The following is a 232,799-nucleotide window of genomic DNA, read 5'->3' on the forward strand; positions in this document are numbered from 1 at the left end:
TATGAGAAAAACTAGCCAATTACTGATACTTAAAGGTGAAGGTGCCCTTCCTACCACTCAGCGGTCCCTGTGCACCTCTGTGGGGCTTGCCCGATGGCATCCCTTGCAAACAATAGCTGACTGCACATGGCAGGCAAGGCTCTGTGCTCCCCAGGACACCAGTGTTGCAGGACAGCAAGCATGGGCCCCTCACTTGGAAGCAGGGGGATTTTCCCAGAGCTCCTTGGTCCCCAAGTGCACCCTCTTATCACTGACCCAAAGAGAAAAGTTCACAAGCTTTTATATGTGATCACATTCCTAATATTCTCTACTCCCACCCCAGCCTTCCTGAACGTATCAATTGTAGTTAAGAGAGCCTACACAGCCCTGAAGGAAGGATGAGTATTTAAACCAATATTGTGTACTCTCAACTTAGGTCTAAGAAGTTTACAACCAAATTTTTAGAGATGAAGTAGTGCAAATGTAGAAGGAAGTCTACATTCCATGAGAGCAGTAAGGTACAGCAAAATAGCATGTTAAATTGGAAAGATTCAAACAAACTTCTAACCATAAAAAAAAGTTGGGTTTCTAGGTCTGTCACTTAAGAATGGCCCAGCAGCAACAGAAGTATTTGTAGTTTTGCCAGTCAGTAATTTTCATGTGCCCTCTTGCAGCCAAGATATTGGTCTTTTGACTGCTCTCCATCAAAAAGAATCAGGACTTACTGGGATTATAATTGTGGTAGTTTGAAGCTGTTATGTACCCCAGAAAAGGCCATGTTCTTTTAATCTATTCCTGTGGGTGCAGGCCTATTAAAGGTGGGATTTTTTGATAGGTTATTTCAATTAAAATGTGACCTGCCTCACCCAGGGTGGGTTGATCACCTTGCTGGAGTCCTTTATAAGAGGGTAGAACATATACAGAAGCTAAGAGATGAAATTAAGAAAAGCTCACAGAGAAAAGCCAAAGAGACGCTAAGAGAGGACTCACAGAAAACAGAGGAGGCCACTGAAGCTAGAAGCTGAAAGCAAATAAACCCAGGAGAGAAGGACCAGCAGATGCAGGCCATGTGCCTTCCCAAGTGACAGAGGTGTCCTGGATGCTGACAGCCTGTCTTCAGAGTCCATCAACCTGTTGATGCTTTGAGTTGGACATTTTCATGGCCTAAGTTCTGTAAATTGTAAATTAATAAATCCCCTTTGTAAAAGTCAACCCATTTCTGGTTTATTGCATTCTGGCAATTTTAGCAAACCAAAACAGTAAATGGTAGGTGATTCCATGACATGGGTCAGAAAAATAATGTCAATAGGTCTATAACATTCTGCTATTACCAGAAAACAAAGATGCTTCTAAAAATTTCAGGTTTAGTGTTGAAAGAATGAAGATACCACCTTAAAGGATTAGTTGTAACAATTTTGGAATTGATAAAAATGATCATTTCAATAGTGAGTATAATAATTATTGTTAACTGGAACCTCTAGTATTAAGTCTGTGAATAGGCTGTGGGCTCACAGTGATATTCAAAAGCAAGAGTTCACACAAAGTAGGGACTTCTGCTTCCAGCAATATGATAGACGTGATTATTAAAAACAAAACAAAACAAGAAAACCCACAGAACTTCCTGCTACAGAACGCAAAAACATAACAAAACAAAACAAAACAAAAAAACATGTTGGCTAATACACAAAATCCTTACAGTTAAATTCACAAGAAAGTAAGGAAAATCTTCATTTTGCTGCCAGAATGAAGAGGAAATAGGAATTCAAAATGGTAAGTGATTCACTGAAGCCCCAGCATCCTAGAGGGAATTTGATGCTGCAAGCTGGAGATCTTAACTGCTGATCTGGAGAACAGGAGACAAGGTCTTGAGCACACATAAGTTCAGGAAGTTGCCTGCATAAATCCAGTTACCCCAAAGGTTTTCACCCTTAGTTGAAAGCAATATATATATATATATTTTATATCCACCTTCAGAAGAAGACAAATAATTTGCCAGTCTTAGCTTTGGTTCTGCCTGAAAAACAAAGGTCTTCCCTAAGGATGTGTAATAACAACCATCTCTTTAAATATGTCTGGGGTTTGACTTTATATTTCCTCGATGGAACAGGGACTCCCAAACCAGGAATGTAACTTAGCATGGTCTTGGGCAAGTAGGAGAATGGGGTACCTGTGGTAGGTAGAATAATGGTACCCTAAAGATGCCCATGTCCTTATCCTTGGGACCTGTGAATATGTTATGTTGTATGGCAAGGGGGGATTAAGGCTGTGGATGGAATTAAGTTTGCAAATCAGCTGACTTTAAAATAGGGAAATTATCCCAGATTATCCAGTTGGGTCCAATGTAATCACAAGGGTCCCTGAATGTGGAAGACAGAGGCAGGAGAGTCAGTGTCAGAGTGATGCAGTGTTAGAGAAAGACTCGATTGATCATTACTGACTTTGAATATAGCAGGAGCATGAGCCAAGGAATTTGGGGAGCCTCTAGAAGCTGGAAAATGCAAGAAAATGAATTGTCTCCAGAGGCTTCAGAAAGGAATGCAGCACTGCTGACATCTTGATTTTAGCCCAGTGAGACCCATTTCAGATTTCTGGCATCCAGAACTATAAGAGAATAAATTTGTATTGTTTTAAGCCACTAAATTTACGGCAATTTGACGTAGCAGTAATAGGAAGCTAGTACAGTACCTGAGAGAACAGAAAGTAAATCCCTTCTGAGGGAGCATATTCCCAATCCATAACCTGTGACCTTCAGGGCTCGCAGACTTAGGTCAGCCAAAGTGAATTCACAGTCCAAAATTACTAAACAAATGAAGACTAAAGCATCAAGAGAAAAAGCTGGCAAAGCAACAACAGGAGAATTTGAACCACAAAGATTTCAGCTATCATAATTATCAATTTCAGAATATAAAATAACTTATTTATAATCAATGAGTTTTTTTTTTTTTTTTTTATCAATGAGTTTTTAAAAATAAAGAGATTGAAACCTACTGAGTCAGGAAAAAGAGACCATCTAAAACAGTTCTATTTGAAAAAGATTACAAAATAAATGAAAAAATATGATTATATATTGAATAAAAACTCGGTGGATATGTGAATATGCTAAACAACAGATTAGACACAGATTAGGAGAAAATTAGTGAACTAGAAGATAGATTTGGAGGTATTAGATAGAAATAGCACACATAGACAAGAATATGGAAAATATGAAAGGGAAATTAAAAGACAAGAGGAAGATTGAGAAGGTCTAACAGACGTTCCCTCAGATTTCCAGAAAGAGATAATAGAGAGAATGGGGGGTTGGGGAGGGAGTTAAATGGGATTATTCAAAGAGATAATGGCTAAGAATTATCCAGAATTGATGAAAGACACAAACCCTCAGATTAAGGAAGCGTAATAATCTCAAGAAAAATAAATAAGAAATTCATACCTGGATGCATCATAGGGAAACTGCAGATCACTAAAGATGAAAATAATATCTTAAAAGCAGCCAGAGTACAGAGACAAATTACTTAAGAAAGAATAACAATTAGACTGACAGTAGACCTCTCAAGATGAAGCCAGCGGACAGTAAATAATATACTCAAAGAACTGAGAGAACATAACTCTCAGCCTAGAATTATATACCCGACTATCCCCCGTTCAAGAATGAGAGTGTACCATATGACCCAGCAATCCCACTTCTAGGTATAGATTGCCTAAAAACTGACAGCAGGATTTCAAACAGATATTTGCACACCATTGTTCATATCATCATTATTCACAAAAACCAAAAGGCAGAAGCAACCCAAATGTCAACCCACAGATGAATGGATAAAGAAAATGTAGTATATACCTATGATGGAATATTATTCAGCCACAAAAAGGAATGAAGTTCTGATACATGCTACAACATGATTGAACCTTGAAGACATCATGTTGCATGAAATAAGTCAGACTCAAAAGGACAGATATTGTTTGATTCCACTTATATGAAATAACTAGAGTATACAAACTTAAAGTTGAGTACTTTCTCGAGGGAACGGTGAGTTAATGCACAATGGCTGCAGGGTTTCTGTTTGGGGTGAAGGAAAATTTTGGTAATTAATAGTGGTGAGGGGAGCACAACACTGTAAATATGATTAATCCTACTGAATTGTATGCTTGGGAGTGGTTGAGACAGGAAATTTTATGTTGTATATATGTTTCCACAATTGAAAAAGAAAGAGCAACACCGAAGAGACAATGACAATTAAATGTAATGCATGTTCCTGGTCTCACACGCTTTGGAGTCATGCAGACTTCGATTGGAATCGCAGCTCCACCACTTACTAGCTAGCTGACCTGAAGCAAGCCCTCAAGTCCTGGCCTTGGTTTTCCCATCTGTAAAATGGAAATGATAAAACCTATTTCACAGAATCGTCATGAGCATTGTGTTACAAACTTCATTGTTTCCCAAAGGTTATTTGTGTCACTGGTGTTTATCAAATAACATGGTATAGACCACAAACATTTTTTTTTATTTTGAATAAATACTTATTTTCATGTGTATTTGAAAATGCTGGTTTTCCTTTTTATAGCAAAGATAAAGCGTCCTTTTAGCACAAAGGTATTTAAGTAGAAAAAAATGTGATTTGATTTAAAGGAAAGTAATAGTTCGGGTGTCAGGAAGAAGGGCGGAAATTGTCAAGGTGGTGCACAAGTGACTGAAATTTGGGAACCAGTGGTGCAGGGTGTGTCACATGCCCCTTAGACTGTAAGCTCCATGAGGGCAGGGTCTCCGTCTGTCCTGTTACCATTCTAGGTCGGCATCACAGCTTAGCACAGGCCTGAGATGGGACAGGAGCCAAACACAATCTTGCAATTTAATTGATTGCCAGGAATTGATGTGTAGCAGGCAGTGCAGCAAAGGTGAGGTCTCATTCTTGACTCTTTGCCAGTCAGATCCCCTGGGAAATATCCAGGTTTTTTCTAGTTTATCCTGGAACCAGATGTTAAAGCTGCATTTGCCTTCCAGAGTCTGGTTTCCCCATTGGTCAAGAGCAGCTTGCACATTTAGCCCCATTTCTGGCCTTCTCCTGGGCACAAGACTTTGGGAAAAATTTTTTAAATAATAATAGTAAAATTTGAAGGCTGCTTTTCTAGCAGGATCAGTGAAGTTAAAGGTAGTTTAGCATGGTCATGTAGCTTTTAGTAGCCTAGTAACAAAAATGGTTAATGATTACACAGCAACCTGCGAAAGGCACCCTCTGTATCATGTATTCTACCTTCCGATAGTCCCAATTCGCGAGGATCCAGTCATCACCCCTGTTTTGCAGAAGAGAAAAAAATAGCCTCGGAAAGATGAAGCTACCTGCCCAGAGTCACTACATTACTCTGCCCCACTCCCCTTCATAAAGGAATAAATGAGATGTGGAATTGTATGAGCGCTTGGTAAACTCTGGCGTGTCAGGAATTGTAAGAAAGGAATAAGTTTCGTTTTCACATAGAGACAGCATGGAATAAGGGAAATGGAGGCAAAACCAGTTTAAACAAGCCCCAGACAAAGAGAAGAGAGAATCTGCCTGATGTAAAGAGACATGAGGTAGTATCAGAGGCGGGAACTCACAGCAAAAAAATAAAAATTTGGGGGGGGGCATTGGCTAATCAGTTCAAAATCTCAATAATGAGCTAGTTGGCTCTCTGGGATTGGCTGTACAAATTAAAATCTCAAAAGATGAATTAGTTAGTGTTCTCGGATAGGCTGTAACCTCTGTAGTACCCAGTCAATGGGGAAACAGGGGAGGGACTTGCGAATTAGGAGTAGGAGATTTAAACATCGCCATTCTCTTCCTCTGGCGCGCCAGCCTTCCGCGTGTTTGGCTGGACGCCCCATCTTGCAAGATCGTAAATAAATTCTTTTCTCCTCCAGAACCGAGAGAGCGTTTATTCCCTTACAGGTACCACTTTATTTCCGACAGGAATGTAAAGCTTTATTATGCTGTGAGGACTGGTATAACTTCTGTAGCTGATACGTCTCCTCACCAGCTAAGGCATAAGATAAGGTCAGATTTCTTTTAACAGTCACACCGCAACTACCCCGAGGCCCGGCTTTCCCAGGGGTCCCTCTCGCCAAGTAATTTGTGGCTTCCCTATGGAAAGCACGTCTGTAGGTCCCACAAACCTGCACCAGGGTTGTGTTTTCCTCTCTTCCACCCTACCCCCACCCCCCACCCCCACCCCCCAGCTGCTTCCAGGCTCTCCATGTGACCCAGTGTGACCTCAGAGCATAATTCTTCAGGTTCCCTGTTATATCTGTCTGCTCCGAGCTTGGACGTGTTCTCTCTTCTTACTCCCCCAAAACAGAGCCTAGGCCAGGCTGACTGATGCACAGAACTGAGAATAACTCCCCTGCCCCTGGCAGTGTTGGTTCTTGGGCTCACAGGCCATGAGTGTTACCTGCTGGATGGAGCCCACCTTCCAGGCAGGGCCAGCTAACTGCTCCCTCCTTCCTCCTGGCTTGGCTCCCTCGGATTCCAGAAGTCCCCAGTCGCTCACACCACAGTGTGTCCCGCCCTCCAGGCCCCTGCCTGTTTGTTCTCTCCCCCACATGATTGAGAAGAGGGACAGCTGTTTCCTTTAAGGGAAACCCCAGCCCCACCAGCAGGGTGAAGCCAGAGGCAGAATCCCAAGAGTCAGCAATATATTTCCCAAAGTGGTGCGTGTGTGTGTGTGCACGCGTGCACTGACAGTCTCATAAAATGCACTTTTAGGAAAAACATTTGCTAAGTCTTCAAGGGCATGTGCTGGTTAAAGAGACACCCAATTCACCCTCCTAAACAGATCACATCTGCTTACTGCAACTGCATTTTAACCCATGGTGACCTGCGTTTCCACACAAAGCAGCAGATTGGTCATCTCTAACCCCCCCTCCACTTTTTCTTGGAATCCAAACAATCCATTTTAGTGATTCTCCCCAAACAAAATGAGTCTGTTGCAAAAGTAATCAGTGTCTTGATCCAAAATCTCATCACTGCCAGCAATCCCCAGATAACAGACTCTCCAGGGTTAAAAAACGTGCACCCAGGTGTCACTCCAGCCCTGCTCTTTTCCCTGCGGAGCTGCCTTCTCAGCAGCTGGACTCGGTGGGTCACCAGGGCTGGCACAGACGCGGCAGGAAATGCCAACTCCCGTGGCTCGCTGGTCACTACAGAGGGTGCTTGTGCTAACACAAAGTGCAAACAGGCGTTACCCGAAGCCAAAAAGAGCGGCCGGGAAGCCCCACAGTTGCAGCAAAGCGGGAATCCGGCCCCAGCCTCCCCGGCGGGTTGCATTTCACCACCAGAGGGCGGCGGACTCGCGCCTCGGGCGGCCTGGGACCTGCCGGGGACCCCGGGCTCGGGCCCGAAAGCGCCCGCCCCGCCTGACGCGTTTACACGCAGCGCCTCCCCGCTGCCCCCCAAGGCTGGCAGGCCCCCAAGTAGGGACACAAGTCTCGACTAAAACGCGATCTTTTCATGTGTGACCGCTTGGGCTTGTGTGCGTGGCCCCCTGGGTGAGGCAGGCAGGGCTCTCGTCCTGCTGAGGGAAAATGGCCTTAGGGGCAGGGCAGGCCTCAGGAAATGGCACTGACATGTGAATCTGCCGTCATTCAGCAGGACAGGCCGCTTCCTTCTCAGAGCTTCTCCACGCTTGACTCCCCTCCTCATCCCTTTTGCCCCTTACCACTTCACACTTAAGACGACTGTAAGTACCTTAATTCTTGGGGCCATTTCTCACTTAGACAATAATAAACGTTAGACCTCTGCTCTCCTTCAGCAGCGCCCAACTGCACATCATTTGCCCATGTTGATGTGGTTTACTGTTTGCAGCCTTCTGGTTCTCCACAGCCTGTTGATCAGACACCAGCTTCTGATACTGGTCTTTCAAGACCCTGTCCCTTTTGTCTGTCCAGCTGGACTCACACCTGGTCCTGTCTGCCCTCTGTCGTGTTCTGCACCCTGGAACTTTCCCCTGAGATGTCCTTTTGTGTGTTGCCGGTAGCAGATGGTCAACAAATACTGGTTTGGAACATCTTGACTCTTCTGCCCGCTGGACTGAACCCCTCCTCTTATCTAACCACATCTCAAGGCCCACCCTCAAAAAATTTACCCAACCTCAGTTTCCACATCTGTAAAATGGGGATTACACCTAATAGGGGTGCTCTGTGAGTCAAGGGAGAGCACATCTGCCAAGTATTTAGCACAGGGTTGATATATAATAAATTTTAGCTGTAACTCATGAACTTCAGCTGCTAGCACAACTCCTGAGCACCTCTCTCCCCACCCCCTCCATCTATCTCACTCCTTTCTATGACCTTTTTTTTTATTTTATTTTTTATTTTTATTTTTTTAATATTCATTTTGAGATATATTCACATTCCATGCAGTCATACAAAACAAATCGTACATTCGATTGTTCACAGTACTATTACATAGTTGTGCATTCACCACCAAAATCAATCCCTGACACCTTCATTAGCACACACACAAAAATAACAAGAATAATAATTAGAGTGAAAAAGAGCAATTGAAGTAAAAAAGAACACTGGGTGCCTTTCTTTGTTTGTTTTTTTCCTTCCCCCATTTTTCTACTCATCCATCCATAAACTAGACAAAGGGGAGTGTGGTCCTTATGGCTTTCCCAATCCCATTGTCACCCCTTACAAGCTACATTTTTTTTTTTAAACTTCATTTTATTGAGATATATTCACATACCACACAGTCATACAAAACAAATCGTACTTTCGATTGTTTACAGTACCATTACATAGTTGTACATTCATCACCTAAATCAATCCCTGACACCTTCATTAGCACACACACAAAAATAACAAGAATAATAATTAGAGTGAAAAAGAGCAATTGAAGTAAAAAAGAACACTGGGTACCTTTGTCTGTTTGTTTCCTTCCCCTATTTTTCTGCTCATCCATCCATAAACTAGACAAAGTGGAGTGTGGTCCTTATGGCTTTCCCAATCCCATTGTCACCCCTCATAAGCTACATTTTTATACAACTGTCTTCAAGATTCATGGGTTCTGGGTTGTAGTTTGATAGTTTCAGGTATCCACCACCAGCTACCCCAATTCTTTAGAACCTAAAAAGGGTTGTCTAAAGTGTGCGTAACAGTGCCCACCAGAGTGACCTCTCGGCTCGTTTTGGAATCTCTCTGCCACTGAAGCTTATTTCATTTCCTTTCACATCCCCCTTTTGGTCAAGAAGATGTTCTCCGTCCCATGATGCCAGGTCTACATTCCTCCCCGGGAGTCATATTCCACGTTGCCAGGGAGATTCACTCCCCTGGGTGTCTGATCCCACGTAGGGGGGAGGGCAGTGATTTCACCATTCAAGTTGGCTTAGCCAGAGAGAGAGGGCCACATCTGAGCAACAAAGAGGCATTCAGGAGGAGGCTCTTAGGCACAACCATAGGGAGGCCTAGCCTCTCCTTTGCACCAACCGTCTTCCCAAGGGTAAAACCTATGGTAGAGGGCTCAACCCACCAAACCACCAGTCCCCTATGTCTGTGGTCATGTTAGCAAACATGGAGGTGGGGTAGGCCAATACCCCTGCATTCTCCACAGGCTCCTCAAGGGGGCACTACATCTTTTTTTTTTTCCCTTGTTTTTCTTTCTTTTTTTTTTTTTTTTAACTTTCCCTTTTTTAAATCAACTGTATGAAAAAAAGTTAAAAAGAAAACAAACATACAATAAAAGAACATTTCAAAGAGACCATAACAAGGGAGTAAGAAAAAGACAACTAACCTAAGATAACTGCTTAACTTCCAACATGTTCCTACTTTACCCCAAGAAAGTTACATAATATAGCAACATTTCTGTGAACTTGTTCCTACTATATCCATCAGAAATTAACAGACCATAGTCATTCCTGGGCATCCCCAGAACGTTAAATAGCTTATCTGTTCTTCTTGGAATATTGTTCCCCCTTCCTTAATTGCTCTCTACTGCTAGTTCCCCTACATTCTACATTATAAACCATTTGTTTTACATTTTTCAAAGTTCACATTAGTGGTAGCATATAATATTTCTCTTTTTGTGCCTGGCTTATTTCGCTCAGCATTATGTCTTCAAGGTTCATCCATGTTGTCATATGTTTCACGAGATCGTTCCTTCTTACTGCCGCGTAGTATTCCATCGTGTGTATATACCACATTTTATTTATCCACTCATCTGTTGAAGGACATTTGGGTTGTTTCCAACTCTTGGCAATTGTGAATAATGCTGCTATGAACATTGGCGTGCAGATATCCGTTCGTGTCACTGCTTTCCGATCTTCCGGGTATATACCGAGAAGTGCAATCGCTGGATCGAATGGTAACTCTATATCTAGTTTTCTAAGGAACTGCCAGACTGACTTCCAGAGTGGCTGAACCATTATACAGTCCCACCAACAATGAATAAGAGTTCCAATTTCTCCACATCCCCTCCAGCATTTGTAGTTTCCTGTTTGTTTAATGGCAGCCATTCTAACCGGTGTTAGATGGTATCTCATTGTGGTCTTAATTTGCATCTCTCTAATAGCTAGTGAAGCTGAACATTTTTTCATGTGTTTCTTGGCCATTTGTATTTGCTCTTCAGAGAACTGTCTTTTCATATCTTTTGCCCATTTTATAATTGGTCTGTCTGTACTATTGTCATTGAGTTGTAGGATTTCTTTATATATGCAAGATATCAGTCTTTTGTCAGATACATGGTTTCCAAAAATTTTTTCCCATTGAGTTGGCTGCCTCTTTACCTTTTTGAGAAATTCCTTTGAGGTGCAGAAACTTCTAAGCTTGAGGAGTTCCCATTTATCTATTTTCTCTTTTGTTGCTTGTGCTTTGGGTGTAAAGTCTAGGAAGTGGCCGCCTAATACAAGGTCTTGAAGATGTTTTCCTACATTATCTTCTAGGAGTTTTATGGTACTTTCTTTTATATTGAGATCTTTGGTCCATTTTGAGTTAATTTTTGTGTAGGGGGTGAGGTAGGGGTCCTCTTTCATTCTTTTAGATATGGATATCCAACTCTCCCAGCCCCATTTGTTGAAAACACCATTATGACTCAGTTCAGTGACTTTGGGGGCCTTATCAAAGATCAGTCGGCCATAGATCTGAGGGTCTATCTCTGAATTCTCAATTCGATTCCATTGATCTGTATGTCTATCTTTGTGCCAGTACCATGCTCTTTTGGCAACTGTGGCTTTATAATAAGCTTCAAAGTCAGGGAGTGTAAGTCCTCCCACTTCGTTTTTCTTTTTTAGAGTGTCTTTAGCAATTCGAGGCATCTTCCCTTTCCAAATAAATTTGATAACTAGCTTTTCCAAGTCTGCAAAGTAGGTTGTTGGAATTTTGATTGGGATTGCATTGAATCTGTAGATGAGTTTGGGTAGAATTGACATCTTAATGACATTTAGTCTTCCTATCCATGAACATGGAATATTTTTCCATCTTTTAAGGTCCCCTTCTATTTCTTTTAGTAGAGTTATGTAGTTTTCTTTGTATAGGTCTTTTACATCTTTGGTTAAGTTTATTCCTAGGTACTTGATTTTTTTAGTTGCTATTGAAAATGGTATCTTTTTCTTGAGTGTCTCTTCAGTTTGTTCATTTCTAGCATATAGAAACATTACTGACTTATGTGCATTAATCTTGTATCCCGCTACTTTGCTAAATTTGTTTATTAGCTCTAGTAGCTGTATTGTCGATTTCTCAGGGTTTTCTAGATATAAGATCATATCATCTGCAAACAATGACAGTTTTACTTCTTCTTTTCCAATTTGGATGCCTTTTATTTCTTTGTCTTGCCGGATTGCCCTGGCTAGCACTTCCAGCACAATGTTGAATAACAGTGGTGACAGCGGGCATCCTTGTCTTGTTCCTGATCTTAGAGGGAAGGCTTTCAGTCTCTCACCGTTCAGTACTATGCTGGCTGTGGGTTTTTCATATATGCTCTTTATCATGTTGAGGAAGTTTCCTTCAATTCCTGCCTTTTGAAGTGTTTTTATCAAAAAGGGATGTTGGATTTTGTCAAATGCTTTTTCAGCATCTATTGAGATGATCAATTGATTTTTCCCTTTTGACTTGTTAATGTGTTGTAATACATTGATTGATTTTCTTATGTTGAACCATCCTTGCATGCCTGGAATGAACCCCACTTGGTCATGGTGTATGATTTTTTTAACGTGTCTTTGGATTCGATTTGCAAGTATTTTTTTGAGGATTTTTGCATCTATATTCATTAGGGAGATTGGCCGGTAGTTTTCCTTTTTTGTAGCATCTTTGCCTGGTTTTGGTATTAGATTGATGTTAGCTTCATAAAATGAGTTAGGTAGTGTTCCATTTTCTTCAATGTTTTGAAAGAGTTTGAGTAAGATTGGTGTCAGTTCTTTCTGGAAAGTTTGGTAGAATTCCCCTGTGAAGCCATCTGGCCCTGGGCGTTTATTTCTGGGAAGATTTTTGATGACTGATTGGATCTCTTTGCTTGTGATGGGTTGATTGAGGTCTTCTATTTCTTCTCTGGTCAGTCTAGGTTGTTCATATGTTTCCAGGAAATTGTCCATTTCTTCTACATTATCCAGTTTGTTGCCATACAGTTGTTCATAATATCCTCTTATAATTTTTTTAATTTCTTCAGGATCCGCAGTTATGTCACCTTTTTCATTCATTATTTTGTTTATATGGGTCTTCCCTCTTTCTGATTTTGTCAGTGTAGCTAGGGGCTTGTCAATCTTATTGATATTCTCAAAGAACCAACTTTTGGTAATATTTATCCTCTCTATTGTTTTTTTGTTCTCTATGTCATTTATTTCTGCTTTAATCCTTGTTATTTCTTTTCTTCTACTTGGTTTAGGATTGGTTTGCTGTTCATTTTCTAGCTTTTTCAGTTGATCCATTAGTTCTTTGATTTTGGCTCTTTCTTCCTTTTTAATATATGTGTTTAGTGCTATAAATTTCCCCCTTAGCACTGCTTTTGCTGCATCCCATAGATGTTGGTATGTTGTGTTCTCATTTTCATTCATCTCTATATATTTAGCAATTTCTCTTGCTATTTCTTCTTTAACCCACTGATTGTTTAGGAGTGTGTTGTTTAAACTCCAGGTATTTGTGAATTTTCTAAGTCTCTGATGGTTATTGACTTCTAATTGTATTCCATTGTAGTCAGAGAATGTGCTTTGAATAATTTCAATCTTTTTAAATTTATTGAGCCTTGTTTTATGTCCCAGCATATGATCTATTCTGGAGAATGTTCCGTGAGCACTAGAAAAGTATGTGTATCCTGGTGATTTGGGATGTAATGTCCTGTATATGTCTGTTAAATCTAATTCATTTATCAGAGTGTTTAGGTTTTCAATTTCCTTATTGGTCTTCTGTCTGGTTGATCTATCTATAGGAGAGAGTGATGTGTTGAAGTCTCCCACAATTATTGTGGAAACATCAATTGCTTCCTTTAGTTTTGCCAGTGTTTCTCTCATGTATTTTGTGGCACCTTGATTGGGTGCATAGACATTTACGATTGTTATTTCTTCTTGTTGAATTGCCCCTTTTATTACTATGTAGTGGCCTTCTTTGTCTCTCAAAACATCCCTGCATTTAAAGTCTATTTTATCTGAGATTAATATTGCTACATCTGCTTTCTTTTGGCTGTAGCTTGCATGAAATATTTTTTTCCATCCTTTCACTTTCAGTTTCTTTGTGTCCCTGTGTCTAAGATGAGTCTCTTGTATGCAACATATTGATGGTTCATTTTTTTTGATCCATTCTGCGAATCTATATCTTTTAATTGGGGAGTTTAATCCATTTACATTCAACGTTATAACCGTGAAGGCATTTCTTGAATCAGCCATCTTATCCTTTGGTTTATGTTTGTCATATTTTTCCCCTCTGTCTATTAATATCCTTTATTGTACCCATACCGAATCTCTTTAGTACTGAACCTTTCTCCAAGTCTCTCTGTCCTTTCTTTGTTTCTCTGTCTGTAGGGCTCCCTTTAGTATCTCCAATAGGGCAGGACTCTTGTTAGCAAATTCTCTCAGCATTGGTTTGTCTGTGAAAAATTGAAGCTCTCCCTCAAATTTGAAGGAGAGCTTTGCCGGATAAAGTATTCTTGGCTGGAAATTTTTCTCACTCAGAATTTTAAATATATCGTGCCACTGCCTTCTCGCCTCCATGGTGGCTGCTGAGTAGTCACTACTTAGTCTTATGCTGTTTCCTTTGTATGTGGTGAATTGCTTTTCTCTTGCTGCTTTCAGAACTTGCTCCTTCTCTTCTGTGTTTGACAGTGTGATCAGTATATGTCTCGGAGTGGGTTGATTTGGATTTATTCTATTTGGAGTTCGCTGAGCATTTATGATTTGTGTATTTATGTTGTTTAGAAGATTTGGGAAGTTTTCCCCAGTAATTTCTTTGAATACTCTTCCTAGACCTTTACCCTTTTCTTCCCCTTCTGGGACACCAATGAGTCTTATATTCGGATGTTTCATATTATCTATCATATCCCTGAGGTCCATTTCGATTTTTTCAATTTTTTTCCCCATTCTTTCTTTTATGCTTTCATTTTCCATTCTGTCATCTTCCAGGTCACTGATTCGTTGTTCAACTTCCTCTAGTCTTGTACTATGAGTGTCCAGAATCTTTTTAATTTGGTCAACAGTTTCTTTAATTTCCATAAGATCATCCATTTTTTTATTTAGTCTTGCAATGTCTTCTTTATGCTCTTCTAGGGTCTTCTTGATTTCCTTTGTATCCCGTACTATGGTCTCATTGTTCATCTTTAGTTCTTTGAGTAGCTGCTCTAGGTGCTGTGTCTCTTCTGGTATTTTGATTTGGGTGCTTGGGCTTGGGTTATCCATATCGTCTGGTTTTTTCATATGCTTTATAATTTTCTGTTGTTTTTGGCCTCGTGGCATTTGCTGAACTTGATAGGGTTCTTTTAGGATTTGTAGACCAATTGAAGTCCTTATCTCTAATTTATCAGATCTACAGCTTCGTGGAGTACACTTTCTCTAACCAGCAGGTGGTGTCCACGAGCCACCTGTTCTCCACAAGCCAGTTCTCCCCTGCTTTGCCTTTGTGGTGAGTGGGGGAGTGAGTCTTGTGGGGTCCAATTGGTGTACCAAGCTTGCGTGTGTAGTTGGTGTTGGCTGCCCTGTATATGGGGCGTGTTTCTGGGCAGTCAGGGAGGGGGGGTGGCCCTAACAATCAAATCTCCCTGGTGATCCTAGAGTTTTAAAGCTGCTGCAATAGTCTAATCCTTCAGTTCAGTCCTGCCACAGTTTGTCTCTGCCACTGACCCACAAGTCCTTGGTATTGGCGTATGGCTCCTGAGACTTGCAAGTGGGCCCCTCTTCCAGGCTGTGCACCCCGGGTCCTCTGTTGAGGGATGACTGTGCAATGTCACAGGTGAGTGCTGTCCCCCCAGGGCAGTTCTGGGCTGCTGGGCTGTGTAGGGAGGCTCCCAGTCTGCTGAAATGATGGCTGAATGGGGCTTTGTTAATTCACACTGCTCCACCTTCCCAACTCTGGGACAATCAGCTGAGGTTGCAGGGAAGGCTAATGTCCACGCCCAGTTTTGTGGTGTGTGCCTGTTATTTGAAGCACTTCCGTCACACTGGGTTGTCTGGGGCAGCTCTGGGCTATGGGGCTGGCGATGGGCAGGAGTGTTTCCTGTCCACCAGGATGATGGCTGTGAGCAGACACCCCCCTTTTCTTGGGAAGTTGTGTTTAGTGAATTTTCTCAGCCACTGGATTATTGTGTTTTGGCTCAGAGCTCTCTTAGTTCTGCTCTTGACTTGACCTGCCCAAATTGCAAGTCTTTGAAGCTTTCTGTATTGGGCTTCTTAGAGTAATTGTTTTAGAAAAAGAAAGAAGGATTAAAAAAAAAAAAAGGGCCCTCCTCAGAGATCTAATGGGTTATTGAAATGCTAAGAGACAAAGCAACCAGGGCCATTAAGGAAAGGTCCACAGGGCAGAGAGATCAGCTTTTCTTTGGGATTTGCATATGCACCTCAGGGCCTGAGCTCTGCCCTTCCCCTTTCTATGTTCACCAGAACTCCAAAAATCCTCCGCTTTTATTTTGGAGTTTTTCGTGTTGTTTTTTTTCTATGCCTGTCTCCTCTCTGCTGGGCTGGCTGCTCTCAGATTCTCTGGTGTCTGGTCTCAGTCTATCTATGGTTGGAGTTTGGATCAGTAGAATGAGTTTCCGATAAGGGCTGCCACTGCAGTTCTCCCTTCTCCTTCCCGGAGCTGACAGCCCCTCCTCCCATGGGACTGAGCCTGGCAGGGAGGGGCGCGGGTCCCCTGGCTGCAAAAACTTACAGATTTCGCTGATCTCAGCAGTTCCACGTTTTCATGAGTGTTGTATGAAGTATGCCCAAAGTCAGATTGCTCTGTGGTGTCCAGTCCACGCAGTTCCTGGCTTTCTACCTACTTTCCTGGAGGAGTAACTAAAACATACAGCTCACCAGTCTGCCATCTTGCCCCGCCTCCCTCTATGACCTTTTATATTTACTATACTTAAATGTGATGTATACATTTAGAGGGGCTCCTTGGTCATATCTTTGTTAGTGATGTGTAAGTTCATTCATCCACTCATTTATTAGCCTAATACATTTCTGGGGCCGGGGGTTACAGCTCCACATGGTCCCAGATTCTCTTTCAAGCAGCTGACTGTTGGGAAGGCCCCATTCTCGGCTCCATGGGGGCCCCAAGCACAGAGACAGGTCAGTCTCCCCTAGGACAGAGGAGTCAGAAAAACCTTCTTAGAGAATATAAATGCTTGAGCTGAATCTTGCAGGGTCTTTGTTTGGGTCTTTATCTGGCACATACAGGAGAGAAAACAATAAGTGCTTGGACTTTTCCTCCAAAAGATCAAGAGAGAAAGAAATGCTTTCAGTCCCAAGGCATTTCCTAGAAAGGAGTTTTGATTAGAAATCTACCTTCATTCCTTATGTGGAATCCACCTTAATGGAATTGCCATTTCGTTGTACTTCTGGGAGCTTGTGGATGGAATGCCCACTATTGAACCAGACCCTCTGCATATCTCATCTCTTTTAATCCTCTCATCAACCCTGTGGTATTCTCATTTAATAGATGTAGAAACTAAGACTCAAGATAATTCATACATGATCACCAGATAGTTGGGCAGAGCACTATAGATCCCACCAAAGTTGGTAGAACCCAGCACGTGGCTCCTGGGGGGAGGGCTTGGCTGTTTCATAATGTGTGTCTCAAGCATGCGTTCAACACTCCATATGCAACCCTCAGGCAATGCCTAATTTCTCCTCCTTAATTCAACCCAGTACAATAAAATAAAGTTAAAAATGGGTGGAGGAGAAACACTGGAGCAAGAAATGAATGAAAAGAGAAAAGATGAGCCAGGAGCGGTTCACAAAATGCCTGCTGGGTGTTCTGTGCATTTGCTGGAGGCCATAGATTTGGCGGTGAGCTTTCCAGCAGCTGACTTAAAAGATGACTTCGGTTTTGTGACTCGCCTGAGCTCATAATATAAACCCAAAGCAGTGCTCAGAAGAAGTGCTGTTCCTGGCCCTGAGAATGGTCACATTTCTCCTTAGAGTCCTCGGGAAGAGGAATGACATAATGAGGTGGTTAAGGTCCCTAATTCTGTCACAGCTTCAGGAAATGCCAGCCCACAGGGAGAGTGGAAGGCGCAATGCCCAAGTGCGGTTTCGGTTAAGTAGTTCTCAAGGGTGGGCAGGGTGACCAGGCCTGAGTTATATGCGAGGACAGTGGGTTTCTCCCCGGGTGAGGCCCTGCCAAGGCCAGGGGCTGGCACTTTGTCTTCCATCTCACCACTTTCTGGGCATGGAGACCCTCACCCAATGCTTGAAATAATGGGGTGGAGGTGTCCTGGCTGGTGAGCAGAGCATGCACGTGGGGGCCGGGCACGCCCTCTGGAGTCAGGTGAGAGGAGCCCCTCCTGCTGGATGAGGAGCAGGAGCCCTTCCGTGGAAGAGCCTCAGCTGAGGGAGGGGGTGGGAAACAGCTCAATTGTGCCTGTGCTTCTCATCAGCCTTCTAGAATACAAGCCCCATGAGAGCAGGTACTTTAGGCTGTTTTGTTCACCACCGAATCCCCAGTGCCTAGAAGAGGGCTTGGCATGCCGAAGTCACTCCGGAAGTGCTTACTGAGACAGTGAGTGGTCTCCGGGACTGCTTGGCTCCGCAGAGCTGGCCACCAAGGTGTTCCCAGCCTCTTCCTGCCCTTTTCCTCCATCCCACTTGGCTTGCATCACCCCTCACCTCCTCCAAGCTCACACTTAATGCTCTTTCTTCTCACTCCAGTCCATGGAACCGTTTTGGGGTAGGGTCCCCAGAGACACCTGCCTCTGTCACAACAAAACTCCATGCCCTGCTTTCTTTTGGGATCTTGAAAGTAAAAATACAAGTCACTTTTCCATGTGTTTATCATCCTGCTGTGGTAACCCTGATTCTCTTGGAAACAAGCTGACTATTATGAGGTTTTAGGAGAAGAATTGAGTGCTGGGGAGGAAAACAGGAAATTAGTGTTTCAAGATCTTAGCTTGCTACAAGTGCTCTGCTGGCTCAGTCCAGGGCCCAGTTGTAGATCAGTGATGGGGGGTGAGGGGGGCAGGACACACCCTGGGTATATGGCTTTTAAAAACCACCCAGCCTGCCCCAGGTTCCAACAGTGTCCTGGGCGGGGGGTGCTCCCTGCTCCTCTCCAGTCCTCCCCTGTCTCGAAACACGCTGCGAATTAGTGCATCTAATAAATAAGAAAAGAACCGAGGGGAAAGTGCGACACGTAGGAGCAGCAAGGAGAGGGTAGAGATTTTCCGACAGCTGGAGGATGGATGGAGCATCTGCCCTTGAGGCCATGAGGTCCCATCCCTGGCCACCTCTGGCCTCTGGCCAGCCCACCTTGGACAAGACTAAGGCCTCTTCTGAAAGACGAGTCTTCCAGCAAGCAGGATCCAGGTGCTCTTCAAAAAGCACTTTGGCCGGAGCTCCAGGGTCCAGAGGGATGAGCCCCCAGGGCCCCCAGATTCTGTTCCTTAGAGCGAGGCTGCTACCTTCTCAGTTCACACAATTTGAAAATCAGTTGTAACCAAACGGCTTCTTCTCTATCCCACTTCACCGAAAACAAATAAGCAAGAAACCTACATGAAAGCAGCCAAGGACTATTTCAACTACAGCAATTCCTTCCTTGCTCTAAAGTAAATTTGCAGCAAATATAAGCCTATATCACTCAGTGAGATAACTGGCCATACCAGATGCTTGAGACTGAGTTGGTTATGTGGGGGGAAGATGGAGCCCCCAAGAGAAGAGCTTAGCCTGGGAGGTGCCGGGAACTGGGTGGGGCAGAGCAGTTTGCTTGTTAGGGTGACTCAGTTATTAACAGTAAAGTCATGTCTTCTGAATACAAGAGACTGATTATGTTCCCTATGATGTGGGGATGCCAATGGGCATTCATATTCTTGAGTGGAATATTTTTTATATATAAAATAAAATACATAGAGAAAAAATTGAAAGAAAAAAAGAGGTAAATTGATTTTGGGTAGAAAACATCAGATAGGAAGACCAAAAAACAACTACCACAACAGCCTCCTAATATTTACATCCTGGTCCTACCTCTAGCTGTGTGGCCTTGACGATCCTGTTTTTGTTTTTTGTTTTTCTTTTTAACCTCTGGGCCTTACACGGTCTAGAGAATGGTGCCCTCTGAGCAAATTCCAGCACTATCATTGTTTGATTCTATCTTTGCTCTAACACCTCTTTGCTGAGGCTGTCCTAATCTGATTATTTATTACAAACACCCAGCATGTTTCAGCACAATCTTTTGCTTTTATGAATCTGCTGCTTTGGTAACAAATCACACGTTTCATATTCCATAAGCCCTGCCTGTGTGGTATTTCTGGTGTGACAGCTTTTAGCTGCTGAGCAAACATGTTCAACTTTGCCTCTTTTATGGGGGCATCAAAGTCAAAGAAAGCTGGCAGGAAAAAAACAGAACAAAACAAAACTCAACTTCCCACAACAGGGTTTGAATACTCTTTTTAATAATATCTAGTGTCAACTCAAAATATTCATGAAGATGCTTCTAGAAAAGAAATCATTAACATTTCAGGCTTCTATTCAAGCATTTCAATCACCTTCATTTTGTTTGGGGACAGCTGAAATGCTGGTCAACGGTGGCAAATTTTGTGCAATCTCAGCACAGCTGCATCAGCCCTCGTGGGCTGGTATCTGTAACCTGACAGGTATTTACCAATTGTGAACAGGTCTCAGGGTGAGTTGAGAGGAGATCTAGCTGGACTGGTAGCCACATTCCCAAACCATTCTGGAATGGGCTCTGGGCAGAAGCACAGATCCCTCCTTCAGGTTATCCAGTCCAGGCAAACTCCCAAATCTACTGAGGACAAAGGCAAAACCGGGTAGCTTTGGGCAAGAGCCTCACATCTTTGGGGTCATTTACACATCTGAAACTAAGGAGACTGGATTCCATGATGGATTAGGAACTGTAAATAATGGTAGCATCATTTGGCACCTGGATCTCTAGCTTGAGAATTTGCATTTGGGATGCCAAATTCGAACAGACCTTTAGTCTAGGGGGAAACTGTATTATCTCATGGCCTGATTACCGTGATTCTCAACCCTCACAGTGGGCAAGTATCACCTGTGGAGCTTTAAAAACATACAGATTCCCAAGTCTTAGGCCCCAACGAGATTTGATTTCAGTTTGCCTAGGGTGGGACCCAGGCATTGCTCCCTTTAAAAAGCTTCTAAGTTGTAGTCAGGGTTGAGAACCACAGCAGGTGTCATGTGCCAAGATTGCAATGGTCATAGTGAAGGCAACCTGAGTTGATGACTCACGGCTGGAGGGATATATCAGAAATAAAGATCAGAATTTCAAGCTCGAAAGGGAGTGGAGAGGATGTTCAGAATTTTATACTGGTCCCCTCCTCATAGCTTGTTCTAATTCCAAAATGTTCTGAAGTCAGTAAAAACATCAAATGAAATTTATGTCACCTACAAATAGCTGCTGATGAGGACAAAGCTGGCTGGTGAGTGAGTGCAGCGATGCACCAAAACGCAGCCCGGAATAACGAAACTTTAGTCCCCAGGCAGAAGAGCTGCTTCTAGCCACTCATTTCCCCCTGTCATTTTTTTTTTTTCCAAAGACCTGCCTGGTTGCTGCTTTGCAAGAAAGATTGTAAGAGGAAGAGTAGAAACAGGAAGACTGGTTAGAAAGCATCTCTAGGGGAGGGAGGGTAGTTGTTCAGACTGGGTTATAACCCTGGAATTAGAGAAACATGGTCAGATTTGAGGTCCAGTTTGGAGGTCATGGCGACAGGATTTCCTGGGTGTGAGGGAAAGAGGACTTGAGGATGACAGATGAGTTTTGCCCTGAGTTACTGAGTGTATCGATAGTGCTACCAAAGACATAGCTGAGGGGGAGACAAAGGGGGAGCCATCAAAATTCTCATTTGGCCACGTCAAGTTTGAGTTCCCTTTTAGACATCCCTGTGGAGATATCAGGTATCCAGGGAAAAGTATGCATCTAGAACTCAGAGGAACAATATAAATTTTAGAGCCATCAGCCAACATGGCATTTGGAGCCCTGGGACTGGATGAGGCTACCCAGAGAGAAAGGGTACGTGTCGAAGAGATCCTGGCGAGAACTGCAGGCATCTCAACTTTAGATGCACCTTAAGCAGAGAACTTACTTCCCATCAATTGGGCTGTCTTGCTATCTTAGCATACTGAATCCTCTTCTAATTATGAAAACATCTTGGTATCTCAGTGAGAATCAAATCCCTCACTTTTCATGCTAAGGCTGTTACAGCTGGAATCTCTGGGGAATTCTGCCCATCTTTCTCCAGAGCTCCTCTCACCCCTGCCTCACTCCCTCTTCTTCCCGATCCATCCTGATGGATGCTTCCTGCTGATGGTGGTTGATGAGTTTGGGATTCATCAGAATCACCTGAGAGGCTCACCAAACCCACGCCCACCTGGGTACCAGTGGGTGGGGTCTTGACAGCTTGTGTGTCTAACCTGCCCCCGGGTGATTCTGACGTACGTCAAAGCTTGAGAGCCTCAGGTGTAGGCTGTGGAAGAGCTTGCTGTGTTCTTCTTACCTTTAAAAGGGGCGCAGAAGCCTTGTTCCGGGGGAGAGGAGTCCCTCTTCACTTGCCTTCTGCAGCCTCCAGACTCAACCCAGGTATCCTTTTGAGCTTCTCCAACTTTTGTGTTAAGTGACTGTTTCACACAAATTCATTTTAGAGCTGGACAATGGGAGCCCCAATCTACCTATAATTGATGGACAGAGCAAATCATTCTTAAAAGTATGTTATTTCACCAATCGGACTTCTGCTTGTTATAAAACTGTTTGTTTTCAGTTTGATCAAAGCCCTTCACTTCTGTCCATAAATGGTAATGTGTTAACATTTAGCTGACAACTTTTATTGAGCACTTCATATGCACCAGGCTCACAGATCTTGTTGAACCTCTACACCAACCCAATGGGTAGACAGTATTATGATTTCTACTTTAAAGATAAGGAATCTGAAGCTCAAGAAGGTTAAGTAACTTGTCTGAGATGACAGAGTGAACAAGTGGAGAGGCAGGATTATAAAGCCCAGGTTCCTATTCACATTCTGACTTCAGATTCTTTGCATTTCACAGTAGACAGCAACATTCCAGCAATTTCATTGCTTTCCAGAGCAGCCATCAAGGCCGAAAGGTTTATTTAAACAAATACTTAGTAGCTTTGCAGTTGTGCAATTTAACGTATAATTCATGTTCTGTTTTTAACCTGGAAACATTAGCTAACAATTAGCCTTTCCCCTTCAAAATCAAAACTTAAAAAAAAAAAAACTGAAAAATTAGAATTCTATAATTACTGACCAAAATTAAAAATTAAAATTCCTCATATGTAAAATCATATCTTGGGTCTATTAAGTTCTGGTATCTTAAACCTACTCAATTCTTCTTTTTTTAAATTACTTAAATCTAGGGATTTTTTTAAAAAGTTTGTCTTATTTAGTTTTTAATGATTGTTTTATTCTGTTTTTAAGGTTGGCTTTTAAGAAGTTTTAAGTCATTACCTTGGGTGAGAAGGAAATCTTTAAGAGTGTGTGTGTGTATATATATATATACACATACATAAACACACATATACATACAAAAATTACCTAGAAAATCTTTTTATTTACAAACACTTACATATGAAATCTTGATTGGAGTACAAATATTGGACTTTTCTTTGTGTACTGTGATGTAAAATTGAGACAGAAGCGCTGCTCTGTCAAATCAACCTGTTTTATATGTGTTGTGGCACTTCTCAGTGTGGGCCTGTCAGCTTTCCCCACGGCCCCAGGATGCCAGCAGCTTCACAGGAACATTGGTACCCGATATCCCCGAGCAGGACAGTGCCTGGCCCCGAGAAGTATTGGTGGAATGAGTGCTTCGTCCTCCCTCCTTTCCAAAGAGTACAAAAGCTTTTATAAACATGACTTTGCCATGACTTTGCCTATGAGAAATATTAATATGGAATATATCGGTCCCACCGCCCCCTCCTCCCGGATTCTCTCTTGTCCTGAGTGGAGGACGAGGATGCACAGGGAGTGGGAAGAAAAGTGGACGGCACCCGTGGAGCTAGACCAGTTCAGGTCCGAAAGCACAGGAAGCTGCTTACAGGAGGAAACAGATTCTGAAAGTGGCAGAGGGCTCCAGAAAGAGGGAAGAAATGGGAACCCCAGCCCAAAGGAGGTTGGGGGAGAGTTCAGGGGGAAGGTCAGGCAGCAGTCATGCTCTGTGAGATGTGGGGAGAGAAATGAGCGAAGAAGTTTCGGGGAACACGTTCCTGTGTGTCATGCAATGTGAAGGAACCATCATAAATGCGGACAAAGATTTATGTAAAGTTGTTCATACAGGATTATTTATTAGAGTGGAAACCAACTAAATCAGGAAATCATTAGGTAAATTATTTAAATTATAATATAGTCACAGGGTAGAATATTAGGCAGCTGACACAGTCATGTCCTGTGATGGTGTGTGATGAGTGGACAGTCACGTTTGTCCCCCCACAGTTATTCCAGATTATTTACTAGTTGTTCCTAATTGTTTATTAGTTGTTCCAGGGGGACTAACTAGCTTCCACTCCTCTCTGTGCTGCCATCTTAGATCCCTCCTCTCTACCATCTTTTGCAGTGAGGAACAAGTGGGGTAACCATAAAATTTTCATCTTAACTGGGATACTTGTGAGGACAGAAGGTGTAAAGCAAGAGTGCCTCAGGTTAACAGGAAGCCTACTCACTCAGGGAATGAGATGTTGAGGTCTTGCCTTGGAGACACAGAGGAAGGGTTTCTCAGAATTGATTCTAAATAGATATGTCAAAGGCTAGACCAACATTCGCTTAGCACAAGACTGTTCATTGGTGGGGTGCCTGGGTCCCTGAAGCCCATGCCACATGCTCTGTCACCCCCCATAGCCAGTTTCTACAGGGGTGAACAAGCAATAGAGCCAAGGAGCATGTGCCTTGTCAGAGAACTCAAACCAAGAAGTTTTTAATTGCTTTGTTCTCATCTGAACATTTATTCATTCACCACTTTAAAGCAGTGTGGTTGATGGAGAAGAGTCTGAGACTGCAGAGCTTTGAATTTTAGGAGAAAGTGGTATTCTAATAGGCGGGGGGGGGGGGGGGCTATTCAAAATATTTAACAATGAGCACAGCATGGGCACTGACTAACCAGAATGGATACTGGCCCTAAGGCCGAGGCAGTCTTCTAGAATCTTCTGTAGAGTCTTCTAGAGTCTGCCTGCTGGGCCGGACATTTCCTCTTTAGTGAGAGGGTCATGGGCAGATGGAGAAGGGGCACTCCAGATGAGGGGCTGGGGGGCACCTGGAGGACTTACCAACCAGCACAGAATTGTTTCAGTTCTTAGAGCAAAAGCCCTAAGGTAAGACAACCTACTGGCTCGTGGTACATTTGAGATAGATTATCACCCAACAGGTACATCATCTTAACACTGCTTCCCCTTAGGTTTGTTCATGAAGTAGGGGGAAGATTTAGATGCCAAATCTAAGTGGAAAGAGACACAAGTCATGGAGGATAGAGAGGCAAGAAAAGAACCAGTTTGGGGTTCCTTTTGCAGAAATTGTGGTACAACTTCTAAGGGGCTTTAACTATGAATTCAGCTTCAAGAAAGACCTCCAAAACATTGGTTAGAAAATGGGTGTGAGGGGTTACTAAGCTATAGACCTAAAGTTAAAAACGTGTTTATATGAATACAGTTGTGGCTTATACAAGCACACACATAGAGGAGAACCCGAGGAGAGAGGCATAGGCACAAAAGACGAGGGCCACTGCCCTTCTTCGCCTAGTCGGCACTGGAGTTGAGTGAAGGACACGGAGCCACCCTCTGCACCCAGGTCATTCACCAGCCATATCTAATCTGGGGACACCTAAATCTGTCTTGAAGTCCATTCTTCAGTTACTCAACCCAGGACCTCCTGCAGGAGGCCTTCCCTGAACACCTTTCTACTCCACGTGGGTGAGGGGACCCCACTCTGTGCTCATCCCGGGGTCCTCTCAGCCACAGAACTTACTACACTGAATTGAATACAATTGTTTACATACAGGTCCCCCACCCCCTACCCCAGGCTGCAGGCTCCTAGTGCCAGGGTCCTGACGAAGTGTGGGGTGTAGGGTGTGGGGTGGGGGAGAGGCAGGGGAGGGCTGGTGCAACAAAAGTAGAAGGGACCTGACTTGAACGAAAGCCAAGTCCCAAAGCTGGCCAGGGAAGCAAGTGACCACTCTGGGGAAGACAGACTGGAAAAATGGGGTTGAGGAACCAGCAGTAAGCTAGACTCTGAAGAAATACAAGAAATGAGAAGGTAAAGAGCTGAGGGTGGGGAAACCAGCTTAGAGAAAATGATCTGAAACAAAGCTTAGACAAGTCATGGCCTGGCTGAGAGCAATTAGTGGGCAGGCCAGTTTGGCTGGAACACAGGAGGGTCCTGAAGCCAGCTGGGTGGGGGAAGTGGGAGCCAGGCTCCCATTTGGTCACGTGGGATGTGTCTGAGGGATCCTCAAAACTTCACTTTGTCCTCATCTTTCACCCACATCCATCTTCTCTCTCTCTGTACTCTCCCTTCTGCACCCCTGTTCTCACTAGCTCCTGCCCTGCTCGTGTCATTCTCTTCCATTGCTAAGAGAAGCCATCTCAGCCCATGGTTCTGGAGCACCACCTTCCCACCCCACCCTTCTACCCCTGCCCCACATCCAGCACTGTCTGCCTCACACCTTGGCCCACAGAGCTGACTCACCTGGCACAAACCTCTCCCCCTCCCAGAGCTGTTTCAGAAGCTTCCTGTGGAGATGGATTATTCCATTAGCAAGCAACAAAATGAGTCCAGAGGCCCATCCCATCATAGCAGGACCTCTTCCTTAAAGATTCATTTCCCAACAGATTACCCTTTTAAGTCACCTAAAATGTGTCTCTATCTCAGAAGGGATTGTTGGATTTTAATAACAAAAACCTGTTCGTCACAGACATCTTTTGGGTTTTCATTTTTGTTCTTTGTTTTTTGTTTTTTTTGTTTTTTTGTTTTTTTTTTGCCTTCTTAGATTCTGAATCCCTCCCCCATTTTTTGTTTGGTGAAACCCCCACTAAATGAGCTTGCCTTCCACTATGGGAGCTGAAAAAAAATCAGATACTCACTTTCCCAGCTTCCCTTGCAGCTAAGGGTTGGGAAGCTAAGCCAGACCAATAAGACCCAACCACCCTAGATTTTCAATCTAGCAGCAGGGATGCTAAGAAGCAAGGATGGAGAATCCTTTTGTGCGGATGGTGACAGCAGCAGCACCCAGGGTCGAAGAGTGGTAACGTCAGCCAGAAGCAGCACCCCCAACCCATGCTAGGAGTTGGGGGGCTGCACAGCAGTTCTGAGGCACAGGCTGTGCTGGTTTCTGTTTGTTCCTACTCTTTTTTCCAAGCCTGAATCTGAGAATGACTTTATGATAAATTCCTTTTCTGCCTAAATCAGCCAGAGTCAATGTCTATTGCTTCCATCAAAGAATGTTCTCTGGAGCATTTCATTGAACTTGGGCAGGAAATGCATCCTGACCTCAGGAGGGCCTGGAACCAGGGACTGGGGTCTGCTGGGGACACAGCAGATATCCTCAGACTCCTCCTCTCCCTGAGTCCTCAGGGCCTCTCACTCTGCTTCTTTCCACACGTCAACTTTAATCTCTAAAAAACAAAAAGTTATTTAATTATAAAAGTCATACTTGTTAAACGTAAAAAATTCCAACAATTCAGAACTATATAGAATTAAAAGGAAAAGCGCACTCTATCCTTCCAGCACACTCTCTCCCCAGAAGTTGTTATCTTTCTCGATTTTATTCATTGCATTTGAAAGCTTTACAGCCCTGGATATGTGCATGCCTAATATGGCAGAGATTAAACCAGGTAGCCTTTGGGGGAGTTCTAGAATGCAGCATCCGAGTCTCCTTCCTTGAAAGCCTCCTTGGAACAGAGTGACTTTGTTCTGTGAAGAACCCCTTGGGTGGTCCCTCTTTGTTATTCACAGCAAAGGCAACTTGATACCCATTTGCCAGAGAGGGAAGACGTAACACATCAGTTTTGATCAGACCTGCCATTCATTCATTCACTCACTCAAAAAATATTTTTTGAGTGCCTGCTCTGTGCCAGCACTGTACCAAGCACTTAGGATCCCCCAATGGACAAAACAGAAAAAGATTGAGGAGCAAGGAGGGGGTCGACAGACAATACACATAATAAATAACAGAATTATAGATAATACTAGAAGGTAATAAATGCTGTGGGGCAAAAAGCAGAGCAGGGAAAGGGGGGATTAGAGGTGTTGGGGTGGGTGGGCGGTCCAGGCAGACCTCCGTGGGAAGAGGAGACTTGAGCCAAGTCTTAAAGGAGCGCAGGGCAGACAAGGCAGGGGGAACAGCCAATGCAAATGGACTAAAGCAAGGCATGCACCTGACGCATCCCAGGACCTGGAATGGAAGGGAGGTCAGACAGGTTAATGGGCAGCCAAGTCACGCGGGGCCTTGCTTTCTAGGCTATGACTTTGACTTTTACTGTGAGCAAAATGGGGTGCTGATGAGGGAGTGGGGTGAGCAGAGGAGTGGTATGATGTAATTAATGTCATGGAAGCTCTTTATTTGCTGCACGAACAGACGCCAGGCGGCAGGGGCAGAAAGAGCCATCAGGAAGCCACTGCATAACCAGGTGAGAGATGGCAGTGGCCCTCCCCGGGGTGTGAGCTATGAAAAATAATCGGACCTTTGATACATTTTGAAGAATTTCCTAATAGACTGGGTATGAGTTTGAGAAAGAGGAATCCAGGGTGATCTAAGGGTTTTTGTTGTGTGTGTGTGTTTGCATGAGCAACTGGAATTGTGCTTACCTGAGATGTGGCAGGTGCAGGTGAAGCAGGGTTATTTTTTGGCAGGGGCTGACATTAGGAATTCCATTTTGGAACGTTGAATTTGAGGTCTATTTGACAACAATTCCCTAAAACTCTGGAAGGCAGAGCTACGGGACTGAAACCTTACCTCCTGCTTCCCAATTCAAATTTAGGAGAGCCCGCAGGGCTGGACCACAGAGGCCCTGTCTGAAGCCCATGGGAGGACAAGGCACAGAAATGGCTGAACACATGCTCAGTGGGTCTTCACGGGCAACCCGGCTCTGGCCCGGCTTGAGGCTGAGGCCCAGGACCCAGCCCCCCTGATCCAGGGCTGTGCTTTGGAGAGCACTGGCTGAGCAGGCCTGTGACCCATGGGAGCTGTAGTTTGTAGAGTCTGAGCCTGGCACGGCTCGGGAATCACTCCCTAGTGGACAAGTACACCAGGAGCAGGCTGTTGCAGCAGCCCCATGTGGCAATACAAAAGCTACCCAGCAGTGGGCTGACCAGACTGCTGTGCTCGCTGCCATCACTCTGTCAAACCACTTATCTTCCTACCTATCCAACCATCCTTACTGCGTATATGCAAATTTGTTTTAATTTGCCAATCTGATTTAAAGAAACAAAACATTTCTCATTGTTTCATTGTTCATTTCTACAATTGCTAGAGGAGTTTGAACATCTCATATGAATACTGACTTATACTGAATTGTTACTTCTTTTAGTGATTTTTTTGATGCTTGTCTTGTCTATCTGCTTTATTCTTTTCTTTGTGGAGCACAGTTCTCTCGGCTGCAAAAGCATGCAGAACAAACATGACTGCCTAGCAACTCAGTTCAAGGCTCACCATGGGCTAACTAGGTCTCTTGAGTCCCACTTCCAAACATTTGGAAGAGATCATCTAATTAACTTGACAGATCAGGGTCTACCCCTGAGCCAATAAGCTCTGGTGAGAGGGGTCAACTTCTTTGGCCCACCGTCCTCCGCCTGGAGAGATTTTCTCACAAGGGGCTATGGAAGCAGTGTGGAAATGATGGGTGGAAGAAATGATGGGTGGAAGAAATGATCAGCAACTCTAGGACATGTCATAGCCAGGAGATATCATTCAGGTATTGCCTGTGCTGGAAGTCTGTCACGCTATTCACTGTGGTCACCAGTGCTGGTCCAAAAGGGCCCAGTTACATGGTTTGGACCTTAACCAGTTGGTTATTAGAAACTTTCACATGTTTTTGAGCAGAGGGAGGATATTTGCAAAGTGGCATTTTAGGACTATTATTCCGACAATGTGTTAGTTGAAAGGACAAAGGAAAGGAATAGAGGAAGACTCAGTGGGAAAAACACTTGAATAACCAGCTTCAAGGTGAAAAACAATTAAAATGTAGAAAATAAAAACAAATCACCAGCATATAATACTGATTTGGTGTCTGAGCAAATGTGAACATATTATGTTAGGTAACGAAGACAACTCAAAAAGCACAGTATTATTTTATTAGAGTTTATACACTACTACAGTGCAGCAGCATGCTACAACATAAAGCTGCAAAAATCCTAAACCTCAGCAATTATCAAGTTTTGTTGGCTAATCTCAGTTGTTGGTAGATGTCCAGGAATTTAGCAGCTTTATGTCTGGAACTATCATAAACATTTGGTCTTGATTATTGCTAACATTATTTGATTACTATGTAGCAATTTTCTATCATTTTTGCTTTCAAGTGGTTATTTTTGTTAATCTTCACAATAATCACCTACAACTCCCCAAAAGTCCTCCAATCAGACAAAAATTTTGTACATTTCCATCCTAGCCAAATCCCAAATCCAATCAACATTGTTTGCTATTTTAATGATATGATTATTCTGCTATTCTGTCTGAGGTTAGGGGTGTGGGTGAGAATGTGGTGAGACATCTTCATAGAGCAGCAAAGGCATCTTGAGAAACAGGACTTTAGAAGGCTTGGAGGGAGTGAAGGAGGAGGTTTCTAGAGCTCAGGGTCATCCTCTGACTAGCCACACCTTTGTTGTCACACCACATAACACAGGGAAAAGAAAACACTGACACCTATGACCTAGCCATAATAAAAGAATGACTGATTCAGAACACAAAGAATGTGGTTGAGAGAAGGAAAGATCTAGAGAAATGAACTGGCCGTGCATCTCAGCCTAGAACTTGATGAAATCATCAAGCAGTATAAATCCTCTGATTTATTCCTGATAGGGACTCTTACAAGATCACTTGGAATTAAATTATCAAGGGAAGTTAAGGTCAGAACAAGAAGGAAGGCAGGCTCTGACATGAATTCTTTCTTGGCATAAGTTAAGGGCTCATGTTAATGTGTGTTTGGTGGTTTGTTATCTTTTTGTGGGATGTGGGAAAGAGGGAGGGTTTCGAAGAGGCATCCGAGTTGCACCCAGATAATGTCTGTACAGTCAGGTGACCTAGGACACTCTCTGGCTTCTTACAGGTGACGACAGGGAGGACCCTCGGGCTGGGATGCCAGGCTATCACTGGGAGGTCAGGCCCTCTTGGAGTGAAGATCAGTGAGTACAAACTGATGATTAAGAATGAGACCATTTAAACCAGGGTTTAACTCCACCCTAACTTATGGGTGGTATTTGTTTTGCTGTCTCTTCACCTCCTCTTTTTTGATCTCCTGTTTCATACCCTCTAATCCCAAGTTTTCTAACCTGCCAAGCTTGCCCTCTGTAGAGAATTTTTCACACTCCAAGCTGTACTGCTTTCTTTACCCCCTACCCAACTGGTATTTTCTCTGTGGCCTGGTCTCAGTCATTTGTCAGGAGGAAAGGGAACTAATACACTGTATCACACTGAAGTGCGCCTGCTAGGCAGCCAGTTGTGGTATGTTTTCTTGGAGGCACTTACGTGGCGGGACTTCAGGCATTGCTGCAGACACATGGAAGTGGTATCCCTCTATCCGAACCATTTAGGCGACTGTTCACTCTCCAGAGAAGATGACTCAAAAGTATATTGTGAATAGCACTCAATTAATGACAAACTGATAGTCAAACTACTAACTACTACTGAAATATAAGAATCAGAGAGATGCTCAGGGATTGACTGGCATTTATGATTTCCTGAAAGGAAAAAAAGCTACACATTTTTGGTCAAACTGAAGTAGAGGTTCAGATTTAAAATATTGTTTTGAAAACCAAAGGTGCAGTTCCCATGAGAGAAAATAATTTTTCTCCCTGGCCTTGTATAAAGAAACTACTCCCAGCCGCATCTGGAGAGTGCCATGGGATGTGGCCTTGTTTTCTTGTATTCTGACTCTGCAGAAGGTGACTGGTCTTGGCAATGCTGAGCCCAGACCCCCGGTCTCCTGAGAACTTGTCTCCTGCACTTTGTGTTCCAACCCAATCAGAAGATCCTACCCACAATAAGTCTGCCCCCACCAGAGTGGATGAAAAGAACAGTCTTTTCTGGGGTATACAACAGTCTCAAACCAACACAGGCAATAACAATTTAAAAAGAAGGAAAGGTTAAGTGTCCTAAGGAAGTAAGGTTTCTACATTTCACTTGAAGTGGTAAAGCATTAAAACCAGTAGATTTTGATGTCACATATGTACATTGTATACCTAGAACAAGCACTAAGAAAACTATCCAAAGTGATACGCTAAAAAACACCATTAACAAAACAAGATAGATTCTTAAAAATTGTTCAAGTAGCCCACAGGATGGTAAGAAGAGAGAAAAATGAAAAACAGAGTAAACAAACAGAAAACAAATAATAAAATGAAAGACTTAAACCCTAACATATCAGTATTATCTTAATATAAATGGTATAGATACACCAATTTAAAAAAACAGAGATTGGCAGGGGATATTAAAAAAATCCAACTATATGCTGTCTACAAGAAATTAAATAAAATACAACATAGGTAGATAGAAAGTAAAAGTATGGAAAAGGATATACCATGCAGACATTAACTTTTAAAAACCAAGAAAGGGGTATATTAATATTAGATAAAGTAGACCTCAGAGCAAAGAAAATTAGCAGAGAAAAAGAGGGATATTACATAATAATGAAAGTATCAATATGCCAGAAAACATATGATCCTAAATGTGTATGCACCAAACAACATACACTAAGTACATTAAATAAATATGATAGAACTGAAGGAGAAATAGTCAAATCCATAATTATAGTTTGAGACTTCAACATCCCACTCTGAGCAATTGATAAACTACTAGACAGAAAATCAGCAAAAATACAGAAGAACTGAACAACACAAACAACCAGTAGGCTCTAATTGACATATATAGAACATTCCATCCAACAACAGTAGAATATATGTATTTCTTAAAGCACCCAACAGAACATTCACCAAAATAGAGCAGATCTTTAGCCATAAAAAGTCTTAACAAATTTATTAGAAATTAAATCATACAGAGCATGTTCTCTAACCACAATGGAATCAAACTAGAAATCAGTAACAGAAAGACAACAGGAAAATCTCCAAATACTTTTAAGTTAAACAACAGACTTCTAAATTATCCATGGATCAAAGAAGATACCTGAATGTAAAATTTTAAAAAATACATAGAACAGAATGAAAATGAAAAGACAACATATCAAAATATGTGGAATGCAGCTAAAGCTGTGCTGAGACGAAAATTTATAGCATTAAATGCTTATGCTAGAAAAGAAAGGTCAAATCAATAGTGCCTAAGTTCCTACTTCAAGAAACTAGAAAAAAAAAAAAAAAAAAGAGCAAAATAAACCCAAAGCAAGCAGAAGGAAGGAAATGAAAAATAAGAGCAGAGATCAATAAAATTGAAAACAGGAAAGCTACAAACAAAATCAATGAAATGAAAAGCTGGTTCTTTGAAAAGAATCAATAAAATTAATAGCCCTTTGGCAAGACTGAAAAGGAACAAAGAGAGAAGATACAAATTTACAGTATGGCATGAAACAGAGGCTAACACTGAAGATACTGCAGGCATCAAAAGAATAATAAAGGGCCACTATATTTTTATGCTCATAAATTCAACAACTTAGAAGATATGGACCAAGCCCCTGAAAACCACAAACTACCAAAACCCAACCAAGATAAAATACAACTTCAATAGTCTTGTAACCATGAAAGAAATTGTATTCGTAATTAAAAAGCTGAAAAAGAAATCTCCAGGCCCAGATAATATCGCTGGTGAATTCTACTACACATTTAAAGATGAATCAGCATCAATTTTTCACAATTTCTAAATTTATTTTAAATTTTTTCCTGGATATTTATTCTTTTAGTTGCTATTATAAATGGATTTCTCCCCCTTGATTTCCTCTTCAGATTGTTCATACCAGGGTATAGAAACACCACTGATTTCTTTGTGTCAATCTCGAACCCCACCACTTTGCTGATTTTGTTTATTAGCCCTAGGAGCTTTGCTGTGGAGTTTTCAGAATTCTCTATTTATAGGATCAGTCACCTGCAAACAGCTCGAGTTCTACTTCTTCCTCTCTTGTTTGTCCAAGGATCTCAAAGCCCTTCTCTGCCATGATAAACAGATTGTCACCTTGTGCCTTCAGAGGGAAGGAGTGGGAAATGCTGTCATTATTTGGGGGATCCCCAGCCTGAGGAAGGATCACCAGGTCTGGTTGGTGAGTCTATTGGCCTGTCCCTATCTTGGCCACTGATGCAACCAGGGTCCATGGGCAAGATGCCTGAGCTTGGATTTCAAATCTTCATTCACAAAATAATGGTAATAACCCGTCCCATTCCTTTCCTTGTAAAGACGTTGAAGGAATCTTAACAACTTGAATAAAGGTGTTGTTTCAATGGATTCAGCACAATGCTTTGTCCTTAGAAGTACATTAACTTTACTATTGGCACTTAGCTCTGACTGTAACTGTTCACTCATGAAAAGAATGGCTTTTCCCCCTCAACCTACAATTGTCATTCAGCACTTGTGACCCTGAATCTAATCATCACTCCTTACTTGAAACCTAGGTACTGTGTGAAGCACTTTTCAGAGAATACAGTTGACAATTAGAATCTTTGCATTCCTTTCTTCTTCCTGGAGACAGACCTGGTAATTACTCGATTTCTGCCTGAGATGTTGAAAGGTGTAAGCCGGAAAAACTCTTTGAGCTTCTTGAAGGAAAATAACAATTTTCTGTTTTGTATTATGATCAGAAAACCCATTGAGAAAATGCACATTTCTTGGCTGGGAGCACACTGAAGTGTAGTTTGAGAAGGAGAGGGGAAGACACAGTGAGGGATAGGGGGCAAAGAGGGAAGGAGGAGAAGTAGGAAGATGAGGGGGGAGGCAAAGAAAAGAACAGAGACAGAAGTTAGAGAAAGGAGGGCTGTTTCTCAAAACTGAGTTGGGTTCCTTTAAGCAAAAGCATCTAACACTGTATTTCTTTTCTGCATCCTGGGTCCTCCCTGTACTCTGTATAGTGTTTTTGTAACTTTTGCCTCTTGTGTCTAAAGAAAAATTTAAAATAATATGTTTAAAGAGTGGGTCCACTATATTTGCTGAAGGAAAATAGGGGAATCACTCTATAATTGGTCTGGGGGCTCATTCTCTCCCTCCTTCCCTGGGCTTCACCACTCAAATGCAGTGTCCGCTGATCCCAAGGACACGGGCTGCCCTGACATCCTCTGGAGTCTTTTTGTGCCTCAAGTCAACAATCTGCTTCTGTGTTCTGAGATCTTGGTGTCATGCTCCCCTTGGGACTTGCTGAGTGTAACTAATTAGCCCATTTCCTAAACAGAACAATCACAGGTCAGGGAGGAATTTCCTACATGGAACACTGTCAGAAAGTTCGCTCTCTTGCCTTGGTCCATTACTTCTCTACCCCATAAAATCCCACCCATTTTCCTCTGGAAAAAGTAAGTATCAAAGGCAGAACAATGCCTTTGCCTGTTCTGAGAGCCAGTGGACTTCTGGCTGGAGAGACAGCCCGCATCAGCAGCCTCAGCACTGGGAGGCAAACAATGTGTTTTTCTGGCTGGTAAGACCTGAGCAGGGCAAGATACTGATTTCCAGTATCCCGGACAACCTCTTGCCAATGGCTTGTCTAACCTTTGCCGTATTTGCACAGGGAAAGCTCCTCTCCCAACCCTAATCCCAGCTTCAGTTACTAGCAGAAAGGACCCCAGTGCTTTAGAAGAAACAGATGGATCTTGTCCCACATCTACCCCCTAGCCACCCTCTCTCTCCAGGGTCTTTCCTGATGTGAGATGGATAGGAGTAGGACAGGATGTGCTTGAACAGGCAAAAATTCCAAATTCTCCAAAGACAAACATTGCTGAGTGCTAACTACCATAATGAAGCTTAATGGGTAGACCCATGTGGACCCGGACGAGTGGCAACTTCTCCAGACTGGGGGTGGCTTGAGGGAAGTCATGGAAAGCTTCCTGGAGGAAGTGATACCTGAGCTGAGTCCTGAGGATGGGAAGGAGCAGGGTGAATGGGGTGGGGGTGGGGGAGAGAGCTTTACAGATAGATGCAGGGAGCTAAGAAAGTGTGGGTGCATGTAGAGAGAATGGTAAATAATTCAGGTTAGTTGAAGAAGAGGAAAGACTTTATATATCATGTTAGAGACTCAGACTGTTAACAATGGTGGGGGGCATCAAATGTTTTTTAAGAAAGGGAGGATCTGGTTGTTCCCTTTCAAGTTTCTTGTACACTGATTATTGACAGATTTTATTTATATATATGGGATTAGAGGCCCATTTTCTGTCAACAGCCATGGATCCACAGAAGCAAAAACAAAAAACAATAAAAGTGCCTCAATATGTATGACTCTATTTAAAAAACTACTAAATATTTTACTTTAAAATTAACATTTCTATTGCAAATTAGAGCAAATAATAGATTTTAATATCCACCTCAAATTTCCTTTCCTCCATTCAATTTTCATATCCATACTGACTATTATTTTCCAGGGCCTGCCAAAATTAGGAATGCCTCCTTTGCTAGACTAGACGACTTTGAATGCAGTCAGACCAAAACTTCAGGACACCTAGAGCCAGGTGGTTTACTATACTTTATTCCCCATCAACCCTCCACCTGCAGGTAGAATTTAAATCACCTCAATGATTCTGATCCCCATGGCTGGGAGGCAGATGATAGAGGAGATTTGCCTGAAGTCTACAACCAAACTGTGGGGGTGGGGGTAAGGTGGGTGTTTTGACTCTTCTAATATCTAACTCAAGACACCAGTCATCCAATTACAACTTCCTTTTGCCTTATTTGGTTTTCTGTAAGCATAGAGATTGTATACCACAAAGAACAAGCAAGCTGCATTTCTTAAAAATGGGGCTAGCAGATTTTACTCATTCCCCCTCCATGTCCATGGGCAGCCAATCCTTCTGGAAAGGGTGCGCCAGCTTTAGCACACCTTCTCTAGCACTAGGATGTTCCCAGATGCAAGTCATGAAAAGCTGGGCTCACACTGGCTTTAACAATAGGAAAGTGTCTTCACTCACATATCAGAAGTCCCAACATAGGGCAGCTCCAAGCATGGCAGGATCAGGTGTTCCTCTCTATAATATGCCACCTTGGGAGAGAGCCTCTCCTCCAACTGTGGGATAACAGTCCTACCCTTCTCCTTAGTGAGCCAACTTCCCCAGCGTTAGACTGATAATAGCTGTCAGAACAATGCCATACCCTGATTGGCTCAAACCTGGATCCTTGAACCAATCACTAGCAAGGGGAGTTGCGACTAGCACGATCGGTTTATTTAGACCAATCCGGACCCAGCTAGCTTAGGTTAGCTTCTCTTGAGTCAGATCTTTAGAACCTGAGTTCTAATACAAAGGAGGAAAAACAGGATACGTTGCAGACAATTAAGAGCCTCCACAACTCCTTAAGAACAAAAATTATCTATTAATCCCCTTAATTTCCAGTTTCTGCTCGTCCCCTCAGGCTCCATTTGGAGAGTTTCCTGAGCGTTTCCTAAGCCCTTCGTTGATGCCCCTCCCTCTGTACTGCGGAAGAGCCCCTAGTCTGAACTGAGTCTTGTCTCATCCGCTGTTATTTCATGCCTTCTAGTCTTGTCTCTTACCTAAAATATAAGCTATCTGAAAACAGAGTTTGTAACATAAAAATAACCTGGTAAAGAGGATGCTTTCCAAAGACGGTATATAATAACTTCTAAGTCAGACACTTCATAAGATAGAAACAATATGAGGCATAAGGATGCTTCTAAAACAAAAATCTCATCCTTAAAATAACCTTAGGAATCAGGAGTTGCAATTACCTAGCTACATTTATGCCAAAATAATCATCTTAGCCCAGCTCTGAGCATGGCTTCCTCTTGTTCAAAATCCTTCCATTGCTTGGGCACTCCTGAATCTGGCCCTAAAGCTCTTTCCAATATGGTCCTCTGTTATTCCTCCAGCCACTTCCCTTTTAGATCCTACACAGGCCCTGCTTCTGGGCCTCTCCCCCATATAATTCCCAGTTCAAAATGCTTTTCTATCACTGCTTCTTAAAATTTTCACATACGAGGTCTTCCTTGCAGAACTGGACTGGAGCATGAAGGCATGCTGAACTCCCTGAACAATGTAAAATCAGTGTCTTATAATGTAGACTATAGGGGACCTAGAGATAGACAGAAGCTAGTGAAGGGGGAATTATAACCTAACATGTTCAGCTACGTTAATGACGGTGAATTTAAAGGTATGGGAATGGATAGTAGTGATGATTGTTCATCAGTGGGATTGTAAGTATCAGAGCTGCATTGAAGGTGAACATGATTCAAAGGGATTGTTTAAAGGCATGTATCCCACAGATTAGCACTACAGATATAAATAAGTGCTTGCATGATATACTTCCAAAGTGTGACACTGGTACAGAGAGTTAACAACAGAGTGATATTTGGGGAAAACTACCTATTGCATACCAGAGACTATAATTAAAAGGAATACCTTACCAGTACCACACAAATACTAGGGATAAATAATTAAGGGCTGATAAGAGCTTTGGGATGTTTTGGGTCATGAGAATTGTTTAAAATGGAGAGTGATGATGATTGACAACTAAGTGAAGATAATGTGAGACATTGATTGTTTATCTTGGACAGAACATATGTGAAATTAGGAATCCCCTACTTAATAAGTCAAGTCCTCGATCTTGAGGTTTGCTCTTGTGAAATGTATGGCTGTAAAGGGGAGGCTAAACCCACCTGTAATTATGCCTAGAAGTCACCTCCGGAGCACCTCTTTCATTGCTCAGATGTGGCCCTTCTCTCTCTAAGCTGAACTCTGCAGATAAATTCATTACCCTCCCCCGATGTGAGACATGTCTCCCTAGCGATGTGGGACATGGATCCCAGGAATGAGCCTGACCCTGGCATCGAGGGATTGAGGATGCCTTTTTTATCAAAAGGGGGAAAAGAAAGGCAACAAAATAAGGTTTCAGTGGCTATGAGATTTCAAATAGAATCAAGAGGCTGTCCTGGAGGTTACTCCTAAGTAAGCTTCAGCTGGATATGCCAAATGGTCACAATATAACAAGCCCAAATCAACAGTAGTCCTGAAGATACCCTAGTTCCTATCTGAGACCCTATAAAAGTTTCACGCACTAAGTTTATTTTTCAGAAACTTAAATCCTCCAGAGTGTCCCTATGCCAGATAAGTCCCAAAACCTAGAAGCAACAGTGGCCTCTTCAAGAACAACAACCAGATGCGTCCCCCTTCCCCATAATGTCGACACCCCTTTTCAACATGAACAGGTTAGGGTGGTCACTGCCTAGATACCCCTGAAGATCAGGAAAATGATTGAACTAGAGGAAGGGGTAGCAACAGACAAGAAAGAATTTAGCAAAGGATTACGAATACTGAATCTTTATATAATTTTTTTTCTTTGTTGCTAGGGTATTAGAATAGCTAGAAGGAAAGAACTGAAATGGTAGAACTGCAACCCATAGCATTCTTTGAAATTTCCTCTATAGCTACTTGTGAAATTGTACTTTGAAAGTTATCACCTTTCAATATATATGTGATATTTTTCACAATAAGGAAATATCTGAAACTGTAGAACTATAACCCATAACATTCTTTGAAAGTTGCTTTCTAACTACTTGTGAAATTGCACTTTGAAAGTTATCACTTTTATGTATATACGTTATATTCCACAATAAAAAAAAAAAGAAAAAAAAAGTACAAGGGAAAAAAATCATGTTCTGAAAATATTTATCCTGAATTAGTTTGTGGAGACAGGGAGAAAATGATTTTATGTAAATAAAAAATGAAAATATGCCTTTTATATTTAATATAATAGATTTATCACATACATTGAATATAAAATAATAGTATAACTTATTCAGAATGGTTTACATTTTATAGCTCTCTCTTTTCTCATAACTGGATAGCATTAGTGGGATAATTCAGACATGTATTTGACATGGATAATCACAAATACTTTTTAATGAGTTTATGTCTTTTGACACCACAAACCAAGTTTGTTAATAGAATTTCTCATGAACCATTTTTTTATAACTTATTGAAGCAGAGAAACAGCTGCTACTGAAATCTCAGTGAGAAGCATTTTCAATGTTTTATTGTTCATTTACCTTGTGTTACATTCTGATCACAATTCATCAAATTAAATGCAATAGGCTACCCAGTCATTTCATTGAAATTAATTTCTACAACATTAATCCAACATTATTTAGCCATATGCAGGAATTTCAGTTTTTCATGAATATAAAAGTAGATCCATTCTAAATTGGCTTTTAGTAAATGAATCTTGAAAGTAAGTTTTCAACATGGCAGAAGTAAAAACATCATCCTATTTTATATTCTTTTACAAACTCAGATCATTACTCAGTGTCTACACACACACATCCTTCAAACACAGATAAACTTAATTCAACTCTGCTGGCTAAAGGAAAGTCAACATTATGGGGGGAAACAAACAGCAAAAGAATTCCCATGCCCCTATAATGCTTCTGTCTTTAGTTGTCTTTTCCTAACTAGACATATTAAAGAGATTTTCATTTAAAAGAGTAAATCACTCATTTCTAGTAAGGAGCCATACCCTCATGCATTATTTGGACTTAGACCCTCAGCTGGCTGAGCTGCCAACTTCAGGTAAGTAGCAGCACTTGGTGTGAGGGTCTGTAGTTACATAATCAAACCCAATGTTCGTCATGCAAAAAATGCTCAACCCCAAACCATTGGTAAGATCAAGAAATCTTATTGCAACTTTGGGTGCTTTCTATTTTGACTAGAGTAGGACTGATATATTTTTACAGTTATGAAAGGAGTTACATGAGAAAACCCAGGTTACCCTGCATTACATTTCCTATTTATTCCAGAGTTACTTTAGTGCCTCAGATAGACAGGCACCAGGTCTCCCCCTGGCAGCTGCACCTTAACAAATCTCTGTCTCCCTGAAAGCTGGGGGCCCCTCTGAACTGCAAGTGAACCTCTCCTTCTTCTGTGCTCTCATAGCACTTGTACCTGTCCTATCCAATGGTTTCCTGCTGTGGACCTATTGTGTGTCCCTTACATTACTGTATAGTCCTTAAAATCAGGATCCTTGCACTAACCTTAATATGAAGACTCAACCTTCCTCCATTTTTCTCACTCAGTTGCTCAAACCAAAACCCAGGAGCAGTCACTGGGTTTCTCTCATTTCCTTACCCAACCCACCCAATCTGCCTGCAAATCCTGTCCACCAAGCCTCCAAAATTACACCCAAATTTTCCCTTCCCTCCATCTCTATCACTCAATCCAGGCCACCATCAATTCATCCTGGGTTCCCACAGAAACCTACTGATGATCTCCCCATTTCCGCTCTTGCTGCACTCCATTCACGTGCCAGAATTTTTCTTTTAATGTGAAAAAAATCAACTTTATTGAGGTACAGTTCATACAATGAAATGTATGCATTTTAAATAGATGTGATTTTGCCCATGAGTCTCCCCTATGGCAGCCAAACTGACCTTCTTTCTACCCCTGGAATACACCAAACTCGTCTCTTCTTAGGGGCTTTGCGATGACTGTTCCCTGTGCCTGGAATGCTCTTCCTGGCTCCTTCCTGTCATTTGGGTCTCAGCTTAAAAGTCCTCTTCTCCAAGAGGCCACCCCGTCCACCCATCTAAAGTAGTCGCCCAGTGGCTCTCACCTCATCACTCTTTTATTCTTATCATTGCATTGCTCATTCATTCGTCTGTTTGTTTGGGTTTCCCCTACCCCACCAGGGGAGAGGGCGTTTATCTGTATAGCTTCCCTTCTGTGCGTCCCACACCTGGAAACCTGTCACTGGGCCCTCTGGAATTCCCAGTCTAATGCCAGCAGGAGCCCCCAGATGCCCTCGCTCCACAGAAGACACTGCTCCCCAGCAGCCTCAGCAAGTAGCGGCTGGTTTTTTCTCCCTCTTACCACTGTGACCTGGAAGTGGGGTAAGTGTCCTCGTGCCTCATTGCCACTCTCAGACCATTCTCCCACTTCTTCCTAAACACCCCAGCTTTGACCCCCTGCTCTCAGATTTTATCAGCCCCTACTTCTCCTTTCGGCTGACATCAACCAACTCCACAGTGAGTGATTCGCCCTCAGTTTCTCTCTCCAGTGCTCTGCCTGCCTCAGATATTTCAGTGCACATGAGGGTGATTCTTTCCATACCTGGTCCTCTTTTTCCCTTAAATTCTTCTCCTTTAGTGATCTTGCCAAGACAGGAGCTTTGTTGAGGTCACCACCGACCTGCATGTTGCCAAATCTCATTATCAGTTCTCAATTCTCACCTCCTTGACCTCTCAGCAGCATGTGGCCTGGTGACCGTACCTCTCCCCCATCTCCTTCTTCTCTTGGCTTCCAGAACAACGCACCCTCCTGGATTCCTCCTCACAGGACTTCTCAGTCTCCTGTGCTGGCTGCATCTTCTCTCTGATTTCCCAAAGTGGGAATGCCCAGGGCTTTGTCCTGGGTCCTCTTCTCTTTTTCCCTGGATGATCTCGTCTGATCTCATGGCATTAAACACCATTCATCTGCTGGCCACTGCCAAATTCTCTCCAGCCCACTTCTCTCTCCAGACTCTGAACCCGTATGTCCATCCCCACTTGGAGAGTTAACAGACATCTCCAAGTCTACACATCCAAAGCTAAATTCCTAGTCAGGCCCTGCTGCAGCCACAGCCTCCTCCATCCCAGCTACTGCCCATGCCTTTCTTTCTTTGCTCAGGGCAACGCTTGGGGTCACGTCGGACTACTCCTTCTCTTTGACTCCTCACATCCCATCAGTCAGGCTCTGCATTCATAATATATCTAGAATATTTTTCTCTCTCTCCGCCTCCAGCACTGCTCTCCTGGTCCCATCCACCACTGACATTTTTTTTTTAAACACCATTGACTCTTACAGGGTGACTGCAGTAGCCCCCTAGCTGTCTCCCCGATTCCGTCTTTACCCCTGGTCTATTCGCAATGCAGCTACCAGAGTGGTCCTTTAAAAACAACTCAGATAATGGCCCTCCTCTGCTCAAAACTGTCCTCTCCTGCAGAGTAGAAGCCAAAGACTTAGTTAGGGATGCCTCACCGCCTCTTCTGCCCCTCCCCTTTACCTTTCCTGCATCCTAATCTGTTATTCCCTCACTGGCTACTCCTGCCACGCTGGCTGCTCCTGGATATCCAGGAGATAACTGCAGGGCTTGCTCCGGCACCTCTTTCAAGACTTTCCAATGATTCCTTCTCAATGAGGTCTCCTCTGACCACTCTACTTTAAACTTGCCATCTGTCCTGCCTCCCACACTGCACTCCTGAACCTGCTGTACTGTTTCTTTTTTCCTTAACACTTAATACCTTCTAACACACATTATCATTTACTTATTATGTTTGCTGTCTTTCTCTCTTTTTTTGCTAAAATGTAAGCTCCACAAGTGCGGTGATCTGATGTATCCCAACTGCCTAGAACAGCATAGGCATGTAGCTGGCACTCAATAAGTACGTATTGAATGAATGACTAGTTAAAGGGCATTGAATGAGGCATAGGTGCAGTCACTGCTCCACAATTCTGGAGGTGAATTATTTCAAGCAGCCATTCAGCTGCTTTCTACGGCCCAAAATTCTGACTTAGGGAGAGAAGAAAGGCAAAGGGCCAGTGTAGGAGTTTTGAGTTTTTCTCTTATATGGCCTGTAGCTGAACTAAGAAAACAAAACAAAACAAAACAAACAAACAGAAACAAGACAGGAATTTTCCTAACAAGAAGAGAGGCATGAGGCCTCTTAGTTTCGATTTTGTTTCTCTCAGTTCTGCTCTCACATTATTTATTTATTGAGATTTAATTTACATATCATAAAATTCTCCTGTTAAAGTGTACAATTCAGTGGTTTGAATACATTCACAAAGTGTGCAACCATCACCACTATCTAGTTCCAGAACATTTGCACCCCCAAAATAAATCTCATACCCATTAGCATTGACTCCCCATTCCCCATTCTCCCCTCCCCCCCAGCCCCAGGCAATCACGCATCTACCTTCTGTGCCCATGGATTTTCCTGTTAGAGACCTTTCATGTAAATGGAATTGTACAATATGTGGCCTTTTATGGCTGGCTACCATCTGCTGTCACATTGATTAGCACCTGATCCAGAACATGAACTCCAGTTTGTCCAGGCAATGAGCAAGAAGCAGGGTTTGAGTTCGATCGGCAGAACTTGGAAACTGATCGCAAATTTTCCAGGATGCTTAAAGTTGGAAGTGGAAATTGGGCTGTGTATTTCTAGAGCCCCCAAGGTTTCAGTTTTACTTCTGTAGATTTTCATTCTGCCTGCTTGTCCCTTCCGTCTCCAACCTTAACCCTTTACTGAGGGGCAGGGGAGTGAGAAGGAGCCAGAGCCTGGCACCCAAGAGTTAACCTGGAAAGTCCAGTTTTGGGAGAGCTGGGAGAACTTGCAAAGTACTCTTTGAAATCTCTTCCAGGCCTAGATTGGCCTTTAAGGCCAGTGCCAGGCCATTCTGGGAGTTCCTGCTTTGATCCAGTTCAGAGCTGGAAACAGGCCTGCCCCCCACCCCCAGCCCCAACCCCACCCCCACCCCCACCCGCAGCCCAGGCCCCAGGTTCCTCAGGAAAACAGCTTAGCAGCACTTTATGCTTGGGGGATAGTGACTGATCACTGGATTGTGACTTTGGATGCCTTTCAACCAAGTCACCATGTTTAGGCTGAAATCACCATTGCTATGTTGTATCTTCATAACACCAACCTGTTATTTAAGAGACATTTCTCACCTGATAATCAACAGCTGATTGTGGCTGGTTCTGCTACTTGAATGTCACTGCATTTTTCTTTAAACACATTTGCTGAACTTTTGGCGAGGCTTTCATAAACACTTCCCATCATTCCTAAGTATTTTTAGTTTCGTTTTGCAGAGCCAGGGAGAGACCCAAGATCTTTACTCTTTCATTCCTAAAGAAAACCACCTGCCCTGCAGCAGGACACAGCTGATTACTTTGGTGTTTATGGGTGAACACAGTGAAACCTGCAGAACTGGATGTAGCCTGACCTGCCAGGTGCCCTGAGGTTGGTATGAGAAGCAGAGAACAAAGCAGTGACCGGGCTGGGAAGGGATAATCAGAAGGACAATTTCAGATTGCTCTGGTCACTGAGTTTGCAAGAAGGAAGAAGGTGGGTCAAAGGGAAAAAACAAGGTCAGGGAGGGATGGGCTTGGACAAGTTCTTCCCCCATTCCCCAAAGCAGCTCTCACACACACCACATTGAGTTACTGATGGTAAGCAGCAGGCTGAGTTGAAGGCAGACCTGGCTTCGAATTATGGCTCAGCCACTCTGACCCCTTGAGCAAGTCATTCAGTCTCAAGTGACTCTCAAGTTCCTCTGTGCCTCGACGGCCTCCTTTTTCCCAGTGTGCCTAGAATGTGCTAAGAGCTCGATTAATAAGTGGTATCATCATTTCATTTCTGTTTCCCTTATTAGGCTAATAACTACAGGAGAACAGGAACCAAATACCTTCGTCTTTGTACCCCTCCTGCTTATTAGGAAACTTCATAAACGTTTGTTGAGTTGCATGAGATTTTAGGTAAGGGAGAGAGAGAAAACAGATATTACTTTTTTGGAGTTAGCTATCACTTTTTCTTGGAAAAACATTTTATTGTTCAGAGACACTTGGCAATGGAATAACTCTTACAAAATAGCAGTTTTTATGAGTTAAGTGTAAATGATCCAAACCATATGGATCAAATTTCCCTCTAAGTGTCTGACTATGTTTGTAGAACTGGAAGGAGGGATGGACGCAAGGTGGGAGGGATTGGGGAGGAAGAGAATGCTTAGCAGAGGAATTTTAAGAGTTTACTGAACCAGAATGTAGGAAGGGGGGGAAAAGTGATTTTGCTGAGTCCAAGGCATGGCTGGATTCTGTCATTCCTAATGAGAAGCAGGTATTGAAAATATGCTCTAGTTAAAGATCTCTCCACAAATTGTTTCCTGCTGACCTTTCTCTACTCCTGTGCCTGCTGAGCCCAAATGCGGGCACTGCAGGATGAAGATGTGTGTTTTAAATTTACCTTCTACCCTGTTGTTTTATACTAAATAGATCTGAAAAAGAGGCGTGAGAGCCACTTAACCCGAAGAGGTTCATCTCACAGATTGAGGCCTACGAAATGTATAATGTTTCCCAACCTGTCTGCCACCTACTTTGCAAGCTTGCTCTCCTTCTGCTTCCAAAGCATTATGTTCTGGACTTTTCTAGAAGCCTGTGCCTAGCTCAGAAGTCTGCTCCACACTGTAGCTAGCAGATTTTAGAGAGGAAGATGACAATTTCCTACAAAATGTCAGCCAGGGAAGGAACATTTGGACAAAAAGGGGGAAACAATGCAGATCCAACTAGATCTGTTTTCCACTAAAAGGAGGCTGACCCAGCCAGGGGACAGCAAAAGTCACATGCCGGGTCACATGCCTGAAAGAAATGCAGTCGGGGAGCCAGGAGCCTGCTGGAGCCTGCGAGAACTAGTGTTAATTCAAAAGCGTCTGCACAGAACGCGTTGGTGATCAAAGGCGGACAGCCCTTCCCAGCCTTGGGCCCTCTGTGGGGAACAGGCCCGCGGTCTAAACAGCAGCTCGTCCCAGGAACTAGGTCACCAAGAGAATAAGGGCTGCTGCTTGTGGAATGTCTGACCTGTGGGGCAGCAGGCCCTTCAGGAAAAGTTTTCTCTTTGTGTCGTGACAATAAAAACCCGCGCTGAAAGCCGAACACAAAACTACCTACAGGGCCGACATGATGGTGTGAGAGCTACAAATTGGGAACAGTTTCCCAGCGTGATGTTTGCCATCAGAAAAGCACCGTGGTTTTATTTCTCTTTTGCGTACCACCACTCATCCACCCAGGCCTCTCTTTTCCCAGCACATTTTTCCTGTTCCTGGTTCATTTGTACTCCCCCGATGTAAGTAACTTTGGAAAGCGATGTTGTCGCTGGGTGCTGGAAGACTGAAGGCAAAAAGAACTGCATGCAGACACGGTACTGTCACTGGGAAATTCGTTTCTCACAGGGTATGGGTCAGCAATTCAGAAGCTATTTTATATGTATACTAGGGTTGAACAAATAAGTGTATATATATTGTGAATAATAAGAGCCAGGATTCACTGTAGGAGAAAGAAGTTACATATGAGGCTAGAATGAACCCCGGGGTGCTAGACTGGTACAGAGATATCAATGTGAACTCATGGTTAGTTACAGGTGTTTTAAAAATATATAGAAATAGATAGTTACAGAAATAAATAGAATGTGTGAGTGTGTGGTGTGTGTGCATGGTTTAACAGACATACATATATTTCCTAGATTTGTCCACTGACGAGGCCTAGAAGTAGTGACACCCCAGAAGCAAAGAGCCTACCTAGTGCCCCGATCTTGGTTTCCAGATATCATTGTCCAATAAAAGGAACTGGGTTTCCATGGAGAAGCGCTGGCTCCCAGGCATGGGGAAAGGAAAACACAAGATGCCAGAAAGGAAGGAAATGCTCAAAAAACCAAAATGGGTCATGTCAAAAGGACACAGGAGCCACTGTGAAAGAGCTCCCAATGGCCAAAGCCGGGACAATTTGATCCAAAAAATAAATAATTATAGTATTGGATTATAACCCAAAAGTAAAATATATTTTTGAGTCCATATTGATATGTATAGATAATGGAATAGCTAACTAACTAAATAAATGCACTGAGCCTGATAAGTTCTTGGCCAGGCACTTGGTGTACACATGCAAATCAGTTCAATGTTTCCTCCCTACAGGAGGCTGCATATAAAGGACAAACATCCTTTATAAAATATTAATGGGAATATGAGCAATATTTTATTTACATGGGCATATTTAAGATATAAACTCTTTCCTAGTCAAACCAGCAAGTTCCTAAACAACCTTGTACACATTTTATCCATCTATAGTGAGTCTAAGTGTAAGACTGAAACCACTTTGCTTGTAAGAGTTGAGCTCTTCAAGGTAATTAGATGGCTGAAAGGCAGAAGACAGACAGAAACTTAATTTTCTCTTTTGTACCTTTAGAATGTGTTCATGTATATAGTTATCTAGTCTAAAAATAGAATACTGAAAAATATAAAATATATGTATGTTTTTTATGTGTAATAATGGTTGAGGGAACTAAGGGTGTCTAAGAATTTTAACCCACTAGCAGCCTAGCACTATGCCTGTCTCCTTGAGAGATACAAAAGAACATGAAGTGGTCTCTACTCAGAGGGAAAATGAACAATAACTTGGTAAACAATACAAGGAAGGATATAGTGAAATGGCAAAATGCGCTCTCCAAGCGGCTGTACCATGAGGAATCTGGGAAGGTTTCAAGGAAGAACAGAGCCTATAGAATGTGCCAATCCAGAGAGCAGGAGGCTCCCGGAAGTGCTTTGGACAAGTGTCAGGGGAATGCCAGCCAAAGCAAACAGTGACTCCTGCCCCCGGGGAAACCACGCACTTACGGCTCTGTGGGCCAGCATTTTTGTGAAAATGGTCATTGACTGAAGGAGTCAATGCCAATTGCCTGACAGGAACACACCAAGTGACTTGATCTGTGTTCTGGAAGGAATATTTATTCTGTGTCAAGTCATATTGCACCAGCTGTTAGCTCATGACACAGTTGCCGTCCTTGGGTGGAGGGAGGGAGCTGCTGACCCATTATAAATTATGTAGCCCTGCCCATGTGACTCAGGACGCATGAGTCAGTTTTTGAACGTATCTGTTTCTCCCTGATTTTCTGGACTTTCGAGGTCTCCGTGTCTTGGCCATTCCCTACCCCCACCCCCCACCCCAGCCAACCCTCGCTCCCACTGTGGCCCTCAAGCTGCCTCCACTCCGTGCTCCCCACACCAGGCTCAGTCCTCCCTGTCAACCTGCTCCTCTGGCTCCTCCTCCCATGCACGGCCCCCTCCCACCTGGCCAAATCCTGCCCACCTGTCAGTTGCCAGCACCAGTCTTACCGTCTCCACAAAGCCTTCTCCTCTCCTCCCACTCAGTGGTGTTTATTATTAATGTTGTTATTTAACCTTTCATTATTTCCTAATCTCATTATGTACTTTGTTTTCTTTCCCTCTGAGTTTAAGTTCTCTGAGAGCTAGGGCTAAGTACTCTTCTACTTTGGTGTCTTCAACACCTATTAGATTCTTGCTAAATCTTTTTTGAATAAATTCACAAATAACTGATGAGTGGTTTCTTTCCCTTTTCCTGATCATCACTATCCAGAACATAGGGTCAGCTGTTCTCAACTGAGGCTACTTGGATTTTTAGGTATGTGAGTTCTGGGTAATCTTTAGAGGGAAATTTAAAGACAATTAGGAGGAGGGGTGGTTTGTCCTTCGTCTCAATCTCTGTGGGCTAGTATGCTGAGGAAAACAAGTTGGCTCGGGGTCTCCGGGGAGGAGTGGCACTCGGACATCACAGTGTAGGTCCACAGGTTGACGTCACTGCCACCGTCAGTGATAACTGTTGTCTTGACTGTTGGGGACAGTTCTACTGGGACCATGCGGGGAGCAGGGTCCCCCTTCCCACAAATGCTGTGCTTCTGTGCCCTTGGCTTTTGCCTGTCCCTCTGTGATCCCTCGTTGTGTCCCACTCCTTCCTCTGCTCCTGTAGTTCAATGCACGCACATCACACAATCTTTTAGAGTCTAAAATTTAGGGAGCAAAGTCCATTTCCCTATCATGTACACAAGCCACACACACACACACACACACACACACAGTCACGAGTGCAGTCTCCCTAAGGAATCAGGTAGGCGTGGGACATGTTCACACAGCCACTGGGCTTCAGCCACCTCTGATTCTTCTTCCTGGCAGCCTATGCTTCCACCCAAGTCCAAAACAAAGTGCAGACGATTCCATCTCCCACCTTCCTCCACACACACACACACCACCAGGTCTTCTGATTGATGAGGCAGTGAGATCACTTTGCATAAGGAAATCCTTTTTATCTGGATCCCAGGTTCAACTCTGGCCCTAGGTAGAAACTGAGCCCCTAACAGCTCTGGCAGCTTCCGGTAAACCACCCACAACATTTGCATGAACTGGTCTTGTCCTGCCCTGACAGATGGCCCAGGACAAGAGGCACTTGTCTGCCTTCTGTTCTATACAACCCTTACTCAGCTTTTGGGTTGAAGGAGCTCGGATGCAGCTTTTGTCTTGCCTCTCATATTAATCTCCTAATGTAAGAGCAGTGTCCCTGGCTGCAAATTAGAATCATCGCAGGAACTTGAAAGATTCCCAGTGCCTTGCCTTCACTCTAGATCAATTAAATCAAGATCTCTGGATGTGAGACCCAGAAATCAGAGTTGTTTTTAAAGCTTCCCCTGGTGGGTCCAAATTGTAGCCAAGGCTGAGAACCACCGTCTTGGAGTGACTACCTGTGTCCCCTTTAGGATGCATTTGTCTGCAAGGAACAGAAAGCCCTTGTTCAACAGTTTAAACAAGAAGGAATCTATTATATCATATAACAAAAAGTCCAAAGATAGAGCAGTTCCAGGGGATGGCTAGTGCCCTGATGCGATGACATCATCAGCGACCCAGGTTCTCTTCATCTCATTATGGGGATGACCTCAACTCGTTAGCTGCCTTCCAGGGTTGGAAGGCTTGTTCCCCACTGCTCCTGGCATCACTTCCTTACAAAGTGGCATCCCCTGGTGACAAAGCAGGGCCCTGGCAGTACAAGAAAGTGGGGAATACCAGTGTGGGGTGCAGCCAGCAGGCAGTCATCCCCGACTGCCCTCCCTCCCCTCTGGGCATTTTCTTTCCCTGCTAGTCACCTTGTCCAGTTGCTTCTCAGTGATGGCATTAGCTTATCTGAAACACTTTTATACTTTGATCACTCTGGACTTGGGGAATTTAAAAGGTCATTATTGGGACATCGATAGCCAACTCGATTTCAACAATCCTATTAAAATAGCAACATCCAGGCACCGACTGTACACACACATGCAGTTCATGAAGCATGACAGCCTGTCCATTTCATCTGAGTCCCTCTCCAACTTCCTGGTTACCCTTTCAACCAACCTTTTCTCAGCCTTGGCTGCACATCAGAATCATCTGGAACACTTAAATTTTTTTTTTTCCCCCAGGCCCCACCTCCAGAGACTCTGCTTTAATTGGTCTGAGATAGAGCTTGGTGGGTTGAGAATCGCTGCTCTAGACACTTGAGAGTCAGGCTTTGAAAAATATTGATGCCTGGGCACTTGATAATTCTGATTTATTTTGATCTGGTGTGGCACTAGGTCATCAACATTTTTGAAGCACTTCAGATAATCCATATGTTCAGCCAGGGTTGAGAACAATCAATCTAGACTTTGTTCCGCTTCCAGGCACAGGCAGGGATACCAAGAAGGGGGAAAGACGGCCTCACATTCCTGAGATTCCTCACTGCTCTTCGTTGTCCAGCCCCAAATCCATCAGGCTCAGGTCATCTGGGTTAAGATAAAAGCTGTTGTAAAATGCCAACCCCCAGGGACAGGGAGTGGGGTGGGGTGGGGCATTGGTAATTTACAACTCAGTTTGTATTCCCTGGATTCCTTTAATTAGAACTGCCATACTTATTTGAGATCAATTACCCTGAAAACTAGGAATTTTGGTTGAGAGAGGAAGAAGAGAGCTGTAAAAAAGTATAAAATAAAAAGTAAACCATGCCTCTTTCCTACTGCACTACTTCTTCCCAAAGGGTAACTACCGTAACTACTATTAATAATTTCTTGTGTGTCCTTCCAGAAAAAAGCTTCATGTGTATATCAATATATGGAGAGTATTTAAATTTTCCACAAATGAGATTATACTATGTAGATGTTTCTGGAGTTACTTTTTTTTTTTTTAACAACACATTCCAATTGAATTCTTCCTATAGGTTTTACAAATTCAAGTCTCTCCCTTAAAAAAAAAGACTCACTCTACACTTCATCCAATTCCAGCTACCACCTATTTCTCTCCTCACTTTCATAGACACATTTTTCAAGAGGTATTTATCTTCACGGTCCCTATTTTCTCATCTCTCACTTGTTTCTCAGCCCTCTAATCTGGCATCTGTTCCCACTGGCACAGTCATTACTAAAGTCACCAGCCATTGTTAAAGCACTAAATCCCAAGGGCAGTTTTCAGTCCTCATCTAATGTGTCCCCAGCATCATTTGGCCCTGCTGCCCTCTCCCGGCTTCCCCACCTGTCCTACCAGTTCTCTATCTCCCTCAGACCATCACCATCATTTGCATTTGAGGTTCCTCAGGCTCTGATTTAGGCCCTCTTTTTTTCCCTCCTGCTATTTAGAATGATGGCATAGTAATTAAAATAACTGTTTACTGAATGAATTATTCAACCATATATAAATAAATGAAGAAATGTATTTCAGAGAGCTTTCCATCTTAGTATACACAGATCTAGCTCATTCTTTGTATTGTTACATAGTATTAGATTTTACAACGAAACCACAATTGCTTTAACCATTCCCCTATTGATGGACAGTTAGGTTTACTGTTCCCAGCTTTTTTATACACTGTCACACCCAGTGCTGTAGGAAATATCCTTCTCCAAATATCCTGGGTGATACCCCATGATCATTTCTGACAGTGGAATTGCTGAGAAAAGGTTGTATGTATTTTTTATTTTTTTAGATATTACCAAGTTGGTCTCCAAAAGTTTTGCTTCAATTTATTTTCTCAAAAGTGTATGAGAATGCCTGTCTTCCCACACATCCACCAACACTGCAGGTTATCACCCTTAAAAATGTTTGTCAATCTGATGCACAAAAAATGATCTTACAGTTTTGATTTGAATTTCCTTAATTATGAATCTGGTAATGGTAATTTTTAAGCATCATGCTAAAAACTTAAATTGCTTAAAATTGCTTTAAATTGCTGCCTTGGGTGGAAGCTGATGAAGAATGAAATGTTTTCTGCCCAGCTCTATGAAAGCAGGGAGGGGCCTAGCAGGCTGCCTACTTGTGACCTTCCATAAACTTCTCCCGCATCCCCCTTCAGTGGAACTGTGAGAGGAAGACCTGGTTTAGGCTGGAACGTACTTCTCAGGTTACCCGAGCAGGTGGGAGAGCCAGCCAGGAAAGGGCCTACTCCCCCGGCGTGGGAGACAACCACGTTCTCCCAGACGTTCCACATCTCGCTTTCTGCTTCTGATCTGGACTGATGCCTTCTTTGAGGTGGTAGGCAGATGCCATCTGAATGACCGGGCCAGACTTCTGCTCTGACAACTCTGCCCAGCGGCTGAGCCGCTGCCTCTTGCTTCATGGGACAAAGTGCTGTTTTGAGTCCACAGTTCAGTGACAAGGAACAGCGTCATGACACTACAACGTAAGCCACGTGAGAAGCGGGAGGAACATGGAAAGCAGCCACTGCTTGAGAAAGATCCTGCAGGAGAAAAGAACCAAAAGATCTTTATCTTGTATTGGGGACTGGGGAGAGGGAGATTAAAGGCATATTTGAGTCTCCTGTGGAAGCTCACGAGCTCCTCTACTAGACTCTGTGCTCTAAAAAGCAGGGACCGTGTCTATTTTATTCACCATCATAGCCCACAAGTCCTGGACCTGGCCCAGGCACGTAATGGTCACACAGTAAATGTCTGTCAGATATGCTCACAAATAGGGGAGAGGTTCTGATGCCCATCCACAGACCCACCATCCACGGTGGGCCCCAGGATAGGAACCCCTGAATTAGAGAAACATTTCCCTCTTTTTCCTCTTGATGGAGGCCCAATTTGGGGGCTCACAGAAAGTCAGAGGATCAGACTGCCAGGAAGGAATCCATTTCCTCGCTGCACACCTTGGGTAAGTCGCTGTATCACCACCTGTCTCCATTTCCAAATTTGTAGAAGGAGGATAATGATACTATCTACCTTATAGGTTATTGTAAGGGGTAAATGGGTTAATTTGTGTGAAGTGCTTAGAATAGAGCTAGAGTCCTAGCAAACAGTTAATAAACGTTCCTATTATCACCTGGGCCTGCAGACTGTCCACTTCTGATCCCACCAAAGCTGCTCATTCCCATTTACCTCCTCAACCCTCTCCTGGATAGTGATGCCAGATGTCACAAATAAAATTACAGGATACACTGTTATATTTGGATTTCAGATAAACAACAACAAAAATGTTTAGTTTGTAAGAATGTCTTGTGCAATATTTGGGACATACATATACAAATATATTACTCATTGCTTATCTGAAATCCATCCTGTAATTTATCTAGCAAGTTTACTGCTAGACTTATAGTCAGGAACCCCCTTTTCTCTTTTCCTAGCAAGAAATAATATCATTTTTACAGTATTTTGGATTGTTTTTCAAAACATTATTTCACTATTTACAATAATGTATATTCTTTCCAAAAGAATATTCTCATTCAGTAGAGCACTGTTTCCTAAACTTATCTGATTGGAAGAAGAGCCTGGGTCCCTGGAGTCCACCCAAGACCAACCAAATCAGAAAGTCCAGGGTACAGGTTTGGGAACTGTCTTTCTGACAAATGCCTTAGGTGAGTCTCATGAACAGGCAAGTCAGAAAAATACTAGTTACCTCTCTGCCAGAGAAGAGAGCAGAGCATTCCCACCTGGGGACATTTAGTCTCCACAGGGCTTAAGACACATGGAGAAAAGTACAGATAGAGTCGGTTTTGCACAATGAAAATGCTTGACAAATATCTGCTGACTAAATGAATGATGCAACCTTGGGACAAGACATTATCTGGACTACGAAAGATACTGCAGCTGTACCAGGGGCACACCTACAGGCTTGGTAACGTTTTAACATCACGGAACGGCAGCCACCCTCTGGAGAGCACTTCCAGGATGACTGGGCAGGGGAGCTGGAAGATCTCACCTCTGTCTCCCGGGAGGCCATCCAGAGTCCCCAAGCCGGTTCTGATTCTCCAGCCTCAGTGTTCCTCAAATTGCTGCTACTTTTCTTTGAATTCTCAGGCTTCTGAGCCTTAGGCTTTCAAAATCTCTACAGCTAAAATTTTTAAGTCCCTCTTATATTTTCTGCCACTGTTTTTTTTTTTTAATGCTACTCACTTATTCCTCTTCTTTGATGTTATTCTCTGCCCTCCCCAGCCAAAGACTTCTTAATAATCCAGTCTTTCTCTTTAAATGTAAATTTTTACTAAAATAAAATATAAATTTAGTAAAGTGTGTAAGTGATAAATTTAAGACTATAAAAATCTTACAATGTATATATACCTGTACAAGCATCCAAGAACCAAACCAACCTAGAAGGCCCTTTAGGCTGTCCCTCCAATCACTTGTGCCCCCTCCAAGGCAGCCCCCACCTGACCAACCTCCTGGCTGCCTGTTAGTTTTGCCTGTTTCTGAATTTTATATAAATGGAATCATCCCATATGCATTCTTCAGTGTCTGCTGCTTTCACCTAACATGTTTGTGAGATTTATCCACAGTGAGTGTGCTTACTGTATGGTAACCCATTGTTTGAATATTCCAGTTTATCCATTCTACTATTGATGGACATTTGGGTTGTTTCTAGTTTTTGATTATTACACATAATCTGAACATTCTTTCACATGTCTTTTGGTGAACACCTCAGGAGTGGAATTGCTGGGTCACAATGTGTGCATATGTTCAATCTTAACAGAGAATGCCAAGCAGTTTCTCAAAGTGCTTGTACCAATTTACACAAATTCCCACTTGCTCTACTCCTTGACAGCACTTGTTATTGTCTGTCTTTTTCACTGTAGCCATTCAGGTGGATATGTAGTCCTGCTTTTCTTTTAAATACAATTTTTTGAAAAGTAACCATTTAAGACAGAAACATTTAGACTCAAATTTCAAGGAAGTTCTGAAAAAGAGGAGAGATTCAGGTGGCTGAGAAATGAGTTTGGGGAAAAGGGGAAGTGCTCGGATGTATGGATCTGGCTGCAGTTCAGGCAACAACAGTTGTTGTTAATAAGAATAATAGTAAGTTTGTTGACTGTTTCCACATGCCAAACACTTTTCAAAGTACTCTGTGTGTATTCATACATTTAATCCTTAAGACAACATTAAGAAGTAACTACTATTAATATCACCAATTTATGGATAAGGCACAGAGAAGCTGAGTAACTTTCCATAGGTCACCCAGCTTTAAATGCAACTGCCCCCCCCCCCAGGTCTTCCACCAGTGTTACAATATTTTTTTCTTTCCGTCAAGGCTGACTTTGAGGTCCAATTTAGTCTGATTTATTCACAACTGGGGGAAATGTTTCCCCTGAAGATTTGCCTCTTGCCCTAGGGTGAACCAAAAAGTTTCAGGGGGCTGCATCCTCTAACTGGTGGGAGCCTCTCCATAATCCCTTACTTAGGACAGTGATTCTCAAACCTGAGTTGCAAGCTCTGTAAAACGTGTGAAAATTCGCTCTCCTGTTCCTGGGCTCCAGCCCTCCCTTACCCATAGGTTCCATTTCTGTAAGTCAGGGGTAGCACAAGGCACACAGATGCGCATTTTTAACAAGGTCCCAGGAGTTTTCATGCAAGCAAGGTTCTTCTGCATGAGCTGATGCGGAGTTGTTAGATCTGGAAAACTGTACTCTAGAGGGGTTATGAAAACCACTAAGCAGGAGATTGCTCCTGTCAGCCAAAGGAGGGACAGTGACAAGGGATGTCTTTAGGATCAGGTGTTCTCACTGTGGAGTGCGTGGCTATGAACGCTTTTAAGGTTTGCTTTGTAATCACTTAACTATTTCAGTATTACTTATTGAGTGATTTACTTTACTTATTGCGCAGGCATTTTCTCCAAATAGTGATCAGCTCCAGCCTTAAGTCCTTTGGTGGAAGCTTCCAGTGGCTCTAGCTGGAAAAGACCCTGGAGACGCCCAGGTTCACAGTTCTCAGCCCTCTCTGCGCCCAGCACGCCGGTGCCAACCAGCAGGCTGCGCGGGACCGGGCCTCTCGCAAAGCCGGTTTGGGGGCGGGGAGGGCGCAAAGAAATCCCGGGACCGCGCTGGCGGGGAAAAGCCCTCGAGGGTGCGGCAGGGAGCGGTGCCCGTTCTGAACTCCGCGCCTTCCCCGCCCAAGGGATTCCGGCTGCCTGGGGAATGGGGTGGCCTGTGCGCGCCAGCACCGCGCCCTGGGGTTGCCCCCATCCCTCCCCACCCACCTCGGGCTGCAGGGCCGGGGGTGCCAGGCGAGACCGGGAAGCGCTGCCAGCGGGAGGCGTGGGCCGGAGGACGTGTCCCGCGTCACGCACTCCCAGGCTGCCAAGCCCGGGCCCTGCCGGCGCCCTTGCAGAAGGCCTGGGAGAGCCGCACGGGCGGGGCGCGGCGCGCTCTCTAGCGCTGCAGCTCCTGTGGCTTTTTCCGCGGCCCACCCCGCCCGGCGCCCCCGCCCTCCACCCCAGAACTCGGGGGTCCACTTCAGCGGTGTCTCATCATAATAGGAGATGGTAGTGTTGGGGATTACTTCCCATTATCCGGTGCTCATTATGGCCTTTTTCTTTTTTTCCTCTAATCCCACCAGCCTTGCAAGGAATATTTTTTGAGCGTCTGTGCTTCCCTAATCAAGAAATCACCCAATTGTGTTAAGTTATGTAAAGAAAAATTACAGGGCGAGCTAAGAGTGTCTAAGAAGGACCTAATCTAATGGGGAGGAGGAGTGGCCACCAAGAAAGGCTCCCCTGAAGGAACTAATATTTGAACAGTTTAAGGGTAAGTAGGCGTTAACCAGGAGAAGGGAACGCACAGCCCGGGGAAGGGCTGCGTTGAGGCTGGCGGGACTCAGACACCTGTGAGGGGCATTGGAGGCAGCCAGAGCGTGAGAGTGTGGGGACACCTCTGCTCGGCCTTTGCTGCTCCAGTACCTAAAGAGTGTTTGTCGAATACCAAGTGAATGTTCTAGGGTCTCCAGATTTATTCATTGATTGTGCCCCCACTATGTGCTGAGCGATTACTGCCCTTGGAGAACTCCCATTTTAGCGAGTTCCATCAATCCAGGGCAGGGGCCCTTGGCTGCACCCACAGACATGCAAGGAGGAGCCCTCCTGCTGCTGCCCCAGAATCCAGGATCTGAGTTGCTGGATCCCACCAGCGTGTCCTCTCCTTGGTCAGGCTGGTGGGAAAAGGAGGAGGGAAAGAAAAACAGTCATGGTATGATGTGTATCCTCTGGCACAAATAGAGAGATTTATGGTCATTCGATTCATTTGACTCATTGACGATTGGACCCATTATTTATGATTATTTGACTCTTGTGGGGCATTTTCAATGCAAATATTTCTAGGAACCTAAGTTAATGGACAAAAAATCCAAATATTCTTCTGGGCTGAGCTGGTTAGGGAAATGCCAACCACAGCCAGAAGACATTTCTGTCCTTGGTGACCAGGCATACTTTGCAATCTCTGGCTGTGCCAAATAAGTGAATTCTCTCTCTAAGCCTGTAGGGAAGACACAGCATGCACCCCAAAAACAGCAGCACCAGCATCCAACATGTCCCTCCAGGGAGGAGAAGGCAGGCTGAGGTCTCTTGGAAATCTTTCCAGTGCCCCCCCAATTCACGGTTCCAACAAAATAGATTTTGAGTTGTGAACATTTGGCATATGTCAACGCTTTTCTCTCCTGTGGTCCTTTAAAGAAGTATGTATTCTGAGCTGAAACAAAAAGGAAGATTCCACCTCTTTTTAGGTGAGAGAAATCAAAGACCCAGTCTTACTGTAAGAATTGTTTGGTCCTGTCCATTCTGAGTGACAGGGCAGAAAGGAAGTGTTGCTAAGCAACACTCTGCATCTCTCCTGAAACCCCAGCAAGTGCACTATCTCCTAGCAACACCACTGCCTGGTCCTGACTCTCACACTGAGGGTAGAACCGAGGCAGGGAGCACTGCCTGGTAGGCCTGTTTCACTTTCTCCTCACTTCACCGTCGTTCATCCTTGCAACATCTGGGTTTATTGAATTCCTACTAGATCCTTTGTCGGGTATGGGGGCTACATAGATAAAAAGATGAGAGGCTTCTGCCTCCAGTGTGAGTACAGCCTAGTTTTAGAGAGAAATACAGTAATAAATGATTCTACTACAGTGCGGTAATTGCTATTATAAGGAAATGAAACAATGTGCTATCTGAACTGTTGGCACCAGAGTCCCTTGTAGGGAGGGAACTGTCTTTATTTGGGAAAATAACTTGATAAGCTACTGGGACAGGTTGTGGCACCTGAAAGTGTAGCTGGGAGAAACCCTAGACGGAGGAATGGTTTAAAGAGCAATGTCAGTTTTAAGTGCTTTGCTTTATTGACCCATTTCCCATGGCCCATAAACCTTCAGTAAACATCCTGCTGCTCCCAGTAGCTTTCTGTTCACTGTTACTGTGAAGGAAGTAGCAAAGAGGAGGGGCTCCGGACTCTTGTTTGGGGTTGATGCCAGGGCACAGATAAAGGAATAGCTGCACAGAGGAAAGAACAAACCACTTGGCCAAGGCTAGAAGATGGGGCAAAAGTGACCATGAGAGCACCAGTGCCCTTCCCTGAAAATTCAGAGAACGCTTGGGAAGGTCCCTGGACTTCCGCAATCCGAGAAACTGTGTAAAGGGGGTTGGAATCAATTCTGTCCCACATCTTAGCAGCTGGTGAGACTTCAGCCAACACTTGCCCTGCCCTGCTGTGGTGTGATGGCTAGAGCTTCTAAATCTGCATGGGGAGTAGAGAAAGGTGCTCAGAGGAGGTGACCCCCAAGCTGACTCCCAAGGGGATAGAGCTTGAGGAAGTGCTGATGAGAAGGGAGCAAGGGAACATGACCATCTGCAAATGGGGGTATCAAACCTTGGAAGACGCAGAAATGATTATAGAGCACTGTGGCCCCATTTAGTTGGCAAAGGGGGAAAATCTCAGAGATGACATCCTATCTTCTGAAAAGACAACTATAAATTTCTCCTCAATTCAAATATTATAATGAGTTTGGCTCTGTCTACTGTCAACGGGAAAGTAACAAACTAAGCTGCAAGGCAACAAAGGCATTTATTTGGGGTCTTAGAATTGCAATTCGGGGAGCACAGATTTAAGTTGCAACCCAAATCCTGTCCCGTCTTGGCACCTCCACACAAAGGTTTTTAAAGGGAAAGATTAGACACGTTGTTTGTGGTTGGTGGATATTTGAGGTGCTCCAGTTGTCCTTCAGGTTAGTAGTTAACTGAGTTCTTTATTTTATAGTTTGTTTATGGTGTCCAGATGTCCTTGGAGTTTTGAGGAACGTTGTTGCTTGAGGCTTTGTATACTTTGGCAGTTTGTAATATCTGGCTGAGCACTGTGTAAAAGTAACCTCCAGAGTGACCCCCGACTCCATTTTAAATCTTTTAGCCTTAGTAACTCTGTTTTGTTTTATTTCTTTTAACACTACCTTCAAGATCCTCACTGTGTCCAGAGATAGACAGATAGATAGATAGATTAGACAGATAAGTAGGTGGATAGGTAGATAAAGAAAAACCCATAAGGTCCCTTAAGACGACAGCCCCTGTATATCCCCAGGTCATGAGAGCTCTGATTCTATGTATCCAGGGCTTCCAGCAAGACTAAACTATGCAAAGTGAACATACGTTATATCTCTCCTTCCCAGGTCAGAGTTTGGAAGGTATTTGTGTTGTTAATATTTTGCTTGCCTCCTTATTTTGTGGGGTGAAAAAAATCCATTCTTTACATAGAAAGGATAACGATCCACCTTTCGCTGGAATTTCCTGAGCTTGTGGTAACATGTCACTTTTATTGCTTCTGCTTCTGACTCCAGTAATCTCAGAGCTCAAGGCAAAATTGACGCTTCTTACCTGACAGGGCAGAACAGGTAGGAAATTTGCTTGATGACACTGAACAGCTCAGACCCTGGGCAATGGGTGTGCGAAAGGTGTCTGTGCATGCCTGACTGTGGGCTGCTTCTGTTTTAAATTGCACTTCTCCAAGTGACTTATTTAGCCGAACACTTCAAGAGGGGGTGAGGAAGAGTTTCTAAGGGCCGAGAGAGCCTCCAGTGGTGTGAGTGAGGGGGCTGGCAAAGGCTGTCCTTTAAATGGCTGTGAAGACAAGAGTGGGAAAGCTGACCCCCACTTTCCCCTCATGACTTCCGGTGACCCGTAAGTGGCCGTGGGAAGGCAGAAAGTGAAAGGCTCTCTTTCGACATCCAAGGAGGAGGGAGGAGACCATGGGAGGAGCAGGCAGGAATGGGGGGTGGTGTTCTTTAGCTCTGGTCTTTTCAGGTAGCTGGAAAGGACTTTTCTTGAGCATTTCACCCACAAAGCAAAACTCCGATGAACATTAAACCTGAGGAACTGTGTTGTATGTAAACGTTTGTTGAAGGAAGAGATGCATGAATGAGTTGGGTACATAAATGCAATCTTCCTCATTGACCATCGCAATTTCGCTCACCCACATGCACCCCATTTGTTCCTGGAGGAACCAAAGAGTTCATTTTGCAGTGAAACATGAACGATAGCGGTCCTGAGTCCCCAGGGAGGCAGGTTGGGGAATGGGAGTGTGCTGGACGGCCAGCACCCAACTCCACTACGTTCAAACAAATCTCCACCCTCTCAAAGACAAGCAGGTGCGATAGGGTCGGTGGCCCCGGGCTCACAACCAAGTCATTCCACAATATGCCAAGCCCTAACCAGCAGAAGTCCCCAAATACTTAGGTTCCTATCTGAGACTCTATAAAAGTTTCACACACTAAGTTTATCTCTCAGAAATTTTAATCCACCAGAGTGTCCCTAAGCCAGACAAGTCCTAAAACCCAGAGGCAGCAGTTGCTTCTTCAAGAACAACAATCAGATGCAGCCCCTCTCCCCATAATGTCAACACCCCTTTTCAATATGAACAAGTTAGGGTGGTCACTGCCTAGACACCCCTGAAGATCAAGAAAGTGATTAAACAAGAGGAAGGGGCAGCAACAGACAAGATAAGATTTAACAAAGGATTACAAATACTGAAACTGTATATAAATATACATATTTTCAGATGCTATGGTATTAGGATAGCTAGAAGGAAATAACTGAAACAGTGGAACTGTAACCTGTAACATTCTTTGAAATTTGCTCCATAGCTACTTGTTAAATTGTACTTTGAAAGTTATCACCTTTCTGTATATATATGTCACAATAAGGAAATAACTGAAACTATGGAACTGTAACCCATAACATTCTTTGAGATTACCTATATAACTACTGTTAAGTTGTACTTTGAAAGTTATCACTTTTCTGTGTGTATATATTTCACAATAAGGAAATAACTGAAGTTGTGGAACTGTGACCCATAACATTCTTTGAAATTTGCTAACTACTTGTTAAATCGTACTTTGAAAGTTATCACTGTTATGTATTTATGTTAAATTTCACAATAAAAAATGTATTTTAAAAAAAACAAGCCATCCCATACGCGGGACCCAACTCCCAGGGGTGTAAATCTCCCTGGCAACGCAGAGTATGACTCCCGGGGATGAATGTGGACCCGGCATCGTGGGACTGAGAGTATCTTCTTGACCAAAAGGGGGATGCAAAATGAGATGAAATAGTTTCAGTGGCTGAGAGATTCCAAATGGAGTCGAGAGGTCACTCTGGTGGACATTCTTATGTACTATATAGATAACACCTCTTAGGCTTTAATGTATTGGAATAGCTAGAAGTAAATACCTGAAACTACCAAACTCCAACCCAGCAGTCTGGACTCCTAAAGACAATTATATAATAATGTAGATTACAAGGAGTGACAGTGTGATTGTGAAGACCTTGTGGATCACACCCCCTTTATCTAGTGTATGGATGAGTGGAGGAATGGGGATAAAAACTAAAGGACAAATGGGGTGGGATGGGGGGATGATTTGGGTGTTCTTTTTTCACTTTTATTTTTTATTCTTGTTCTGGTTCTTTCTGAAGTAAGGAAAATGTTCAGAGATAGATTGTGGTGATGAACACATAACTATGTTATCATACTGTGGACAGTGGATTGTATATCATGGATGATTGTATGGTGTGTGAATGTATTTCAATAAAACTGAATTTAATTAAAACAAACAAACAAACAAACAAAAAAAACAGGCCATTAGGTGGCTACATTTCTATTTTATCAGTGCACCAAGGAGGGGGGTGTCAATGAGAAATTAACACTCACTGAACTTGGAAACCAGAATGCTGACTTACTCATTAGAGTCGGAGATAGATCTGTTATCCGGGGACCCTGCGCAAGCATTGTACACCTTGTCAAGTTGTCCTTCAGGTATGGAGCTAACAGACATTCTCCAGTATCAGAGGAAAACTGCGCCCATGGGCCCTTAGAAAATATACTTGCAGATGAAGTTCAGCCAACCAAGAGATGGATCCAAATTAAAAATGAAGGAAGGAAGAAGCCATAGTAAAAAGACTGGTAAAGAGGAGTGACTCCATTTAAACAAAGAGTTAAGATGTAGAAATTATGGCTTCAGAATAAAATGTAAATAATAAATCTTGATAGTATAAAATTAGCAGACTCAGGAGGTTTGGAGAGAGGAGCGAGGAGGAAATATAAGAAATATATTTATAAAATATCCTTATAAAAATATAATAAATGAATTCCTTCATTGCAAGAGGTTAGTAAATACTGTCTAGAGCTAATGTGTTTAAAAATAGCTTCTACTTATTAATGCTTTCCATAAACCCTTAATTTTAGTGTATTTTAGAAACTCATATTTTTATGAAAAAACATTTATTTAAAATTCAACAGTCCTTTCAGTTTTACTGCAGTTTCCTTTTCTTCTGTTAAATTCAGGTAAAACTACACTCAATATTTATTATGTAAAATAGGATATATGGGATGTATGCACTAAGCATAAAGATTGATAAAAGAAAAAACTGTTTATAAAAAGACATCAACAAGAAAGTGAAAGGGCAAGCCTCGGACTATGAGAAGGTATTTGCAGCACATATAATTAACAGAAGGCTTATATCCAGCATATGTAAATAACCCAAACAAATCAATAAGAAAAGTCAGATAATCCAGTAGAAAAACTGGGCAAAAGACTTTAATGGGAATTTCACAAAAAAGATATCCCAAATGGTCAATAAATAAAGGGGAAGATACTCAACCTCATTAGTATTCAGAAAAATACAAATTAAAACCACAATGAGCTACTGCTTCAGACCCAGAATAGCTAAAATGAAAACAAACAAACTGACAGTATCAAGTCCAGTCAAGGGTGGGATCCCTAGAGCTCTCACACACTTTTTGTAACAGGGTAAATGATGCAATTTCCTTGTCAAATTCTTTGGACTTCTCTGTTAAAGTTGGACATATGCGTGTTTTATGAACCAATGGTTCTACCCCTGTGTAATACCTAATAGAAATGTTTACGTATGTGCGCCAAAACATGTACAGGAATGTTCACAGAAACATTACTTATAATAGCCCCAAATGTCTAATGACAGTTGAAAGCATAGATAAACTGTGGAGTGCAATGGAGCACTATGCAGCAATGAAAAGGAACTACAGGTGTGTGCAGCAGTGTCGGTGGAGCTCACAAACAGAATTTTGGGCCAAAGAAGCCAGAAAGAAAATAATACATAATACATGATTCCTTTTTATGGAAAGTTAAGAAGAAAAGCAAGACTAAGCTATGGTGTTAGAAGTCAGGATAGTGGTATCTTTGAGGAAGAGGGAGAGAATGGCGATCGGGAGGACTCCTGGGGGTGAGTGGGGGGCAGCTTTGGGGATGCTGGCTGTACTCTCTTTCTTGACCTGAGTGGAGGTAACACAAATGTGTTCATTTTGTGATAGTTTGTTGAGTTTACAATTTTGATTTGTTCCCTTTTCTGTATGTAGGCTATGCTTTAAAAGTTTTTAAAATTAAAATAAAAAATATAAAAGGAGGATATATGACATCTCACTTTGGTATAATTATTTTTTTATCCATCTCTATGTTTATGTATGTCTGCATAGAGATATTTCTGTGAGGAAGATCCCTAAATATTCATGAAGGTTATTTCTGGGTGGTGGGATTTGGGGATATTTTAAAGTTTCCATGTACTTTTCTATGTTGTTTGAATTTCTATAAAGCACCCTTCTTTTCTACAGAAATGCAATGAAGGCATTTTGCAACAAAGCAAAAAGATCCTTGCTTAATGGGAAAGATGGGGGAAAACCAAGATGCATTTGAAGAGGAGTAAATGTAGCTAGGAGTGCTGCGGGACAGCACAGACGCATCTGCTTTACAAAACAGTAACCTCCTTGCTTTGGAAGTGTCCAAGGAAAAAGAGGATGAAGCGCTTCCTTGGGGATTTCTTCACTGCTGAGCAAACTTCCAGCTTTCAGAGTCGATGAGCCTGGGATTCCATGACCCCGCTTTAGGTTGGCTGCTGCCCAGCGTTTGGGAGGCACTTCAGTCTCCTCAAAGCGTTCTCCCCACAGCCAAATGGAGGAGGGGTTATTTCTGGAAATGAGTCTTAGACATGTCTGGTCTCTTTGCTGGCATGTGGGTTCTTGTTAGCTCCAAACACAGAAGCACCTCCCTTTCATTTGGGTGTTCCAGCAACTTTCCTGCATTTTGCCTCAAGTGTTTGTGGCCTAAATTTGGGGTTCCTTTCACTTTGGTTTGTGTAGGTCTTTTCTGATTTCTGTGGACTTTCCAAGCTGTAATTCCATTCGCTGCCTCCTAATATAGTTGTGGATTTCAGAATCACCATGTCTATTAGCTGTGTATTTATTTGGTCAGTAGAAGATTGAAAATGATAAGGCCTCCTTTTCAGCTACTTAACAAACCTTGAGACATTGCTACATGCAGGAGCACACTCAACACTGGGTGTAGACTAGAATCAAGCTCTATGGACATAGGGATTCTTATCTGTTTTCTTCAATGACGACTCCCCAGCACCAGAACAGGAACTGGCACATAGTAGGGGCTCAATAATGATTTTATGAATGAATGAATGAAGCACCACCTGTAAGGATATCTGGCTAGTGGAGGACACAGACATGCAATTAAATAAAGATATGTAAGGTAGAGCTGTGAGAGGCCAGAAGAGAGAAGAATTGGTCTTTGAGGATCAGGGAAGATTTTGAGCTGGACTTTAATCACTAAGTAGGATTTTGATAGAATGAGAAATACATGGAAGCCATTTCCGGTAGAGGGAAGAACCCAGACAAAGAGGGGACACTCTACATTCAGGGAAAGGCAAGCCGTCTGGGTGTGGCAGAGGGAGGATGGCGGCAGGAGGTGTGGCCGAGGAGAGATTGTGAATGTTTTTGAATGACATTCTAAGTAATTTCCGTAGGTTACATAGATGGCAGGTGGGGTCTGTTGAAAGGTTCGGTCAAGGGAATGATGTGGTCATCTCTGTATTTTAGAAAAGTTACTCTGGTGGCAGTTTAGTGCCATGTTTGAAAATAACTTGATTGGAGGCAGAGATCATTAGGAAACTATTGTACAACTATAGGGAAGAAGTATAATAAGCCTAAACTAGGGCAGTGGCAGTGCAAGTAGAAAACAGAGGACAAATTTGGAAGTCATTTGATGAAAACTGTTTTAGTTCAGGCCCTCTGAAAAGAAGATGCCAGCATGGTGTTAGATGTGCAAGAGATATTGGGAGACACACCTGTGAGCAATAAAGAGAAGAAACCAGAGAAGATGGAAGAGCCTTTAGACCACAAAGCCTGTCTAATACCAATAAAGGAGAGAGAAGGAGGCAGGACTGGGGAGGAGAGGCTCAGCTTAAGAAAATTTCCACCAGGCCGATTGGGAGTCCTCGAGCCAAGGACTTCAGAGGAGTCCCATATCTTGCAGGAATGGGCCTGCATACGTACCTGTTTTGGGCTCCATCCTTGGATGGGAGCAGTCCCTAGGAAGTGTGATCACATGGCAAACAGAGAAGGATCCAGAAGGGCGGCTGCTGGGGATTTCAGTCAATTTTGCTTCCCACAGCAGGAGATATGAGCTTAGAGAAACTTAGAGAAAATTGGAGGCAGGGAAGAGGGAGAAGTCAAGTTTACTCAAGTTTGTAGCTGGACATTGCAGTGGATGCTAATTTCATTGAGAGGAAGAGAATATAGCAGAAGGAATGAGTTTTATGGGGGACATCAATGAGTTTGACTTCTAACATGTTTCACTGGAGGTTCCAGTGGGGCATCCAAGGGACCTACCCTGAAGATGGTTGGAAATCCAGGCATGTGCATGGCAGAGACCACCAGCTGCTCACCAAACCCTGTTTCTTCCACTCTGTGAGCTCACAACTTGTCTAAATTTCCCAGCCTTCCTTGCATTTAGGTCTTACCATGTGACTGAGTTCTAGCCAGTGGAATATGAGAAGTGGGTGTTACTTCCTGACTTGACTTTTTTTTTTTTTAAATCTTCGTTTTATTGAGATATATTCACATACCACGCAGTCATACAAAACAAATCGTACATTCGACTGTTCACAGTACCATTACATAGTTGTACATTCATCACCTAAACCAATTCCTGACACCTTCATTAGTACACGCACAAAAATAACAAGAATAATAATTAAAGTGAAAAAGAGCAATTAAAGTAAAAAAGAACCCTGGGTGCCTTTGTCTGTTTGTTTGTTTGTTTCCTTCCCCTATTTTTCTACTCATCCACCCATAAACTAGACAAAGGGAAGTGTGGTCCTTAAGGCTTTCCCAATCCCTTTGTCACTCCTCATAAGCTACATTTTTATACAATTCCGACCTGACTTTTAAAACCTCCAATGCTCCCTCATGCCCCTTCTCTTTCCACCAGCTGGCATTGACCGGCCACCATGGAGCAACCTGCTGAAGGTGGCAGAGCGTCCATCAACCTGAGTCCCTGAATGACTGCATGGGATGGAGTCCCTTTGCCCACCTAGCATGGCCTTGGGGCTGTTTACTATAGAAAAAATAGGTTTCTATTGTGTTTAGGCCATTATCTATTTTGGGGTCTATTTATTACAGTAGATAGCCAGCCCTACCTAACCTAACTAACTCTGACTAGTACACTGAGATTCTAGAAAGAGGCCCAGGCTAGAGATGTAGCTGTGGGAGTGAACAAGGGAATCCTGTGAGAGCAGAGAGTGAGAGAAGAAAGCTGAAGACAGACAGAAGGCCAACACCAGCTCTACTTCCAAGGCCAGGTACGTGCTGAGGAGCCAGGGAAGGCAGCCGAGTCCTTAACCCAGACTGTCAGGAGGGACTGGTGTTATTGCAGCTCTTTTTCAAAAGAGGAGAATGAGGTTGGGAGAGGTTTGTCTAAAGTCATTTGGTGGCAGAACCAGAACCAGAACTCTGGGCTCAGGTTCCCAGGAGCCTCCCTCAATCCGCGTTGGGCATTTATCCTTCCACAGCACCCAGCAACCCAGCCAGCTCATCCTTTAATTGTCCCTCCTCCTGGTCATGGGTCTACTTCATCCCGACTTGTAGGCTCAGCCCTTCCTCCATGCAAGACCAATGTTGACCTGCGAAAAGGGATAAGTCCTTGGGGCTCATTCCTGACTCAGCCTCAGGTGTCCATGGCCACTTCTGGGCACCCCCCACCCCTTGAGCCCCAGTTTAGCCAGCTGGGCATCTGCCTTGTTCCTGAGATGCAGCCTCCAGCTTGTGCCACGTTCTTATAACTGGGCTGTGGTCTGGTTCCTGGTCCCAAGTGCCCTGTTCAGTTAATCTGCCTAGAATATTGATCATGTCTTCTTACTGGCACTTTGCTTTGTTGTCGTTTTTCTCCTCCTAGGTCCAGAACCCCACCCTGAGCCCTTACCCCAGGACTGGGGTCCTGCCTTCAGACTCCTTGTCAGGTTTACTGGCTCCTTTGCTCCCCCTCAGGTCAGCACCCTGCCACCTCATCTGGGGCCCCCCAGCTGATCCTTTTTCTAACCTGGGATCTGTTTTTTACTCTGGCCCTGGGCTTTCAAGTTTTATCTGCTAGACAGAACCTTCTTTCTGCTCAGTATGAGCTGCAGGGGCTGTGTCCCGCCTCCCACCCATCCACCCAGCCTTGCTGCCTGTCCCTTTTCATGGCCCCTTGCACTCTGCCCACCCAGCTGCAAGCCACCGACCACACATAGAGTTCCCGGGCACTTCGCAACACAGCCCCCATCAGAAGACAGGCTCTGATTGAGATTTGCCAACATCTACTTTTGAAACGGAGCCAAGACTTTGTTATTTGAGCCTTGTTTGATTTTGTTATCTAATTTCCTTCTTGGGATATCACTGATGTCATTTGTCAGTCTTCAAATGGCTTTAATAAGGTCCTTTCGACATGACTCAACCTTGTTCTAAAAAGATCTCATCACTTGAAGGATCTTATCACATGGTGGTCTATTTAAAAGAGGAGAGAAGGTTGATTCTGATTTATATTTGTTAAGAATGAAATCATTTTATTCAGGGAAAATTGTGAGAACCAGTTTATGTACCATGCATTCTGGTTTGGGCTCATTTCAAAGTTACAAACTTGGAGTGAGACCTCCCTGTCAGGTAACTAATGACAAATTCAACATCTTATGCCTTTGGAGCTTTCAGTCAACTCAGATTCCCTTCTGAGTTCCCTTAATAAAGATAACCCCCTTGGTTATTAATAGTTAAATGCAAGTTCCAGTTGGACTTCTCTTAGAACACTTTAAGATGTTCTTTTCTATGGGAATCTAGAGAACATGGGTGGGAGTGTCCTGATTCCACTGAGCAAGCCCTTTGGTGTGTGGAAATGCAGGGATGGTGGGGGCCCCCTGCACCCCCAGTGAGCATGATCATTAACCCTTTAGTAGGTAAATAACATCTGGGTTTGGGCCATTCATAAAAGAAGGGAATGCAGAGGTTGTTGCTAATATACTTGAAATGACTTCATCTTTCAAATCACGCCATGGATTTTCTTGGTCCCTTTTGTTGAAATAATAAGTCAAAGTATCATCCCCACCCTCTAGTTAATTTTTGCTATCTGCATTTTTTTCATATCTGTTGGGGGACTGGATTTATCTTATGAAACTTCCTAATTTTTCTAAATTTTTTGTTGTCCTACATAATTAACCATCCTTGATCTCATTCCGTATCTTTGAGGCCTTATTTTGCGTTCACTAAACTTTTATCTAAAGAAAACGTAGAATACTCCCATCACATTAATTAATGGCAAGAAAGCAAATTAATTGTTTAATTGCTAACTAATTATTATATGGGAGGTATTTAAGAAATGATTGTATGTTATAAGCACCTGAAAAAATGAAGCTGGATTTCCTTTGGAATTTTATTTTTAAGAAGAGAAGTTGAAAATTAAAAGAAAGAAAGAATGGGGTTCCAATGGACAGTGCATTCTTCATTCATTCGAGAAACATTTATTCAGCAGCTCCTCTTTGAGGAGCTCTCTGCGTGCCTTGTTGGGGATACAGGGTGATTGGACATGGCCCCTGCCTGCAGGATGCTTCTGGGCTGGCAGCAGAAATGAGGCAGTTATGTAAATGAGTATTTTACAGGGCAAAAGAGGATCAGTCTGCTGAGGCAGAGAAGAGAGGCGAATTCCTTTAGGGACTTGCAGAAAGATTTGTGGAGCTGTCCTTCTGAGCTAGGCTTTGACGCATGGGTAGGAGTTCCACAGACGGAAACAGCAGGTTGGAAAGGGCATTCCAAATGAAACTCGTACTTCATTTCACATCTGAAGAGACTGAGGTGCAGGGAGGTTAAGTCACTCATGGCCTCAGCTAATAATAAGTGTTAGATCCAGAATTTGAACCCTGAGCTATCTGACTCCAAAAGCGAGTCTTTTTTCAGTCCATGCAAACCTCATTTAATGCTCATGACAACTCATGAGGTAGCCATTCTTCTGTTCCCATGTCAGGATGGTTTCACTTCAAGGAAGAGAGACCACACAAATGTTCAAGGGAAAGCCCTCTTTTTGTTTTGTTTGGGTTTTAATATAAAGATACATGAGCAACTCAGGGCACCCAAGTGAGGAAATAAAGCGGAGCCCAAAGCACACCGAGTTCACGTGCTGACCAGTGATACAGGCCCAAATTCTCTCTTCCCAGTCTCTAACCTCTGCCTCTCTCTCCAGGTTTGCTCCTTCTTTCCTCCATTCTTCTCTTGCTGTGAATGAGTCACCTCTGCTTCTTCATCAGCTTGTGGCATCCGTGGCCCTCACACTTTCCCAAGCCCCAGGAGTGTCAGGGCCTTAGCCATTTTAATTCCAAATGAGACTTGATTGCACCAGTTCTATTTGGGCAGAGCCCTTCACTGCCAGAGTCGTTTATGTCCTCCCCAGTTCCAAAAAGGTAGCTGGGGGCAGTGGGAGCAGGGAGATGTGGTTCAGGCCACTCAGGAGAACATGGGAGTACAGACAAATATCGATCACCTCCATTTGACAAACGAGAAACCTCCCCGAAAGGCCAGGTTACATTCCAAAGATCATAGAGCCAGTAAATAGTCAAGAACAAACTCTGTACCCTCTTACTGTGCCAGAAATTCATCTGTTTGGTCTCAAATGAATTCCCTACCCTGATTGATTCCTGGCACATATAACTCGATACCCAAAGTGGCCCCAGGAATTCTGGGGTTCTGGGTTTGCATTGCTTACTTATTTAGAGGGAACTTGGAATAGGCAATGGAAAAAAGGTGATACATATCAACCTCAAGACAGAGGAATGAAACTATAGTAGTTTTAAATAGTTTTAAACATTATACGTATTTCTGTTATATATATATATACATACATACACACACACATATGTTTTCACTTTACCCTTTGCTTATTATTTCACATGAAGAGAATTGGTGGTAGTTAACTTTACAGTTCAGCTCATAAAAAAAGGAGGGGACAGAGAATTATCTGTCAGACACACTGCCTGCGCTTCCCCTGCTCTGCTCTGTAAGGTGGGGACTCGCCCTTGTGGACTACCTTTCCCAGGATTCCTTGCCAGCTGACTTCCCGCTAGCTCTGGCCAATAGAAGACCCTTGCAGAGATTGGCAGGAAGGACAAGGAGAGAAGCCAGGGTATCCCCCCTCCTCTATCCTCTCAGCATCTCCAGCTGGGTCTTTGTGTCTTCTGCAGTGGCTGAGCAGTAAGTCCCCTTGTAGTCCCAGCTCTCACTGGCAACCTTTATGGTTCCAGCAGGTGGCCCTGGCTTTTGGACCTGGCATTGGCACCTCTCTTGTCCCTTCTGCCCTGGAGATGAAGGGGGTAGTGACTTCCTGCAGTTACTAATCAATTGCATGCCTCTCCTTCCCCTTGGTGCATTTAGCTTTTCTAATGCTATTCCTAATTCCCCAGATTGATTTCCCACCATTGATCTATGTAGTGTAGTTTCTGTTTTCTGAGCCTAGCACTATGTCTCTATGCTGTTGCATTGCTAGAATACATTGTTATAAACCTGATGACTCGTGGTGACTTTTGCTTCCCACAAAAATCTGAAGTAGCTCAAGTATATGTGAATCAGTTGAAAGACTGAAATCACACACATCCATGCCCCCCCAGGAACATCGAGAACTGAGAAAGTTCCAGGAATTTTTAGGATCATTGCAGCCTTGCCCTAAAATAAGGTCACAACTCTTTTGCAACACGTGGTTGCATCCTAGAATTACCATTCCATTATGCCAGTATGACCTGCTGATGAGGGAGGGTCATGGCCGCCAAAGGGCTAACGTATCATTTTGATGGCTATCTCACATTCATCCTTGCACAAGAAACCACTCTTTTAACCTCAAACACATAAGGGGAAAAACTTTCTCAAAGCAAAGTTTAGTTCTGGAAATGAGGTCTTAAAAACATGGAATATAAAATCTTGGAACTTTCAAAATAGATAAATAAGGACGTATTTGGATGCTTTACAAAAAAATATTCTTCACTTTAGGCAAGGCTCTAATTTGTAATACCTCTAAATACTAAATCTTCATAATACATTCAAAGCCCCATTTTCAAGATCACCTATCTCACCTTAGAGAGCGCCAACTTAAGCTTCATTCATTTGGAATGCAGGATTTCAGGACACGAAGCTACTTAAATTACTCTTGCTTTCTAACCAATCTCTAAATTTTGCTGTTACCAGCTTATATTAAGCTTGCCTTTTCATTTTCTTCTCTCTCTCTCTCTCTTTAACAATAACCTAATTGGATGTTTATTTCCTAGATCTCAACAAAAACTGTAAAATTTTAATTTTTAGTAAGCACTTTTCTTACCTTCTTGTTTTTAGGGGATAAAAGTAACAGTAGTTAACTACTGCTATGTTTAGGTGAAGGAGCAAAGGTTAATCAGCTCTGAAGAGGGTAAAGATGGGTCACAGGCCAAAGTTAGAAAGACCTTGCTACTCAGCTTGTGGTTTGTGGATCAGCATCACTTGGGAGCAAGTTAGAAACACTCTCTAGCCCTGTCCCCAATCTACTGAATCAGAATCTGCATTTCAACCAAGTGCTCAGGTGAGCCACACTCCCATGGAATTTCATCCATGGCATACAGGGGTTTTTACAAAAGCAACAGAAAAGTCAAAATAGCTGTGGCTAAGAGCAAAAGCTGTTTAGTCTTGAATCGCAGCTCCAGAACAAATCGTTCTTCTCTGAAAGAAGAGCAGAGGCGGCTGCGGTCGCGGAGGGCGGTCCCCGGAGGTGGTGACTGGGAGAAGAGAGGGGACTTGGCTGCATAGAGACAGGGGTATGTTCTCTGCTTCCCCAACCCTGCAGGCACAAGAAATCTACGGGTGGCTCTTCTGAAACCAGATGTGCTGTGTCTTCAGCAGACTTCATTGGTCTCTTCTTGACCCCCATTTCCTGCTTCTTGCTTCTTAATAAGGCATCTTCCTCATCCCTGCTCTAGGACAATACCCATCAGCCTAAGGCTTGTGTGTGTACTTATTTAAGAGTGAGGACCGCTTGCCCAGAAGCCCCCGACAGAATCTCCCTCAGGCCTCATTAGCCAGGGTACGGTTGCTTGCCCTCACCTAACCCAGACCCTGGGGAGGCAGTGAGACCCCTGTGAGGAGCTAGAGCAGATCAGGATTAATCTCTACACCAGGGAAAGGGCCACCTTCCTAAAGGGCATATACCTGAGCAAAACTAGATTTTGCTAACAGGGAAGAGGAAGGATCTGTGTGTCATTCAGAAGGCAGCCAATAATATCTGCTGCAGAGACAGAAGGACCTCAGATGACAGCTGGGGGGGGGGCATGGAGGGGAAGCAGAGGGGTGTTGGGGGAGGATGTGACCCCACCTTCCCTGAGATATGCACCCATTAGGGCCCACTGCCTCACTTATTTGCTGTTTTTCTGGGGGGAAGTGTGGGAGCCAGCACTTTGGAAAGCTGCCATCTCAGAGGCTGAACATTTCCTGCTGCACCTGAGCCCCAGGAAGCAGTTTTCATCATTCTGATTGAGGCAATGGTATTTCCCAAATCCACGAGACCAGAAACCAGCTATTTATCCCCCTGGGACACTGCAGCGGGGCAGGGTGAGGTGGGGTGGGAGCATTAGAAATGTTTCTATCTTCTCTTCTGTTCCCCCAACCCTGCATCCCACCCCCACTCCCCAGTGGCTTTGGGCCAGTCGCTTGCAGAGGCGATGCTCGTGACAGGTGCAGGAAGGCCTGGCCATGGAATCCTATCTGTTTGCGTCCTCAGCACACTGGCTAAGCACCTTCACCTTTGGATGATTGTCTCCCAGGCAACTGGCCCTAGTAGGAAAAACAATGGGCAGCAAACAGACCCAGCTTGAAGCAGCTTCCTGTGATGGCTGAACAGCAGGCCCTCCAAATTAAGCAGCCAGCCTGGCTGGGCCGGGAAGAGAAAAGGGCTGATGAACCAACAGACCAACACCCAGTCCCTGATTTATCTGGAAGTTGGGCTCATAAAGCTGTCCTCTCTGCTCTGCACAACAGTGAGCAATTGCACACACGTGCCTCAGCCCCCCGGATGGATGCATTCCCTCGTCAGGGCCGATGACCCAATCCTGGCTAATGAGACAAGCAGGGAAGCCTGGGGTGGGGTCTTTGAGGAAGGTTCTCTCATTCCTAAAAGGAAGCCCCAGGGAGAAACTGGCCCTTCTTCTGCAGGATGTTCCTGTGACTCGACAGGGGGCCTAGAACTGTGGGCAGCCCCTGCAGCCCCGAGGGCCGCTAGTCTGACCACAGCAGCTTGAGGATGGCAGAGCTTAGAGATGGGTGAGGGCATCCTCGAGTGGCCAGCCTGACCCGGAGCCCTCTTACCTCTGACTGTCCTGTCCTAAGAGATCATCCATATCCTTTCTAAGACAACTTCGTTGGGATCTTCAGGAACTGGAAGCTGAAGGCTTCCTGACTGACAGAGTCTCCATGCTACTGAGATGTGAAAAACAAAACAAAACACAGTATTACCTTGTATTTGTATACTCCTTTACTGCTTACCCTCATCACAGACCTGTGGGTTGTGTTTGGAGCTAGAGGGAGGGGTGGACTCGCTGCCTCCTCTCTTCTGACTGGGGCTCAGAGGAGGTGCGGGACTTGCTAGGTCAGGCCCTCCAGCCACCGCAGGACTGCAGTCACATCCACCCCCGAGTTCTCAAAAGGCCTATTTTCACACCACTGCCATCTGGACCCCAGGAAACGGCAGCTGGCAAAAGCCCAGCCCATGCACGCATTTGCGCAGTGACGGGTAATTATTGCCAGCAACCGCTCATGTTAGGGCTCCGTAGGACAGAGGACATGCTCTCCTGGTTACCTCCTTTCTTCTCGGTCTCTCTACCAGCTCCCCAGGCTCTGGACGACTGTTGAATGTCGGAGTTCTCAGGGCCGCTCCTGGGCCCTGTTCCTCTCGGCACTCCAGCCCCAGGTGAGCCCCCATTGCCCAGCGACCTCCAGACTTTTGCACATGCCGTTCTCTTGGGAATGCTTTTCTCCCAGACTTCCCATGGCTGCCCCCCTCTCATCTTCGTGGGGCTCCCCCTGGCTACTCTGTTATTGTTTCCTTTCTGTGTCCTTTCTGCGCCTCTTCCTAGTGTGTGATTAGTACTAATTTGCCCATTTACTTGTTTATTGTTTGTCTCCTTCAAAACATTGTAAGCAACTCAAGGACAAGGCTGGGTGTGATTCGTTCATTGCCGAAGCCCTGGTGCCTTGCACAGGGCTTGCTCCTCAGTGAGTGTTTGTTGAATGAATGCATGAGGCTTGTTCTCAAAGCCTCCGTCAGACCTGACAGATACAGGAAGGGGATAAAAACAAAGCCAGTTTTTGCTTTTAGGCTCTAACTTTGCAAATCTGGTGCGTTGTGTCTTCATTTCCTTTTTCTTTGTGCAAATAACTCCTCGATCTCTATACCTTTTTACTCCAGGGACCAGGGCCTGCAAAACCTCTCCTTGTCTCAACTACATTTTCTCAGATGCTTCATTCGCAATAAGGCTTGAATGCTTAATGCTTAATAATTTGTTTTTCAGCATTCATTCATTCAATTCATTCATACAGTTAGAGAGGTGCTATAGTCCCTGATACTGGAAGGTTGAATTCAAATATCAGCCCCGCTTACTTACTGGAGGATCTTGGTTTGTTACTTTTATCTGTAAAGTGGAATTAACAGTAGCACTTGCCACATAAAGTTATTGAAGAACTAAAATGGGTAACTGGCATAAGTGCTTACAGTAGCACTGGTACATTTAAGAACTACTCAAGCATTAGTTATTATTCAATCTAACAACAAATGTTTATTTGTGAAGAATGGGACGCTCTTGTAACCATGTATTTATAACTTACATGATTGTTTTGGAGTCAGGATATTAGTAAGATAGAGTAAGATACTGTTTCACATAAAGTTTTTATTTATTTTAGTAAACTAAGAGGTATGGAGTACTTGGCATTGTCAGCACTGGGGACAGAGTGGTGAACAAACTGCCCCAGTCTCCTGCCCTCACAGAGCTTACATTCTACCAGAGAAGAGAGAGATTAAAATTTCTTACAAATGCTTGATCAAGTAATTTTTGGAACTTACCTTCATCCGGCAGTCAGAGAAGGATTCCCTAAAGAAGTGGTGTTTAAACTGAGAGTTGAAGGTTAGCAGGTGTCAGTTCAGCCTTTCTAAACTAGGCATTGCGGTTGCTTGAAATAGCAACTCCCTGGGGCTGCCCTGTATTACTTTATACCTGCTAATTGTTAATTATTAGCCATATATGTTGTTGATAATATATATTATAAGACATTAATATTATCTTCAATTACTGACCTTGCTTGTGGTTTCAGTGTTTCTAACTAGATTTATGGTCATTGCCAAGGGCAGCCTTGCAACTTGCAGCCAAGCTAGTAGGCCTCCCCAAATCCTATTTGACCAACCAAATTTGCCTCAAGGATTTTTTTTTTTTTTTTTTTTCAAGTAATTTTAAGCTCAGGGAACAACAACAAAAAAGACTTTACTACAAGGATGTGAGTGCAGGTCCTGGAACCCGAGGCAGCAGGGCAGACTTCTCATGAGGAAGTAGCCAAGACCAGGGCAGCTTTTTCCATGCTCTGCTCTCTGGGCCATGGGGACTCTTGTCTCCATTTCCAACTGCACATCTGCCAGTTTTTCTCTGTCTGGCAGACCAGCTGTTCTGGTTTGCTAATGCTGCCATTTTGCAAAACACCAGAAATGGATTGGCTTTTATAAAGGGGATTTATGTGGTTACACAGTTACAGTCTTAAGGCCATATGGTGTCCGAGGTAAGACATCAACAATCAGGTACCTTCACTGGAGAAAGGCCATTGGCAGCTGGAAAACCTCTGTTAGCTCGGGAGTCACATGGCTGGCATCCACTTGCTCCCAGGCTGCGTTTCAGAATGGTGCTGTACAAAATGTCAGTGTCAGCTTCCAAAGGCGGTCTTCAAAATGTGTCCCTCAGTTACAGCTAGCAGTGAGCTCCTTCTGTCTGAGCTTTTATAGGGCTCCAGTGAACTAATCAAGGCCCATACTGAAGGGGCGGGGCCACACCTCCATGGAAATTATCCAATCAGAGTTGTCACCTATAGCTGGGTGGGTCACATCTCCATGGAAACAATCTAATCCAAAAGTTCCAATTTAATCAACACTAATAAGTCTGCCCCAAGACTGCATTAAAGAATATGGCTTTTTCTGGCGGACATAATATATACAAACCGGAACACCAGCTTTCTCTACTTGTTGACACAACCAGCTACAGCCATCCCCTCACTTCCAGGTTAACACATCTGGCACCTCTACTTCCCAATTCCCAATTGTCAAGTGAGATATACTTTGGCCCAGCTTGGATCCAGTGTCTGCCAGATGTGCACAGGAGGATCACTTATACAAATAGGACCTGCGGGAACACCACCACTAAAGGTGGAGGAACAGTTTTAAATAAGGAGTGTCATTGGCTGGGTTGACAGCCAGAAGGCTCTGCACACATATGCGTGTCCAATGGGGCCTGGAATGTAAACCCAGGGCTTCAGAGTCAGATAGGAACCAGGGGCGAAAGAAAAGTCTGCATCCCATCTACACATTTATATGTATTTTTTGGCAGTTAATTATTTTCCAGAATGCTAAAGTAGTAAAAGGACATTGAAAAATTGAAAAGTAGACTTATTAAAACTCACAGCATTATTTTAGGTGTCAATTTATCACTTATACCAAAATAGAATTTATTATTATTTTACTTTTTTTTTTTGCTTTAATGAAAACCAACCCTTCAGTAATATTTTTATTAAAATCATTAGCCATTTAAAAATACATATAAACACATTATTTTTTCCCTTTGCCTCAGGCTCTTCTATGGTTCGGTGTGGGGTATCGGTGAATCCCATCTTCATTTAAAATTTTAATATTTATTCATCACGGGTTTGTTTAAATTCATTTGATTTTTTAAAAATATTGCCCAAAATATTATTTATCTTGATTACTGAGTTTTTGGGCAGCTCCTTAATTTTTGCTCTACTCCCTGCCCATAGTCACACTCCGGGGTGAAGCTGGTCAGGGCTGGCTTCAGGAGTGAGGGTCAATCACCTGAGAAGAGACCAGAAATAAACCTAACAGACCATAACCTGGGGAGAGGGCAGAGGGGGCTCTTCATCAGGAGGCTCCAGGTGCCCTAAGGGGAAGGTCAGAAGTCAAGAGGCAGCCCAGGTGCCTGGGACCATGGGCCAGTCCTCTGGGGGGAGGGGGGAGGGGTGGAGAACATGCCAGGTGCTATAAGCTACACTAGCTCCATGCTTTCGATTTCCTCCAAGTTTATAACCCTTTGGTTCTCTCTTGCGTCTTAGTGAAATGCTTGTGAGTGTTTCCACTCTGTCCTGAGAGGAAACAAGATTTGGTCCACCCTTGGAGCAGACAGTTTAAAATGGGGACAGTGTACCCCATTGGAGCCAGCATGAGGGTGAGAGTCATCTGCAAATAATCATAACTAACACCTAGGTGTGCTTACTATGTGTAGACAGTTCTAAGAGTTTTACCTGTGTTAGCAAATATTAACCTCAAAACAATTCCACAAGGTAGACACTATTATTAGGTCTCCTTTATTGATGAGGAAACTGAAGCAGAGAGAGGCTAAGTGATTTGTTCAGTATTAATCCGCACAGTTAAGTGATGGTGGATCTGGGATGCAAATCCAGTAGTCTGACCCGAATCCAGGAATATTGCTTCCATGCTATTCACACGCCTCAGCGAGTCATCTTCTAAGACAAGGAAAAAGCAGAAGCTAGAAGGCAGAGCCAGGCTGCAAGCTTAGCTCACCATTCTCCACCAGGAAATTCTCCCTTCAGATATGAACTCTGGAGGATCAGGATTTATTTTAATTAGACATGGTTTCACTTATTAATGGCAGCAGCAAACGGCTTTAAGCAGACAGCAACATCTCAAGGCGAAAGGGTGAATTTCAGGCGTCACCCATCAAGGATTTGGCCGGGAGGGACTGGGTATATACTCGGTGCCAGTTCACAAAGATTCAACTTGCTTCCTCTATAATTAGGTAGCTTGCTTTGCTTACCAAATCGATGACAATTTGCAATGAACCTCCCCACCCCCACCTTCTTCTCCCAATCTCTCCTTATGCTCTTTTACGTTATAAAATTAAACCTCCACTCTATTGGCAATCAAGGCCCAAAGAAAGCAGTCAAGGAATTAAATTACCGGGGCACATAAAGGCATGCATTAGAATAAATGTCATCTGCTGGTGGAAGAATTTTGCCAACATACTGAAGAGTAAGTTTGCTTCTGGCTTTAGTGCTGACATTCAGGATCCCGCTGGCTTGTGAATTGTCACATTGTAGTTTGAGGCCACACAATCAGGGAGCCAAACAAAAGCTGCTCAGAGTTAGCATTGCATTGCCCTTTCTGGGGGTGGGGACCAGCAGGGAAAACCAACCAGGGAAATGTTCCTAAGAGTAGACAGTTTTACAAGAGCAGCTTTCGGTTTGCTTTACATGATGGGCCTTGGGGCTTGGCAACGATGGGTTCCTGCGACCTGCAAATCAAATATTGACAAACAGCCTCTGGGGAAGAAGGGCAGAAAACAGGGACCAGGTTCAAAAGACAACCTCGCTTCCTTGGAAAACCGAGTGCAGGCTGCAGGCTTAAATTCCAATCCAAGGCTGCATCTAGGCAGCTGTGATTTCCTTTGTGAAAAACCGAGCAACAGTTTTGCAAATGCCCTTGGGTGTAAAAAGACCACAGGAGCCAAGTCACAGCTTTTGTGGTTTGAATGTGCTCACCACCAAGCCTGATTTCTGTTTTTCCTTAGAGAAATTTTTTCAGGTCATTTCTTAACATGGGTCTTAGATTCTGGAAAAGTCTAATTTAAACTACTTTTCTTTAACTAGTCTCTCCCTAAGTGATTTTATACAATCCCATGGGTTTAAATACCACCTATTGCCTGATGACCCTGAAATGTATATATCCCCAGCCTTGACAGCTCCCCTGCGCCCCAGAGCTGAATGTTCAACTGTGGACTTGACATTTCCACTTGGCCAAAACTGATCTTCTGAGTTCTGCCTACTTCTCCCAAGTTTATATTCTTCTGGTTTTCTTCTCGACAAGTTGTTGGCCATCCTCCCAGATGCTCAAAGTAAAAAATCTAGGAATCACAGTTGGTCCTTTTCCTAATTTTACTAAAAATCTGTTCTGTGCTCCCCAAATATATTTTTAATTCATTCAATTCTCACCATCTTGCTGATAGAACTGGAGTATAGGGCAACTACATCTCTCACCTGAATTACTATAAAATCTCCCCTTCCCTCCCTCCTGCCACTCTCATTTATTTATTTTTACATTTTTATGTTTTAAAAACTTTTTATTATGGAATATTTCAAATATATAAAAAAGTAGATAAAATAATATAATAAACCTCCATGTACCCTTCACCCAGCTTCCAAAAATATCAGATTTTACCCATATTATTTGATCTATTCTCCCCCCCTCCACTGGAATTTTGCTTTTTCTTGGAGTATTTTAAAGCAAATCCCAGATATCATGTGATTTTTACCTGTAAATACTGCAGTATGCATCTATACCTGATGAGAAACTTTGAAGAAACATAACCACTAGACTGCTATATTTAACAAAATTAAGAATACCTTGATATTGTACATATTGTCTTAAAAACATATTTTTACAATTGCTTTGTTGTTGCATGTGGTTAATATATTTAACAAAATTAAGAATACCTTGATATTGTACATATTGTCTTAAAAACATATTTTTACAATTGCTTTGTTGTTGCATGTGGTTAATATCATCTCTTTTATTCCATACAATGCTCCTCTCCACTCCTTTTTTTATACCATTGATTGTTGGAGACCTGGTCACTTGTCCTGTAGAGATTTCCATAGCTGGATTTGGTTGATGACATCCTCATAGTGTCATTTAAATTGTTTCATTTTCCTCTGATATTTTCTATAAGCTGATAGCTGTTTTCACAGACTTGATTATATTTGGTTTCCATTGTTTTTTTTACATCAAGAATACTGCATAGATGGTGCTGGAAATTTCCTATTGCATCACACCAGGAGGCACATAATGTCTGTATTCATTGATCTGTGTGTTCAAATGTCTTACTTATTTTTTTTCTTTTTAAATTTATTTAATCTTTTCCTATTTCTTTTTTTATTAGAACAGTTGTAGGTTTACAGAAAAATCATGCAGAAAGTACAGAGTTCCCATATAACCTCCTTATACTTTCCTAATTGTTTTTTTAAAATTCATTTTTATTGAGATATATTCACATACCGTGCAGTCATAAAAAGCATACATTCAATTGTTCACAGTACCATTATGTAATTGTGCGTTCATCACCAAAATTAATTTTTGAACATTTTAATTTCCACACACACAAAAATAATAAGAATAAAATTTAAAGTGAAAAAGAACAATTAAAGTAAAAAAGAACACTGGGTGGCTTTTTTTATTTTATTTTGTTTTTTGCCCCATTTTTCTACTCAACCATCCATACACTGGAAAAAGGGGAGTGTGGTCCTTACAGCTTTCCCAATCCCATTGTCACCCCTCATAAGCTACATTGTTATACAATCGTCTACAAAATTCATGGGTTCTGGGTTGTAGTTTGATAGTTTCAGGTATTTACTGCCAGCTATTCCAATTCATTAGAACCTAAAAAGGGTTGTCTATATTGTGCATAAGAGTGCCCACCAGAGTGACCTCTCGGCTCCTTCTGGAAACTCTCTGCCACTGATTACTTATTTTTAAACAGTCTACAATTCAGAATCCCTTCAAGTTAAAATTAATGAAATGGTGTTGTCGTTTTAAAAACTCTGTGGAAATACTATTTGGTAATTGAAACCTGGAGTCTACATGGTAAGTGGGAGAATTGGTGCAAATTGGTTATGCTGGGATCTGAAGACAAGGACGGAGACCTGGAGATGAGGCAGCCAGAGCACAAGGCCAGCCTGGCTCATGACTGCCTCATGTATCACAGGGATGCTTCCCAGATGGGTCCTTGACCTTGACTTGCACCTCTTTCTCCCTTCCGCGCACCACCCTCACCTCCGCCCTACCAGCCCTTGGTCCTGTGCTGGGCTCCTGTGCCACACAGTATGTTGACTTCTACTTTTCCTTCTTTAAAGAAAAGGTGCCAGCCACTTCACAGCATAGAGTGGGCTAGTCACTGCTAGGATGTTTTGAGAGAATGGTGAAACAAGAACTTTTGTGTTCTGAAGTTTAAGAAAAAGCTGTCAAGAGAAGGTTGGTCAGCAGGATGGAGAGGGGATGGGATGGGGGGGATCTGGTGGTTTTAGGTTTAGGAGGTGGCAGGTGCTGGAATAGGTCTTTCCAGCTTCTGTGAGTTAGTCACATTTCACTAAGATCAGTGTCTTCTCTATCAGCAAGGTGCATCCACTGCAGCTCGTATCCCAAGATGAAATGGATCAATGAGACTCCCCTCAAGGCCCCATTATTGCCAGGGATCCCCTGGGATACACCCCAAGGAAGGGGTAGTGCTTTGGAAGGGAAAAGACTGGACTTGCGACTTCCTGCTCTCAACAGCATATGGGGCTCAAGTGTGTTTGCTCTAAGGTCAAACCAGGGTCTAGGAATTGCATTCCTAACTGTGTAGAGGAGCACCTGGATTACACTTAGTGTATGCCATCTTGTTACATCCCCTTAAAAAGCCTGGGTCATCCATTTTTATTTTGCTCATGAGAAAACTGAGTCTCAGAGAAGTTAATCAAATTGTTCTAAGTTCCACAGCTAGTAATTTATTTTAAAAATGTGGATTTTGTAGCTCTATCCTCCTAAAAGACCTAGAAACAATGATAAGCCCAATAGCAGTGAGCACCCTAAATGTCCCTAGGGCACTTCTCACTAAAATAAACCAGACTTCCTTAGAAAAAATCTGATTTCAGGTCTGGGGAATGAAATGTACAAAATGAACTTTTTGTCATACCAGAAAGCTAGGAAATAAACAGGCTACTAGAATTGTGTTATTAGACAACTGGAAGAGGGTTTTCTGACCAAAAATGAGAAAATCAGAGTATCAAAATATAATTTCAGTGGATTGAAACATTGTTAAAGCTCATGAGTTTATAATGATACTTTAAAAATCCAATTCATTAGTCACCTTTGGAAGATGCTAGGGGACCATTTTGCTAAATACTGGCAAATAAAGGGGAGAAAATCCATATGTTTATCCTTCCTTTCCCATATGACCTGTACCTCAGGATGACCAAATAGTTGACGAGAAGAATGTTCTCTTTAAAGAAGTAGTCTGGCTAATAACTGAAAAAGGAATGGTAGAATATCGCTGTCTTAGTTTGCCAGGCTGCTATGACAAATACCACACAACGAGATAGCTTAAACAACACGAATTTATTGGTTCATGGTTTTGAGGCTAGAAGTCCAAAATCAAGATATTGGCAAGGCTTGCTTTCTCCCTGAGAACTTTAGCATCCTGGTGCTGGCTCCCAACAATGTTTGGGGTTCCTTGGCTTGTACTTCTGTCTCCCATCATATGGGGGTATCCTCTCTTTTCTGGCTTCTGTAACTTCCTGGTTCTCTTTTTAAGGTCTCCAGTAATCCAGATTAAGGTACACATTTTTCAGTGGTCATATCTGAACCTGAAATAACCTCTTTGAAAGGTTCTATTCACAATGGTTTCATACACTTGGAGATACAGATTATGATTAATAACATGTGTTGTTGGGGTAGGTACATAATTCAACCAACAATCACCATTTTGCAACCCCAAATGAAATAATGGATCTGAGCAATAGTCTTCAGTACTTGCTAACATCACACACACAAATTATAGCAGATATGATGTGTCTTCTGATGAAAGTACACCACACTATTGATGACATATTCTTTCCCAAAATAGAACCTGAATACTATTTAACCTCTAGAAATAATACTGATTAATACGAAATACAGGAGACAGAAGAATCTGTTAAAGGACACCATGAGGATGCAACCAGCAAAATATAGACTGTGAGAAACTACAGGAAAAATAACCAATTTCTTCGACAAATAAATGCAAGGTCAAAAAAAAAATAAAAAAGACAATGTTTCAGTGAGGGTAGGAACCTATTAATTAAAAGAGACTTAAGAAACCTATCAACAAATTGCAATGTATGAACCTAATTTGGATTTGAATTTGAAGAAACAGTATTTAAAAATATATTTTATGATAATTGGGAATCCTGTGTTTTATGCATGATTGTTCTGTAAACCCACAACTTCTGTAATAAGCAAATAAATACATATATATTTAAATAAATATATTTAAATATGTATGTTTAAGGTGGAAGGGAAAGGCTGAAGAGGAGGTCAGAGAGATGGTAGCAGGTAACAGAGTCTCCCTTAGGGCCTCCAGAAAGGAACACATTTTGGTCAACTCCTTGATTTTAGCCCAGACTTCTGAACTATGGAAATGTAAAAGAGTAAATTTATTTTACAAATTATTTAAAAAGAAGAGAAAGAGAGAAAATTGGGAAAATTTGAACAATGAATATTTGTCGATATTAAGAATTATTGTCAATTTTTTAGGTGTGATAATGATATTGTGATTCTGTGTGTGTTTTTTAGAGTGCTTATCATTTAGCATCACAAACAAATATTTACATATAAAATTATTTAATGTCTGGTACTTGCTTCATCATGGGATGGGGGAAAGTTAGTCAGAGAATAGATGAAAGAAGATTTGACCAAAATATTGATAATCGTGGAAGCTGATTTGTGGATTCATTAAGGTTCATATGCTGTTTTATACACTTTTCCATACTTCCAAAAATTTCTATAATAAAGTTAACATCAACAAAATAATCACTAAGAATAATTTCCTGCAAGATGTGGTCTTTAGTTTTCAAGCCACAATCCTTTGACCACAATTCACATTTCCAACCTTATCTTCAACTTCTCCTCACTACCAATTTTTGTTTTAGCCAGCCTATTTTTTGTTTCCTAATATAAGGTACGTATTTCAGACTTTGAGTACATGCATTATACTGTCTTGTTGCCAAAACCAATCCTTCCATCAGACCTCCAGGTATATATGATTTCTACATATCACACATGATTTAGCACATCTCATCTCCTTATAATGTTTCCCAACTTAAAATAATCTCTCCCTTTTTTGGATATCAATAATGTATTACTATATTTGTCTCACCTTCAGCAACTTATATTGTCAGGGACTTTTGTGTGCATGTAACTTTCCTTCCTACCAGTTTATAAAATCCTGAGGACAAGAAACTTGTCTTATAGTTTTTGGTATATGCAGAGGACATAGTGCCATGGTCCAGAGTAAGTTCTCAATAAATATGGTTTAATTAAATAGCAATAATTACTCAGTTAAATTTTGATGGTAGAGTTTTTTTAATCCAATTTTATTGAGATACATTCACATACCCTAGAATCATCCAAAGTATACAATCAATTGCTCACAGTTCCATAATATAGTTGTGCATTCATCGCCCCAATCTACTTTTTGAACATTTTCCTTGTGATGGTAGAGTTTTGAAAGCTTGGGAGGAAAAAGCTGATATACTTGAACCTAAATTTAGGACAAAGAGAAGTTGGAAGTGAGCAATCTGCCCAGAAGAGAGAAAAATGACCTGTTGACAACCTTCTCAATACTTTGGGCTTCGTATGGGAAGATTCTGCTCTTACAACTTTAGCAGATAATATTAGCAGATTTCCCCCTGGACTCTAAGTAAAGTGTCATTTTATACACATTCAAGGGGCTTTTATTTCCTCACAGCACAACACTTCTGCCTCCTCCAAATGTTCAGCTGCCAGGAACACACACCATCTGGCTGAAATACTCTGAACCACTCCTTAAGTGGCCATTACTCAGTTCTCTTTATTAATCCTAATTCCCTTTTCATGCATTTCACAGGGTCAAAGGAATAAAAGGAAAGATTATTAGAGAAACAGAAAGCCTATCTGCCACTTAATGCCTGGCTAGGATATGGTCCCTTTGTTCCCCAACTGTATGCTTGGAAGCCATTGTTGGCACTTACAGTTCTTAGGCATATGTACCTTCTTTCCCCACCTTTTTTTTTTTTTAATGATTCTAGATGATGTGCCTTCAATCTCTAGCTTTGATAAGCGGGACCATCAAAGCCGCAGTCTCTAAGTGGCCGGAGAACATCAGAGTAGATTGGGAAGGCGGGGCCAGGTGGGTGTGAACGAGCCCTCAGTCATCTGATTCAGTCCTTCCTGCTACACCTGGGCCTGGTAAGAACAGCGGCTGCTTCAGTCTGCAGGCTGGAGGATTTGGAATGACTGTGCAGTAAACAACATCAGACAGGATAAAAGCAGATCCAAGAATCTGAGCCTCCTGTTTAGAAAGGGCTGAGTGTAACAGTGATTCACAGGACCCATTGAGAGCCAGGCAATGCTGAGTTGGGACTGCAGTGATGTCCTGCAGAGATGCAGTATTGCAGTGGCCCGTGGTTAATAATTTACTCCGCTTGAATTGACTTGTTTTTGGAAAAGGGATCTTGTAATACATGCTTACTGTTCAGAGCTAGCGTGAGGTCAGATTAAATATTAAAGGGGCTTTGAAAACAAAAGATTCATGCACGCATTCGAGTGAATCCTCCATTCTGCTTCCTGTACTTTCAGAAAACAATAGAAGGCAGAAGAAGGAAAGAGAAATTCTCAGCCCCTTCTGAGAAGGCAGTTCCTTGGATTCTTTTACTCTTAATCTAGGACTGTTAGAAAACAGGAACGACTCTGGTAATAATCTTTTGTAAACGGCATGTTAAAGCCTCAAGGTTATAACTAATATCCTTACCTTGACTTCCACAACCAAAACTTAACACCTGCTAAAGATTTTGGAAGAATTCTATCACAATGTTCAGCGTGACTTAGAGGAACATTTGCTTTTTTTTAGCATAGTTTGGCCTGATGCTTGAATCCATAACGGACTATAATTAATTTCTCAATTCAGAAGGTAGACGAGAATAAAAGCACTTGAAAAAATCTGAAGTAATGCCTGTAAATGAGCAGGTACTGCAGATAAAATACCTTGACATGTGAGACTTCTATAAAACAAAAAGAATTCTAAGCATTAGGCAACTAGCCCCTTCTTTCAAAGGATACTGAATGGAAAATTCAGGCAACTCCTCTGTTACATTGCCCTCAACCCACCATAATGGAATTTGGCCAGTGGTAAAATCCCCTGGGTCCAGGCTTTATTTTGGAGCAGGACCAGACCCCTGCTGGAGGTAGAAAAAAGGCTCCAACCTTTTATTCCAAGAAACTTCGTCTCAGTGGGTTCACAGAAGAGCCAGGGAACGTTACAAGACAGACATACCACTAGTGCAATTTCCTAGGTCTTTAAAATTGGTAGTAGCCAAGATCAAGTCCTTAAGAGAATCAAGGCATTAAAAGAACCAGAAAGAGAGCAATATAACAGGAGCCCAAATACGGAGGCTCCATTAAAACAAACAAACAAACAAAAAACTTTTGCGTTAATCTGCAAACTTACTCTTTGGAAAAATATTAATGGGGAATCAGGAGTTAATTTTATTGACAAATGTTTGAACACTGAATCTAACTGGATTGATTTTTGAACTAGTCCATTGAAAGAGGTCACCCAGATGGCTGACAGTTAGATCATGGTTATCCTTTACTGATGGAAGGATAACCAGCCTCGCTCTGGAAGTCTCCTTCAAAACCAGGTTCAGAAAAAAAAAACAACAACCCACCAGTCCAAACATAAGCACATGGACACCTTGTGGGAAATTTAGAACCTGACCTTGCTTTTATGGAGTATAAAAATGAAAGTTTTAGGGGAAAGTTAAACCACATTTGGAAACTATTTTCCGAAAGCATACCTAGTGTTTACCCCTTTTTAAAATGAACTTAATTTGCTTTTAGTGTGTGCTAGGAGTACTTGAAAAGTCTGTATCTTAACCATTGCATAATCAATTTGCTCTTTTATTTTTTTATTTTCATGTAAATTGCAATAATAGTACAGAGTAATTCCATATGTCTTTCCTCTAGATTCTCCAAATGTTAACGTTTTACCAGATTTGCTTCAGTCTTCTCTAGTTCTTGTTTGTTTTTTTTTTTCTAAATTGTTTGTAAGTTGCAGTCACGATGCCCCTTAGCCCAAATAGTTCAATGTGTTTTTCCTAAAAGTAGGGGCAGTCTCTTACGTAACCACAGGACAATAAGGATCAAAATCAGAAAATTAGCATTGAGGCAATACTACTCTAATCTACAGATCTCATTCAGATTTTGTTAATTGTCTCAGTAATGTCTTTATAGCAAAAGAAAGTCTGGATCATATGTTGCATTCAGTTGTCAAGTTTCTCAAGTCTCCCTTAATCTGGAATAGTTTCTCTGTCTTTCTGTCTTTTATAATAGTGACTTTTTTTTTTTTTTAAGATTATATTTCAGTATATTGTAAAATATCCCTCAACTTGGATTTGTCAAATTTTTCCTCATCATTACATTCTAGTTATGCACTTCCGGCACAGATTTCATAGAAGTAATGTGTTCTTTTCAGGGCATGATATTAGAAGGCACACCTTTTGCATGAGGCAATTATAACTAAGCAAATATTTTAAAATATTATAATCGGTACTGAGTGGGTGTCAGGTCAACATAAATTGGTGAAAAAAATCTGACTTCTAGGGTATAATATGTACAGTTCATTTTTATTAGGTAAACAAATTAGGCTAACAAATCTTTGCTTCAACATAAATCCCACCAGTAATGAATGCTGAGTGATCTGCAGTGAGGTTCCTGGGATATGAGAATAAGATTATATATCACAGAATTTTCTAGTTAAAATGACCTTAAAGGTTATCCTGTCCAACTTCCCACTCAATTCAGGAATTTTGTCTCCAATACTCTACATTAATGGTAGTCTTAGCCTCAGCTTACATTTCAATGAAAGGCATATGGTTGAGGTTTAAATTTCTCAAAAATCATTTATTTGCCTTATTTCCCTTAAATACTCTTTATTCTACTCATTTGCTTATCAAAATCTCTATTTACGATGAGTTAAGAGCTTAGCTGCAATTTAGCCCAAATCTGAATTAATAGGCTCTCTGAGACAATAAGCAGTGAGGAAAAGGACACAGGGAAAGAGAATCTGCAGCAATCAGTAGAGGAGTCAGAGATGTCTAGACCCTAAAATCTCCCCATGAGGGAAGAGGAACAGACCTCAAGTAAAGTTTCCCAGACAATTTACAGAAGGCTCCAAAGTGCAAACTTGAAGAAACAGTCTAAGAGAGTGAAACACTGTTTGTGAAATGGCACAAGATGTGTTGAAAACACATGAATATCATGAATCACATTAAAAGTGATTTATTCTGCCAGGTTAATTTCCTCATAATATAATGTGCATCATTTCACCTTCCTCCTCGAAAAGCACAGAGTTTCTTTATGAACAGACTCCTCAGCCTCCTGTGAACCCTCCCTGGAGCGTCCCAGACTAGAGGCGATCTCAAAATAATTGCGGGTGACGGGGTGGCCAGTGGCTTTCATTCGTGTCTTAGCTTCAGGTCACCGTCCCCTGTACATTCTGGGAACACATATTTACTAAGCAGCTATTGTGAGCAAAGCACTAGGTATAAAGCAGTAAACCAGACGGCTGCAGCCTGCGGACTAACAGTGAACGACTAACAGTGTGATACACAGAAGAGCAATCGTCACATTTTTGGGGAATTAAATTGGCAGTGAGAGGAATCCTGTGACGACCATTGTCTAGCTCGTCCCTTTGCAGTTCCACCAGGGATCTGCCTGAGGTTTGCTTTGCTGTCCATCTCTCCTCAGGCTCTCTCTCCTGGGAAGGATTTTCCTACAGCATCCCTATAGGAGAATACCTTAATCTATGAATGTATTGGTGTGCTGGTTTGGTTGTATTATGTCCCCCAAAATGCCATTATCTTTGATACAGTCTTGTGTGGGCAGGAAACGTATTGGTGTTGATTGGGTTGCAGACTTGTGATTGAATGTTTCTGTGGAGATGTGATCACTCTACTGTGGGTGAGATCTTTCATTGGATAATTTCCATGGAGTTGTGGCCCCACCCATTCAGCATGGGCCTTGATTAGATTACTGGAGCACTATGTAGTCTCAGACAGAAGGAGCGGGCTTGTTACAGCCAAGAGGGACACTTTGAAGAACGCACAGGAGCTGGGAAGAGAGGAGCTGCAGATGAGAGACAGTTTGAAGACAGCCATTGAAAGCAGACTTTTGCTCCAGAGAAGCTAAGAGAGGAAAAACGCTCCAAGAGCAACTGAGTGACATTTTTGAGGAACTGTAGCCTAGAGAGGAACGTCCTGGGAGAAACCCATTTTGAAACCAGAACACTAGAGCAGATGCCAGCCACGTGCCTTCCCAGTAACAGAGGTTTTCCGGACACCATTGGCCATTCTCCAGTGAAGGTACGTGATTGTTGATGACTTACCTTGGACCCTTTAAGGCCTTAAGACTATAACTTTGTAACCAAGTAAACTCCCTTTATAAAAGCTGATCCATTTCTGGTAAATGCAGCATTAGCAAACGAGAACAATTGGCTTTAGCATAAGACATTGGGAAAGCAATCCGGGTGGGATAGCTTTTAACTGAATAACGTGATGCCACACAGACACCTACCCATGAGGCTTACCTGGCTGGCAGACTCATCTGCAGAAATCCATCCACTAGGGCTACACTAGGTTTTGGTAAAAAGGAGCTCCAGATACATCCTCCTCTTAGGGATCCAAGAGTTGCAGGGTAAGTTATAGACTGTGGGAGGACAGTTGGCAAGAAGATTTGTTCATTCCTTTAGTTTGTGAGTGCAAGCATGTGTCAGGAAGGGCTGGGTACTGGGTACAGGGATGATTAAGACATGGCATCTGTTCTTGAGGACAGTTTAAAAATGGGCAAGAAAACTAGTGGTCTATGAAGGCAGGATGAGCAGGGCGTGACGGGAGCTTGCTGTCAGTGTCAGGATCAGAGGGGCAGAGAGGAGGTGGCCGGGAGAGAGAGAGAGAGAGAGAGAGAGAGAGAGAGAGAGAGAGAGAGAGAGAGAGAGGGAGAAAGAGAGAGAGAGAGAGAGAGAGAGTTCTCACCATCAGAAGAGTTTGAAAATGGCAGAGAGACTTCAAATGGACACATGGAAATGAAATGAGGATCTGTATGAAGCCTCCCAGGGAACCCAACCTGTAACAAATGGTACTCCTATCTTTGAATTTTTATATTTAAATGTTCTTTTGATGAGAATCTAAATACTGGCCTTTTTTTCCTTCACTTTTTTTTCAATATCTACATTAAGTTTAAACCAAATAAATTAGTAAAGCTCAAGGAGAGGCCAGCCTGAAGTAGACAAGTCTAACACCAAAAAATATAGAAGAAGCTGTTAGCTGCAATTTATGCTGGGGAATGGAAATAGGGGAAGAAATAAGTAATTTTTACTTATCTATGTGTTGCAAATACTTCCTCCCAGTCTCTGTCTGGTAGCCAGCCTCCAAGGCAGCCGGTGATGCACCTCGCTGGCTGGTCCTTTTGCTCTATGTAGTCCTCTCCCTCGCTGAGGCGGGGCTGATGTGGGGACACAATGCTGTGGGGGTGACGTCTGAGGCTAGGTCACTGGACTCTGAGATGGTCTGCTCAAGCAGAAGAGGGCCACGTCGAGAGGAACCAACTCGCCAGCCTTGTGAGTCACCTTGAAACGCATCCTCCCACCTGTCAAGCTTTCATGTGGCCACAGTCCTGGGCAACAACTGACTGCAACCTCGGGAAGGGCCTTGAGCTAGAACAGCCCATCTGAGCCGCTCCCAAATTCCTGATCCACAGAAGCCATGAGATATAATAAATGATTATTGCATTTTTAAACCACTACATTTTATGTTGATTTTTGAAATTATTACTTTATGGCTTGCCCACTTATTTCCTTGATGATATATTTTGATCACCAGAAGTTTAAAAATTTTTATAATGCAATTTTATTGAGATATAGTCACACAAAATACAAAAGCCTTACTCTTTTTAAAGTACTTATGACCTTGCCTGGCACACACGGTAAGCTTCCTGTAAGTATGAGCAATTTTCATAACTGCCAAAGAAAATCCTCAGCCAGGTTTAGAATCTCCTTGGTGCAGACTTGGTACACAGCCATGACATTGAACTGCTGACTAGAACAGAACTAATTTCCTCTTAAATGCAAACTTGAGGATTGTGTTTATCACATTAGAAACTTCTGGATAAATCTCAAAGATGTTCCATTATATTTCTAGACTATTAAATTAAAAGTTTCTTAGAGACCCCGAAGAATATTCTAACAGGGACTTCCAGGTTCTTTGATTAGGACAGCATACAGTTGGGTTTTAAACAACCCAACCATATCTTACTTCACCCAACTGATGAAGGGTTGGTTAACTTGCTTCATTTTAAGTCAGGTCAGTTTTGGTTAAACCTTTTGGCTAAATCAGATAGATATGGCCCAGAGCAGTGGTTCTCAAGACAGAATCCTTCACAAGGGTGCTTTAAAATGATCTATTTTAACCTCTTGGTTGCTCATCTAACCTCTGACATGTTATTTCCAAAGGCTGAGTGTTCTATCTCATGAGCAATCCATGTCATATATATAATAAAGAACTTGCCTGGTCTTTGATCCCAATTCCTGGAAGATATCCTCTAGTTATTTGAAATTTTCCTTGATGAGTGTCTTTTTGTTATTCATGGTGGGCTCCTAGAACACACCTGGCCAGCCACAGGTAGTTGTAGAGTGTGGGGCTGAGCACTCCAGAAACACCAACCCTGTACGTGATTAAAGGTTTGGGGCTTTGAATCACATCTTATCAGCCCAACCTCTCCCAGCTCTGGGAGGGAATGGGGACTGGAGATTGAGTTCAGCCAATAGGACTTGATTCCACCAAGCATGCTTATGTAGTGAAACCCTATATAATCTCTGGACACTTGAGGCTTGGGTGAACTTCCCTGATTGAGAAGATACATTGCTGTGCCTGGAGGGTGTCCCGCCGTGTGACCCCCACATGGAGGACACCAAAGTTTGAGCATGAGACCCTTCCAGACCTTGCCCTATATGTCTTTTCTTTTGGTTTCTTATTTGTAATCTTTTACTATAATTAAATTATAATCCTAAGCATAGTGCTTTCAGTGAGTTCTGCCAGTCATTCCAATGGATTATGCAACCTGAGGTGGTGTTGGGAACCCCGGAATTTGTGGCCAGTTGATAAGAAGTGCAGGTGGTTTGGGCCCCGAACTTGTGGCTGGTGCCTATAGGGCAATCTTTGTAGAGGACTGCCCTTAGCCTGTGGACTCTGGTCTAACTCTGGGTGGTTAGTCAAAACTGAAGTGTAGTCACTGTCAAAGGTTTTTTTCAGACTTTTCACCACATTTAATATGATTATTAGAAAGTTCTCTACACTAAACTTCATCTCCCTACTTTTTTCTCTTTGGGGTTTCATAGAATAAGTAGTCATTTGCATCTGTGGCAGTATTTAGAATATTTAAAGCCAGTTAGATTCTCCTAGGGGTTATGTGTTTGAGACAGCTTGTAAGGTAAAACTTTCTTATTATCAAATACTTGAAAATCCCTTAAATCATTCACAAGATAAAATCCTAATAAAGCCAATTAGGCTTTATTGAAGTAGACTGCTGTTCTTTTGGCTGAGCTGCAAAGGGGTTGGCTGGCATTTAGGAGCCATGTTGTATGAAAAATACTTATCTTTATCCACTTGGCATGAATGTGCTGTTGAATTTATCCGTTCTAAGTATATGATACAAAGTTATGAAATTTTTCGTTAGTGTTTTCTATTAAAAAAAACCGAAACACTTTTTCATTACCTTCAATTTATCAGGTGACACGCAAGAGTGGAGAAGCACTTGTCATACATTTTTCAGCATTACATCAATGTGGAAAGATAGGTAATTTATTAAAGGAATGGAGAAGCCACTTCCTAAGTTGAAACTGACATTTAAAGAGAGGACAAAGGAGAATATGGTAACATAAAAGGGATGTTCTTCAGGAGAAAAAGGCAGATGGCAATGTAAATAACTCAAGAGTTCTCATAGATATAAGTAACTCAAATAACTCTATGTGGAGAATACTGTATATCTACAGAAACAAGTTCGCACATACCATCAACTTCCAGCCCTCTAATATTAAGCGGTTGTGAAAATTGATCATTGATCACTGCAGGAACACTGATTTGGAGCAAATTCCCACGGTATTTACTTTTCTGGGATTAACTTTACTGCCATCGACCCACTTCATTTCCTCATGTGTAAATTAGGGATATATGGCCAGTCACTTTAAGAGTGAGTGAAATAATCAAATAAAGCAAAACTTCAAAAAGCTCTGTGTGAACTGTAACTATAAATCACAACATAAGTGAATAGTACAAAGGACTATAGAGACTCAGACAATTCAGAGAAAAATTCTAGTGGGCACTTTTTATTTTGACAAAACTAACTTTACAAATTTTATATTCTCAAACTCCTAAAGTTTCACTTATTTAAAAAACAAGAGACAAGACATTCTGGACTCCCAAGTTTTCAAGTGTGACAATAAAATAGTATCAAATTTTCAAGTTATGTAAGCTAACTGCATTTTCTATGCCATAAGAATTATGCCAAACATTCAATAATTTCAAGTGTGCCTATAATAAACACATGGACATACTTGAGGTTTTTTAACCAGTTTTATATCAACAAACATTTAAGTATCTGATCTGTATTTCCATTAATGGTAGGCACAACTTTATGAATATTCAAATTACACAAATCATTTGCTTTTTATAATCTCTTGATTTGGAAATTGAAAAATAAGGGGAATATAGAGTTTGGTAGCTGCAAATGCTACAGTTACTGCATACAAGCACAGGATGACAAGGAATGTTGAAGTACTTCCCCTCAGGAATTACTTTTTAAAACTTAAATATAAATTTTAATGGAAAAGTTAAAGCCTTTAGTGTAAAAGGCAAGTTTCTAAAGATCTAGCAGATCACAGATTTTGTGCAATTAGTTGCTAACATACACATTTAAGACATTAATACTGACTCTTCAATAGAACATTTAGATGGTTCTGAAGTGTCTATTCTTTACAGTTCACCTTAGCTTTACACGTCAATGCAATTTTTAAATTTCCTCACTCGGAAGTTATAGCTTACTCTGCACTAGATAAATGTAACATGTATATGACTGATTCAGAATAAATGACTACTTTTCACCTTTAAGTAACCCATTTTAATTTAGACAAAGTTAGATTGGTTTTTCACCCACATGTGTGGATAAAAGCACTTCTCAAATGTATACATTCTATTTTCATGATCTTAAAAGTAAAGGCACACAAATGTATACTAGATACATTTTCTGTGATTTTAAACAAATTCAATTGTCACCTAGAGAAAGATGCAACAAGCTTGTCACAAATTTCAACAACTTGGGAAATTAAAAATCTAAGAATTCAAAATAGTGTAGCACTATGCAGTTCATACAGTGGTTCATTCAATCTGCAGGCTGTCCCTCCAGGCTGCAGGTACCTATGTTTCAGCAATAATGAGACCAAAATGGCTAATGGAGGACTTGCTCAAATTAGTCTCCCCCAAAAGTTGTTTCTAACCTTGTTACAAACAGATTTAATATGTTTGTGACTTAAAGTAATTATAAAGCCATTTATACTAACACATTTAAATGAAACGTAATTAAGAACCACTTCAACAAGTCTTTAATTTTAAGGGGCAATTATTTTTCATTTATATACAAAGGGAGTCAATAACCAGCAGCATTTAAATACAGTCCCATCTCTTTCCTTTTATAAAGTGCTGTAGGTTTAATAAACTGGGTAGGTTTATCACCCAGCTTTTCAATAACTTTACCATAGGTCTCTAATAGATTCAAGGAAATGTTGGAAATTAAAAGGATTTAGCATTTTAAACATTTGCAAAACATTGCTACAAAGAGACCATGAATGTATTTTACTAGTAAAATAAAAGGGTACCGTGAGAATCATTAATTTGATTTAATAACTACTTCACAGAAGCAGAGGCTCACTAACATTTATGCCAATTTTTGCTAATCATCTAAACCAGAAATAGTTTCTATGGCAATTCAACTCTAAGCACCAAGGATCATACTGAATACAATGGTATATGACCCCAGAATAAACCTCCTGGCAAATTTAGACTTTTAGTACAGCAAAATAAGTTAATGAGAATCAGAATGAGAGGACACATTTTACTTAAAAGTACTGAAGGATGTGAACAGTGCTCTTTTCTTTTAATAAAAAATTGTGTAATTAATAATGTACCTTAATACTGAGGGCAGTGTTGTTAAAGTAGAAATCACACTACAGTTTAACTCAAAAGTGATGTTGCCCATTTTTCAGTTCAGCAATAAAAACTGAAATTGCTTAAAAAAATAGTTGAACAGTTACTTATGATACAAATCGGATGCAAACAGGATACCCATTATTCTCTAATCATATTTTTGCATTTCAACTCTGACCTGACCTTTGGTGGTACTTTACAAAGCAAATGCAATTAGTAAAAACACAGGGAAGCCTGTAGTTTTGTACACACATACAAATACTACCAGTTTATTATAATCTGCATTTCTTGTTTCTTTTGGAAGGGTAAATGTTTTTAAAAAGATACATAAAAATGCAATATTCCTTACATTGCATGGCATTCAGTAATGGTTAAAGAAAGAACACTCAATCATCAATTCTGTCCCCCCAACTGAAGATACACTTGTAGATCTCAGAAACAGGGACTTCAGGGCTGAGGGAAGGAGCAGGGAAAAGAGGCACAGTCCAAGGTTTGATCAATCAATTAAAAAGAAATCCACTTCCGCCAGAATGCTAGCCTGCAGGGAATCTGCACTGCTACAGAAAGCCCTTTGGCTTTCTGAGTACCTGTTACTCCTGTTACTCTTTCCGAGTACCTGTTACTTCTGTTACTCTTTCCGAGTACCTGTTTCTCCTTCCTCCCCAGCCACTCCAACTCAAGTACAGAAAAGGGAATCTAGCCTTAGTCTTTCCTGGTTTCGCTTCCTTGCCCACGCCTAGTGTTCTATTCCTGAAGACAAACCAACGTAGGGACTTTGGAAAGAGACTGTTTTTACCCAAATACGTTAGACTTCGGTCTCAACTTGAATGAGGAGGATGAGTGGCTTTTAAGAGAGCGCCCCTCCTCCGCCTCCTCGTCTAGTGGTGGCTCCGGGTCTTTGAAAGAGGGTGTGGTGTGGATGATCTGAGTTCGGAAACGGATTTTGTTGAGTCTGGGTTTCATCCGCCCGCTGGAGCTGCCTGAGGCTTTGCGCCCTGGATCCTTGGCTTTGCCTCCAGCCCAGCCTTCGGCCAAGTGGTGATGGTGATGATGGTGGTGGTGATGATCCGCGCAGTCCTCCAGGACGTGCGAGAGTTTGTGGGTGATGAGATGCGAGGGGAGCACCCTTGAAAGCCTCCAGCGACCACCCCCACTGCCCGCAGCGGCCTCTCCATCGTCCTCATCCAAGGCCCCCACCAGGTTCTTGATCTCCTCGGCGATGCTCTGACTCAGGTACTGAGAGGCCTTTTTCCCACTGTAGTCCCTAATGTCCACATCTGCGTCGTAGGCCCCCACCAGCAACTTCACCACCTCCACGTGCCCGTGCATAGCCGCCAAATGCAGGGCGGTGTAACCCCCGCTCGTCCTGGCGTTGATGTTCACAGGCAGCTGGTGCTTATTGGCGAAGTTGACCAGCATGGCCAGGAGCTCCTGCCTGCCGTGCTTGGCGGCCCAGTGCAGGCAAGTGAAGCCGGTGATGAAGTCCCGTTTGGCCAGCAGGCCGGGCTCGCAGGAGAGCAACCCTTCCAGGCTGTCCCACTTGCCGTCCGAGGCCAAGAGCATCCAGGCGTGCTCCAGGGGGTCCAGCGTCACCGAGCCCCCGCCGCTGCCCTCCTCCTCTGCCGACGACGAGGCCAGGGAAGCGCTGTCCGAGTCCCCTCCGCCTCTGCCGCGCCCTCCCCCGGAGGAACTCCCGGGACTCCCGCCCCCAGGAAAGAAGCTCCGCTTAAGTTGCGGGGAGCTGCCCATCACAAGATCCCGGAAGTTCTTGCGGGTAGATCTCGGGGTGGTGGCTGCCCCGGGGGAGCTGCCGCCATCCGCCTCCTCCCCGCCGAGGGGCGCGGGCTCCAGCAGCTCCTCGCTGGGTCCCGGGGGCGGTCCCCGGGGCAGGGGCTGCACATTGCGGCGCGAGTTCTTCCTCCGGGCCCCGACGCTCAAGGGAGGCACCTGCCCGGGTCTGGGCGGAACACGCCGGTTGTCCCCGGCTGAGCCCGGAGGCCCTGGCGAAGCGGCCGGAGGTTCCCCGTCGCCGGACTCCCGGCCCTCCGCCGCGTCGCTCTCCCCAGGCCGGGCACGGTCCTCGGGGGTTCCCGGGTCGCCGTCGCAGGGCTCCGGCTCCGCGGTCACTGTGATGCGGGGCAGGTCCCTAGGGGGCGCGGGAAGGACTGCGACGCCGTCGACGGGGGGCGGCGGCGGGGGCTGCCGGGCACAGCCGGCTGCGTCGTGGGTGGGAGGCCCCTCCGGGCCGGCGGCGGGGGCAGGGGCCGCCTCGGACGGCGGGAGTCCCGCGCTGAACTTCTTCTTGAGGTGCACGTACTTGGCGCCGTCCGCGGGGTCGGTGCGGACCGTGGCCACGGCGTTGACCAGCTGCTTGAAGCGCTCGCGGGCGCGGGCCCGCTGCTCGGGCTCGCCGCCCAGGGCGCCTCTGAAGTGCTCCACCAGCTCGGCGTTGCGGACTCGGCCGCCGTGCTCGGCGAGGAAGCGCAGCACCGCCTCCTGGCTGAGCTCCGCCATCCGCTCCATCCTGGGTCCTCTTTCTCAGGCGGGCGCGCGGCTCATCCCGGCTCCATCGCGGGCGCTGGGCACCTCGCGACCCCGGTGCGGGCAGGGGGGCGGCGGCCCCGCTCGGAGATGCTCAGCTCCTGAGGGCTGTGGAAGCCGGCGGCGGCTCTCCTGAGGCTCGCCCTTTCGCGGGCCTCACCGCGGTCCTCGCCTCGGCGCCTGCGACGGGAGGACGCGGCCACCACCTCGCTGGGGCAGCCGCCCAGGACGGCCGAGGCGGACACGCCCCCGGCCCCGCCGCCCCACAGCCCGCGCTGCGCAGGCCCCGCCCCCGGCCCCGCCCCACTTCCGGTCCCCGCCGCGGGCCTGCAATCTCTGCGCTCCCCAGAGCCGCGCGGGAGGCGGGAGGTCCGGGCTCTCTTTGCTCGTGTCACCTTCCCGTTGTATTTACTTTTATTATCTAAAACGTGGAGGGGTCGCCCTTGTGTCCCTCAGCCTGCGCACGAAATGACTTAGCGCGGTTAAGGGCTTGCGACCCCGCCCCGCGGGGCCTTCTCTCCTGACTTCGCCCATCTTTGCCACCAAAAGCCTCTAGGCTTGACCCCGCCCTTTTCCCGCACCCTGAGTGAGAGGGGCCGGACCAGTCGGTCCCAACCATCTCTTGCGGAGGATTCGAATCCAGGCCCGGCGCCCCCTCCCGGCCGCGCCCCGCGGGCGCCGCCGGTTACATCCCCGCCCTCCCGGCCCCGCCCCTTCCCTTCCCCTCCCTCCCTCCAGGCCCCTCCTCTGCGGCTGCGGCCGCGCCTGTCGGGGGGCGCGGGGGCTGAGACCGCGGCTTGGGCTGGTCCCTCGTGCCGCCCTTCGCGCTGCTCCCGCTCGGGACCATGGCCTCCTCCGAGGTGTCGCGGCACCTGGTGAGTCCCGGCCGAGCTCTCGCACCCACTCCCCTTCCCAAACCCCCACCCTCACGACCCCGCGGATGCCGGCGCCCAGCACTGTCCCCGCCCCCAAGAACCCCAACTCCGCGGACCCCCTTTCCTGCTCCGTGCTTCCCGGGGATCCGAGTGGAACTTCCTTAGCCCGGGAGGGAAACCGCTGCTCGCTGCCCGCTCCGGCCGCCCTCCTCTTGGACCCTTCCTTCCCCGACTTCCCTCCGTTCAGGGCCGTGATTGTGATCAGCGCCCCCCCACCCCCCAGTCCTCGCTCCGCCTCGGTCGGGTCCGCCCCGGGGCTTCCGCGGCGGGACTGGGGAGCCGAGACGCCGAGCCGGGAAGAGGAATCGTTTTTCTCCTGCTCCAGTGGGAAAGGAGGCGTGTGCCAGTCACTTTCCCGCGCGACGAACGCGCGGCTCCCCCCACGGCGGTTCCCTGTTCCTCGCCCCTCGCCCCCAATAAGGGGCGCTAGGGCGGGCCCCTCCCAGCTTGGGGAGCGCGCAGCGGCGGAGGAGACTGGGAGACTGGAAGTTTTGGGGAAGTTTTTTTCTTTTGCATGGTTTTCTCATCTTTGCAAAAATTTGAATTTAAAGCAGTGATTTTGTGTCCATCGCTTTTATAACGGTTTTGAACACTCACTGCAGGTTTAATACAATCGTAGTCGTCTTTTACAGTTGTATGCACTTCCGTGACTCTTCACTCTCTGGAAGTTCAGCTTCCTTGGCCATTCAAAAGCTCCCCCCTCTTACCTAACTGTGTAGTTGTCCAAGTTGACCTTCGTCAGACTTTGAGCCTTATTTTATTTTAGTTTTGCCTTGGCAACCTTGTACTTTCAAAAAATACATAACGATTCATTTGTCCAGTGTTTTACCTTTCAAATCACTTTTGTATACATTTATCTCATTTGATAGTAAACTAGTGGTTCTCAAAGTGTGCTTACAGCTATTTTCATAATAATACCAAGAAGTTATTTGCCTTTTTCACTCTCATTCTCATAGGAGTATACACTGGGGTTTTCCAAAGTCTGCATGCTGTGTAACGATGTCACCATGCTAGGGGTTAATTGAATGTGCCCTTGCGTGTTCTTGTGTTTAAAATTTTTTCTCAGTTTTAATTTCTAATACTATAAACAAAAGCTCTTTGGGGGCCTGAGACCAAAAAGTTTGAGAACTGCTGGTCTAAGCGATCTCTTAAATAAATTCAGGTTGTAGGAACAGACTGGGAGGCAAGGTGATCTGTACAAAGTCATATGGCTTCTTTGTTTTGTGGGGCATAGACAAAGGATTTTTCCTCCGCTGATTCAGGTACTTAGGTGATTTAGAGGTACAGATCAGGCATTTAGAGAAGTCTCGATTTTTCTGTCTGGCCTCCCTTGTTACAGTTACTGCGTTTGTGTGCATGTGAGGGTGAGGGCGAGTACCGAGGTATTGAGGGGTCCTGATGAGGAAGGTGTGTTTTACAAACTCTTTGATTCATGGAGTAATCTTCAGTCTGAAAAGATTCGACAGAAGAGGGCAGTTCATTTATCCACTGTTGGATTTCTTGTCAGTTGCTTGTGCTTCATTCCTTTTGAGGCTACTTGTATTTATTTTTTAAACAGTTTTGTTTTGAAGTAATTGTAGATTTACATGAAGTTGTAAGAAATAGTACAAAGAGATCTCTGTACCCTTTATCCACTTTCTCTCTATGGTAACATCTTGCATAGTACAGAAATAATACCAGGATGTTGACATTGATACAGTGAAGAGAGAGAAGTTTCCATCACCAGGAGGATCCCTCAGGTTGCCCTTTTATAGCCATACTCACTTCCCTCCTGCCCCCACCTCCTCCTTAACCCCTGACAACCACGAATCTGTTCTCCATTTCTATAATTTTCTTGATTTCAAGAATGTTATATGATGGAATCATAAAGTACATAGCTTTTTGGGATTGGTTTTTCTCACTCAGCATAATTCTCTGGAGATTTATCCAGGTTGTTTTGTATATCAGTAGTTTGTTGCTTTTAATTGCTAATTAGTACTCCATGATGTGGGTGTACCACAGTTGGTTTGAAGGACATCTGGGTTATTTGCAGTTTTTGCATATTATACGTAATGCTGGTATAAGCATTCATGTACTGGTTTTTGGGTGAACAAAAATCATCATTTCTCCATAATAAATGCCCAGGAGTATAATCGTTGGGTTATATGGTAGTTGCATATTTAGTTTTATAAGAAACTGCTTAAGTTTTTCAGAGTGGCTGGCCCATTTTGCATTCCTACCAGTGATGTTTGAATGCTCCAGTTTCTTGGCATCTCTGCTGGCTTTGGTGGTGTTGCTATTTTTTATTTTAGTCCTTCGGGTAGGTAGGTAGGGATATAAGGTGTGAGATTTGAGCTGACATTTGTTTTTTTTGTGCCGCCAGATGTCCAAAGGCTCCAGCCCCGTTTGTTGAAAAGGTCATCTTTCCTCCATTGAATTGCTTTTGCATTTTCATCAAAAATCAGTTGGTCATATTTGTGGAGGTCTAGTTCTGGTTTCTCTTGTTCTGTTCCATCGTTCTATGTGTGTGTCTTTCTGTCAGTAACACCATCTTGGTTACCATAGTCGTATAGTAAGTCTTGTAGGAAAGATTAATTCCTCTCACTTTATTCTTTTTCATAGCTCTTTCATAGCCTAGCTATGTTAGTTCCTTTGCCTTTTCTTATAAATTTTAGAATAAGCTTGTATGAATACAAAAAATTCTTGTTAGGATTTTGATAGGAATTATGTTAAACCTTCAATTTTGGGAGAATTGGCATCTTTACTATGTTGAGCCTTCTGCACAATATGTCTCCCCATTTCCTTAGGTTCTCTTGGATTGCTTTCATCAGCATTTTGTAATTTTCAGGATACAGATCATGTATATTGTTTGTTAGAGTTATACCTGAATATTTCATTTTCATTGGAGAAATTCTTAATGGTATGGTGTTTTTAGTTTCAATTTTCACGTGTTCGTTGTTAGTATACACCTGTATTGGTTTTATTTATTTATTTATTTATTTATTTATCTTATGGTTTTATTTTATTTTTTTAAATTTATTTTTTTGATAATTCAATTTTACTGAGATGTGTTCACATACCATGCAGTCATACAAAGCGTACAATCAGTTGTTCACAGTACTACCATGTAGTTGTGCGTCCGTCACCAAAATTAAGTTTTGAACATTTTCATTACCACACACATGAAAGTAGTAAGAATAAAATTAAAGTGAAAAAGAATAATTAAAGTAAAAAAGAACACTGGGTTCTTCCTCCCCGCCCCCCCCCCCCCCCGTTTTTCTACTCATCCATCCGTACACTGGACAAAGGGGAGTACGATCCACATGGCTTTCCCAATCACATTGTCACCCCTCATAAGCTACATTGTTACACAACTGTCTTCAAGATTCAAGGGTTCTGGGTTGTAATTTGATAGTTTCAGGTATTTACTGCTAGCTGTTCTAAGTCATAGAACATAAAAAGGGTTATCTCTATTGTGTGTAAGAGTGCCCACCAGAGTGACCTTTCGGCTCCTTTTGTAATCTCTCAGCCACTGAAACTTATTTCATTTCACATCCCCCTTTTGGTCAAGAAGATGTTCTCCATCCCACAATGCTGGGTCCAGATTCCTCCCCGGGAGTCATATTCCACGTTGCTAGGGGTATATACACCCCTGGGTGTCAGATCCCACGTAGGGGGAGGGCAGTGATTTCACCTGCCAAGTTGGCTTAGCTAGAGAGAGAGGGCCACATCTGAGCAACAAAGAGGCATTCAGGAGGAGACTCTTAGGCAAAATTATGCGCAGGCCTAGCCTCTCCTTTGCAGTAACAGTCTTCCCAAGGGCAAGTCCCCTGACTGAGGGCTCAGCCCATCAAACCACCAGTCACCTCTATTGATTTTTGTGTGCTGATGTTGTATTGTATAACTTTGATGAGCTCACTTAGTTTTAGAAGTTTTTTGCTCAGTTTCTTGGGATTTTCCTTGTAGACAGTCATGCCATTTGCAAGTAGGGACAGTTTTATTCGTTCGTTTTTAATCTGTATACACTTTCTTTCCTTATTGCACTGTTAAGAACGACCAGCCCTATATAGAGTAAGAGTGGTGAGAGGAGACCTCACTGGCTTATTTCTAATCATAAGGGGAAAGCTTTCAGCCTTTCCCCATTAAGGATGACGTTAGCTGTAAATTTTTTGTAAGTGTTTTTTATCAAATTGAGGAGGTTCCAATTTTTTTTCTGAGAGGTTTGGGCATAAATGGGTATTGAATTTAGCCAAATGCTTTTTTTTTTTTTTTTTTTGAATATGGAACCAGCCTTTCATCCCCAGAATAAATCCCACTTGGTTGTGGTGTATAATTCTTTTTATATATTGCTGAGTTCTATCTGCTAATATTTGTTAAGAATTTTGTGTCTGTATTCATGAGAGGTATTGGTCTATAGTTTTTTTGTACCATCTTTGATTTTGGTATTAGGGTAATACTGGCTTCATAAAATGAATTGTGAAGTGTTCTGTCACTTTCTGTTTCCTGGTAGAGATTGAAAAGAATTCATGGTGATTCTTCTTTAAATGTTTGGTGGAATTTTACAGTGAAACTTTCTGGGCCTGGATTTTTTGGGGGGTAGTTTTAAAAATACAAATTCAATTTCCTATATAGGAAATTGGGCTATTCATATTATTTCACACTGGGTGAGTTGTAGTAGTTTGTGCTTTTGAGGAACTGATGCATCACATTTATAGGTTAGAGTTGTTCACAGTATTCCTTTATCCTTTGATGTCTTCAGAGTCTGTAATTCTATCCCCTATTTTTGTTCCTGATAGTGGTAATTTGTGTCTTTTTTTGTTTGTTTGTTTGTCAGTCTTGCCAGAGGTTTGTCCATTTTATTGATCTTTTCAAAGAACGGGCTTTTGGTTTAATTGATTTTTCTTTATTGTTGTTTCAGTTTGCTAAAGCTGCCGGAATGCAGTATACCAGAAATGGGTTGGCTTTTAACAATGGGATTTATTACATTACAAGTTTACAGTTCTAAGGCCATGAAAAGGTCTAAATTAAGCGATGAAGATGAAGACACCCTTTTTAAAGAAAGGCTTCTGGCATCTGGGGTTCCTCTGTCACATGGGAAGGCACATGGTGATGTCTGCTGGTCCTCCTCTCCTGGTTCTGGTTTCAGTGACTATCTCCAGATGTCTCTGGGTGTTTCTATCTCTGAGCTCTGTGGGCTTTTACTGTCTTTATTTTCTCACAAAGGACTCCAGTCAAGGATTAAGACCCACCTTGAATTGGGTGGGTCACAGCTCCATGGAAACAACCTAAGCAAAAGGTCCCTCCCACAATAGGTATGCACCCACAGGGTTGGATTAAAAAAACAGGCTTTTTGGGGGTACATAACAGATTCAAACCAGTTCACTCCATCCAAAAACACATGTTCTTTCCATATGCTAATATACATTCATTCCATCACAATATCACAAAAGCCTTAAATCATTTAAGTAACAATAAAGAAGTACAAAGTTCCCTCAAAATCAGTTACAGGGGTGGTCTATCCTCCAGCTGTCAAACTATGAAACTTAGAACAAGTTATCTGCTTCCCGTATACAGAGGAGGGACAGTCATAGGATAAATGTTCCCATTGCCATAGGGAGAAATTGGAAGGAAAACAGGAGTCAAAGGTCCCAAACAGTTCCAAAAACCTGCAGGGCAAACTCCATTAGATCTCAAAGTTTGAGAGTCATCTACAGAAGGATGTTTTATTCTTGGGACTTGAGAGAGTCGGAGTCCCACCCTCTTCAAGGGCTTATGCAGTGGCCCTTTTCTCTGCAAACACTGGGGTGAGCATTCCAACATCTCCAAGCATTGGGGAGACTACCTTGTTCTTGGCTCCACCCTTTTCAAGCACCTGGGTGGTAGCTGGACTCTGTCATCTCCTGGGCACAGGCTCACCCCTCTCCAAACAGTGGAGTTGTGTCCAGACTCTTCCTAATTCGTGGGGAATGTGCTCCATCCTCTCTCAGGCCTGGGGCAGCAGCATTCTTCCTGAACAACAGGGCAGCCAAGCTCCCCTCAATTCACCAGGCATCTGAGAGCATGGGGGTGGTAACATTCTTCCTGTACAATGGGGAGGAAGGCCTGCCCTCTGCAAGCTCCAGGGCAAGCTCACCTTCTCTACAGGCATGGATGGGTCTGCTCTTCTGGCCTGGGGTTTTTTGTCTCCAGACATCAGCTTCCATGGTTCTGCCTTTGAAGTCATTTTTCCTTCAGTCTGTCCCTTTTCTGAGCCTTTTAGTGCAGGCTGACATGGTTCTGTTCATACAGATCTCACAAAAAACTTGTCAATTTAGCATGTAGCACATGGGGTCTCAACCGTCAGACAATAGGACTTTCCACAAATCCTTCCTGGATAACTCCATCTTCAAGCTTGATTTGCACGGAGATGACTGACTGGTTAAATCCTCACATGGGGCTTTATTCTCTGGGGAGTTGCTTTCTGGAAACTCAGAATTTTCCAAACCATCAGTTTCTGGTTTCTTTGTACCCGAGAATTCAGTTCTCAGCTTATCTCATTCCTCTTGCGTTTTACTATAAATTGCAAGGAGAAGCCAGGCTGCATTTTCTACATTTTGTTTGGAAATTTCCTCAGCTGGATATCCAAGCTCGTTGCTCAAATTCTACCTTCCGTCCAACACCGGGATTCAATTTTGCCAATTTCTCTGCCACTTTAAAACACGGATTGCCTTTCTTCCAGTTGGCAATGACACGTTCATCATTTCTGTGTAAGGCCTCATTGGAAGGACCTTTAGTGTCCGTATTTCTACCAACAGTCTCTTCAAAGCAGTATAGGCCTTTCCTGTCAAGCTTCTCACAGTTCTTCCAGAATCTTCCCCGTATCCATTTATAAAGCTGTTCCAGCATTTTTGGTATTTGCAAATTGCAGCACCCCACTCTTCTTGTACCAAGATCTGTTTTGGTTTGCTAAAGCTGCCAGAATACAATATACCAGAAATGGGTTAGCTTTTAACAAGGGGGGATATATTAAGTTATAAGCTTACAGTTCTAAGGCCATGAAAATGTCCAAATTAAGCCATCAAGAGAAAGATACCTTCTTTGAAGAAAGTGCTGGCCTCGGGGATCCTGTGTCATATGGAAGGCTCATGGCAATGTCTGCTCGTCCTTCACTCCTTGTTCTGGTTTCAGTGACTCTCTCCAAATGTCTCTGGGTGTTTCTCTCTCTAAGCTCTCTGGGCTTTTACTGTCTTTATCCTCTCACAAAGGACTCTAGTCGAGGATTAAGACCCACCTTGAATTGGGTGGGTCACAGCTCCATGGAAACAACCTAAGCAAAAGATCCCTCCCACAATAGGTGTGCACCCACAGGGATGGATTTCTGGGGTACATAACAGATTAAAACCAGCACAGTTGTTTTTCTGTTTTCAATTAATTTGATATCTTTACAATTTTCCTCCTTTTGCCCTTCTTTTACTTCATTCTTGAGGTGAGAGCTTAAATTATTGATTTGAAACTCTTCCTCCATTCTGATATATACATTTAGTACTATGAATTTCCCTCTCAGCACTGCTTTAGCTGTGTCCCACAAATTTTGATATATTCTTCATTTTCATTGTCCCTTTATTTTAAAAAATCTCTTGTGGCAAATCTCACTTGATACTCAGCAGATATTCAGATTTTTTTTTTGATATAAGAGGAAATTTTGAGACAGCAAGGTTTGATGTCTTGCTCAAGGGTTCACGGCTAGTAATGGTGAGACCTGCTATACAATTTGTTTCCTCCATTGTCTTCAATATGTTGTTTATTAGTAATTACATTAAGTTTATGATTCAGGAGGTATTGAACATATATTTATTGCTGAGTGCAATAGTAGATGTTGAAATAATGCTAAGTACAATCCACTGACTACTTTATCTTGTCCCCTGAGAAACACACCCGTACTTTTCCACTTCTTCACATTATCCTTACCAAAATGCGTTTTACGTGGTGTCTAAATCTTTTCAGTTCTTACCCACATTTGTCTTTTCCTGTTTCAACTGTGATGCTTCTGAACTTTTTCTTTTTCCTTTTTGGTTATCCTTTAGTGAGGATAATTTTTGTGTCTTAGAGGTCTCTCTCATTTGTTTTACTTTCTTTCCTTAAGGTGTGATTCTGAATTCTTTCCTTTCACATTTTGGAGGTAATTGCCACCTCGGTGTCTTTGTGTATTCCCATCTCTCCATTAGGAGAGACATCCTTCTTGCCCACTGCTGGTTTGAATGTATTATGGCCCCCAAAACAACATTATCTTTGATGTAATCTTGTCTGGGCAGACATATTAGTGTTGATTAGGTTGTAATTCTTTGAGGGTTTCCATGGAGATGTGACCCACCCAACTGTGGGTGATGACTCTGATTGGATGGTTTCCATGGAGGTGTGGCCCCACCCATTCGGCATGGGCCTTGATTAGTTTACTAGAGCACTATATAAGCTCACACAGAAGGAGTGAGCTTGCTACAGCCAAGAGGGACTCTCTGAAGAATGCGCAGAAGCTGAGAGAGTAGCGGCAGATGAGAGGCAGTTTGAAGATGGCTGTTGGAAGCAGACTCTTGCTCCAGAGAAGCTAAGAGAGGACAAACCCCCAAGAGCAGCTAAGAGTGACATTTTTGAGGAACTGCAGCCTAGAGAGGAACATCCTGGGAGAAAACTATTTTTAAACCAGAACTTTGGAGCAGATGCCAGCCATGTGCCTTCCCAGCTAACAGAGGTTTTCTGGACACCGTTGGCCATCCTCCAGTGAAGGTACCTGATTGCTGATATGTTACCTTGGATACTTTATGGCCTTAAGACTGTAACTGTGTAACCAAATAAACCCCCTTTTATAAAAGCCAATCCATGTCTGGTATTTTGCATTTTGGCAGCATTAGCAAACTAGAACACCCATTGATCCACATGCCATAATCATTGCGGTATAATAAAACACTCAACTCCTGTTCTGTGTCTGAGCTTTCTCATAGAATCACAATGCTCAGCAGTCTGTTATGCTGTTTGTTTGATACTTAGACATATCCTACCTTGCAGTACTTCCTAATTTATTTTTTGCATTGTTACATAACATTTGGCATCAATTAAATTCCAATGAAGCTTGCCCTTTTTTCCTCTCTGAATTAAATGATCTTCCTTCAGGAAGAGCAACCTATATTAATTCTTTGTATCCCTCATAGCTGATCCATGTATATTTGAGGACAGGTGTTGATTTTTTTTTTAATATGGAAAATATGTTCTCCTTGAATGGTTTTATTCTTGTTGAATATTAAATGGATAGACCATAAACTCTCATAGGTAGCCAGGAGCTATTTGTTAGTGTATGTTTATGTTCTAATGAAACTCCACCTTCCCTCCATGGTCTACATTTATAGTGGCCTACCTTTCCAACATTCCCAGGCTAATTTTCATCCTAACATAGTTCAAGACTGTAACTAATTATATCTATTTTATATATGTGTGTGTTTGTGTTGATATATTTTGTTGTGTGTGGGAGGAAAAGAGAAGGATCTTCTTATATTTTTATATTCTACTTCACAGGATAGATTTCTTCTCTTCAAGAGTATGCATTGGCCCTTCATTTTCAACCCTATTAAACCTGATTTTCTCTTTTATGATTTTGTGTATTCCTAATACAAAAGACATGGTTTTCAAAGTTTTTCACTGTGAAATTTAATTTTTACACTTTCTTCTGATTATATCTTGAAGTTTCATTTAGATGAGGCTTTATTTTTAAAATTTATTTAATACGTTGTAGGGTTTGTATTGACTACTCATTTGAAGATCATGAAAGTAGGAATCATATCTCATGGTCATAACAACTAAAAGATTAAAAACTTATTTTAAATATCTTTAGAACAAATAAGATTTCGTAAATTATGATGTAGCACTTATACTTTTTAGCATTTTTACTAAATATGCATATTTTCTTCTAAGTAATCTTCCTGTCTTTGAAATTTTGTACTTTGTTGTTACATGTATTTAAAATTAGCTATTTTGTTTCTTCTCAAAAAGTCCACAGACTTTTTTTTGAGGCTTTAACGAAAACATTTTAGATATAATTAAACTTAAAGTTTATTTTCATCATATGATTAATTCTCGAACATGTGAATTTTTAGTTTGCTAATCTTAAAGTTGTTCAGAATTATATTGTGGCAGCCTGCTTTTGCTTGCTTGTTTGTCTTGGTTCATTTAAATGAAGCCATATCAGATATACGGTTTTACCTTTGGCTACCTACAACCTTATCATCATAGACAAATTAAGGTGCATGATTAGATTTTTACATTGTTAGAGCTGTCTGTAATCCTGAATTTTCTGGAACAGTGCCATTTGTCTTTCTTAAGTACCATGATAATTTTAGATCAGGTGTCTAGAGCTTCTATTCTCCCAGTCACCTTGCATTGACTGTACTGGGAATTCAAGAATTTGCAGATTTCCTTCAGTCTACTTTTTCAGATGCCAAAAGATTTTAAGTTATGGAATATAGTAGTAATTTGTTGGAGAAAATTTTATAGTGAACCGGATATTAAGACTAGAAAAGGAAGGTAAAGTCAAACAGGGCGGGGGAGAAATGAAGCTTGGGGAAATGAACCCAGGCTTTAGAACTTCACTTCTGTTGTAAGGGAAGATGTTTAGAGACCCAATTAAGAGGACCTAATAGCTTCTCCTTTGTCTAATATGAACATAAGAGAACTAAGGCCATCGAACTCTGTTAGGGAAGGTGTGCCAGTTTAAATGTATTATGTCCCCCGAAACGCCATTATCTTTGATGTAATCTTGTGTGGGCAGACATACCAGTGTTGATTAGATTGTAATTCTTTGAGTGTTTCCATGGAGATGTGCCCCACCCAACTGTGGGTGATGACTGATTGGAGAATTTCTATGGAGATGTTACCCCACCCATTCAGGGTGGGTCTAAATTAAATCACTGGAGCCATATAAATGAGTTGACAAACAGAAGGAACTCAGTGCAGCTGAGAGTGACATTTTGAAGAGGAGCTACAGCCAAAAGGGACACTTTGAAGAATGCACAGGAACTGAGAGAGGTGCTTCAGCTTACAGAGACATTTTGGAGACGGCCTTTGAAAGCAGGCTTTTGCTCCGGAGGAGCTGAGAGAGGACAAATGCCTCAAAAGCAACCAAGAGTGACATTTTTGAGGAGTTGAAGCCTAGAGAGGAACATCCTGGGGGAAAACCATTTTGAAACCAGAACTTTGGAGCAGACACCAGCCATGTGCCTTCCCAGCTAACAGAGGTTTTCCGGACGCCATTGGCCATTCTCCAGTGAAGTTACCCAATTGTTGATGACTTACTTTGGACACTTTATGGCCTTAAGACTGTGACTTTGTAGCCAAATAAACCCCCTTTGTAAAAGCCGATCCATTTTTGATTTTTTGCATTCCAGCAGCATTAGCAAACTAGAACAGAAGGGGACAGAGAAACATCTTCTTAGCCATATTCTGTTTAAGGTTACCTAAATCTTTTTTTTTTTTTTTTTTTTTTAACCATTGATTTATCCTTTTATTTTATGCCTTTTAGATCCTGTAGGAAGTAAAAAGTGGAGTTACAAATAAAAAATACAATAGTACTGGTACTTATATTTACCTATGTTTTCATCTTTCCCAGAGATCTTTATTTCTTCATGTGGCTTCAGTCAGTTGCCCAGTGTCCTTTTCAAGCTGCAGAACTTCTTTTAGCATTTCTTGTAGGGTTGGTCTAGTGGTAATGAAATCTCTTAGCTTTTGTTTATCTGGGAATATCTTTCTTTCTCCTTCATTTTTTTTTTTTTTTTTTTATCATCATTTTATTGAGATACATTCACATACCACGCAGTCATACAAAACAAATTGTACTTTCGATTGTTTACAGTACCATTACATAGTTGTACATTCATCACCTAAATCAATCCCTGACACCTTCATTAGCACACACACAAAAATAACAAGAATAATAATTAGAGTGAAAAAGAGCAATTGAAGTAAAAAAGAACACTAGGTACCTTTGTCTGTTTGTTTGCTTCCCCTACTTTTCTACACATCGATCCATAAACTAGACAAAGTGGAGTTTGGTCCTTATGGCATTCCCAATCCCACTGTCACCCCTCATAAGCTACATTTTTATACAACTGTCTTCGAGATTCATGGGTTCTGGGTTGTAGTTTAATAGTTTCAGGTATCCACCACCAGCTACCCCAATTCTTTAGAACCTAAAAAAGGTTGTCTAAAGTGTGCGTAAGAGTGCCCACCAGAGTGATCTCTCGGCTCGTTTTGGAATCTCTCTGCCACTGAAGCTTATTTCATTTCCTTTCACATCCCCCTTTTGGTCAAGAAGATGTTCTCCATCCCACGATGCCGGGTCTACATTCCTCCCCGGGAGTCATATTCCACGTTGCCAGGGAGATTCACTTCCCTGGGTGTCTGATCCCACGTAGGGGGGAGGGCAGTGATTTCACCTTTCAAGTTGGCTTAGCCAGAGAGAGAGGGCCACATCTGAGCAACAAAGAGGCATTCAGGAGGAGACTCTTAGGCACAAATACAGGGAGGCCTAGCCTCTCCTTTGCAGCAACCGTCTTCCCAAGGGTAAAACTTATGGTAGAGGGCTCAACCCATCAAACCACCAGTCCCCTATGTCTGTGGTCATGTTAGCAACCATGGAGGTGGGGTAGGCGAATACCCCTGCATTCTCCACAGGCTCCTCAAGGGGGCACTACATCGTTTTTTTTTTTTTTGTTTTTTTTTTTTTTCCTTGTTTGTCTTTCTTCTTTTTTTTTTTTTTTTTTTTAACTTTCCCTTCTTTTTTCAAATCAACTGTATGAAAAAAAAAGTTAAAAAGAAAACAAACATACAATAAAAGAACATTTCAAAGAGACCATAGCAAGGGAGTAAGAAAAAGACAACTAACCTAAGATAACTGCTTAACTTCCAACATGTTCCTACTTTACCCCAAGAAAGTTACATACTATAGCAACATTTCAGTGAACTTGTTCCTACTACATCCATCAGAAATTAACAGACCATAGTCATTTCTGGGCATCCCCAGAACGTTAAATAGCTTATCTGTTCTTCTTGGATTATTGTTCCCCCTTCCTTAATTGCTCTCTACTGCTAGTTCCCCTACATTCTACATTATAAACCATTTGTTTTACATTTTTCAAAGTTCACATTAGTGGTAGCATATAATATTTCTCTTTTTGTGCCTGGCTTATTTCGCTCAGCATTATGTCTTCAAGGTTCATCCATGTTGTCATATGTTTCACGAGATCGTTCCTTCTTACTGCCGCGTAGTATTCCATCGTGTGTATATACCACATTTTATTTATCCACTCATCTGTTGAAGGACATTTGGGTTGTTTCCATCTCTTGGCAATTGTGAATAATGCTGCTATGAACATTGGCGTGCAGATATCTGTTCGTGTCACTGCTTTCCGATCTTCCGGGTATATCCCGAGAAGTGCAATCGCTGGATCGAATGGTAGCTCTATCTCTAGTTTTCTAAGGAACTGCCAGACTGACTTCCAGAGTGGCTGAACCATTATACAGTCCCACCAACAATGAATAAGAGTTCCAATTTCTCCACATCCCCTCCAGCATTTGTAGTTTCCTGTTTGTTTAATGGCAGCCATTCTAACCGGTGTTAGATGGTATCTCATTGTGGTCTTAATTTGCATCTCTCTAATAGCTAGTGAAGCTGAACATTTTTTCATGTGTTTCTTGGCCATTTGTATTTCCTCTTCAGAGAACTGTCTTTTCATATCTTTTGCCCATTTTATAATTGGGCTGTCTGTACTATTGTCATTGAGTTGTAGGATTTCTTTGTATATGCAAGATATCAGTCTTTTGTCAGATACATGGTTTCCAAAAATTTTTTCCCATTGAGTTGGCTGCCTCTTTACCTTTTTGAGAAATTCCTTTGAGGTGCAGAAACTTCTAAGCTTGAGGAGTTCCCATTTATCTATTTTCTCTTTTGTTGCTTGTGCTTTGGGTGTAAAGTCTAGGAAGTGGCCTCCTAATACAAGGTCTTGAAGATGTTTTCCTACATTATCTTCTAGGAGTTTAATGGTACTTTCTTTTATATTGAGATCTTTGGTCCATTTTGAGTTAATTTTTGTGTAGGGGGTGAGGTAGGGGTCCTCTTTCATTCATTTGGATATGGATATCCAACTCTCCCAGCCCCATTTGTTGAAAAGACCATTATGGCTCAGTTCGGTGACTTTGGGGGCCTTATCAAAGATCAGTCGGCCATAGATCTGAGGGTCTATCTCTGAATTCTCAATTCGATTCCATTGATCTATATGTCTATCTTTGTGCCAGTATCATGCTGTTTTGGCAACTGTGGCTTTATAATAAGCTTCAAAGTCAGGGAGTGTAAGTCCTCCCACTTCGTTTTTCTTTTTTAAAGTGTCTTTAGCAATTCGAGGCATCTTCCCTTTCCAAATAAATTTGATAACTAGCTTTTCCAAGTCTGCAAAGTAGGTTGTTGGAATTTTGATTGGGATTGCATTGAATCTGTAGATGAGTTTGGGTAGAATTGACATCTTAATGACATTTAGCCTTCCTATCCATGAACATGGAATATTTTTCCATCTTTTAAGGTCCCCTTCTATTTCTTTTAGTAGAGTTATGTAGTTTTCTTTGTATAGGTCTTTTACATCTTTGGTTAAGTTGATTCCTAGGTACTTGATTTTTTTAGTTGCTATTGAAAATGGTATCTTTTTCTTGAGTGTCTCTTCAGTTTGTTCATTTCTAGCATATAGAAACATGACTGACTTATGTGCATTAATCTTGTATCCCGCTACTTTGCTAAATTTGTTTATTAGCTCTAGTAGGTGTATCGTTGATTTCTCAGGGTTTTCTAGATATAAGATCATATCATCTGCAAACAATGACAGTTTTACTTCTTCTTTTCCAATTTGGATGCCTTTTATTTCTTTGTCTTGCCGGATTGCCCTGGCTAGCACTTCCAGCACAATGTTGAATAACAGTGGTGACAGCGGGCATCCTTGTCTTGTTCCTGATCTTAGAGGGAAGGCTTTCAGTCTCTCACCATTGAGTACTATGCTGGCTGTGGGTTTTTCATATATGCTCTTTATCATGTTGAGGAAGTTTCCTTCAATTCCTACCTTTTGAAGTGTTTTTATCAAAAACGGATGTTGGATTTTGTCAAATGCTTTTTCAGCATCTATTGAGATGATCAATTGATTTTTCCCTTTCGAGTTTTTAATGTGTTGTAATACATTGATTGTTTTTCTTATGTTGAACCATCCTTGCATGCCTGGAATGAACCCCACTTGGTCATGGTGTATGATTTTTTTAATGTGTCTTTGGATTCGATTTGCAAGTATTTTGTTGAGGATTTTTGCATCTATATTCATTAGGGAGATTGGCCGGTAGTTTTCCTTTTTTGTAGCATCTTTGCCTGGTTTTGGTATTAGATTGATGTTAGCTTCATAAAATGAATTAGGTAGTGTTCCATTTTTTTCAATGTTTTGAAAGAGTTTGAGTAAGATTGGTGTCAGTTCTTTCTGGAAAGTTTGGTAGAATTCCCCTGTGAAGCCATCTGGCCCTGGGCATTTATTTGTGGGAAGATTTTTGATGACTGATTGGATCTCTTTGCTTGTGATGGGTTGGTTGAGGTCTTCTATTTCTTCTCTGGTCAGTCTAGGTTGTTCATATGTTTCCAGGAAATTGTCCATTTCTTCTACATTATCCAGTTTGTTGCCATACAGTTGTTCATAATATCCTCTTATAATTTTTTTAATTTCTTCAGGATCTGCAGTTATGTCACCTTTTTCATTCATTATTTTGTTTATATGGGTCTTCTCTCTTTTTGATTTTGTCAGTCTAGCTAGGGGCTTGTCAATCTTGTTGATCTTCTCAAAGAACCAACTTTTGGTGATATTTATCCTTTCTATTGTTTTTTTGTTCTCTATGTCATTTATTTCTGCTTTAATCCTTGTTATTTCTTTTCTTGTACTTGGTTTAGGATTGGTTTGCTGTTCATTTTCTAGCTTCTTCAGTTGATCCATTAGTTCTTTGATTTTGGCTCTTTCTTCCTTTTTAATATATGCGTTTAGTGCTATAAATTTCCCCCTTAGCACTGCTTTTGCTGCATCCCATAGGTTTTGGTATGTTGTGTTCTCATTTTCATTCGTCTCTATATATTTAGCAATTTCTCTTGCTATTTCTTCTTTAACCCACTGATTGTTTAGGAGTGTGTTGTTTAACCTCCAGGTATTTGTGAATTTTCTAAGTCTCTGATGGTTATTGACTTCTAATTGTATTCCATTGTGGTCAGAGAATGTGCTTTGAATAATTTCAATCTTTTTAAATTTATTGAGGCTTGTTTTATGTCCCAGCATATGATCTATTCTGGAGAAAGTTCCGTGAGCACTAGAAAAGTATGTGTATCCTGTTGATTTGGGATGTAATGTCCTGTAGATGTCTGTTAAATCTAATTCATTTATCAGATTGTTTAGGTTTTCAGTTTCCTTATTGGTCTTCTGTCTGGTTGATCTATCTATAGGAGAGAGTGATGTGTTGAAGTCTCCCACAATTATTGTGGAAACATCAATTGCTTCCTTTAGTTTTGCCAATGTTTCTCTCATGTATTTTGTGGCACCTTGATTGGGTGCATAGACATTTACGATTGTTATTTCTTCTTGCTGAATTGCCCCTTTTATTAGTATGTAGTGGCCTTCTTTGTCTCTCAAAACATCCCTGCATTTGAAGTCTATTTTATCTGAGATTAATATTGCTACACCTGCTTTCTTTTGGCTGTAGCTTGCATGAAATATTTTTTTCCATCCTTTCACTTTCAGTTTCTTTGTGTCCCTGTGTCTAAGATGAGTCTCTTGTATGCAACATATTGATGGTTCATTTTTTTTGATCCATTCTGCGAATCTATATCTTTTAATTGGGGAGTTTAATCCATTTACATTCAACGTTAAAACCGTGAAGGCATTTCTTGAATCGGCCATCTTATCCTTTGGATTATGTTTGCCATATTTTTCCCTCTCTCTATTAATATCCTTTATTGTACCCATACCGAATCTCTTTAGTACTGAACCTTTCTCCAAGTCTCTCTGTCCTGTCTTTGTTTCTCTGTCTGTAGGGCTCCCTTTAGTATCTCCAGTAGGGCAGGTCTCTTGTTAGCAAATTCTCTCAGCATTTCTTTGTCTGTGAAAAATTTAAGCTCTCCCTCAAATTTGAAGGAGAGCTTTGCTGGATAAAGTATTCTTGGCTGGAAATTCCTCTCACTCAGAATTTTAAATATATCGTGCCACTGCCTTCTTGCCTCCATGGTGGCTGCTGAGTAGTCACTACTTAGTCTTATGCTGTTTCCTTTGTATGTGGTGAATTGCTTTTCTCTTGCTGCTTTCAGAACTTGCTCCTTCTCTTCTATGTTTGACAGTGTGATCAGTATATGTCTCGGAGTGGGTTTTTTTGGATTTATTCTATTTGGAGTTCGCTGAGCATTTATGATTTGTGTATTTATGTTGTTTAGAAGATTTGGGAAGTTTTCCCCAACAATTTCTTTGAATACTCTTCCTAGACCTTTACCCTTTTCTTCCCCTTCTGGGACACCAATGAGTCTTATATTCAGACGTTTCATATTATCTATCATATCCCTGAGGTCCATTTCGAGTTTTTCAATTTTTTTCCCCATTCTTTCTTTTATGCTTTCATTTTCCATTCTGTCATCTTCCAGGTCACTGATTCGTTGTTCAACTTCCTCTAGTCTTGTACTATGAGTGTCCAGAATCTTTTTAATTTGGTCAACAGTTTCTTTAATTTCCATAAGATCATCCATTTTTTTATTTAGTCTTGCAATGTCTTCTTTATGCTCTTCTAGGGTCTTCTTGATTTCCTTCATATCCCGTACTAGGGTCTCATTGTTCATCTTTAGTTCTTTGAGTAGCTGCTCTAGGTGTGTCTCTTCTGGTCTTTTGATTTGGGTGCTTGGGCTTGGGTTATCCATATCGTCTGGTTTTTTCATATGCTTTATAATTTTCTGTTGTTTTTGGCCTCGTGGCATTTGCTGACCTTGATAGGGTTCTTTTAGGGTTTGTAGACCAGTTGAAGTCCTTATCTCTAATTTATCAGATCTACAGCTTCGTGGAGTACACTTTCTCTAACTAACCAGCAGGTGGCGTCCACGAGACACCTGTTCTCCACAAGCCAGATCTCCCCTGCTTAGCCTTTTTGGTGAGTGGGGGAGTGAGTCTTGTGGGGCCCAATTGGTGTCCCAAGCTTGCGTGTGTAGTTGGTGTTGCCTGCCCTGTATGTGGGGCGTGTTTCTGGGCAGTCGGGGAGGGGGGGTGGCCCTAACAATCAAATCTCCCTGATGATCCTAGAGTTTTAAAGCTACTGCAATAGTCTAATCCTTCAGTTCAGTCCTGCCACAGTTTGTCTCTGCCACTGACCCACAAGTCTTTGGTATTGGCGTATGGCTCCTGAGACTTGCAAGTGGGCCCCTCTTCCAGGCTGTGCACCCCGGGTCCTCTGTTGAGGGATGACTGTGCTATGTCGCAGGTGAGTGCCGTCCCCCCAGGGCAGTTCTGGGCTGCTGGGCTGTGTTGGGAGGCTCCCAGTCTGCTCAAATGATGGCTGAATGGGGCTCTGTTAATTCACACTGCTCCCCCTTCCCAGCTCTGGGACATTCAGCTGAGGTTGCAGGGAAGGCTAATGTCCACGCCCAGTTTTGTGGTGTGTGCCTGTTATTTGAAGCATTTCCGTCACACTGGGTTGTCTGGGGCAGCTCTGGGCTATGGGGCTGGCGATGGGCAGGAGTGTTTCCTGTCCACCAGGATGGTGGCTGTGAGCGGACACCCCCCTTTTCTTGGGAAGTTGTGTTGTTTAGTGAATTTTCTCAGCCACTGGATTATTGCCTTTTGTCTCAGAGCTCTCTTAGTTCTGCTCTTGACTTGACGTGCCCAAATTTCAATTCTTTGAAGCTTTCTGTATTGAGCTTCTTAGAGTAATTGTTTTAGAAAAAGCAAAAAGGATTTAAAAAAAAAAAAAAAAAAAAAAAAAAAAAACGGCCCTCCTCAGAGATCTAATGGGTTATTGAAATGCTAATAGACAAAGCAACCAGGGCCATTAAGGAAAGGTACACAGGGCAGAGAGATCAGCCTTGCTTCGGGATTTGCATATGCGCCTCAAGGCCTGATCTCCGCCCTTCCCCTTTCTGTGTTCACCAGAACTCCAAAAATCCTCTGCTTTTATTTTGGAGTTTTTCGTGTTGTTTTTTTTCTATGCCTGTCTCCTCTCTGCTGGGCTGGCTGCTCTCAGAGTCTCTGGTGTCTGGCCTCAGTCTATCTATGGTTGGAGTTTGAATCAGTAGAATGAGTTTCCGGTAAGAGCAGCCACTGCAATTCTCCCTTCTCCTTCCTGGAGCTGACAGCCCCTCCTCCCCCGGGACTGAGCCTGGCAGGGAGGGGCGCGGGTCCCCTGGCCGCAAAAACTTACAGATTTCGCTGATCTCAGCAGTTCCACGTTTTCATGAGTGTTGTATGAAGTATGCCCAAAGACAGATTGCTCTGTGGTGTCCAGTCCACGCAGTTCCTGGCTTTTTACCTACTTTCCTGGAGGAGTAACTAAAACATACAGCTCACCAGTCTGCCATCTTGCCCCGCCTCTCTCACCTAAATCTTTTTACATTTAAAGAATCCTCATCACTCTGATATGTATGTCTGAGACAACTGACAGATTTAAGAGTCAGTATATGACAGGTCAGTAAAGATTTTATAGTAATTTAGTTAGCAAAAGATGTGTTCTATAAATGTTTATTTATCAGGAACTCAAATGATGTCAGAAGGCATAGGGTTATTTTCTGGGACTTCATGTCTGAGTAACATAATTGAAATAGGAATTAAAATAATGGCGTATTAAAAATATAAAATACACACCTTGAGGAATAAGAAGGGATACAAATCAGGGGCACGAGAGCAGAGACCTACCTTCTGTTTGATGCATGGATGTGGGGAGAGACTTGGAGGACAGGTAAACTGGCCGGCTCTGCAGCTCTGTGCCAAATAAGATGGTTTCCCCATCACCTCCAGGCTAGTTTTGGGCAGTCTCCCTTCAGGTGACCAATGGGATTTCCAAAGATGAGGTATGAGAGCTGTGGGACAACTTTTCTTACCTCTTTTTTCTTCACCTCTTAAAAACCAGATAAGTTTATTCTACTCTCTCTGGGCCACATTTATGGGGACTGAGGGAAGAAGTCCTGTTGTTCTAACTAGAGAACGTGATGTGTGTAGAAGGAGGTCGTATATAGTTGAAATACTAGATAGATAGTATATTGATGGGTACCTTAAATTTTTTTGTGTGATCTCCAGTTTCTTCATGGACAAAGTTTTGTGCAGTGATATTTTTGCTTAGCTGTATGTATACCATTTAGCAGGAACATTACTTTGAGCTATGAATTAGGCTGGAATGATTTTAGAATAAAAGGAAAAAGCTATCTTTGTTACAAAGATATAACAATTCATAATAGGAATTGTTAACTAAGGTAGTCGTATGTCTGTAGATGAGAAGTTATCTCCAGTTTGGTAGCGAAGACCTCTTAATCTGCAGGAAAGTGATTTAGGATTTCGGAAACAGACCTTGAATTATTTCTCACCTCTGGTATAATTTTCAGCATTTTCCCACTTCCTCTGCATAAAATCCACTTATCAGAAGGTCTCTTCTCTTGTAAAAGGATGGATACTCCAGGGAAGGTTAGTCAGTATTTCTGTTACCTCACACCTAGTGAGAACTTGTGAAGATTTTGAGATACTCCTGTACTTTGGAAGGGAAATAGGAATTTTGTTAGGGGTGAACACAAGTTGGTAGATTTGATTTAGGGTGGTAATTAGTACAGCATGGGAAAGGGCTTCCAAAAGGGAGGTGGGAAAATATGAAATGCAAATATTGCCTGTTTTAAGGTTTATTGAAGTAGGCTTTCTCAATCTGTTTTTCATTGTTGTCCCCCATTCTCCTCCCCCGGAGAAAAAATGAACTCACTTAGTTGATTTAAGTTAACTTTAAATTCTCCTGAGTGAAAGAAATTCAGTACTAGTGAATAAGATTTTGTCAGGTTGGGTTGAGCTTTGGAGGGCCACAAACCATTGTAATACGAAGATTTCTTTCATCCCCCAAGAACCAATTTCTGCCCCCTTAGTGGGTAACAACGCTCCCATCATTAAGAATACATGGTTTAGAGTTTGCCTTTCTACGGATAGGGCAACAGGTGTGCTTTGCTCTTATTGGATTTGGAAACTTAGTCTAAAACTGTAAAAACTCTTACGTTAATGGGTTAAATAAGGCATTTCTGACCCTACTCAGACCTTGGCTCTATCAATAATATTTCCATGGAGAATGCATTGTGAGCCAAGCAGCCTATTAAAATGAATTTTTGGAATGCAACCAATTTGGGAGATTATGATCAGTACTACCCTTAAATATGTAAAGGTAAAAAGTAAAGAGAAAGGCTCTTTGCAAAAGCTTGACAATGAGCTAAGTATTAAAGGAAGAGAAGGACATGGATTAGTAGAGAAGAGTTAGCTGAATATTTCAGGTAGGAGCAGGGTTTATCATCTCAGGCTGTGTCTATACACTCAACCTGAAACTAGTATCAGAAGTCTTTTAATTGTACCCTATTTACCAATCATGGAAAAATAGCTTTAAATTTTTCTTTAGTGTGAATTTTAAGGAATTAAAGGGAACTTTAGCCATTATTTTAAATTTATTTGGACTTATTTTTACTTTTTTAATGGTATAGTAATTTCCAAAGATCTTCACAAATGTTAAAGTGTTCAAGATATAGTTTATATAGATTTGTCCTTTGCTGTAATGGAGTGCTCTTAGATGCTTAAGTGCATACACTATGGCAAGTGCTTTACTTGTTTTATCACATTTACATGCCCAACCTGATGAGCTTGTGGGTCCTGTTATCTTCATTTTTGGGGATGAGGGTCAACTTTCTCAAATTTTCTTGAACAAAATGGCCCTTGTTTTGTTCTTGTTGTCTTTGTATCTGCTTGCCCCAAGCCCTCACACATGGCTTTGACAGTTATTTAGTGCTTCAGAAGTTTGCATCTGTTGCTACCATAAGCAGTCAATTCTAATAGCCTTCTTAAGCCATACATTTATACTGATGTCATGTTAACTCTTCTCCATTGTGACATGGGTTATTGAGATAATTTCTAGGGGCTCTCTGTTTGGGGAGAAGATAGGCTGCTTGTCCTATAGTAACAGAGATTCTGTTGTATAGAAAAGAATTATAGTTTACAGTTTTCACGTAACTCTGAGGGCCCAAAGAAGTTAATACTGCATTATAATTTGAAAACTGTGGAAAGTATTTAAATCTTGTTTTGCATTTGCATATTATACGGTATGTTTTTTTTTTTTGTTACTTATAAACAGTTACACATATATTGTCTTAATCATTCAGTTAATCTTCACATGTTCTAATAAGTTTTTGTTAGTTACTGCTTTCATATGTAATGATTACTTACCTTTTATTCAGAAAATCTTATAAATGTTATGTCTTTATGGCTTAACTTTGTTAATGAAGTAAAATTTGTGCTTAGTATATTATCCTTTTTAGTATAAAGTTCCTTGAGTTTTGATGAATGTTTATGGTTGTGTACCCACAACCACAGTCAAGATATGTAACAGTTTCATCACCTGCCCCAAACTCCCAAATTCCCTTGTGCTTCTTTCTATCAACCCTGCCTTCTACTCCCAGTCTCTGACAACTACCTGGTCTGTTTTCTGCCTCTATTTTTTGCCTTTTCCAGAATGTCATATAAATGGAATTATACATATCCTTTGAGTTGGCTTCTTTCACTAAGCATATTGCTTTTGAGATTTATTCATGTTGTTGCATGTTCCTTTTTATTGCTGAATAGTATTTGTTTTAGTTTGCTAATGCTGCTGGAATGCAAAACACCAGAGACTGATTGGCTTTTATAAAAGGGGGTTTATTTGGTTACACAGTTACAGTCTTAAGGCCATAAAGTGTCCAAGGGTACCTTCACTGGAGTATGGCCAATGGCGTCCGGAAACCTCTGTTATCTGGGAAGGCACATGGCTGGCGTCTGCTCCAAGTTCTGGTTTCAAAATGGCTTTCTCCCAGGATGTTCCTCTCTAGGCTTCAACTTCTCTCCAAAATGTCACTCTTAGTTGTTCTTGGGGCATTTGTCCTCTCTTAGCTTCTCCGGAGCAAAAAGTCTGCTTTCAACGGCTGTCTCCAAAATGTCTCTGTAAGCTGCAGCTCCTCTCTCAGCTCGATGCATTCTTTAAAGTGTCCGTCTTGGCTGTAGCAAGCTGGCTTCTTCTGTCTGAGCTTATATACTGCTCCAGTAATCAAGACCCACCCTGAATGGGCGGGGCCACAACTCCATGGAAATTATCTCATCAGAGTTATAGCTGGGTGGGGTACATCTCCACAGAAACACTCAAAAGAATTACAATCTAATCAACACTGATAACATCTGCCCACACAAGATTACATCAAAGACAATGGCATTTGGGGGACACAATATATTCAAACTGGCACAGTATTCCATTAGGCATGTACCAGTTTCTGTAGTTGATGAACATTTAAGTTTGCAATTTTTAGCAATTATTAATTAAGCTACTATACACATTCACATACAGGTTTTTGTATGAATATAAGTTTTCATTTCAGTTGGGTAGGTGTGCTGATTTGGATATATTATGTTCCCCAGAAAAAGCCATGTTCTTTGATGCAGACTTGTGGGGGCAGACGTATTAGTTTTGGTTAGGCTGGAACCTATTGATACAGTGTTTCCATGGAGATATGACTCAGTCAACTGTGGGCGAGACCTTTCATTGGATAATTTCCATGGAGGTATTGCCCCACCCATCCAGGGTGGGTCTTAATTGGATCACTGGAGTACTTAAAAAAAAAGAGCCACACAGCCCAGATGCTGGAGCAGCTAAGAGTGACATTTTGGAGAGAAGCTGCAGCTGAGAGACGTTTTGAAGATGGCGTTGAAAGCTGACATTTTGGAGGATGCCGTTTTTAAATGCAACCTGGGAGCAAGCAGATGCCAGCCATGTGCCTTCCCAGCTAACAGAGGTTTACCAGATGCCCATGACCTTTCTCCAGTGAAGGTGCCCTATTATTGATGCCTTACCTTGGACACTTTATGGCCTTAAGACTGTAACTTTGTAACCAAATAAACCCCCTTTATAAAAGTCAATCCATTTCTGGTATTTTGTGTAACAGCAGCATTAGCAAACCGGACCAGTAGGTATCTAGGTGTGGGATTGCTCTTGTTTGTAAGAAACTGTCAAACTGTTTTCCAAAATATTTTTTGTATACCATTCCCAACAGCAATGGATGAAGGTTCCTGTTACCCTGCATCCTTGCTAGTACTTGATATTGTCAGCTTTTTTGATCTTTTTCATTTCAATAGTGTGTAGTATCAAAAGAAACAAAGTCACCAGTATATTCAAAGCTGCAGGTTTATTGAAAGAGAAAGTGCTCAAGCAGGGAAGACCTCAAACTGTAGGAGTTGGTATGAGAGTCTCAAGATGGTGAGCATGTTATAAAGATTTATAAAGGCAAGAAAGGAGATTTCCAAGTGGGAAGTTACAATGTTTGGTTGACATTCAAAGTTTTTAATTACACGGAAGGGTCTTAAAAAGCGGAGAACAGACATGAACTGGTTAATATAGTATACTTGCATTTTTAATAGGCTGACCCTACTGGACTGAGACCACTTTAACACTTAATTTTTATCAAATTGCAATTTTGTAAGAAGTGTTCGCTTTCTCAGAAAGTCCCATCCTTGGTCAGGTTTTATCTTTTCCATGTCTTGGAAAGGGGTTGTTGCTACTGGCAACTCCCAAAGCAGGTGGCTCTAGCATTTTATGTAGCAGTAGCAATATCTCATTGTGGTTTTAATTTGCAGTTCTTTAATATCTAATAATGTTGATAATCTTGTCATGTGCTTATTTGCCATCTGTGTATCTTCTTTGTTGAAGTGTCTGTTCAAAGGTTTTCCCATTTAAAAAAATTGGGTGGTTTTTGAGTTATACAAGTTTTTAGAAATATATTTATTATACAGGTCTTTTATGAGATATGTGATTTGCATATATTTTATCCCAGTTTATGTCTTGTTTTTTCATTTTCTTGACAGTGACTTTTGGAGAGCAGAACTTTCTAAGTTTAAAACCGATTTATCATTGTTTTCTTTTATGGATTGTGCTTTTGGTTTGTAGTTAAGAAATCTTTGTCTAAATTAAGGGTCACAAAGATTTTCTCATAGTTTCTATTCTATAAGTTTTTAGGTTTATAATCCATTTAAAGTTAATTGTATACAGTGCAAATTATGAAATTGAAGTTCATTTTTTTTTGCATGTGGATGTCTGTTCCAGCACCATTTGTTAAAAAGACTATCCTTTCTCCATTGAATTGCCTTTTTACCTTTTTTGAAAATCTACCTTACTACCTCACTTTATCACATCGCCTTGTTTAACATCATCTTGTTCAACTGTCTTTCTTTAGTATAATATAAATTCTGAGAGGAGGATCCTTTTTTGGGGAATAAGATGGACAGGGCACCCAGGCAGAGGGAGTGGTGGTTGCAGGGTCCTATGGTGGTGTGGAGCTTGACATGTGTGAAACAGAGGGAGTCAAGAACAACCTGAAGCTGGAGATGTAGGTGGGGGCCAAATCCTGTGGCCTTATCAGGCCATGGTAAGCAGATGAGAGTCTGGCCAGGAACAACAGGATTGTATCTTGAGAGGGGGCAGGGCAGCATCATAAATATGGTATTCACTGTTCACTAATATGGATGAAAGACTGATAATCATGACAGTTTTCAATTTTTTTATTACACATGTCTTGTTCCAAAGCTCCCTGGAAAGTTTTGCCTACTACCTTTTTTGGGTTAAGATGCATCAGGCTTTCCTTATGTATTTGTATTTTTAATCAGAATACAGAAATGTTTGACTGATTTTACTTTTGTCTAAACTTTTCTCAAAGGGGATGTTTGGGAGCTATGTTTCAAAGTATATTGTCATCAGTGGACACCTTGTAGCAGGAGCCTGGAGGTGGGGTAGTTGACCATCTTGTTCCTCAGTGCCTCTTCTAGATCATTCTTCTTTCTTCCCTAAATATTCCTGTGTTTTGATTCTTGCTCAGCTGTTGTACTGTTCCAGTCACCACCTCTCTTTCTTGAAGTCAGACTTTGAAATCCCACCTCCTCCTCTGTTTGATGGTTAGTTACTGGCTCCTGGTAATTCTCTAACATTCATTCTCTTGAAATTCTGGCTGATTTCAATATCTATATTGTTTATCCCTTCAGTACCCTGCCTTCTCAGTTCTTGACCCTATGTCCTTTAATTTTTGTGTTCTCTACCCGACTTCAGCCTCTTCTTTTTGTAGCTAAACTTTGATCTTGTCATTGATAACTGCAAGCCTATATAATCTCTGTTCAGGTATTCCATTCTAACCAGAGCCCCCTGCTCTGTCTTTTCCTTGATTGGCTTTTCTACCACCTCGTCTGCATGGAACAAGCTCCTTCTCCCATGAGTTCATGGTTTGGGATTTCAAATCCATGAAGTCTTTTCATATAAAATTGATGCAATTTGTTGTGTCTTTCCTTAATCCACCCTGTCTGTACGTGCAATTTCCATTACTCATTCTTCGTTCTCCACCACATCACATACTTTTCCTTATTACTTGCTCAAAGGTATAGCTATAAAATCTGAGTTGAAAGGAACCTTAGAAGATAATTATTCTACCTTCCCACTCGGTGCAGGAGTTGGCTCTATAGCATGCCCAGTTGAGGGTGACTGTGTCTCTGCTTGAACACTGTCAGTGATGGAGAGTTCACTACTTCACAGTGCAACTTTCACTTTTTATTAGACAGCTCTAATCTTTAATTTCCCTTAATTGTATCAAAATCTGTCACTTTTGCATTCATTGGTCCTTGTTGGGGAAAAAAGTTGGGAAAAAAGTCAGATTTCCTTAATTCACACAGTATTTCAGAAGGCTTAAAGACATTTATAAGACATAAAGCCATTAAAGAACTTGGAGAAAATTTAGATACTTTTTTTTTTTTATCTACAGCTATAGTTTTTTTTTGTTTGTTTGTTTGTATGTTTTTTTTTTTTTTAATTAGAGAAGTTGTGGGTTTACAGAACAATCATACATAAAAATAGGATTCCCGTACACCACCCCACCACCAACACCTTGCATTGCTGTGGAACATTTGTTAACAATTGATGATAGCACCTTTTTTTTTGATCATTGTGCTTTTTTTTTTTTTTTAACAGTAGTTACCTTTGTTACAATTGATGAAAGGTTAATAAAATAGTTATGTTAACTATGTCCATGGTCCATAGTTTATATTAGTTGTATTTTTTTCTCATATACCACCTCATGATTAACACTTTGTATTAGTGTGACAGAACATTCATATACTTGTACTATTAGCTGTAGTCCGTTATCTATAATAGGGTTCAGTGTGTTGTACAATTCTTTTTTATCTTTTAATTTTTACTCTAGTAACATATACAGCATAAAGTTTCCCCTTTTAACCACATTCAATTAGATAATTCAGTGCTGTTAATTAAACTTACAATATTGTGCTACCATCACCCCCATCCATTTCTAAACATTTACAATCAACCCAAACAGAAATTCTGTACAAATCAAGCATTGACTCCCCATTCTCCAAACCCAGTGTGCTCTCTGGTAAACTATAATCTAGATTCAAACTGAATTTGCTTATTATAAGTTCCTATCAGTGAGAGCATGCAGTAGTTGTCCTTTCGTGTCTTATTTCACTCAGCATAATGTCAAGGTTAATCCATGTTGTCACATGCATCAGAGCGTCATTCCTTTTTACAACCAAATAATATTCCATCTTATGTATATACCACATTTTGTTTATCCATTCATTTACTGATGGACACTTGGGTTGCTTCCATCTTTTGGCAGTTGTGAATAATGCCGCTATTGGGGTGTAGTTGTCTGTTCGAGCCCCTACTTACAATTCTTCTGGGTAGTGGTGGGATTCCTGGGTCATATGGTAATTCTATAATTAGCTTTCTGAGGAATTGCCAAACTGTCTTCCACAGCAGCTGCACCATTTGACATTCCCACCAGCAGTGAATGAGTGTTCCTATTTCTCCTCATCCTGACACTTGTAGTTTTCTGTTTTTTTTAATTGTAGCCATTCCAGTGGGTATGAAATGATACCTTGTTATGGTTTTGATTTGCATTTCCCTAATAGCCAGTGATGTTGAACATCTTTTCATGTGCTTTTTAGCCATTTGTATATCCTCTTTGGAAAAATGTCTGTCATGTTCTTTTGCCCATTTTTAAATTGGGTTGTTTGTCTTTTTATTGTTGAGCTTTAGGATTTCTTTATATATTCTGGATAGTAAACCTTTATCAGATATGTGGTTTCCAAATATTTTCTCCCTTTGAGTAGGTTGTCTTTTTACTTTTGTGACAAAGTCCTTTGAGGTGCAAAAGTTTTTAATTTTGAGGAGGTCCCATTTATCTGTTTTTCCTGATGTTGTTTGTGTTTTGATTGTAAAGCCTAAGAAACCGTTGCCTACCAGAAGATCTTTAAGATGCTTCCCTACGTTTTCCTCTAGTTGTTCTTTGGTCCTGGCTCTTAAATTTAGGTCTTTGATCCATTTTGAGTTAATTTTTGTGTAAGGTGTGAGATAGGAGTCCTCTTTCTTTCTGTTGGATGTGGATATCCAGTTCTCCCAGCAACATTTATTGAAGAGTCTATTCTTTTCCAATTGAGTGGACTTGACAGTCTTGTCAGAAATCAGTTTGGCCATAGAGTGCAGGTCTATTTATGAGCTCTCAATTCAATGCCATCAGATACATTTTTTTCTAACCTCAGGGTATGGAAAGATTTTCTAAGCTTTAAAATTAAAGAAGAAGCCATAAGGGGAAGATAGATTGGACTATATGAAAACTAAAAAGATCAGTGGCAAATCATGAAAAGGTATTTGTAATACACACGGCAAGCAGAGAGTTATACCTAAGAACTTTTTTAGGGAATCTAAAAAGGAACACTCTGATAGACAAATGGGGGACAGACATGAACTGGTAATTTGGAAAATAGAAATGGCCAGTAATCTGAAAAAAAAAAATGCTCAAAATACCAGAAGCCAAATTCAGATATCAGTTTTTGCCTAACAAATTGACAAAAATTTAAAAATTGTTAATACCTTGTGTTGATGGGTGTATAATGAAATGGGCACTTTTATATACTAATATTGGGAGTGTAAGCAGATATCTTTTTGAGGGATAGTTTGGCAATATGTTTATTTTTGATCAGTAATTATACTTCTAGGAATTTATCATAAGGGAATTTTCAGATGTACAAAATGATTTATGGTTGTACAGGTATGTTAGTTTGGCTCCTTGGGGAGTAGATGCTGAGAAAGAGTTAAGAGATTTGGGGGAGGAAGAGAAAAGGGAGGTAATGCTAGTGAAAGATAAAGAGGGAGGAAGCAGGTTGGGGCAGGAAAAGCCTTCAAGCTATGATGCAGATTCTGACATCTGTGAAAAGAAAGAGGGAGGAAAGCAGGATTTGAGGCAGAGGGAATTTGAGACAGCAATGCAGATCTTACAAAGTCTTGTCCAACCCAGTGGAGACCTCTGGAGAGAAGATTGCATATTAGAGGAATCCTGCCTTGGGCAGAAACGGCCAGGCCCTCGCACCCCCACAGTGCCCTTTCATTAGCCACGGGATGCCTGGGGGGAAAGCTCTTGGTTCTTATGCTGGGTGGATCCTGAAGGTAAGCCATTGGAGGCTGTCAGTTAATTGCATTCTTCCTCACCAAAAGGCAAGTTATTTCTTGAAGGCAGATCCAAGTTAGTGTGCTTCTTTGGCTGCCGCAAGAGGGAAGTTCATTGCAGTGTAATTAAAATGGCAAAAATTAGAAACAAGCTATTTTTTTTCTATAATCAACATAAACTACTCCTTTTCTAATTAAAGGGAAAAAAGTAATTTCAAAGTAGGATTACATTTGTTATTTTTTAATGTAATTTTATTGAAATATATTCACCTACCATTCAGTCATCCAAAATGTTCAACAGTTGTTCAGTTTCATCATGTAGTTGTGCATTCAGCACCATAATAAATTTTTGAACATTTTCATTACTCCAAAAAATAAAAATGAAAATAACAACAAAAATAAAAGTAAAAGAAAACACTCAAAGCATCCCATATCCCTTCCCTGCCTCATTTACTTAAAAATTTTTTTTTAATTGAAATATATTCCTATAGCATACAATCATCCAAAGTATAAAACAATTATTCACAGTATCATCACATAGTTGTGCAGTCATTACCATAGTTTTTGAACATTTTCATTACTCCAAAAAATAAAAATAAGAATAAGAATAAAAAGAACACCCAAAACGTCCCTTACCCCCCTCCTCCATATTATTCATTTACTTCCCCATTTTTTCCTACTCATTTGTCCATACACTGGGTAAGCTATATAGTTATATGATCGCCTTCAAGAATCAAGGATACTGGATTGCAGTTTGACAGTTTCAGATATTTCCTTCTAGCTATTCTAATAAACTAAAAACTAAAAAGAGGTATCTATATAATGCATAAAAGTTACCTCCAGAATGACTGCTTGACTCCATTTGAAATCTCTCAGCCACTGAAACTTTGTTTCAATTCTCTTCCTCTTTTGGTCCAGAAGGCCTTCTCAATCACACCATGCAGGGTCTAGGCTCATCCTCTGGAGTCAAGAATTACATTTGTATTTTAAGCACCCATGTTATTCTCCAAGCTTTTGTTAAGCTTGAAGCACCTAGCTCTCTTTTTACATGAGCTACTGTCAAGATTCCTTCATCTGGATTTTTTGAAACTAAGTATAAGAGCTGGTGGGACCCAGGAAAACCATAAACTACCCTATACTAACATATTCCTTGGGGAAATACATGCACTGGCAGGCCAAGTCTTATTTACTTTGCTTATACTTACCCAGTCTTTTAGATCATTTTTTGTTTCAGTTCAATTCTTTCTTTTTTTCCGAGTTATAATTAGCATCCTCTTCTAGAGTTGTTCTCTGCATTACTTCAATAGAGTAATGTTGCTGCTTGTTTCTAGGAAAATTTCAGATCAGCACTATTAACTATTTTAAAGTTTCCTTAACTTTGAGATTTTATAAAATTCTATTTCAAATAATGGGTCTATGGAATCTTTCAAACTATTTTTTCTTTCGAAGCCAAAGACCCGTCCACCCTCACTCCCCAATCCCATAAAATAGGCCAAGATCAGAATTAGTTTGATCATACTCTTCTTTTTGTTCTCCTTCTCTGTGTCTGTGTCTCATTATTTTTCCCAAGGAAGTCCAAGAAACACCCCAGGGGCCTTTTGGGGGTAATTTGAAAATTTTGGTTCTATTTCTTGGATTAACTTTATGAAGATAAAAAATATGGAAAAGTTAAAATGAAGCTATTGTAAAGCCAAGTCAGAATTCTGTTCCTCTGAGGCGCATTGTTACATGTAAGGAGAGGATATAAGATTTCAGGAATGTTTCCAAGTAGGCTAAGGAAAGTTGTTATCTAGGGTCCTGTGATGAACGAATCACACTGTTTTTCTATAATTGACTGATAGAACAAAGGCCGCCTCCCGTTTCTCCTAAGGGACTCGGGGGCCAGTGTGTCCCTCTCTGTTGCGTTGCCCATAGCCCCCTGCCTCCCAACCTGAAATTCTGGAGGAGGTGGAGAACTTGATGTTCCTCTAACCACCCTAAAATGTCCTGATACTTATTTTTATGATTTATTAAATACTGTAATTAAAAACATATTTATAAGTATTTGTTATACTTGGCTAGGATTTAAAGGCACTATATTAGTTTTCCCCTCTAGGTAGTAGGTGTGTAGATTTAAATATAAATGTGTTTGTGTAGGTATGTTGTATATATGTTTTTAAAATAAAAACTACAGAAAAGCAAATTGTTCTAAGTGTAAGTAGTGATTTTCTTTGTCTCCTTTGTGCTTTAGAGTGAAATTGTGATTTCCTGGTAGGAGGTAGTGTTTCTCTTAGATAATTTTTTAAGGTCAAGTGCGGAGTCTTACTATTCTTGAGACTCCAGTGCCCCAGCATAGTGATTTGCATATGGTAAGTACGTGGTCAGTGCTATAGATCTCCCCTTGTAGATTTTTTTATAAATTTAGGGTTCCTTAACCCTATACTGAGATCTGTTTGCCACTAGAGGGACTCAGTCAACTCTTTCCCCCTTACTATTTTACCTTAAATACTGTTCTATTTATTTATTGAACACTGTTTTTATTCTAAAACTTGTTTTGGAAATTTGACCAGTCAAGTAGTATCAGTGAAAAATATGAAAAAGTTATTTATATTACTTTTATATGACTCATTCGAACTTCCTGATTAAAATATTTATCCACAGAGATTTTACGTAGGATTTTGGCAGGTGTTCAGAAACACAGGAAATGAATAAACAGAAGTGAATATTTGATATGAACTTACATAAATGACAGAGACTTAATCTAGGTTTTATTAATCAAACTTTAGTGATAAATGAGTATGAGACTATCTTATTTTTTTCTTAGAAAATGTTGCCTATCAACCAAATTGCTTATGAAGCAGCTTTTCACAAAATCTAATCAAATTGTGATCACATATTAAAAACAGAAAACTACTTTCTTACCAGTAATTTTTTTTAAAGTTTAATTTTCATTAAAGTTAACCAGTCCAAATACTCATGCCTTCAGTTAATTAGATGTGTGGCATATCACAGTAGACTCAGTTACTCTGTTGTGAGCAGATGGTATGTGTCATCGTGTGACTAGGCCCCCTCTCTGGGAAGGATAAATGATTGTGGCCTGATGCATGGCTCTAAAGGGCTTCTAAGCAGATGTTTTCTGTGGTGCTCCTTTGCCTTTTTCAAAAAATCAGACTCTAAATGGACGCTTCAAATCTGTAAGTGTCCTGCCACTTACCTCTCTGTTACTAACCTCATCTGTAACTTTGCAGCATGAGACCAGAGGCCCCTTTTTCCCACCAAACTCTGTTTACTTTCTCCAAGTATGAAATTCTGCCTCCATTCTGGTGCTTGTGGATTTTCTTTCTTTCTTTCTTTTTTTTTTTTTTTTATCTTAAAGGCCATCTCATCTGGTACTTTGCATGTTTCCTGATTCAGTTCAATAGATCATTGTCTTCTTTGAAAACTGCTCTTGCCTTCAGTAATGTCTTTCTTCCAGTTTCCGTAACCACTTGTTCTTTCCTGGTGGTTCTCTCCTTCTCTGTACCAGTGCAGGAGAGGAACATGATCCACTGCTGATGCCCTGGGGGTGCACGGGGCATTTCAGAATGGAGGTGCAAGGTGAAGCATAGGTACAGTTTAAAAAAACCAACAACCTTAGGGCGATTCTGAGTGCTTTGAATTGTTAACATACTTTTCACTTTTCAAATTTTGAAAATAGGGCCAATACCTATGTGTTCATCACCGAGCTTTTGTTGTGTGCTTTTTTTGTTTTTGTTTTTTATTATGTTGTATGCTTTTTAATATGGACATCATCTTCCAACTGACAAGAGTCATGCTGGAAAAGTGTATTGTTAGCTACTCAGGATTTGGAAGTGATGCTACATGTAGTGGTTAAGTCACAAGGCCAGCCCACAGAAAGCTTCTTTTACCCATAATGTTCCTGAAGAAGATTGTCTAACATTCTGTAAACCCAGTTGATGTCTGCAAGTGTATCTCTGTGTGATGGCGGTCACAGTTTGTGTGTGTGTGTGTGTGTGTGTGTGTGTGTATGTCAGGAACACCACTTCCTGTGCTGCAGCGGACAGAGGTATTCACTGCAGCATAGTTCATTGTAATTGAAAACTAGGGAACTGTTTAAATAGAGATGGAACCCCCATATGCACTACACTATAGTATATAGAACAGGACACTGTGCTAGAGAAAGAGCTGTTAATATACAGATCTCTACTGTATATTAACAAGAAACCATCTCCAGGATAGCTTAAGTGAAAAAAGCATGATGTAGAGCAACAGGCTGCTGCCATTTCTGTAGACAAAGAGATCTGCCTGTGTTGACAGGTGCATAGTCTGTCTCTGGAAGGATATATGAGGCTAGTTGCCTCAGGTATCAAGAGCAGAGATACCGAGGAATCGGGTGGGAGAGAAACTTATTTTGTACTGTATTCTCATTGGTACTGATCACTTTTCTCCCCCTACATCCATGTATAATATTACTTTTATTATTTTCTCAATGTTTTGTGCTATATTCAAAAGTAGAATAGCAGTGCATTTTAAGCAGTGTTGCTTTCAAATTAGCACATCCCATTCCTTACTATTGCACACACAGTGAATACATATTGGTTTACAACTTGGGACAGTAGAAGGACCATTGGTTTTGGAATCAGGTGAGACCACTTAACTGGCTTGTACGACTTTGGGCAAGTTAAGTTACTTAACCTTTCTGAATCCTTATTCTCTCATCTAGGCTGTAGGAATCATAATATGTTATAGCTCAGATCTGTTGTAAGGATTAAACAATAAAATGTGCTTAATTAGTGAGCTTAGTGATGGACATGTAAGAATTCTATAAATGGTTATTTTTATTTTAATTGGGTGGCTAAATTTGTTCAGATTTTAAAATCCCTGCTTTCCCAACTGTACTGCAGTTGGAACACTCAACATTTTCTATTTCCCCTGGTATGGTACAGTGGCATATACCTAATTTTGAGTGTCATATTGGCTCTTAGGATAGTTTTTAAAGTGAAATGGCTTATTTTCCCCTTCTAGTCCTATAAAGTACTTTAAATAAAAGTAATTTTCTTTATACACCTGGTTGTAAATGGAAGTTTACTATTCTTAAGACAATGTGTGTGTGTGTATGTGTATGTGTGTGGGGGGTAAGTGCATCACTGTATAGTATATATTTAATATTATATATTATTTATGCAAATGCTATCCAGCAAGAAAGCCACAGTTTAAAACATGAGTCAGTACTGTAGATTACAAGTCAGATTTAGTGATAACAATATTAAAATCTTTATTAATGTATATATATCATTTAGATACAGGCTTTTTTGAGTAATGTTTGTGTTTTCTTTTTAAGTTCCAAAAAAATGTTTTTGTAGTAAGATAGTATATAACATAAAATTTTCCATTTTCATTATTTAAAAGTATATAATAGAGTGAATTCATTACGTTTACAAGAGTTAATTACATTTACAAGATTGTGCTGCAATCTGCACCATCCATTACCAAAACTTTTTCATCACCGCAAACAGAAACCCTGTACCCATTAAGTAATAACTTCACATTCCCCCTCCCTGCAGCCCCTGGAAGCCTTTATTCCACTTTCTGTCTCTATGAATTTGCTTATTTTCGATACTTCACATAAGTGGAATCAAACAACATTTGACCTTTTGTGTCTAGCTTATTTTACTCACTCAGCATATTTACAGGGTTGATCCATGTTATAGCTTGTTGCAGCACTTAATCCCTTTTTATGACTGAATAATATCCCATTGTATGGATATATGCCACTTTTTGTTTATCCATTACATGGGTTGTTTTCCACTGTTTGGCTATTGTGAACAATGCTGCTACGATCATTGGTGTACAAATATCTGAATCCCTGCTTTCAATTGTTTTGCGTATATAACTTGGAGTACAATTGTTGGGTCATATGGTAATTCTACATTTAACTCTTTCAGTAACGCCAAACTTTCCCACAGTGACTACCATTCTACATTCCCACAAGCGATTCATGAAAGTTACGTTGTCCATATCCTAGCTAACATTTATTTATTTATTTTTAAATAATAGCCATCCTACTGGGTATGAAGTGGCTTCTCATTGTGGCATTTACTTTTAAGGTTTTTTTACAACAGTTTTATTCACATATCATACAGCCCATCCAAAGTATACAGTCAGTGGCTTTTGGTAAAATCAGAGTTGTGCATTCATCACCCCAATCAATTTGAGAACATTTGCATTGCCCCAAAAAGAAAGATCCCACAACCCCTAACACTCCTCTGTTGTTGAAATTTAGCATTGGTGTGGTACCTGTATTAGTCAGGGTTCACAATTGATGAAAGAATATTACAATGTTACTGTTAACTATAGTCCATAGTTTGCATTAGGTATTTTTCCCACATACCACCCTACTATTAATACCTTGTAATAGGGACATAAACTTGTCCTAGTTCATGGAAGAACATTCCTAGATTTGTACTATTCACTACAGTTATCATCCACAGCAGGGTTCATTATGTTATACCATCCCATGTTTTATCCTCCAGCTTTCGTTCTAGTGACATACATGACCCAAAACTTCCCCTTCCAACCAAAATCAAACCCATAATTCAGTGCTGTTAATTACACTCAGAATAGTGAGCTACCTTCACCACTATCCATTTCTAAACATTTGCAATCAGAATAATTAGAAATTTTGCACAAATTAAGCATCAGCCCCCCATTATATCTCCTGGTAAATATATTCTAGATTTTAACTCTATGAGTTTCCTTATTATAATTAGTTGATATTAGTGAGATCATACAATATTTGTCCTTTTGTGTCTGACCTATTTCACTCAAATAATGTCCTCAGGGTTCATCTATGTTGTTGCATGCATCGGGACTTCATTTGTCTTATACAGATGAATAATATTCTATGGTATGTATATACCAAATTTTGTTTATGTATTTATTGATTGATGGAAACTTGAATTGCTTCCATCTTTTGGCAGTTGTGAATAATGTGACTATGAACATTGGTGTCCAAATATTTCTTTGAGTCGCTCTTTCAGTTCTTCTGGGTATATACCCAGTAGTGGGATTGACAGAGCATATGGCAATTTGATACTTAGCTTTCTGAGGAAATGCCAAACTGTCTTCCACAGTGGCTGCACCATTCTGCAGGTGCACTTGTAGGGTTCTGTGTTTTTGATAGTGGCTGTTCTAGTAGGTGTGAAATAGGTCTCACTATGGTTTTGATTTGGATTTCCCTGATATTTAGTGATGTTGAGCATCTTTTCATGTACCTTTTAGCCATTTGTATATCCTTTTTGGAAAAGTGTCTATTCGAGTCTCAATTTTTAAAATTGGGTTGTTAGTCTTTTTATCGTTGTGTTGTAGGATTTCTTTATATATTCTGGATATTAAACCCTTAACAAATATGTGGTTTCCAAATATTTTCTTCCATTGAGTAGGCTGCCTTTTTACTTTCTTGAAAGAGTCCTTTGAAGCAGAAAAGTTTTTAATTTTGAACATGTTCCATTTATCTCTTTTTCTCTTTCGTTGCTTGTGCTTTGGGTGTAAAGTCTAAGAAACTGTCGCATACCACAAGATCTTGAAGATGCTTCCCTACATTTTCCTCTAGAAGCTTTATGGTCCTGGCTCTTATATTTAGAGTCCATTTTGAGTTAATATTTGTATAAGGTCTGAGATAGGGGTCCTCTTTCCTTCTTTTGGATATGGATATCCAGTTCTCTCAGCACCATTTGTTGAAGAGTCCATTCTGTCCCAGTTGAGTGGATTTGGCAGCATTATCAAATATCAATTGGCCATGGATGTGAGGGTCTGCTTCTGAATTCTCAAAATTTGCTTCCATTGGTCATTATATCTATCTTTATGCCAGTACCATGCTGTTTTGACCACTGTAGTTTTGTAATATGCTTTCAAGTTAAGTGTGAGTCCTCCAACTTCATTCTTCTTTCTCAAGATGTTTTTGGCTATTCGGGGCTCCTTACCCTTCCAAATAAATTTGATGATTGGCTTTTCCAATTCTGCAAAGTAGACTGTTAGAATTTTGATTGTGATTGCGTGAATCTGTAAATCACTTTGGGTAGGATTGACATCTTAACGAGATTTAGTCTTCCAATCCATGAACACAAACTGTCCTTCCATTTATTTAGGTCTTCTTTGATTTCTTTTAGCAATGTGTTATAGTTTTCTGTGTACAGGTCCTTTACATCCTTGGTTACATTTATTCCTAGATGTTTGATTCTTTTAATTTCTATTGTACATGGAATTTTTTTCTTGATTTCCTCCTCAGATTGCTTATTACTAGTGTATAGAAACACTACTGAGGTATGCATGTTGATCTTGTATCCTGCCACTTTGCTGAACTCATTTATTAGCTCTAGTAGCTTTGTTGTAGGTTTTTTGAGACTTTCTAAGACTTTTAAATTTTATTTCCTTTTTTTTCAGCTCTTTCAGTCACACATGGCAACAAAAGGAACTTGTACATCCTCACAACTATCTGATGATGAACAGAAAGTGAGTATATCTTTTAAATAGAAGACCGCATAATATTGTACTCTAAATACTTCTGTGTTGTGATGGAGTCTTATTTATATTTGTATTTACCTTGAATATGTATCAACTTTTATATTGATTTAAACTAAAAATCATTGATGGATTGAATAATTGTTGAGAGTCTACTTGTCTCTATCCTATTTGACATTACAGAAAAACAAACCTCAGCAACATTCAGTAGGAAGACTGGCACTACTTTTGATGGACCATTAGTATAACTCTGTGGACCATAGAAACCTTATAACAATAGAGTTTAGGAGGTAGCTGGAATGCCACCTGTAAGGTGCTTTACTGAGTGGGCGATTAAACCTTAGTGCTTCCGAAGTTCCTTCTAAGGCGTGCTTGTATATGAGGGTAATTTTGGGTAATTCCCATTAAAATTTATATTCAAAACAAGGGAATATATTTAATTTGGTGGAAGAGGGAGTTAAAGATTTTTTTTTTAAAGAAAATTTGAAATACAAACATGGGTAATTCAGTTAAGATTAAATAATTCCCCTTAGTTTTGTGCTCCAGTAACTATAGTCTTTCCTTGTTCCTCCCTCGACTTCCATATGTGCCAAATCCCCACAGTATTGAAAAATCTTAATTTGACCATCAGATTACTATTCTTTTTTGTTTTTAGATTTTATTCACTCATTTTATTTGTAATTTTTATTTCTGTTCTTATGAGTGATATTAGTTTCTTGTTTCCATGTTTGTGCTGTCTTTATCAGGTCTGAGTAGCAAGGTTAGGCCAACTTTATAAAATGAGTTAGAATGCTTTCATTTTTTTTTCTGTGCTCTGGAACACACTATTTAAAGATAGCATAGGAATTTAAAATATGAATTTTAAATTTGAAAATTCGAAAGAGTGTCCCATAAAACCATCTGGGCTCACTACTTTTGGGAATGTTGTTTTTTTGACAACTTTTCTAATTTATTCAGTGCTTTCGGTCTACTCATATTTTCTACCTGTTATTTTTTTAAATTTAATTTTATTGAGATTGTTCACATACCATACAATCATCCAAAGATGCAAAGTACACAGTCGCCTACGGTACCATCATACAGCTGTGCATCCATCACCACAATTAATTTTTTTTTCAGATATTGAACATTTTCACTACTCCAGAAAAGAACTAAAGACAAGAAAGAAAACTCAAATCCTCCCATACCCCTAACCACCCTCCCTCCATTATTGACTCATAGTATTGGTATAGTACATTTGTTACTGTTGAAAGAATGTTAAAATACTACTAACTGTAGTATACAGTTTGTAATAGGTATATTTTTCCTTATATACCCCTTTATTATTAACTTCTAGTTATAGTGTCATACATTTGTTCTAGTTCATGAAAGAGATTTCTAATATTTGTACAGTTAATTGTGGACATTGTTGACCACAAGATTCACTGTTTTATATATTCCCATCTTTTAACATCCAGCTTTCCTTCTGGTGACATACATGACTCTAAGCTTCCCCTTTCCACCACATTCACTCACCATTCAGCACTGTTAGTTATTCTCACAATAAGATGCTACTGTCACCTCTGTCCATTTCCAGACACTTATGTTCAATCTAGTTAACCAGGTTCTGCTCATAATAAGTAACTGCTCCCCATTCTTTAGCCTTGTTCTATATCCTGGTAAATTATATTTCATGTCTATGAGTTTACATATTCTAATTAGTTCGTATCAGTGAGACCATACAATATTTGTCCTTATGTGTCTGTCTTATTTCACTCAATATACTGCCCTCAAGGTTTCTTAAGCAACCCGTTTTTTTTTTTTTTTAAATGGCTTTGTTCACCCACCGTACATTCCGTCCTAAGTAAACAGTTGATGGTTCCCTTGTATAATTACGTATTTATGCATTCACCACCATCACCACTATCTATATAAGGACATCTCCATTTCTTCCACAAAGAAGGAGGAAGAGTCAAAGAACATAGAGAGACAAAAGAAAAAAAGAAGAAAAATGACAGCTAAAAAGCAACAAAAGGAAAGATAGAATTAAACTAAAGTACAATAAAAGAGTCAGACAACATCACCAATGCCAACAGTCCCATAACCCTCCCTTATATCCCCCTCTTATAGGCATTTAGCTTTGGTATATTGCCTTTGTTATGTTAAAGGAAGCATAATACAATGTTTCTGTTAACTGTAGTTTCTAGTTTGCATTGGTTGTATTTTTTCCCCAGTAAAACTCCATTTTTAACACCTTGCAAGGTTGACATTCATTTGTTCTCCCTCATGTAAAAACATATTTGTACATTTTATCACAATTGTTGAGCACTCTAGGTTTCACTGAGTTATACAGTCCCAGTCTTTATCTTTCCTCTTTCCTTCTGGTGTCTCACATGCTCCTAATCTTCCTCTTTCAACCATACTCACAGACATCTTTGTTCAGGGTACTTACATTGTGGTGCTACCATCACCCCAAATTGTGTTCCAAACCTCTCACTCCTGTCTTTTCCTATCTGTCTGTAGTGCTCCCTTTAGTATTTCTTGTAGCACAGGTATCTTGTTCACAAACTCTCTCATTGTCTGTTTGTTAGAGAATATTTTAAACTCTCCCTCATATTTGATGGACAGTTTTTGCCGGATACAGGATTCTTGGTTGGCAGTTTTTCTCTTTCAGTATCTTAAATATATCACACCACTTCCTTCTTGCCTCCATGGTTTCTACTGAGAAATCCACATTAGTCTTATCAGGCTTCCTTTTGTATGTGATGGATCGCTTTTCTCTTGCTGCTTTCAGGATTCTCTCTGTCTTGGACGTTCGATAATCTGATTATTAAGTGTCTTGGCATAGGTCTATTCAGATCTGTTTTGGGTACGCTGCACTTCCTGGATCTGTAATTTTATGTCTTTCATAAGAGATGGGAAATTTTCATTGATTATTTCCTCTATTATTGCTTCTGCCCCTTTTCCCTTCTCTTCTCCTTCTGGGACACCCATGACGTACATTCGTGCACTTCATGTTGTCATTCACTTCCCTGAGATGTTATTCATATTTATCCATTCTTTTCCCTATCTGTTCTTTTGTGTCTAGGATTTCAGGTGTCTTGTTCTCCAGTTCCTGAATGTTTTCTTCTGCCTCTTGAAATCTGCTGTTGTATGTCTCCATTGTATTTTTCATCTCTTGTGTTGTGCCTTTCATTTCCATAGATTCTGCCACTTGTTTTTTCAAACTTTCGATTTCTACCTTATGTTCACCCAGTGTTTTCTTTATATCCTTCATCTCTTTTGCCATATCTTCCCTGTACTCATTATTTGTTTTTTTATTTGACTTGGCATATTTCTTTGAGAATCTTTAACAGATTGTTTCATTAAAGTGAAACAATATCTCAACTGTATCTTAATTGAGGTGTAAATTTCTTACTTTCACTGGGCCATATCTTTGTTTTTCCTAGTGTAGTTTGTAGTTTTCTGTTGTCTAGGCATCTGGTTTCCTTGGTTACCCCAATCACATTTTCCCAGATCAGAACAGGTTCAGATCTCAGAATGGGGTTATATTCAGTTTCAAGTTACTCTGATGGTGTATCTTAGAAGATTAACAGACTTTCCTGTGATGCCTCTAGCTGCTGTGCTTTTCCTAACCTGCCCAGCAGGTGGTGCCTGTCAGACTGTCACTCCCAACTGCTGTAAGGAAGTGTGGTCCCTTTAATTCTCAGCTTAGGTTGTTTCTGGTTTGATTGTTTCCCCCCAGGTGCTGGGGTCTGGGTTCTGAAGGGAAGGCCAGCACTAGAGCTGGGCCCCACCTCCTTCCTCTTAGGGAAGATACACCCCCTAGGGAATTATCTGCATTTGAATTGTTCCTTTGTCTCTCTGTTTCTGTTATCTCCACCCCTGTCTGGGTCAGAGTACTGCAAACTGAAAATGGCTGAGTATCTCTCCACTGAGCCACTCAGGTTGAGAGAGAGAAAAAGGGAAAGAAAGCCCCCTTTCAGAGTCAGTCCATGGCCCCCCAGTTTCACCTGTTGGTTAGAGACAGCACCTGGTCTTCTGGGCTCCCTTTCCTGGGGCACGGGCATTTTCTGGCTCTTTAAAGTCAGTTGTCATTAAAAGCCTCTGTCTGCTTGTTAGGGGTTTGTCTTTGTTTGTAGCTTGCATTTAGCAGTCCACATTTGTTAATTAAAACCCCAGTTGGAGCTGGGCTGAACTATATTCGCTTGCTCTGGGAATGCTGCTTTCTCCTACAATGAGGTTTTGCAGCTCAGCCTGCCATGGGAGGAGGGGCTTGGCGTGGTTCTGTGGTTTTTACTTACAGATTTTTTGCTGCGATGTCAGCCATTCCCCTCAATCCAGGTTGATGTACGATGTGTGGACAGTCACGGTTGTCCCCCAGCAGTTGTTCCAGATTATTTACTAGTTGTTCCTGGTTGTTTATTAGTTGCTCCAGGGGACTAACTGAATTCCACTCCTATCTGTGCCTCCATCTTTCCTCTCCTCTACCTGGTTTTGAAACATCTGTAGCAATTTACATTTTTCTAGGGAATAAGGAGCTTATTTCAAGGTAAATACACATGGTATCACAAAAGTATTCTCTTATTATTTTTCAGTGTTTTTTGCATCTGTGATTAAGTCTTCCTTCTCATTCTTAAACTTACCTATTTCAGTTTTCTTCTTTTTCCCTCTCATCATACATATTCAGTTCACTTGTATTTTAAAATAGTTCTAAAATTTATTTACTAATAACTTAAAATATTTCTTCTTTTTTCAAATTTTTTAGGTTTAGTTCATGTTCCAAGAAAGAGTAAACTTCTAAATTGTTTCAGTTAGCTATTAGAGGCCAAATACAATTTTTTTTTCTTTTAAAGCAGTTGTATTGAGGTATATTCACATACCATACAGTCCATCCAAAGTGTACAATCAGTGGCTTTTAGTATAATGACAGAGTTGTACATTCATCACAACAATCAATTTGAAACATTTTCATTGCTCCAAAAAGAAAATCCCCATTCTTCTTAGCAGTCACATCTCAGTCCCTCTATCCTTCCCCAGCCCTACATAACCACTGATCAGATTCTGTCTACGGATTTATTTATATTTACATTTTATACCAATGGAATCATACAATATGTAGTACTTTGTGTCTGGTTTCTTTCACTTAGCATAATGGTTTTTTTAAATTATTATTTTTTTTTAGTTAGAGAAATTGTAGGTTTACATAAAGGTCATGTAAAAATTAGTGTTCCCATATACACCCCTCTTGTTGACACTCTGCATTGGTGTACCTTTGTTGCAATTGATGAAAGAATATTAAAATATTACTATTAACTGTAGTTCATAGTTTGCATTTGTATATTTTTTCCCCATATACCACCCTATTATTAACACCTTGTAATAGGGACATAAATTTGTTCTAGTTCATAGAAGAACATTCTTAGATTTGTATTATTAACAACAGTCGTCATCCACAACAGGGTTCGCTATGTTACACAGTCCCATGTTTCATGCTCTAGCTTTTCTTCTAGTAACATACACGACCCAGAACATCTCCTTACAATCACATTCACATGCATACTTCAGCACTGTCAGTTACACTCACACTAATGAGCTAGCATTGCCACTATCCATTCCCAAACATTTACAGTCAACCTGATTAGAAATTCTGCACAAAGTAAGCATCAGCTCCCCATTCTCTACGCTCATTCTATTTCCTGGTAACCTGTTTTCTAGATTTTAACTCTATAGAGTTCGCTTATTATCATTAGTTCATATTAGTGGGATAATACAATATTTGTCCTTTTATGTCTGACTTATTTCACTCAACATAATGTCCTCAAGTTTCATATATGTTGTCGCATGCATCAGGACATCTTAATGATATTTAGTCTTCCAGTCCATGAACGTGAACTGTCCTCCCATTTATTTAGGTCTTCTTTGATTTCTTTTAGCAAGGTTTTATAGTTTTCTGTGTACATCTTGGTTACATTTATTCCTAGATGTTTGATTCTTTTAGTTGCTATTGTACATGGAATCTTTTTCTTGATTTCCTCCTCAGATTGCTCATTACTAGTGTATAGAAACACTTCTAATTTTTGCATTTTGATCTTGTATCCTGCCACTTTGCTGAACTCATTTATTAGCTCTGGTAGCTTTAAAATCTGTAGATTTTTTGGGACTTTCTAATACTTTTATATTTTTATTTCTTCTTTTTTCAGCAAATTCTGGGAGGAGGGTCACCCCAGTAAGGACTTCCCCAAATCAGTATTTCCCAGCGAAACAGGGCCAAGGACCCACGAAATAGGCACAGACCAGTTGCCTGCCCTGGGGAGAGGGGTCAGGGAAGATGCCCCAAAGCCCCTATGACAATTCCCCAAAGCTGCACTTTCCTGGCCTACCCAGCAGGTGGTGCTCTTCAGCAAACTGTTCCGTGCTGCTGTGAGCAGGCTCTGCATCTTTCAGTCTCCAGTGCTGTCACCTCTGTTGGGGGTCAGAGTTGAAACAGTGGCTGTGGCGGTCCCTGTCTAGGGTTGGCTAAAATATCCATTCAGAACTGGAACCCAGTGACTTAAATCCACCCATCAAAAGCCATGATCAGTACTTGGCTGTATCCCCCAGCCTGTTCTTTGGGAAGAGGGCTTCCATGTCCCTCTCCCTTCGCGGTAGCTAGCCAAGGACCTGACCCCAGGTGGCTGGCCTGGAGAGTGGACGAGCAGCTGCAGCAGCCGCTGCAGAGCAACTTACAGTTCTTTTTACTGCAGTTTCTCAGCCTCATTGTCCTGCTCTTCCCTGGATGCTGGACAGTGCTTCCCTGGCCCCTGGAGCCCCAGAACAGTTGTTTCAGACAGTTTCTGCCTGTCCATCAGCTGTTTTGGAGGAGGAATGAGTCCTGGAGCTCCCTACTCTGCCATCTTCCCCAAAGTTCCCCCAAACTACTATCCTTTTCATCTTCTTTCTCTCATTGGCATTCCTTTTAAGTGAACAGTGTATTCCATCATTATTTTATCACCACCCAAACTTTGAATTACTCTTAATCTACCACCTAACTCATTGCTTTGTCGAAATGACTGTCAAAGTCACTAGTAATGTTTTAGTGACTAATCCATTGAGTGGCCATTGCTTATTCCTTATTTTCTCTGGCTCATCTTCTGTGTTAAATCATGGTGACTACTCCTTTTCTGAAATGATTCCTTTATTTCCATAACATTAAAATCTTGTCATTTTATAATGAGAAGACATCCTGGAAGCCATTTAGTTAAGCGTTTTTTCTTGTAAGTACCCGTTTTCTACAAAAATTCTAACAAGTGTTCTTCCAAACTTTTCATGAACGTTTTCATGACTGCGAAACACATTTCTCACTTTCTCTCTTTTTAATCACAAAAATAATGTGCTTGCATGACTGAAAGGGATTTAAAGGGTGCAAATGAAAATATGGTATTACTAGTTTTCTATTGCTGTTTAGCAAATTACCATGAACTTGGCTGCTTAAAACAGCACTTATTTATTAACTTACTGGTCTGTAGTTCAGAAAGCCACCTGATTTCTCTACTCAGGATGTCATACTCCAACTGTTCTGTTTGGATGCTCTGGGGAGGAATCTGCTTCTGAACTCTTCTGGGTTGCTGGCATAGTTCAGTTCCTTGCTGACTGTGGATGGAGTTGCTGTTGGTCCTAGAGGCTGTTCTCAGGTTCTGGTCATTTGGCCCTCTCTTTCTTCAAAGCAAGCAAGGAAGAACTTCTTGCATAACAAATACTCCTCATGCTTCTAATCTCTTTTTCCAGGAAGTGGTCATTCCCTTTCAAGGGCTCGCCAAACTAATTTAGACCCAGTGATGATAATCTCCCTTTCCAAAAGTTAACTAATTTGGGCCTGTAGTTAGGTCTGCAAAATCTCTTCACAGCAGCACCTAGATTAGTGTTTCATTGACTAACTGGTAGAAGGTGTTTGTATGCCAGAGACTGTCAATTGTGGGGGCAGTTTTAGAATTCTACCACAAACAGTAAAAAGTAAGCCTTTGCCACCCTAACCTTCACGTTCGCTCCCTAGTAATAACCACTGACAGTAGTCTCTCACTACCATTGGGATGTTTTTATCCATATTCATATATATGTATGAATATATCAGAAATTTTATATTGGTGTTTGTTTACTCAAATCACAGTAAACAAATCATTGCTTGCATACTTAGCCTTTGATATTCATCCATGTTGTGGCATGTATCCATAATTTAGTATTCCATTTTATGGATACACTTTTCCTTTCACCAGTTGTTGGACGTTTGGATTGTTAACAGTTTTTGACTATTAGAAATAAAGCTGCCATGAACATTTGTGGACAAGTCCTTGTGAGTATGTATGTTTTTATCTTGGGTGCCTATGAGTGGCATTTCCAGGTTGTAAAATAAAGTGTTTAACTTTATAAGAGACTGTTAAAGTGGCTGTACATTTTGCATTCCCACCAGCAGTTCATGAGACTTGTGGTTGTTGTTCATCATCTGCAACACTTGAGATTATCAACCTTTTTAATTCTAGCCATTTTGGTGGATGTTCAGTGGTATCCTGTTATAGTTTTAATTCATATTTCCCTCATAACTAAAAATGTAGAGCATTTTTTCATTTGCTCATCTCGTTTTGTTATCTTCTTCTGTGAAGTGTCTGTTCAAGTCTTTTCCCCATTTTTAAAAAATGGATTGGTTGTCTTACTATTAAGTTGGAGGAATTCTTTATATGTTCTCAATACAAGTGCTTTGTCAGGTATATATATATATGTATGTATGAATGTATGTATATATGTTTTGCAAATGTTTTCTCACAGTCTGTGGCTTGCATAGTTCTTTTCTTTAATGGTATATTTTGATGACCAGAAGTTTTATATTTTGATGACACAGATAAATAATAGATAGATTGCCACAATACCACACTTCTTGATGATTTTATGTTGATGATTAGGTAGTATAAGTCCTTCAACATTATTGTTTTGCAAAATTGTTTTATCAATTCTAAGCCTTTTACATTTCTGTATACATTTTAGAAACAGTTTGTAATTTCTCTGTTGATAGCACATAGTTGGGTCTTCCTTATTTACCCATTCTGACAATCTCCTTTTAATTGAAATGTTTAGACCTGCATTGTCCAATATGGAAGTCAGTAGCCACATGTGGCTATTTAAATGTAACCTAGTTACAATTAAATAAAACTAAAATTCACTTCCTCAGTTGGACTAGTCACATTTAAAGTGCTCAATTGCAGTATGTGACTAGTGTCTACCTATTGGAAAGCTCAAAATAGAATGTTTCTCTCATCACAGAAAGTTCTTTTGGACAGTGCTTGTTGAGACTATTTATATTTAATGCAATTACAGATACAGCTGGATTTACTTCTATCATCTTGCAGTTTTTCCGCTTTGTCCCATTTGCTCTTCCATTTTTATGATTCTGTTTTATTTCCACTACTGGCATAAATTCTTTGATCTTTTTTTTTTTTTTTAACAGTAATAGATCTAGGCATTAACTTCTCACCCTCTACCTTCAAAACAATATTATACTACCTTATTTATAATATAGGAACCTTGCGACAGTATTCTTCCATTTCCGCCTCCCAGCTTTTGTACTGTCACTAGCACACGTTTTACTTCTACATTTATTAAAACCCTGCAATACATTATTGTTGTTATTGCTTTAAACAGTCAATTATATTTTAAAGGTATTAAAACATTTACTATTTTAAATGTTCATCATTCAGCCAAGGATTTGAGGGGAGTGGGTGTGTTTGCAGATTTTGGGCTCCCCCCTTTCTATAATTTTCTCCCTCAGTTTCCAGCTGATCTGTCTTCCACAGTCTCCAACTGATTTCTCAGCCCACTTTCTTGAGTTCTGTGTTCCATGTACCACAGTGACTGGAGAGTGCTCTTAGGAGAAAAGCTAGATAAATGTGCATCTCACCTAATATAGTTCCCTTCAAGTCTTATTACCGTCAGTGTATTTGCCTATGGTTACAGGCCAGTGACTGGAAAGAGTTGTTTTTATAGTTGTTATCAGCAAGAAGTTTAGGTTTCCATAAGTTACTCTACTGTTACTGGGAGCAGGAAATATATATGTAATTGTATATCATACTTTTTTCACTTGACATTTTAATGTAAGAATTTTCCAAGTTATTAAACATTTATCATAAACATCTTTAATAACTTTTAAATATTTCATTTTGTGAAGGAATATACCATAATTCACTTGGGTATTTTCCTATTTTTGGAAATCAAATGTTTTGATGTTATGTATAGTGCAGAACTCTTGTTGTAGGAGGGGAATAAGAAATACATATTTTGTGGCTTTGGACACAGAATTCTTTTCTCCCAAATTTATTTAACCACTTGTATTTTGGGTGGAGTCTAATGATTGTTAAATTTTAATTTCTTTGATAAATTATATTCACCCTTTGAAATATGCCTATTTCCTATTTTTAATCAAAATTTTGTTGCTGTTGCCATTGTTTTTGTTTTCTTTCAGGTAAAACGAGAAAACGTTCGTTCACTAAGTATGTGTGGCCATGTTGGTTTTGAAAGTTTGCCTGATCAGCTGGTCAATAGATCCATTCAGCAAGGCTTCTGTTTTAATATTCTCTGTGTGGGTAAGTGCTGTTCTTCCTCTAAGTTCTTCCTTCATAGTCCTTGTGCTCACTTCATACTTGTCATAAGGAGTATGACGCCAATATTATCAATTTGAGATCATGACTCCAGCTTTTTTTTCAGTTGTTTAAATGGTCACTTTTGGTTTTCTTAGTTGTACTGCTTTTAACTTTTTTTGTTTGCTTTTTTCTCTAACCATTTCAGTGCTTGCTTCAGAGTTTTGAGTAATTTAGCATACATACTCATTTCTTTGCTCTGCTGATGACTCAGTGGACTAGCCGCAACATGTATACTTTCTTGGATAATTCAGCCTCTGAAATATTTGGGATCCTTGAAACCACTCTAGGAGTTTTCAGTTATATTTCTTCTCAGCCATCAGATGCATCTGTGAAAATAAATTTTTGTTTATTTCAGGGGAAACTGGAATTGGAAAATCAACACTGATTGACACATTGTTTAATACTAATTTTGAAGACTGTGAATCCTCACATTTTTACCCACATGTTAGACTTAAGGCTCAGACATACGAACTCCAGGAAAGTAACGTTCGGTTGAAATTGACTGTTGTGAATACAGTGGGATTTGGTGACCAAATAAACAAAGAGGAGAGGTTTGTGTTTTCTTATTGTAATAAAAAAATTTTTTTTAATTTCAATTGCCTACTTGTTCCATGGACAGTGATTTGATTTTCTATGGTAAGTCATACCTTTCGTTCCAGACTTTAATATTTTAAATAATTAAGGAATGTTCTGTTGTTATTAGAAAATTGATGTTTTTCTATTCATTTTTCCAATTTCTTTAGAGTAATTTGAATGGCATTATTAAAATGTATGTTTCAGCAAAAATTGTTTAAATTATTTCCCAGTATGCCAATTCAGTGTTTATTAGTGACTTTTACTAATTTTCAGGCAGGATCTTATCTTGTTGAGGAAAGAGAATAAGATATAGAAGTGCAAATGTATACAATAGCTAAACACATGGTGCATGAGTTTTTTGTTTTTACATATGTATGTATTTGGTTGAAATTCTTATCAAAATAGCCAATTACATTAGTAAGCATTACAGGAAAGATGGGATAATGAAATTTTTATGTTTTATCTTGTTATTATTTATTGTCATTATTTCTCCTATGACATTACAAAGACTGATTATAGATTCTGTATCAAATTTAAACTATGAGGGGGGAAATAGATTAGGGCAAAGCAATACATTTTTGTTCTTCCTTTTTGAAATGTATACATTTCCATTATTATGAGTAATTTTCCTGGTTTCCTAAAGTTTGCTCTAGAGGAAAATATTTTGCATAAATTGATGCTTGTTATATGACTTATATTGGACTATAGTATTCTCAACACACTTATGTTCTGACTTAAATACAAAGAAATGATTTGTGTGGCCTTAAGGAAGAAGTAGATTAGTGAAGTAGAGGTAGGTAAAGGCCTCTGACACATTGCTTTAAATGTTATTAATATTTATAAGATGGATATCAACTTAGAATTAATTAATATGTATAAATGAAAGTATTTTTAAATGAACCTGAGCATAGGGTGAATAGGTTAGACCTGTCTGAAAAAATTTCATTATACTGAAGAATAAGACCCACATTAGGTGTAACTTTTTATACCTCTCTATAAATTATAACTTGATACTTTCCATTTATTTGTCTTCTATCATTTACCAAAGTAATACATAAATATGTGTCTGTGAAAATATCAAATAAGACACTTCAATTGAAAACCCACACTGACCATCCCTTGGAGCCCAGTCATTTTTTTCTGCAAAGTAACCACTTGTGAATTTGGTGTGTGTCTTCCCAGACCTTTTCCTGTGCATTAATTGAATTTTTGTATGTTGAATCACATTTGAAATAATACATGGCAACATTCTTTAAACATATGAATACATAGGTGGAAAAGTACATACAACATGTATGTACGAGTTAATAAAAATTATGAAGCCAATACCTGTATAGCCACCACCATGGTCGACACGACCTGCACCTTAGGAAGCCCTAGTCTTACTGTTTCCTGATGACAGTACCTTCCTTTCCCTTCATGGTCACCACTGTCTTGACTTTTGTAGTGATTTTTGCATTTCTTCTTGGGCTACGCCTATGTGTATATCTATAAAAAATATTGTGTATTTTTGTCTGTTTGAACTTTAAATGTCATCATGCTCTGTGATATAAATAAATGTGAAGTTTTTCCAGTTTTTGGCTGTTATGAGTAATGCCGCTCGTAACTTTATACGTTTGTGCTGTGGGTGTGTATGTATATATATATATACAGGCATACTTTGTTTTATTGCGCTTTGCTTTATTGCGCTTTGCAGATATTGTGATTTTTACAAATTGAAGGTTTGTAGCAACCCTGTGTTGAGCAAGTCTATTGGTGCCATTTTTCCAACAGTATATACTCACTTTGTGTCTCTTTGTCACATTTTAATTAAGATATGTGCGTTGTTTCTTTAGATAATAACGCTATTGCCCATGTAATAGACTGCAGTATAGTGTAAACATAATTTTTAAATGCACTGGGAAACCAGAAAATTCGTGTGACTTGCTTTATTGTGATATTAGCTTATTCTGAACCTGAACCTGCAACATCTCCAAGGTTTGCCTGTTTATCACTTGGGACTAGCATTTCTCACTTGTAAGTTATGCTTATTTTCAACTTCTATCAGATAAACAGAACTGTTTTCCAGAGTGAGTGTACCAATTTACATGCCTACCATTGAGTTTCCATTATTTGACATCCTTACCCACACTTGGTCTTGTCGGACATCTTGTCAGTCTAGTGGGTGTATAATGGTACTTACTTAAAATTCCCTGTCACAAATTAGGTTGATTACCTTTTCATATATTTTTTGAACTTCCTCAATTGTAAGTGCTTGTGTTTTACCCATTTCTCTTTTGGATTGTTGTCTTTTTCTCATTCAGTCATAGAAGTTCTTTATATATATTCTGGATATCAGTTCTTTGTGTTTGTGTATGAGGGAAGTATCTTCTCCGCTTTGGCTTATCCAGGTGCTCTTACGATGGGTTTTGATCGAAAGCCTTTTCATCATTTAATTTTTGATGTAGTAGAATCAATCTATCAGTCTTTTCCATTATGTTTAGTGCTTTCTCTGTCTTGTTTGAGTAATTGTTCCTTGCCCTGAGACTATGAAAATAGTATCCTGTATGGTATTCTATAAAATTTTGGTTTTGTTTTTTACACTTAGAATTTTAATCAATCTAAGATCTTTTTTTTTTTTTTTTTGGTATGTGTGTTAGGGGATCCAATTTCATTTTTGCCTTTATGAATACATAGTTGTTTTGACACTATTTATTGTAAAGTTTATCCTTTTCTCACAGATCTCCAGTATTACCTTTGTTGCATATAAAGTGTCTATATATTTGTGAGTCTTGTTCTGGGCTCTCCCTCTGGCTCCATTTGTCCTTTTGTCTATCCCTGTGCTCCATAATAAAAGTTAATACCTGGTGTAGTAAATACTCCTGCTTTGTTCTTCTTCCAGTACGTTTTGGGTGATTCTTGATCAGTTGCACTTCCATATACATTTTTAAATCGGCTTATTAATTTCCACATCAAAAGCCTGTTGGAATTTTGAATGGGATTGCATTGAATTGCTAGTTCAGTTTGGAGCAAACTGATACCTTTATAATATTGAATCTTTCAATCCATGAACATTGTATATCTTCATTTATTTAATGCCTCCTGCAAAGTTTTAACAAATTTCTACATAGAGATCTTGTTTAACTTTACTTAAATTTATTCTTTGGTATTTTACATTTTTGATGATCTCATAAATGATCTTTTAAAACTATTTTATTTTCTATTTGTTGCTGGTACATAGAAATATAATTGGTTTTATATATAGAAACTTTTATACCTGTAAATTCTCTGATTAATTCCAGTATTTCACCTCAAGTTTTGATTAGAGTTTCCATGTATATAAGCATTTAATCTATAAATAATGATGTTTTATATTTTTGCCTTCCAATTATTTTATTTCTTTTTATATCATTATTGATGTATAAATTATATACAATAAATAAAATTTACTGATTTTAAGTGTACAATTAATTTTAACAAATATATAGTTTTGTAACTGCCACCATTATAATATGGGGACTTTCCATGGTCTTGGGTACTTTTCTCTCATGCATATCAGTGCTTAGTCAGAGATTTGAGAGGGATCCCTCTGACTCTCCAGAGCTAATCTGTATGAGCAGAGCTTCTCTTCAGTATTCTGTCACACAGAGTTGCTTTGGCCTCCCTGAACTCTGATTTTTGACTCTCCAACTGACTGAGCCTGCCAAACTTTCTTGTATTTCTGTCTTTGTGCTGTGCCTTGGTAACTTGTCTCTAGATAGTAAACTGGGACAATCGCAGGGTTCCCCTCATTTACTTCCCTTCTCTCAATTGCCACAGTTTTATACTTTCTGTTGCCTAGTGTCTGAAAAACTTTGTTTCATATGTTTTGGTGGAATTTCTAAATGCTTAAGGTGGGAGGGTAAATCCAGTCATGGTGTCTCATGGCTGGATACATTAGTGAAAGTCCCAACTAGTGGCTGCACTAGTTGGGACTTTTAGTACTTTGTTGGATAGTCAGTGGTAATGGTAGCATTTTTGCCTTGTACTAACCCAAAGATAAAGCTTTATTTATTTATTATAAAATAAATATTGTGCTTGTTTTTTTTTTTCATCTTTTTTTTTATTAATTAAATTATGGAGACCCTTTATATTATTAGTAAGTTTTTTTTTTTTTTTTTGTCATGAATTGATTTTTACCTTTCTCAGATTCCCCCCCCCCCCCCCCCCCCGTATTCTATTGATAAGATCACGCTTTCTTTCTTTTGAATAAAGTGAATTAACTGATTTTCTTTTGGCAAACTGACCTTGCAGGCTTGGATACCATTCTGGTGTCACAATATATTTTCTTTTTATATCATGTTGTATTTGATTTTCTTCTTTCAATACTTTTCCTATATGTTCGTAAGTGAGGTTTTTGGCCTGTATTTTCCTCTCATACTGTCATTGTTGGGTTTTTAGGGTATGTTAACCTTTTAAAATACATTGGGGAGTTTTCATTATCTGGTAAAATTTGTGTAACAGTAGAGCTACATTTCCCTAGAATGTTTGGTGGAAATCACCAGTAAAATCATCTAGGCCTGGAGTATTCTTTCTAAGATTACTAACTCAGTTTCTTTAATGGTATGGGATGATTCAGAGTTGTTTTTTAAATCTTAAAATAATATTTTTCATGAAAGAACTTTTTAATATTTGTACAGTTAATCATGGACATTGTCTACCACAAGATTCACTGTATTATTATACATTCCCATTTTTTAACCTCCAACTTTCCTTCTGGTGACATGCATGACTCTAAACTTCCCCTTTCTACCACATTCACACACCATTCAGCCCTGTTAATTATTCTCATAATAATGTACTACTATCACCTCTGTCCATTTCCAAACTTTTAAGTTCAACCTAGTTAAACATTTGCATATATTAAGCAGCTGCTTCTCATTCCTTATCCTCATTCTGTATCCTGGTAACCTATATTCTATATTTTATGTCTATGAATTTACATATTATAATTAGTTTATATCAGTGAGATCATATAATATTAGTCCTTTTGTGTCTGGCTTATTTCACTAAACATAATGTCCTCAAGGTTCATACATGTTGTCACGTGCTTCAGGACTTAATTCTTTCTTACTGCTGAATAATATTCCATTGTATGGATGGATATACCACATTTTGTTTATCCATTAATCTGTTGATGGACATTTGGGTTGTTTCCATCTTTTGGCAGTTGTGAATAATGCTGCTACGAACATTGATGTGCAGATGTCTTTTCGCGTCTCTGCTTTGAGATCTTCTGGGTATATTCTGAGTAGTGGGATTGCCAGGTCGTAAAGCAACTCTCTATATAGTTTTCTGAGGAATCGCCAAACCGTCTTCCTCAGAGGCTATTATACCATTTTGCATTCCCACCAGCAGTGAATGAGTGTTCCAGTTTCTACACATCCTCTCCAATACTTGTAGTTTCCTGTTTGTTTAATAACGGCCATTCTAAGAGATGTGAGATGAAATCTCGTTGTTTTGATTTGCATTTCCCTAATAGCAAAATGAAGCTGAGCGTCTTTTCATGTTTTTTTTAGCCACCTGTATTTCCTCTTTGGAAAAATGTCTATTCATGTCTTTTGCCCGTTTTTTAGTTGGGTTGTTTGTCTTTTTATTGTTGAGTTGTAGGATTTCTTTATATATTCTGGGTATCCAATATTTTCTCCCATTGAGTCGGTTGCCTTTTCATCCTTTAACAAAGTCCTTTGAAGCTCTGAAGTATTTGAGTTTTGAGGAGTTCCCATTTATCCATTTCTTCTTATGTCACTTGTGCTTTGGGTGTAAAGTCTAAGAAACTACTGCCTATCTTAGATCTTGGAGATATCTCCCTACATTTTCTTCTAGGAGTTTTGTGGTACTGGTTCTTATATTTAAGTCTTTGTTCCATTTTGAGTTAGTTTTTATAGGATGTGAGATAGGGGTCCTCTTTCATTCTTTTGGTTATGGATAGCCAGTTCTCCCAACACCATTTATTGAGGAGACTGTCCTGTCCCAGGTGAGTGGGCTTGAGAGCCTTTAAAAAAACAAATTGACCATAGATCTGAGGGTCTATTTCTAAACTCTCAATTTGATTCCATTGATCACTATGTCTGTCTGTATGCTAGTACCATGCTGTTTTGACCACTGTGGCTTTATAATGTGCTTTAAAGTCAGGAAGTGTGATACCTCCCATTTCTTTCTTCTTTTTCAAGATTTTTTTTAGCTATTCAAGACCCTTTCTCCTTCCCAATAAAGTTCATAATTAGCTTTTCCAATTCTGCAAAGTAGTCTGTTGGAATTTTGATTGGTATTGCATTGAGTCTGTAGATCAATTTGGGTAGAAATGACACCTTAATGACATTTAGTCTTCCAATCTGTGAACACGGAATGCCTTTCCATTTGTTTAGATCTTCTTTGATTTCTTTTAGCAAAGTTTTGTAGTTTTCTGTGTGCAAGTCCTTTACATCCTTGGTGAAGTTTATTCTTAAATATTTGATTTTTTTTGTTGCTATTGTACATGGAATTTTTTTCTTCATTACCTCCTCAGTTAGCTCATTACTAGTGTATAGAAACACTATTGATATTTGCATGCTGATTTTGTATCGTGCCACTTTGCTGAACTCATTTATTAGCTCAAGTAGCTTTGTTGTCCTTTTTTTTCAGTATTTTCTAAATATAGGATCATGTCATCTACACATAGTTAACAGTTTTACTCCTTCTTTTCAAATACGGATACCTTCTATTTCTTTTTCTTGCCTAATTGCTCTAGATAGAACTTCTAGCACAATGTTGAATAGTAGTAGTAACAGTGGGCCTCCTTATCTTGTTCCTGATGTTAGAGGGAAATGTTAGCTGTGGGTTTTTCAAATATGTCCTTTATTAATTTGAGGAAATTTCCTTCAATTCCTACTTTTTGAAGTGTTTTTATCATGAAAGGATATTTTAATGTAGGCTGAATTTTGTCAACTGCCTTTTCTGCGTCAATCAAGGTGATCATGTGGTTTTTCCGTATTGATTTGTTAACGTGGTGGTTACATTATTTGATTTTCTTGTGTTAAATCATACTTGCGTATCTGGGATTAAAACCCAGTTGGTCATGGTGTATAATTCCTTTAATATTCTGTTGAATTCGATTTGCAAGTATTTTGTTGAGGATTTTTGTATTTATATTCATTAGAGATACTGGTCTGAAGTTTTCTTTTCTTGTAGTATCTTTATCTGGCTTTGGTATTTGGGTAATGTTGGCTTCATAGAATGAGTTAGATAGTGTTTCCTCTTCTTTAATTTTTTGGAAGAGTGTGAGCAGGAATGGTATTAATTCTTCTTGGAATGCTTGGTAAAATTCAACCGTGAAGCTATTCCAGTCCTGGGCTTTCCTTTGTTGGTACATTTTTGAAGACTGATTCAGTCTCTTTACTTGTGATTGGTTTGTTGAGGTCTTCTATTTCTTCTCAAGTCAGTGGAGTTTGTTCATGTATTTCTAGGAAGTTGTCCATTTCATCTACATTGTCTAGTTTATTGGCATAGAGTTGTTTATAGTAACCTCTTATGATCTTTTTCTTTTGTGATCTGTGCTAATGCCCTCCCCCCTCGTTTCTGATTTATTTATTTGCATCTTCTCTCTTTTTGTCTTTGTCAGTCTAGCTGAGGGTTTGCTGATCTTTTTAAAAAACTAACTTTAGATTTTATTGATTCTCTTTATTGTTTTTTTTAATTCCCCATTTCTTTAATTTCCTATCTAATCTTTGTTATTTCTTTCCTTCTGTTTGCTTTGGGATTAGTTTGCTGTTTCTCCAGTTTCTCCAGTTGTTCGGGTAAGTTGCTCTTTCTTCCTTTTTGATGTAGGCGTTTAGTGCTATAAAATTTCCTCTCACAACTGCCTTTGCTGCATCCCATAAATTTTGGTACGTTGTGTTCTTTTTTCATTCATCTCAAGATAGTTACTGATTTCTCTTGCAGTTTCTTCTTTGACCCACTGATTAAGACCATGTTGTTTAACCTCCATATATTTGTGTATTTCCTGGTTCTTCATTTGTTATTGATTCCTAGCTTCATTCCATTATGGTCAGAGAAAGCGCTTTGTATAATTTCAATCTTTTAAAATTTATTAGGACCTGTTTTGTGCCCCAGCATATGGTCTATCCTGGAGCATGTTCTATGAGTATTTGAGAAGAGTGTATATTCATACTATTTTGGAGTGCAGTGTTCTGTATATGTCTGTTGGGTCTAGTTCATTTATCATATTATTTAGGTTCATTGTTTCTTTATTGATCCTCTGTTTAGATGTTCTATCTGTTGGAGACAATGGTGTGTTGAAATCCCCCACTATTATCGTGGAGTCATCTATTACTCCCTTCAGTTTTGCCACTGTTTGCCTCATACTTTAGGAATCCTTGATTAAGAGCATAGATATTTATGATTGTTATTTCTTCTTGGTGAATTGCCCCTTTTATTAATATATAGTGTCCTTCTTTATCTCTTATAACATTTTTGCATTTAAAGTCTATTTTGTCTGATATTAGTATAGCTACCCCAGCTTTTTTTTTTTTTTTTTTTTTTTTTGTTACTTATTGCATAGAGTATCTTTCTCCATCCTTTCATTTTCAACCTGTTTGTATCTTTGGTCTAAGATGAGTCTCTTGTAAACAGTATATAGATGGATCATCTTTTTTTAATCCATTGTGCCAATCTGTGTCTTTTGACTCGGGAATTTAATCCATTAACATTCAAAGTTACTACTGTAAAGGCAGTTCTTAATTCGACTGTCTTCTCATTTGGTTTTCATTTGTCAGATCTATTTTTTTCTCTCTCTTTTTATCCTTTAAGTTACCCTTCCCAATACTCTGCAATTCTATACCCTCCTTCAGACCTCTCTCTCCTGTCTTTTCTTTGCAGCTGGCAGCACTCCCTGTAGTAGTTCTTGTAGGGCTGGTCTCTGACAACTTCTGTTTATCTGTGAATATTTTAAACTCTCCCTCATTTTTGAAGGACAGCTTTTCTGGATAGGGAATTCTTGGCTGCCAATTTTTCTCTTTCAGTGTCTTAAATATACTGTACCATTGCCTACTCGCCTCCATGGTGTCTGATGAGAAATCAGCATTTAGACTTATTTAGCTTCCCTTGTATGTGGTGAATTGGTTTTCTCTTGCTGCTTTCAGAATTTTATCCTTCTCTTCAGCATTTGACAGTGTGATTACTGTGTTTCTTGACATGGGTCTATACTTCTGTTTGGAGTATGTTGGGCTTCTTGGATTTGCATATTTATGTCATTTATAAGGGTTTGGAAATTTTCAGCCATTATTTCTTTGAATATTCCTCCTGGTCCTTTTCCTTTCTCCTCTGGGACACCCATAATGTGTATGTTTGTGCACCTTGTGCTGTCAATCAATTCCCTGAGACCCTGCTCAAATTTTTCCGTTTTTTCCCTCCATTTGTTGTTTTGTCTGTTTGAATTTGGTTGATCTGTGTTCTAGCTCACTGAGTCTTTCTTTTGCCTTTTGAAATCTGCTGTTTTGTGTCTCCAGTATATTTTAAATTTCACCTACCGTGTCTTTTATTTCCATAATGTCTGTTATTTTTCTATGTATTATTTCAGATTCTTCTTTATGCTCTTCTAGTGTCGTCTTAATATCCTTATCTGTTTATACAAATTTTCCTTCATTTCTTTGAATTGACTCAGGAGATTTGTTTACACATCTTGATTATTTGTTCCAGATTCGGTGTCTCCTCTGACTTTAATTTTTTCCTTTTGTGCCATTTCTTCTTGAGTTTTAGTATGCTTTGGGATTTTTTGCTGATATCTGGTCATCTGATTATCTTGCTGGGTCTATTCTGAAGGTCAGTTTCTTTCTCGTCTAGGATTTAGTTATTGTCTGGATTTGTATCAGGGCACTGCTTTGCCAGTTGTTTTGTCAGTATTTCTCAGCCAAATCAGGGTGGGGTACCAGTGTGGAGGTGTAGACCAACTCTGATGGACCTGGGATAGGGTCTGGAGAGGCTCTGAAAAGCCCTGCAGTTTTTACCTGTACTTTCAAGGCTGCCCAGCAGATGGCACTGTTTGGTGATTCACTCATCCTCAGCAACTGTTTACCTCATGGAGCCCTACATGTTTGACCAGCCCAGGCTGAAACTGGGATTCCTAAGCCTTCACTTCGCTGGTCAAAATCTGGCTCAACCTGGGGCTGTTGCATTCTGGATAATTGTTTCTGATCTATCTTCCGGTATACGAATTCTTTTCTCAGCAGTGTCTTATCTAGTATTAAATGAATCCGTTGAGTTTTTAATTTCAGTTATCAAAACTGTACATTTTGTGTGATTCATGTTCAAGAACCTGCAGGATAACTTTTTATTAGTTTCCTTTTCCCAACAAATATATTCATGTTTGTCTTTTATTTCTTTAGATATGATAAGCTTAATATTTTATAATTATATCTTATAATTCAAGTATATAAAAGTTTACAGATAATTAGTGTTTGCTTTTTTTGTTCTCAACAGTAATTGGTTCTCATTTTTTGTGCACTTGGTTATTTTTATTGTAGTTCTCATGGTCTTTTAAAAATTATTCGTGAAGATGCTTTGAGGTCTAAGATGTTTTCTTCTTGAACACATAGGCTAGGCCCCTCTGGACATTTTTTTTTTTTTTATCTGCTTGGTCTTTTATTTTTTTTAATATTCACTTTATTGAGATATATTCACATACCACGCAATCATACAAAACAAATCGTACATTCGATTATTCACAGTACTGTTACATAGTTATACATTCATCACCAAAATCAATCCCTGACACCTTCATTACCACACACACAAAAATAACAAGAATAATAATTAAAGTGAAAAAGAGCAATTAAAGTAAAAAAGAACACTGGGTGCCTTTGTCTGTTTGTTTGTTTGTTTCCTTCCCCTATTTTTTTTCTCATCCATCCATAAACTAGACAAAGGGGAATATGGTCCTTATGGCTTTCCCAATCCCATTGTCACCCCTCATAAGCTACATTTTTATACAATTGTCTTCAAGATTCATGGGTTCTGGGTTGTAGTTTGATAGTTTCAGGTATCTACCACCAGCTACCCCAATTCATTAGAACCTAAAAAGGGTTGTCTATATTCTGCGTAAAAGTGCCCACCCAGAGTGACCTCTCGGCTCCTTTTGGAATCTCTTTCTGCCACCGAAGTTTATTTCATTTCCTTTCACATCCCCCTTTTGGTCAAGAAGATGTTCTCCATCCCACGATGCCAGGTCTACATTCCTCCTCGGGAGTCATATTCCAAGTTGCCAGGGAGATTCACTCCCCTGGGTGTCTGATCCCACGTAGGGGGGAGGGCAGTGATTTCACCTTTCAAGTTGGCTTAGCCAGAGAGAGAGGGCCACATCTGAGCAACAAAGAGGCATTCGGGAGGAGGCTCTTAGGCACAATTATAGGGAGGCCTAGCCTCTCCTTTGCAGCAACAGTCATCCTCTCTGGACATTAATAGTCTGGAGATTCCTACACCTATTTCGTGGCCTGAAGTTCCCAGAATCAGAGAGGCCATGTGAACCTGGGCTACAGAGACAACAAGAGCTGGTCCTGTCACCACAAGTTCTCAAGAATGTTTTTCTTTTCCTCTTCCCTTTTACTTTATCTATTTCATTTAGTGCCAAAGGCAACTTTCCTACCAGTCATTGTGGGGAGGGAGGTAGAGTTGTAGGTTTCCTGCTGGCTCACCCTTACCCTAAAGGTTTAGGATTTTAGAATCTGAGCTCAATGTGTGTGTGTGTGTGTGTGTGTGTGTGTGTGTGTGTGTGTGTGTGTGTGGCGGGGGTGTCTCATTAGATTTCCCAACTTGTTTGGGTTCTTGCCGTTGATTTCTTCTCGTCCTGTGAGACCTTCAGAAGCAAACTCCATAAGCAGGACTGACAAATGGCTCAGCAGCTTTGATGTTTTCATGCAGGGGTTAGCAAACTTTTTCTGTAAAGGGCCAGATAATAAGTATTTTAATCTTTGCAGGTCATATAGTCTCTGTCCCAGCTACTTAGCTTTGCCATTGCAGCACAAAATCAGCCATAGATGATACATAAAAGAACGAACATGGCTGTGTTCCAAGAAGACTTAACAAAAACGTGGGGTGGGTTGGATTTGGTCTGTGGTCCATAGTTTACTGACTCCTCCTCTAGTCTTCTGGTTACCTCTTTGTTTCTACTTTTCCTTCAATTTTGGCCTGGTTAATTCCCTACCAGAGTTTGTTGGTCCTTTTAAGGGGGTGATCTTAATATTTTATGCCAGTGTTCTTGTTTTCTTTTGGAAGAGTGAGTCCACTATTCAAAATGGAAACATGGGGCAAATTACTTTGGAAGAATTGGTATATTACTTATTTGGCAGAAAATGATTATGGTTTTTAGTTTTGAAAAGCAGAAGGCGAAGCATTCAGATAGAAGACCATTAGTGGTTATTTATTTCAAAATGTTTTATATATATTTGGTGTCTTGGTACAGTCCGAGTGACTAGCATTTTAAAATGTATTACTAGGATTCTGCTTTGCTTTCTGGGAAAATGCAAGTCATAGTACCAAACTATTTTATGTCATTAATAAGCTTCTTTGGGATTTTTATGCCAAATATGTACTTATAAATTAACGTTTAAAAAAATCATTTTGGGAAGAGAATCGTATTGGGTCATGTTTCTCAAGTATCACTTACTGTTATTCATAATATTCACTGTGAGATGAATTGAGTTCTTTATAATGTTCAAAATGTTATGCTAGTTCTTGTTGAAAACTGGTAATATAAAATGCTATATATTCTCAAATTCCTTACCATCTAGATAGTCAAGGTGTTCTGTAAGTTTAAAAGAAATTGATGATTCTCAAGGACCACAAGTGTCAGGCAACTTTGTAGAAGAATTCACTTTTGTACACATTTATTGTGCTCCATTTTGAGACTCCAAAGATAGTTATTTACTAAGGTGTCCGGGGAATTTGACATAGGAACTGTCTGCTGTTATTTTCATGGGAAAATCAGAATTGATTAAGGAGATTAGTTACGAGTACAAAGGTAAGCTGCATAGGCAGTGAATAGCATACATACCAAAATGAAGTGGAATGTGCACAAACTAATCTCAAGAAACAGTATTAACACAATGCTTTGCACAATACCCTGTGATTTAACTTGGATCTTGAAGGTTGAATAGGGTTAGAAAGCTAGAGGGGAGAAGTCACTCCAGGGAGAAGTGATCTAACAGTGGCACAGAGCACAGGATGCAATGTATCTTGCCTTGGTTTGTAATTAAATGGAAATAAAATCGTGCCAGAATTACTAGATATTTTCAGTTGATGTGTACCTTCTCTCTTTACTCTGGTAAGCTCTCCTTGCCTTAGAAATCTGATTTAAGAGGTGAGAAGTCATAGAATTTGACTTAAATGTTTCTGAAGTTATTGATACCCATGCCTTTTCTCAGTTAGTTAAATCATATGCCATGGACCAGTTTGGTTACAAATTAGACTCCTAATCAGTTTTCAGTGGACTGGCAAGAATGAGAACCTTTGTCAGGAAGGGACCCAAGGTGTGAATAAAGGTGGAAATGGACCAATGTAAATTCAATACCATTTCTACAAAACAGTTTAGAGCACAGGTAATTTTGATGGTTTTGAAGTATTATCTTGGTATGGGCATGTTCTGAGCAGTATGTTTTATCATTAAGGCTATCTGCTTATCATAGATGTAGTTTATTAATTGGTGAAAATACAGACTTTAGACTTTAGATTGTACAAGTAGCTTATTAAGATAGCATGAATATGTCGTATTAAATATTTTAATTATTTTTTCAGTTATCAGCCCATAGTTGACTACATAGATGCTCAGTTTGAGGCCTATCTCCAAGAGGAACTGAAGATTAAACGTTCTCTCTTTAACTACCACGATTCTCGCATCCACGTGTGCCTTTACTTCATTTCACCAACAGGCCACTCTCTGAAGACACTTGATCTCTTAACCATGAAGAGTCTTGACAGTAAGGTGCGTTTGGGAAAGGAATCAACTTGTCATGCTTTAATATTTATTTTGAGCTATTAAAATATCTTTAAGGTATGTGTAGATATCTTACCTATTTTTTTCTGTGCATCTTTTAAACATTTGATAAATTCCGTCTTAGCTTATTTTCTAGAGAAATTCAGTTTGGAAGATGAGATGCAAAGAAGAAACATTAAAAGAAAAATTTTGTCCTTTTTTTAAAATTTTTTTTCAGTGATTAAATTGCATGCCAGAACATGGGCATTCATCTGCATTGATATAGAATTAATTTGACACTAATTTCAATTTATGACACTATTAAGTAAGATTACATCTAAAGTTTCATCACATATTATAATAAATTGTGTTTTAATTTGGACCATACCAAGAAAACCTATTTTTGAATTTTTTAACCAAGGGACTATATTATAAATTCAAGAAAAACAGTTAGCCAGGAACAGTTTATACTGATGCGTTCCAAAGTAGACTCTCAGGAATAAACAGATGAGATAATGGGCTCTTGTTCAGAGTCGGCACATCTTTGGGCCAGCAGTAAACCTGTATACTGCTAACCCTGGTAACAACTAGCTCTAGGTGCATTATCACATAATACCAAAGACTTTGAATAGCATTACAGTATTATGAGTGATAACTATTTTTTGTTCAAACTAAAATGAAATGTTTCAAAGTAACAGTAAAAGAGAATGAGTTTCATGCACTCATTTAAAGATTTTTACCACCATTGTCTGCTTTACTCAGTGAATGGAAGGACAAATTTTAAACTTTGGACTCCTTTATCAAAGAAGTCCTGCCTCTAACTTTCTATCATATAAACTAGAAAGGAATGTTACACCTAAACTTTGTTACATGTTTAAAAGGATTTAGATTCCTGGGTAAAACTACGATTTGCCTCAGTTACTCAATTTGATGTATATTATATGAGGATATACTGTTTATTTTTGGGGACAGCTGTTATCCCCAGGCCACCTGGCAGTTATGGGAAGATGTTGATTTACACAAGACCATGGCATCACTACATAAAGATGAGAAGTGTCTGTGCTGACTTCTCCTGGTTCCTCAAGCCTCCTCGGGAACAGTTGTTTTTGGTACCTAAAAAAAGCCTAACACTTGAGAAATTGCTGTCATGGTCAATTACCTTATCTTTTACACAACTGTGACAAGGTATCATCATTGGAAAACATCTGAACTTTCTTTCTCCCTGATATACACACAAACGTTTATGTTTACCATCAGATCTATTTCTGCTATCTGTTGTGGAGGCAGTTAACTTGACATAATTTTTGGACTATCTAAGAAAAAATACTGAAACCATGAATGTGGCATCAAAATTTTTTATATGCTTTGACTAATTTAACATGAACATTGTCTACCCACAATTGTTGGGAAGTTTTCTGCCATTAATTTCACAGAGAGTGGAAAAATCTTTATCCCCTTTGGAGCATATGGAAGACTAATAAATCTACATCTAACACTGAATGAGTAGGTAATTGGGGGAGAAAAATTTTTAAGAACAGAATAGGAATTATGATTTTCACTTTTATTCAGAAAGTTAAATTGTGAGCTCACTTTCTTGACACATATTACTGGCTAACCTTGAGTTTTTGACTAAAAACAAACCAATTAAAAAAAAAAAAAAACCCTCCAACCAATCCCCAAATTTGTGAAAATATCAAGGCTTACTCTTTTTTCCCCCAATACATATTTTTAAGCAGTTTTATTGAGATATGATTCACATACCATAAATATGCACCCCTTAAAAGTGTACAAGTCAATGGTTTTTATTTTTTATTTTTACTTATTTTTAAACTTTATTTATTGAAAAATTAAAACAAACCAACAACAGAAAGACACATTTCAAACAAAACAAAGGATTATGAAAAACGAATAACCTAAAATAACTACTTTGCTTCCAACATGTTCCTACCATACCCCAAGAAAATTAATAAACCATATCCAAACCAAGGAATAAGAAAAACATAATCTAAAATAACCACATTGCTTCCAACATGTTCCTACCACAACCCAAGAAAATTAGCAAACCATAATCAAACAATGGTATAAGATAAACCAAATAACCTAATAACTACATTGAAGCTAATTTTTTTAATGCAATAGCTTTTGTTTTTTACTTTATCAAAAAATTAAAAAAAAAATACAAACAAAACAAAACAGAGGATTAAGAAAAACAGATAACCTAAAATAACTGTATTTGCTTTTAAGGCTTACTCTTGTACCCATTAATCATTTATACGACTAGACTTATAACCTAGTCAGTGTTCATGATCCCAAATCTCTTCCTCTCTGGCCCATGATAGAACTTTAAATAATGCTGAGAAAGTTATCCCTTTGTGTTGTGCACACTTTAGTTGGTATTGGTAAAATTTCAAAAATTTCCAAGAAAATTTCCAATTTAGCCTAATAAAACATTATTTATAAAAACAATTGGCTTGCTGGACCATACTTTGTCAATCCTTTGCACTAGGTTAAGGATGTTTATTGTCAGCGTTTGGTTTTGAATATAAAAACTGCAGTATTAAAAACAAATCCTTGAGTTATGAGATTTTGTTTTTCTTTATTCTTTATAGGTGAATATTATACCAGTAATTGCCAAAGCAGATGCAATTTCTAAAACTGAATTACAGAAATTTAAGATCAAGCTCATGAGTGAATTGGTTAGTAATGGCGTCCAGATATACCAGTTCCCAACAGATGATGAAACTATTGCCAAAATCAATGCTTCAATGAATGTAAGCTTCTGTTGAATATTAATTCTCTTTCCCATATGAAAACAAAAATATAATTTACAAGTATCATTGCTCCTAATATATTTTCACTTGTATCCTCCAAAAAGACTTCAAACAAGGTAAAGTTTCAAAATGTTTGGTATGGGAAAATGTTTTATTTTCTTGATTTGGAAGGAGTACAATGAGAATATATCTTTAAGCATATTTTTCTTTCTTTCATTTTTCACTTAAATAAAGTGACATATTTGTGAGACTGAGATATACCATTTGTGGAACCTTACTGAATTGACTTACCAGGATGGCTTTCTATCCTGTCTTTAAAAACATGAGACAACTTTACATCCTCCCTTGGAATGCTTTAGAATCTTAAAATCTTTCAGTTTAGGAGATCTTTCTAATTTGGGTTTTAAAAGATTTCTTAAATATGCTTCTCACAAACACCACTGCCGCCCTAGTATAAGCCTTATCTTGTCACTCCTGGACTACTGTAGTAGCCTCCTAACTGGTCTCTCCCACTTCTGCTTTTGACCCCCACCCTCCACCCCACCATGTCTGTTGTCCACACAGAGCCAGAGCGCTGTGCTCCCACCCAGCCCTGGAGCTCTACAAGGGCAGGATCTTTGTTTCATTTCACTGTGTGTAGACTCAGTGGCTAGCATAGTGCTGGGCTGATTGATGTTAGGCAGACAAGTGCCATAGTTATAAATTAAATATTCCCTTACCTTTTAGTTTAATATAACTGTATATTATAATATGTATTAAATGTAATATGTAATATACATACATAATATATATAATTATATATATAGTTTAATATTTCTATAGGGTGACTAATTTCTTTGAGTTACTTTCCTTAGGCTAACAAATTTCTTAAACATGTGATCTTATTTTCAAGTATCATAGGTTTTAGAGCCAGACAGAATTAATTAACCATTTGTTCTTGATGAGTTACTACCCTCCCTGATTGGTAACTTACCTACAGAGTGGGGTTACAAGGGTTGTCCTGAAGATTAAACGATACCACCTCTGTTAAGTGCCTGCCTCAGTGCCATTCGATAAATGTTAATTCCATTTCTTCTCTTTTCTGTTTTGTCATACCCTGTTTATATTATGATACTAAATTAAGTATATAAAAAATTGATTAATGTAAATGAATTTATCTTAGGTCCTATTTGTTAAATTTTTAGATCTAATTTTATTTCTTGTGTTTCATCTGCAATAATTTTTCCGAAAAGTGCAATTAAGAGACTAAATAATGTTAATTATTAAATATTAAACATAGTACCTAATACTTTTTACATCAGTCCTCAGCTTCAGACAGACCAGTCCACTCACTGCCCCTGCATCTGTCTTTTGCATATTCATATTTCTACATCTTTGTTCAAAATCTTCTTCTTGCCTAAGGTTGTCCTTCTTACTCTGCTTGATAATCTTTCCTGATCCACCTTGAATTGTACTTAATTCTTCAAACTGTCCCTTATTCTTCCTGTTCACAGTGGTCTTTTACTCCTCTGAATTTCTATAGCATTTACTGTAGTTAGCATTAATTTGGGACTTATGTATTACTTTGTATTAGTATTGTATATCTGTACATACTAAATATAAATATATATTTTAGTTATGTATACTATGTGTGTAATTTTCTCAACATTGCCTTTGTCTTTTAGAGCAAAGATAATATTGAGGGAAATGATACATATACTAAAATGCTTTCCCTTTTTGTATTTCCAAAAGCCTGATGCCTTGATGTAGGGGATGCTCAACAGGCAATTTTAAATTCTTTATAGGACCTGAAAATGAAATGACTTATAGAACAGTTAGCACATACTCTTTGCTAAGTTTTAAAATCTGAGGTATAGCAGGTCACTTGATTTTAATAACTTGATTATTTAATGAATTATTCTCTTCTGTTATTTTCATAAACTATTTTAGTTTGTTATCACATTGGCATGAGAAGATGCAATTGATGTTAAACGGTTCCTTTCCAGGGACATTTACCATTTGCTGTTGTAGGAAGTATGGAAGAGGTGAAAGTTGGAAATAAAATGGTCAAAGCTCGTCAGTACCCTTGGGGTGTTGTACAAGGTAAATAAGATAAATGTGAGCAGTTTGGAATGATTATTAGAGATATGCCACCTAGTATTCTTAAAATTATATTTAAAGCAGTTTTTGAGGGGGTGCTGGTTTTGGATTTTGATTGATTGTCGCAGGAGTTTGCTGTGCACCATTTTAGGTGACAGTCTGCAGATGACATCAGGCTCCTCATTTTTCACGCACATTCCTTCCTGGGTGTGCCATGACATTCGGAGGTGGGAAGCAGTAGTAGGGTACTTTGAACAGAATTTGAATGTAAACGCTAGTGTTCAAACATGATACATACACTAATTATTACTTAATTTTAGGGCACGATTAACCATTTTTTAATTTTTTTCTGGTCAACAGAATAAAATATTGTCAACTATTTCCAAAACAAACCAGTCAGTCAACTAAAAAATTAAATCCACTTGACATTTAGATTATTCATCTATCATTGTAGTGAGTAAGTAATGGGTACTATCTGGTTCATTTACTTGTGATGCTAATTAAGGAGGAATGGATTACCCTTTCAGTGCATGTTTCCAAATGGTGCTTTTTAGAAATAGACTAATTTTGTAAATAATGACAAATATTGAGAAATATTAACATAATATATAAAAATATAAAAGTTGTATTGCAGCTACTGGTTGCAATAACTTATTTTGTATTAATAGTCTTCTGGTCACCACAACTGTAAAAGAAGGACCATGTAAGTTTATTCACTAATTTTGAGTAGTGTCTAACACAGGATCATAAATGTGGTAATGTATAAAAAGAGTTTGATAATTGATACGTCGAGAGGATGGTACTCTTGACTTTGCAGAATTTACTGTTTTGGGGCTTTAGTGGAATAATATTACATACTCTTTTAAGGACCATATGAATCATCCTGACGATGGTTTGTAAGCTACTAACAAAATATTAATGAAATGACTAGAGCATATGGTAACATAATATAATGTATTTCTTTGCTATTTCCTGTTTATTATCCTTTGGCTACTCAATTGAAAACAAATTTCCTGGTCTGTTAATTAACTTTGCCTATAATTTGGCATGTGTAATGCAAGAGTGTTTTCCTTGGTAATTTGTAGAAAATAATTTTTATCTCTTGGGTTGATCATTTGGCCGTTTGTTATTTCAAATGTATTTTCATTTATTCATTCATTCAACAAATAATGATTTTGTGCCAGCAATTAAAAACCAGTATTGCTGTTTTATTATTTTTTGACTAGTGGAAAATGAAAGCCATTGTGACTTTGTAAAGCTCCGGGAAATGCTCATTTGTACAAATATGGAGGACCTGCGAGAACAGACCCACACTCGACACTATGAACTTTACAGACGTTGCAAACTGGAGGAGATGGGCTTTAAAGACATGGGCCCTGAGAACAAGCCTGTCAGGTAAGTGGGGAGTTTTCTTTTTTTTTTTTTTTTTTTTTCAGAGGTTTTTGGATTTTTTTTTTTTTTTTTTTTTATCATCATTTTATTGAGATATATTCACATACCACGCAGTCATACAAAACAAATTGTACTTTCGATTGTTTACAGTACCATTACATAGTTGTACATTCATCACCTAAATCAATCCCTGACACCTTCATTAGCACACACACAAAAATAACAAGAATAATAATTAGAGTGAAAAAGAGCAATTGAAGTAAAAAAGAACACTGGGTACCTTTGTCTGTCTGTTTCCCTCCCCTACTTTTCTACACATCCATCCATAAACTAGACAAAGTGGTGTTTGGTCCTTATGGCTTTCCCAATCCCATTGTCACCCCTCATAAGCTACATTTTTATACAACTGTCTTCGAGATTCATGGGTTCTGGGTTGTAGTTTGATAGTTTCAGGTATCCACCACCAGCTACCCCAATTCTTTAGAACCTAAAAAGGGTTGTCTAAAGTGTGCATAAGAGTGCCCACCAGAGTGACCTCTCGGCTCCTTTTGGAATCTCTCTGCCACTGAAGCTTATTTCATTTCCTTTCGCATCCCCCTTTTGGTCAAGAAGATGTTCTCCGTCCCACGGTGCCAGGTCTACATTCCTCCCTGGGAGTCATATTCCACGTTGCCAGGGAGATTCACTTCCCTGGGTGTCTGATCCCACGTAGGGGGGAGGGCAGTGATTTCACCTTTCAAGTTGGCTTAGCCAGAGAGAGAGGGCCACATCTGAGCAACAAAGAGGCATTCAGGAGGAGACTCTTAGGCACAAATACAGGGAGGCCTAGCCTCTCCTTTGCAGCAACCGTCTTCCCAAGGGTAAAACTTATGGTAGAGGGCTCAACCCATCAAACCACCAGTCCCCTATGTCTGTGGTCATGTTAGCAACCATGGAGGTGGGGTAGGCGAATACCCCTGCATTCTCCACAGGCTCCTCAAGGGGGCACTACATCTTTTTTTTTTTTTTTTTTTTTTCCCCTTGTTTGTCTTTTTTTCTTTTTTTTTTTTTTTTTTTTTTTTTTTTTTTTTTAACTTTCCCTTCTTTTTTCAAATCACCTGTATGAAAAAAAAGTTAAAAAGAAAACAAACATACAATAAAAGAGCATTTCAAAGAGACCATAGCAAGGGAGTAAGAAAAAGACAACTAACCTAAGATAACTGCTTAACTTCCAACATGTTCCTACTTTACCCCAAGAAAGTTACATAATATAGCAACATTTCAGTGAACTTGTTCCTACTACAACCATCAGAAATTAACAGACCATAGTCATTTCTGGGCATCCCCAGAACGTTAAATAGCTTATCTGTTCTTCTTGGATTATTGTTCCCCCTTCCTTAATTGCTCTCTACTGCTAGTTCCCCTACATTCTACATTATAAACCATTTGTTTTACATTTTTCAAAGTTCACATTAGTGGTAGCATATAATATTTCTCTTTTTGTGCCTGGCTTATTTCGCTCAGCATTATGTCTTCAAGGTTCATCCATGTTGTCATATGTTTCACCAGATCGTTCCTTCTTACTGCCGCGTAGTATTCCATCGTGTGTATATACCACATTTTATTTATCCACTCATCTGTTGAAGGACATTTGGGTTGTTTCCATCTCTTGGCAATTGTGAATAATGCTGCTATGAACATTGGCGTGCAGATATCTGTTCGTGTCACTGCTTTCCGATCTTCCGGGTATATACCGAGGAGTGCAATCGCTGGATCGAATGGTAGCTCTATATCTAGTTTTCTAAGGAACTGCCAGACTGACTTCCAGAGTGGCTGAACCATTATACAGTCCCACCAACAATGAATAAGAGTTCCAATTTCTCCACATCCCCTCCAGCATTTGTAGTTTCCTGTTTGTTTAATGGCAGCCATTCTAACCGGTGTTAGATGGTATCTCATTGTGGTCTTAATTTGCATCTCTCTAATAGCTAGTGAAGCTGAACATTTTTTCATGTGTTTCTTGGTCATTTGTATTTCCTCTTCAGAGAACTGTCTTTTCATATCTTTTGCCCATTTTATAATTGGGCTGTCTGTACTATTGTCATTGAGTTGTAGGATTTCTTTGTATATGCAAGATATCAGTCTTTTGTCAGATACATGGTTTCCAAAAATTTTTTCCCATTGAGTTGGCTGCCTCTTTACCTTTTTGAGAAATTCCTTTGAGGTGCAGAAACTTCTAAGCTTGAGGAGTTCCCATTTATCTATTTTCTCTTTTGTTGCTTGTGCTTTGGGTGTAAAGTCTAGGAAGTGGCCTCCTAATACAAGGTCTTGAAGATGTTTTCCTACATTATCTTCTAGGAGTTTTATGGTACTTTCTTTTATATTGAGATCTTTGGTCCATTTTGAGTTAATTTTTGTGTAGGGGGTGAGGTAGGGGTCCTCTTTCATTCTTTTGGATATGGATATCCAACTCTCCCAGCCCCATTTGTTGAAAAGACCATTATGGCTCAGTTCGGTGACTTTGGGGGCCTTATCAAAGATCAGTCGGCCATAGATCTGAGGGTCTATCTCTGAATTCTCAATTCGATTCCATTGATCTATATGTCTATCTTTGTGCCAGTACCATGCTGTCTTGGCAACTGTGGCTTTATAATAAGCTTCAAAGTCAGGGAGTGTAAGTCCTCCCACTTCGTTTTTCTTTTTTAGAGTGTCTTTAGCAATTCGAGGCATCTTCCCTTTCCAAATAAATTTGATAACTAGCTTTTCCAAGTCTGCAAAGTAGGTTGTTGGAATTTTGATTGGGATTGCATTGAATCTGTAGATGAGTTTGGGTAGAATTGACATCTTAATGACATTTAGCCTTCCTATCCATGAACATGGAATATTTTTCCATCTTTTAAGGTCCCCTTCTATTTCTTTTAGTAGAGTTATGTAGTTTTCTTTGTATAGGTCTTTTACATCTTTGGTTAAGTTGATTCCTAGGTACTTGATTTTTTTAGTTGCTATTGAAAATGGTATCTTTTTCTTGAGTGTCTCTTCAGTTTGTTCATTTCTAGCATATAGAAACATTACTGACTTATGTGCATTAATCTTGTATCCCGCTACTTTGCTAAATTTGTTTATTAGCTCTAGTAGGTGTATCGTTGATTTCTCAGGGTTTTCTAGATATAAGATCATATCATCTGCAAACAATGACAGTTTTACTTCTTCTTTTCCAATTTGGATGCCTTTTATTTCTTTGTCTTGCCGGATTGCCCTGGCTAGCACTTCCAGCACAATGTTGAATAACAGTGGTGACAGCGGGCATCCTTGTCTTGTTCCTGATCTTAGAGGGAAGGCTTTCAGTCTCTCACCATTGAGTACTATGCTGGCTGTGGGTTTTTCATATATGCTCTTTATCATGTTGAGGAAGTTTCCTTCAATTCCTACCTTTTGAAGTGTTTTTATCAAAAAGGGATGTTGGATTTTGTCAAATGCTTTTTCAGCATCTATTGAGATGATCAATTGATTTTTCCCTTTCGAGTTTTTAATGTGTTGTAATACATTGATTGTTTTTCTGATGTTGAACCATCCTTGCATGCCTGGAATGAACCCCACTTGGTCATGGTGTATGATTTTTTTAATGTGTCTTTGGATTCGATTTGCAAGTATTTTGTTGAGGATTTTTGCATCTATATTCATTAGGGAGATTGGCCGGTAGTTTTCCTTTTTTGTAGCATCTTTGCCTGGTTTTGGTATTAGATTGATGTTAGCTTCATAAAATGAGTTAGGTAGTGTTCCATTTTTTTCAATGTTTTGAAAGAGTTTGAGTAAGATTGGTGTCAGTTCTTTCTGGAAAGTTTGGTAGAATTCCCCTGTGAAGCCATCTGGCCCTGGGCATTTATTTGTGGGAAGATTTTTGATGACTGATTGGATCTCTTTGCTTGTGATGGGTTGGTTGAGGTCTTCTATTTCTTCTCTGGTCAGTCTAGGTTGTTCATATGTTTCCAGGAAATTGTCCATTTCTTCTACATTATCCAGTTTGTTGCCATACAGTTGTTCATAATATCCTCTTATAATTTTTTTAATTTCTTCAGGATCTGCAGTTATGTCACCTTTTTCATTCATTATTTTGTTGATATGGGTCTTCTCTCTTTTTGATTTTGTCAGTCTAGCTAGGGGCTTGTCAATCTTGTTGATCTTCTCAAAGAACCAACTTTTGGTGATATTTATCCTTTCTATTGTTTTTTTGTTCTCTATGTCATTTATTTCTGCTTTAATCCTTGTTATTTCTTTTCTTCTACTTGGTTTAGGATTGGTTTGCTGTTCATTTTCTAGCTTCTTCAGTTGATCCATTAGTTCTTTGATTTTGGCTCTTTCTTCCTTTTTAATATATGCGTTTAGTGCTATAAATTTCCCCCTTAGCACTGCTTTTGCTGCATCCCATAGGTTTTGGTATGTTGTGTTCTCATTTTCATTCGTCTCTATATATTTAGCAATTTCTCTTGCTATTTCTTCTTGAACCCACTGATTGTTTAGGAGTGTGTTGTTTAACCTCCAGGTATTTGTGAATTTTCTAAGTCTCTCATGGTTATTGACTTCTAATTGTATTCCATTGTGGTCAGAGAATGTGCTTTGAATGATTTCAATCTTTTTAAATTTATTGAGGCTTGTTTTATGTCCCAGCATATGATCTATTCTGGAGAAAGTTCCGTGAGCACTAGAAAAGTATGTGTATCCTGGTGATTTGGGATGTAATGTCCTGTAGATGTCTGTTAAATCTAATTCATTTATCAGATTGTTTAAGTTTTCAATTTCCTTATTGGTCTTCTGTCTGGTTGATCTATCTATAGGAGAGAGTGATGTGTTGAAGTCTCCCACAATTATTGTGGAAACATCAATTGCTTCCTTTAGTTTTGCCAATGTTTCTCTCATGTATTTTGTGGCACCTTGATTGGGTGCATAGACATTTACGATTGTTATTTCTTCTTGCTGAATTGCCCCTTTTATTAGTATGTAGTGGCCTTCTTTGTCTCTCAAAACATCCCTGCATTTGAAGTCTATTTTATCTGAGATTAATATTGCTACACCTGCTTTCTTTTGGCTGTAGCTTGCATGAAATATTTTTTTCCATCCTTTCACTTTCAATTTCTTTGTGTCCCTGTGTCTAAGATGAGTCTCTTGTATGCAACATATTGATGGTTCATTTTTTTTGATCCATTCTGCGAATCTATATCTTTTAATTGGGGAGTTTAATCCATTTACATTCAACGTTAAAACCGTGAAGGCATTTCTTGAATCGGCCATCTTATCCTTTGGATTATGTTTGCCATATTTTTCCCTCTCTCTATTAATATCCTTTATTGTACCCATACCGAATCTCTTTAGTACTGAACCTTTCTCCAAGTCTCTCTGTCCTGTCTTTGTTTCTCTGTCTGTAGGGCTCCCTTTAGTATCTCCAGTAGGGCAGGTCTCTTGTTAGCAAATTCTCTCAGCATTTCTTTGTCTGTGAAAAATTTAAGCTCTCCCTCAAATTTGAAGGAGAGCTTTGCTGGATAAAGTATTCTTGGCTGGAAATTCCTCTCTCTCAGAATTTTAAATATATCGTGCCATTGCCTTCTCGCCTCCATGGTGGCTGCTGAGTAGTCACTACTTAGTCTTATGCTGTTTCCTTTGTATGTGGTGAATTGCTTTTCTCTTGCTGCTTTCAGAACTTGCTCCTTCTCTTCTATGTTTGACAGTGTGATCAGTATATGTCTCGGAGTGGGTTTTTTTGGATTTATTCTATTTGGAGTTCGCTGAGCATTTATGATTTGTGTATTTATGTTGTTTAGAAGATTTGGGAAGTTTTCCCCAACAATTTCTTTGAATACTCTTCCTAGACCTTTACCCTTTTCTTCCCCTTCTGGGACACCAATGAGTCTTATATTCGGACGCTTCATATTATCTATCATATCCCTGAGGTCCATTTCGAGTTTTTCAATTTTTTTCCCCATTCTTTCTTTTATGCTTTCATTTTCCATTCTGTCATCTTCCAGGTCACTGATTCGTTGTTCAACTTCCTCTAGTCTTGTACTATGAGTGTCCAGAATCTTTTTAATTTGGTCAACAGTTTCTTTAATTTCCATAAGATCATCCATTTTTTTATTTAGTCTTGCAATGTCTTCTTTATGCTCTTCTAGGGTCTTCTTGATTTCCTTCATATCCCGTACTAGGGTCTCATTGTTCGTCTTTAGTTCTTTGAGTAGCTGCTCTAGGTGTGTCTCTTCTGGTCTTTTGATTTGGGTGCTTGGGCTTGGGTTATCCATATCGTCTGGTTTTTTCATATGCTTTATAATTTTCTGTTGTTTTTGGCCTCGTGGCATTTGCTGTCCTTGATAGGGTTCTTTTAGGGTTTGTAGACCAGTTGAAGTCCTTATCTCTAATTTATCAGATCTACAGCTTCGTGGAGTACACTTTCTCTAACTAACCAGCAGGTGGCGTCCACGAGCCACCTGTTCTCCACAAGCCAGATCTCCCCTGCTTAGCCTTTTTGGTGAGTGGGGGAGTGACTCTTGTGGGGCCCAATTGGTGTCCCAAGCTTGCGTGTGTAGTTGGTGTTGCCTGCCCTGTATGTGGGGCGTGTTTCTGGGCAGTCGGGGAGGGGGGGTGGCCCTAACAATCAAATCTCCCTGATGATCCTAGAGTTTTAAAGCTACTGCAATAGTCTAATCCTTCAGTTCAGTCCTGCCACAGTTTGTCTCTGCCACTGACCCACAAGTCTTTGGTATTGGCGTATGGCTCCTGAGACTTGCAAGTGGGCCCCTCTTCCAGGCTGTGCACCCCGGGTCCTCTGTTGAGGGATGACTGTGCTATGTCACAGGTGAGTGCTGTCCCCCCAGGGCAGTTCTGGGCTGCTGGGCTGTGTTGGAAGGCTCCCAGTCTGCTCAAATGATGGCTGAATGGGGCTCTGTTAATTCACACTGCTCCCCCTTCCCAGTTCTGGGACATTCAGCTGAGGTTGCAGGGAAGGCTAATGTCCACGCCCAGTTTTGTGGTGTGTGCCTGTTATTTGAAGCACTTCCGTCACACTGGGTTGTCTGGGGCAGCTCTGGGCTATGGGGCTGGCGATGGGCAGGAGTGTTTCCTGTCCACCAGGATGGTGGCTGTGAGCGGACACCCCCCCCTTCTTGGGAAGTTGTGTTGTTTAGTGAATTTTCTCAGCCACTGGATTATTGCCTTTTGTCTCAGAGCTCTCTTATTTCTGCTCTTGACTTGACGTGCCCAAATTTCAATTCTTTGAAGCTTTCTGTATTGAGCTTCTTAGAGTAATTGTTTTAGAAAAAGCAAAAAGGATTTAAAAAAAAAAAAAAAAAAAAAAAAAAAAAAACGGCCCTCCTCAGAGATCTAATGGGTTATTGAAATGCTAATAGACGAAGCAACCAGGGCCATTAAGGAAAGGTGCCCTGGGCGGAGAGATCAGCCTTGCTTCGGGATTTGCATATGCGCCTCAAGGCCTGATCTCCGCCCTTCCCCTTTCTGTGTTCACCAGAACTCCAAAAATCCTCTGCTTTTACTTTGGAGCTTCTCGTGTTGTTTTCCTTCTATGCCCGTCTCCTCTCTGCTGGGCTGGCTGCTCTCAGAGTCTCTGGTGTCTGGTCTCAGTCTATCTATGGTTGGAGTTTGAATCAGTAGAATGAGTTTCCGATGAGAGCAGCCGCTGCAATTCTCCCTTCTCCTTCCTGGAGCTGACAGCCCCTCCTCCCCCGGGACTGAGCCTGGCAGGGAGGGGCGCGGGTCCCCTGGCCGCAAAAACTTACAGATTTCGGTGATCTCAGCAGTTCCACATTTTCATGAGTGTTGTATGAAGTATGCCCAAAGACAGATTGCTCTGTGGTGTCCAGTCCACGCAGTTCCTGGCTTTTTACCTACTTTCCTGGAGGAGTAACTAAAACATACAGCTCACCAGTCTGCCATCTTGCCCCGCCTCTCAAGTGGGGAGTTTTCTAGACAAGCTGCTGTGGAGAGGAATCCAACCAAAGAAGAAATTAGAAAGGATTGTACCCCTAGATATATCCAGGATGATGGAAGAATAAGTTTTTTAGAAATCTCCCCAAACCCTGAAATAGAATCATTTAGTTATGATTAATTGTTGTGCTTCTCAAATCACTTGAAGCCTTCTTGGCTTTTGAAATTTCTTTAAATCCTTTTCTGACTTACATGGAGTTAGGTAGAAGGAATAACATACTGCAAAAGCTCACTTTATTTCAGTATAAAATGAAATAAATACCTGAAGGAAAAAAACTGATTAATTTGCCTTTATTTTTGTATTGATATGAAATAGGTGATAGTACATTTAACTTTGACTTCCAAAGAAAGTTGTTACAGAGTGATAGTAAACAAACTTAAAATATTTCCTGTTGATTTTTATCCTGATGAAAGTTTTAGAATGACTTAACATTTAGCAAAATATCTTATAAAGAAAGAATGGAAGTATTTTTAAGGAGTCAGAAATTAGATTGTTTATTATAATATTGCAGTATAGTTATAAGAATTTTAGAACCTGATAATCTTCCTGTTCAGTGATTAGAGCATTAAACTTGCTTGATAATTTTATTTTATGCTACATTCCTGACTTTTTTTTTTATGTTAAAACGTGTAAACTTAAAATTAGAATCCTTAATGTATTAAGTGAAATTTGATTTGATGTAGCCAGCATTCCAAAACAATTTTTGCATGGAGAAAAGTATGAAATCCTTAAGACAAACATTATTTTAAACTCTCATAACAGACTGAGGATTCCTTTTTCATTTCATTATTTGCATTTTACTCATTTCCCTAACTATTAGTACTTGTACCAGAGAGAAAACACAAAAGGAAAGAGGAAGAGAACATCAGATTAGTGCTGCTATTGCCTAAGATCTTGGATAGATTTAATAATACATGAGGTTAAATTAAAAAAAAAAAAAAATCAAGCTATGGATTTAGTTTATTAGTGTTTTTTTGTTTTTTGTTTTTTTGTTTTTTAGCTTCTGGTAGTATAATAAATTAAGAATTGTATGTACTTAACCCCTTCTCACTAGTCATTTTAAGGTATGCTTTACTTGTCATTATGGGCCAATTCTGTTAAACTGATTATTTTCTCTAGTGAAGATAAAGCATCTGGAGTTGGTTTCATTAGTGTTTCCTAGAGGTTTCACTTCTCATTTCTTTGGAGTCTCAGAGTCAATTCAGAGTTATGTGTGTGCGTCAATGAGGTAAGGATACTGGGTTGAGAGCAAGTGGAACAGACTTGAAATACACTTGCAGAAGAGGATTAATCTAGCTCCATAGTTCTTATACCTGGATAGTCATTAGTCTCGCATGGATGATTAAGAAATACAGGTTCCAGGCTGCATGGCCAGACTATCAAAGTAGAATTTCCAGGGATGGAACCTAGGAATCAGCATTAAAAATTCAGTCATTCAGCAAAGCTGTGTTACTTGTTTAACATCAGCCCAGCACTATGCTAGTCACTGAGTCTACACACTGTGGAATGAAACAAAGATCTTGCCCTTGTAGAGCTTCAGGGTGGGGTGGGAGGACACTGCTCCGGCTCTGAGTGGAAACCAACACGGGTGGCAGGGGGTGTGGGTCAAAAACAGAAGTGGGAGAGACCAGTTAGGAGGTTCCTACAGTAGTCCAGGCGTGAGAAGATAAGGCTTACACTAGGGTGGCAGTAGTGGTTTGAGAAGCATATTTAAGAAATATGATTTGAAGGTAAAGTTAATAGGACTGGAAGAGAACCTAAGATGGTGGCTAGGTGAGACGGCAAAAAAACACGTCCATGAAAAATACTAGATAAAAGCCAGAAAGTGACCCAGAACACCAGTTTCAGCGACGCACCAGCTGGACAAGTTCTGCTAAATCCACAGGGACCGTGCATTCTGAAACGAGTGAGTGAGCCTGCTGAAAGTCCGGCAGCCGTGCTGTGGTGTGGGGAAACCATGGGTTGGTGCTTGGAGATGGACTAGTTCTTTTTAAAAAAAAACAACAAAACAAAACCCGGGAGCGGCTGTGGATACAGTGGCGAGAACTGCATAGTGAAGCGCGGCAGGAACAGGCTGTGCCAACGCCTCAATATCTGGCATGGAAGATAGCCCTTCCCACACCCACTGCTAATTGTCTTGGAGCCATGAGGGCAGAGGGGAGCCAAAAGGAGAAAGAAACCACGCCCCTTGCAGCCATCTTCCTGGTGGGCTGTGGACGCTCCTGCCTGAGGCCAGAGCTGCAGCTCAGAGCCGCGCCAAGAGTCCCAGTGTGACAGGGAGTGTTTCCGCAAACACGCACACACCACAATATCGGCCGTGGACAGAGGCCTTTAGTGCACCCAAAGCTAATTGTCCCGGAGCTGGGAAGGCGGAGCTGTGTGAAAAGGGGGAAATTAACACGCCCCATTCAGCCATCTTTACAGCAGGCTGGGAATGCCCCAGCACGGCCAGGCAGCCCAGGGCTTCCCTGGAGGGTCGGTGCACACCTGTGACGTGTCACAGCCTTCTCTCAGCAGAGGTCCTGGAAGAACACAACTGAGAAGGGGGACCCGCTCGGAAATCTCAGGGACCCTACGCTAATACCAAGGACTAGTGAGTCAGCGGCAGAGACAGTCTGTGACAAGACTGAAATGAAGGCTTAGACTCTTGCAACAGCCTTAAATCTCCGGGAACACCTGGGAGGTTTGATTATTAAAGCTGCCCTGCCTCTCTAACCGCTCAGACACATGCCCCCTATTCAGGGCGGACAGCACCAACAACACACCCAAACTTAGAGCACCAATTGAACCCCACAAGAATCAGACCCCCCCACACTACAAAGACAAAGTTGGGGAGAAATGACATGAGGGGAATAGGTGATTTGCAGATGCCATCTGCTGGTTAGTTAGAGAAAGTGTACGCCACCAAGCTGAAGATCTGACAAATTAGAGATTGGTGTTTATCATATTCTGAAAGAACCCTATCAAGTATAGCAAATGCCCAAGAGGCCAAAAACAATGGAAAATTTTAAAGCATATGATAAGACCAGACAATATGGAGAACCCGAACCCAAACACCCAAATCAAAAGATCAGAGGAGACACAGTACTTGGAGCAATTAATCGAAGAACTAAAGACAAACAATGAGAGCATGGCACAGGATATAAAGGCCATGAAGAAGACCCTAGAAGAGCATAAGGAAGAACTTGCAAGAGTAAATAAAAAAATAGACGATCTTATGGAAATAAAAGAAACTGTTGACCAAATTAAAAAGATTCCAGATACTCATGGTACAAGACTAGAGGAAGCTGAGCAACAACTCAGCGTCCTCGAGGACCACAGAATGGAAAATGAAAGAACAAAAGAAAGAATGGGGAAAAAAATTGAAAAAATTGAAATGGATCTCAGGGATATCATAGATGAAATAAAACATCCAAATTTAAGACTCATTTGTGTCCCAGAAGGGGAAGAGAAGGGTAAAGGTCTAGAAAGAGTAGTCAAAGAAATTGTTGGGGAAAACTTCCCAAACCTTCTACACAATATAAATACACAAAGCATAAATGCCCAGCAAACTCCAAATAGAATAAATCCAAATAAACCCACTCCGAGACATATTCTGATTTGACAGTATTCTGTCAAATACTGAAGAGAAGGAGCAAGTTCTGAAAGCAGCAAGAGAAAAGCAAAGCAATTTACCACATACAAAGGAAACAACATAAGACTAAGTAGTGACTACTCAGCGGCTACCATGAAGGTGACAAGGCAGTGGCATGACATATTTAAAATTCTGAGGGAGAAAAATTTCCAACCAAGAATACTTTATCCAGCAAAACTCTCCTTCAAATTTGAGGGAGAGCTTAAATTTTTCACAGACAAACAAATGCTGAGAGATTTTGCTTATAAAAGACCTGCCCTATATCAGATACTAAAGGAAGCCCTACCGACAGAGGAACAAAGAAAGGAGCGAGAGATATAGAGAAATTTAGCAGACATGTATAGAACATTACATCCCAAATCACCAGGACATACATTCTTCTCTAGTGATCACGGATCTTTCTCCGGAATAGACCATATGCTGGGACATAAAACAAGCCTCAATAAATTTAAAAAAATTGAATTTATTCAAAACACATTCTCTGACCACAGTGGAATACAAATAGAAGTCAATAACCATCAGAGACAGAAAATTCACAAACACCTGGAGGTTAAAAATAAGGGAGACATGAAAACATTCCCGGATAATCAAAAGCTGAGGGACTTCATCACCAGTAGATCAGTCCTATAAGAAATGCTAAAGGGAATTGTGCAGGCTGAAAGGAAGGGACACTAAACAATTGACTGAAACCACATGAAGAAATAAAGATTTCCAGTAAAGATCACATGGTAAATATAAATACCAATACTACTGTATTTTTGATTTGTAACTGCACTATTTACTTCTACAGGATCTAAAAATACATAAACTGTAATGATAAATCAGTGGTTTTGGACTCAATGTAAAATATGTAATTTTTGACAAGAACTATATAAAGGTGGGGGAATGGAGGAGTATAGGAACATAGTTTATATGTCCTATTGAAGTTAAGCTGGTATCAAAGAAAAACAAGATTTTTATAGATTTAAGACATTAAATTTAAGTCCCACGGTAAGCACAAAGAAAGTATCAGAGAACATGACCATAGAGATGAAAAGTAGAGTATGGGTTATGAGAAGTGGGGAAAGGGGCAATGGGAAGTTAAGAAATCAGTGTAGGGTTTCTGTTTGGGGTGAAGGGAAATTTCTAGTAATGGAGGGTGGGAAGGTGATGGCATTGCAACATTCTAAATGTGATTAATCCCACTAATGGAATGTTAGGGAGGAGTTGGAATGGGAAGATTTAGGCTGTATATATGTTTCCATAATTGAAAAAAAAAAAAAGTCTAAATAGATAATGACAATTAAATGCCAAGGATGTTCCTGAATGTGATCTGAGGATGGAGGAGAGGAGGCTCAAAGGGACACAGTTGGGACATAAGAAAGAAAAAAGGAAGTATAGAATATAAACTTTGTATCAATGTTGAATTTCTTGAACTTCTTAGCTGTGCTTAGTGGAATTGCGTAAAAGAATGTTCTTGTTCATGGGAAATGTATATGTGAATTATATTGTTTGTTCAAGAACATGTGCAGCTTGCTCTCATATGTTCAGAAGACAGCAATAGATGATGGATAAAACATAGGGAGGGAGGGAGGGAAAGAAAGAAATGGTGTGACAGGATGTTCAAGTTGGTGGATCGGGGTATTGGGGGAGGGGGGTCAGGTTATGCTGGAGTTCTGTGTATGGGGTTTGTATTGTTTTTGCAACTGTTCCTGTAAGTTTGAATTTATTTCAAAAAAAAAAAAGAACAAAGGAAGTGATAAAACATTGATTCAATATAAGAGCCTTTGAGAAATTCAGGGTTCCTGAATTCATGTCAACCATTATCTGATAGAGGTCTACTAGAGTTCTGATTTTATTTATATGCTTCAAGCAGCCAGGGCTTTCAACAGTCAGCCTTAGTTACCATCAGAACAAAAATTCACAACTGTTCAGATGTGTGAAAGGTGATATTTACATTGAGTAGCAGCCTTTGTATTAGAGTGGTTTGGGGCAGATTTAAGTTTTGCTTTACATTTTAATTGTACCACTTGGGGTGATTTCAGTTTGTCAGAAGGTGGCATCACTTTTTGCATGAAAAATTCTTGAAAGACAATTATTTGTAAGGAGGTTTTATATTCTGATTTTCTCTGAAGAAAATAAAATTTCAAGGCAGTACATCATACTGGATGTGAAAGGATTTATGTGGCTCATTATGGGGAGAGATAATATTTTAAGAACCACTAGTTAAGGGCAGGGGTCAGAAAACTATGACCTGTGGGCCAGTCTGGCCAATCACTTGATTTTGTAAACAAAATTTTATTGAGGAAAAAAAAAAGTTAATAGGACTGATGAAATGGTTTGGATATGGCATATAAAGGAAAGAGAGGAATCAGGGGTGAGTCCAATCACTGTTTTTGGTCCAAGAAACTAGGTAAATGGTAATGATATTTTTTGACATGAGGAAGTCTGGAGGAGTGGATTTTCAGGATTGGGGTAGGTAATTGAGAGGTTTTAGATATGATAAATTTAAGTTGCCTATGAGATATTCAGATGAAGAGTTTGAGTAGGTTATTACCTAAAATGCTGGGGAGAAGTTAGGACCAAGATAATAGCTTGGGAGTTAACAGTGTATAATACCGGGTAAAAACACAAGTTTTTTTTTGTGTGTGTGTGTTGACTATTTATGATACTCTGGGCTAAGTGCTAGGGATATAATACTGAGTATAGTCCTGGCTCTCATAGAGTACATTCTTGCAGGGGAGGCAGAAATTAAATAACTAATTATACCATAAATTGCAGCTGTGATATATCCGCTAAAGGTGAGGTAGACAGTGTATAAAGGGAGTTATAATTTAATCCAGAAAATTAGGGAATACTTCCTTAAGGAAGAGACAATTTTTAGCTGATCTTAGAAAGATGGCTAAGTAATAAATTGGGGAAACAGAGCGAGCCATGTGCAAAGCACTGAAGGTACAGAGAAAATGGCATCCTAAGACACCGGAAGTTCTGTGCGGCTGGAATGCAGACAGTGGTTGGGGTTGGGGAAGTGATATAAGAATGAGACTAACAAGGTAAGGAAGAATCAAACCATGAAGGCCCGGGTGAGGATTTTGGTCTTTGCCCTAAGAGGAAGGCAAAGCCCTTGAAGGAATGGTATCATATTTGCATTTTGAACAATCACTCTTGGCTGTATTGCGAAGAATGGATTGGAGAGGTATGCAAGCTGCTTAGGAGAGACCAGTTAAGAGAGTATTGCTCGGACTAAGGGGATAGCAAAGGAAATAGAACTGGACAGATTTGAGAGATATCTAGAAGGTAAAATCAAAAGAACTTGATTATTGGGATATAGTAAAGTGAAGAAAAAGAAGATTTTTATAAAGAGGTCTCCTGGATTTATGGTTTTGTTGACTAGGTAGATGGTCATCCCATTCACTGAGAGTAGGTATCACTCTGGAAGAGGACTAGCTTCTGTTGTGGGGGCATCTTGGGCATGGTGGAATCATGAGCATGGTTTGGGACCCATTGACTTTGAGTTTCCTCTGAAATATCCAAGTGATGGTATTGAGTAGCCATTTTTGGGTATTTATCTGGAGCTCAGAGAAGAAGGCTGGGCCAAAGGAAGAAACTTAAGTAAAAATATGAGCATGGATGAGATTGCTGGAGAGAGAAGTACATCTGGAAAGAAGGGTGCCTAGGAAACAGCCTTGAGCCTGTCTAATATTTGTCAGCTAGAGGAGATTTAGAAGGGTCAAATAGAGGAAGGAGAAAAACCAAAAATATAATGGCTTAGAAGCCAATTAAAGAGTGTTTTAAGGAAGGAGGAGTGGTTAGCTGTGTTGAAATTGAAGATCAGGGTTTATGCTGTAAACATATGGAAGTGTAATACAATCTGGTTGTTTCTGTTACAGTTCTTTGAAAATATTGATGAAGACTGTCTTAAATTAAAAAGGGCAATGGTTGGAGGGCTACACAGGAATTACAGTTTCAAAGGGAAAGTTTGGAACACATAGACACCAGTTTCATTCAGGCATTGGGGGTGGAATGAATGAACTAAAACCATTTCAGCCTTTTTTCTTCTCTGCTCACAATTCATGGTGGAGGGAAGGAATATCCAGTTGGCTCAACCAAGATCATGTAGCCATCTCTTGTCTAGGGGTGGGCAGGAACCTGATTAATTGCCCCACCAGACTGTATCCCATGGGGAGAGGGAGCTCCCCCAAATGTAATCAGGATAATAATGCTAAAAGAAAGTAGATGGTGGTCATTCGAAATCAGAGATTATCTGTCATCTATTTATTGAGCATTTGTTCAGTTTGAGAAGCATCTGCTCACTGAATCAGATGAAGAATAGAAAATTGAAAAGGATGTTCGTAATTTAGACAAAGTCACAGATTGGGTAGGTGGCAACAGCTGGAGGTTGGTTGCAGAGGATAAGCAGGAAGGATGGAGAATGAGATTTCTCGGTGAGGGAGATCTTTGCTTTCCAGTGAGTCCTCGGCCCTTCCTTAGCGTCCTTAAGAGAGAAGACATTTCTTAAAGGATTTCTTAGGCCAGACACAGGCAGAATGTCTCTTCTCTTGGCACTTTCTCATTTATAAATAAAGAATTTGATAAACCTTCTATAGTTCTTTATAGCACTATGTATTAGGAAGCTTTTAATTTTATAATTAGAAATTACATTGTTTTTTCTAATTATAAAGATAGCTTGGGAGGTATATAACAATAGTCAGTGTAATTTGGTTTGCATGTAAGATCTGTCCCTCAATATTAGCATTGTAAATAAATACTATAGTTACATGAACCTGTTTTCGGGTGACCTTTATTTCTATTTACTTACCAGTCTTCTTCATTGCCAGACATTCAGTTCGTTTTTCCACTTATATTTTATTGAATGGTTATACTGAGTCCGTATTTGACATCCTAGTCTATCAACTTCATGCTGATTATTTAAACTATTTTCATGGTAATTATTTAAACTATTTAAAACAGGCTTTAAAAAAAACTTTAAAACCCCTGTTGTAGTTCGCTAATGCTGTGGAATGCAAAACACCAGAGATGGATTGGCTTTTATAAAAAGGGTTTATTTGGCTACACAGTTACAGTCTTAAGGCCATAAAGTGTCCAAGGTAATACATCAGTAATCGGGTACCTTCACTGGAGGATGGTCAATGGCGTCCGGAAAACCTCTTTTAGCTGGGAAGGCACGTGGCTGGCGTCTGCTCCAAAGTTCTGGTTTCGAAATGGCTTTCTCCCAGGACCTTCCTCTCTAGCAAGCTTGCTCCTCTTCAAAACATCACTCACAGCTGCACTGAGTTCCTTCTCTTTGAGTCAGCTCATTTATATGGCTCCACTGATCAAGGCCCACCCTGAATGGGTGGGGCCATGCCTCCATGGGAATATCTCACCAGAGTCATCACCCACAGCTGGGTGGGGCACATTCCAAGCAAATCTAATCAGCACCAAAATGTCTGCCCCACAAGACTACATCAAAGATAATGGCGTTTGGGGGACACAATACATTCAAACTGGAACAACCCCCAAGTCAGTAATTTCAGATTTAACACAATCACTCTCTTTCCCATACTTATTCACCTTTAATACATTTGAGTGCAAAATCACTGTCATTAAAGTTTTGTAGAACCTAAAATTTTGAAAGGAAAATTTTGAAAGGAAAATTCATGTAGCATTTTACAGTTGCTTATATGGAATAATTATAGTAAAATTTTGTGACTTTGGAATTCTCAGAAAATAAATTGGCAACTTTCTGCTTCAGTCTGCAGTAGACTTGGAAAACAGTTCACCAGATTTATTAGAACTGTACATGAAACAAAAATAAATAGGTCCTGTAGTGGTTTGGAGCTACGTACTCCAGAAAAACATGTTCTTACACTTTATCCATTCCTGTGGGTGTGAGCCCATTGTAAATAGGACCTTTTGATGAGTTTACGTCTGTTAAGGTGTGGCCCAAATGAATCAGGATGGGTCTTAATCCTATTACTGAAGGCCTATAGGGAAGGCCACAGAGAGAAAGCAAGATGGAGCAGCTGGAAGCTGCAAGTCAGGAGAACCCAGAAGGGAAAGGAGAGGCCAAGACAGCCCACCGTGTGCATTGCCATGTGACAGAAAAGCCAAGGACCAAGGATCCAGCAACCAGCCCAGCGTGCCATAGTCTTCTGGGAGAAAGAATCACCTTGATGACACCTTGATTTTGGACTTCTCCTAGCCTCAAAACTGTGAGCCAATAAATTCCCATTGCTTAAACCAATCCGTTGCCTGGTATTTGCTTTGGCAGCGAGGAAACAAAAACGGGTCCTAATGAAGAGACTTGCAGAGTTTTCTTGAGGATAAAATATGATATGATTACCTGAGAATTTCTTTCTTCTTTGGTTTTTACCTTTAAGTCAGTGAGATTTATGACTACAGTAATATGTTGACATTTATTATTCATGCCAGCAGGCTGCTTTTTTTTTTTAAATGCCAGAAAAGGCAGTAATATAGCAAGAAAACCATTTTTTTCATCTTCATTTAATAAATAAATCCATCATAGTAAACAATGGTTGTATTCATTTTACAATTCTAACTCGGTAAACCATTCCTTTCTGGATCTTCTAAGAGTTTCTTGCCTGATTGCTTCTTACCACCCTTGAAAAGATAGTGTAGGTTTCTCTACTTGTAGTTGGCCCAATACATTTATGTTGTCAAAAATTTAGAAAGTGGCATGATACAAAATGCCACTGAGACATCACTTTAAGGCAGTCTGATTCGTGGTAACTAAGAATATGGGCTTTGGAGGAAGTCAGACTTGATTTAAATCCCAGCTTTTTGCTTATCAGTGGTGATAACTTTGGGAGATTGCTTTAGCTCTCAGAGCTGTTCTTCTTATCTGTAAAACAGAATATTAGTTCTTGTCCTTTGGGTGTTAAATATTGAACATGAAGGGGTCCAGGACAGTGCCTTGCCGGTAGCAACTATTCAGTAAATGTTGGGTCTCTTCCCTTTACCAGGTAGGTTTATTTTCCTTGTTAAGCAATTCAAGTGCTTGTATAAACAGAGTGAAGCTTTAAAAAATTACATTCAATATGAATTTAAGACATTATTTAAACCAAGTTTATCATTATACATCATCAGTCCACTGTAGAATTATAGAAATTTTGTGAGTTTTCTAAAAGTGATAAAAACAGCCTGATAGATTTAGGAGCTTCTTTGAAATAAGGCCAAAACAAACACACTGAAAAACAGAAAAACTTGTTTTAAAGTAAAATGCTTCCTTGGGATTTGAGGCATTTCTGTGGTATCTGGGGCATTTTGCATTTTTTTTTTCCAAATCAGTGGTGATGGTTGTGGTGGGAATAGGGAATATGAGGGGTAGAAGAGGAGTTAAAAATGTTTGTTAGCACTGATAAAGTCTTCTAAAGATGCTTAGGGTCTGTTCTTCCTGAAATCAGAATGCCTGCTGTGCGTACCACACGCTCAGCTGTTAGCCATAATAGCTGTCGTGCAACATTTCTAACTCTACTTTTCCTTGAACTTATAGAATTCTATACTTCAGAGCTTTATTTCTCCAGTTACAATATTTAAGATTAATAACATTCCTTAATGTATCATATTTGAAATTTATTTAGATACGGGGTGTTTTTTTATAAGCAGAAATTTCTACCTATGACAGCTGGAAAGTGAATTTGTATTCCCTGTTAAACCTTTGCAATATTCAGTCTGGTAGTTGGCTAAAATGAAAGGGCCAGATTTTCTGGCATAGAAGAAGGTTTATTATACCTTTGAATTGCTGTAAGGGAGAATGGGCAGCTGGCCTTCAAGTTCCAGGGCAATCCTTCCTCTGCTTGGTTCAGTCTGTCTCTACTTCCTGGAAATTTCTCTCATTAAATGAACATTTGCAATGAAACTGAAATGTCCACAGAGCTCTGCAGGATAGTAGGATTACAAAGTCATAAGTTTTAAGTATCCAGTCACTGTAATCAAGAGTTGTGATCTGTTATTGGAAGAGAGGGACAGGAATACAGGTGACGCTGGCCGGGATGTAAATGCAAAGGGAGAGGTATATACCAAGTGCAGTGGAAGTGCTGGAGGGAACACTTAATTGAACCTGAGGAGACTGGGGAAGGCTTTATAGAGGAAGATGCATTTGACTTTGGCTTTGAGGGATGAAGGATTTGCAGGGCAGTATGGGGGCGGGAAGTGGAGAAGGGCACTGGAAGCAGAGGAGACACACAAAGTAAAGCATGAAATGTGTGGCATGTTTTAGAAATAATCAGGAACCTAAGGGGATTGGATTTGTTTGGTGAGAGGGGAATTCGGAAAGAAAGATTGGGGCCAAATTGGGAAGTTTCTTAAGTGCTGTTTAAAGGAGGTTGGACCTTATTCTATAGACAACATAACTTTAATGCAAGTAAAAAAGATAGTGAGACCAGTGTTTTTTGGTGGAAAACCTTGGAGAAGGCAAAAACAAAGTGAAAGAAAGGGGAAAAAGAAGCCAAAAGACCAGTTAGGAGATGATTGGAATCGTGGTGACAGAAAATCATGAAGACATTACCCTGGGCTGTAATAAAGGAATATCTGCAGAAATGGAAAGAAGATGGGTTTAAATGTGATGTCAGTGGCACAGGCTGAATTAACAGGCTTTGGTGATCAGACATGGACAAAAGGGTAAGGGAAAAGTGAAAGATGACTGTAAGGCTTCTCAGTTTCCTACCACAGTGATGCCAGTAATAGACTGAAAGAAGAATATGTTTGGGATGGGGTGAGGATTCTTACTTGTGAAAGAATTGATAGAGCAGAGATTTTAAAATTCTAATACTCTCCATAGTAGTTGTACATTATTTCTTATATCTCATGCTTTAAAAGTTTCCATGTTTCGAGTTGCTGTACACAATAGGATATCAGTACTTGTTACCATATGAAGCCCAACATGAATTTTATGTTTTTGCAAGTTTGTTATATTATCTTTTTAATGTGATAGTACCACAAATGACTTTTTTAGTCTTCAAGAGACCTATGAAGCCAAAAGACATGAAATCTATGGTGAGCGTCAGAGGAAGGAGGAAGAGATGAAGCAGATGTTTGTGCAGCGAGTAAAGGAGAAAGAAGCCATATTGAAAGAAGCTGAAAGAGAGGCAAGTACTGCTGATTTGATGTGATTTGCATATGTTTTTTAGGTGTCCCATTAACTTGGGGGATTTATCTCAAGTATTTTTTTCAAGATGTTTTTAGAGGCTATTTGCTGTTCTTTTGTTTTTTCTTGGTTCAAGCCATCTCCAAGGGGCAACTTTCCCAGGGATGTCTTATGCTGCAATCTTGATGACATCGTCTGGCCAGCTGACTTTGTTTTTCTTTTTAAGTACAATTTTATTGAGATATATTGACATGCCATGCAATCCATCCAATATACACAATCAGTGGCTTACAGTGTCATCACATAGGTTTTTTTGCATTCATCATCACAATCAAGTTTAGAATATTTTCATTACTTAAAAAAAAGAGAAAAAGAAAACCCCAAACATCTCCTACTTTTGTCTGTCATTGATTAGCCCTAGTATTAGTGTGGTACATTTGTTACTCTTGATGAAAGAATATTAAGATATTACTGTTAACTATAGTCCATAGTTTACAATAGGTATGTTTTTACCATATACTTCTCTATTATTTAACTCTTTGTAATAGTTTTGTACATTTCTTCTAGTTCATGGAAGAATTCTTTTTTTTTTTTTTTTATTGGTACTGTTAATCACAGTCATTGTCCAACACAAGATTTACTGAGTTATACAGTCCCCAGGTTTTAACCTTTGGCTTCCCGTTGGATGACATATATGACTCTAAACTCCCCCTAGCAACTGCATTCATACACAATTCAGCACTCTTAATTATACTCACATAATGTGCTACCATCATCTCTATCTGTTTCCACTCATTTAATTTCAGACTAGTTAAAATTTCTGTATATCTTAAGCAACTGTTCCTTATTCTCTAACCTCATTCTATCTCCTGGTAACCTATATTCTAGATGCTATGTCTTTGAGATTGCGTATTTTAATTAGTTCATATTAGTGAGATCATACAATATTTATCCTTTTGTGTTTGACTTATTTCACTCAACATACAAGGTTCATCCATGTTGTCACGTGCTTCAAGACTTCATTCCTTCTTACTGCTGAATAGTATTCCATCATATGTACATACCACATTTTGTTTATCCATTCATTGGTTGATGGACACTTGGGTTGTTTCCATCTTTTGGCAATTGTGAATAATGCTGCTCTGAACATAGGTGTGCAAATGTCTGTTCTGGTTCCTGCTTTCAGTTCTAGGTATATACCGAGAGGCGGGATTGCTGGATCACAGGGCAACTCTATACTTAGCTTTCTGAGGAATTGCCAAACCATCTTCTATAGTGGCTGTACCATTTTACATTCACCATCAGCTGATAAGTGTTCCCGTTTCTCCACATCCTCTCCAACACTTGTGGTCTCCTCTTTGTTTAATAATGGCCATTCTAAGACATGAAATGGCCAATTGACTTTTGACAAGGGTTCTAAGCACACTTAGTGGGGAAAGAATAGTCTCTAAAACAGATGGTCTTATAAAAACTGGATTTCCATGTGCAAAAAAATGAAATTAGACCCTTCCCTCACACCCCATACAAAAACAACTAAAAATGGATCAGGGACCTAAATATAAGAGTTAAAAGTATAAAATTCTTAGAAAATAACATAAGGACAAGAATTCATGACCTGGGATTTGTAGTGGATCTTAGATATAACACCAAAAGCATAAGAAACAAAAGAAACAATAGATGCATTTGAGTCCATCAAATTAAAAACTTTCAGCATCAAAGGAAGTTATCAAGAAAGTGAAAAGACAGCCTCCAGAATGAGAGAAAATAGTTTCAAGCCATATATCAGATAAGGGTTGAACATCCAGAATCTATAAAGAATCCCCACCACTCAACAACAGAAAGATAAAACAATTTAAAAATGGACAAAGGACTTGAATAGACATTTCTCCAAAGAAGACAAGCAAGTGGCTAATAAACACATGATGCAGTGCTTAACATCGTTAGCCATTAGAGAAATGCAAATTAAAACCATCATGAGAAACCGTTTAATACAAGGATTTCCATTGTTTAAAAAAAGTAGAAAATAACAATTGTTGGAGAGGATGTGGAGAAATTGGAACTCTAGTGCACTATTGGTGACAATGTAAAATGGTGCAGCCATTATGGAAAACAATATGGCAGCTCCTCAAAAGTTAAATATAGAATTACATTTGACCCGGCAATCCCAATATATATACCCAAAGAGAGCTAAAACAGAGTCACAAACAGATAATTGTATACCAGTGTTCATAGCAATATTATTCACAATTGTGAAAAGCTGGAAACTACCCAAACGTCCATCAACAAATGAATGGATAAACAGAATGTGGTATGCATGCACACAGTGGAATATTATTTGATCATAAGTGAAACTGAAGTTATTAGACAAACTGCAACATGGAAGAACCTTGAATACATTATGCTCAGTGAAACAAGCAAGACACATAAGGACAAAAACTGTATGATACCACTTATAAGAGGTGACTAGAAATAACAAATTCACAGAGAGAGAAAGCAGATTAGACCTTACCAGTAGAGGGTGGGAGGAGGGGGGTTTTTTGAAAAAGATTTCGAAAAAGAAAAGCAGTATGTTTCAAGTGCCTCAGGATCCAAAAAAAAAAAAAAAAAAGAAAAGAAAGAAAAGTATTCATAAAATCAAAAATTGCTGTCCATGGAAGTGAGCTGAGAGATCTTCCCATTATTTTCTTTAATATAAATAAAATCTCTGAGATCCAGAGAAGGTTAAAGTTTTCTCTTAGATCTTTTCTTATATTCATTGCCTTGTCTTTTTCTTTTTTCTCTCTAGTCTTTTGTATACATCTTTTTGGGCTGTTTCTTCCCTTCTTTCAAGTTTGATAACAATATTGACTAATCACATCACTTCTCCTAAAACCTCCTTGTCTTTGCTTTCTTGGATATTTTCACTGCTGCTCATTCTTGGGAAAGTTTTAAAAAATAATTCCCTGGATTGAAAGAAAAAGAGAGAAGGGCCCTTAATTATGTTTTTCAACTTATTCTGTCTCTGTATACTTCTCCTATTAAGGTTCATTGGCTCCTAAGGCAACCCATTCTGTATTTTGAATATTTACTTTTTATTAGGCTAAAGTTTAGCTTCCTCTGTTAATTCCTCCTATTTTTTAGTGAAATATTTCCTCAACTATTATGACATAGTTTTTTGGGCAGCAAATTCTACTTTTTGTATGAATGCTAGGTTGCAGGCCAGAACTGAAAATACTCATTTCACTGTATCTGACCAGGCCTGGGGGGAGGGAGAGAGTTTTCTTTCTTGATCTAGATTCTAGACACTTGCTTGTGTTCTTGACAGCCATGCTACCTAGAAGCCTCTAGAATTTTTTCAAGTGAACCACAGCTAAGCCAGGTACAATACACCTAATTCTTTCTTGTACGATGGACTTTTTGAACTTAAATGAAGGAAGTTCACATACATCTAGCTTATAGTTTATTTTATTGTTAATGCTTCAGCATCTTTTAGAATCCCTTCTTGAGCAACATTATGTGTGCTGCGCAAGCTGCTGGGGATAGCTCAGGGAAGAGGTTGGTTGTGTAAACGATTACTGTACAATGTGGTGTTCTCAGGGTTTCTTTCATGGCCATATTGAAGCACAAGGGAGGGGAATCCTTCACTGCCCAGGGCAGGAGTTGAAGAGGAGTGTCTCTGATGTCATGGTAAAAATGTTAAATGGATTATCTCTTTTTCTTCCTTACTCCGCAATTCTTTTTAGCTTCCTTTTTGTATTAGGTGTTTCTCAGTTTTAGTCCATTCAGAGCTCTGATAGCATTCTGTTATCCATACTGAGCAGTCCTTAAAATGTGGAATAAAATAAAGACAAACTTAGCCCTGCCTCTAAATTGGCATCCACTACAGCCTTCTCTTCTTAAGGTTTCTCAAGATGATTTTGAGCCCCAAGGAAATGAAAATTTACTGAAGTGTGTCCTTAATTCAAATATTTTTCTGTTTCTGCTTTTTGCACTTTACAACAGGAATATCATGATACAATGTTATAAACTTTTGCAAAACTCATTTTAATGGCTGCATTGAGTGCATTGAGCATAAATTTATTTTTCAACTTGATTTGTTTTTGACACTTAGGCTATTTTTTTCCCGTTATGATGAAAATTCTACTATAGTATTTTCATCTATAAATGTTTCTCTGAACTTAAGATTTTTTTTTATTTAGTTTTTATTTCAAAAGGTAGAATAACTAAGAAAAAATACAGTAGCTTTTCAAGGTTCTTTACTTAAACTGACAATTACTTTTGAAGGGTCTACCAGTATAACTGTCCAACAACTGTTTCACCACCCATGGTGTCTTTCAATGAATGTATTTTAATTGAGCATGGATTTGAGAAACTTGATTTGAAAAGGTTTTGTGGGAAAAATTAGAGCAAGAAAAAAATACAATAGGAAAAAGTTAAATGTTTTAAAAACTGAGTTTTGTTCATGGTTATGGTTTTTACATTTATTTCAAGCATTTTTTTTTTCCCATGGGAACTCATTTAAATTCAAAGTTACCAAGGAAATTCCAATTCTAAACTTTTCCTTTAAGCAGAAACTTTTGAGATTGTTAGGAAGATTGTGTAGGTGAGGGCTAGCTGAGCTAGCATACATCCCTGTGGATGTGCTGCCACCCTGTGTCTTTGTTGAGTATTGCATGTTTGTTTCACAGCTACAGGCCAAATTTGAGCACCTTAAAAGAGTCCACCATGAAGAGAGATTGAAGCTTGAAGAAAAGAGAAAACTTTTGGAAGAAGAAATAATTGCTTTTTCCAGAAAGAAAGCTGCCTGTGAAATATACCAGAACCAGTATTTTGCTGCATCGGGTAGCACCCTAAAGAAAGACAAGGATCGTAAGAAGTAGGTAATCACTGACCTCCGTCTCTGTTGGATTCCCCATGCCATGCCTCACCCATCATCTTCTGTCCCATTGCCCTGTTTGATTTTCTTCATAGTACTTCTCTGTCTGTTTGCTTATGCCTTGCTTCTTCTGCAACTGAAATAGCAGCTCCTTGACTGAGACCTTGTCCATCTTGTTTGCTGCTGTTTCCCCAGCATCTAGATCAGTGCCCGGCACATAGTAGGTGCTCAGTAAATATTTGCCGAAATAAATGAATGAATGAGTGAATGAATGAATGAAGAAAATAAAAATGCATCACAGTGTAAAAAGGATCAGTTAGCAGAGGAAAGAAAATTGACTGTTCTTACTTCAAAGCCCAGCCTGTGGCTTTAGTACACAGCTAATGACTGCTAACCTACCCTCAGTTATGTTGAATTTCATATTTAAATGGAAGCTATGTACTTTGTTAGGGAATCATAGACATAAGATAATACTTTACTAAAAAACTAATTCTTAGGCTCACTTTTTTTTTTTTTTTTTAACAAATTCTGTTATTGATTCTGTGAGAATTTTTATTTTAATAAGGGATCCAGGCTATCGATTCGAACTCCTGTGCTTTGATGTCAGAGCTTGTGAAACCAATGGTGGACGTAAAGATGCAGAGGAAGGTAGAGAGGGCTCCAGTACAATGGGGCAGCCATGAGTAGCATTTGGATGATAATCTCAAGGCTTATAGGTTTTGGGTATGTGTTAAAATCAAAGTTTCCAAAGTTTTAGAAAATAAGTTGTTGTTTTTTTTTCCTTTTTGATAATTTCCTTCTACTCTTTGTGTCCCTCATTTTATTTGTCCCACTTACAATGTCCTTGTCAGTTTACCTATTTGACTGTTGTTGAAATTCATCATGACTTACTAGAATGTTACCTTAGTGGGCCTTTGCTTGTTTACTCAAACTACCTCTGCTTTAGCAGCATTAAGGCCTCCTTATAGTCCTTAAAGAGCAATACTTTTTCTGTCTTAAATGAATCACGACATCTGTTTCAAACCCAACGTTTTCAGAAAATTGTAAATCAACTTCAAAATAGTTAGGAAAACATAATTTTAGCCTGTGGTGGCTTTCTGTTTTTGAAATGTGGAGGAAAGAAGTAAATCCACAAGGTTTTGGTGGATTTAATCAGCCTATGGATTTTATAGTTTTGGAGGAAGAAAAGGAATTCTCATGTATGATCTTTTAATGTAAAATCTATCAGGGCATGGATCTTTGTTTTATTTATCGATGTATCCATCCCTAGGCCCTAGAACAGTGCCCAGCGATAGCAGAGAGAATGGGCTATGATAGTGCAATAGCTATATTTTCTTTATGTGCCATTTAGTTAAAGCATTGAGTTTCAGAAGACAAAGTGTAAATATAATCTATTGATGCTTTGAATTATAAAGCTAAGGGACTTTTCACCTTCTTTTCCTTTCATCTTAATCTATTGTTACTGAAATTGGATTCCCAAATTTTATTCCATATATGAAAGCCAATAACTTTTATCTTGTAACAGTTATCTTCATGTTCCACGTGTGAATCTGTAGTATGTGCTATTTTTTTATGAAATAATGGCCAAGCCCATAGTTTTTTGAGAGCTCAGAAGGATTACTCCTCAAGAATTCTTGTGTTTTTTCCCCTTTTTGAAAGTCTCATAGCTAAATATCCTATAGTATATAGGTGTAGTTTTGTTCTTTCTATAAAGGCTTTGAAAAACTAATGATTCTAGTAATTTCATTTTGTATATGGTTTTTCATTGTACTAATCAAAGGTGTTTTTTTCCTCTTTTCAGCTCCAATTATATGTAAAACCGAGGTTCCTGAACTATACATTGCAGAAGGTCACCACAAGCAAAAGTTATTAAAAAGTTACAGTATGCTTTATTTTTTTTTTGCTGTTCTTATTTCTTGTGTCATTTATTAGTTCTATATCTGGCAAATGGCCACAGTAACTGTCATTTGTGGAAAAATACTTTCAAGTATAAGGTCAAAATATATATGCTAGAGTAGATGATACTACTTACATATTCACTGCTAGAAATTTTAGAATTGTTGGTTGGAGATGAATTTAGACCATTTTTCTCTGTTGCCAAGTTATTGACACTTTGCAGTACATTATACCAAAGAGAAAAGTCTCAGTGCCATTTTAAAATACAAAACTCATTCCTGTTATGTCTATCTGATAACATTTATATTTCAAGATGAACCTTTTTTGAAAATCTTCTAAATGTAAAATTTTGGGAATATGTTTTGAAGTGTAGTATATATCTTAAACTGTGTAACCTCTCAATAGTTTTATAGAAATTTTAAAGTTTTGCTATAATTACCTAATTGGTAATGTGATCTCAAGCTTCTGTATCAAATTGCATAATATGATGACCTTCTTTCTTCAGTATGCCTTATTGTGGTTGATGTGTTGGTGTGATGAAACAAAATATGATTAAAAGGAAAACCATCCAGGTATATAAATCCATTTTTCTAGCGATAAGCACCTTGAAACTGGGTGTATTACAGTATTTTCATTAGGTTGTATCACCTACTCATTGCTTAACACTCTGTCTTCCCGGGAAAAGTAAGAAGCTGGAGTCATTTATTGAAAGATTTTTTTAAAAGAAAATAGCTATGAACATCTGAATAGTGAAGGTGTGAGAAATTTAGATGATTTATATCTCAAGGGACATTTGAATTCAGAATGTCTTAATAGTATTCTCAGAACAATTTAGAGGTTTCTAACCTTTTCTTAACATTCTTAGATCTGTAATTTTTCATTTTTTTGTACTTGAATATTTCTAAATAAAACTGATATTTTACTCTTGACCAATATATCTCTATATTTACTGAAATGTTTAAAGTGGTTTAACTTCTTTTTGCAAACTGTCATTTTAAGAAGACATTTAATCAAAATTAGTTCAATTAATTATATGTTTGATTTATTTTAAGATGTAGAGATATTTTACCAGTATTTTTAGACTAAAAGAATGTTTCACGTAGCCTTATGTCAGATTCAGAGCAGTGTATTTTCTCATGAAGTTGTATAAGTTGCAAATAATATCCTTCATTTCATAACATAATTTATCTTTACAAACACTTTAAATTCCATTTTTTGCATTTGAAATTCACAGATGCCTCTTAGCCTTTTAGAACTTTAGTATATTCAGTTGTGTTATGGAGAAAGCTCTGAACTTTCTTCTCGGGATACCTGAGTTCTGACAGGTGAGGAGCAGGTGAGTTGGGGAGGCCCTGACATCAGGTAGTCCAGTCCAGTCAGGCCAGGGGTCACACCACAGAGCTCAGCAGAGAAAAGTGCACCTCACGGGTTGTCATTTCCACTTATGTGAGTGTTTGTTATTTCATAGCCATATTATAACAAGCTGTACAAAACAGCTGACCTAAACTTTAATAAGTTTACTTTTAAATACCAGGTTGATTGTTGGCATGGAAAGACAAAGTAGAGTTTATGGTTGACAGGAACTTCATGGGAACCTTCCTAAGTCTCTGGACTTAACAAGAGGATAATCATTTATGTATGACTAATGATTTTGTGATGAGAAAGCCTCACGCCTGCTTCAACCACAATGAACTCTTCAATTTATTTCATGTACTTGGGATTCCATGTAAAATTTCATTTTAGAAGGATTCCACTGTTCAGCAAAAATTTTAACAATTGCACTGTGAATTTCAGGTTGCCCTTAATACATTAAAAAGGTAATTTATTCCCAACTGTTCAGGCACGAGGTTAGAAATGAGTTAGTATATGTTAAAAAGGTAATTTATTCTCAACTGTTCAGGCAAAAGATTACAGATGAGTTATTATCTGCTGATGCTTAAATTAATAATTCTCCTGGGAACAAAATAAAGCTAGACATGTTGTGTTTATTTTCTCCATAAAGCACTTGAAACAGAATTGCCCCTAACTAACAACCATTAATCTTTGTACATAGTCTTCTAATTTTTGAAGCTCTTTCACATAGGCTGTCATTTGAGCATCAAAAGATCACAAAGGAAAAAGCATTACAGGGATTATTATTATTATCCCCTTTTTAGAGATGAACTGAATTTAGGTCCATGTAGTGAAGTCCAAGGTCCATGCACCCTGGTCCTACCAGGACATCACAGTCCATTTTGTTTATTTTTCAATGTTCCTGGCCAGATTCCTAAATATTAAGATTTTTCATGGGCCTAATAAATAGCCTCCCTTTTCTTCAATTGAGTTCGGAAAGAAATTGAAAAATAAAAGAAGAGTGGCAGCTGGAGGCCAGACTATCACCTTGGTTTCTAAAGGCATAGCTTAGTGTGAGAGCCACACGAACTTGTTAAACGAGGGGCAGAATGAGGCAGAGTTCCCCACCCACTCACGGGCAGCACTGCCTGGGTGCAGCCTTCCCTCAGAGCATCCCCTGTGGTGGTGATGTGTCAGCATGGCTAGGCAGTGGTGTCCAGCTTAGATATTGCTGTGCAGGTATTTTGCAGACCTGATTAGCATCTATAATCCGTTGACTTTAAGTATAAGCGATTATACCCATAATGAAGGCTTTAAGAACCAAAAACTGAGGTTTCTCAGAGAAGAAATTCTACCTCAAGACCACAAGATCGACTCTTCTGAATTTCTAGCCTGCTGGCTTCCCCTACAGATTTCAAACTTGCCAGCCCTTGCCATCTCATGATTAGATTTCTTAAACTACATTTATATATGTATGTGTGTCTATATATATATATATGTGTGTGTGTGTGTGTGTGTGTATATGTATCCTATTGGTTCTGTTTCTCTGGAGAACCCTAATGCACCCCCCAATTAAAAGGGTGCATAGCCTGCCCCAGGAGGAGCAGAACACCTGCTCACTCACTACTCACTACTAAGACAAAGCAGTGTCCTGCTTAGTTGACCATACCCCATTCATTCTCCTCAGATTTACCAATAAGATAAGTCGCTTTATCTGCCTTTGAAGATATTAAGGGACACAGAGACCAGAAGAGTTACAACAGTTGAACTCTGATGTCATAGAAGGAAACATCAGAAGTGGAGATATATCCCTAACCCCCCCCCCACAACAATATCTTCTTGTTTGCATGTGAGCTAATATATGTGGAGCACATAGCAGAATCCATATTTAAGTGATAAAAAATGTGCAGTAGTTATTTGTGACTATTAATATCACAGGTAAAAAGGATTTAAAGACATGGGGAACCACAGAAACAATAAGGAATATATACACATTTGACAACCTGTAACACTGATTCATTGAGGTTCACAGCAAAAGTAGTTTGAATTTCTCAGTCTTTGCTAATTGTATCCACTGCAACTCACCTAAATTACCCAACCTCAATCAGTTAAAAAAAAAAAAAACAAGAAAAGAAACATTTGGTCCTAGACATTCCAATAGCATTGGCTTAAATATAATTGCTTATTCTAGTATCATCACCTTTTTAGAATTGCTTTTAAAGCATTTCATAATTTTCAGATAATTTTCATACTGCTCTAATATCTTTGCTCTTATTTGAACCCAAGGAAGTAAGTGTCCGGTGTTTGCTCCATTGGACGGGTAAAGAAATTGAGGCCCAAAGAAGTGAATGACCTGAGGTGACAGTGGTAGAGCTGGATTAGAATCTGGACTTACCTGCTTCATACAGTAATGTCCTTCACTCCAGGCTAAGGAAACTTGGCATTTCTTCTGCTTGTATAGATCCTTTAAATCTCTCCAAGTTTTGGCATAAAACTTGGCTCTACCAGTTTTACGGATCAACACATGCTTGTACAGAGAAAGATTATTCCCAGGAAGAAGTGAGCTGAGGGGAGTCCCTCTTCTTTGGGCATCTGGAAATAGCTTGTAATATCCCTCCATATCATTAGTCAATAAGGAAATGCAAATGAAAACCACAATGAAATACCACTACATACCCACTAGGGTGTCTATAATAAAAGATGGACAATAATAAGTGTTTGCGAGGATGTGGAGAAATTGGAACCCTCATACATTGCTGATTGGAATGGGTGAGAATGACCCAGATATTCCACTGTTAGGTTTATACCCAAAAGAATTGCAAACAGGTGTTCAAAAAAAGTTTGAATATGTATGTTCATAGCAGCACTGTCACAGTTCCAAAAGATGGATACAACCCAAATGTCCATCAGCTGATGAATGGTTAAACAAAATGTGGTATGTTCATACAATGGAATATTATTTAGCCATAAAAAGAAGTAAGGATAGCATCGATAAATCTCAAAAACATGCTAAATGAAAGAAGGCAAACGAGAAACACCACCTGTTTGTGATTCCATTTATATGAAATATCTGGGAAAGGTATAGAGACCAAAAGTAGATCAGTGTTGCCTGGAGCTTAGAGTGGGAGTGGAGATTGGTAGCAGAGGAGCCCAAAGGAACTTCTTGGAGTGTTGGAAGTGTCCTAAACTTGGATTGTGGTGATGATTGCACAACTCCATACATCTACTTACACTCATCAAACTATACACATAAAATGGTATTTAAATTTTATGGCATGTAAATTATACATCAAAAAGAGAGATGCTTAAAGAATGAAAATTGTTGAAGATTCAAATGAATTTGAGTGGTGGGATTCAGGGATATCCTTAGATGGGGGAAATGATCAAATCTAATTTGGACAGAGTTAAAGCTGTATTTCTGTACTGTTTGGAAATTGTGTTTACACAAATTAAGTAGATTCACAGTTTATATGACACTGTGTCATTCTAATTATCATCTATTTGTGTTTGTTAAGAACTTATTTTCTTTTCAAAAAATGTTTTAAAAATTATTCCATAAAAATTATATATGAATGAGACACTGAGTGGAGAAAATTATTGGAACACAGACATTACCTCACACCCATGTTATCAAATACATAATTGTTCTCCATCTGGCAGCCTTCTCAAGTTCATGAGTTTATCAATATTTCCCATGGTAATCCACATAAACATGTCTGCCTCAGAAGATAGATGCTCTGATGTACTTGATTAGCCAGATGCAAATAAAATTCAACTGTGTTTTCTAGCAGGAAAAAAAAGTCTCTAATATTCCTTTATAAAGATATAAAGAACAACACAATAACAAAACGGATAAATCTTGATAGTTATTTTTATAGTTTCCAATTAATACACATCCATTCACATTTAATTGTTACCTCCCACAGCAACATCTATCAAAATATCTCTTCAACTTCTGTGATGTTTGAACAGCTTATATGTTGGTGTGAATTGGTATGTTGATTATTAAAATGTTTGCTTCCTAAGAATCATCCATTTTAATGTGATCCATTTTTACCTTTTTTCTTCCCACTCAACAACAAAAAAAATAAAACCTTTCTATGGTGCTAGACTTTTCCTAATGAAACTATATTCAGTTTGCCATAACCAAAGTAATTACCTTTTCAGATCAGGGTGATGATGATTCCTACCACCAGATGCTGCTAAGTAATCACTTTGATTCATATGTGTCTGTATGTCTTAGTCATGCTATTACGACAGTCTTTTTCCTAATGAGCATCAATGCTTTTATGGTAATTTCTGAGCACATGTAAGGCTTACCTAACACCAGAGTGGGTAATGTCAATTTAAGGCAGGTGAGGATCTGAGAAATCATTTCAGACTATCCAGATAATACCTGAGAGCTTTTGAAAAGTGTTTTATAGCTTAATGCAACATTCCCCGAGATGGCTGACTTAAGGAAAGACTCTTGGTCTCAGAGATCTATCATTTAGATAAAAACAAGATGTGCAGTTACTTTACTTTATACATAAGTGGCACATAGGACCTTAAATGGTGCCAGACAGTCGTAAGCAAAATTAATGATAAACTAAATATAAAAATCCTACATTTAGATAACTTACTGATCTTGATAGTTTTCTCTACTGCATTAAGATGGTCAGGTTATTGTCTACCCTTTTGGTCTTTCAAATTAGATGAGCAATGCTTATGGCCTGTTAAATAACCCATTTGCTAAGTGACTTACCCCCTTTCCATGTCCAGACAAGGGAGAAGTCATCCATTCATTCGCCTATTGAGTTCCTCCTGTGTTCTTGGTGTTTTCAGGAGTAACAGGAGTGATTGAGCTATAATTCCTGCCTTTACTGAGCTTAAAATCTATTTGCCATTTAATATAATGTTAGTTAACACACTGTGTGACAGGTGAATTATATTATTTCAGTAATCCTCAAAATATTTTAAAAGTCACTGTTTTTCCCCTCTTTTGAAAGATGAAAAAACATTCAGAAAGAATACTCTCTTCTGGTTCTCTCGCCTCTTTGAGTATTCATTCTCCACCTCGTATTCTGGACCATCTCCCTTGATCATTCAAATGAAGGTGTCAATGTTCCATCTTCAGCTTTCCTTCCCTTTTCCCTCTCCTTCCTCAGCCCCCCTGTGTGAACTCATCTACACTGTTCATTTCAGCCACATGGCAGTCGCTCCATGTTTGTACCTGTGGCCTTCATCTCTCTCCTAAACTCCAGTCCTGTGTTTCTAGCCATCTGCTGGAAATCTCTACCTGTGTGGTCCACACAGCACCAAAAGCTCTGTAGTCCCGTAAGTTCATTCTGCATGTCTTCCTCTCCAAACTGCCCTTCCTCCTGTACACCCTAGTTTGGCTAATAAACCGCCATGTTTCCAGTTGCTCAAACCTGTCTCTCTCAGCTCCCATGTTGGCCCCCTGGTCCTCTCGGTTCTGCTTCCTTATCAGCTCGATCCGCTTTGCTTGCTGAATGATCTGAGCACCTGCCCACCTGCCTCCGGCAGCACCTTGACCAGAAGTTGTCACATTTTGACCTGTATAATTTTATAACCCTAGTTATAGCTGGGTCAACCAGGGAGGGCTGCCTGGCCCAAGACATCCACCTACAGATTAGTGAACAAATGAAAGAACAACCCAGCACTCTGTGCTTAACTGAAACCACAATCTATATTGGTTTGGGCCCAGTCAGGAAAACAGAAACCCTACTCGTGTTTCACAGAGGGAGGCAAATGTGGGGAACTGGTTATAAGTGTTGGAGAGCTGGATAGCAAGGAAACACTGAGGAACGTGGAGATGGTGGCGTCAGGAAGCAGCTGCCACCCCGGGGGGTGGGAGGGATAAAGGGAAAAGTCCAGGGTGGGGCAGTGCCCAGAGGAACAGCAAGCAAAGCGGATGGAGGAGTCCCTTCTCCCGCCTCTAGCCTTGCAGTGACCCTCTAGCTACTTCCTATTGGAAAAGCCCAGTAGGAAGTAGCTGAAGGAGCTGATACATGAGCTGTAGAGACCCAGCCCCAGCAACTGTCAATAGAGGATATGAGAGCGGGCGGGGAGCTGTGAGACAGTCGGGAAATGCCTACCACATAGTCCAGTCAGCCTGCCTTGGAGAGTCTGAATGCTGGAGAGTTCGTGGTCATAACAGCAGCAGAAGCCGAGAGGAGTCGCGATACAGAACAAGCTGTCACCACTGCCATTCTCGCTGTCTCTGCCTCTCTCTCTGTCTTCAGGTTTCTTGGAAAATGAAATTTTCCAGATTGGAGGTGGGTGCAGGACACCTCAGGTTGTGTAAAGCAAGGAGATGTGAGAGGAGTTCAGCGCTGGGGGCCTAGGGAGAGATTAGGGTAACTGGGAGCAGGCCGCTGCTGATGTTTCAGGGTTTGGGGCAAGAGGACATGTGGGAAGCCTCCGACCCACAGCCTGCCCTCTTCTCTCCCCCTCCAAGGAGCCTTGTGTGTATGTGAGTGCAGATGCCCCGGCCCAACATCCCAGCCTTAGTTTCCACCCCTCACCCTCCACCTGCACATACCAAAAGCTGCCCGGTGTCCACCCTCAGTATGCGCGTAGGCCTGCAAGGGACCCAGAAGCAGGCTAGGGCCATTTGTGCAGGGATTTCTGGGTTCCAGACACCCAAAACAGTTTAGAAGGTGGGCATAGGTTTCAAGTGAGCGCATCCCTTTAGCCTGGGATTTTGTCTCCCCGGGAGAGGGGTGTGGCGCCCAGGGCGGGGGTCTCAGCGTGGTTCTGCGGGTCGGGGAGGAAGAGGATAGCAGGGCCAGGCCAGCAGGGGAAAAGGCCTGCGGCATTTTCAGGACTCCTTTCTTGGAGCTCCCACTAATGTGGTCCTACATTATAGTGCGTAGATGTCTTACATTTACCGCCAGTTTCTGTGCTTCCATCTTTCACTACCTGCCAACCCCTTGAGGTCAGGGTCCGTGTCTCGCTCATCCCTGCAGCTCCAGGGTCCGGCATACAGGCCACACTCGGCTGTGGATGTTGAATAGAGATGGCAGACAGCTGACTGGAGTTTAAAATTGGCATTCGTGTGCTCTGTACAAGGTTTTTAATCACCGGAGAAAAATAATGTTTCTAGCAGACGTTATCTGTCAATATGGGTCCGGTCAGGAGAGAAACCACACGGTAATTTGAACAGAGAAAGTTTAGTGTAAACGGTTATTAGATGAGACCGAAATGGGCTTTTAGCACGAGGTAAAGAAAATGCTAAAGAATATAGGAATGGCACACATAGGGAGCAGCCTTCCCTCTCCCGCCCCATCCCTGACTGAGGTTCAGAACTGGTTGGTGAGGGCCTGGCCACAGCTCACCGGTGGCAGAGAAGTTGCTGGGATGCTGTGCTGCTGGGACTTGGAAATCCACCCTTTGCAGCTGGCCAGAAACCCACCCTCTAAATTGCCAGGACAGCTGTTCACAGCGAGGGGCCCATCCAAGGTGCTCGGCTACAAACCTGTGGAAGGAGAGTGCCCAGGGAGGCTGCGGGCACCGTGTACTCCGGAGGCTGGTGCTGGGGGAACCATGTGCTGCAGGAGCTGCTGAGAGCATGCTGGAACCTGGATGGAAAATCTCTTTCCCCATTGCTCTCTAATGATTAAACAACTTGGTGCCAGCTGGCAAAGAAGAATATTTAAATGCCCAGCTCCATTTTTGCAGAGCAGAGTTGACATCTGTGTTGAGACCCAAATGGTGCTGGGTTAGCCAGAGGAGAGTAGGGGAGTGTGCTGCAGGCTGAGGAAAGAGAATGCAAAGGACAAGGTCAAGGCCTCCTTCCCTGGCCTGAATGAGGTGGAGAAGGAGGTGGGACTGTGTCAGGAAAGACCTTGCAGGTCATGTCAATGGTTTTGGACTTTATCCTAAGTGTAATGGGAAGCCATTGCAGAGTTTTAATAAGGGAGTGATTTGATCATATTTTTACTTTATGAAAAATCCTCTGTGCTGCAGTCTGAAGGGTGGATTGGCTTGAAGCAAGACTAGAGCTGGGGGAATAGCTGGGGCTGCTCTAGTTGGTGGAAATGGTGGTGGCCTGGGCCCTGGGAGGATGGACAGAGTTAGACATATTAGATCGTTGGAGAGGTAGGATTGTGAGACTTGTTTGGTAGGACATGAACATGAGGAGCAGGAAGGGTCTAGGACAGCTCCCCAGATTTCTGTCTTGGCCACTGGGGCAGATCATGGAGCCATGGACTGAGAGAGAGAAGCTGGGAGTAGGAGCAGATTTGGGGAATGATGGAGATGCAGGGTCAACCAAGAAGATGTCCAGAAGGCAGCAAGCTCTCTGGATCTGGATCTCAGGAGTGATATCTGGGCTGGAAATGAGACTTGAGGCCTCAGAATGTTTGAGATCACCCAGGACACACCTGCAGAGAGAGAAGGGAATACGGCCTCTCACAGTGCAGAGAAGCAGCAGCCCTTAGGAGCCAGGTCAGGGAGGAGGAGTCTGCAAAGGATACAGAAGGAACAGCCAGAGAGACAGGAGGACAACCAGGAGAGTGTGGCATCCTGGAGGCACGAGGCAGAGCAGAGAGGAGAAGGGAGTGCTTTTAAGGGTGAAGCCATCGCAATGTGAAATGCAGACAGGAAGACAAGAAAGGTGAGTCGACCTTAGCAACAATAGTCTTGCTAGAGGGCAGGATGCGCAGGGGTAGAGAGTGGTGGACTGAAGATGGACTGGGAGGTGGAGACAGCCCAACAACTTTTCCAAGAAAGTTGGCTAGGATGGGGGACAGGGAAAGGCAGCATGTTATCAGTTAGCCGCTATTGAGCAGCAAATCACTCCAAAATATAGTGGCTTAAAACAACCACCATTTCTTCTTCCTCGCAGAATTTCTAGTTTGGCTAGGTGGTTCTCCTGGCCTAGGCCAGGCTTGCCTGCGCTTGGCTGGGCTCACTCATGCCTCCAGTGGCTGGCAGGTCAGCAGGGGGCTGGCTCAACTACAAAGAAAGAACTCAACTGGAGAGCGAGTGTCTGCTCCTTGTGGTCCCATCCTCCTTCGGGTTAGCCTGAGCTTGTTCTCATGGTGGAGGCATGGGTCCAAGAGAGCAAATGGAATTGTACAAGGCTTCCCAAGGCCCAGGCTTGGAACAGACACCATCACTTCCGCTGCATTCTGTCAGCCAAAGCAAGTCACGAGCCAGACAGACTGAAGGGAAGGGAAATGGCCTGGAAGTCACGTTTAAAAGGACATGGATACAGGCATGGAGGAGTGAGGCTGCTTTGTCATCAGTCTACCGGAGGCAATAATGGGAAGAGTAGGGTATGACTGATGGAGGCTTTGTTTCAAGATATTAATGGGGTGGAGTTCTAGGTAAGGAGAATAGGAAAAGATGAAGATAGGGAAGAGAGAGGGTGATGGAGGTGCCAAGATCCCTGAGAAGAGAGGCAAGATGTGCGCAAACGGGAAGGTACATCTGTTTCACTGTCATTGTCCTCTTTGATTCCTCTTTTCCCTGCTATAACCCATTCCCCATGCAGCAGCCAGAGTGACCTTCTAAATATGTGGCTCAGCTCACCACATTTCCCTGGCTTTGTCCCTGTGCTGCCCTGTTGATCTGGGGCCACCTTCTCCATACTGCCATTCCCTCTGCCTGCATGCCCCCTTCCAGGTCCCCATGTGCCTGGCTCCTTGGTGTACTGGTCTCGGCTGACATGTCAACCCTTATAGGGAGGTTTCTCCAACCACTCAGTGTAAGGTCCATCCTTTCACTCAGGCTCACTTCTCCAGCTTGATTGACTTCCTGGCAGTTACCATTCTTGGAAGTTATCTTGTGTGTCAATATGTTTACTTGATTGTTGTCTTCGCAGAATATAAGCTTCACGAGGGCAGGGCCTTGTCTGTCTCATTCCCCGCTGTCCTCCTAGGGCTGGCAGCAACGTCTGGCACATACCTGGTCAGTGAATATCTGAAGAGAAAAATGAGCCAACAAGAAGGAAACAGAAGTCTTTGGGTATTTGGAAGCAGAAAGTGGAGTGAACTCCCATGTAAGTGAGGAGGGTTGGGGTTTCCTTAGAAAGACCTTTGATGATAGATAATTAATACATTACTTTAAAAACAAGGTCTCATGAGTTTTTCTTTTCTTTTTTCTTTGTGCTTTTACTTAGCTTCCTTTTTAAAAGGAACAGAAAGTCCTCCAAGAGTTCTTGTCCTTCCTTCCTCCTTCCTGTTCCCCTGTTAATGGGTGCCTTGGTTCTCAGTGTTGTGGGTGGGCCCTCCAGTGGAGGGACAGGCTGTGCTTTAAAGGGTCTCCCTCCACAGGAGGCCCTGCTGCTCCCAGCCCTTCCTCAACTTGTGCTTGCTTGCAGGTGAGCTCCTTTCCTTTTCATTTCCTTCTCCTGTGAACTGCAGACATCATGCTCTGTCCGATAAGACACAGTTGCAAAGGCTATTGCAAAGGGACAGGCTGTATATTTAGGAGGAGGCACAGCTACAATGAAAGAAGACGTGAAGCCTCAGGAAAAAATTATATGTGGACGTCTTACACTAGGCAGCAGGGGCAGTGGGGAAGGGGAAGGTTCTCCTTCAATGTAACCCCAAGAGGTGGCACCGGAAGCAAATAGACCTGGATTAAAAGGAGGTTGGGACACATCATAAGTGACCCAGCTACAAACAATGGCAAAGGTTCTGGAATGTCTCAATGTTGAGGGCTTTGTATGTGCTGCGCCCCATGCCAAGAGCTTTACACAGATTGTCTCCTTAGTCTCCCAACAGTGCTGTGAGGTTGATATTATTAATTTTTAGATGAAGAAACTGATGCTGGAGAAGTTTAGTAATTTGCCCAAAGTCATACAGCACGGAAGTGGTAGAGCCTGGCTCTCAGATGGTCAACCTCCGAGTCCACTCTGCTATGCCGACTCCTATGTTCCTGTGTGTATTCTATATTCAGGAGAAAATTCTCCCCCCTTTTCAGCTTTGTTGAGGTACAATTTACATTCAATAAAATCCACCAATTTTAAATATTCAATTTGGTGAGTTTTGAAAAACATTAAAAGTCTTGTAACCACCATGATCACGATACGGAACAGTTTCATCTCCCCCAAAAGTTCCCTGATGGTTATTTGCAGTTGAGGCTCTTCTTCAATCCCCAGCCATAGACTTATCTGTTTTCTGTCATTATAGTTTTGTCTTTTGAGTTTGGTAAAAATAGACTAATACAGTACTTGGTCTTTTCTATCTGGATTCTTCCACTTAGCATAATGCTTTTGAAATTTGTCTATGTTGCATGAATCGGTACTTTGTTTCTTTTTATTGCTGAGAAGGATTCCGTTATATGGATGGACCAGTTTATCCATTCACCGGCAGAAGGATATTTGGGTTGTTTCTAGTTGTTGGTGTTTATGCATAATGTTGCTATGAACATTTGCAAGAAAGTCTGTGTGAATACATGTTTCCATTTATCTTGGATGTATACCTAGGAGTGGAATTCCTGGGTCATATGGTAAGTATAACCAAGTTTATATTGCATTCCTACCAACAATGAATGAGAGTTCCAGTTGCTTCATATCCTCATCCAAACTTGGTATTATCCATCTTGTTAATTTTCGGTACTCTAATGGGTTTATGGTGGCCTCTCATTGTGGTTCAAGCTTGTTGATTGACTAAGGATATCGAGCATCTTTTCATGCACTTATTTGTTTCCTATTTCTTCTTTTGTGAGTTATCCAACTCTTTTGACTTGGACGGGGGTGGGGTGGGGTGGATTGTTGTCTTTTTCTCATTATTTTGTAAGAGTTTTTCATCTTTTCTGGATAAAAGTCTTTTGTTGAGTATATATGTAGCTTGCCTTTTCATTTTCTAACAATATATTTGAAGAGGAGAAATTCTTAATTTTGATAAAGTCCAATTTATCAATTTTTAAAAATTTATTATTTTTTTGGTATCTTTTTCAGAAATCTTTGCTTGACTCAAGGACACTATGACTTCCTTCTATGTTTTATATTAGATGTTTCATACAGTTAGCACATATATTTAGGTCAGTGATCCATTTCAAGTTAGTTTTTTGTATATGGTATGAGAGAAGGACCAAGATATTCTCTCTCTCTCTTTCTCTCTTTTGTATATGGATGTCCACTTTTCCCAGCACCATTTGTTGAAAAAATTTTCTATTCTGCATTGAATTGCTTTGGCACCTTTGTCAGAAATTAATGGGCTCTGACGTGCGAGTCTGTTTCTGCATATTCTATTCTGTTTCGTTGATTTGTCTCCCTTTTTTTTTTTTTTTTTTGCCTATGTCATACTGTCTTGTTTTTTGTAGCTTTATAGTAAGACTTGGAATATTTTAAAAAATTATTCCTCTTGTTCAAAATTCTTTTGATTATTCTAGGTACTTTGCATTTCCAAGCAAATTCTAGTATCAGCTTCTCAGTTCCTACAAAAAATATGCTGGGATTTTGGGTTGAAATCTGTAGATCAACTGGGGAAGAAGTGACATCTTTAGCCTCTGGATTCACAAGCATGGTATAATGCTCAATTTATTTAGCTCTTCTTTAATTATTCTCAGGAATGTTTTATAATTTTCAGTGCACAGGTCTTGCCCATTTTTGTTAAATTTATGTCTAAGTATTCATATTTTTGATGCTATTGTAAATGGCATTTTTAAAATCTTTAATTTTCAATTGTGTATGGCCAGCATATATAATTATAATTGATTTTTGTATATTGACCCTGTATTTTGTGACCTTACTGAATTCACTTATTCGTTGCAGTAACTTTCCTACAGACTCTTTAGGATTTTCTACATAGATGATGATATTGTCTGTGAAGAAAGACAGTTTTATTCCTTTCCCAATTCACCAGTCAAATAGTCAAGCAGTTGCAAAGCAGCAGCAGCAGCTGCTATGTTTAGCTTCTACTTTATCATCAATTTGGCCAGTAAGGACACACCAAGGCCAAAAGGATTGAGACAGTTTCTTACTGATACAGACTACACAAGCAAAGCCAATATACATCAGCTCCCCTTTCCCTCATCCTGCAGGATGACACCAAACCAAAGGGGCCAGATGATGGGGAACACAAGCAGTGGGCCTTCTTGCGAAGGAGCCACTTCTCGACTGCAGCTAAGCGGTTCTGTAGCCTGCAGCCGTCCCTTAAGGGGGAGAGAAGATGGACAGTTCCATGCCTCAGTGGAATGAGGGAGGAAGGTAAGAAATAGATTCATGACTCTTCCAACAAAATAGGGAGGTGGGTGAGAATTAGCCCTATGAACACTCCTCATAAGACTATCTACCTTGCCATGTTCCTGGGAGGATCACAAGGTGCTTCAGCAAGACCTGGGTCTGATTGCCTGTGAGCCTTGCACAGGTAGCCTACGTGAACAGGTCCCAAGATTCTCCCAGCAGAACCTTTCTCCTGCTCTTCCTGTCTTTTATTTCTTCTTCATACCTTTTGAATGGGCGAGAGCCTCCAGTACAATGTCGAATAGAAGTGGTGAGAGTGATCATCTTATTATCTTCTTAATCTTAGGGGGAAACATTCACTTTAAGTATGAGATTAGCTGTAGGTTTTCACAGACGCCCTTTAGAGGAAGTGCCCTTCCATTCCTAGTTTTTGAGTTTTTTTTTTTTTTCCTTAAATCAGGAAGCGATATTGGATTCTGTTGAATGCTTTTTCTGTATCAATTGAGGCAATCATGTAATTTTTCTTTTTTTTAGCTTGTTAGTGTGATTGAGTTTGGAATGTTAAACAAGTCTTACATTCCTGGGATAAATTTGGTCATGATATATTATCCTTTTTATATATGGTTGGATTTGTTTTGCTAAACTTTTAAAAGAATTTTTGCGTCTATGTTTACTAGGGATGGAATTCTTTTCTTGTAACATTTTGTCTGGTTTGGGTATCAGTGCAATGCTAGCCTCATAGAATGAGTTGAGAAATATTCCCTCCTCTTCTATTTTCCAGAAGAATTTGTTTAAAATTGGTGTTGTTTCTTCCTTAAATGTTTGACAGAGTTCACCAGCAAAGCCATCTGGGCCTATATTTTTTTGTGTGGGAATGTTCTAAATTATGAATTCAGTTTGTTAAATAGATATAGGGCTTCTTGAGGAACTTTGGTAGTTTGTGTCTTTGAAGAAATTTGTTCATTTCATCTAAGTTATTAGTTTGTTGGCATCAATTTATTCTATTAATAAATTGATATTATTGATTATTAAAATAAATATTAATAAGTAAATAATATTTACTTATCCTTTTAATGTCTATGGGATCTGTAGTGATGTCTTCACTTTCGTTTCTGATACTGGTAATTTGTGTATTCTTTTTTCCTTTCATCATCAATCTGGCTAGCTTTTTAAAGAACCAGCTTTTGGTTTTATTGATTTTTCTCTATTTTTTCATATTTTATCCCACTGATTTCTGCTTTTATCTTTATTTATTATTTCCTTCCTCCTGCTTGTTTTGAGTTTAATTGGCTCTTGTTTTTCTTGTTTCTTTAGGAGGAAACAGAACACTAATTTCAGAACTTTCTTCTTTTTCTACTGTAAGTGTGTAATGTTATAAACTTTCCCCTAAGCACTGCTTAGGCAGCATGTCACAAATTTTTATTTATTGTATTTCTGTTTTCATTAAGTTCAAAATTTTTTCTAAATTTAAGATTCTTTTCTTTGAACCGTGGATTATTTAGAAGTGTGATGTTTACTTTCTAAATCTTTGAGAGTTTTCCAGATATCTTTCCATCATTGATTGCTAGTTCAATTCCATTGTGGTCGGAGAACCACAACTTGATACGAATTCACTCTTAAAAATTTATTGAGGCTTGTTTTAGCATAAAAATATGGTCTATCTTGGTAAATATTCTGCATGCACTTGAAAAGAATATGTATTCTGCTGTTGTTGGGGGCAGTTCTAAAATGTCAGTTAGCTCACATTGATTGATAACATTGTTCATATCTTCTATGTATGGATTTTCTGTCTACTTGTTCTATTAATTACTGAGAGAGCAGTGAAGTTTCCAATTAAAATAGTGGAAATGTCCTTTTAAAAAAGATCTGTAGATCTCTTTTTAGTTCTACCAATTTTTGCTTTATGTACTTTGAAACTAAGTTATTAGGTCCATACACATTTAGGATTGTTATGTCTTGATGAATTGACCCTTTTGTCCTTAAAAAATGACCCTCAGTATCCCTGATAAAATTATTTTTCTGAAATTCATTTTGTCTTACATTAATATAGCCACTTTAGCTTTCTTTTATTCATGTTTTCATGGTATGCCTTTTTCAGTCCTTTTACTTTTAATCTATCTCTTTATTGATTTAACTTTTTATTTTGAAGTACTTTCAAACTTACATGACAGTTAAAATTAATACAAACTCCATACATTCCCCTACCCTTCCCCCAGATACCCAGATCCACCAATTTTAACATTTTTACCATATATGCTTTTTTCTTTTTCTTTCTTTCTTTCTTTCTTTCTTTCTTTCTTTCTTTCTTTCTTCCCTCCCTCCCTCCCTCCCTTCCTTCCTTCCCTCCTTCCCTTCCTCCATCCCTCTCTCCCTTCATTCCTTTCTTTTCCTTCCATCTATCTAATCTTATCTATTCATCCATCCATTCATCCATCCATCCATTTTCTGAATGCCTGAGTGTAGGCTTTATAAATCATATACTCCTTGAATACTTCATACTGCCACTTGTTTCCTAAGAACAAAGTGCGCTGGTTTGTATATATTATGTACCCCAGAAAAAGCCGTATTCTTTAATGCAATCTTGTGGGGGCAAGCTGATTAATCTTTTTGATTAGGGCGTGACCTCGATTGGGTGTTTCCCTGGAGATTTGAGCCTGCACTGGAGTCCTTTAAATGGAGCTCACACAGAGAGCAGAGAGATGAAAACACCCCAGAATGTGCTAAGCCAAGGCTTAGATGCTTGTGGATGCTTAGAGATGCTTGGAGATGCAGACAGAAGGACGTTTGGAGTTACTGACACTTTGGAGATGCTAGCCCAGAGTTTGCTCCAGAGAAGCCAAGAAAGACAAGGCTAGAGACATTTTGGAGAAAGCCATTTTGAAACCAGAACTCTGTTGCAGACGCCAGCCACGTGCCTTCCCAGCTGACAGAGGTTTTCCAGATGCCATTGGCCATTCTTCAGTGAAGGTATCCTTTCGTTGATGCCTTAGTCTGGACACTTTTATGGCCATAGAACTGTAAATTTGTAACCTAATAAATCCCCCTTATAAAAGCCAATCCATTTCTGGTATTTTGCATAATGGCAGCATTAGCAAACCAGAACACAAGGGTTTTCACTTATATATTAACCTTAAGTGCACTTATCAAGTTCAGGAAATTTAACACTGATATAAAGCTTTCAGTTTGTATTCCAATTTTTTCAAATGTCCCAATAAAGTCCCTTTGAGCCTTTTATCCTCCCTTGCTAGATTTCATCCAGCATTAGGTATTGAATTTAATTGTAAATTATCTTGTCATTTAGTTATTCTTTCTTCTTTTTTTTTAAACTGTGGAAACATATACATCATGAACTTTCCCATTTCAACCATTCACAAGAATACTATTCAATGGGATTAATCACATTCGTGATATTGCAGTACCCTCACCACCTTCCATCTCTCCAAACAGAAATCCTACATTCATTAAACATTAAATCCCTATTACCCCTGCTCCCAACCACTGGCAACCTACACTCAATTCCTGTCTTTAGAAGCTTGCATATTCTCCAGTATTTTCTTTGTAGTTACCATGGGGCTTAAATTTAACATCCTAAATCTATAATAATCTCATTTGCTTTGACACCAATTTAACTTCTATAGTATATACAAACTATTTTCCTATACCCCTCTGTCCCTCTACCTTTTTTTTTATCTTCATTTTATTGAGATATATTCACATACCATGCAGTCATACAAAACAAATCGTACTTTCGATTGTTTACAGTACCATTACATAGTTGTACATTCATCACCTAAATCAATCCCTGACACCTTCATTAGCACACACACAAAAATAACAAGAATAATAATTAGAGTGAAAAAGAGCAGTTGAAGTAAAAAGAACACTGGGTACCTTTGTCTGTTTGTTTCCTTCCCCTATTTTTCTACTCATCCATCCATAAACTAGACAAAGTGGAGTGTGGTCCTTATGGCTTTCCCAATCCCATTGTCACCCCTCATAAGCTACATTTTTATACAATTGTCTTCGAGATTCATGGGTTCTGGGTTGTAGTTTGATAGTTTCAGGTATCCACCACCAGCTACCCCAATTCTTTAGAACCTAAAAAGGGTTGTCTAAAGTGTGCGTAAGAGTGCCCACCAGAGTGACCTCTCAGCTCCTTTTGGAATCTCTCTGCCACTGAAGCTTATTTCATTTCCTTTCACATCCCCCTTTTGGTCAAGAAGATGTTCTCCGTCCCACGATGCCGGGTCTACATTCCTCCCCGGGAGTCATATTCCACTTTGCCAGGGAGATTCACTCCCCTGGGTGTCCGATCCCACGTAGGGGGGAGGGCAGTGATTTCGCCTTTCAAGTTGGCTTAGCCAGAGAGAGAGGGCCACATCTGAGCAACAAAGAGGCATTTGGGAGTAGGCTCTTAGGCACAACCATAGGGAGGCCTAGCCTCTCCTTTGCAGCAACCGTCTTCCCAAGGGTAAAACCTATGGTAGAGGGCTCAAGCCATCAAACCACCAGTCCCCTATGTCTGTGGTCATGTTAGCAACCATGGAGGTGGGGTAGGCGAATACCCCTGCATTCTCCACAGGCTCCTCAAGGGGGCACTACATCTTTTTTTTTCCTTGTTTTCCTTTTTTTTTTTTTTAACTTTACCTTCTTTTTTAAATCAACTGTATGAAAAAAAAGTTAAAAAGAAAACAAACATACAATAAAAGAACATTTCAAAGAGACCATAACAAGGGAGTAAGAAAAAGACAACTAACCTAAGATAACTGCTTAACTTCCAACATGTTCCTACTTTACCCCAAGAAAGTTACATAATATAGCAACATTTCTGTGAACTTGTTCCTACTATATCCATCAGAAATTAACAGACCATAGTCATTCCTGGGCATCCCCAGAACGTTAAATAGCTTATCTGTTCTTCTTGGATTATTGTTCCTCCTTCCTTAATTGCTCTCTACTGCTAGTTCCCCTACATTCTACATTATAAACCATTTGTTTTACATTTTTCAAAGTTCACATTAGTGGTAGCATATAATATTTCTCTTTTTGTGCCTGGCTTATTTCGCTCAGCATTATGTCTTCAAGGTTCATTCATGTTGTCATATGTTTCACGAGATCGTTCCTTCTTACTGTCGCGTAGTATTCCATCGTGTGTATATCCCACATTTTATTTATCCACTCATCTGTTGAAGGACATTTGGGTTGTTTCCATCTCTTGGCAATTGTGAATAATGCTGCTATGAACATTGGCGTGCAGATATCTGTTCGTGTCACTGCTTTCCGATCTTCCGGGTATATACCGAGAAGTGCAATCGCTGGATCGAATGGTAACTCTATATCTAGTTTTCTAAGGAACTGCCAGACTGACTTCCAGAGTGGCTGAACCATTATACAGTCCTACCAACAATGAATAAGAGTTCCAATTTCTCCACATCCCCTCCAGCATTTGTAGTTTCCTGTTTGTTTAATGGCAGCCATTCTAACCGGTGTTAGATGGTATCTCATTGTGGTCTTAATTTGCATCTCTCTAATAGCTAGTGAAGCTGAACATTTTTTCATGTGTTTCTTGGCCATTTGTATTTGCTCTTCAGAGAACTGTCTTTTCATATCTTTTGCCCATTTTATAATTGGTCTGTCTGTACTATTGTCATTGAGTTGTAGGATTTCTTTATGTATGCAAGATATCAGTCTTTTGTCAGATACATGGTTTCCAAAAATTTTTTCCCATTGAGTTGGCTGCCTCTTTACCTTTTTGAGAAATTCCTTTGAGGTGCAGAAACTTCTAAGCTTGAGGAGTTCCCATTTATCTATTTTCTCTTTTGTTGCTTGTGCTTTGGGTGTAAAGTCTAGGAAGTGGCCGCCTAATACAAGGTCTTGAAGATGTTTTCCTACATTATCTTCTAGGAGTTTTATGGTACTTTCTTTTATATTGAGATCTTTGGTCCATTTTGAGTTAATTTTTGTGGAGGGGGTGAGGTAGGGGTCCTCTTTTATTCTTTTGGATATGGATATCCAACTCTCCCAGCTCCATTTGTTAAAAAGACCATTATGACTCAGTTCAGTGACTTTGGGGGCCTTATCAAAGATCAGTCAGCCATAGATCTGAGGGTCTATCTCTGAATTCTCAATTCGATTCCATTGATCTATATGTCTATCTTTGTGCCAGTACCATGCTGTTTTGGCAACTGTGGCTTTATAATAAGCTTCAAAGTCAGGGAGTGTATGTCCTCCCACTTCGTTTTCCTTTTTTAGTGTCTTTAGCAATTCGAGGCATCTTCCCTTTCCAAATAAATTTGATAACTAGCTTTTCCAAGTCTGCAAAGTAGGTTGTTGGAATTTTGATTGGGATTGCATTGAATCTGTAGATGAGTTTGGGTAGAATTGACATCTTAATGACATTTAGCCTTCCTATCCATGAACATGGAATATTTTTCCATCTTTTAAGGTACCCTTCTATTTCTTTTAGTAGAGTTATGTAGTTTTCTTTGTATAGGTCTTTTACATCTTTGGTTAAGTTTATTCCTAGGTACTTGATTTTTTTAGTTGCTATTGAAAATGGTATCTTTTTCTTGAGTGTCTCTTCAGTTTGTTCATTTCTAGCATATAGAAACATTACTGACTTATGTGCATTAATCTTGTATCCCACTACTTTGCTAAATTTGTTGATTAGCTCTAGTAGCTGTATCGTCGATTTCTCAGGGTTTTCTAGATATAAGATCATATCATCTGCAAACAATGACAGTTTTACTTCTTCGTTTCTAATTTGGATGCCTTTTATTTCTTTGTCTTGCCGGATTGCCCTGGCTAGCACTTCCAGCACAATGTTGAATAACAGTGGTGACAGCGGGCATCCTTGTCTTGTTCCTGATCTTAGAGGGAAGGCTTTCAGTCTCTCACCATTGAGTACTATGCTGGCTGTGGGTTTTTCATATATGCTCTTTATCATGTTGAGGAAGTTTCCTTTAATTCCTACCTTTTGAAGTGTTTTTATCAAAAAGGGATGTTGGATTTTGTCAAATGCTTTTTCAGCATCTATTGAAATGAGCAATTGATTTTTCCCTTTTGACTTGTTAATGTGTTGTAATACATTGATTGTTTTTCTTATGTTGAACCATCCTTGCATGCCTGGAATGAACCCCACTTGGTCATGGTGTATGATTTTTTTAATGTGTCTTTGGATTCGATTTGCAAGTATTTTGTTGAGGATTTTTGCATCTATATTCATTAGGGAGATTGGCCGGTAGTTTTCCTTTTTTGTAGCATCTTTGCCTGGTTTTGGTATTAGATTGATGTTAGCTTCATAAAATGAGTTAGGTAGTGTTCCATTTTCTTCAATGTTTTGAAAGAGTTTGAGTAAGATTGGTGTCAGTTCTTTCTGGAAAGTTTGGTAGAATTCCCCTGTGAAGCCATCTGGCCCTGGGCATTTATTTGTGGGAAGATTTTTGATGACTGATTGAATCTCTTTGCTTGTAATGGGTTGGTTGAGGTCTTCTATTTCTTCTCTGGTCAGTCTAGGTTGTTCATATGTTTCCAGGAAATTGTCCATTTCTTCTACATTATCCAGTTTGTTGCCATACAGTTGTTCATAATATCCTCTTATAATTTTTTTAATTTCTTCAGGATCTGCAGTTATGTCACCTTTTTCATTCATTATTTTGTTTATATGGGTCTTCTCTCTTTTTGATTTTGTCAGTCTAGCTAGGGGCTTGTCGATCTTGTTGATCTTCTCAAAGAACCAACTTTTGGTGATATTTATCCTCTCTATTGTTTTTTTGTTCTCTATGTCATTTATTTCTGCTTTAATCCTTGTTATTTCTTTTCTTCTACTTGGTTTAGGATTGGTTTGCTGTTCATTTTCTAGCGTCTTCAGTTGATCCATTAGTTCTTTGATTTTGGCTCTTTCTTCCTTTTTAATATATGCGTTTAGTGCTATAAATTTCCCCCTTAGCACTGCTTTTGCTGCATCCCATAGGTTTTGGTATGTTGTGTTCTCATTTTCATTCGTCTCTATATATTTAGCAATTTCTCTTGCTATTTCTTCTTTAACCCACTGATTGTTTAGGAGTGTGTTGTTTAACCTCCAGGTATTTGTGAATTTTCTAAGTCTCTGATGGTTATTGACTTCTAATTGTATTCCATTGTGGTCAGAGAATGTGCTTTGAATAATTTCAATCTTTTTAAATTTATTGAGGCTTGTTTTATGTCCCAGCATATGATCTATTCTGGAGAAAGTTCCGTGAGCACTAGAAAAGTATGTGTATCCTGGTGATTTGGGATGTAATGTCCTGTAGATGTCTGTTAAATCTAATTCATTTATCAGATTGTTTAGGTTTTCAATTTCCTTATTGGTCTTCTGTCTGGTTGATCTATCTATAGGAGAGAGTGATGTGTTGAAGTCTCCCACAATTATTGTGGAAACATCAATTGCTTCCTTTAATTTTGCCAGTGTTTCTCTCATGTATTTTGTGGCACCTTGATTGGGTGCATAGACATTTACAATTGTTATCTCTTCTTGCTGAATTGCCCCTTTTATTAGTATGTAGTGGCCTTCTTTGTCTCTCAAAACATCCCTGCATTTGAAGTCTATTTTATCTGAGATTAATATTGCTACACCTGCTTTCTTTTGGCTGTAGCTTGCATGAAATATTTTTTCCATCCTTTCACTTCCAGTTTCTTTGTGTCCCTGTGTCTAAGATGAGTCTCTTGTATGCAACGTATTGATGGTTCATTTTTTTTGATCCATTCTGCGAATCTATATCTTTTAATTGGGGAGTTTAATCCATTTACATTCAACGTTAAAACCGTGAAGGCATTTCTTGAATCAGCCATCTTATCCTTTGGTTTATGTTTGTCATATTTTTCCCCTCTGTCTATTAATATCCTTTATTGTACCCATACCGAATCTCTTTAGTACTGAACCTTTCTCCAAGTCTCTCTGTCCTTTCTTTGTTTCTCTGTCTGTAGGGCTCCCTTTAGTATCTCCAGTAGGGCAGGTCTCTTGTTAGCAAATTCTCTCAGCATTTGTTTGTCTGTGAAAAATTTAAGCTCTCCCTCAAATTTGAAGGAGAGCTTTGCTGGATAAAGTATTCTTGGCTGGAAATTTTTCTCACTCAGAATTTTAAATACATCGTGCCACTGCCTTCTTGCCTCCATGGTGGCTGCTGAGTAGTCACTACTTAGTCTTATGCTGTTTCCTTTGTATGTGGTGAATTGCTTTTCTCTTGCTGCTTTCAGAACTTGCTCCTTCTCTTCTGTGTTTGACAGTGTGATCAGTATATGTCTCGGAGTGGGTTTATTTGGATTTATTCTATTTGGAGTTTGCTGAGCATTTATGATTTGTGTATTTATGTTGTTTAGAAGATTTGGGAAGTTTTCCCCAATAATTTCTTTGAATTCTCTTCCTAGACCTTTACCCTTTTCTTCCCCTTCTGGGACACCAATGAGTCTTATATTCGGGCGTTTCATATTATCTATCATATCCCTGAGGTCCATTTCGATTTTTTCAATTTTTTTCCCCATTCTTTCTTTTATGCTTTCATTTTCCATTCTGTCATCTTCCAGGTCACTGATTCGTTGTTCAGCTTCCTCTAGTCTTGTAGTATGAGTGTCCAGAATCTTTTTAATTTGGTCAACAGTTTCTTTAATTTCCATAAGATCATCCATTTTTTTATTTAGTCTTGCAGTGTCTTCTTTATGCTCTTCTAGGGTCTTCTTGATTTCCTTTGTATCCCATACTATGGTCTCATTGTTCATCTTTAGTTCTTTGAGTAGCTGCTCTAGGTGCTGTGTCTCTTCTGGTCTTTTGATTTGGGTGCTTGGGCTTGGGTTATCCATATCGTCTGGTTTTTTCATATGCTTTATAATTTTCTGTTGTTTTTGGCCTCGTGGCATTTGCTGAACTTGATAGGGTTCTTTTAGGATTTGTAGACTAATTGAAGTCCTTATCTCTAATTTATCAGATCTACAGCTTCGTGGAGTACACTTTCTCTAACTAACCAGCAGGTGGCGTCCACGAGCCACCTGTTCTCCACAAGCCAGTTCTCCCCTGCTTAGCCTTTTTGGTGAGTGGGGGAGTGAGTCTTGTGGGGTCCAATTGGTGTACCAAGCTTGCATGTGTAGTTGGTGTTGCCTGCCCTGTATATGGGGCGTGTTTCTGGGCAGTCAGGGAGGGGGGGGTGGCCCTAACAATCAAATCTCCCTGGTGATCCTAGAGTTTTAAAGCTGCTGCAATAGTCTAATCCTTCAGTTCAGTCCTGCCACAGTTTGTCTCTGCCACTGACCCACAAGTCCTTGGTATTGGCTTATGGCTCCTGAGACTTGCAAGTGGGCCCCTCTTCCAGGCTGTGCACCCCGGGTCCTCTGTTGAGGGATGACTGTGCTATGTCACAGGTGAGTGCTGTCCCCCCAGGGCAGTTCTGGGCTGCTGGGCTGTGTAGGGAGGCTCCCAGTCTGCTGAAATGATGGCTGAATGGGGCTTTGTTAATTCACTCTGCTCCACCTTCCCAACTCTGGGACAATCAGCTGAGGTTGCAGGGAAGGCTAATGTCCACGCCCAGTTTTGTGGTGTGTGCCTGTTATTTGAAGCACTTCCGTCACACTGGGTTGTCTGGGGCAGCTCTGGGCTGTGGGGCTGGCAATGGGCAGGAGTGTTTCCTGTCCACCAGGATGATGGCTGTGAGTGGACACCCCCCTTTTCTTGGGAAGTTGTGTTGTTTAGTGAATTTTCTCAGCCACTGGATTATTGCCTTTTGTCTCAGAGCTCTCTTAGTTCTGCTCTTGACTTGACCTGCCCAAATTGCAAGTCTTTGAAGCTTTCTGTATTGGGCTTCTTAGAGTAATTGTTTTAGAAAAAGAAAAAAGGATTAAAAAAGAAAAAAAGGGCCGTCCTCAGAGATCTAATGGGTTATTGAAATGCTAAGAGACAAAGCAACCAGGGCCATTAAGTAAAGGTCCACAGGGCAGAGAGATCAGCTTTTCTTTGGGATTTGCATATGCGCCTCAGGGCCTGAGCTCTGCCCTTCCCCTTTCTATGTTCACCTGAACTCCAAAAATCCTCCGCTTTTATTTTGGAGTTTTTCATGTTGTTTTTTTTCTATGCCTGTCTCCTCTCTGCTGGGCTGGCTGCTCTCAGATTCTCTGGTGTCTGGTCTCAGTCTATCTATGGTTGGAGTTTGGATCAGTAGAATGAGTTTCCAATAAGGACTGCCACTGCAGTTCTCCCTTCTCCTTCCCGGAGCTTACAGCCCCTCCTCCCACGGGACTGAGCCTGGCAGGGAGGGGCGCGGGTCCCCTGGCCGCAAAACCTTACAGATTTCGCTGATCTCAGCAGTTCCACGTTTTCATGAATGTTGTATGAAGTATGCCCAAAGTCAGATTGCTCTGTGGTGTCCAGTCCACGCAGTTCCTGGCTTTCTATCTACTTTCCTGGAGGAGTAACTAAAACATACAGCTCACCAGTCCACCATCTTGCCCCGCCTCTGTCCCTCTACCTTTATGCAGTTCTTGTCACAAATTAGATTTTTATACTTTAGGAATCCTAAACAACTGATTTATCATCATATTTTATGCATTAGCCCTTAAGATCCTGTAGGAAGTAAAAAGTGGAGTTACAAAGCAAAAATACAAAAGTACTGGCATTTATATGCACCCATGTCATTACCTTCACTGGAGATTTTTGTTTTTCACATGGTTCTTTTGTCGAGTATCTTTTTCTTTCAATCTGCAGAACTCTGTTTAGCATCTCTTGTAGGGCTGATCTGGTGATGGCGATCTCCCTCAGCTTTTGTTTATCTGGGAATGTCTCAGTGTGTCCCTCATATTTGAAAAAGAGTTTTGCCAGATACACAATTCTTGGTTTGTCATTTTTTTTGCTTTCATCCCACTGCCTTCTTGTCTCCGTGATTTCTGATGAGAAATCAGCATTTAATCTTATTGAAGCTCCTTTGTATTTGACACGTTCCTTCTCTCTTGTGGTTCTCAGAATTCTCTCTATCTTTGGCATTTGACAATTTGATTGTAGCATGCTATGGCTTGCATCCATTTGGGTTTATCCTGTTTGGAGGTCATTGAGCATCTTGGATATGTCTATTCATGTCTTTTGTTAAAATTGAGAAGTTTTCAGCCATTATTTATTTGAATATTTTCTCTGCTTCTTTCTGACTTTCTTCCCCTTCTGGGACTCCCACATTGTATATATTGGTGTGCTTGCTGGTGTCCCACAGGTTCCTCAGGTTCTGTTCACTTTTCTCATTCTTTCCTCTTTCTTCTCCTCAGGCTGATTATTTCTTGTAACAGCTCCAGTCAGCTCTCAAACCCCTCTAGGGAATTTTTAATTTTTGTTACTGTGGTCTTTAGCTCTTTTGGTTCCTTTTCATAATTTTTCTCTCTCTGCTGATAGTCTCTTTGTGTTCCTATATCATTTTCCTGGTTTCCTTTGGTTCTTTGTCCATGTTTTCCTTTAGCTCTTTAAGCATATTTAGGACCCCCCTCCCCCCCCCCTTTTTTTTTTTGAAGTCTTTTGAATGTCTCAGGTCTGGTCCTACCCATTGATGGTTCTAGCAATTTAATCTCTTTTGCCTGGGTCATCACTTCCTGCTTCTTTGTATGTTTTGTAGCCTTTTGTTGAAACCTGGATATTTTGCTATTTCAATGTGTTATCACTAGAATTTAGTTCCTTAAGCACCTATTCTTTAAGCTTGTATCCATATCCAGCTTATGTTATAACAGAGTTTTCCTTGAATGCCAGGAGCTAACAAAAACAAAAACAAAAACAAAAGAAGGCAAAAAAAAAAAAAAAAAAAGAAAGAAAGAAAAGAAAACACGTTTTCCAGTCCTTGCAACTTGCAGATTGACCTGTATAAGTGCTCTCCTTCAGGGCTTATCCATATGATGAGTTTAAAGAATAGCTCCAGGTCACAGGATAGTGTCCTCCCTGAGCCTTTCTGCCCATGTGTCTTGTCTTGGGCATATGCATGTGGTTCTGGGAATTGCCCCATTTACACAGTTCTGAATGTCCCCTTTTCTCTAGGAAACTGTATCCTCATGGTCCTGGATACTGCACTATATGTCCTACAGCCAGCAATCCCTAGCCCCAGGCAGCATGACTTGACTGCTTTCCTACAGAGTTCTCTAGCTGAGCATGGAGAGCCACCTTCTGCATGCAGGGCAAATTCTGGGACAGTGAATCCCTCAGGCCCCTACCAGACAGATTGGGCCAGACATGCATGCTCCTAGTATGGCATGAGGGTCACACTGCTTCCTCTGGAACCAGAACCACAGATCTACGTTGGGAGCATGGGCCAGCTCCACACCAAGCTGGTGAGGGGTGGGGGAGAGGACAGCTAGGGCACCATGAGATCCTAGCACTTGAGTCTTTTTCCTGATTCAGCTCTCACCCTTTATTGCAGTCCTTTAACTGTTTCTGCAGCTTTGAGAAAGATGTTTCTGCCAATTTTTTTTAACAGTTTAAAACAACAAATTTATTGGTTCACTATTCTCAGTCTGAAATCAAGGTATCAGTAGGCTCTGCCCCTCTGAACCCTGTAAGGATGAATCCTTCCTGGCCTCGTCTAGCTTCTGGCATTTGCCTGCAGTCCTTGGTGTTCCTTGGCTTATAGATGCATCACTGAAATCTCTGCCTCCTCTGTCTCCAAATCTCCCCGTCCCTATAAGGACAACATTTATATTGAATTAGGGCCCATCCTAACTCAGACTGGCATCATCTTAACCATTTCCATCAGCAATGACCCTATTTCCAAATAAGGCCACAGTCTGAGGGCCTGGGGTTAGGACGAAAGCATATCTTTTTGGGAGAACACAATTCAACCCACATGTCATATTCCCCGAATGTTAACATCTCACATAATGTTTGAGATCCTGTCTCTCGACTTCTTTTATATGTTCTTGAGAGATGCTGCAATGCCTTGGGCAAAACAATAAGAAAACTGGAGGCTGGTGTAACAGTGATGATTTATTTCACTCCTGCATCATCCTTCTAGGAAACTCTGTCACTCTCCCATTTTTTTCTTATTTTTTCTATTTTTAGCATAGTTGGGGATAATTGATAAGGAATAATGAATTAATTTCTAAGATGAAATAGCAAAATGTTTCAAGATATCAGAAAAAATAATGCTACTAAGGTCTCATAATATATCTTAGATGTGCAAATGGACCCATGTGGTAATAGCTAAAATAAGTTTTATTCTATTTTAAAAAGTAAATTTTCTCTTTGTTCTTTTGAAGACCTCCAATAAAGAACAAGTCATAAAAAATAAATCCGTACAAATAGTAATGCTCACAAAAAAACCTCAAAAACTAAAATTAGTCCAGGGAACACTGATGTTTTGCAATTAAGGGAACTGGTTTCTACCCTGTGCCTATTGTAGATAGAAAACAAAGAGTAATTTATTCAGTTCAACTCAAAAGGTATTAATAATTGTATCAGTGTTAATTTTCTAATTTAGATAACCATCTGGCAATTTTTACTAGTTGTTCAAAAATTTTCGGGGGGGATGGAGCTCTGAGCATCTCACTTTGCCATCTTTTTTGTGGTGGGGCCCTTATGTTTTTATATTTAAAGTAAGTTTTTATAGATAGTATGTAATTGACTCTTGCTTTTTAAATCTAATCTGACAATCTCTGCCTGTCAATATTGGAGTGTTTAGACCATTTACAGTAATGTATTTATCAATATGGTCAAGTTTAAATATATAAACTTGCTACTGTTTTCTATTTGTCACTTCCATTCATCTTTCCTTTTTTCCCTCTTTTCCTGAAATTTTTTGGGATAAATTTAGTATTTACGATTCCATTTTATTTCCTTTTTTTTGCTTAAAGGGAATACCTTCTTGTTTTAATATTTTTTGATTACTTTGCTGTTTACAACATGTAACTTTAATTATCACAGTGTACCTTCAAATCATTTATACTACTTCACATATTTTTTAAGCACCTTATCATAGTATACTTTCATTTCATCCTTCTCAGCGTTTGTGCTACTGTTTTCATATATTTTACTTCTACATATGTCATAAAATCTACAATATATTAATGTTTTTGCTTTAAGCAGCTGATTATTTTTAGAGATTTGTAAACATGAGAAAAACAATCTTTTATATTACCCACTTATTTACCATTTCCAGTTTTCTTTATTACTTTATGTAAGTTCAAATTCCTTTCAGGAATCACTTTCCTTCTGCCTGAAGAATTTTCTTTAACATTTCTTTTAGTACAAGTATGCTAGCAATAAATTATTTCAGCTTTGGTTTCAATGTCTTTGTTTTTGAAAGGTCTTTTCATTGGCATGGAATTCAACTTTTTTTTTTTTTTTTAATTCAGTACTTTAAAGGTGTCATTCTATTGTCTGGTGGTTTGCATTGTTTTTGATGAGATGTCTTCTCCATTGTTATTTTTGTTCCTTTCTATGTAATGTGTGTTTTTTCTTTGCATTTAGATTTTGTCTTTATCACTGCTTTTCAGAAGTCTGACTATGATGTCCTTTTGTGTGTATGTTTTCTTTCATGTTCTTTCTGCTTGAAGTTCACTGTGCTTCTTGTATCTGTGCATTTATAATTTTAATCAAATTAGGAAACTTTTGGTCATTATTTCTTCAAATTATTTTTCTCTCCACTCCTCATTTTTTTCATTCCCCTAGGACTTCAATTAAATGTATATTAGGCCAGTTGATATTGTCTCACAGCTCACTAATGCTCTCTTAATTTTATCAGTCTGTTTTTCTCTCTGTGTTTTATTTTGGATAGTTTGCAGGTCTTCAAGTTCACTGATTTTTTCCTCATGAATTATCAAGTCTATTGTTATTGTCATACAGTGTATTTTTCATTTAATTTACTGTATCTTCATCTCTATAAGTTCAATTTGTGTCTTTTATAAATCTTCCGCTTCTCTCTTCATCATGTTCATGTTTCGTCTATCTTTTTTGACATATAGAAAACATTTATAACAGTAATTTTAATGTTCTTGTCTACTAATTCTATCAACTGGGTCTTTTCTATGTCTATTTCTATCGATTGCTTTTTCCTGTTATTATGAATCATATCTTCCTACTTCTTACCATGCTTAGTAATTCCTTATTGGATGACAGGTATTGTGAAATTACTGTGGTAAATGGAGTGCTAGAATTTGCAAAAAAAGACAATAGTTTGGCTTTCTTCTGGATGCAGTTAAATTCCTTGAAATCACTTTAATCTTTTTGGATCTTGTGTTTAAGCATTGTCCAGACAGCTTTCTTGGGTTCCACTCTGAGGCAATACCCTTCTCAGTAATCTAACTGCCTCATATATTAGGAAGTCTTTCCTTGCTGGCTGGTGGGAAGGAACATGAACTTTCTGGTCCTGCGTCAGCTTTGGGGATTGTTCTGCCTACTCCTTTCTGGTGGTTCTTTCCCTGGCTTTGGATCGTCTTCTCACATACATGCCCAGATCGGTAAGTACTCAAGTAAAGATTTGACGGGTCCCTTCTGCAGATCTCTGTGTAACCCCCTCCTTTCTGGTGCTCTGTCCCACAAACCTACCCACCCTGGCCTCCACCTTCAGACTGTCTCCCTAACCCAGCGAGTCCTACAGGCTTCCTTGTGGTGCAGGCTGGAAACTCACTTCAAGCAGTGACCGGAGCACTTGCAGGGCTCTCCTCACTGGTTTCCCCTCTCCCAGGGATGACTGTTCTCTGATGCCTGTATTCCAATGTCCTATATTTTGTCTGGTTTTCTAGTTATTTAGTAATCCAATTCCTATCTTTTCATATGGCCAGAAGCAGAAGTCAGAACTGGCTGTTTTTTAAATGCAATTTTATTGAGGTACAGTCATACACCAGATAATCACCCAAAGTATACAATCAGTGGTTCACGTCATCACCATATAGTTGTGCATTCATCACCATGATCAATTTTTGAATATTTTCATTACTCCCCCCCCAAAAAATAAGAATAAAAATAAAAAAGAACACACAAAACATTCCATACCTGTTATCCACCCACATTATGTATTTATTTTTTGGCTTTAGTTTCTTATTCGTCTGTCCATACATTGGATAAAGGAGTGTCAGTCACAAGGTTTTCACAATCACATGGTCACATAATAAGAGTTATATAGTTATACAATCATCTTCAAGAATCAAGGCTAGTGGGTTACAGTTCAACAGTTTCAGATATTTCCTTCTAGCTATACTAATACAGGAAGAAGGGATATCTATATAATACATTAGAGTAACCTCCAGAATGACCTCTCAACTCTTATTTGAAATCTCTCAGCCAATGAAACTTTATTTTGTTTCATTTCTCTTCCCCCTTTTGGTCCAAGAAAAGGAGGCTTTCTCAATCCCACAAAGCCAGGGCCAGGCTCATCCCTGGGAGTCACGTCCCATAGAATTGGCTCTTATTCATTCATTCATGTCTTCCCAGCTCTACTTATGACTGAAGAAGAGATGGCTATTCATAAAATGTCAGAATAGAAGGAACTTTAGTGGAGATTGTTTAAACACAGATGCAAGAGGAAAAAGGCTAGGCTGCTATAATAAGAGACTCAAAATTAAAGTGGCTTCAAAAGATAAAAGTTCATTTCTCTCTTATCTCACAACTTGGGTATTCTGTCAGTGCAGCTTGACAGGCTCAGAGCGCCTTCCGTCTTGCTTTTGTGCTCTCTGTAGAGTGTTGCCCTTATCTTCATGGTCAAGGATGGCTTTCTACACATCCGTGTTCCAGCTTGCAGGAAGAAAGAGAGAGGAAGGGGAGTATATGCTGCTTTCCTTTTAACAATATGAACCAGAAGCTGCCCACATCATTTCCGCTCATTCCTGGTCACACGGGGACTTAACTAGTCACATGGCCACACACAGCCTCAGGGGAGTCTGGGAAATGTAGTACTTAGCTGGCCCATCATGTACTCAGCTAACAGTCTGTGCCATACAGATGAGACTTTTCTAGCTGATAAGAGAAGACAAGGTGACTTTTAAATGGGATAAGGAGATGAACTTCACAAAACTCTGTCCCCAGACAGTAGCAACAGTAGCTCGGCATTTCATGACATGCCTGGTGAAGGGTTTGGGCCTCCTGGGTTATCAGTGAGTCAGTGACTGGCTGTATAGTGGTGTCCCTGAAGAATGGTCTCCTATGGATACTGAGTGAGAGGAGATGAGGAACGAATAAACCTGAGACATTTGTCCCCAAACCACATCCCTAGTCATGCCTGGGAATAGAACCTTTGCTGAATATAAAACGTGGGAGCTTATCATGAAAGCTGAAGCGTTTGACTTTGTGATATCAGTTTTGGATCATGTTTTAAAACCTAAACACCTTTACAAAATTATCCAGGAGTTTATTGGAACAGCATGCCCCAATACATTTGACAGCTTGTCAGTTGTCACGGAGATGTTAGATTATAAAAGTGTTCTGATTACTGGGAAAAATAAGAATAACCAAGCTCACATATGGTTCAAGAGTCTCTTTCATCTTAGAGAATTTCAAACTGCATTTCACACGAGGTCCTTAACAAGTGTCTCTGGACTACAGCGGGGAGGCACACCCTTCAAGTGGGTTCCTGGGTTCCCAGCCCTGTTCCAAGCAGGATAACTCTACTTTTATCTGGTTTATTTGCTAGGCTTCCAGATAAGATTTCATTTGAATAAAAACATTCTAGGCTTAAAAAATAAAAAGTATAAAATAGCTCTTTTACAGTTTAGTTGGCTAGTGAAACTTGAATATTTTTATCAGCAGATAATTCTACACTTTGGAAAATGACCTAGACTATCCATTGAGGAGAGAGACCTACCTCTGTTGCAGATTCTGCCCATTCGTCCCGGGAGCGCCCTTTAGAGTGGCAGGCACAGGCCCAGCCCCTGAACCCTCTGAGGGTGGCAGCTGTGCCACCACCACTCACCCGTCTGCACATGCGCCAGTGATTTTCCACCTGCTGCTGCAACCTTCTAGCCACCTCAGCTGGGTTCCTCCAGGGGCACATGGCCAAGAACAGGAGGCAGTGGGATCCTCTGCACCCACCAGTGTAGGCCATTTTGCATTTACTTTTTCACAGGCACCTCATCTTTTGGAAGAACCCAAGTCATTCTACAAGTGACCTTTGGTCAAATGCAATAGATGGCTTGTTTCTACATATAAGAGTTTACAATTATCTGGGCTGAGTTATATAGCTCATTGATTTGGATGTATTAATCCCTTCCCTTGAGGTAACTGAGATCTTGATCCTGCCATGTCCCACTAAGCCTTGGGTAATTTATAGAAGTGCTATATATGCTTTGATGTCTTCATCTAAATTATAGAAATGTTCCAGTGGTACGCCACTAGAGACAGCTCTTCACCCTGACAATGATTTGCCCTGGCCGCACAGAAGATTCTGAAGCCTTTGATTAAAATCTAGGTCTTCTGATGAGTTCATTTAAAAAATGTAAATCAATGATGCTACAGACGAACAGGGGAAAAGTCATTCCCCAAACTGATTTGCATTTATAAGGGCTATGATATATATTTAAGAGGGACATTAAAGGGATGAGTCCAGGGTTACATATTGGATTTGCCATGATTTTAATAACTTGGCAGCGTGGTGGGGTCTGCACCCTCCGTCCCTTTGTAAGTGCTCGGTGCCACTGCGACTCATCAGAGAAGGAGACGTAGCCAAGAGTGAGGCTCTAATAGTCCACATCTTGGCAGTTGTACAGAGCACGTCCTCGCACCTTGAAAGCGCTGACATCAAACACAGAGCCAGTCTGAAGAGCGGGATGTTTTCACATCAGAAACCAAGTGTCGGGATTCGGCTTTTGAACATCAGAAGAAATAGAAAAAAACCAGCAGCACTGATATCCAAGGGACAAGCGCCGAGACCAAAGGTAAGGTACTTCTGCCAAATTCTCCAAGACCCCGGTTGGAGGGAGTCTCTGCCCCCCGTCCCTGGTGCCCTCTCCCACTCTTTCCCACCAGGAGGCGGCGTGGGGGAGAATGAGTGTGGGAAGGAGGACGAGGGGCCTGGCCTTTGGGGAGGGTCTGAATTCTCTTTTCTCTCTTCCAGATTCTTTATTTCATTTTCTGAAGAAGCTGTTTCTAACTTTCCCTGTCGACCCCGCTTCCACTTTCCTCACTGTCGGTAGACAGCTCAGCTGCTGCTCCACTGAGGCAAGGCCCCAGCCTCCTTCCCTTCCCCACCAAATGTCTCTAGGAAGCAGGGTAAGTGCTCGCTTGAAATAGCAATCCGGTTTGCTTCCCGAGGAAGGGGTGCCAAGCAAAAGCAGCCGTGCTCAGCCTGACTTCCAAAATAGGTTACTTGATATTTAAACTCCCAATATTATTTTTTAAGAGTGTAAGATATCTATATGATTAAAAGGTAAAAACCCACCTCTGCTCTCGGTCCTGTTTCCACCTATTCCTTAGAGATAGGCTTTTAAAGAAATTATTAGAATCCCATTTATCATTCCAGTATTTCTTATGTAAAAACCAGCAAATGCTATATCTATATATCTATATATCTATATATCTATATATATTCCCATTATCCTACTTTCTTACAAAAAGAGAGCACACTATGTTTATCATCCTGCACCTTGCAGTTTTCACTTAACAGTCGACTGTGGCCACCTGTCACGCCAGCACTTCGGGGACCCTCCTCTTTTTCCGGTTTGTTTACAGCTGCATGGCTTCCTCTGTGCTCACGGGCCGTGGCTAATTCACCCAGCCCCCAACTGATGGGCACAGGTATTTTCCATTTTTTTGACATTGCAAACATGACATGTTCCGTGTCATTTCTGATGGGCACAGGTGTGGCTGTAGCTCAAGTCCCCTCCGTCGGGCTGCGTTGTTTCAAACCCTCATCAATGAG

At 40.3% G+C, this 232,799-nt stretch overlaps 3 protein-coding genes across 4 annotated transcripts; 2 read left to right on the plus strand and 1 right to left on the minus strand.

Moving 5' to 3' along the window:
• Positions 1–94,981: 94,981 nt before the first annotated feature.
• Positions 94,982–99,634, minus strand: SOWAHC (sosondowah ankyrin repeat domain family member C). Its single transcript, XM_037807553.1, has one exon. It carries the CDS (start codon positions 99,403–99,405, stop codon positions 97,675–97,677), a length of 1,731 nt encoding a protein of 576 aa, XP_037663481.1. The 5' UTR covers positions 99,406–99,634; the 3' UTR covers positions 94,982–97,674.
• A 525-nt stretch (positions 99,635–100,159) lies between these two features.
• Positions 100,160–198,424, plus strand: SEPTIN10 (septin 10). 2 transcript variants are annotated; one of them, XM_037807297.1, is made up of 11 exons: positions 100,160–100,298; positions 138,558–138,626; positions 149,101–149,221; positions 149,634–149,829; positions 163,637–163,823; positions 166,424–166,585; positions 168,571–168,667; positions 169,891–170,059; positions 190,613–190,745; positions 195,412–195,603; positions 197,401–198,424. In XM_037807297.1, exons 1-10 carry the CDS (start codon positions 100,269–100,271, stop codon positions 195,601–195,603), a joined length of 1,356 nt encoding a protein of 451 aa, XP_037663225.1. In that variant the 5' UTR covers positions 100,160–100,268; the 3' UTR covers positions 197,401–198,424. The 2 variants fall into 2 exon arrangements, with proteins under 2 accessions (XP_037663225.1, XP_037663224.1); XM_037807296.1 differs by having other exon boundaries at positions 100,161–100,298; positions 195,412–195,599.
• Positions 198,425–207,189: 8,765 nt separating this feature from the next.
• On the plus strand, positions 207,190–232,127 carry LOC119512126. The gene is made up of 5 exons (XM_037806630.1): positions 207,190–207,403; positions 208,775–208,836; positions 211,827–211,992; positions 231,641–231,816; positions 231,996–232,127. Exons 1-5 carry the CDS (start codon positions 207,190–207,192, stop codon positions 232,014–232,016), a joined length of 639 nt encoding a protein of 212 aa, XP_037662558.1. The 3' UTR covers positions 232,017–232,127.
• Positions 232,128–232,799: the final 672 nt, after the last annotated feature.

This window comes from Choloepus didactylus, chromosome 17, assembly GCF_015220235.1.
Source record: "Choloepus didactylus isolate mChoDid1 chromosome 17, mChoDid1.pri, whole genome shotgun sequence".
In the NCBI taxonomy this organism is placed as follows: domain Eukaryota; kingdom Metazoa; phylum Chordata; class Mammalia; order Pilosa; family Megalonychidae; genus Choloepus; species Choloepus didactylus.

Bases quoted from the DNA above. Each gene is read 5' to 3' on its own strand.
- SOWAHC (XM_037807553.1), bottom strand. From the start codon at position 99,405: ATGGAGCGGATGGCGGAGCTCAGCCAGGAGGCGGTGCTGCGCTTCCTC.
- SEPTIN10 (XM_037807296.1), top strand. From the start codon at position 100,269: ATGGCCTCCTCCGAGGTGTCGCGGCACCTG. The intron at 100,299-138,557 runs GTGAGTCCCGGC...CTTTTTTTTCAG, and splicing joins CCGAGGTGTCGCGGCACCTG to CTCTTTCAGTCACACATGGC. The intron at 166,586-168,570 runs GTAAGCTTCTGT...GTTCCTTTCCAG, and splicing joins AAATCAATGCTTCAATGAAT to GGACATTTACCATTTGCTGT.
- LOC119512126 (XM_037806630.1), top strand. From the start codon at position 207,190: ATGTTTGAGATCACCCAGGACACACCTGCAGAGAGAGAAGGGAATACG. The intron at 208,837-211,826 runs GTAAGTGAGGAG...CTCATCCTGCAG, and splicing joins AAAGTGGAGTGAACTCCCAT to GATGACACCAAACCAAAGGG. The intron at 211,993-231,640 runs GTAAGAAATAGA...ACATCTTGGCAG, and splicing joins CAGTGGAATGAGGGAGGAAG to TTGTACAGAGCACGTCCTCG.